Below are 243,793 nucleotides of genomic sequence, written 5' to 3'. Positions count from 1 at the left end.
CTTTCTCCCACATTTGTATTCTTTTATAAAATTTTTCTTGTGAACAATGCTGTTATATATGGTCTGTGGAGTGATAACTTTAGGGCAATTTCCCAGCCCCCACGAGCAGGCCATTCCACCAGGTAGGAGCTGCAGCAAGGAAGAACAGCTGTGCCACCCCTTTTCAGGATGCCAACTTTCATAAGACTCAGACGAGCAAGCGGCCTCAGCAGAGCACTTCAAGGCGACCCAGTAGTAAACGGACCCTAAGCATGAAGGGCTTTGTAGTTCCCGTTTTCTTAGCTGCTTTGAAACCAGAAGTGTGGGAGACCCCAATGAGTGCTATATTTTCCCTGTTTTACTCCCAACCACTGACACATGCCAGCCAGACAAGATAAAGACATCTAGAGGGTCTGAAAGTTTGGCAAAAGTGAGGATTTATTTTCTAGGCCTACCTGCCTAGCACATGGACTCTTCCTTTCCCTACTCTCAGAGAAACCAGTTCTTCAGTGCATGCAATATGTAAAGAGTAAAAGCACGAGTAATCTCTATGAAGCTGTGAAATATCTATTGTGTTCGGAAAAATTCCTCCGCAGGAACATGAATTTTCCCCTCAAAGGCGGAGATGGCTTCCTCCTCGGCACATTACTTGCCTGCTAAGGCAATCCTGGCGTTTGAGCCTCCCGCCGCCACTAGAGCACCACGTGTATGCTCTACATGTGGGAAGGAGCCAACTGAACTTGGGGCCTCTCAGACCCAGGACGCTGCACGCCGGCGGGGCCATCGCACTCCACAGCCGACTAAGGTAGAAAGTAGAAACTCGGCTTGCGTTACGCGCTTCTCCCTTGGGTTTCGTGACGGAAGCCCGGGTTTCGCAGAAAGTGAAACCAAACGGGAGCGGGGGACGCCCGCGGGGGAAGCGTTCATTCAAAGTAAACAGGCGAGCCGCCCACTGTGGGCAAGGGCGGTCTGGCCGTGCGTGCTTTGGCTCCTCCTCCCCTCCCTTCGTAGAGCCTGAGGGCGGCGTGGAAGCGGAGCGACCCATATGGCCCGGGCAGAAGGGCTGGTTCGTCAACTCCGCAGCTCCACCGGCGTGAGTCAGAGCAGGCTGGCCTGGGCCTGAGGAGGCAGGCAGGCAAGCAGGCAGGCAGGCTGGCCATGCCCGCCCGGCAGCCGCGTCGCCTCGAGCCCTCTGGCACTTGCTTCGCGCTCCGGACGCAGCAGCTCCACTCCACGTCGCGCCCGCCGCCGCCTCTTGCTTTTGCTCGCCCCCGCCGCTTGCGGGCGCCGCGGCGCTCCCCGGCAGCCACTCGGGAGCAGCAGCAGCAGCAGCAGCAGCAGGAGCCGCCGCAGGAGCAACTGCGTCTTCCATGGAGGCGCGAGCCGCTCGCGAGGGGAGCGGCGGCGGCGGCAGCCCGGAGCTGGGCCGGGGAAAGCGGCTGAGCGTGGGGGAGCTGCGCTCGCTCTTCGAAGCCCGTTGCGCGGCGGCCAGCGAGCGGCTGTCGGAGCGGCCCAAGAAGAGTTGCCGGCCTCGCAATGGGGTGCTGCAGCCGGTGATCCCCCAGCTGACCGTCACCCCGGAGGAGGACGGCGAGGAGGCTCAGCGCAGCCCGGCCGGGGTCCCCCGCACAGAGCCCGATGGCGCCTGGCTGACGACGGACTGCTCGCGGCGCCTCTCCACCTCGTCGCTCTCCTCCACCGGCTCGTCGTCTCTCTTCGAGGACTCGGAGGACGACCTGTTGAGCGACACGGAAGGCAGGAGCCAGGGCATCGTCCACCTGGAGCACGGCGAGGAAACCCACCAGGTGAGCAGCCCCCGCTGGCCGCGTGCGGGTGCTGAGCCCCCTGCGCCGCTCGGCCGATTTCGGGCGCTTTAAACTTTAATTTGATCGGGCGGGGAAGGGGAAGGTTGATGCGCCCCCTCTCCTGCCACTTCCACCGTCTAGAGCTGCAGTCGTGCGTTTTCCTGGGAGTAAGCCTCATTGAATACAGTGGGATTCATTTCTGAGTAAGGTTTTAGAGGATTGGGCTGCTCACTTCGGCTTTCTCTGAAAAGAGCTGTTAGGTCTGAGGGCGGTGGAAGGAAGGGCAGGGGGGAAAGGGTGACTCCGCTCCCCTCCTTCCACTGGTGGAATTTTCGGAAGCTGGCCGATCCAGCCAGATAATGAGGGCTCTGGTAGGATTTTCCTAATGTTCGGAAGAGTCACTGGAGTCCACTGGTTAGACTGGAGAGACTTGGACTGAAATTCACACTCATTGGAGTTGCCCTGGGCAAGTCCCTGATCTTCCTGAGAAGGTTTGGAGGCTTATGCTGTTCAGGTTTCCCCTGTATGTTTTTGCGTGACTAAATAAGAAACCTGCATGCTGCTCCTGGAAGTAGCACACAAGAAATAATGAGTCACTGCCTTATTTTATTTGCACTATACCTTGCAGAGCCTTTTGGTTTAGGGACTATTTATAGGACTCTTGCGTATTGGGAAGAAATGACATGTCAATAGGCAAAGTACTAGTTCATATATGATTTCTTCACAGATGTACTCTTTAAACATGATGAATGGATTAACAATTGTGATAATGTCAAGCTATAAGGCTTGTGGCAAGTCTATAAAAAATAAAAACATGGCAGTGGGTTACAGTTTAGATCAGTGGTTCTTAGCCTTCCTAATGCCACGACCCTTCAATACAGTGACCCCCAACCATAAAATTATGCAAGTGTTCATTCACATAAATTAAACTGAAACTGACCAGTGGTGTGAAGATCCATTATTCATGATGATGATGATGATTTGATTTATTTCCCGCCACTCCCTGGGTAGGCTGGTGGCGGGTGACTGTTGTCTTAAAAACCCCAATTAAAACCCCATTAAAAGACATTAAAAATCACAACATAACATGGCGGCGGCAATCACAATATACTCCCACCTACTAAGGCGATAGAGAATGTGGGAGGTGATGTATATGTGGGAGGTGATATATATTATATATAATTGTTTCCCCCCCCTGAGATTTCTCAGTTCAGTTCTGCCTCTTGTCCCACCATTCCGATCTCGCTCTTTTCCACTGCTCCAGACAGACAAACACTCGATCTACCCCGCAAGGCTGTTGTATGGCCCCCTCCCGGCCAAGCTGCTTGCCCTGCCGCAACCCCTGTGAAAGTAAGGGGTCCTGACCCCTAGGTTGAGCACCACTGGTTTGGATGATCTTGAACTTTTAATGCTGGTGAAATTATTTACCAAGGGTTGCATGACTAGAAATGGCTTCAAAGGGTAGCTAGAGCCCATCAAAACTAGTAATGATCATATTGGCGACTATTTTGAGAACACTTATCAACTTACATGATCTTGGGTGTTGTGCCCAATCTTATTAAAGATTGGCCAGTACTCACATTAACTTGTTACTGTCCACAGAACATCAATACTGATCAGAGAAAGAAGAGTGATCTGACCCTTAAGTAATGACCGTGAAATCAATTTACTTGTGGGTGGCACTCTGATCTTAAATGCAATTGCCTGGAAATAAACAATGCAACTTATAAGTAAATGAATTTATATTCATGATATCAAGCCATAGTCTTCAGCAAATTTACTTAGCTAGCTTAACTGAAAGCAATACTGTTTGCTTACAAATAAACATGCATAAGATCATGGCATTTAATCTCTAGAAGCCTCCCCAAATAATGAAATTTTGCAACCTGGCACGTGGAAAAGTTAGATCATCATGCCAGCACTGATTTCTTAATGAGGGGGGAGTGGTGGTGAACAGCTCATCTTGAGTGGTGGGAACAGCTCATCTTCCTGATTTAGCAAGAAGGATACTCTGCTCTGAGCTCACTTTGCATGCAGGGGTTCAAAGATGTCAGTGCAGATATTTAGAGGAAATATTGGGTTGTACTTCTGACTGTGCCCTGTAATACTGGAACTTCCCGGTATGAAAACATGAGAGTCTGCAGGAGACTCTTTGCAAGAGAGGAAGGTCCCAACATTAATGGAGCAGTATTATGTGATACATCCCAATAGGTGTTCTTATAAGTCTTTAAAATATTCAAAGTGTTTCATATACGGCTTCTGCATTCCTAAGGGGGAGTCAGTGTTAGGATCCAGTGTTTAGTAGATGGGTTAGATCTAACCAATCATCCTTTGCTAGCTTTTCATTAAATATACACTGCAAGTGGAAGGGCCATGGGCTCAGTGGTAGAATGTTTACTTAGCATGAGAAGACTCTATATTCAATCCCCAGCAATTCCAGTTTAAAAGGGGCAGGTAGCAGTTGATGTGAATGATCTCTGCCTGACATCCTAGAGAGGGGCTGCCAGTCTGAGTAGGCAATAATAGCCCAATGATTTGTCTGATTCTGTATAAAGCAACTTCCTGTGTGTTCCTGTAAATTGTATACCAAGGAGTGCTGTCTCCCTAAAGGTGATATAAAATGGCATGTTTCATTAAGTTATTTTGCGGTGACACTTCTAAAAAAAAATCACAACCCAAACTGAAATAATGGCTTTGATTTGCAAGGGTATGGCTGATAATTTGAGGTCTGACCTTGTATCAGTTTTCAGTGGATACGGAAGCCCTTTAGAATTGGGCTTATAGAAATATCACATAATAATTACAGTAGGCAAACTTAATTCCCCGTCACACAAGAGAAATGGAACAGTTTTGTAAACAGGAGAACCATGTCTTCCGGATGTGGTGTGATATGCTATTTGTCCTTAAGTTATGCAGTTGGGTTCACCTAAACCACTTTATAAGTTTAAAAGATTTGTGTTCATTGCAAATATTATTTTGTTGTTAGGTGCGAAGTCGTGTCCGACCCATCGTGACCCCATGGACAATGATCCTCCAGGCCTTCCTGTCCTCTACTATTCCCTGGAGTCCATTTAAGTTTGCACCGACTGCTTCAGTGACTCCATCCAGCCACCTCATTCTCTGTCGTCCCCTTCTTCTTTTGCCCTCGATCGCTCCCAGCATTAGGCTCTTCTCCAGGGAGTCTTTCCTTCTCATGAGGTGGCCAAAGGATTTCAATTTCATCTTCAGGATCTGGCCTTCTAAGGAGCAGTAAGTGCTGATCTCCTCTAGGACTGACTGGTTTGTTCGCCTTGCAGTCCAAGGGACTCGCAAGAGTCTTCTCCAGCACCAGAGTTCAAAAGCCTCCCTCTTTGATGCCCGGCCTTCCTTATGGTCCAACTTTCACAGCCATACATTGCAAATATTATAGGTCTTGAAAAACTTGCATATAAAAATTGCCATTCCTTACCAGAAGTATCTGTTTTAGAACCATCTTTATCCTTAATTCTCGTGTATCTTTCTTTTAGGCTATCTCAGTCAAGTAAAATGTCCTGTTTTTGATATAAACGAGGTGTTAATTTCAGTAGTTTAAATGATAAATTTTCACATTTTGTCCTAGTGTCCTGTCCTGAGTCAGATTAAAATCTTTTAATCATCTCATAAATGCAGCACGTAGGCCCATTATGCACGGCCGCCGAAACGGCGATTTCGGGTCACATGGAAAACGCGGAGGGGGAAGACGCGACGCATACCGGTTATACACGGGGCGGGGCGCGACGGCGGCAAAACCCAGAGTAACCGATTATGCACGCGCCGATCCGGGCGCCATTTCTGGTTGCGCCCCGCTCACCCGGAAGCTGCGCTTTCTTCCGCGTTTCACTGACGCGGCTTTTTCGGCGGCATGCACCGAAGCTGCAGCCGGTTGCAGCCGGCTCCGTGCGTTATCCGCCATTCCACCCCGAATGTGCGCTAAAACCCCCGTGCATAATGGGTCATTGAGGCAATTATAAACAGTTTTAGATGGGTGTACATATGGGCAGCCATATGCTGTGAGAAAGTAACTAATGTGAAAACAAGACAACAATCCACAGGTCTTCACAACTTGCTTAAAAACTGATTTGTAAGGGAGGAAAAGGCTTGCAAAAGATTGGAGAAGTAGGCTTGCACTTTTGTCTTATAATACAATCAGGATGCGTTTGTGGAGAAATCAGTAATGTCCAGTGTTTTTCTTCCTGCAATTGCCTATATTCCCACAACAAAAGTATTAGGATGCATGTCAGTATACCATATCCCATAGGTATTGTTGTAGACAAAGGTTTTCTGTGAAAATGTACTGTATACTGTATTCATGTAGAGCCATGAATGAAGATTAAAGGTAAAGGTATCCCCTGTGCAAACACCGGGTCACGTCTGACCCTTGGGGTGATGCCCTCTAGCGTTTTCATGGCAGACTCAATACGGGGTGGTTTGCCAGTGCCTTCCCCAGTCATTACCGTTTACCCCCCAGCAAGCTGGGTACTCATTTTACCGACCTCGGAAGGATGGAAGGCTGAGTCAACCTTGAGCCGGCTGCTGGGATTGAACTCCCAGCCTCATGGGCAGAGCTTTCAGACTGCATGTCTGCTGCCTTACCACTCTGCGCCACAAGAGGCTCTTGAATGAAGATTACCATTGTTCAATATAAAATATTTATGAATTCCCTAAAACTTTTGATGCCTGAACATCAAACGTCAGCATTTTCCTTGTAGTTATGGTCAAGCTTTGTTTTGTTATGTATTTGCAAATCAGACAATTTTTGTACTTGGATTTAAAAGCAAAATAACTTTTAAAACCATTGCTAGGTACTTCCCAGCATGTATTTCAGTACCATACAATTTTAACTCTAGATACTGATTTTATAGCTGCCTTTTATGTGAGCATGAATGGAAAATGGGAGGTGTTTTGAACTATTACTAGGCATTCTTTTGTCCATTTTGGCAAGAATGTGTTCTTTCCAGAGAATCTGTTCTGTAATATTGCAGGTGCTCATTCATATTCATATACATAAAAATTACATTTTAAAAGAAAAGGCAAGCTGTTTTTCTTGGAATTGGGTGTAATTATTTTGCTTACTCTGAAGAGACTTTCTGTTTTCCTTGGCAAATTCCCATTCCTACCATATTGAGAGTACACTGAGCATTTTTAGTAGTAGTCTGATCAGTGACACAGAATCTTCTTTCCTCTACTAGGGAAAACAACACAGTTTTGGAAATAAAAAGTGAATACAGAATGTTGATATAGAAGGATTACCCCCTTCTGAATTATTACAAGATTTTGTTTGAAAAACAATAGTCAAGTGATTGGGGCAGGGGAAAGGAGGAATAATCTGACAGCTATTTTTAGCCTGTGAAGACTTTGAGGATGTGGACAATATCCTTGGAGACCTACCACCTGTGTTCTTGACCCTTCCTGGCTGATGAACACTGTCCAAGGGAGCTGGCTGAGTGGGCAAGGGAAATGGTAAATGGTAAAAATTGTACCACTGTGCTCAAGGAGGCAGTGATTACAGCTATTTTGAAACAAAACCCCTACCTAAGTCTTACTATGTTGGAAAACTTCCAACCAATCTGCAATCTTCCATTCTTTCTGAAAAGGTGTTTGAGTGAGTAGTTTCTTCTCAACTCCAGGGGCTCTTGGAAGAGACTGATTTTTCTGGACCCATTTCATTGTGGCTGTGGGCCAGGATTTGGAGCAGAGACTGCTTTGAACGCCTTGGTTGATGATGTCTACCAAGAGCTAGATAGAGGGAATGTGACCCTACTAGTTCTGCTGGATCTCTCAGCAGCCATTGATACAATGAACTATAGAATTACACTGAGATGCTTTTTGGTACTGGGACTGGGGAGCATCATGTTATGGTGGTTCAATTCTTATTGGGGGCTGGGAACAGTGATGTTCTAAACCCAGACTTGGAGTCTGTAGTGGACTGGATGAGGGTGAACAAGTTGAATCTTATCTTGGTTCTCTTGGTACAGAGCATGGACTTTGTCCTGTATGCCGGGCGGCATGAAGACAGTGCCCGGCTTAAGAGGTGCTGGGGAGGGAAGGAGTCTGGGGCAACTGTGGAATGGCATGGATTGGCTGAGCAGGGGGGCGGGAAGAGAGGAGAAGAAGGGAAGGGAGCCTGAGAACCGAAGAGGAAGGGAAGGATGCACTTAGTTCAAAACAACTAAAGAGAGACTTAATGCCATTTGGAATGACAGTGTGTGTGGGGGGGAATCTGACTCCCTCACTGTGCCCTCCTCTGTTTGGCCATGATTTTTGGGGGGCAATGCGTTTACATAGGGCAATATGCATTGCTACATGTAAGTTTCAAGTTTTTTAAAAAAGTGCTAGACCAACAAACCACCGATTGGTTGACCTTATTGATTGACAGGTTGAGGTGCAGTGAATGCAAGATCACTCACTCAACATTTTGCTTCTTTTAAACAACATTATACCTGTCCCCCCTCACTTTTGATCTTCAGGATCGAAAGTTGAAGCCGGTTTTAGTTAGCAATAATAAGAGTTGTGTTTTATACCCTGCTGTTTTACTACCTGAAGGAGTCTCAAAGTGGTTTACAGTTGCCTTCCCCACAGATGCCTTGTGAGACAGGTGGGCCTGAGAGAGCTCTGTGAGAACTGTGACTGATCCATGGTCTTTCAGCTGGCTTGTGGAGGAGTGGGGCATCAAAATCAGATCTCCAGTTTAGAGTCCTCTGCTCTTAACCACTATACTAATGGTTCTCAACCTTGGGGTCGTTTGGCCCCTTCCCTGGGGTTGCCAGGTTGCTAGCCACTGCGGAGGGCGACAGGCCAAGGCGGGCAGCGGCGGGTGGAGTTGGGGGCGGGCAGTGGCCGGTGGAGGTGGCAGAGCCATGGCAATGGCTACCTCCACGCCGCCTTGATTGTTGCGCGCCTGCATGCACATGTGCCTCTGCAGCCACCGCTGAAGTTGTGGTCATGGCAAAGGTAAGGTTAAGAACTGCTGCGCTATACCAAACTGGCTCTCACTCCAAACTGACTTTCCATAACTATAAGTATTATAAAGTAAAATCATACTGTCTAGTTCATAGTTTTTCTGCAAGTTTTATGCTGGGTTTGTACAAAAGGTTGCGTTGCCTCCTTTTATTAGAAAGATGATGCAAATTGCTTGATCGCTTTGTGATCTTTGCTGGGAAACAGCTGTAGGAAGCAGAGCTGTTATGAAAATCACTTTGCATGTTATTTGTTTATCTGCAACCACAGAAAAGTGGCAATTTTATTAGATTTCCCAAGTATCTTGTTATGATTGCTAAAATAAATACAGTGATACTTTTTAGATTGATATCAAAAAGATTTGCAAGAATAGAGTTAAATGAAGAGATCTGATCTGTTGGAATGTGTTCAGGTACAGAAGATCATTATTAAATTCTAAAGTGATGTTTGGTTTTCCAGTTTATTCCTTTCTGCAGTTGCACAGGTCAGTTAATATAACAATCACTATAGATCATTTTAAGCACTTATCTCTTTTTATTACTGTGGGGTAATCCAGTCCAAATGCAGTCAGTCAGAGACTGCAACCCCCCCTCCTGCCCCTTTTTAATGATAAGGAACTTTCTGAACTTGTTTGGGAATATTTTTGATTTAATATTTTGCCAATTTCACTCCAGGGGAAATTAGCGAAGTACGTCACAGCCATTTTTTTTCGAGACAATATGTATTGTAGCATTTGTCAGCTTGGCTGCCCATTCTCTGCAGCCTTGGATTTAATACTGTTTCCGCTTTTCCTGTCCTCTAGCTTGCCTGTGGAATGCTTCATAGGGCTAAAGATTTGCGTCACCACTACAGAATCTTCATGATTTGGCTTGGAGTAAAAGTGCTTTCCATGGGAAGATGCAGAGAGCTGGAAGGAGCAGCCTAGTATCTTGAAATGTTAAAACGTTTACTGTCCCCTTTGTGGCTTCTTGCAGTTATTACTGATGATGATGAAGGAGCTTAGACTGTTGAAAGCTTATACCCTCCAAATTTTGTTGCTCCCTAGGTGCTGCTGGATTTGAATTTAGCTGTACTTCTGCAAACCCACATGGCGACTGTTTGAAACATAGCAAGGAAATTTTAAAAGCCTTGGAATTCTGCAGAAGGTTGGACTAGATGACCCTGGAGATCCCTTCCAACTCTATGATTCTGATTTCCATAATAGCGAAAACACCATTTGTATGCCTAAAATAGGTTATTTTTCCAGAGTTTAGCTAGTCCAAATGGTTTTAGTTAGTGTTAAATGAATTAGGAATATACCGGTAGTGTGACATTTGGAATGGTTTTATTTTATTTTCTATTCTATTAAATATATATAAATTGAGAAATATATACATTGAATGAATGAATGAATACCTTATTTTTATTTATTGTTATTTTTATGTAAATCATAAAATAAATACAATGATTTTGTTTTTCATATTGCAGATGGCTCCTGGGCCATTTCAGGAAGATAACTGGTTTGAGGATCAATTTTCAACCCACATATTTCTGACAGGCACAAATAATAGTCACATGAAATTATATTTAATGGTTTAATTATCCAAAAGTTCGAATAGACACAGTGAATTTCACAGATCACATTTTACTATCAAATATAAATTGTAAGCATCTGATTCAGATTTGGACTGAGGGGCTTGTAGTGGTGACGCAAAAACCAGTCATTGTTTTTTCTAACAAAAAAGCTCTGTCAGATTCTGTTATTAGTACATTAAAGGAAGTAAAGTCAGCCTTTAAAACAAACCTCCCTGCCTTTGGCTTAAAAAAGACGAACTAATGATGGGAGGGAAAGAGATTTGATTAGCAAACCTGCATCAGTTGAAGGGTTAATCCCTCTCTCCTTCCTGGGGCTGCAAAGAAGCATGCAGTTTGCCTTTTACAGATTTTTAAAGAGATAGGTCTGTGTTCCATGCAGTCACACAGCTGCTAGCTCAGGCAAGCCTAATGTTCCCTCAGATCTCAGATGCTAAGCAGGGCTAACCCTTGCTAGTATTTGGATGGGAAATATCCAAGGACTAGTAATCAAGTCCGCTGTACTCACAATACAGCGGGTGCTAGGCAAGGGAGCTCCTGGCAGGCGCGCGCAGCTTTGCGCCTCCTGATGCATCAGGCCACCGGCAAGGGAGCAACTGCGAGCCGCGCAGCTCGCAGTTGCTCCCTTGTCGGCAGGGCGGGAATCGGAGAGGCCAATCGGCAAGCGCTTTGCAATGGTCGATGGTCTGTCCGGAGGAAGGGGCCAATCGGCACCCTTCCTCATCCCGGACAGAGCCCGCCCTAACTCTTCCCCCTAAGCCCTTACGGCTTTATTTAGTCTGCGGCGCCGCAGGCGGGGTTAGGATTAGCATGGTAGTTCCTCCAAGGAACACTAGAGATCATGATAGGACAAACTACCTCCAAATACCCTTTGCCCGGCTCCCAGACAATACTTTGTTCTCCTGGCTCCACTACATGCACTATACCAATTAATAATACACAGCTGCTTTGGGGGAATGGCTTCAAAAAGCAAACCTCCATTCTGGTACAACTTTTGCATGAGGAAGAAGAAGACTTGGTTCTTGTATGTCACTTTTCTCTACCTGAAGGAGGCTCAAAGCGGCTTACATTCACCTTCCCTATCCTCTCCCCACAACAGACACCCTGTGAGGTGGGTGAGGCTGAGAGAGCCCTGATATCACTGCTCGGTCAAAACAGCTTTATCAGTGCTGTGCCGAGCCCAAGGTCACCCAGCTGGTTGTATGTGGGGGAGGAGCGGGGAATCAAACCGTAAAGGTCAGCACTCCTAACCACTGCACCAAGCTGGAGGGGGAGGACCAGATTGTTTAAAAAAATGTTAATGATGCAGGGATCTATGATCTTTGTTGTCTCTGTGTTAGACCTTAGTGCCATGTCGGAAACACAGTGTAGTGTTTGTCTGTGCTTCAAAATTGACATGAACAGGACTGTACTTACCTATATGATTAAACAACAACCTGTGTCATAAAAAGTAGAATTCTTCCCCTTTTATAAGTTAGATAAATAGATTTTCTAATATACTAATTCTCGTGTCACAGGAGAAGGCATAGAGGTAATAAACTATGCAAGGTACTGAAGTGCTGACTCTGAGTCGGATCCCACAAATCACTCCTGTCAATAAGCCCTGTCCTGGCTGCAGTTCAAAATTCCACTGGAAATGCTCCATGTTAAGCTGCAGCAGAAAGCAGGAGGTGGGAAAGTTGTGCTCTCCTGGCAGAAATCCTTCTGTCAGCAAAAATGCTCTGTGAGATTCAGAGCTCTGTCCCTTTGCTTTGCAGTTTCACTCAACATTATAAAAAATTCCTAACAATTCTTGGTGCCAAACAGGCGTGCACATTCATTTAATCCAAGCCGAAAAACTCCACGACCCTTTGAATGCTGTGGTTTGAGGCAGAAAGGTGTAAGGCAGAGCTGATTTTATTGATGAAAAACTCCAGATATAAACAATGGATCTGCTTTTATGACCAACCTTTCCTTTTACAAGGGGCACACTAGCCCCACAAGACAAATGCTCCCAGTTTGTAACAAGTGAAGGTAATTGCACTTTAATAAACACTTTAAGCAATGAGAATTCCAAAGGATCTAAGTTGATCTCCTCCACCTCACCCTGGGAAGTAGGAAATTAGAATTTTACCCTTTCCTTTGTGTTTGATGTACAAAATGGCCCATGAGTCAGGGTTTCCTCCTCTGAGTGAGAAAGTGGATTGTGGATAGGAATGACAGCTGTGTGTCATTATAAATGAGGAACACAGAAAGAGCTACCTTCTTTTGTACATGTGATTATTTTGGGAACAAGAAGTACCCATCGCAAATACTCTTCATTAGACTTGGACTGATCTATTTTTTCTCACTTGTTCTCTGTGGCTCCCAAACTACTTTAAAGACACCCACATTTCATAACTGTGAAAAAAAGATACAAGCCATTACATCTCAGGTTACATAAACTAATAGTGCTGGAGACAATTTTATTTTAAAACTGAAATATATGGGAAAGGCTTTCTAATGGATTTTTAAGTGGTAGCTTTAACACTGTGTTAATTTTCATGCGATGTTTTTCGGTAACATATTTAAGCCTTGCTGTTTTCTTTGTTGTTGTAAATAATTTTCATGTTTTCTCAGATTACTTTAGTGCTTTATTACTGATCATATTAGTCTTCTTAGACTGTTTTAATACACACTTTTCTCATGCCATTACTACTAGTTGCCTGTGGTTGCCCTTACACATCAGATTTTTTCTACACAGATTTATAGTGGTCTAGAGATGCTAGTAAAACTGGTTTTGGGTTTTGTTTTTTGATAATTTGTTGTTTCCTTTGTGTGGACACTTGAGGAAATGAGCACTCCTGGCTCATTCCAGACAGTACATCATCCTCTAGATTATTCACGGGAAGTGAGTCTGACTAGGGCCATGAATAACCGCTTAAAGCATGGAAGTGTAGCTCTCAAGCTTTTGTTAAATGCTCACAATTTTCAGAGAGCCAGTGTGGTGTAGAGCAGTGGTCCCCAACCTTTTTATCACCAGGGACCAGTCAACACTTGACATTTTTCTGAGGCCCATGGGGGGGTAGTCCTGTGCCGAGGGAGGTCGTCGCCTGAGCCCCTGCTCCACTTAATTTCCCGCTGGTGCCCTCGACTTCCTGCACAGCAGCTGCACAGTGCCACGCCAAGGGGGAGCCCCTGCCATGGCGGCTGCTGGAGAGCACCAAAAGTGAGCGGTGGCAGAGTGGCAGAGCAGCACCTGAGGCAGCAGCCAGGGAGGAGGACGAGGAGGAGCCGTGGGCCGGTACCGACTGATCCACGGACTGGGGGTTGGGGACCACTAGTTTAGAGGTTATGAACAGTGTTGTCTAATCTGGAAAACTGGGTTTTCCTCAGTGGCTTGGGGCTGGTTACAATTCTCTTAGGGCTTTTGAATACATTTTTGAATGCATTGAGATTCAAATACTGCATTTAGGAGTATAAATTGTTACAGTAAAAGTTATGTGGAAGAAAGATTGCATTTCTACATCCCTGTTAATGGGAACTGTATGCATGCTTCTCCTCCCCTTTGCTAACTAGTTACCAGCCTGATTATCAGGATGTTAAAACAACAACAAAGCAAAAAACAAAAACCAGATTTTCTGCCTGAGCCGTTCTGTGCTTGACAGTCCTGCTAAGCTCAGTGATTCTGAATAAACGAGCACAGGAGACTGTCACTTTAAACTGTCAGAAACAGTCATGGCAATGTTAAGGGCAGTAAGTTGTTACAGACAAAAACATTAACAATAAAGGGCAAAGATCAGTATTGGAGAGACCATGACCAGACAGGTTTCTTTGGGAGGAACTGCTGTGCCTTTCTTAAGTAACACATAGCAAAGTTGCATTAGATACATCCCACATCCCTTGTGGCAAAACCTGTTCATAAGGTGTGGTATATTTATTGCATGGATGAATAAATGAATTCACCTGTGAAATGCTGGGATAGCTCTCTGTTTGAAGAAGAATCTATTGTTTGTTTTTGAGAAGTGGGTCTATGCAATCTTGTGTACGTTTAAGATTTTATGGGTCGGTGTAGATGCAAAATACTTCTAATACGTATGTAACCATTGTTATTGGCATCAATGGTCCTATTTTGATTTACCTTTTTCTGAAGCCTCAAAACCCTCCTATCATGCTGTGTGCTGAACATCTCCTTTTCATGGTGTACATGGCAAGCAGTGCATGCTCATATCCTGCCTTCTTGCATCCAAAGAACAGTAGGGAGACAGAGGTATCAGGTACACTTTTAAAAACAAATTTAAGTAAGATATTTGCATTGTCAGAATGTTGACAATTTCAGATCTCAGAATAGCTGATTCTGTAGGACTGCATCTCAGAGAACCCTGTTCCCAGTTAGCTCCTTTGTCCCCTGGATGGAAGGAACTTGGAGCCAGAGACGATGTAAAAGAACTTTCAGAACTGTTGATGGAAATAGAAAAACCTGAACAAGCAGGGTGTAATGTTAATGGCTTCTGTGATTATTTGCCTCCTCCATCTGTTACTTGGGAGCTGAACTGTCTCTGGATATGGGTGGTGACTGCCTGAATTTGCTTGATTGTGACAATTGCCTTTGAGTCGAACTGTTTATTTCATTTTATTTGTTTGAATAATTTATTTTATGTTTCCTAATCCATGTATCTCTTTCAGTCTCTTCTTCAAAGTATAATTCATGGTTCAAAGGTACATTGTGTTTGACTATGCTACTTAGCCTAGTATAAGCTTGAATTTGTACTATGAGCAGTGCTGTAATGGGCGATGCCACTTTAATTGGGTTTCAAGGGTCAAATGTACTCTTTTAGATTATAAAGAAAAAGGATGATGAAAAAACAAAACACATGCATTCATGTCTTTGAGAAACCTCAATAGTACTTTAATCCATGAACGATGTGTGTCTGTAACATGGGAACATTTTAAACATCAGATAATTGGTAACCAATGTACAGTTATACACCACAGCAGATGGAAGATGCAGAGTAATCACCACTGGTAGCGTGGCATAATATTTATAATCCATAAAACTTTTTTTTCCAGTAGGCCTTGATGACAAGAAAAGCATTGCATTCTTTCCTAATACAAATGTGGTGATAGAGAGTAGCATTGCAAGACAGAAGCAAGCATGCATGAAATGTAGGGCCTGTTTGGCTGTCACATATGAACTGGTTTTTATTTCCTTTTTAAAAATGATTTTTGGGGCCATCTCAGTCTCAGTTAATGTTTCTAAAGCTCTGAAAGTTTGTTTGATTGTGGTCCCCAACCTTTTTATCACCAGAGATGCTTGACAATTTTACTGAGGCCCGGGGGTGGGGGGGATAGTCTTTTGCCAAGGGACGTCGCCGCTGCCTGAGCCCCTGCTCTGCTTGCTTTCCTGCCGGCACCCCTGACTTCCTGCCACCCACTGGGGGGCGCTGGCAGCAGCAGCTGCGCAGTGCCATGCTGAGGGGGAGCTTCAGCCATGGCGGCCGCCAGAGAGCACCAAAGGTGAGCCAGCGGCAGAGTGACGGGGCAGCCCCCGAGGCTGCAGCCGGGGAGGAGGACGAGGAGGAGCCGCAGCCCGGTACTGACTGATCCATGGACGGGTACCGGTCCCCGGCCTGGGGGTTGGGGACAGCTGGATTAAGAGACTTTGTATAAATACAATGTTTTGTTTCAGTTTATTTTATGATGACATTTAGATCTTTAAAAAAATGTCTTCCTCATTAAGAAAATACCCAAGGGTATTTAATGGTGGTGTTTTAAAGGTAAAAATCATGCAATGGAATATTGCAGTGCAATTATAAGTCTTAAGACTGAAATTTTAAAGAAATTGTCTTCAAAAATGCTGTGGATGGACAGAGATACTCAACTAGATTTGAATGCAGTGGCAGATGAATAAAACTGCCTTCTCAAAATAGCTGATAACCAGTTCCATTTGATGGGAATTTCCCATTTCTAAGATGAAGGGAAAGCTAAAGCTTAAATGTAGGTTGCCAGGAGATTTGGGGATGGAGTCTGGAGAAGCCATAGACCTCAGTGGTGTACAATGCCAAAGAACCTACCCGCCAAAGCATGAATTTTCTTCAGGGTAACTGATCTGTTAGTCTGTAGCTATAATTTTGGGGGTTCCCCAGGTCCCATCTGGAGGCTGGCACCCCTAAATCTGTAGATGATGAACTCAGGAGCTGCTCAAGACATGAAGTCCCACTAATGTCTGGGTTTTGCTGTTAATGGGTTTAGCAATGAATGGCACTCAAATTTGTCCTTGTGATGGGAAGATAGTGTCCCAGTCTTAAGGCATCTGCGCATCTTTTCAGTTCCCTGATGGTTCAGTGGAATGAGTCAGGAGCAATTGAAAAAAGATGGTTTCCAGGCAACCTGGTGGCATTGGATGCTTTTGAAGTTTTGAGCCCCTTTAGGAAGCTCTGTTAGTTGTGCAATCTGGGAATGTCAACTTTCCACAACCCCCTTCTCTCTCTATTTAAGAAGTGGGTGAAAGGATAGTTGTAAGCTATCCTCTGGGAGGATCTAAATCCCAAGCTTTCTCTGGGAAGCTCATTTAAGAAAATTCAGACCAAGCAAATTACACATTGAGCTTGGAGGGCATTTGTGTGTGGGGTAGGGGGAGGGAGAAGCTTGCCCATCTGTTTTGTAAGAACAGACTCTCTGAACTTTGGTCTTGTTCTGTTTGCAGCTTTGATAGAGAGCTCCGGCAATGCAGAAGCCTGAAGTTTCTGAGGAACCACTTGTGTGTCAGCCAATATGACATTTAAAGATAGGTAGACTATATTTGCTTTTGAAATACAAATTGATATTTATTTTTATTTTGGCAGCTGGTACTGCCAGGGCTCCTTTGTCATTGGCTCAGGAGAAACATATATTGAAAAGTCCATTTTTTGTTCACACACAATACAGTCATAAGAAAAGATCAGCTAGTGGGCATGATAACTGAATGGTGGGCAGGCTGCCTTAACAGGTGTGGGCACTTAATCACTAAAAACCCTTCCATCTATACTGAAGTACAGTTACACTATTGCAGTAAACGTCCCCCAGGGAGAGTGGTTGGTTTCATGGTTAATGGCTTGGATGTAAAGACCCTGCATTGTTGTTCCTTTTGTTTCCTTGAAAGCTATTCTAGAAGGTCCCTAGGAAGAAATCAGCAAACCTCTCTTATGAGAGTGGGCTTGCCTTCTCTTCTGGAATGTTGAAACTAAGCCCGTGTGTCTGGTGTAGTTTATCACATCTGCCACACCTCAGAGAAGCAGACATATTATTTCCTGAATGTGCCTGAAATGATTGCAGACTGGAGAGAGGTGCGTTGGTTATAGTGTTGAGCTAAGGTCTGGGAGTATCAGGTTCAAATCTCCTGGAAGCTTGCTGGCCCAGTCACATTGTCATATCTATAGGCACATGCATGAGGGAAGAATGGTACCAGTATCCACATCGTATCTTTGAAGTCTAGCCATACAGTTCAAGTCTTAGTGTGTAAGCTCAGGAGGAATAAGTGTACATGTGCCATGGCAGTGATCAAGGGGGAGAATCACTCATTGTTTTGACACTCATTGAAGGTGAGTAAGGGGAATAGGAAATACTTTCCTATCAAGGTTTCTGACCTACAAATTAAGTATTTTTCAGGGATGCTTGACTATTTCAGACTGTGCCCTTCTGTAAGCACAATCTAGAATGCTATGTCAGCTTTCCAAACAGCCCCATGAGGACAAACAGCTGCCTTCTGTGCTTACCATTCTCATCCCAAGTATATCTTCTATCCTTGTGGCCATATTTCTTGTCTATAATATAATAATCATATAATAATCATGAACACCATAAAGCCGTAAAAAAAAAAAGTTTTTAGGAAAAGATCAGGGTCACATGGAGATTTTGCCCAGCATGGCTTCTGATTGACTACTGGCTGTGTTCATTTTTTTAAAATGCTGCTTTGCCTATAGCTGCAGCCATAATTTCACTGCATGACTGAAAGTTGAGAGCTGGTTTTTTATACCTGGCTTTTCACAACCTGAAGGAGTCCCAAAGCAGCTTACAAACACCTTTCTCTTCCTTTCCCCATTACAGACACCTGTGAGGTAGATGAGACTGAGAGAGCTCTAAGAGAACTGCTCTATAAGAACAGCTCTAAGAGAACAGGTCACCCAGCTGACTGCATGCAGAGGAGTGGGAAATCAGCACCAGTTCTTTAGAGTCTGCTGCTCTAATCAGTAGTATTGTACAATTTTGGATATATTGAACTTGAAAAATACCAGTATTTCATGATATTCCCAAATCTCAATACTGGTATTGTATTGGAACTTAGTAAATAATCACAAATGCAGAATTTTAGGGCTCCATGAGTTTCAGGCATTTTAAAGGGGCCAAGATCTCTTTAACTGCCTGGGACTAGACTTCAGTCCAAGCTGTGTAGTTTCACAGCTTGGAGTGAACTAAGTTTGTGGCATTTAAAGTTATCTTGTTCCCTTTAGAAGAAGAAGAAGAGTTGGTTCTTATATGCCGCTTTTCCCTACCCGAAGGAGGCTCAAAGCGGCTTACAGTCGCCTTCCCATTCCTCTCCCCACAACAGACACCCTGTGGGGTGGGTGAGGCTGAGAGAGCCCTGATATCACTGCCCGGTCAGAACAGTTTCATCAGTGCTGTGGCGAGCCCGAGGTCACCCAGCTGGCTGCATGTGGGGGAGTGCAGAATCGAACCCGGCATGCCAGATTAGAAGTCCGCACTCCTAACCACTACACCAAGCTGGCCTTTAAAGGCCTTACCTCTGACTATCTGGTGGCCCTGAAAAAATCCCAGATATTTTTGGGACCACCCATTTTAGTAGCCATAAAATACTGTTTTTTTCCCCATGGGGTGGCTTGAATTAGTTGATTGTGCACTCCTGTTTGGCACTGAGAATCATTAGGAAATTTGGATCCACCTCCACAAAGATTCAGTTCCTAGAATTGTGAATGGTCCTTGTCTTGTCTGTTTTTGATTGTGACCTGAAACTTTAACTTTCCAAACATCCATACATAACACTAACCTTCCTGCAACCCTGGCCATCCTTCAACTCAGAGGAAGGGTGGAGTCTGATCCATAACCATACTGAGTTTCCTACTGTTTTCTGTGTTCATCCCAAGTCCCAGTACAAGCACAAAAAGAACTCTAGCCTTTCTTCTAAGCATGGAGAAGAGCTGGGGCGGTCCATCATCTTCTGTAGGCACCTGAATAACCACAGAATTTCTCATCTGACTCTCACGATTGGGAGGTCTGACCTGGCTGTTAAACCAGCTCAAGCCTATGCTGTGGTATTTGCCATAAAATATTTTATAGTATACTAGATAGACAAGACAGGGGAAGGCACTGGCAAACCACCCCGTATTGAGTCTGCCATGAAAACGCTAGCGGGCGTCACCCCAAGGGTCAGACATGACCTGGGGCTTGCACAGGGGATACCTTTACCTTTACCTTTAGACAAGACGGAAAGCAAGAAGTCAACGATTCATACGTTGTAACGATGCAGTAGAAAAGAGTCTGTTGGTAATGATTGCCACGACCCTCATGTTGTGGTGACCCCCAAACATAAAATTATGCAAGTGTTCTTTCACAGAAATTAAACCGAAACTGACCAATGGCATGAAGACCCATTGTTCATGATTGCATATAAATTGGGCTTTTCCCAGGGTTTCTCTGTTCAGTTCTGCCTCTTGTCCCACTGAGCTGTGCCGCTCCCTGGAGAGCCTGGCCGGAGACTGCGCTGTGCTGGAGGCACTGCTGAAGCGGCTGGTGGCTGAGCGTGGGCACCTGCAGAAGGAGCGGCAACAGCGACCCCCCCCCCCGGCAAAGCTGCTCGCCCTACCGCAACTCCTGTGAAAGGGTCATTCAACCCCCAAACAGGTCCCGACCCCCAGGTTGAGAAAAACTGCATTAGATTAATAACTCCCTTTCAGAAATTTCTGGTAACTTGAAGAAATAAGATGTGGTGACAGTTGAAGTAGTTTGAAAGATTCCTGGGTGTGTCCCTAGTGTTTGATAAAGCATCATTTACTGTATAACCCATACATATAATAGGATACAGAAATATTATTGATGCTAAATGCTGCTGAGAAACAAAATGAATAGAAATTCTAGAAAATGATGTTTTCCTGTGAGATTAAGTAGGAAGATCCAATTTACCTTGACTCATTTTATACTTGTAGGCAAGTCACATAATAAAATAAACCACATAATAATAGTGTTTACTGCTAACTTCAGAAGGGTGGTTATTATGTTTTAATTACTTAAAGAGCTTTAAGATGTTTGAACCAAAAGTGCCTTAGTGTAGAAGAGAAGGCTAAAGGTGGACATGAGCCAGGGTACAGAGTCCAGGCATCCTTAAATGTTCAACAATTGGTGCTTGGGTTCCAGATTTCTGTCAGCTCCATTTCTGCCAGACTCATCATAACTTGAAGCTCAGAGCCAAATGGCCTTGGGTGGAAAATTTTGTGTGTGTTCAGATTTGTGGTTTCTGTATCAACAGTATAAACTCCTATTAGTTTATATAGCACCTTTTTATTGTACGAAGTGCTTGAAAGTCCTCATTATTTATTTCATCCTCCTAACCCTAGTCAGAGAGAGTTAAAATTAAACTTGTCGAATACCATGCAGTAATGATGTACGTGTTACAAGGGAGAACTATGACTGAATCTCTCAAATATCCTTTAGTGGTTCAGATTATCTTCAGAGGAAGCCCAGATTGGATCCTGGCTACAATTCTGTATGAGGGCATTAATCTTTTACCCTTCTCTCTCCCGGTCCAGCTGCCTTTCCCCCAATTGCTGCTAATGGCAGTTGGCAGTGAGATGGGAAGGGGGAATTGTGTCAATAAGGGAAAGCTGCTGCTGGGAGGGAAAAAGTATTTATTCCCTTCCCCAGCCCTGTGGCCCAAGTAAGCTTTGGGTCTCCCACAATGGCGGCTTTGAAATATTAAAATTAATTCAGGAAAATAAGCTCATAGATATACGACATAGTGTGTGCTTTGGTCATGTGTTGTGAATTAAACCCTGCTATACCTTAGCTGCTCCTTCATGATCAGACTCTTGGTGTTTATGGTCCTTATTAAACACCCCTTCAGGCCCTTGTTCATGGCTGTTGCCCATGCTTCTTTCCTTCCTTCCAGTATGTTCACATCTCTTCCACACTTACGTAAATCCTGACTATCATTCTTGATTCTCCTGCTTTAGTTCCTTTGGGCCTTCACCCTGCTTGATTTCCTGCCCCTTCACAGTCAGTCTAGTATTATTTCCTGCCAATAATAAACTGCCCTCTCCTACCATCAGGCCCTTCAAGAGATGCATAACAGGCTGACTATACTGTGTCACTTGCCCTTTGTTTTCCTGCAACCTAAATTATAATTCCGTGACATATAGGACTCAGCCGATGTTGAGACCATGCAATTGCAAGCAGGCAGTTTCCCCCCTATTACACATTTCAAGATCAGCATTTTTGTATTCAAGGTTGGCAGTCTTACAAATTATACTTTCTGGTCGCATTATAAAGAGTCCTTGATACATAGATCCTCACCTCAGTTTCAGTGTTCAAATTCATCTGTATACTTGCATGCCTTCTATAAAAACCCAGTTCCCACTCAGGAACTGAAGCACTGGGAGAATAAAAACCTTTCGTGACTCAATGAAAAATGTGAAAATGTCTCTTGGAGCCAAGCAGAAATTATGTTTAATGTCCTGTAAAATAAGCAGCTTTCTGACTATTATGTTTTATATATTAGTGTATAATATAATTCCAGGCATAGTTGTTACGGACTGTCTTTCTATGCCATTTGGCAGCTGTCCTGGAAAAGGCACAGTATGAGCAAAGCCCAAGAAGTACTCTAGGAACTATTCTGTTTAAAGGGTTTAATGGTGCTTTCTTAAATCTGCCATTGATGTTCATAAACACATCTTGGGCCAATTCTATAAGAATATGCAAAAGAGCAATCATCTTGGCGTAGTCTTTGCTGTTCAGAGCACATATGTTATCATCCTTTGCTCCATCAAAGAAATATGAAAGACGTAAGATGTCACTTTTTACTGTCCTTTTCCTGTAAAATGTTTTTATGAACTCTGCCTGGGAATTTAAACTTGTGATTTTTTTTTACTTACAGTAACTTCAACAAGTATTATTAATGCTTATTATACAAAAAAAGGTATATGTGATGAAGTGACTTAGTATCAATGCAATCTTATGCCAAGTTACTCCACTCTAAACTCATTGGTATTTCAGTGACCTTAGACTGGACTATCTTGGCAAGGAATTGTATTGCGATTAGTTGTTTGGCCATTGCAGAAAAAACAGCAATTAACCTACCACCTTAGCAGAAATTGAAGCCTTCTTCTGATGTAGGTGGCTGTTCCACCAGAAGAAAATCCACTTCAGTTGGAGGGATGGCTCTATAGGACAAGAGGAAAGATTTAGGCTTTGCTTAATGGAGCATGGTATACATGCCACTGCTACGGAGTTCAGTTCTGATTGCTGAAAAGCATTTGGATTTCATTTTTCTTTTCCAGTGACACTGGCCCCAATTTTAAAAAACCCTATTATTTGGGGGAAACAAAAAGGCAGCAGCTATATTTAACCTGACTTTGCGCTTGCCAGATGAAAAAAACAAATGCTGCGGATACATAAAGGTAGACGATCAAACCTTGAATTTGTGGTGATTGCTTGGAAAGGACAGCATTTGTATGAGCAAACAACTTCTGAGCATGCAAATTAGCTGTTTTGCTTACAGAAATCCTCCCCCCCCCCCCTTGATGTTGACTGGGGTGAATAGCTCTTATTCGTTTTGTATTCACAATGAGCCACTGCTTCCTGATCTGGCGCAACCTTGACTGTCTTTCCAAGTTGTGTGCTAATGTTGGAAGGCAACACTTTTTGCTATTACAATGGTCTGATTCTGTTCAAGGGAGAGCTTGTCCTATTTGGGGTAGCCTGGAAACCACCCATCTTTCTGTGTTATACAAAGCAACTGCTATGGGTGAATTATGGTGTGTCTGTAATTAATAGAGCTGATATTTTTAATTGCTTGGAAAAGTCCCGATCTCGCCCCTCTGTCATTCTAGTTTACCAAAGGTCTAAGCTAATGGGCATATGATGTGTAGTTCCTCTACTACATTCATTCACCCCGTCACAGTATAAATGATGATACCTGAGTCCACATAAGTTTTCCGTCCAATTCCGGTGAGAGTTTTGTGTTTTGAAAGACACTGGGACCTGTTTCTTGATGGAAGAATATTTTTCTCTTGCATGATCTGTCTGGAAACCATGTAACCTACTGTGTGTACAGTGAGGCCATGTAGCATCATGGCAGCACCTTATGAAAACTAATCTATCCTGTGCAGACTTTCTGTAAAAACTTGCCACAACCACAATTCCTCTCTGTCCTTTCCATAGAAGTCTTCAGTCTTTGATGCCATCTCTACAGGAGTGTACCTTGACAGACCAGTTAGTTCGGCATTAACCAGAAATGTGTGGATATCCCAGGAAAACAGTTGAAGATAAAAATTTGGGGTCTGATAACTGACTTCCAAGTTCAAGGGAGCATTTAGGAAGTACAAACAAATTCTCATAGTGAGTGGCATAATCTCACAAGGCTCCACTCCCCTGTTAACTCCCATTGAGTGCAATACTGTACAACTAATACTTGAATAGCTGAATCTTGGCACTGACTAAAGCAGCCTTCCTGGCAGCCAGAGCATCCAACCCCCCCCCCCGCCCCCCAATTTTACACCATTTTACAAGTCTTTATGGGATTGGGGATTTATTATTGTTTTAATGGGGTTGTAACCTGTTTTTGTATAACCCACCACGAGTCTACCGAGGGTGGTGGGATATAAGTCAAAATAATAAACAAATAAATAAATGATTGTGGAGCTGTTTAGTCCTTCCTCTGTTTCCCTTACCCACCATGCTAATTGGCCACTGTTGAGTCTTATAACTTCAGCTCCTTAGCCCGCAGAGTCTGGGTCTGTACCAGTTATTGTACTAGAAAGGTGTGTAGCCAGAATACATTCAATCTCAGCAGGACTTACTTAATGCATTTTCTACAACTTTATAAAGTCAAGACTCATCCCAATGAGTAAAATAGGCAATCTACAAGCAGGAAAGCTAGAATTCTGTTTGTATACCAGAGCTGCAAAAACCTCACTGTTTACCCAAATGTTAAAATTGTAGAATCAGTAGAAATCATGGTGTCAGTTTTTTAAAGATTTGTGTTGCAAGGTGGAATTATTTCCTCTCGCCTGCCAGTTGTTCTACGTATCTGTAACCTGCCCTACTTAACTTTGGTTTTATCACTGCGTATTTTTTGCACACACACAAACATGTACTGTGCTTGCTTTCCTTTTCTTGAGCACTTAAGTTAAGAATTTGAATTCTCAGAAGTCGGGTTACTTTTCCTAGAACATTCATAAAATGATTCCATTCTGCTATTGTATTCATAATTATAACAAAACAGTATTTTGTTGTGTTCTGGTGATCCCTTCTGAATTGATTCAAATAACACTTTGGGAAATGCATACTACAGCTAGTATATATCCCTATACAAAGTATGATTTCCTTAAAGGTTTATGATGTGTTTTTACCTACTAAGCTGTTAAGATTGCAAAACTGTAGGGTATTAGCATTATGCTGTAATTAAATCTTTATAGCAAGAAGGCCTATGGATCACCGCATCCTACAAACCATGATAGACTGGTGCAGTGACTTACTCCAGTAAGACCCAAGTATAAACCTATACATGAGAAATGGGGTTAGATCTTCTCATCTTTTAGAAACTTAGTAGTCCTGTACCAGTTCTGCAGTTCTGAAAGAGCCCTAAACTCTCTCTATAATAATGGCACTGCGTTTTGAGAAAATATCCCGCACATGACCTTAATCTTCCAGTCTGGCGGATGGCTCAACGAATAAAGCAGCTAATTTCTTTTTACTAATTGTTGTATACTGAGGCTTTATCTCCTACCATTCTCAGGAGGTGGGAGTAGTTCTTTATCAGCTCAGGATAACTACAGTACATTTTATAAATATTTGCAAGACTAAAGGTTGTAATAGCATACTTTAGTCAGCCAAAGTTATGCTGGAAGTATACTGCAGTGGGAGATAAAAGTGAGCTGGCATGACATTGGCCTGTTACGCATGCCTGTTTTCCCTTGTTTTCACGGTGCATTTCTGGCATGTTTCCTTTTTTCTGCATTTTCCCTCACTTTCACTGTGCATGTCTGTTGGGTTTTCTTTTTTATTCTGCATTGATCTTATCTTCCCCAGTTTGTTTTCTGTTTGCTCATGTTTTCTGAGAGTAGTTTTGTGGTGGTTTTGCCCCTTGTTTCACTTCCAAGGTTAAGGTAATTCAAAAGCATACAGATTCCCTTGGACACACCCCCCATGTTTTTCACACCCCTCAGAGGTCACTCCTCCACTGCCGGCATTCAAGTCATTCCTCCCACTCTGCACCTTCTGTCATCTTTCCCTCTTCACCAGTGTACACGCTCCACAATGCCATATTTTTATTTTTATTTTTTTTAACAAGCAGGATGAGTCTATCCATATGAGTTGATTGCTAATCTTGGATTGTTGTGCAACCACCAGTGCCAAAAGGGCTCTCAGCTTGAGGGCAGGTAGCTACCAAGTCACCAGAGTCTCACCACAAGGCTGGGGCGGTCATTCCCATATTGGGCAAGGGGCACCATCAGTGCAATGCATACCTAGATGCTCACTTGCTCTCTTCCTTCCTTAGTGATGCACCTGCCACTGGCTCTCTGGCCACCTGTATGGATTCTCCTCCTGAGGGATGCTCGGCCTTCCTTATGGTCCAACTTTCACAGCCATACATTGCAACTGGGAAGACCATAGCCTTGACTAAATGCACTTTTGTTGGCAGGGCAATGTCTCTGCTTTTTAGGATGATGTCTAGATTTGCCATAGCTTTCCTCCTCAGGAGCAAGCCTCTTTTAATTTCACAAGCGATATTTCCACTCAAATTAAGAAAACCACGTTTTTTGGTTGTAGCTGAAGAACAAGTATACTGGAGAAAAAAGAATGGTGTGTAAAGGCAGGCACAGAATCCAAAGTCTCAAAGGCTTGACTACTTAGAAAATCTGCATTAACCTGTGCATACAGGATAGGCCATCATCTGTGCCAGATACTCAGATTGAGCCATTATTCTTTCTCCTCGTTCTTTTGTCTGCATTTAACCTTTATTTTTGTTAGACTCATGGGTGTTCTTTTGATAGACTTTTGGTCCAGTTTTGGTTTTCAAATAAAAATTGACCTGCAAAACTTACGACTTTTTAACCTAAAAGAAACACGGCATTGACTTCACACAATTGTTGCTCCACTGACATTCTGCTCCTCCTCTGTGGCATAGATTACTGAAGCTTTCCAACTCTTTATCTCCAGTATAGCTGATGATTACAGTATGACTAAATCCCTCTTTGATAGCTGTAGTTTGGATCAACCCCACAGTGATGATGTGAAAGTGGTAGGTTATTAAGGCAAGTAATTGCTGAAGGATGTGGCATTCCTGCAGGCAAACACCACTCCCTGTTAGATAACAATGTCAGATGTATTGACTCTTGCATTCCCTACAGAGCCTGGCTGCTATTTGTAAATACAAAGTAGTACTTACTATGTGAAACAGTAACTGTTCTTAATCTTTCAGACAGATTGGATTTGAGGAGACCTATGAAGAGGGGAATCGTTGGACTTTGGCATTCTATAAGTTAGTGCAGCAGTTGGAAAGCTCTACAGCCGTGGCCTGCAAGTTTTTTTCCATAGCTTGTTACATTTTAAGAAAGCTTTAATACTGATCAAATAACCCCTTGCTCAGAAGGATATGAAGTATGTGCTGTTCTTTATCAGAGGTTAAGAAAAATGGTTAAGGTAGGGTTAGATAGCTCCAGCTCTGTTGTCATGAGCAATATTCTTCTCAGGATTTCTATTCAATTGGCAGCAAAAGAACTGTGGTGCCTGCTAAAGAAGCTGCCCCTTTTTTCTCCCACTTTCATGAACCTCTTGATAGACCGCGCGCTTCGGCTGTAAAGCAGCCTGTGGTGATTCCAGTTTCTGCACTCAAGACATGGCGAAAGGTCACAGCTGTTGCTCACCCGATCTTCAGCAGGTGTATCCTCTGTGGGGTTCTTGCTTCCTGTTTATATCACAGGACAGCCCAACTTAGGCCTCCAGGGAGATGAGAGAAGTATTCATTGAAATAAAGGAAAGAAGGCAAGATGCAAACCTCATTGCCCCAGATTTCCTCTGTACTTTCATGACTTGCAGTATATCATTGAACATAACAGCATGACGAAACTTGCTTTGTAGAGTGTGCTCGATCCCTTTGTGGAAGGAGAGCAGAGGAAGCAACAGCTATAGCAATAAAGAGGATTGCTTGGCCTAAAAGAAGTCCCATCAAGCACTCTGGTTCTGATCTTCCTGCCTAAACATGGAGGAGACAAAAAACTCCTGTCCCCTTAATAGAGGTTTATGGGAATGTTTTTTACCTTTATCTTATGAAAAGCTTCAGTTGCCCAGCTATATTTTCTCTTGGTTGTTGGCAACTGTACCTAAAAGAGGCCATTACTGATTGCCTTGTTGGGGCAGATGAATCATATTGCTGACAGGTAACAAGCCAGCATGGTATAGTGGTTAGGAGCACCAACTTCTAATTTTTAATTCCCCTCTCCTCCTCCACACGCAGCCAGCTGGGTGACCTTGGCCTCACCCAGCTCACAGGGTGTCTGTTGTGGGGAGAGGAAAGGGAATGTGATTAGAAGCCGCTTTGAGCCTCCTTTGGGTAGAGAAAAGCGGCATTTAAGAGGTAGGTGAGGCTGAGAGAGCCCTGATATTATTGATCGGTCAGAAAAACTTTATCAGCGCCATGGCGAGCTTAGGGTCACCCAGCTGGCTGCATGTGGGGGAGTGCAGAATTGAACCTGGCTCGCCAGATCAGAAGTCCTCACTCCTAACTACTACACCAAACTGGCTCTCAGTAATGTTTTTTACTTGCTTAGCTTGATACTGCTTTTATTGCTTAGGAGGTATCATGCAGGGACCAGGAGGCTTGACTTGCTTGCTTGAGTCTACTTAGGTATAACTTCATGGAATTCGACAAAAGCGGCAGCAAGTATGCTAGCAGATGGGACTTTTATTTGCATTCTGTAAAAACCAGCCTTACCTGCCAGCCAGGCATTAGCTTTGCTCACTGCTGGCCCCCTGTCTCCTCCAATTCCTCTTGGGTGTTTCAGAAGACTTGCTCTGAGTGTGTGTTTACTTGTTTAATTTCACCTGGAGCTTTTGCAGAAAAAGTGCGAGTCTTCAGCTCTGCCTCTAACTTTAACAAGAATTGAAACTTCTGAACCCCAGGGTTCATATTGATGGACTGTTTAAATCTGTCTTTTGTTGAAAATGGAAAGTATTATTTTGCTTGAAGAGAGAAAGAACGTCTGTTTGGGTTGTGAATGTGCATTATTTTTCGTTGGCCCTATTAGATTTTAATTTTTTAATGTCAGTTATTCCGTTGCTGTTGTAGAACCAGATAAACACAGCAATTTAATATCTTTTTCCGTTTCTTTGCTTTTTCCTGTAATCATTGGCTTAGTACTTGTTTTTGAGTTATTCCTGAAGGTATATTTTGCCATCTCATTCTTTCAAATTGCGTAATGGAAAGGCATTAGTTCATGTACAAAGGAGTTGTCAGTATTTTTTACTCTGTGAGCTACTTCAAGCATGTCTCTGGAGAGGTGGCATATAAATCTTCCTAATAAATAAGCTAATCAGGTCTTTCTCTGTGTTATGGTTCATGGATCCATATTATTATTTGGATTTGGATATATTTATGCAACAAGAAGCGTTGTGCACCAGTAACACTCTACTCTGACAAGACTGTTTACTGTTGTTTGTTTAGCTTATGGGATATCAAATTCTGCCATTAGATTTCTCCCTTTTAATCTGCCTGTGGAAAGGGATGGTCAATTGCTCAGCCCTAACATTATTTCAAAACTTGTTCTTTATCTTATAGCCATTTTTGGCTTCTGTTGCCAGCTGCCTTTGCAGCTGTTTCAGTGACAGACAGGTCTGATTTCACTTTATTGCCATATTTTAGTTTCCCCAGAAATGTAACGGTGAGAGTGAAACCTTAACAAAGCTGTTGTTTTGTGCAGAAGCCTGGTTTGCTACTGCTGGACACACATAACTTATGCACAATGTACGGTGAAATGGTGACACCCTCTTTGTGATATGGAAGGATTTAGGACCAGGAGCAGATTGTTTAGAAGTTTGTGTTCAGATGATTCAGTGTCTTCATTGAGAAATGCTATTTTCCAAAAGTCCCAATTTTAAGACTGATATAGTAAATTGAAAGGGTCCTTAAAGTAGCCGTAGTCCTCATTGACAGCTTCCCTGGGGTTCAACAAGTGTTTTTAGAAAAGCAGGCAGGACTAGGCGGGCTTCTGCCCAGCAAGGCTTTTGATTGGCCGTTGGAAATCTGACTTAAGAAAAAATTGCTTCAGCAGTAGCTGCCACCACAAGGATCTTCATTGTGTAACTGAAGGCAAACTGTGCATACCCAAGAAAATGTTTTTTAAAATATGTTCATTTGAAAATACATCCTGTTAAGCAGAAGTTCTCCCTGCCATGTTGAAAAGTTACAATTAGAGCCTCATTTCCTGTGTGTTTGCTCCCATCACCTCATGTCACAATTCCAAACATCCCTGTAAAGGGGGAGGGAACCCTGGATTTATTGCTTTAGTTTTCACTTGGTGAAAATTACAGCAGGATCCAGACCCAACCTGAGGTGGCTGCTTTTCAGTATTTTTAAAAGGAGAAAAGAAAAAAAGATTTTAGGGCGAGGAGAGAGAATAGTAGGATACAGAGAATAAAAAGCCTCAGATGGCCAATAACTTGGCATATTTAGTCTTGACAACCTGAAATCTATAGCATTAAATCAGCTACATTAATTCATGCTCATGGTGACTGCCTTTCTTTTATATCCTCCCAAGAGCGTTAAGATGTTCAGGATCTCTGGCCCAAAAAGAGGTAAGAATGGCCTCGACCAGGGCCAGGACGTTTTCGGCTCTGACCCCAGCCTAGTGAAACATTCTCCCAAAGAGGATCAGAGCCCTGTGAGACTTCAACCAAGATGGAAATGTTCTACCAGGCTTATAGTGAGGGCCCAAAATAACAACCAAGAAATGCTACCCTCACTGCTGGGAGATGGAAAGACTGGCTCCTTAGTGTTAAACTCCCCTTGTCTGGCATATTAGTTGGGGGAATTTAGACTTATATTTTTAACTTATTGTTTATATGATATTTACTTGTGCTGAACTGTATTGGAAGGGCGGGTTAGAAAAATAAATGTATTTATTTATTATTTATTAATCGAGTTCAAGGTTTAGAATCATAGAATCATAGAATTGGAAGGGGCCATACAGGCCATCTAGTCCAACCCCCTGCTCAACACAGGATCAGCCCTAAGCATCCTAAAGCATCCAAGAAAAGTGTGTATCCAACCTTTGCTTGAAGACTGCCAGTGAGGGGGAGCTCACCACCTCCTTAGGCAGCCTATTCCACTGCTGAACTACTCTGACTGTGAAATTTTTTTCCTGATATCTAGCCTATATCGTTGTTCTTGAAGTTTAAACCCATTACTGCGTATCCTCTCCTCTGCAGCCAACAGAAACAGCATCCTGCCCTCCTCCAAGTGACAACCTTTCAAATACTTAAAGAGGGCTATCATGTTCCCTCTCAACATCCTTTTCTCCAGGCTGAAAATTCCCAAGTCCCTCAACCTATATTCATAGGGCTTGGTCCCTTGGCCCCAGATCATCTTCATCGCTCTCCTCTGTACCCTTTCAGTTTTATCTACGTCATTCTTGAACTGAGGTCTCCAGAACTGCACACAGTACTCCAGGTGTGGTCTGACCAGTGCCGTATACAATGGGACTATGACATCTTGTGATTTTGATGTGATGCCCCTGTTGATACAGCCCAAAATGGCATTTGCCTTTTTTACCGCTGCATCACACTGCCTGCTCATGTTTAGTTTACAATCCACAAGTACCCCAAGGTCTCGTTCACACACAGTGTTACCTAGAAGCGTATCCCCCATCCAGTAGGCATGCTTTTCATTTTTCTGACCCAGATGCAGAACTTTACACTTATCTTTATTAAATTGCATCTTGTTCTCATTTGCCCATTTTCCCATTGTGTTCAGATCTCGTTGAACTCTGTCTCTATCTTCCGGAATATTTGCCAGTCCTCCCAATTTGGTGTCATCTGCAAACTTGATGAGTAGTCCCTCCACCCCCTCATCTAGATCATTAATAAATATGTTAAAACGTATCGGGCCGAGCACCGAGCCCTGAGGTACCTCGCTATTCACCTCTCTCCAGTCTGATGAAACACCACTGACAACAACTCTTTGAGTGCGGTTCTCTAACCAATTCCACTTAACTATCTGAAAATCCAGATTGCAGTCCTTCAACTTATCCATCAGAACATCATGGGGAACCATGTCAAAAGTTTTGCTAAAATCCAAGTAAATGACATCAAGTGAATTTCCCCGATCCAGCAAACCTGTTACTTGGTCAAAAAAGGAAACCAGGTTGGTCTGGCAGGACCTGTTGGAGACAAATCCATGCTGACTTCCTTGGATCACCAAATTATCCTCCAGATGTTTGCAGATCGCTCCCTTTAATATCTGATCCATTATCTTCCCCACAACAGAGGTCAGACTCACTGATCTGTAGTTTCCTGGGTCATCCTTCCTCCCTTTTTTGAAGATCAGAATAACGTTTGTTCTCTTCCAGTCCTCCGGGACATCTCCAGTCCTTAAAGAGGTCCCGAAGATGATGGACAAGGGCTGTGCAAATTCTCTGGAAAGTTCTTTGAGCACTCTCGGGTGCATTTCATTCGGCCCAGGGGATTTGAACTCATCCAGTGCAGCTAAATGCCTCTTGACAAGCTCTCTATCCATGTTAACCTGACACCCAGACACTATCCTTTGGCTACGGCCATCTCTAGATGTGCCTAAACCCTTTGACCTGTAGGAAAAAACAGATGCAATATAGGCACTAAGCCTTTTTGCTTTCTCTGCATCTTCCGTTAGAGTTTGTCCATCCACACCCAACAGTGGGCCTATTGCCTCCTTTACTTTACGTTTGCTCCTCACATAACTGAAAAATCTTTTCTTGTTACAATTGGCTTCCCTGGCCAATCTTAGCTCACTCTCAGCTTTGGCCTTTCTGATGATTGATCTATAGTGCCTAGTAACCTGTAGATACTCTTCTTTAGAGCTCTGTCCTTCCCTCCATTTCCTGAACATTTTCCTTTTCTTTCTTAGTTCCTGTTGAAGTTCTCTGTTCATCCAAATAGGCTTCTTAGAGCTCCTGCAGTGTTTTCGTCTTTCTGGGATAGTCATTGATTGAGCATGCAATAGCTCTTCTTTGAGTAGCGCCCACTCTTCACATGCTCCCTTCCCTTCCAGCATTCTCGTCCATGGTATGACACTCATTATGTCTCTGAGTTTATTAAAGTTTGCCCTACGAAAATCCAACATCCGCGTCTGGCTACAAGCTTCCTTGGCTCCCCATCTCAAAAGGAATTCTATGAGGACATGGTCATTTCCCCCTAGGGTCCCCAACTCCTACACCTCATCCACCAACTCTTGCCTGTTGGTCAGTATTAAGTCCAGTATGGCTGAACCTCTTGTGGGTTCATCTACCATTTGATAATGAAATTGTCAGCCAGGCAGGTCAGAAAGTTGCATGACTGAGGACGCTTCGCAGAGTTTGTTTCCCAGCACACATCTGGGAAATTGAAGTCACCAATGATGACAAGGTCCTGCCGCTTGGATATAGTCTCAAGCTGCTCACAAAGTGCAGCATCCACATCCTCTCGTTGGTCAGGCGGTCGGTAGCAGACACCAATCCCCGCACTGTTTGTTTTCCCCTCACTTATTTTCACCCAGATGCTTTCCACTGTAGATATGCTCTCCTTCACTAGAATTTCCTGACAGGTAAGCCCTTTCCTCACATGCAGTGCCACTCCTCCACCTCTTCGATCTATTCTGTTTTTTCTGAACAGTTCATATCCATCTACCATTACATTCCAGTCATGAGAATCCTTCCACCAAGTTTCTGTGATGCCTACTAGATCATACCTTTCCATCAGCATGAGAAGTTCCAGCTCTTCCTTCTTATTGCCCATGCTTCGGGCGTTAGTATAAAGACATCTGAATCCTTTTACTTTTGGTTCCCTATGAGCTGGCCTTGCCGGTTGGGCTGCCCCGATTGTTCTCCTTCTTTACACTCCCTATGTTGATTGTCTCCTTCCCTTTGTGGCTTCAGTTTAAAGCTCTCCGGATGAATCTCCCCCAGGTTCCTGCCAAACACATTCTTCCCCAGCTTCGATAAGTGCAGTCCATCAGGTGCTAGTAGGCCTTCCTCAAGAAAGCCAATCCCATGTTTCAAATGTCCTGTTCTTCCTTCTATAATGCTAGTACCAAGGGGGGGAATAGACCTTGTGTATTCTGGAGTTCATAGAGAAATCGGGAAATGTTTTACTATTGGTGAGCTGGCAAGGGAATTTGTAGCACCCTGATGGTAGAGTAGGTCAACCTGTCACTTAGATGAGAGGTATATTTATTTGAATGTGTGGCACATCGCAAACACGAGTGAAAAAAACAGCCTGAAGAGAGACTTTGGAAATATTTGTGGTCTCAAGAAATGCATCAGTGGCATAACATCCTTATCCATGTGCTTTTATTTTTATTATTATTTTATTTTTATTATTATTTGTGAAATGCCACAGTGGGTGGAGCGTGTCCGGCCTGCTGAGACAGTCAGGACTCGAATCTGGACCTTACAGAGATCGCCCTTCCTAGCCGGCCGCTTGCCTCTCTGGCAGTCTGGCTGCAGACCAGCCTGGCTGCCGTGGCTTGCACATGTGTGGCAATCCATGTAGGTGGCAGCCAAGAGAAGGCGGTGCCCAGGAGGAGGTGGCCAGGTGAAGACAGTTGTGGTGGCTGCCAGCAGGAGGCGGCAACTGCAGCCCACACGAGCTGGCAGAGGTGTTGTTGTTGTTGGAGGGCTGCCAGCAGTGGTGTGGAGACAGCGCACAAGGCTGCACAGAGCAAGCAGCTGAGAACGCGAGCCTTCTGAGTAGCCTCTGGTTGCGCTGCAGGGGATGTGGCACTGCTGAAGGCGCCTCCCTCCAGGGACTTTCGTGTGTCCCACCAGCTGGCCCGAGGCCCGCCAGCCCTAAGGCCAACCCACGCTCACCCCACCTTGCAAGGGGGAGGTTGCCAGCACTCTCTGCTCCTCACCATTGCTGCCTCCCCCTCAATCGCCGTCCCATTAGCAGCCACTGCTATTCAGCTTGCAGCAGGCTTTCTACTAGTAACTAATGTTTTTCATATTTTTGGATACATTTCTCAAGGTGTCCTGGGACACTTGTGATGGTGTAAGAGCAGGGTTGCATATTATATTGATAGCTGTAGGCTTCTACTTAGCCATGCCCCCTCCTTTCCTCAAGTGTAAATTGTGACCCATGTTGAAAAGAAGCAATGAGGTTATGTATCCTTGATGTATGAAAACTGATTCATCCACATCCAAGTTGTGATATTATCTACTTGTTTATCAGTTTACCAGATACTTCATTTGAAGGCATGGAATATTGTTGTCTGAAAACTGCATACTTTAAGTATTGAATGCAAACAATATACATGCATTTGTTCCATTTCTCTATTTCTTTTAAATTGTTTATACCCAGAACAGCAAGGATTTCATGAGAAAATCCTTGGGGGCAAAGGTTTTTTTCACAAACGATCACCATCCCATTTCTTACCATTCCTTACAGAAAACTGTGAGGCAAATATTTAGAGCAACCAAATATGATCAAAACTTCATGTTACTGAGGAGATGACAAGCCTATCCCTGAAAAAATGATCTTTCAACAGGTACCAATATTACTTAAATGTCACAGATGTGGAAGGAAATGTGAAAGGATGTTGTGGTTGCAATCCATAGGAAACAAATGTGGCTCGCTCACCTTTATCTTCTTTGTCATGGCCTCATGACTGTTCCTGGGCCTTACGTCTTGAAGGCTAGCAGACTGCTGATCATTCATTAGCAAGCTTTCTGATTCTTGCCATTCTGAGAACCTTTTAGTCGTATTGTGCTCCTTAGTGGATTTTGGAACATCATACATAAATGCTTTATATATTAGAAAGATTTCTTTTTTGCGAGTGATGGGGGGGGGGGGGGAGGGAACCACATTTGACTCAGACCTTTAGGCTCTAATAAAATATTTGGTCTAGGAAAAAAAAAAGACAGAAGCACCAAGCCTTAGTTAGTTTCAACTGCTCTGGTTGTGAGCTTGATTTCAAGAGGTATGTATGGCATGTGTGCCTATCCTGCCAGGGCTTGCTCTCAGCGTCTCATCTCGCCCAGATAAATCTTTCTGGCAAGCTATGATTCTTGTTCAGTTCAGGTGAGAAGGAGAGTATTTACCAGATAACAAGTTATTCATGAGTAATATTTCTCTGTGGTGTTCAAAATGGAGGAATTTCTTCTTTCATGTATATCATCCCTGTCACAATAGGACCAGAAATACTTGTCATGGGATTCTAACTTTGGATAATATGACTTGACCTGTAGGCCAGAGTAGATGTTCTTAGTTTGCACATTTAGTTGGATAGATTTCCTCAGGTTTCGGAGCTAACAGCTTGGATAGATCCAGTTGGGAGAACTACTTACTAAAGAGAGTGGGGAGGCCTTTGACTGCTATCTGTTTGTTCACTAGTAAAGACAAGTTTTACTTGCAGGGGATCTTTGTGTCAAATTTATTTAGGGATATAGTCACAACTAAATGCTATGGGTAATTATATGTGCATTTTCTGATTTAAACTCAAGATATGCTCACAGATGCACCATGGGATATTTCAGATGCAAATAGATGCACATTATTGTGATTTTCTGACACAAGTTAATTATCATGGATTTCAAAGTCGGAATCAAAGCCTGATCAGCTGTAGAAGGGAATGGGGCCTAATACCACCATTTAATCAGGTCTTTTTGCAAAGCATGCTGAACATACACTTATGTGCCTTTCGTGCATTTTGATTTGGGGCTATTTTTAAAGCTGATTTTCTGTCTCTAATTACTGTAGTGCCTTACTGGATTTCCTGGAATCTGCTAAATTCTTCTGTATTAGCATGCAGTTGCGCCTTACAGAAAGCGGTTACTGTTCTGTAGCAACTAATACACTAGTGAGGTTTTTTCCCTACCAATATTTCCCATCTTAAATCCAAGAATGCAAGTGAGCTAATATTCTAAAACAATGGCTGCATTAGCTTGATGCCAGTTTTATTTCTTCATTAAATGTCTAGCTTTCTTACCTTCCAGTAATACATTATATTAGTGCCGTCCTCATTCTAAGGCTTTTAACCTTAGTTTTCCATGAATTTTTAGTCTGGCTGAAAAACAGTTTACATGGGAACTAATGTTTATTGTACCTCTTTCCTCAAATTGAAACATGTTATTCATTTATGGAAGTGCAGCTTGACACTTCGAAGAATCCAGCCTTGGAACAATTTCCACAGTATATTTCTAATTGATTAAATGGGAGCCAGCCTCTGAAATTTGTCCCTACAGCAGTATTATCAAGGCTGCGTAAATAGTATAGTGTAAAAAAGGGGTTAAGTATTTCATGTCATCTGTTGTCTGATGGTGGGCAGTTATTTTGTAATATGTGATTATGTGCTTGTATATATAAATACAGTAGAGTTGCTACTTTCCCTTATTATGGGAGTAGATAAAACATAATTTCAGTTTGTACTATAGACAAGACCTCTTAGATATGTTTACTGCAGCAACAATCTAAACCATCCATCATGGTTTGTTAGCCAAATTGTATACAGCAGAACATCCAAAGGTCAAAGGGCACCAGTCCGGGGAGGAGGGATGTGATGCCATAGAAGGGACCCCTCTTTGGGCAGTGGACAAATATCCTCTCATTTAAAGGATACTCCTCTAGGGTTGGGGAGAGATGGGCTTTTGGGAGTGTGTAATTCAGTTACTGGGAATATAGAGTGAAGGGTCTGTGGCGTTTTGACTGCCTGGTAACTTCTCTCCTCATATTTCTGCCCCCACAAGGGCTGCCAAGGCAGTTGACCATTTAAAATATACATGTCGTGAGATTATTAGGTAACAGAGTGCACAAGGCATATAATGCAACAGGTGTGTGTGCTGGTAAGAAACAAGTATCCCTTCATACTAATAACAGTTCTTTATTATAGTGAACTCCATTTGAGGCAGAATAGGGTACAGATAGGATTCTAATCTAGTCTAATTGGTTAGGATGTATGGCGATGCAGGAGGCATGCCCTGCTCTCATGATGCCAAGATAGAAAAGTTTGGCAATATGTGCAAGACAAGTGTCAAAAGCCAGAAGGAAGAAAGTTTCCCTGAGAGTAGCATTGTACACATCAACGGTCACAGATAGGGAGAGACAGAGCTGAGTATTATTCACATGTTGGTGACATCGCAGCCGAAATCTCTGGATGACCTCAGCCAGTGGTTTCATGTAGATATTACAGAGTACAGGGGACAAGATGTTGTTGAGTAGTGATGAGAGGCCGCCTTTTGGACATTCCCTTTGTGGAAAGGTTGTGTCTTCATGGCTGTAGTGTACCTGACACTTTATATCACCTACTGATGGAGTGCCCTAGATTTCTCCACTTGCAAAAATCACTAGTTAATATTGGAGAAAATTGATATATACTAGTGTAGATGAAAAGGACACAATGCATAAAATCCTAGGTGTAAGTGATCCGGAGATTATCCGAGAAGTAGCCAAGGTATTGTTAACAATACAAAGGTTGAATTGCTCATATCTGAACCCTGTACCAGCTAAGAGCCCACCGTGGACCACGCATTGCGGTATGGGCATCTTGTAATAGTTGTGTGTTGTTGGAGCATTGTGCATGTCACTTGGTTGTGATGTTTTGGCTGTACCATTTTACCTTTTTCTAAACCATTGTTATGCCAATAAAGGTATTCTGTATTCTGAATAGGGATGGGCATGAACCTGCTCACAAGCCAAAATCTGGGCCAACTTGGACCAGTTCAGAGCCCGGGAACCAATGTTCAAGGAAGGTGACTTCCCCAAACATTTACTGGACTTTTGTGCTTGCTGTGACCAGGAGAAACAGGGGAAAGAAGTTTGGTTTGGTTGGGGTCTGTTTGGGTTGGTTCAGGGTTTGGTTCATAGGCCACCCCAAACTGAACTGCCCTTATTTTGTGCCCATCCCTATTGTGGCCATCACACACTGTCTAGATAGGTTGATAGATATTGCTGTGGAGAAGTCAGAAATTGTGGTACCAATTACATTGACCCCAATGAAACTGAGAAACACAATGTAGGTGTCTGTGTCAATGCCAGAAGTCTGTAATGTGGGACCTGGAGGACTTGGTGCTAAATGACAATCTAGATACTGTGGGTATCTCAGAAGCATGATGAAACAGAGAAAATCTATGGGGCAGTCATCCCAGGCTATAAGGTCTATAGACAGGACAGGAATGGGTTGAGGGAGGTATTGTGTCGTACATCAAAGAGGGCATAGAAACAGATAAGTTAGAAAACAGAAGCAATATAGGTGGAAATACTCGGCCCCTAAGAATTACTTAAATGTGGGGGTGTACTTGATCAAACTCTTGAGGCTGATCTTGAAATGGAGAGGAAAATAAGGCAGGTGAGTAAAGCAGATAACATTATGTGATTTCAATTGTCTTCACTTCAACTGGGTAAATGTGCTCATATCATGCTGTAGAAATGAGATTGATGACTGTTAATTGGAACAGTTGGTCACAGAGCTAACCTGAAGGGTAATAGTCTTGGACTTGGTTCTGAGCAGGGTGAAGGTTTTATGAGATTTGTAAAGGTTGTTGCATCTATTGGGAACAATGGCTGCAATGCTATTTTCAGCATTCATGTCAATGGGAAGTTATCCCTAGAATCCAAAACTGTAACATTTAATTTAAAAAGAGGGAAGGGGAATAATTAAAAAGACACTGAAAGGGAAACACAAGAGAGTCACACCCCTAGCAGATGCTTGGAATCTAAAAATAAATTAATTGAAGCCTGGATAGAATGTATTTACCACATTAGGAAAGGCACCGCCAACTGCCAAATATAAAGGAATGCTTGCATGGGTTAACAAAACAAGTCAAAGAAGCTATAAAAGAAGCTTATTTTAAAAGGTGGAAGGTCTGCTGCAGTGAATTGAACAGATGAAACCACGGGCTCTGGCAAAAGAAATGAAGAACTGAGTCAAATTCAGGTGATGAGATGAAGTCCTAGATCTGTTGGGGAAATTAAAAACCAGTAAGTCAGGTCCTGAGAGTTCTTAGGGAACTCAAATGTGAAATAATTTACCTGCTAACCGGTATGTGTGTAAATTGTCACTAAATTCAGCCACTGTACCAGAAGACTAAGGAGTAGCAAATGCCATGCCAATTTTTTAAAAAGGGTCCAGAGGTGAACCAGCAAGTTATACACCAGTTAGTCGAACATCTGTCTCAGGCAAATAAGTATAAACTGTAATCAAATAGAGAATTAGGCATACAGAGGAACAAAGTCTGCTGAGGCATGGCTTTTGCAAAGGGAAGTCCTGTCTCACCAGGATTTTGGAGTTCTTTGAGAAAGTGAACAAGTATGTAGATAGCAGTGACCTTGGATATCCCTCTAAAGACTCCTGAGCAAATTTAGCAATCATGTGATAAGAGGATGGGTTCTCTTATGGAATAAAAATTGGTTAAATGAGAGGAAGCAAAGAATAAGAATAAATGGACAGTTCTCCCAATGGATGGAAGTAAGCAGTGGGGTCCCACAAGGATCAGTATTGGGGCCAATACTATTTAATTTGTTCATAAATGATCTAGAACTAGGGGTGAGTAGTGTAGTGGCCACGTTTGCTAACAACACAGATTATTAAGGATGGTAAAAACCTAGGTCGCCTGTGAAGAGCTCCAGGAGGAAATCCACAAATTGAGTAAGTGGCCAAATGGAAGATCAAGTTCGATGTTGGTTAGTGTAGGGTCATGCACATTGGGACCAAAAAATCCCAACTTCAAATATAGGTGAATGAGTTGAACTTGCTGGGACTGAAAGAGAGAAAAGATCTTGGGGTCATAGGAGATAGTTCAGTGAAAGTTCAGCAGAAGTGTTCTGCATTGATGACAAAGGCAAACTCTGTTGGGAATTATTAGGAAAGGGATTTAAAATAAAACAACCAGTATTAAAATCAACCTGTATAGATTTATGGTGTGGCCTCATTTGGAACACTGTGTACAGCTCTGGTTACTGTTTCTCAAAAAGGACATTGCAGAATTGGGAAATGTGCAAAACAGAACAACCAGGATGATTCAGGGGTTTTCGGAACAGCTTCTTTTTGATGAAAGATTGAAGAGTCTAGGATTTTTTCAATTTAGAAGAGACAGTTAAATGAGGGGAGAAACATGATAGAGATTTATACAATTATGCACAGGATGGAAAGAGTTGACATAGAGAAATTTTTTCCCCTCTCCCAAAATACTAGCTCTGGAGGGCACCCAGACTATTTCCATAGTGGAGCAAACCCCCACATCAACATCCTTAATGATCTAAACAGTGTAAAAAATTCCACACCAAATTCTGCCTGCCCAGGAGTAGATCTGAATTGGACGGCCCCATACCCTGTATTTTTGTAATCTATCCCCCCTTGGATGACAACATACAGTTTCCTAGTCAGCATATGACAAACTTTCCTGCAGTGCCATCAAATTAGCACAGTTCCGCAAGGCCTGTAAAATGGAGCTCTTGCACCAAACTTTTGGTTGAGGTTAGTGAACTGATAACATCTACTGGGCCCCCCTTTATAACATCATAAGACCCTTTGAGACATGCCCAGGAGATATACAGTAAATTCGATTGGGCAGCTACTTAATTTCAGTGGTTTTAAATGTTTTTAAATCTTTTAGGTTAAATGGATCAAATCTGTGACTAATTTTTATCTTGCATATATTGTAAAATGTGTTATATATGATGTTCACCACCCTAAGCCAATATCAGGAGGGTGGTTTACAAATTTAATAAATAATAATATGAGCCTCTTGTGGTGCAGAGGGGTAAGGCAGCCATCTGAAAGCTTTGCCCATGAGGCTGGGAGTTCAATCCCAGCAGCTGGCTCAAGGTTGACTCAGCCTTCCATCCTTCCAAGGTCGGTAAAATGAGTACCCAGCTTGCTGAGGGGTAAACGGTAATGACTGGGGAAGGCACTGGCAAACCACCCCATATTGAGTCTGCTATGAAAACGCTAGAGGGCGTCACCCCAAGGGTCAGGCATGACTCGGTGCTTGCACAGGGGATACCTTTACCTTTACCTTTAATAATGATAGCCAGTTGTTTGTGATATGCCCGATATTGGGATTCATGTCCATAATTTCCTCCCATAGGATGATGATCCTCAGGTATAAATAATTTGCATGTATGACAAGAACTTGAGATTCTTATACCTGTGTGGCTTCTTTCATCCCTTGCTGACATTAAAAAAAAATACTTGAACATGTAAACAGACTTAAAAAAGCTAGGGACTTGAATAACTTGGGATTCGTTTATTCCTCCTTACCTTACTCCTGCCCAAATAAAGGCACTTTCTTGCCGTGCATAAATATTTTTATATAGCACTCTGTCCCCTTCCAACTAAACCTCATGAAAAAATACTGTAGATAAATGTTTTGTTTCTAAAAAATTAATAGTAAACATTCAACAGACAAGCATTTTTCTGTACTATGTACCTTTAAACAGTCTGTGTTTAATCTTCTTCTGATTTTACAATGTGAACATTAACTAACTTGTCTCTGTGTGCTTACATTGTAAAACTAAAGCAACTTAAAAAAAACGCTTTCCATGGACTTGGCTTTGAATTTAGTTTGGAAACTTGAACTGCCTGCCTAAGAAATCAGGGTGAAGCTTAAAATCTTATTTATGCTGAGCTCTGACATTCAGAAATCCTAATTTCCAAATGCCCTCAAGTCCTCAAATATTGTTCCCGCTTACTCTTCAGTGTACATAGCAATTGGAAAAGGAGATCCGGCAGTCCAAGAGACCCCTGCCCTTGCTCCCTAATGAATGTATGGTATCCCAGAGTTCTTTCCAGACAGTATAACTGCGATGCCTAGATCCTCTATATAAGAAAAGCCTTATGAGGTTGGAGGTCCTAGTACATTACATTGGCCAAAGTCCCTGCCATCTGTTCTCTAATGCTCCATGTGCAGGAGGAGGCCTAAAAGGCTTCTGGATCTCCTTCCTCTGGCATTAAAGTTGCTTCTGTCACAGTTGGTACCCTGCGAGAATTTGGTGGAAAGGGATAATGATGTAAGCCACAGAATAACTATGTTGTTGTTAGGTGCGAAGTCATGTCCGACCCATCGCGACCCCATGGACAATGATCCTCCAGGCCTTCCTGTCCTCTACCATTCCCCGGAGTCCATTTAAATTCGCACCTACTGCTTCAGTGACTCCATCCAGCCACCTCATTCTCTGTCGTCCCCTTCTTCTTTTGCTCTCGATCGCTCCCAGCATTAGGCTCTTCTCCAGGAAGTCCTTCCTTCTCATGAGGTGGCCAAAGTATTTGAGTTTCATCTTCAGGATTTGGCCTTGTAAGGAGCAGTCAGGGCGGATCTCCTCTAGGACTGACCGGTTTGTTCGCCTTGCAGTCCAAGGGACTCGCAAGAGTCTTCTCCAGCACCAGAGTTCAAAAGCCTCAATTCTTTGACGCTCGGCCTTCCTTATGGTCCAACTTTCACAGCCATACATTGCAACTGGGAATATCATAGCCTTGACTAAACACACTTTTGTTGGCAGGGTGATGTCTCTGCTTTTTAGGATGCTGTCTAGATTTGCCATTGCTTTCCTCCCCAGGAGCAAGCGTCTTTTAATTTCTTTGCTGTAGTCCCCATCTGCAGTGATCTTGGAGCCCAGGATAATAAAGTCTGTCACTATCTCCATTTCTTCCCCATCTATTTGCCAGGAATTGAGAGGGCCGGATGCCATGATCTTTGTTTTCTTGATGTTGAGTTTCAAGCCAACTTTTGCACTCTCCTCCTTCACCCGCATCAACAGGCTCTTTAGTTCCTCTTCACTTTCTGCCATTAGAGTGGTATCATCTGCATATCTGAGGTTGTTGATATTTCTCCCCGCAATCTTGATCCCAATTTGTGACTCCTCTAATCCCGCCTTTCTCATGATGTGCTCCGCATACAAGTTAAATAGGCAAGGCGACAGTATACAGCCTTGCCGAACTCCTTTCTCAATTTTGAACCAATCAGTGATTCCATGTTCAGTTCTCACTGTTGCTTCTTGACCTGCATATAAGTTTCTCAAGAGACAAACAAGATGCTCTGGTATTCCCATCTCTTTAAGAACTTGCCACAATTTGTTGTGCTCCACACAATCAAAGGCTTTAGCATAGTCAATGAAACAGAAGTAGATGTTCTTCTGGAACTCCCTAGCTTTCTCCATGATCCAGCGTATGTTGGCAATTTGATCTCTAGTTCCTCTACCTCTTCGAAATCCCGCCTGTACTTCTGGAAGTTCTCGATCCACATATTGCTGGAGCCTGGCTTATATGATTTTGAGCATAACTTTGCTAGCATGAGAAATGAGTGTAATGGTGCAGTAGTTTGAACATTCTTTGGCATTGCCCTTCTTTGGGATTGGAATGAAAACTGACCTTTTCCAATCTTGTGTCCATTGTTGAGTTTTCCAAATTTGCTGACATATGGAGTGTAGCACTTTTACTGCATCGTCTTTTAAGATTTTGAATAGTTCAACTGGAATGCTGTCACCACCACTCGCTTTATTGTTTCTCAGACTTCCTAAGGCCATTTAACTTCCCATTCCAGGATGTCTGGCTCCAGGTCAGTAACTACCCCATTGTGGTTATCAGGGATGTTAAGCTCGCTCTTGTATAGTTCTTCTGTATAATTTTGCCACCTTTTTAAAATCTCTTCTGCTTCGGTGAGGTCCCTACCATTTTGGTCCCTTATCATACCCATCTTTGCATGAAACATTCTCTTCATATCTCCAATTTTCTTGAAAAGATCTCTGGTCCTCCCCATTCTATTGTTTTCTTCTATTTGTTTGCACTGTTCATTTAAGAAGGTATTCTTATCTCTTCTAGCTTTTCTCTGGAATTCTGCATTCAGTTGGGTGTATCTTTCTCTTTCTCCCTTGCCTTTCACTTCCCTTCTCTCCTTAGCTATTTGTAAAGCTTCCTCAGATAGCCATTTTGATTTCTTGCATTTCTTTTTCTTTGGGATGGTTTTAGTTGCTACCTCTTGTACAATGTTGCGAACCTCCGTCCATAGTTCTTCAGGCACTCTGTCTATCAGATCTAATTCCTTAAATCTGTTTGTCACCTCTACTGTGTATTCGTCGGGAATATGATTTAGTTCATACCTGAGTGGCCTAGTGCTTTTCCCTACTTTCTTCAATTTAAGCCTAAATTTTGCAAAAAGAAGCTGATGATCTGAACCACAATCAGCTCCTGGTCTTGTTTTTACTGACTGTATAGAACTTCTCCATCTTTGGCTGTAAAGCAAGAGTTTGTTATTGAGCAGAGCAGGAATAAAGGGGTCCTCAGAGGGGTCAGTGGATGACACTGGGACGACTTGCTGGTGCTTGGTTCCCAGTATTAAGCAACAATAGAAGAACAAGAAGTCCTGGTCCTCCTAGAGCCTTGTTGAAGCATCTTTTCTTGACCCATATTGATCCAACTTGCATCCTGGCCACCGAGTGGAGACCTGGTCACCCTGGTGGATGATCTCTGGAGACAACGACTGAGATGGGTCAGCACTGCTCGTTTTACTATATCTTACAGCAGTTTGTGACATGGTAGATCATTAGCTACTTGCCTCGTTGGTGCAGGGATGGGGGGGGGGATAGCCCATCAGTAGGTTCCCTTCTTCCTCTGTGGTCAAGGAGAAAGGGTTGCAATCAGGGAGAACCAGTTGCTTCTCTGCAAACTTCAGTGTGGCGTTCTGCAGGGAGCAGTTCTCTCCCTGGCATTATTTAACATCTTTATGCACCCTCTTGCCCAGGTGTTCTGGAACTATGGTCTTGGGTGTCACCAATATGTGGCTGGCACTGAGCTCTATCTCCAGATGTACAATCAACTGGGTGCTCCTCCAGACTCTCTGGCTGGATGTTTTGACCTCATAGCGAGGTGGCTCACTGTGGCTGGGGAGGAAAGGTCCAGAGCAGGAAGCACACCTCCCTCTCCTGGATGGAGTGCAATTAGCAACTGCACATATGGCCAGGAACCTGGTGTGATTATTGATTCCTCCTTCTCAGTTGAGGCGCAAGTCATTTTCCATCTTCACCAAGCTAAGCTACTACTGCCCTATCTGATCCCGGTCCACCTGATCACAGTGATCCATGCAACAGTTCCTTCTGGACTGGATTACTGTAACTCACTTTATGTGGGCCTTCCCTTGGCTCTAATCTGGCAGTTACGACTAGTCCACAGTGTGGCTGTATAGATCCTCATCAGGATGCCATAGAGCGGTGGTCCCCAACCGCTGGGCCGCGGCCTGGTGCCGGGCCACGAAGGCCCTGGCACTGGGCCGTGGCTCCCTGCCTCTGCAGGGCTGCACCGGGCTGCGCATGTGCGTTTGCGCCATGCGCGGCCGCAAACGCACATTCGCGGCACTCTTGAGGAAGGGCTTTATCAGATAACAACTCCACATATAAACATCATGTTGGTTTTAATTAGCTTTGAATGTACTTTAATGTATTTATTCTGTTTTACGGTTTTATTGTTTGCAGTGTAGTGAGCCGCCCTGAGATCACTGGTTCAAGAGGGGCGGGCTATAAATTATACACGTAAACCAGTTCTTCAGGCAGTATAAAGCCATCCTTTTCAGGCAGGCCTTTTGCTTGGACTTTTAGACTGGATAGTGGATTTTATAGGATCTGGGAGACCGTAGCTGATATAAATTTTGTGATTTTTAAAAATTGAAGTATTATCTTTGGCTGGGTTTATAAGCCAAAGCAGTTTATGGCAAGAAAGGTAGGATACATTTCTTAAAACAAGTACATAAGTGGTGGTGTAGGATTACTGTAGGTGTTTATTTTTTCATAATTGTCAAAATTTTGCACAATCCTTTTTTTGTCTGTTCAGTAAAGTACAAATTTCACCTTTTCTGTCATACTGTGCAAATACCTAGCTGTAATTTGGCTGTGAAGTGGCCAAACAAAATGCACTCCACTATTCACTCAGCATGGTGAAAACAAGGCACACTCATACCCGTTACTCAGCAGCCTAGCTCACACGTGCCATCCACAGATCAGTGAGCCATTCCGATAGAAATCACTTAGCGTGGTGCGCAAGGTAAGAATATGTATGCAAGGAACAATTGTGTGGGATCTTAAAATAAACCCCCTCTCTTGTGTTTTTCTGTCACATTTGCTCTGCTAACCCCAGGTAGTGAATTTAGGATTTTCTGACGCCTTAAATTTTAATATTTTTAGATCAAATACTTTTAAAACTTTATACAGCGGAGTAAAGTTTTCCCATTTCTATGGTACACAGCCTTGCTTCTTGAATAGCTCTTTTGTTTTTGATGGGATTACTTGCCGAGTAATACATTCAAAATGAAAGGCACTTAGGCAGTCTGTTCTTTTGATTAGAAAACCCCCATGATGTTGAATGGATTAAATAAAAGAAAGACAGTGGTAAGTGCCTGGCGATGTGGGAGCATGAACAATATTATACAAACAAGTGGGAAATCAAGTCTTGAATTTAGTCATCTGTATATCTAGTGGTGAAGAGCCTCTTGTGGTGCAGAGTGGTAAGGCAGCAGACATGCAGTTTGAAAGCTCTGCCAATGAGGCTGGAAGTTTGATCCCAGCAGCCGGCTCAAGATTGACTCAGCCTTCCATCCTTCCGAGGTCGGTAAAATGAATACCCAGCTTGCTGGGGGGTAAATGGTAATGACTGGGGAAGGCACTGGCAAGGCCACCCTGTATTGAGTCTGCCATGAAAATACTGGAGGGCGTCACCCCAAGGGTCAGACATGACCTGGTGCTTGCACAGAGGATTCCTTTACCTTTATATCTAGTGGTGACATGTGGGCTCTCTCTGCAGCCACTGACATCTGATCTGGGATCATGTTGGTGATGCTAAATGTATTTCTCTGCAGTTTCCCCCAGTTTGCAGAAAAATCTTTAAAGTTTAAAAAATACACTGGGGATTCATCCCCCCCCCCATTTAAAGAAATGTGTTGTCTGCACATGTACAGACACTGTACTTACAAGTTGAGCTAACAGTGGCTTTTGCTGGAGGTGTCAGTTCTGGGCCTGGGTGTCATGGCAGAGAATGGCTCAGCTGCCACAGCAGCAAACTCCAGGAGAGCCAGCTTGGTGTAGTGGTTAGGAGTGTGGGCTTCTAATCTGGCGAGCCTGGTTTGATTCTCCCACTCCTCTCCCACATGCAGCTAGCTAGTCACAGTCCTGTTAGAAGCTGTTCTCAGAGAGCAGTTTCTCTCAGCCTCACCTGCCTCACAGGATGTCTGTTGTGGGGAGAGATAGGGGAGGCAATTGTAAATTGCTTTGAAGACTCCTTTGGGCAATGAAAAGCGGGGTATAAAAACCAACTCTTCTTCTTCTGTGATTGCATTGACTGGATTTTTTAAACAATGAAATGGTGTCTTGGTGACCCTGAGACAAGAGGCTAGCAGATGAGTTTAGGTTAGTGAGTAAGTTAATCAAGGCTAACGGAGTTCCTTAGGCATGGCGGGAAGGAAGGAGCATTCAGATGTGATGAGAGTAATAGTTCCTGGGTACACCATTGAACAGCAAATAGGTATTGTCTCTAGAGAGGGGAGAGAAACATTTGCAGACGCATACCCATACAGGCTGAGAATGATGTCACTTGACCAATCCAGGCAGCTCCTGGAAAGCATGGCATCTGGCTAGAGAGTACACATTTCCCTTTCTGCATGAGTGCAGCCATCACTGGTCAGTCCTTGGAAAAACTGACACACCTTTGTAGATTTCCAGTGCTAAGATGGAATTGCAAAGCAATATAATAACAGGTACTGCCCTTCTAAGTGAAGAGGGGTCTGACAGCTAACAGAGTGAGGTGCAGTCAGCATGCTTGTTGTTGGTGTTATCTGAATCTTTAGGCCAGTGAATTTCCTGGTAGTATGCAGGATGAGCACTTCTACTGGAAAATAACAACTCTCTTTCCCAAGTACTGGGGGAGAAAACATTTTCTTTCACACAGACAACCCCCCAATCTCAAACAACTCCTCACCCACAATAATGCAGCATCTAATGTGAACATGGACACTGGTACTAGAGCTTGCAACAAACCCAGTTCCAACTTTGCTGCAACATACACTCCAATGCCACAGTCACTGGACCTAACAACATCACCTACACTAGGGGTAGTCAACCTGTGGTCCTCTAGATGTTCACGGACTACAATTCCCATGAGCCCCCTGCCAGCAAACACTGGCAGGATCTCATGGGAATTGTAGTCCGTGGACATCTGGGGGACCACAGGTTGACTACCCCTGACCTACACCATCAAAGGCTTATTCACTTTCTCATCTTCTAACATTGCATATGCCATTAAATGCCAACAATGCTAACCCCATAGGGCAAACCCCATAGGGCAAAGAATTAATGGGCACAAGTCTGACATCAAAAATCACAGGACTGAAAAACCTGTAGGGGAACACTTCAACCTTCCAGGACATTCAATAAGGGTCCTCAAAGTAGCTGTTTTATTGCAAAGGAACTTCAACAACAGACTAGAAAGGGAGATTGCAGAAACGCAAGTTATTACAGCACTCAAAATAATGGCATACCCTGGACTCAACAAGGACATAGATTTTTTATCTCACTATGCATGCTAGCCTCATTCAACTCTTATATACACATTCCTTACAATCCCCTTTTAATTTATTTTATTTGGGATAATGTGACTAATGTGATGTTAGTAATATGTAATGTAATGTTGAATGTAACTCTCTGGTCTCAGGACAAGATAGTTGCCAGCACAGCTTGTCACTTGCAGGGATGTTTCCACGCTTGGGTGGGGATGGATGGGGCCAGCAACAACTGGGAAAGTGCCTGCCATTCATTACTAATGTGGGCAGTTTTATTTCTCCAATGTTTTTTGTGAACTACAATTGAACTCAAAAGAACTGATTAGCTGTTTTAGCAAAGAATTCATCATATGGCTTGATTTGGATATTATGACACAGTTTACTAATTTGCCACAATTTGCTTTTGCCTTGTATCTCCACAGTTATGATGGTTGTTCATTTAGTCTGAGGAAGAGTGCTTGCACTCGAAAGCTCACACCTTGAATAAATCTTTCTTGGTCTTAAAGGTGCTATTGGACTCTATTTTCCATGGAGATTAGCATGGTTATCTGTATACAGGTTGAAGTCAGGAGATGATGGAAGTTTTATACGTGTAATAGTTAAGAACCTTCATATTCAAAGGCAGTCCATGTCATTATCAGATGCTGAGTATAAACAGGAAAAGTTTCCACTACTCCGTTTGCTTTTTGAGCTTCCTAGAAATGTATAGAATGTATAGAACCAACAAATACAACTGTATTCTTAAGTGTTCTTCTTAGGCGATGTGGCACTTTGCACATATTCAGGTGCAGTACTGAGACTGAGATTTACCTACCGAACTCAAAGGATATACAGAAGTGAGAGAAATAATACAGGAGGCTGACTGGCAATTAATTCAGGCTGTAAAAAAAGTCTTCCCCCTTTTGTTTCTTGTTATCATAATAGCACTTTGTGGGTTTGTGTAGGCTTGTTCTGTTGAGCATGAAAGCTCAGGCAGAAAAAAAAATCCATCATGATTTTGTTCAAAGCACCAGCAGAGATTTTCTTTGCAAAAAGATGCAGGGGTTATGGAAATTAACCGGTGTAGGCAGGCTAGGCAGCATGAGTCCTTATCCATCCCTAATGGTAATAGATCGTTTATAAAAATCATGTTAACTTAGTCCATGAACTTAAAGCGAAAGTTTCTTGTACCTACAGTTCTCATAACCTACAGTTACTTTAAGTAAAATATGTGAGTTCTAGAACTGAGAGATCTTGGCAGAAAAATGTATATAATGTCTTCTGTTATTTGCAATCCCAAAGGTATTCCGTATCAGCTTCACCTTCTAAATGTTATAAGAAGTGGTGCAGCCTGTGGATTTTACAAAATACAAACAGGCACTTGATCCAGCTAGAGTAATCGTGCCCAGATTTCTGCAGATGAATCAGTTGTAGTGGAAGTTCCACAGGTTTCTGAGGGGGTGGGGGGAATAAGAAGATTTTGGCTGCAATCCTAGACACACCTATCTGAGAGGATTTCTGCAGATTTCTGAGGCTCATTTCCATAATGACAAGATCTGGTTTGTTATTATGCGTGAATTGTGCTTTATGTGGCAATTGTCAGCTGAGCACCACTGTACGTTCTGTTTTGGTATGTGATACTTATATTGATGGTTTTAAAACATATTGTGACCCATGCTGAGCCATCAAAGAAAGGGCAGGTTATAAAAATAGAATAATTATAATAATTATCTTAAAAGCCCATTCCTAAGAACAGGCCTTGAAAGGGTCCCCTCCCCTGGTTGCCGGCCAGAAAGCTTAAGGTGCCTTTGGGCCGCAGCTCGCAGCTGGATCAAGTGGGGCAGGTAGGGGCTGGCCAGCTTATGAACAGGCCCAGGATAGAGCTCCGTAGCAGGCAGTCAGCAGGCTGGGAGGCCCTTGTTAGCAGGCCCTCCACCACAACTCTTTGTCCAGGGCCCTCTCCCCTTACCTGCTGCTGACTCCAGGCACTGAGGTGCATTTGAGAACAAAGAGGCTAGAGTCCAGGGACAGAGGGCGGGAGCTGCAGGGGCAGGGCCAATCAGAGCAAAGCTGGCCACACCCTGATTGGCCCTATTCCAACCTGGGCAGCTGGATACATTCCATCCCCACAGGCTGTTTCACAAATATATAGAGGAACCATGGATAAGGATAAGTCCTTGCTTGTTGGCATCCCTTTATTCTGTACTTCAAAGAGCAAAGCATGGCAGAATATCTAGTTCAGTGTGGCCAGGAGAGTATTTTCTTTTTCTCAGTCAAAAATGTATTGCATGTGGCTATAGGCCAATTTGGAGAGTACTTTTTATATCAGTTAGATGTCTTTTTATGTTAGTCAGGTTAGAAGAAGAGTTGGTTCTTATATGCTGCTTTACTCTACCTGAAGGAGTCTCAAAGCAGCTTACATTCGCCTTCCCTTTCTTCTCCCCACAACAAGACACCCTGTGGGGTGGGTGAGGCTGAGAGAGCCCTGATATTGCTGCTTGGTCAGAACAGTTTCATCAGTGCTGTGGCAAGCCCAAGGTCACCCAGCTGGTTGCATGTGGGGGAGTGGGGAATCAAACCAGCTCACCAGATTAGAAGTCCGCATCCCTAACCACTACATCAAGCTGGTTAGATATCTGTATAATAGTTCCTGTGATTTGTAATGGTTTTAAAAGGTTCTGCGTTAATCTGTATAGCTGAACAAGATCTATGCAATATAATTTGGGGGGAACCTTGGAGCTGATAAGTTGTGAGAAATGGTTTGAAATTGTTGTATTATCCAGTACTGTTACAATAATCATCTCAACAACAATCATCTTAAGACCAACAGTTTTTTTTAAAGGTGCTACTAGGTTCAAATTTTGTTCAGCTGCTTTAGGCCAACCCAGCTACCCACCTGAATTAGTAATCATCCCAGTTCTCCAGTTTGTTTTTTAGGAAATCCCATACCCAACTCACATGCTACCCAACTTCAAAAGATATGGAACAGTTAGCATTTTTCAAATTAGAAAATATTTTTGTACTAGCTTCAAAGCCCGTTCCTAAGAACAGGCCTTAAAAGGGCCCCTTCTCATGGCCCCAAGCCAGGACGCTTAAGGTGGCTTTGGGCCGCAGCTTGCAGCCAGACCAAGGGCGGTGGGCAGGGCTGAGCAGCTTGTTAGCAGGGCCGGGACAGAGCTCCTTAGCAGGCAGTCAGCAAGCTGGGAGGCCCTCGTCAGCAGGCCTAGCCTAGCAGGCCAAGAGGCCCTCGTTAGCAAGGCCTCCACCACGACCATTTGCCCAGGGCCCTCTCCCCTTACCTGCTGCTGGCTCCAGGCACTGAGGCTTCTGAGAGCAAAGAGGCTAGAGTCCAGGGACGGAGGGCGGGAGCTGCAGAGGCAGGCCCAATCAGGGCAAAGCTGGCTGCACCCTGACTGGCCCTATTCTAACTTGGAAAGCTGGACACGTTCCACCTCCTAGGCTATTTCACAAATATATAGAGAAACAACAATGGATAAAGATATCCTCATTTTCACTTGTTAGATATTTTTAATTGCTGGACATCTTCAGTGAACAAGTGAAAACATAGCTATGGTGAGGCACCTTTGTTCACATTTTAACCAGAATCAGAATATGCTACTTCAATGCCACTTTGTTTAACACCTTCCTATTGCAGCTGGGACATCTCTAAATACAGGGATGTAGACAGACAGTTGTGTCAGTAGAAGAAAATGATCTTTTAAAGGAAGCCAGGAAGTGAAATAAGGATATGTGGTGTTCCCTGAGATGCCTTATGAAAGCTACACCCTTTGATCAACAGTTTTTGAATCTGCTTGCCTAGTGAGTCATTTACTCAATATCCTAATAACTAACTACTTGATATAGTGGCAGATGGTTCTTAGAGGCTATAAGGGTCTCACAAGTGCTGATAGTAAGCCATGAATCTCTGTGCACAAGTACCCAATTGCTTGGCATACTCTACATGAGTGGGTTGAAGTGGATTTTTTCTGCTTTTTGTTTCAGAAAAAAGCATGGCAGACAATAAAAACCATTGTCAGCTTGCCAGTCATCAGTCCCTTCAAGAAGCGGTACTCCTGGGTACAACTGGCTGGTCACACAGGTAAAAACAAAAACTTTCCTGCTTTGTTCGGCCATTGCAAAAAAATTGATAATAAAATTGCAATGTTTATGAAGGACTTCTGACCTTAAAATAAGTCTACCTTCTTTATCTCAGTATTCCAAAATGGTTAGCCCATTTTGTGAACACTGTGTGAAGTTTAAAAAAAATGAAATACATGCTATCCTGTTTCATAATTTTCAGAAGATGAATCATAGATCTGAGTAAGCACAGCTAGACTGTTTTGCCTAGCTGGATGGAACATTTGGTTTACATGAAGACATATCTTCTGTAACCAATCTGACAAAGAAGCAAAATATGCACTTTAGGAATAACTGTTAGTTATTTTTCTCAGTGAGGTGTCTGTACACACATGCAAATAACCACATCTGTTTCTTGTATTTGGTATACTGCAGTTCAGATGCTCAGTTTTTCACTCTTCTTGTATGAAATTTCTTTTGAACCTAAAATCCTGTGGAGGAAATAAGATCCCTGCTGGATCAGACCAATGGATCATCTAGTCCAGCATCCCGACTCATACAGTGGCAAACCAGTTCCTCTGGATGGCCAACAACAGGCATAAAAGCCAAGACTTCCCCGTAGTATTGTCTCCTGGCTCTAGAATTTAGAGCAGAGGTATTCAAACTGCGGCCCTCCAGATGTCCATGGACTACAATTCCCATGAGCCCCTGCCAGCGAATGCTGATGGGACTTGTAGTCCATGGACATGTGGAGGGCCGCATTTTGACTACTACTGATTTAGAGGCTTAATATCTCTGAATGTGGGCGTTCCCTTCAGTCACCATGGCTAGTAGCTACTGATTTATCCTCCATGAATCTGTCTAATCACATTTTAAAGCCATGTATTCCTACGGCCATCACTACATCCTCTGGCAGCACATTCAACATTTTAATCGTTCTCTGAAATGTAGTTGGTTGTAAATTTGCATGGTCACTGCTGGAGTAGGCTGATGGTGGAGGTTACAAAGAACTTGTGGGAAATTGGTAGCAGATAGGAGACCGCTTAACCAAGTAGTGTTTTGTTTAGCTCTCTTGAGGAAGTTGAAAGACTCTTTGGCCAAGCTGCTTGCTATATTTAAATGATTTATGCTAGCTTCTGTAGTCCCTTTTCTGACTGAGGTATGTGAAAGGTGTAAGCTAAATGGGAAGCATTTTATGGGAAGTATGCATTTATAGGAAGTATTCACATTTCCTTGTGCATGGCCTTTACAAAAATTGGTTCAGTTACAGCTCCTTTGATTCCAAAAGGATGTCCAGTGCTGGCAGCAAAAGATTGGACTAGCTTTATGTAGTTGAATGTAGGGTATGATTTAGGATTGGTCTCACTCTATGTATGGTGCATGAATTTGCCATGGGTTAATAGACATCTCTTCTGAAGAGCCTCTTGTGGCGCAGAGTGGTAAGGCAGCTGCCTGAAAGCTTTGCCCATGAGGTTGGGAGTTCAATCCCAGCAGCCGGCTCAAGGTTGACTCAGCCTTCCATCCTTCCGAGGTCGGTAAAATGAGTACCCAGCTTCCTGGCTGGGGGGTAAACAGTAATGATTGGGGAAGGCACTGGCAAACCACCCCGTATTGAGTATGCCATGAAAATGCTAGAGGGTGTCACCCCAAGGGTCAGACATGACTTGGTGCTTGCACAGGGGATACCTTTACCTTTAATACACATCTATGAATAAGATGTCATTGCAGTTTTGGAAGGGGAAGTTGCTCCCTCTGAACTCATATCCAGCCTCATGGCATTGATCATGTGGTTTATGGTGGATACATTTTCATCTTAGAACAGTAAGACATTGCAGCTGCATGATTCCAAGAGTCTTTCAGTACCTGGAGAAAATTGAATATGTGTATTCAAAATGCATGACTTGGCTTCTAGTCATGGGTTGCCAGTTAATAATTTCTTGCATACTGAGGACAGGTACATCGTAGATCTCAGTTCAGGACACAGTGGTAGCATTGTGAAGATTTAATCATATAATCTGGTACCGAAGTAGTAAAATGACTTAGCTTGTTAACTTTCAGTGCAGCGTAGTGTTTCTAGAGCAAGCCTATGTACACATTCCATGTGATTAAAAAAAAAAATAACCAGACACTGTTTGCAGTGGGTGTTCTTTTTATAAGACATGTACTGTCTTTCCAAGAAAGACTTTATCTAAAGGATAAGGGTGTGTTGGGCAATTTGGAGGAGAGGCTTTCCTAAGTATGTCAGCATGTTCTGTTTATTACAGGAAGTTTCAAGGCAGCTGATGGTGGGACAATTCTGAAACGCTACTCAGAGAATGAGGAGAAGTGCTTTGAGCTGTTGAAGAAAGATCGGTTATACTCCTGTGTCCCAGTCTACCATGGTGTTGTGGAGAGAGACGGTGAATCGTATATCCAACTGGACGACCTTCTTGCCAACTTTGAGGGGCCTTGTGTGATGGACTGTAAGATGGGAATAAGGTGAGAGACCCTGTAATCAGACTGTATTTTTTTTGTGATAGAGATGAGATAGAGCATACTTGGTAAACTACAGATTATTCATTCATTCATTCATTCATTCATTCATTCATTCATTCATTCATTCATTCATTCATTCATTGAATATATTACCCCTCTTGAACCAACTGTCTCAAGGTGATGGACAATCATAAAATACATCATTAGAGTAATATACCTGTAACAATTTAACTAATAAAATAACATTCAAAACAATTTAAAAACAAAAGTCTTTACTGCAACCGAGTTTATTTTTTTAAATTTATTTAATTTATTTTCAAATTTATATACCGCTGCTCTCCATTCAAACTCACGGCGGTTCACAATAAAACAATAAAAACCAGTACAACCTCTATAAAAACCCTTAAAACAATAAACATTAGCAGTAAACATTAAAAGTTGGCGATGCAGAGAATTCTAATTCCCACCCACTGTTCGACTTACGGTCAAAAGCTCTCTCATTGGGAGTGATGGTCCTGATCTAACCAGCACTAAGGGATCCCCCATTGGTAACTCCAGAACCCCGCCCTGGCCTCAACCATACGCCTGGCAGAAGAGCTCTGTCTTACCAGGCCCTGCGGAAAATTGACAAATCCAACAGGGCCCTTAGCTCTTCAGGGAGCTCATTTCACCAGGTTGGGGCCAGGGCCCGGGACAGCCAGAAAATTCCTAGCTGCAAAGCAGAGTGCCCTATGGGGGGCATAAGCAGATAAGCGGTCCCACAGGTAAGTAGGGTTAACAGTAACTCCAGTGGGGATCACAGGAGGGGAGGGGAAGGGGAGGGAGGCCTAATCTGGTTGTACTGACCTCAGCCATAACATTGATGGAAGAGCTCCAACTTGCAGGCCCTGCGGAACTCAGTGAGTCCCATCAGAGTCCTGATCTCATCTGGGAGCTCATTCCATCAAGCAGGGACCAGGGCCAAGCATACTTACATGGGGCTGGAGGTGTTCAGACAGTTGGAATTAGCTGATCGCAGCACTCTCTGGAGGACATAGACAGACAGTTCCTCAGATATGCAGGGCCCGGACCATGTATGACCTTGAAGGTCAGTACCAAGACCTTGAACTGGATGTGGAATTCAATTGGCAACCAGTGCAGTTGTTGAAGGACTGACCTTATATGGGCTTTCAAAGATGCTTATGTGAGAACCCAGGCAACTGCATCCTGGACTAGCTGCACTTTCTGGATCAGGTACAACGGAAGGCCTGCGTAGAGTGAGTTACAGTAGTCCAGTCCTGAGATCACCATTGTATGGATCATCATGGCTAAGTGTTCTGGGGTCAAATAGGGTGTTAGCAGTTTAGCTTGGTGAAGATGGAAAAATGCTACCTATTCTACTCTTGTGACTTGAGCATCCATAGTTATAAAAGAGGTTCTACCACTATTAATCTTTTTGAGAATAGCTCTTAGAGATGTACATCTGACTCTTTGAGAGCTGAAAAAATAGCTGGAAAATACCTTATTGATGTTTATTGGCTATTTCTTCAGCTGGATACAGAGGATATATATGTGTATTTTTGGCTATCAAGTATATAGCCAATCCCAGATAATTGCCCCAAACTTTGGGATTATGTGGGGAAAGAGTATAGCTGTAGTTGATGTTTAAAGCAGATGCACTCTCTTTAAGCATTGTTCCAGATGAAGCTGCAGCTTCAAGGACACATTTAAAGCGACTGTGAGACAGTTAAATGCCAATGGCTCCATTATAGCCTATGGCAGCAGTGGCCCAAATGTGGCCCTCCAGATGTCCATGGACCACAATTACCATGAGCCCTTATACTGACAGGGACTCAAGGCAATTTTAGTCCATGGACATCTGGGGAGCCGCAGTTTGACCACTTCTGGCCTATATGGGCCATTATAGATATTGATCTCCAACAGCTATAGTGGGGAACCTACTACGCAGGGATCTGGGGAGGCTGTCCTTTGAGGTACATGCAGCAAATTTTCAACATCGCTTCTGGTGCCTCTACTCAAAAGTCCCCCAAGTTTTAAAAAGATTGGATCAATGGGTCCATTTCTATGGACCCCAAAAGAAGGTGCCACCATCCTCAAAATGGAAGGGAAAATACAGCAAAAAAGTAGAGATATCAAACCAGAGAGTCTATGCAGTATAATGTGAAGGTGTGGGGGGCATTTTTGCAGAACCAGGACTACTGTGACAGTGCCAGGGGGGGCGGATTGGAAGCCTAGCATAGCCAATACATGCACAGAGTGCTAAGCTGTACCAGAGCTGTGTGCTAATGGCCAGTAAAACCCAGTGCCTTCCCTTAAACGCATTTTTCCCCTCCATTGAAAACAGTGGAGTATTGGGGCACCTGCTTTGGGCATTCTGTACGTATACTGTCTGTGCCGTGCTTGCACCCCCTTGCTTGGATCTGTTAAACTGGCATTGCCATATTGGCACTAGTTATGCTGAACATGCTGTATGTGCACAAGTTCTGTGAGGCCTGGAAAAATCTCCTCACTTTTGAGTTTCTACTGAAGAGACTCTCTGGCTTGATATCAGCCCCCCTCCCTTTTCTTTTGCTATTTTTCCCCTGCCAGCGGAAGTGAAGGAGGATTGGGGCACTTTCTTTGGGGTCCCATAGAATTGGACTCCCTGGTCCAGTCTATTTGAAATTTGGGGGATCTTTTGAGGAGAGACATCAAAAGATATGCTGAAAATGGGGTGCCTTTACCTAACCCCTCCAGGACCCGACTGGTTGGTTGGAGACCACTGGCCTAGGCCATATAGTTCATTGTTCTCTTTACTTTAGAGTGGTTTTGCCAGTCTTTCTCCTATGGTCTTTGAGACTCCACAGAGAGATTCTTTAGCCAAATGGCTCAGATGTTATTCAGAATGGACTCTACTATAAGGAGAGGTCTTTTGGATCAGATAAGTAGTCCAGCATTCTGTCTCACATAGTGGCCAACCAGTTTCTTTGGAGGGCCAACAACAGGAGAAAGAGACTGAGACCTTCTCCTAATGTTGCCTTATGGCTCCGGGATTTAGAGGATTAGTGCTTCTAAATGTGGAGGTTGGTTAGTACCCACTGATACCCATGAATCTGTCTAATCCCCTTTTAAAGCTGTTTATTCCTGTGCCCATCATTATGTCCTCTGGCAAGCAAATTCTCTTCTAAACAATGGAAGTAGGTCAGTAGACTTTTTGTTTTTTTACAAATGTCTGCAATAGATTTGATTAACTAGCTTCAAAGCCCGTTCCTAAGAATGGGCCTTGAAAAGGTCCCCTCCCCTGGCCCCCAGCCAGGCAGCTTAAGGTGGCTTTGGGCCGTAGCTCGCAGCCGGGTCAAGTGGGGTGGATGGTGGCTGGCCCGGGACAGAGCTCCTTAGCAGGCAGTCAGCAGACCGGGAGGCCCTCGTTAGCAGGGCCAGCCTAGCAGGCCCTGCTTAGCAGGCCAAGAGACCCTCATTAGCAGGCCCTCCACCATAACTCTTTACCCAGGGCCCTCTCCCCTTACCTGCTGCTGACTCCAGGCACTGAGGTACATCTGAGAGCAAAGAGGCTAGAGTCCAGGGACAGAGGGCAACAGCCCCAGGGGCAGCGCCAATCAGGGCAAATCTGGCTACACCCAGATTGGCCCTATTCCAACTTGGACAACTGGACACATTCCACCCCCTAGGCTGTTTCACAAATATATAGAGGAACCATGGATAAGAATCAGTCAAATTTAGAAACTGAAAAAGTGACAATTAAAATCCTCACAATCAAGCGTAAATGCCTTCCTAGCAGGGCATCTGACTCCAATATATCACCAATATCAGGTTTCAGCTTTGGAGCACAAAATTAAATTGTTAATGAATTTTCATTGGGTCACAGCTGCAAAAAAAGAGGAAAAAAAGGATATCTCCTAACACCTGAAAGCACCATTTTCAAAACCTATAGAGATGAAACCAGGATGATGAATTTTCCAGGTTGGTTTATTGAACTTACTTAGAAGAGTAGAATTGGTGTTATTGCTTAATTTTGGTTGGGTTGGCATGCATGCTATATTCAGAAGTTGCATAAGTTGTCAGTATCAGGGTTTTGTTGTGGTTTTTTGCAGGACATATCTGGAGGAAGAATTGACTAAAGCTCGAGAGAAGCCAAAGTTGCGTAAGGATATGTATAAGAAAATGATTGATGTGGACCCTCTGGCACCCACTGCTGAGGAGAACTCTCAGCACGCTGTGACAAAACCTCGGTACATGCAGTGGAGGGAGACCATCAGCTCCAGTGCTAACTTGGGTTTCAGGATTGAGGGAATTAAGGTGGGATGTCTTCTGCTCTTGTTTAATTGAGATGTGGTTTTTGGCAGCCTCTGTAGTAGCTTAAAGCTCCCAGAAATGAAGCATATCTACAAGCAGTAACCATCATGGGAATAACAGGAAGAATAAATTAAGCTGAAAATGAGTCAAGATCATAGAATCATAGAATCATAGAGTTGGAAGGGGCCATACAGGCCATCTAGTCCAACCCCCTGCTCAACGCAGGATCAGCCCTAAGCATCCTAAAGCATCCAAGAAAAGTGTGTATCCAACCTTTGCTTGAAGACTGCCAGTGAGGGCTGTTTGGCTAGAGATACTTGGGAATGATAGAATTCTGTTTGGCTAGAGATACTTGGGAAAGGAGGAGAAAGGGTAAGAGTGAACATAAACAAGAAACATCTGATTCAGACCTAATAAGTTTGTAGCTTCTACTTCCCCCATTTTTCTGAATATATGTTGAGTGGTGAGGATACATTTTCAGTGGTTACTGATGACATTTCTGTTTTTTAGTGCACACATTCTATAATAGCTTAATAGAAATGGGGGGGGGGGAGAGAAGGATGTTCACAGTAGTTCATAAAAAGCAAAATGATGTATCTATTCCAGTTTAAGTTTTTGTGATTGTCTTCAGATGTCCAACATTCTGTACATTGTCAGTTATTTTGCATCCTTTGATAATACATTAATTTAGTTGATAATGCTACATCTAGAATATTATTAAATCAATTTTTATAGATGGTATCCTGTTTAATTCATTGTGTAGCAGTAATCCTCTTAGCAGCTGTAAGCATAGTTGAAACTAACTCAATGTCTGAGGAAGCTACCAATCCTTCTAAATATCCTAATAGAGCAATCTTTGGATCTTGTGGTTTATTACTGCATTTTTGACAAAATTGGTTAAAGTTTGGATATGTCCAAAATGTTTATCAAATCTGCATGTCTGTAACTATAGTCTGTAATATTTATGAGAACTTGATAAGGAGTAGTAAGATTTTGTTGCAGAAACATTTTGCAGAATGGTCTTTCATACTCATCAGAATTAGTGTTGAGTATTTTCCTTAATCCATTTCTACTCCTGTAAATTCAACCCAGTTCATAAATCTTTCTCCCACTTGCTTGTGTAGCTAGCAAATAGTATCTAAACTGAATAACAGTGAGTAAACCTGTGCTCTTATTCTGCTACAGATATGATTGTCCCTAATTATATATTCAAAAGTGGGTTCTGGTCATATGTGTTCTCCAACTATATTCCTTATTTTTTTAAATGGAAATTATTGTATGTCCCCTAAATTATATGTAATTTCCTCATCATTCAAGATATGTTAATCCTTTAATGATTTTTCTTATGTATCTAATTTACTATTCTTCAATACATTAAAATTATTTCATGAAAAAACACGCAGTTGGTAATTAAACAAAGCAGAAGTTAAATATGAAAGATCAGGACTTGAAAATGGTTTACGTTTATCACTAAATTCTTCACCTCTTGCAAAAACCAGATCAAATCTCTCAGCTGCAGGCTTTTTTCCAGTGAAGATTTCAAGATCAGTATATCTTTTCCTAACAAACCATTTCTTTGTAGCTGCTAGTTTATCTTCTCTGTAATATAACATTATATACTAGGCACCCCCAACTGCCTATAACAAGGCATCCCCCCAGCTGCTGTTGGGGCTTTATTACTCCAAACAAATTTCTTAAAATGTTTTCCCTGCGATGCAAGGACAGCACATTTGTCCTTACATCTTGGGGAAAATGTATTTAGAAATGTATTAGGCAGATTCACATCAATTTTAAGCAGAGATTCCTCCCAACCAAGAGATTGACCATGTCTTCTGGTATGATAGCCCTTTGTCCACTACTTGAATCATGTATTAGGGTTATGTATTATGACAAAAGATCAAGATTTTATAGCATCCAAACACCCAGATATCTGACCAGCTAATCTTCTCATGTCACAGAACAGATTTTAACTGCATTATTCTTGACTAATGATGATATTTAAAAAATCCATTCTCGGATATCACCATAAATGTGTGTTTCTTGTCGACCACTTCTATAAATGAGACTTGTGGTCTTGTTAAGGTTAGAGCTATACTGTATGCTTAATGAAAGATTTTTTAGAGAAATAATGACACCAAAATGCATTCCATATTTTTTCCATTAACCAATAGCTATAGCCAAAGGTTCAGTGTGTGTAAAGTACCAGCAAGTCACAGCTGGCTTAAGACAATCTCAGCAAGAAGCTTTCAAGCCAAGTGTTTAAGCAGAGGTGGTTTGGCATTTCCCTCCTCTGCAGAGTCTTCCTTGGGGGTCTCTCTTAAAAATACCGATGCTGCTTAACTTCTGAGATTTGATGAGATCAAACTATTCTATGCCATGCTCCATCCCAGAAGCTTAGTAGCCAAATCAAAAAATCAAAGCCAATAGAGGACAACCTTGATGAGTTCCTGTGTGAATAGGAATTTTTCCAGAAATACCTCTTTCTGAGGTTGTACGTGTATGTTATAACCATTGCTAACTTTGCTGAAGAGAATGTCCTAGTCATCCATGGGACTGCTTGGACATTATTTGGTCAGTGTAGTGAAGTAGGCAAGTACTGTACCCTACCCTGCAGGGCTGGTATCTGATAAAAAGAAAGCAACAATGCCATTAAGCACCAGATGTGTGTTGCATTCTCCGTTTTTGTTGCTGCATTACCTACAATCCCAGAAGACTTTTTTTTGTGTGGTGCCTAAATTAAAATTGCCCTTCTAAGAACTTTTTTTCAGCCACAAGATATGTTGAGAGCCAGTTTGGTGTAGTGGTTAGGAGTGCAAACTTCTAATCTGGCATGCCGGGTTAGATTCTGCACTCCCCCACATGCAGCCAGCTGGGTGACCTTGGGCTCACAATGGCACTGATGAAGCTGTTCTGACTGAGCAGTGATATCAGGGCTCTCTCAGCCTCACCCACCCCACAGGGTGTCTGTTGTGGGGAGAGGAAAGGGAAGGCGACTGTAAGCCGCTTTGAGTCTCCTTCGGGTAGAGAAAAGCGGCATATAAGAACCAACTCTTCTTCTTCTTGAACTTTGGTGCTGTACCAAAATATGAATATATGCTTTCAGGTTGTCTTGCCACACAAGACTTAGGCTGATTTTGCAGAAAGCTGTCTCCATTTATCGTGCTATCTGGCAGCACTTGGGAGAGGCTTTCTTTTCTGTACTCCTAAGCATGCTGCAGTTAGTACATTGCTTCAGAATTTTGGTTGCCTCTGCCCACGGCTAGCACTGGAGTTGCATAACTTTCCCATGTTCTGTCAGACACCTACTTTTGTGTCTGAGCCTGCACCTTTCAGGGCAAAAAGATCTATCCTGTTGGAGGAAAATCTGTGAAACAGAGTGTGTTATGCATAGGCTTGCCTTGCAATTAATTGATGCTTGAAGACATTGTGTTTCGTGTGGGTGTATGCTGGCTGACTAACACTGTGGAAGTAAGAGCTGAATTTTGTTCAGTTTTTTATAAGTGTTAGCACTAATCATTGTGAATATATACAGGATGGGGAAGTTGCAATATAATTTGTCCTAAAAAGCAAGTCATGCTTAGGTATACTGCACACTTAAGAGAGGGAGAGGCAGGCACATAATGCAAAACTACATGCATCTGAATTTAATGAGCCTGACAGCATAACAATTCTAAACTAATCACTTCAGGCAGACTGCCAGATAACATTGCCCTGTCCATGGGCTTTTAAGAGCCAATTGATACAATACTAGCAAGTGCCTCTTTTTTTTTTGTGGGCAGCCCACATGAAAAACACCCTGGAAGTCCTGTTGTGGGAAAAATTACTTGAGATGGATTTGGAATAGAGAGCAGCAAGTAAGAAAATTACTGAACACCTCCTGATACCAGTTCACTGCTTCTGGTTTTGTTTTCCAGAAGCAACTTTTCCTTGATAGAGGATATTTGAGTTATACTTGCATGAATTAAACCTTAATGTGTGCTTTGGTCCTACACCTATGTGGATGCATAGTGTAAAACCTGACTTTTTCAGAATTTTAGGGAAGTGTCAAAGCTTACTTCTTGTCTGCTTGTTGAGAAGTCTAAAAAACCCTGGAACTGCATCTGTTTAAAGGGTCAGATATTCTAGGGAGCCAAGCACAGTTTCCAGGGTGGGGGAGAACTCTGCTACTCATGCTCTGTTGCTTCCCATTGCCTCCCCATTGCCTTTATCTTAAGTTTGTGTTGTCTCTCCCACCTCTGTGAATGGCCTGTTAATGTGCATTTTATTTGCTTCTTCAGAAAAAAATATTTAAAATACTACAATCTTCAAGCAGAAAATGCAACTAGACTAACATGGCAATTCATGCCAAAATTGTGACTAGTTTTGTCATGCTCAGCATTGGGGTTTCCAGTCATAGTATAGTTTTCTGCAGTAAAATTGTAGACTTCCTGTTTGTGGGCTGCTTGATTGAACATTCAGATGCTCTTCAGAATCTTATTTTGAGAAGTTTTATATGGATACAGTTCTTATCAGCTTCTTAAAGATATACAACTGAAGGCCGGCTGTTCCAAATATCAACTATTTATTTTCTTGATTTAGGGTTTGGCCAACATGAAATACAGATTTAGTAAGGACCATGTCTACCTGTAGAGCCTCTTGTGGCGCAGAGTGGTAAGGCAGCCGTCTGAAAGCTTTGCCCATGAGGCTGGGAGTTCAATCCCAGCAGCCGGCTCAAGGTTGACTCAGCCTTCCATCCTTCCGAGGTCGGTAAAATGAGTACCCATCTTGCTGGGGGGTAAACGGTAATGACTGGGGAAGGCACTGGCAAACCACCCCGTATTGAGTCTGCCATGAAAACGCTAGAGAGCGTCACCCCAAGGGTCAGACATGACTCGGTGCTTGCACAGGGGATACCTTTACCTTTACCTTTATGTCTACCTGTAGCCCTGTGTTTGCTCCTCAAAACCAAGGGGATTATCATGAGTTAAGAGTAGACCGTGAAGGTAGTTGGCTCAGTCTCACTTGCATTGCTGTCAGTTGTTTCTGAAGGCAAATGTCCCTCCAGTATGTGAGAAGGGCTCATGCATCTGTTAACAGAAAAGGGGACCAAAGTAACCAATTCTGCCTTTTTGCTTTTCTTACAAAAGCTGTGGCTGCCTTTGAAGGATGACAAGCCACTTCTGCCTGACTGTTGAGCTTCTGTACAGCTTTCCAGTGGCGTACCAGTTGTTTATGTCTGTGGTTTGGCCTGTTCTTTCCCAAACCAGGTTTCGAATGACATTTCTGAGAAGATCTACTTAAAGAGAGTTTTCCCACCATGTGGATAGGTGCAAATTATTACATGACCCTGGTAACAGCAACGCTATTTGCTGGTTATCTCCTTCCCTCCTTGCTGACTTTTTACCATTTTTAAAGGTAGTTGCCATGTCGCTATGCTACCTATGTAGCTGTAGCAATATCATTAATGTGGATTTTTAAAAATTATTATTATTTATTAGATTTATTTCCCGCCACTCCCCGTAGGCTCGTGGTGGGTCACAATAGTCTTATCCCCATTAAAATACACATAAAAAGACTTTAAAAACAGTCCCAACATGGCGGAAGCTCTCATTATTCCTACCCCCTGCTATCAGAGTGGCAGGGAGGGTGGGGAGGAGATCTAACTTACTAGGTCCGGGGGGGGGGGGAATGCTGGCACTCATTTGCTGACCCCGGCCTCAACCAAAAACCTGGCGGAAGAGCTCTGTCTTGCAGGCCCTGCGGAAAGCTGGTTAATTCCGCAGGGCCCGCAGCTCACCCGGGAGCTCATTCCACCAAGTAGGGGCCAGGACCGAATAGGCCCTGGCCCTGGTCGAGGCCAGGCGCGTTTCTTTAGGGCCAGGCAGAAAGGTCTTTTTCTGTTAGCAGGGGAAAGGTGGGTACAGAACAGAGACTCTTCCCCCTCATTATGGATGCTCCTTTGCATTTACATTGCATTTAAATTAATGAATTCTCAACAGCTAATTGTCTTTGTGAAATCAGTTAAACAAAGCTGGCATTGGGCCAAAATTACTTCTCTGCTCTCTCTTCCTTTTATGACTTAAAGAAAGCCGATGGGACCTGTAATACCAACTTCAAGACAACCAAGACATGGGAGCAAGTTCAACAAGTTTTTATGGAATTCATTAAGGAAGATACAGTTATATTGGTAAGCCCTGATTTTTGAAACAGAATAATCTGCGTGAGAGTTCTTGTAGTATTTTAATTCATGTGGTGTTACCGTTCCAGAGTAACAGTGTGGTGACTTTTCAGTTAAATGCCCCATTCTTGCAAATGCATTCATTCATTCCACTTTCCAGTCAAAATAGAAAAAACTCTTTACAAGAATTCAAATATCAATTAAAATACAATCAGAAAAAAGGCAGAGTGGTGTCCAGGCACTAGTAGGGAGGGCTCCTGTTGCCTGACCCCCCTCTTCCCATGTTGTTGGTCGCTGGAGTGAGCAAGAGCTGGATGAAACACATGATGAAGCACTTGATGGAGATAATGGCCAGGGCTTTATGCAGGTCAGGATCCTGTGTGAGTGCTATACACATTTAGAATCAGCACTCAGTATCAGTAGTTCTGTTCAGCAGCTTGAGAACTGGCACTCTCTCTTATGGCATCCACCACAACTCCACAATTCACAATTCATACTTCATATAGTGTACAATTTGATAGCTGATGATGAATTTTGATTTTTTTTTAATTTAGAGGAGAATGAAACATTCCTACTTTATAGTTTACTTTCCATTGTAGAGTGCACAGGGATACTCTGAAAGATGCAGGGATGTATCAGGGAGCCCTGATTCAAAATAAGCATTTGTCCTCCTCCCAAATTAGCAAAGGGAAGGAAAACTGCTATGTTGGTTTTTTCTCAGCTTGGAGAAGGAAGGAAGCTTTCAAGAATCAGTGAACTGGGATGTGAGGAAATCCATGTTACTTCTCCCTGGGCTTTGATGTAGTGGCTTAGACATTTCAGGGTAGGTTGACACAGAATGTATCTCTGATCTGACAGTCACTACTTAGACCAAAAGCATATAGCTGCTTCGAATGAGTTTTGGTTCCATGGGTAGGGGTTGATCAAACTACAAGAGACTCATGCTTTGATGCTTCACTGATACTTAATTGTTCTTTATTTTGCTCTATGAATTAAAAGGTATTACTTATTTGCAAGATGTGCTTCGCAGTTGAAGAATTGATGGAGTATGATTTTCAAAAAAAATTATCCTGTGAAACTCCCACTCTCAGAGTTTTTTTGGATTGTGCTTATTTTTGTTTTCAATAACTCTCATATTATTCATGGGCACTATTTCTCTGATGGAACTTCCACTACATCAGAGTTGATTGGGCTTTTCTTTTTGAATTGTGTTCTCATTTTTGATATGGCATTACATTTTTACAGTGATCCTGACTCCCTCCCCCTCTCTCTCCGAACAGAAAAAATACTTGAAGCGCCTGTATGAAATTCGAACTATCCTTGAGTCTTCTGACTTCTTTAAACGGCATGAGGTGAGTTGAAGGTGGCTTTCCCCCTTCTGCTGAGCCTGTCCCCCCCTCCGCACTACCCTTCACCACCCCTTCCCAGCCCACCCACTCATCCACCACCCTCCCCCAAAAGGACCTTCCCCACACCCTTCCTCCAAACCCTGCTCCGTTCCCTTCAAGCTACCTCCTACCTGCCTCCCTTCCTTTCGTCCTTCCTCCCAGCATTCTCTTTGTCCTTCCTTCCTTCCTTCCTTCCTTCCTTCCTTCCTTCCTTCCTTCCTTCCTTCCTTCCTTCCTTCCTTCCTTCCTTCCTTCCTTCCTTCCTTCCTCCCTTCCTCCCTTCCTTCCTTAATTTCTCTCTCTTCCCTATCTGCCTCTATCTCTCAGCCTCTTTCTCTCCCTCTTCCTTCCTCTCTTTCTTTCTTTCCCACTCCGCTAGTGCCCGCTGTATTTTGCCTACATTGGGCTTAAGATCTAGTCCCTTTAATAATGTCTTAATCTATGGAAATGGATAGTTGAAATGGTTGGAGGGTAAAAATTTTCATGGCAGGGGATTTTTACTGGGATATTTTACTGTTTTGTGGGATATATGTAAACTGCCACGAGCCCTTTGTTCCGGGAGTGGCAGTCTAAAAATGTGAAAATAAATAAATAATATTATTAGATTTTATTATTAGATTTATTACCCACCAGTATTGAGGAATGTCTTGTGGTGGGTTACAAAGAGAAAAGACTTTGAATGGGTAAACAGACTTCAACTGTACATTAATGAAACATTTGATATGCTTGCATTAAGTAACATTTTCTGTGATTCTGAAATCTAGGAGTGGGTGTGATGTATAAATAGGGATGGGCATGAACCACATTTTTTTGTGTTTTGAATGATGGTTTGTGGTTGAACCATGAACTGATATGCTGGTTCATGAACTGAACTTGTTTATATCAGTTTGTGAGCCATTTAAACCCTTGCTTTCTGTTCTTCTGCAACTTCCATGAGCAACATTAAATTTTTTGAAGTTCGTGATGGCTCTTCAGTTTGTGAACATTGCTTCACAAACTAGCCAAAATTCCTTATGATCTTCAGTTCATGTGCTAGTGCTTAGAATAATAGAATCATAGAATTGGTACCTCCTGGGTCATCTAGTCCAACCCCCTGCACTATTCAGGACACTCCCAACCCTATTGCTCATCTTGCCTGTCCCCATATGTGAATATTTTGCCCCATGTATTTGAATAATTTCCTTAACTGTATTGTCTTGTGCCAACTAATCCAGAGAATTTAGAAGAAGACTTAGTTGAGCAGTGCAGCAGTTCACATCCTGAAAAGGAGGGATCAGTCTTAGAAACTAACTTGTTGGCTCCAAATTTGCGGATGGTGAAACCCATTAACTGCAAACTCTTATCTGTAATAGGTCTGACAGTTTTCAGAAAACAGCTCTCACTCTCTCTCTCTCTCTCCCCTCTGTAGGTCATTGGAAGTTCACTGCTGTTTGTGCATGATGATAGTGGCCATGCCAATGTGTGGCTCATAGATTTTGGAAAGACTACCCTTCTTCCAGATGAGCAGATGTTGGACCATAGGCTCCCTTGGCAGGAAGGCAATCGGGAGGATGGCTACTTACTGGGACTGGACAATTTGATCGATATCTTAGAAAGTATCTTGGAGAGATGAGAAGAGACTGGCCCACAATCTGTGTGGTGTTTTGCTCCTTAATTTTTTAACTTTTCCAGAATCAATCCTTTAGTTAGAGGGTAACTTTTTTTAAAAAATGAAGAAGGAAAAAAAAAAACAGCAAAAATTCTTGCCAGAATCTGGTGACATCCAGATTTATTTGCCTTTTTGTAAATACAGTGGAAACCCATAGCCAGCCTGTGGTAGGCCTGTGAAAACTTGAGCAGCACAGGGCAGTTGTGAGTCTTATCAAGCTAACTTCAGATTTTATAGAACAAACAGACTATATCCTGAGCATTCCACAGTGCATCAGGAAAGCTGGTTGTTAGCGAACGGAGTAATTTTATATTGCCCTTCAACAATCCAGAGTAAAAGCTAAATTGCTTGAATACCATGGGATGAGGCTCCTCGATAAAAAGGAGCTATCATCATCATCATTATAAATACTAGGCAGACTCCCTTCTTAATCGTAGGTTGTGTGTTCACACTAGAGACAGGGCTGTTCGCATTCCATGCAATCACTTGTGTACCATGTAACATGGGACATGGTATGGAGTGTTTAAGGCTTCTCAGCTTTCAAGTTTGTTTTAAAACTTCTAGTTCTCATGTGGTGCAGAACAGTTTGAAAATGTTCACACAGTGCTGCTGAAGCTTCTATTAGTTAGTGCAAGAGTTTGTACATCCTTATCCCCTCGGTACCTTTATATGCATTCCTGTCCCCTTGATACAATTTCTCCTTCCCTCCCAATACAGGTCTTTTGTCCTCTTTTCTTTTCTTTGCATTTGTTTTCCTAACCCATTCCTTGCCAAATATTGTCCACTGCCACAACACTCCCCAGCTACTTCTAGCAAATTTAGTCTGAATACAGAATAGGATTTACTACTTGCAGAACTTGTATGTATCCATCTTCACTAGTATAGCTTATTCTGCTTCAGTTCTGCTAGAAGACCTGTTGTACTATAGGACAATATCCTTATCTTCCCTTGTGAATGCATTTAAAGCTGTTCAGATTTTAAAATTTGTTACCTGAAACTACACATTCCAAACTCCCAAGTGTTTTGAGAGTGGTATAAGCACAACAGTGTGAGGGGCTGTCCAAAAGTGACCTGTTAAATTTCTGAATGTCAGTGGGACTCTAGAACCCTAGAGACTAAAAGGTTTTTACTGTAGCACAATAAGCTGTTGTAAACTAGAGCCCTGTTCATCTAATGTTATATTCTGAGGGTCAGAATCTGATTTTGCTGCTCACTGGCAACCTACTTGTTGTTTGATTTGCTTCTAGACCTGCTGCTTCCATTTGGGAGTATCAACAGATTTCTGTAAGAGTTAAAAAAGAATAGTTCTCTCCGTACAGAGAGATTAATTTAAAACCATAAACATTTTAAGTGCTGAGCACTTTCTTACAATGAAGCATTAACTGTCCTATCAGATGAACATGTCATCTCTACTGCAGCTAATAATTTTAGCAGCTAGCTTGATTTCCTTTATGATGACAATGCATCATGGGACTGAAAAATACTACGAAAACATCTGAGAAAATGAGACAGCAAGAGTCAGTATGGGTTAATTTTGCAAAATCAACTTGCCCAAGTTCAGTAGCTCATTAGGTTGTTCCATTAATTATGAAATTGAACCATACATTTTGTGATTGTTGACTGATTTGGAACTTTTCACATAAACAGATTTGTGTTTGTTCCTGAGGGCTAGATGGCAAAATTGCACAATTCCATAATGGACAGAACTTGAATCACTGGCTAATGGGGGATATTTTTGTCATCCCAGCTGCCTGATCACGTCTCATGCGTTTTTTTGTTTTGTTTTTGTAATCTGCTGAGTTCTGCATGCAGCACATTCTCTACTGTGGCAGATTCATGGGGTTCCCTATTGTTATCCACTTGGCTGTAAGCTGTGCTTGACTTTTGTTTTACAAGTATTTGCCCATGCAGTGAAACTCTTTAAGGAAATAGCCTCGCTTTATCCGTTCTTTGTGGATCAGCAGTGATCTCCCCTCCTTGCTGGCCACTTAACTTGGTATTAGTTTCAACAGGACTTGACTGTGCCTTTCTTACTTGGAGTAAGCAATTAAGTGTACCACTTCTTGTTGCAAAGAGTGGAGTAATCAAGAAACAGGGAGAAGAATGATACCTCTTTCCTTGTTTCCTGCTCCATACTTGCTCTGACAAGAGTTCACAGAAGTGTTGAAAAATTCTTGACCAAGTCAAGTTAAAAATTCATTAAAATTCAAAATAGCATTACTCAAGCTACAGCAGTACTCAAACATTCCCCATCTTCAGTGCAGCCTTTGCGCTGACTGTTGCTATGTTCTAAAACAAGTGATTTCAAATCAAGATGGTCATTAATCACCCATGAACTCAAGTTTAAAATCCTGGTACAAGAAATTCAGGTAGTGTGACTGATAAAGCATTTATTGGTTGAACAGTCTGAACATTTGAAACAAGACTGAAAATACCAGTTTTGCTGTATTTGAAAAGGTATTTTTAGTCATTACAAAGAAAGGCATCTAAGATGAAATGCAACACTGGCACAGGGCTGCTGGTTGCTTGCGTAGAGAGGAGGGCTGTGGAAGTGGCCAGTGTCATCGTGGCAGGTGTAGCAAAGTGGCTTGGCCGGGCCTTTTAAAAAGCTGCTTGCAGGGCTTGCTTTATGATGATAATTTCCAAATGGTGAGTTGTGGGCTGTCTGTTTTGTAGCACAAGAGTCTTCAAGGGAATACTTGAGAGAGGGCGATGGTTGTGTTTCCAGATTTACCTGGCATTGTTTGAAAGACTCAGGGAAGATATTTAAAAAGTAAAGAATACAGGAAATATATCCACACTGTAGCCAGTGATTAATTAGCAAGTAAGAAATACAGTAGACCAGTGGTCCCCAACCTGCGGGCTGTGGCCCGGCACCTCAGGGCCGGGCCGCGGCTCCTTCTTCCCTCCCCCCCCGAAGCGAGAAGCTCGCCAGGCCGCGAGCTAATCAGCCGCAAAAGCGGCCGATTAGCTCGCGGCCCGGCAAGCTTCTCGCTTTGGGAGGGGAGGGAAGAGAAGCTTGCCGAGCCGCAAGCTAATCGGCCGCTTTAGCGGCCGATTTGCTCGTGGCCGGGAGGGAGAGCCGCGGCTGCCGGCATGGCGGCGGCGCAAACGCGCATGCGCGGACTGCCACGCACACGCGTTTGCGCTGGGGCTGGCGCGCATGCGCGGGCCCCTGGGCCACCCTCTCCTTCCAATGCAACGCAGCGGTCCGCAGCAAGCGAAAGCTTGCGGACCGCTGCAGTAGACAATCCTCCTCCCTTCCCTAGTACTTCCACTAACTCTTGAACTCATAAAGCTGCCTTCGACGGAGTCTGACCATTAGTCTGTCAAGGTTAGTATGATCTTACTCTGCCTGACAGAATTCAGCAGTGTCTTAGGCAGAGCTCTTTCACATCACCTACCATCCGATGCTTATAACTGGCGATGTCAGATTGAACCCAGGATCTTTCTGCTTGCAAAGCATGTTCTACCGCTGGGCCATTCAGGGGACAGGGCAGTCATCCAGCAACCTGGGGCCTCGGTCACACGGGGATTCATTCTCCCTTCCTCCTTAAACATGGAATTTCTGCGCCCAGCATCCTCTATGCCTCCTCCTTTGCTACTGCAGAAGCTTACTGAGCTGCAGGGCTGCTCCCTGCTACTGGTTTTCAGTCAGGACATGACCAGCTGTTGTTGTCCAGCCTCTACCTCACACCAGCTTAATATTTACTGATGGTGTCTTTTCCCTCCTGCCTTGTCTTTTGCCAACCCTGTCTGTAGTGCAGTGTGGCATCAGCCCTCATCCCTCCACTTGCTCTTCTGCAAAGGGGCAATGTGTGAGGAAAGTGCTTTCTGTCTTTTGAAGCAAAGGTACTGCTTCCTATGGACTGCCCTTCTAGGGGGTCACGTATGGGTTAGGTTGGCACTCAGAAAGACAGAATGAAACAAGGTTGTGAGCCACTGTTTAGTAAGGAGATGTGGTAGGCTCTTGTGAAGGCAAACAAGAGGGACTCGGAGTTGGAAGATAACAACTTTCCCTCTGTCGGGGCTATTTTCTCTGTCCATCCCACTGGGCTGTTGTGAGGAACATACTGTTGATGGAAGCATTTTCCTTCAAAGAAACCTGCCATGGGTAGAACTGTAAAAGAATTTGTATTGCTGTGAAATAAATCTCCTGGACAATATAACATTGTGGAAACACACAGCCCAGAAAGGACAGGTGTACCTTTTATATGTGCAGTGAGAATATCCACTAAATATCCTTCTGCTGAATTTCATGGATAGATATCAGTGAAGGGGAAATCAAGTTTTCAAATGTCTGCAGTTGTTTCTGTTCGTATAAACCAAGACAAGAGACACTTGTCCTCTGCAGAGGCTGTTGATCAGAACACTACAGTGCAAAACAGGTACTGATTCTGACATCCCAGCAGAACAGGTTAAGAATGTTAATATTTTAAAATGTGCGATTAATAAACAAATTAACTGAGAACTGATGTCAGTTTCGATTTTTAATACTGAATGTTCTTTTGGGTCTTGGCATTTAAACATTCTTTTTCTTTGTGTATTGTGTCAATTAATCATTTCCTTTCTACATTATTTTTATAAAAATTATTAGTCATTAGACATAAATCGTATTACTGGTTTCTACTGTGTTAACAAATAGTCACCAACTTGTTCGGATTAAAGAAAGTGCTTAGAATTGACTCAGCTATTCAATGGGATATTAAAAGATACTGCTCTGTAACAGAGCTCCAAGAAGATTGTTCCCTATGTAAAGACTGGATCTTTTGTTGACATTGTGTGAGTTATTGGGGTGGAGGAACAAAACCAATATTTTCATTAATGATGACGTGTAATTTAGAAATATTCCCATCTGAAAGCAGCGATGAAAAATTTTCATTTGTTTTCAGATATTGGATTGAATCCTGTGAAACAAGTGGGGGGGGGGACCCATGTGCTCAAAAAGGCACACAGCTGGGAAGGGGTTGTTGCAGTGAGGAAAGGGAACTGGGTGGAATCCCCTCATCTTCCTTTTCTTCCAGCAGTGCTTCCATTAAGACAAGAGGGTCAGATTATTTCTCCTAGCCTCCCTTTTCACTGCAGCACAACAAGATGCACAGAACTTTGTCTACATGGGTCTCATGACCTCCAGAATTTGCTTTCGGGATGCCTTGGTTTGCTGAGCAAAGGGGGACAGTGGGACAGTCTGTCTGCAAACACCTTCTGGGAACAGAATCTTGCCAAATGCTGCAAACTAAGATTGTGCTGTTTCGGCTTAAAGGGAAGATTGATCTGTCCTCATGGACTTTGTTTCACCCATCAGATGCACAATGAAGAACTTGATCTGACGTCAGGCCTTTCATTTGAATTGGTGCCATTAATTGTAAGTTACTGCAAGAAAGATGGAGACTTGCAGCGTTTGTCCCTTGCTCCCCAGATATTTGAAAAGGGTTTTCAAATACACTTCGATCAAACAAATTAGCAAGGTTTTTGAAATGATACAAAGGCAACAGAGGGACAAAAATGTGTGTGTTTATATACCAAGAGAAGTGCATGTTTTCAGTTTGTAAAAAAATTCCCACATTTTGATACATTTGGGCCTAATCTAGTTTTCGTTAGTCTGTGGAAATATTATCCCTGAGGGCTGTGGGAGATCATTTATATGTATAACAAAGAAGTGTATACATGTGTGGCTGTGTTGTGCCCAAAACTCATTGGCTGGGATCTGGGAGGAGCTGGATGTTTATTGTACTGTATCACATATAACATCCAAAGACAAGACTAGGAATTTTAACTAGGTGATACACAAACAAGAGACTGTGTTTAAGAGGCTGTCTTTATTTCTGTGTTGCAAATATAGAAGTATACATTTATCTGATTCTGAAATTGCATAGAAGCAGGCTTGTTATCTGCATTATTTACAACTTGCCCCAAAGGGCAGTATGATAAGAAGTGTTGCCATTCTCAGAGGAAATCACAGATCAGAAGCGTTTTTAAATGTGTGAAGAAGACATCTGTGTTACCACAGAAAGCTGGATTCTGTCTGGATTCTCTGGTCGTGTGAAAGAGGACACGGGGTTGAGTATAGCCAAACTAAAGCAGAGAAGGGTTTTCTACTTAGAATTGCAATGAAAGCAAATGTGAGAGAAAATGGCAAAAAACATATGTGGAATTAAAGAAATATGGAAGGAGGACCTGCATGGAAGATGTAGAAATAGGAGTGTTGGTAGCCATTGTTAGAACTGCACACACAAAAAGAAAGCCAACCATTTTAAACATCACACCTTTTTGGTTTAGTATATATGTTACAAAAGCCTTTCTCTAAAACATGCTTTACAAAATCTATCAACTTTAAAGTAGACGGATAAGGAAACATAGTGACCTAGAAACCACAGCTTGATTTTTCTAAAACATTGCTTGAGAACAGTTTAGGAGAATAATGCTTAAGCCTAATTCACTTCTTGCTTAAACCAGTGGAAAGGGCAAACTGAAGTCAAATCAGGCTGAGGAGACTATTACATTGATGACTAAAATTGCACACAAATTCACAGATGCATTTTTATACAGAATGTAAAATATAGTAGTATTTTTTTGCATATAATTTAAGAACCACCAGATGGAACCATAACTGAACACACCATGAACAGGTTCAGGGGAAAAAGATCAGAAAATTAGGGCTTTAAAATCTAAAGTAGGTTTGTCACATAGGAATCGTTTCACTCCTATTAAAAGTGTTTAGGCTCATGACCAAAATATCTGGATTAATAGGAATGTTATTTTATAGGACTCTGTGATGGGAATGGTCAAGGAAGCATGTGGTTGATACGGGATGAGGTAGTCTGAGGGTATCTTTTGTGGTCTTAAAATAACCTGCTTCTATGGGCTGTTTCTTGGATTAGTATTCTGAAATGTAATGGTGGTCTTATTATAATTAACATATCTGGGGAGGGGAGTATTGTGTGAGGATCAAGCATTTTAAGTGAGCTTCCTGGATACACCTTTTAAAATTTCATTTGACATTTAAATGTCTAAATTCATTTTCGCGTGCCCACTTTTTCTCTGCTGGCATGGAAGAAACAGCATTTGTAATGAAAGTCGGTCTTCTGCGTGCTGTGGCCAGTTATACGTATAGCTCCCCCCCCCCCCAATATGTTGTGTGCTTTGGGGAAATTTACATTTTTTTCCCTGAAAGGACCATGCCAAACTTGGAGAGGAGGTGGCAGCCAGTGATTTCAGATGGGTGGCTTCCTGTACCTGTCATAAAAGCTGGGCACTGTGGGAGATATCCTGCCTCTGGCAAAACATCTGCCTGTGCTATGCACATAATGTTTAATTATGCTTTTTATTTAAGAACACCCAAGACAAAAGCTTTATTATGCCCTCCGCCCCCCCCTTTTTAGGAAGGGGGGTAGGAAGGGGATCTTATTATTATTGCACCACCATGTTGTGATGGTTTTAAGTCTGTTAATGGGAGCTTTAATGGGGTTTTAAGACATTGTAACCCGCCACGAGCCATTTGGGAGTGGCGGGAAATAAATCGAAATAATAATAATAATAATAATAACAACAACAACAACAACAACAACAACAATAAAATACAAGTATCCCTGCACTGACAGTTAGTAGGAAAGGGGTTTGAGTGTCCATAGGGCCAGCAATTTATGGAGCTGTTATTTATATTCTGCAATGGAGCCACAAGCCTTTAAACCAATAGTTTTGTGTCCCGATCCTTGCCTCAATCTGACAATATTGAGTACATATTGTAAGCTGGAGTCTATCGGCCGTTGGATAAAATTACAAAAACTGATAATAGTCTTTGGTTTAGAATAGATAACAGTTTAAAAAAATAAGTGTTCCTTGTCACTAAAGCCCATTAACAGAAAAGGTTTATTTCCCTAAAGATAAAGAAGGGTAACTTTTGAAATTTCCAGGGTCAGGAAGTGAGAACTTGAACTATAAAATGGTGCAAAATAATGTTTAGTGATCATAAAGGATAGTATCAATTCCTGTTACTCCTCTACAAGCACTGTTTTGTCTTCTGAATTTAATACTCTTGCAAAAGAACACACTCTGATATCTTCTAGTGACTTCCTTCATACTTTTTTTGTGTAGATATTAATGTCTTATAATGTTACTTTACCTTTTCAGCCATGGTACAGGCCCAACTGGTCTTATTTCCCACTGCTATACTAGGCTTATAGATGTAGGGAGCACCAACCATGTGCCAATCAGGAACTTGGCTGTTTCTTACTTATTCAACCTGACTATAGAGATGGATTTTTTTTACCAGTGTGGGTTGTATATGGCTATGGAACATTAGATCCTGAATCTTTGTAACAGAGACACCATTATCTTCTGTAACTCCAGATCCAGTACTGGCTGGGCTATATTTTATCATTTTGAAGGGCGTTGAGCATTTACTATGCTCCAAGACTGATATAGACAACATTAAACCATCTGCTTCTAGAGCATGGGAAGAAGAAAATGATAACAACAACAAAAAGCACATTTTACTTGCTCTTGCAGACAGTCATAACTCATTCCCACATCAAAGTCCTCACTTTTTGAAGGAGAACACCTTTATGCAGGTGTAACACTCAGATCATCAGACAAAGAAAGGCCAGAGTCCCTTTCTCTTGAAGCTTTCTCTGGTTTACTGAAAAGCTTGCCATCTCTGTGAAGGCTGGCACTCCTCAGCAGTGGGGCTGGCTCTACTTCCAAGTTTGAAGGCTGATTAGTTTCATAGCAAAGATCATCATAAGCATAATTCACATTGCCACAAGGGAAACTCTGTAGCTTCACTAGTTCGATCCCACCAATATCAATGTGAGGAGAATGGCTCTGACTTGGAGATGCTGGTGATGCTCGGGGACTAGGGGAGGAACTGCAGTTCCCATCGAATCCTGAATCTTCTCGGTCTCGTGTTACTTTGGAGCTGGGGCCAGGTTGGCAGACATTTTCCAAGACCCAGGACCCATAAGTTGGATTCCAAAGATTTTTGGTTTTATTCTTCAACTTGTGTGCTGGTTGACTTGTGGTTTCTGGTTGCTGGTCTGTAGTTGTCTGGGCCCAAGTTCCAGTGATAGAATCACCGAGGCAAAGAATGTTAGGTCCTTTGGCTGTGCAGTTAGGAAGATTATCCACCAGCAGCTTCTGTGGATATTGTACGTATTTGGGCCCTGGATTATAGTCTTCTAATGTTCTAGTGCTTTCCTGAGTTGTAAGAGAAGGGTTTCCCAGCAAAGGAACCATGCTGGTGGAGCTATTGGGATGGAACATGGTGCTTCCTTCATCCTCTGATGTTGGGTTACATTCAATGGGTAGTTCTGTGTTGATCACATCTGGGTCCTACAACACAAAAACGAATACTGGATTTTGTATCTACTAACAGTGATGGTCCATATTAGGTTCTTTCTCCTGTACATATAAACATACATATGGGTGTAACATCTTGATGATGTCTGACTGTTTAGTTTCCACCATGTGAGAGCAGCTGATTTTCCCTTTCTGGCTGAAGTCAAAGACTATAATGAAGGGGGGACCCCTCAAATTTTAACATTTTCAGAGGCATGGAGGGCTGGACTGGGAAAAGAGGCCTGAAAAAATTGGATGTTCGTACATTACACTGGATGTGAACCTGGACTGCCTACCACCATACAAATTAAATGTGGTTATATGTCACAAAAGGGTCTCTTACCTGTGTACAGTACTTGATTCTTTCCAGAATGGTGGAGAAGTTGGGTCGATACTCAGGACTGTGCTGCCAGCACTGGGTCATGATCCGATAACTTGATACAGATACCAAGGGGAAAAAAGTCACCATCACAAAGATGAAAAAACAAATCTTTATGTATTCAGCCTTCCTCCCATGGCCCAACAAAATACTATATGTGTGAACATATATCCCTAGCATTTTTAAAGGAGTGCAGTTGTAGAGAGATGAGGCTTACTCCTCCATTCTGCATGACCACTGAAACCACCTTTCCCCAACTGCTGTTTGCTTCACAAGGCATAAAAAACAGGTATCTGTCTGTGTCTCCTGCTATCAATGACAGGTGAAGCTACTTGTGGGGTTGGGTAGAGAAGGATTTTTAAAAAATCATTCTTCTATTAACCGTGTCTGATTCAAAAGAGGCCCAATGCAACTGCTGTTTCCATTCAAGAAAAACTGGAAAGATGTCCCAGGATCTTGTTTTATAATCACACCACGGAGGAGCAGACTAGATTCAGAATGGTAACTCAAAAAGTTATTCAAAAGCACTAAATCATTTTCTGAATGGGAAACTTTTAAAGACAAGTTTGTTTGTGTGTGTGTGGGAGGGAGGGTATGGGGGGGTGGAATTTGGTTGAAAAGTAGCCAAAATAGATTTCCACTGCATTAAAAAAAAAAGAGGTACAAGTAACTTTGAGATTAGATGGAACTGAGCTATTCTTCCTCCTTTTATTTTCACACAGCTCCTTATTGTAGTGGTAGTAAGGAAAACACAAGGTAGACTTTTCCATGTTCTGCAAATTATCATAAAGTTCATAGTGGTGGAGGTGGGAGAAAATTGTTTTACAAATGGTAGTGGCAAATCTGGAAGTGACATAGGAGTAGTTCCCGGGTTCTTTGGGAAATCTATAACTTCACGTCCACCCCTGTGTCCCTAACCCCAACTCCCCCGCTTGTTGCCAAGGTTGGCCTGCCTACCCTAGTGAGGTTGCACTTCTGTAAATATGTATTGTCCAGCATTGATCAGAACAATCATGCACAAAATGCAGACTTTAATCAGTGTAAATACTTTCAGGCCTGCTTTATGTCTTTCTAAAATAGCAAGATGTACTCACACAGGCCCTGGACAATTCTTTGGTGGATCCATCCGTCCCCCATTGGTGACAAACTCTAGTACTTCCTGGTTGGTTTTGCAAGGGTAAGGCATATAGCCTAAAGAGAAGATCTCCCAAAGCAGCACCCCGAAGGACCTAAGCAGAGGACCAGCAAACATGAGCCATAATTTTTAAATAGAGCTCTTAAAGCAATGCAAAGCTCCAACTTTGCCCGCAAAATGTCTGCCTTTTTCACAGACATCAAGGAAGGCTGGCGGGGGGAGGCTGTGTTAAAATATGTTCTGAAACACTGGTATTAATTTTGAAAACTTAGATATATCAAACAGGCAATTATAAAAAGCTGATCAACCTATCAAGGTCTGTAACTCTCCACATGTACAGGCAGGTGCCTACCTGGTGCTCTGCCTCCTCTGCAGATGACATGTGCCAGTGCCAATCACCCGGGTTGATAAAAGGGGAGGGGGTTTCTTCTCTAGCAAACAGAAAGCTAAGTGCCTTCTGTTGTTGTTAAGGAAGAAAACCTTTGTTTCAGCAATTCTAAAATGTCTGGCTTTTTCAACATCTTGATTGCCATAAGGGATAGCATCTTACAATAAAAACAAGACATTTTCAGGATTCTGAGAAGAGCACCTTTGCCTAATCTGAACTGTGTTTTCCTGCAGTGTTCCTTGCAGCAGAAGCAAAACGTGTTGGGAGTGTAATCTTGAGAGCAATGTCCAAGGGCCTCTCCACCCTTAGCATTTCAGTCTTCGACTCAATGACTTCAGCTAAAGTGCTGAAAATGGATATTCTCTCTCTCTCTCTCTCTCTCTCCTGAGCCAGAATTCTTGTAAAGTCAACTTGTTTCCTCAGCAACAAGCTTGACCTTCCAAATAAAGCAGACATCCTTTTGGGAAACAAGGACAGCATATGTGCTTGGTGCAAATAGCAATGAAATGGTTTTGACACCATAAGATCATATGAGGCAGCCTTACACAGAGTCAGAACCATGGGTCCATTTATAAAGGCACTGTCTACTCTGACTCACAGAAGCTCTCCGGCCAAAAAAAGTTTCCCCTCAAATTTGCTTTCTAGTCTTTTTCAGAAGAGATTTCAGTAATTGAACCTGAGGACCTCTGCATGGAAAGCAGAAATAAGACCACTAAATTATGGTCCCTCTAGGTCTACTATAAGAGGGGAAGCATAATTGTGTTCACTGAAAGGACTTTAAGTTTATATGCAGTACCCTGAACTAAGCCTGACTCGCACAAGCCCATTGCTTATAATGCGAACGCTCTTGAGAAGCGTTTTACTATGCAGAGCTGGCGATTTGAATGCCTCTACCCCAACCTCTCTTGGGGGCAGGGGCAGTTTGGTTCTGTAATAAAGAAGTCTGACTGGCTTTTGCAGAGGATTGAGTTCTACACCTTGAGTTTAAGAGACAATATTTAGGTTCATCTAGGGAAACTAGTTCCATCACTTTTTGTATTTTTGTATGGGACTGACACAATGCCATTTCCCCATTCCTGACTTCTCCCATCCAAGCAGTGGAAGGGAACTGGGCAGGACTGGCAACAGCCCTTCTGAAGGAAACAGTGAAGTGGCAGCTGCTGAGAATTTGTCATTATTCTCCATGGTCTCTGACTGGTTTCCTTTGCTTGCCTCACAACAAAGACTTAAAGACATTTACCAAGTGTCAGTCTTAGAGGTAAAGATTCCCTCGAGGAACGCCTCTGGGGGCATCCACTTTACTGGCAGCATGGCACGGCCTCCTTTGCGATAGTAGCTTGCCCTGGCAATACCAAAAAGAGAGGATTAAGGCCTGCAAAAGAAGTTTCAGAAGAGATGAGATGCGGTTTTTCTCACTGCCCCCCACTATTTTGGCCAGAAATAGGCAGGACGTATAGAGAACACAGAAGCAGGAATATACAAATTGCCTCCAGCACCAGAGACTTCAGGTTTTGATCATAATGCTTTCTCAGTATGCTCTACACGCCAAAGTACAGTAGAGGGTCCTTTACAGCGGCACTGTAAATATTATGCGGTCTACCAAAAATATTAGGAGAGGGGAGAACAAGATGTTACATATATTAGATCTGCATACAGAATATTGCACTATAAAAGCATTTGTAACTAGTTTGGCTTATCTACACAGGTTAATCCAGTTGTGAATAGAACTGGGTTACCCTGTGATAAACCGTTTATTGTGCACTTCTATTACACAGCAGAAGTGCAATATCCAGTGACTCCAGTCTCTGATGCACTTCAGTGTTCTCAGAACCAGACAGATGGGATGCATTTCATCTTACCTCCCCCCCCCCCAGCTATCTGCTACCTTTTCATACTCTACCTGTAGATATCCCGGGCCATTCCAAAATCACCAATCTTGGCTACACGTCCAGGCCCAGTACAAGTCAGAAGGCAGTTCCTGGCAGCTATATCTCTGAAAAGGTCATATGCATAATGGAAAACCTTAATTTTGAAACCTGGGTTGTCACAATAAATATTTTGTTAGTGAGAACAATAACTTATTCCCCCAAGAGGGACGTAAAGTACTATGGTTTATGCAAGGGCATGCAGTCTAAGGATAGGACCCACCATGCTGCTGCAAATTATAGGAATTTCTCATTCAAATACCATTTGCCATCAATGCTGTAACTTTATAATCTTCGAGACTATGACACAACAGAAGCATTCGCTAAGGTAGTCTGAATATTCCCTCCATTGGGATTTAAAAAAAATGAAGTTAATAGAAAATGGCCATCCACCCTGAATTGTATTTCTCATTTTGCCTCATTCCTCTGCCTCAGGATCTGGGTCTCTTTCTTCTTCTGTGACCCTCCTCGTGAACCTCCATTTTGCAAGAACCCATGAAGCAGCCTCCTTCTGAATCGGAACATTGGTCTGTTATGGCCACTATCATGTGCTGTGACTGGCAGCGGCTCTCCAGGGCTCAGGTTGGAGGTTTTTCACACCACAGATGATCTGGAATGAGCCTAGAAATGTCTGCCTGCAAAGCAGATGCTCTACCAATGAACCATCGGCAACCTCCCCTCCTCTAATTTCATCTTCACCCCTTGACATTTCACTATATTCGGTTCCATCAGCTATATTGCTCAGTACCACAGACAGGGCTGGGATGCCTGGGGGAGCCAGCTTGGTGTAGTGGCAGCCTCTAATTTGGAGAGCTGAGTTTGATTCCCCACTCCTTCACATGCAGCCAGTTGGATGCTCTTGGGCTACTCCCAGTCCTGTTGGAGCTGTTCTCACAGCAGTTTCTGTCAGAGCTCTCTCAACCTCACCTACCTCGCAGGGTGTCTGTTATGGGGGGAAGAATGGAAGGCAATTGTGAGCCACTTTGAGATTCCTTCCAGTAGTGAAATCTGTGATATAAAAATGAACTCTTCTTCTTCTGGAATGCAACCTAGAAACAAACCTGTTTATTCCTGTCCTTTCACCCATTTGGGGGTATGTCTACACTTCTAGTGCTAAATTTATTTAAATAACATTGAATATTAAAATGTAGTTATCACAGTTTTGAATTAATATGTTCTTTAAATTTTTAAATAAAAGGATGTCTTTGCACAAGAGTTCATTCATTTCCTGTAAAAATTCCTTTTGAAAAACCCACTGTCTTCCTTTTTAACAAAGTGACAATAAAATAGAGGATAAAGCCTTGCAGTTTGCTCCACCCATAAGATTTGGATAGTTAATATGCATGTCACAGCAGCATGGGGCTACATCGCAAGGAAATGGCTGCCCAAGACTCTGTGTGTGTGTGTGTGTGTGTGTGTGTGTGTGTGTGAGAGAGAGAGAGAGAGAGACGGAGAAGGGCTACAAGTAAAAGCTTTACACAGGATCAAGCAAATCAGCTTGCATAGTCCCAGTCTCCTTGCTGCATTTGGAGGAGCATTCAAGTGGCACATGTTAAGCAAGTTGTGTACTGCCAAGCATGCAAAGGAAAACAATGTAATCTATTGATGACAGTAAGAGAAAAAAAACCCCTTACAAACAACTGGAATTAACACAAAGGTTGTAGCATGTTTAGCCATGAGTTTGGAAAACACTTGCCTTAAAGCAAGAGATATCATTTAGCTGGGATATTTCCTTTAGAAAACTTGCACATGTAATGCACAGCCATTAAATTAACAATTACACAGAATTCATATACAGGTAAACTTTAAAAAGGACCAAATTCTTAATAATCCCTTTGTTTATAACAACAAAAATTTACCTCAAAACAGTAAAAAAAATAAACAAACAAAAAACCCCCCACCAAACCCCGTATGTTGAAGAATCCATATGTTAATATGCCCCATCTACACATGCAGCAGAATCAGGTAGTCATAAAAAGTGAAAAATATTGCCCCTACTTCATACTATAGGTGGAGTAGTAGAGAATTGTGTTACAGTAAGTTATTTGCAAACAGAAGACCATGGACTGGACTAGCAAGTTTTTCCTGATGTGCTAGTTTTCACTTTATGGATTGTTGATTTTTAATAAAACATGGGAAATGTACTAAAACTGAGCATCTTCTGTGGTGGCCACACCACTCTCCCCAGCCTCCTAGCTGCCAGGAGAGTTGGGGGAGGGAGTGTCAGGACCTCTGGCTCATTTTTAAAATGGGCTTTCCTATTAGTTTACTATACAATAGACAATCATAAGCACCTAATATAAACATATAGCACAAAACAATTTGTTACTATTATTAAAATATTAAAATTGCTACAATTACGGTTTTAAATTTTTGCTTACAGATTCAGGCAGTGTTTGGTTCAGTTTAGGTGCTTGTTGCCCTTCTCATGTTGGGAGGGAAAGGAATAAAGTGCTGAGAGAATTCCAGGCAGTGAGGTTATGCACAGCCCTAGTAGTAACTCTTCAACATCTCAGGCAGAGGCTGCATTTAAAGCCGGGATGTTTCCCCCCCGATAAAACATGTTGGTTTGAAATATTTTCCTGCATACACACGGCAAAGAAAGGTGTCCTGCAGTGGTCGCTGCCCACAGTATTTGGTTTAAAAATGGTTGGGCTTGTGCCTTTGAACAGCTGGGCCGGTTTCTTTCCAATGCCAGCGCTAACAGCCAGGCAGCTTTGAAGTCAATTTCCTCACCAATCTCCATTTGGGAGACCAAAACCCTCCTAAGAAATGTTTCCACCTGAAGTACAAAGACGAGCTGCACACACTAGTTCTCACATGGGGCTCACTTTTGTGTTTCTGAATCAAGTGCTTAAGTCCTGGTTCACATATTCAGGAGAGAATGAAGGTGGCAGAATACTAAGCAATGATCAACAATGCTCCATTGATGCTTTATAGCTCAGGAGCAGCGGTGTTAAGTGTGGGTTCCCAATAGGGTCCGTTTTGTTGGTTCAAAAGGAAGCCAGCATCTCTAATACCCTGACTCCTACTAGTTTTATTATACAGTAATAGGCCATTTTACCCTAGTTTAGTGGCAAGCTTGTTACAGATGCTAGTTCTCACAACAACACACAGTAAAGGACCAGTTTTTAAAAGTATATCCTTAGTCACCATCTAGTGGACAGCAAGGAGAACTTCAGGGATATATTATATATGATTTCTCATTGGAAATAACTTGTGACGTTCAACATTTCCCTCTTAGAAAATGCAGCTTACTAGAACAAGACCCCTATGGGCCAGTGGAGGAGTATCTGTTTTGCATGCAGAAGGTACCAGGTTCGATATCTAACCTCTCCAGTTAAAAGGGTTCGGTGATGGGAGACCTTGACATGAGGCCTGGAAGACTGCAGCCAGCCAGATCAGGCAACACTGACTAATGGTGTGACTAAGTATAAAGCAGTTTCATGTGTTTGTGACATCAAGTATCTCAAAGTATCTCAAAAATACAGTTTTGTTACCAGAACAAATTCCCTGTAGACCTTTGCCATCAACAGAGAATCATACCTATTATTAACTATCTGTCCCGCAGCTAGTTCTAGGAGAGATTGAACTGACAGGCATGACAACTAGAACTCTAGAAGGCCTGCCTGATGTTGGCCTCTGTGACATCACTGCCTCTCAGCCCAAAAGCCTCCCAAATAGTGGCATATGATTTCACATTCCAACATATAGCCTCAGAAAAACAGGTGCAGGAAGATATTATGTACCAGGCTTATGACACCAAGGAAGAGCTGGATGAATGCTTCCACTCCCCCCTGTACCCATTCCCTAAGAAAAAAAAAGCCCCTCCTCCTTTTTCTCTCTACTGGTGTTCATCCAGGGTACTCCACAAGAATTGCAAGCATTCATGATTCTTCCCAGTACATGTGGGATGAATTCCCCCCTTTTTAAATGTTTGTCAAAGGTCACACTGAACGATCAGCTTTCGTGGTTCTTATGAAGTCAAAAGCAAATCCATGTTTTCAACAATTTTCCATTTGGATGGTAGCACTCAAATTTTCCTTGAAGATTTAAGCCATACTGGGCTCAGATACTGAAGAACATATTCTTGATTCTCCAGAAGGCAAACGAAGAACTACAGCATAATTTTTCCCCTCCTTGCAGAGCCTCTGTTACCTGTGAATGAAGTGGTTCTCTTCAAGATACTTGCAGCCACAAGCAATGTCCCGGGCTATGTTAAGTAGGTCCTGCATCATCAAAGTGGATGGCTTGTTCTGCAGTAGGCACCATTGGGAAAGAGGAAGATGAACAAGAAATTAGGATCATAAGATGAGTCCTGATGATGACGAAGAAGAGTTGTTTTTTTATATCCCACTTTTCACTATCCAAAGGAGTCCAAAAGCAGCTTACAATCACCTTCTGTTCATCTCCCCCCAACAGATACTCACTGAGGTAGTGGGGCTGTGAAAGCTCTGAGAGAATTACTGTGCAAGGTTAGTTCTAAGAGAACTGTGACTAGCCCAAGGTCATCCAGCTGCCTGTATGTGGAGAAGTGGAGAAGCAAACTGTTCTCCAGATTAGATGCAGCTTCTCTTAACTGCTACATCACTCTGGCTTGACCACAACACCACACTGATGGATAAGACAAATGGTCTATCCAGTCCAGGACCCTGTTTTTTATTGTGGCCAACCAGATACTCTATAACAGGGTTAGGCCAACCTGTGGTCCTCCAGATGTTCATGGACTACAATTCCCATGAGCCCCTGCCAGCATTTGCTGGCAGGGGCTCATGGGAATTGTAGTCCATGAACATCTGGAGGACCACAGGTTGACTACCCCTGCTCTATAAGACTCACTGCAGAGTTACGGAGCTGCTCTGGGTTGTTGCTCCTGGAAATGGATATTCACTGGTTAACATGGATACATTGATGGGTCTATCTTTCATGCATTTTTTTAATGTACTTTTGAATCCAATTGGCCAACACTACCCTCAGTGTCAGTGAGTCCCACAAGCAAGAATTGTATGAAGGAACTTTATCTATCCTGAACTGACTGCCTGTCAAGTTCACTGCATGAACTCAAGTTCTATATTTGGGGAGTAGAGAAAAGTTTTTTCTACTACAGAGGTTTTCATTTAGCCTCTGCAAAAATCTGTGAACTCTGTGAGCATCTCTCAGGGGTTCTGCACAATTTTATGGGAAATATGACATTAACATTTTAAAAAAATTAGATCTTTAATCTGCCCTTCTCCAAAATGGTCTTGGGGCGGCTTACATCAAGATATAAAAACAAGCTAATACAAAACACCTAAATCAACCATATACTAAAAAAAAAAAACATTTTAGCTTTATTGTGGTCACGCTGTCCTGAACACAACCTAACGCTTCCTATCACGCCAGGAATACCAATTCTGATGTCATATTGTATAATCTGGCTCAAGATGGAGGCTTGCAATGTTATCCTTTCTTTATACCTTGGAGGCATAGGGTTTAATTATTATTTCTAATCTTCTTAACTGTGCTTAATTTAGTGTCTACGTCCAACACATTAGAAGTGACATAACTGTTTATATTCTGTATTAGATAGGTAATCTCACTTATTTTTGGTGTTCCCTGGTAAGATGTAGGTTTCCCATGTTTTGCATTCTGCACTTTTGATGTTATAGCACCATTTAGTGGCTGGTTTAGCCAATTTCAGGCATTGTACTTAAAATCCACCTATTTCTAATTATTAATGGTTATACATCCTGTTGCCTTGTTACTTGCCAATTGCCTCTATTCTGTTTTCAAGAGACCTTACACTGTTTGAATTTTTTGGTTGCATGGTAACTTGTTTTTTCTATTTTGCCATAGCAATAGAATAATTCTTCTGTTAAGATTTAGTGAGCCACACGATTCCACCCTTATAATTATCCTCCCATGTATAATTCTATATTTTATCTTGATAACCATGGGTCAAGCAGGTTCTCTGAATTCTCAGCTTTCATTGTTTTTTAAGCCTTTAGTGCCTTCCCTTGTTGTTTCCCCCTTATGTCTCCATGAGGGAAGGCGTGAGAGACTTAATTTTTTAAAAAGAAAGTTAGAAATTTAGAGAACCTGCTGACATATCATTACAGCAGTGTCTGCAGGTGCCAACCTGCAGATGGGAAAAACCAACAATTGCCCACATATGTGTCTTCTCCATTGTGGCCTCCACTTTCTGGACTGCTAAGTGGCTAAAGATGTTCTAAATGACTACAGTGCCATTATCTAATCAAGTGTGGGTGCACACAAAATCTTATAGTTCGAATAAAACTTTGTTGGTCTTAAAGGTGCCACCACTCAAAATGTGTTCTAGTGCTTCTGACTGACACGGCTACCCACCTCGATCTAGTGTCATCACAAGCAGAGAAAGGCAAATGGGATTTTGGGCTGCATCCAAAGAAGCATAGTGTCCTGATCGTGTGAGGGATTGGTACTGCTTTACTCTGCTCTGGTTCAGCCTCACTTGGAGTACTGTGTCCAGTTTTGGGCACCACAATTGAAGAAGGCTGTAGACAAACTGGAGCATGTCCAGAGGAGGGCAATGAAAATGGTGAGGGGTTTGGAGACCAAGACATATGAGGAAAGGTGGGGGAGCCTGGTCTGTTTAGCCTGGAGCGAATATGACTAAGAGGTGATATGATTGTTAGTGGCTGGGCAGAAGGAATTGTGTCCATGCTTGGCTCTTGCAGCCCTTTTTTGCATGCACAGGGAAATGCTGATTGTCACTTTGAGGTCGGGAGGCAAATTTCCTCCAAGCCACACTGGCCATGGATTCTATTTCTTTTTTTTGGGGGGGGCACCATCTGGTCACTGTGGGTGGGCAGGTAGTTGTGAATTTCCTGCATTCTGCAGGGGGTTGGACTGGATGACCCTGGATGTCCCTTCCAACTCTAAGATACTATGATTCTATGATCCAAGTCCATTGAAACTAAGCAGATGGTGTGAAGACTGCTAAATAACCATTCCTTTGTCAGACCGATAGCAGATTAATACTCCAGAATGGTTAGTTGATTTGGCCAGAGGGAATCAATTTTAGAAATAGTTTCTTGACAAGGGGAAATCCCTGTGTGCTTGAATAATGTACTCACCAGAGCTGAGAGATGGTGACAGAAAAGTCAAAAGGAGACCAAAGAGGTGTGAGTTGCCTGAGGGGATTTGATAACTATCTCCATATATTTAAAAAGCTGCCATACAGAGGATGGAGCAGAGTTGTTCTCTCTTGCTCCAGAGGGACAGACCAGAACCAATGGGATGAAATTAATTCAAAAGAAATTCCATCCAAACATCCAGAAGAAGTTCCTGACAGTTAGAGTGGTTTCTCAGTGGAACAGGCTTCATCAGGAGGTGGTGGGTTCTCCATCTTTGGAAATTTTTAAACAGAGGTTGGATAGCCGTCTGACAGAGAGGCTGATTCTGTGAAGGCTCAAGGGGTTGGCGGGTTACAGTGGATGAGCGATAGGGTCGTGAGTGTCTTGCGTAGTGCAGGGCGTTGGACTAGATGACCCATGAGGTACCTTCCAACTCTATGATTCTATGATTCTATGGGTGTCTCTCTAGAACAGCCTTTCTTAACTTTTTTTTTTTACTATTGAGAAACCCCTGAAACAATATTTTTGTTCCAAGTAGCTAGCCTGATTTCTTGCTACCAGTGCAACATGTAACCCCATGCAACACATTCAGAAATGGAATGAAGGGAAATACCGTCCTACTGTCCTCGCTGAAGTGCTTTTGGGAGAATGCCAATGGGCTGCCCTTTGCCCCTTTAGCATCGTGCTGTGAGTTTCTCTGCCTTTGCTGTTGAGAGCCAGTTATGGACATTTTGTTCTGCCCTTTGAATTAGAGTGGCTTGTGCAAAATATCTGCAATTTATAAACTAATCCTCTTAGTTCAAGCTTGATTGGCTGCCTGAACATTCCCACAAATGCTTTTCCTCTTTAGGACCAGAAGTTTAAAATGGTTTTAAATGGTTTTTAGTATTAACTGACTATATTGTATTAGTTCATTGAATTTATATGTGTAAACCGCCCTGAGACCGTTTTACTGAGAGGGGTGCTATATAAATCTGCAAATAAAAATAAAAGATTTTCCTTCCTGCTGAGCAAATCAGGCCACTTCCTGAAACTGAATAATCTCAGACACAGCAAATAAGCTTGATTTGAATATTATCATAGCCTCATCCAACTTCCTTTGCCTGTCTGTGAGCAGAATTCTTCTGGAGTTGATTTAACCTTTATAAAGATATTGCAGGATTAGGGCACAATGAAAAGCAGGCAGGACATTAGAGTATTAATCTATCCTTTTTGGTTTTTATCAGTATAACTCTGAGGAACAGAAGAGATTCACTTGCATCTACTCTGTGTGGTAAGGCTGTTCATACACTCCATATAGATACTTCTGGAATTTCCTATGGTGGCACTGAATTGAGATCATCGCATTTTGTCTGTGTTTAAGAACTGTGAATTGCTTGCCATGATTTGAGCAGTCTTCCTGTTTGTCAAAGACGGTACAATTATCCACAGGAAATTGCTATCAGAGTTTGGCAAACTAGCTCAGCTTTCCACAGCACAAATAAAATCACCAGATACACTGAGGGATTAACATCAGTAGTGAAAGAAATGTTCCAGCTCAGAGTGTTCTGGAATACATTGGCATATTCTGAAAAGGGCCACATTAAGGACCGTACTTACACTTCGTCTTCTTGGGTCAGAATTTTTTTTAACATCTAAAATCATTTTGCCAAAAACAAACTAAGGAAACTTGTGTATTTGTGAATCACATTGATGGTAATAAGAGATGTGATGTACCGTCCCTGTCGGTAAAAATGGCATGGGAAAGTAAGGAATGGAACTGGACTCTAACACTGGGTCAGTATAGCTCTGGGCACGCTCTTCCAACTTACCTTCTGGGACAGAACAAAGTTTGAGCCCAAAGGGACTTTTAAGATCAGCAAAGTTTCATTCTGGGTATAAACCTTCTGGGCCATTTGAATGAATGGTCCTGTATCCACATGTCACTGCTACTGAATCAGCTCTTTAAAATTCCACAATATGTAGGCTCAGCCTTTAAGCCAGTGGAGTTATATGTGAATGGTGTGGTGGTTAGGAGTGCAGACTTCTAATCTGGTGAGCTGGGGTCGATTCTGCACTCTCCCACATGCAGCCAACTGGGTGACCTTGGGCTTCCCATGGCACTGATAAAGCTGTTCTGACCAAGCAATAATATCAGGGCTCTTTCAGCCTCACCCACCTCACAGGGTGTCTGTTGTGGAGAGAGGAAAGGGAAGGCGAATGTAAGCCGCTTGGAGAGTTCTTCTGTTAGAGAAAAGTGGCATATAAGGACCAACTCTTCTTCTTCTTGTTGTTCATAACTGAAGCTAAACTTTTCTGCTGTATTTTGGTAACACCAGAACAGAGGAATGACCTGTAGTTTTCAGGCTAAACCGCCTCCCCCTCGCAGCAAGAGAAGAATGGTCCATGGACATCAGGGGCTGGGCATGCAAAATATATTGGACACTCACCACTCGTGGGCGGTTCTGCCGAAGGAAGCTCTTCATGTCTCCCCCAGCCATAAGCTCCAACAGGATGAAGCGAGGCAAGGTCTGGAGGCTTACCCCAATGCACTGCACAATGTTCTGGTGATTGAACTTGCTGCAAAATCCACACCACATGGGTAGAGAGGGACAAAAAGACAATGGATATATCGGTTAGACCTTGCCAAGATCCTTGACCTAGATACCAGTCTTTCAAATGCTTTCCTGGAAGCAAGCTCATTGAATAAAATGGGACTTGCTTCCCCACTTAAAGGTCGCCTCCTCCTAGTTTTGGTGAAATATATGACATTATCCTTGCATTATCCTTTCAATTTGAGATAGATTCATGGAGGATAAGTCTATCAATGGCTACTAGCCATGGTGCCAAAGGGGAACTGCCATATTCAGAAGCACTAATCCTCTGAATCCCAGGGGCAGGAGGCAGCATCAGGGGAAGGTCTCAGCCTCGATGCCCTGTTGTTGGCCCTGCAGAGGAAATGGTTAGCCATTGTGTGAGTCATCTGATGTGGATAGCCCAGGCAAGTCCAGTCCTGACATATTGCATAAACTAAGCAGAGTCAGCCCTGGTTAGGACTTGGAAGTGCAAACTGGCAGAGGGCAATGGCAAACCACCTTTGAATATCTCTAGACTGGCAGCCAGACAATATCAGGATCTCCTGGATATATTACACACATAGCATTAAATAAATAAATAAAAACTTGTGTGAGACAGGAAGCTGGACTAGATGGGTCACTGGTCTCATCCAGCAAGGCTCTTCTTAATTTTATATAGAACTAGAGGGGCATGCTTGGTTTGAACCATGAACCATCACAATTTTTTCACTGCCTAATGAACTGGTTCAGTTCATGAGGTTTGTGACGCAGTAGAACACACACCCTAGCATGCTAGAGACACCATACGTGTAGGGGAGCTCCAGCTTATTCCCCTCTACCTGCCTGCCAAGTTTGGTCTGAATTACAGCCTCCCAAAGAAGGTGCCATCAGGAAAGTGTTTTCTGGGGAAAGTGCTTTCTGGGGAAATGACAGAGGCAGATTCAGGAGTGTATAAAACAGATTCTGTGCAAGATACAGATATCAAAAGTTGTGGGTGACCTCTCCTGGATGCTCCTGTACATGACCTCCAAGTTCTTCCTCCCCTGTTGCTTTGAATTTTGGTAAACATTTAAATTGCGTGGAAACAGTCTGGAAAAGTGCCCATTAAAACATGCCACAAACTGCTTGAACATTTGTGGAAAGTTCATGCCAGCTGACCAGCCATGAACTTGAGTTCACAAATCATGAACTGACTATTACCTTCTCTGAACAGAACGGTGCCACTAAATGGACCTAAATCAGCAATTAATTTTCTTGGAGGACCACACCGAGAAGGCAGTCAGGCCCATATTTCTGTTTCTTAAAGTGGGATGCTAGCAAGTCCCAAAATCATAGATATCACTTTTTCCATAGACCCCTCTTGCTACAGGGGCTGTCCACTGATGATCTAATACAGGGGTAGTCAAACTGTGGCCCTCCTGATGTCCATGGACTACAATTCCCATGAGCCCCTGCTAGTGTTCGCTGGCAGGGGCTCATGGGAATTGTAGTCTGCGGACATCTGGAGGGCCACAGTTTGACTACCCCTGATCTAATACCTACATAATTTATTAAAAAAAAGAAAATGTCAGGAATGACACAATGGTATCATAGATGGAAGTCCCTATGGCTCCCTATGGCAGCCTTTCTCAGCCTTTTGACCAATGGAGGCACACTTGAAAAATGTTTCAGGCTTTAAGGCATATAGAGAGAATACAAGAGTTAAGTCTTTTTCTCCCCCATCAATATCCTTCCCAATCACAGCTCCAATCAATATCATCCCCCTCACTTCCAGGCAAATAATACATCTGAAGCTCCGTTCTCAGAAGTCCAGCTCTGTGGTTTTCTTTAGACAGCCTCAATTATGCAAATAAGCAGGGAACCACCCAAAGCTTGACAATTAAAATCATATCATCATAATAAAAAACAGACATTCAAAGCCTTACTTTACAGGAAAAAAGCCTTTCACTTTTTGTATTAGCTATGATGTTGTGCTTCATCCAATGGAGTTTATTTATTTAATCGTATGGCATGGGTGTAATATAAGTGAGAGATCCTAAGATTGTCTGGCTGCCAGGCAAGAGACATTTAGAGGTGGTTTGCCATTGCCTGCCCCTGTGTCACAACCCTGGTATTTCTTGGAGGTCTCCCTTCCAAGTACCAGCCAGGGCTGACCCTGCTTATCTTCTAAGATCTGATGGAATTGGGCTATCTAGAGGGGGTGTCCAATGGAAGACAAGGGCAGTACCTATTGAATTTGAATAAGACTAATTCCAACCATGGCCACTGGGTGGAAACAGCATTAGTTGCTTTGACAGATGACCTCTGAAGACAACTAGATTAAGGGGGTCAGCGCTGCTGGCATTATTAGATCTTACTGCAGCATTTGACCTTGTAGATCATGAGCTTTTAGCTTACCACCTCACCAACACAAAGTTATGGAGGTCATCTCTTCAATGGCTGGTCTCCTTCCTCCAAGGTCAGGGAAGAGCAATTGCACTGCTTTGAACTCCACTGTGGGCTTCCACAGGCCACAATTCTCTCCCCAATCCTATTTAATATCTTTATATGCCCTCTAGGACAACTTGTTTGGAGGTATGGGCTGGGTTCACAGAATCAGCATTTCGATAAGATGGCTATCCAGCCTCTGCTTAAAATCTTCAAAAGAAGGAGAACCCACCACCTCTCAAGGAAGCCTGTTCCACTGAGGAATGGCTCTGCCAGGAACTTCTACCAGATGTTTCTTTTGAATTAATTTCACCCCACTGATTCTGGTCTGACTCTCTGGGGCAACAGACAACAACTTTGCTCCATCCTCTTAATGACAGCACTTCAAGTACTTGGAGATGGCTGTCATATCACCTCTCAGTATAAATAAAAGTAATAAAAAATAAAATATCAGTCAGTGACCCTTGAATGTAAAGATACAAGAGATAATAAACAGTTGGATTCTAGCAATGTATCTCGGTTGACTGAAGCACAGGGAGAATAAGAATGATAACCCAAAATAGTACAGGGGTTAGAATGCTGAACTGGAATCTGGGAGACACAGGTTCAAATCCCTACTCAACTTGAAGTTCTCTTTTTCTATCTCTCAGCCTAACCTAATTAGCAAAGTTGTTCTGAAGGCAAAATGGAGGAGAGAAGAGTGATATATCCTGCCTTGAGCTTGAACATAGGATGGGATAAAAATACACTTAAATAAATAAGCCTTGCACTTTGTTGTCTTTCTGATATACCTGCCCAATTGGTCAATATCAATACTATTTTAGAAGAATCAATTTTCTACAGTGCCTTCCCAAAGCCTTCAGAGTTTCCATTGTCAACAAATAAAACTACATTTCTTACATCATAACCTGTAATCTTTTGGTACTTAAACAAACATCCAAATCATAATTTTCAGAAATGTTAGTCTAGGTGGGATGTGAATTTATAGTTTTTCTTGTGAATGGGGAGTAACTAATAAATTTAAAACATCTGCAAGATGTGTCTTAAAAAAAAACTCCCATGCACAAGTACTCCTTTGAACTGTCAGTCAAAACTCCATGAGTTGATGAGGGAAGCAGACACCTGTCATCCTCCATTTAGGTCCAGCGGCTGCGTAGGGAGGAAGAGTGGGGGAAAGGCAACCTGCCACAATCGCCTCCAGGAGTACTTTTCTTCTAAACGTTCAGGGAGTGGCAGAGACAGAGAGAGAGCAATTAAGGTTCATCAGCCAAGCTGTAAATATGTAAATGTTCACATTTATTTTGAAGAGTAAATACCTGTAAGGAATGTTACTAAGGCGTGTCTCGTGTTTTAGTCAAGGAGAGGAAGAAAAACAAGCTGTCAGGATGGCTTTCGGACTGCCATGAGGAATAGTTTCAGGCCTGCCTTCATCTCAGCTGTTCACCTGGATTGCAGCAAGAAGGGCAAGTTCCAGTTTGTCCCTATTTCTATCTACGGGGAAAACTGTCATCCCTGGAGAAGAGATGCATGTCTGAAAAATGCCTCCTGAGGGCATGTAGGTCACTTTTGCAGACTTCAGCTCTCCTCTGTATAGCTGTTGCAGAGTGAATAAATTGGAATTTGATGTGTGAAGCAGCCCCTTGGTCTCTGTCCGCAGCACAAAGGGAAGCAACTTCTATTTTAGCTAGAGCTTACATGCCTCAGTAGCCTGTAGCCTGCCTATTGTGATTCCTTTATTCTTTTTGCTTATCTAAGCTACTTTCAGGCTTGTCTTCAATGGATCCAACTTATGCTTGCATATTTGCCTGGTTTCTTGCTTGTGTACTCTAGAATTTCCTGGTCACAATCCTGCTTAAACTTCTATCAGCGCCTTGCTCCAGCTACACTGTGAATGTTTTATTACCTTATAGAGTTTGCATGTCAACTCGTGTTCTCCACCTCCCCTATTGGCTTCTATGGAACATATGCAGAACTTCCTTCTTGGTTAAATTAATTATTCATTTAGATACATGAATGCAGAAGCAGGATGGTAGTATTCAATGGGGCACACTTTAGCTTGAATACTAATTAGAATTCAACAATGATCTGCCTTTTTAAAATTCTCTACTGGCAAATGAGATACAAGGGTTTGGAAATGAGATACAAGGGCTACCAGTCTGTCTGATTCTCATCTTCCATAGAACTCCAGAGATAGTACAGTAACCAGGGCAGAACGCTTTGAACTCAGGTCTTCCTCTCTCCCCCTCCCCATTGAAACAGGAAAGTCGTCTGCACGTGGTTAGGGTAGTTCAGAAGGGGGAGGGGAGCCAAGCCTCTTTCTTTCTTTTCTTGAACAAGGGGGAGAGGAGCCAAGCAGGGAGCCTCTTTCTTTTCTTGGAGGCGGGGGGGGGGGGGGAGAGGATCGAAAAAGGCAGAGGAGGGGAAAAAAATCCAGGACCAACAGAAATTGAGAGAAATTAGGGGCTTCTCCTTTAAGGCAAGCTTGTCACATGACCAGGTGTGGCCTATCAGAGGTTCTCTACCACGGAGCTTGGTTTCCCATTCTGGATTTGAAAAATATTGAGCGTTAAAAGCACTCTAAGATATCACACAATAAAGGTAGGGTCACTCCGGATCAATCCTTCTTGCTGCAGAAGGAAAATTTAAATCACCCCAAATCCAAACGGAAATCGCATTCTGTGTAGACGGCAGGGACTGAATCGATCTGGGATTGGAATAAAACCTCCGTGCAGTTTACACCTAGGTTGAGGCAACAGGTGAACGTCCCTGACCTAACTACAACCCTGGGCAACAAAGATGGTGAAAGACTAAGATATGAATAATAGCACATCTTATGGACTGATTTCACAAAATCTTCACATCTATCCTTGCAAAATGTCTTAATGGAACAATATCAAGACAATTAATCAACCTATTGAAACTGGTTAATGAAAATAAAAGGCCTATACTTGTTTATTTTGTGGATGCTGAAACCATACCTGGTTGAATTAGCTGGCTTTCTCTGGATCAAGTATTGATAACGTTTAGGTTTGGAAGAAAGTTCCAGGAATGGGGGTGAAAATCTGCCACACTGCCTCTAAAGCCAGAATTTTGGTTAATAGGTTTCAGCCCATCGCCATTTAATATGGACCAAGGGTATCCTCTCATGCCCTTACTCTTCAACTATGTATTGCATTCTAGCCAGGAAGATGAAGCAGAAATGACAAATGACAGGAATTACACCTCATGTGGGAAGAAGAAAAATAATGCTTTTCACAGATAATGTGGTTTGTGGAGCTAGCTAGAATTCCATAACAGTTTGGCCAGGTCTCTGAATAGAAGGTTAACTCTGATCAGTCTGTTCTCTTAAGAGTCAATGTCCATGATAATAATAAGACACAACTCAGATCATGGGTTCAAAGCTGGAGTGATTTAAGGATATGTGGGGTCTGTAGCACCAGAGCCTGTGCAGAGCACAATTGCAGCGGGAGCAGCCAGACTGCCCCCCCCCCACCCCGTGGAAAGGAATATCACTCTGAGAGTCCTTAAAGAGGGAAAAGGGTAGAGGTGAGAGGCAACAGCCCTGATCTATGGATGGGGGAAGACACTGCTCAGGGCCCCTGGAAATATGGGGCCCATAGCACATGCTACATGTGTTACATAGACAAACTGGACCCAGTTCAAAGTGAAAGGACATAAACTATTTGGAGATCAGCCTTACAGGAAAGCTGGAAGGTCTGGAACAGAATAGCAACGCCTGAGCTGATTTTAAAAAAACGACTAAGTTAAATACATCTTGGCTTGGTAGAATTGTGGTCTTGAAAATGAAAACATTTCCAAGAATCTTGTTTCTTTTTATGGCTATCCCTCTGCTAATCCCTAATGACATTTAAAATACAGAAAATGTTTTGTTTGCTTATCTGGTGATTTTTCAAAAGCCAGAATATACAGGGCAATAATATAAACGAATATATTATTCGTTTAGAATAGTGATTTAGTCCCATCATCTACAGAGAAATAGTATCACATCTCTAGACTAATGAGCATGCGGTAGTGGTTTAGGGGGAGGCAATGCGAAAAGTTTGGCAGATGGAGCACAGGGGATTTTGCTACGTTTGACTACATAAATATGACCTAAGGAAACAAGATGTCTTGGAACAGATCAAAACCAGGATTTAACCAGATCTTCATTAATAAATACATGAAACAGAAAAATCAACTGGCACCAGAGTTCTCTTCATTAATGCTACATATTTTTGATGAGCAGTTTAGCTAAGTGTCTGTGATAGCTTTCAAGTTGAACAGAGGCAGGTTTAAGGTGTTTCACTGATTCAAAAAAGGATGAGATGGCCAAAACATAAGGGATAAATATCTGTTGAGATTCCAATATCTGCAAATAGGATTGCTAGCTCTAGGTTGGGAATGCTTGAAGAATTCTGGAGTGAAGCTTGGAGAGGGTGGGGTTTAGGGAGGGGAGAGACCTCAGCATGGTACAGTACCAGACAGTTCACCTTTCAAAGCAACCATTTTCTTCAGGGAAACTGATCTCTGTAGTGGGAGACCAGTTTTAAAAGTGGGAGATCTCCAGGCACTCCCTGGAGTACAGCAACTAGGGATGGACGTAAACTAGACCATGAACTAAAGTTCACGATGAATTCTGGCTGGTTCATGCTTTGCAAAGTAAAATTCATGGCAGGTCACTAGCATGAATCTTAAAAGAACTTTCAAGCTGTTGTGGAGGGTTCCTGAATGGATAAATTTCCAGGCAGACTTCCTTTGGTCAAATAAAATGTTTAGTAAACTTCATATTAACAGGGGGCAGAATTCCCTAGTCTTGGAAACCTGCTGTCAGTTTCAAATTAGTTGTGTGAGTTTCAAGAGTTTCCCCCCCTCTTTGCAGCTTGGTGTAATGGCTAAGAGTGGTGGCTGCAATCTGGAGAGCCGAGTTTGATACTCTAATCTTCCACATGCAGCTAGCTGGGTTAGTCTTGTTACAAGTTGTGCTCACAGAGCAATTCTGTCAGAGCTCTCTCAGCCTCACCTACCTTACAGGGTGTTCATTGTAGGGAGAGAAAAGGGAGTGTAAGCAGTGAAAAGTGGAGTATAAAAACAATTCTTCCCAGTATTCCTTTCTTGCACAAAGCTTGAAAAATCCCACCCACCCCACTTGGATTTGTCATTCTGTGCTTTGAGATCAGTCTTTTAAAACTTGCACTGCCAGTGGTACTCAGTTCTGTTAGACACTAGAACATTGCACTGATACTGCTGTGCTTCCAACAGCCTCCCACACACTAGGATTGTGATTGAGCTGGCATTGCCGTGTTGCCACTAGGCTCTTTTGGGCTTCCAGCCCCACCACTTGGATTTTTATTAAACTGGTGTTGCCACATTAGCACTGGGTTCTACAGGGGACTAGTACATTGCACTGGTTCTGTAGGCTTGCAAAACCTGGCCCCTCACTTCAGTTTCTACTGCAGAGATTCTCTGATTTGACATTAATCCTGTTTGGTTTGCATTGCCACAGTGGCACTGATTCTGCTGGCCTTGCAAAAATGCCCTCAACCACACCTTCAGGTTCTACTGCAAAGATTCTCAGGGATTTTGATTCTGTTCTCCTGGACTTCTGTTGCCCTTGCTTTTTTGCCCCCTCCCTTGTTGGAAACAATGGAGAATGGAGTCACCTTCTTTGGGGGAACATAACTTGGACCCTGAAATCCAATCCTCGCCAAACCTGGAGGACACGTAGAGGAGAATATGCCAGATATGTTCTGTGAGTTCAGCATCTCCTGAACCTCCTGAACTTGTGCCTGTCAGCTTTAATTTCCCCTGAAAGTACTCTCCTGGTGGCATCTTCTTTGGGGGGTTGTAATTTGGACCTCTGTTTGTGTTAATATTAGGGAAAACTCTTCACAGCGGCTTTATAAATAGTACTATACAGCAACTAGGATTTGTAGGGTGCCTCAGACTACTAGTGATCATCGCTGGCATGGTTTACAGGAGTAAAGTTCATTAATTTATGTATGGTAGAGTTGACTTGTTTTGGCAAAAGGTTTAGCTATCCAGAATGGGATGGTGGATTGAATGTCATGTAATTCCATGTTAATTTTATTTGGCCAAGTGGGGAAAATGCCCAGAAAAAAAAGTATGGAAATGTAGTTCAAAACACGACAGTTGCATCAAGTTATCTTTTAACAAAAGATACCAAATTCAAACAGCGATACCAAATTCACAAATCAGGTTTAAAAAGTGCTGGTTTGGCATGATCATTGACAAAATCGCAGCTTGTAGAAAGTGGCTTAGAAACAAGACACATTCTCAGGCCTAATTTGTGGCTGCTTATTAATCATTGGAACATTGTAAAGCAGAGGAGATTAACATTGCAATATTTGTTCTATATTAGGTTGTACATCATTTTTGATATTTTTATAGGTCAATGTTATGATATAGGGATTGCTGGATAAGATACAAGTTAGTATTAAGATATATAGCTAAGTGTTTGACTTAAGGATATTAAGTAGAGTTGCTGTTTTTTCTCCTCAAGCACTTTTAATTACTAATTACAGGAGGCTTTAAATCCAGAATCCTCAAGATGCATAATTTTTAGCCATATTTGGGTAGTCCTATGTTTTGAAGTAGAAGAGTTTAAAATGCACCTTATTATAAGCGCTTCCATCAGGAAATCCATCTCATCCTGCTCAGAACAGATTTCTGGCAATGTCTGCAGAGAGTGAGAGAAAAAGTGCAGTTCCATTATATTTTTTAAAAAACCATGTTAATAGCACGTGATCATGAGAAGACTGAAGTCTTTAATCAAATAATCTTATGTTTGTTATTGTTTTATATTTTATTCCATCTTTTGGCCTGAAAAATAACCCCTTAGGCTAAATTATAATAAAAGACCTAAACTGCTCTGTGAAACAAATCCTTAAAATGACAATTATCATATCTGTGTACTGTGGATATTTGATGTTAATAGGTATAAACACAAACTGAACCCTGAAGCAAAATTTGTCACAAATCTTGTCTTATTCGTGGTTTGCAAAATGAAATTTGTGATGGGTCTACTGTCACAAGCTTCCACAAGCTTTTAAAACAGCTCATGGTAGTTTGTGGCAACTCATGGATACAGCAGAAAATGGGTTTAAAGAAACTCAGATGCCCTTTAAACCCCTGCCTTCTGTTCCCCATGAAACAGTTGCTCAGCTGCTGCTGTCTTGTGCACAGACTGTACAAGAAAGCCCCCCAAACAGCTGAGTGGTAGGGAGTGCTCTGAGTTCCTTTAAATATTTGCTTTCTGTTCCCCGCTGCAACAACAGCTGAGTGGCAGGGAACAGGCACTGCCCACCATTCAGCTGTTTTTGAGCTTTTGTGTACTTCCTTTAAACTTTAACGGGATAGCACAAGACAGCCTGAAACAGCTAAACAGCAGGGAGCAGGCTACTCCAGCTTTACATCTGTTGGACACTGCCAGGAATAGGTGAATGAGGAATATGGATTTACTAGGAATTGTTATACCTGCCATCTTTGTCTTTTTAAATGGTGTTTATTTTATTGTATTGTATTATCAGCGAGATGGTAAGAGGAGGAAGAGGCAGCAGTGAGGGACAGTGACCAAAAGAAAAGAGGAGGGACAGGCAAAATAAAAACACCTGGTTTCATTCTACTTAAAAGTCAAATATGTTAAAGAGGCAAGAATTTAAAAACCAAACATTGTCGACATTAGCATGACTATCTTGAATACAGATTCAGGTGTGTAGCCATGTTGGTCTGAAGCAGAAGAACAAGGTTTGAGTCCAGTGGCACCTTTAAGACCAACTAAGTTTTATTCAAGATATAAGCTTTCACGTACAAGCACACTTAAGAAGCACACAAAAGCTTATCCTTAACATTATTTTGTTCTCTTATATATTTGGGAAACAGCCTCCTGGGAGGAGACTGTCCAGGGCCCTGTCCATTCAGGTCTACCTTGATTGGCCCTCCCCCTCCAGCTCCCACCCTCCCTCCTTGCCTGCTAGAAGCCTTGTGGCAGCGGCCTCCATTGTCGCCCATGAGGAGAGAGGCAGCAACAGGGCTTTGCAGTCCACAGGTACTCTCCTGCTGGGAGGGAGTGGGGGGGGGGAGTTTGGAGCCTTCCTGCGGCCGCAAGGCCCTGTTGCCGCTGGTGGCGGGGGGGGGGGGGGCTTTCCACTCCCTTTAGCCTGGGAAGCCCTCTCACCGCAGTGAGAGTGCTTGCTGGGCCAAAGAGAGCCACGGCCACCTTCTCACTTCCTCCTGCCTGTCACCCCTTTCAAAGCCCATTTTTAAAATGGGCTTTCATACTAGTATCTTGAATAAAACTTTGCTGGTCTTAAAGGCACCACTGGACGCTATTTTAATCTTGACTACAGGAATTATCCTTCATTCATGAAAGCTAAATCATGCTAATTTCTGGCCATTACTTGTTGACACTAACCTTGATAGCCACTTGCAGAGGGCTGGGATCTCCTGTGATTCCGACCACTGTCCCTTTGTAAACTTCACCAAATGCCCCATGTCCAAGTGCTCTGAAAGAGTGTGACAGAAAGAATGCCTCAGCTATGTCTGTGCCAAACCAACACTCTTGTATTCTCAATGGTCAGAAGTTTCAGAGCCAGGATGATACAGCCAGTTATCTTATTGGGAAAGAATACTGGAATCTTGCATATTTGGGGCTGGTTGTTTCCAAACTGACCACTTAAGGTTCAGGGAGCAGGCAGGCATCCTGAGGATTCTGGTCTTTCAGTACTATTTTCTCACTCCCCCCCCCCAGCAAACGACAAGTATTTGGAGCCCCCTAGCCAATTGCAAAACGCAGACAAAAGATTTTACAGGCTACACTCCAACTCTTAAACTGAGCATATTTCTAGAAATAGAGGCTGTCAGAAAGCTTATTAAAAGTGGTTAGCATGTATTTTCAGCTAGCTTTAAAAACAGCAGCTAACCTTCAGTGCCCACTAGGCATCATTTCAAGTTATATAAACAAATATTTTTCTTTGATACAATAGCATTCTTGTTACTATAAGGTCCAGGAACGTATCCTATATTTTCACACAGCCAGGAGACCAAAGTTATCCTCTGGAGTTCCACTACTGACTAAAAGAAAGCTTTGCATCTTCCAAGGTCCTAAAACAAGCAGGTTTCATTATGCTACTATCCCCATAAAAAAGCAGCTGGGAGTTATGCCACTGGGAACTAAACATCAGATTTTATATGGTGGTTGATTAAAAACACACCATAGGAAGGCTAACACTGTTTGGTAAGTCATTCATATGAAGGGTTTGTGCTGGGAACATTAGCCACTGTTTTTCCAGTATGTGGAGGCTGATTTCTGTGCAGCACAATTCAGGTGCTACCAAACCAGCATGGGAGTTGCCCCCATGGGAGCAGAACTCAAGCTAGTTCCTATATTGCCTGGCAGAAGGGACCATGTGAGTCAGGCAGGGTTGCCTCAGTTTATGGATGCACCTTGCCCCAAAATTTCCTCCCCCACCCAATGCACCCAAACCTGGAAGAATGTTGCGATGTGGTGAAATCGCCTGGAAGTGACATCAGCATGCTGGAGTCGTTGGGGTGGTGGTGATGCTCTTGTTTTGGGGCAGAACCAGATAGTTTGAAGCGAATTCTACCACTGAGTTTTGCCCCAAAGCCGGAGGATTGTTCCCTGACATTACAGCACTCCTCCCCACCCCTTGAACCCTCCTGTCCATCCTGACAAGCCTAGGGTCAGGGGAATGACATAGTTTTCCCCCATTCCACTGCTGACCTTTCCACGCATCTGAGATCACAGAACATTCTGAAATGAAAGTGGTGATATTAAGAAGTGTGCATAAAGAGAGAGGGAATCATTATCATGTATCTTAATAAGGCATGTTTACAACACCACTTTATTCCAATAAATCGTACCAGAAAGTGCACGTATGCAGGAAGCAACTGAGCTCATAGGCAGTAGGTATAGAAATCATCTGTAGAATATGGGCTGCACTGAAAAATCTGCTCAGTTCCACTGTGTTTCATAATCACTGGCCACCTATTTTCAGCTTTTAAAGAAACTTGTCTCCAGACCTTCAGCTTTTAAAAAGAGCAAGATTCTTAAAAGGCTGAACTAGGTGGGCAGTGACGGCTAAACACAAAGACTATAATCCTGCATGCAGTTTGGCTTTGTAAATCCAATTGACATTTCTAGTTAGAAATGATTAGAGATTTGGGACAAGTTTAAACCCGTCAGTGGCTTAGTGTAAATCTCAGTTCTCTTTGTGTTCCAAGTTCCTTTGCCTCTCTTCTTCTATTCCTACATCCATCCTGATCCTTCTATCTCAGAGAGCACCCAGAAAACAGATAACCCAATTTTTCAAAGACCTAACCAGAGTCCAGCAGTACCTTAAATGATCAACAAAATGTAATTCAGCAAAAGTTTTCAAGAGCTTTGTATTGTTTTTCTCCTCCAGACTAGCATGGCTTTTTCTTTGCTGCTATCATGTCGCAGATGAATTATGGCGACCGCAAAGGGCTTTCAAGGCCAGAGACGGCCCGAGGGCATTGCCCGCCTCTGCACAGCAGCCCTGCCATTCCTTGATGGTTTCCTCTCCAACAACTGACCGGGGCTCAACCTGCCTAGATACTGAGATCTGGTGAGATCAGGCTAGCCTGGGCTACCCAGTTCAGAGCCTAGCATGGCTACCCATCTGGAATGCTCAGTCATAATTCAAACTATGCTTGTTGCATGAAGCATCGTGCAGTTGGATTAGAAACCAGGAGACCCAAATCCCTGCCGAGTGCAAGTCTCACTGAGTGACTTTAGACTAATCTTTCACAACTGAACAAACCTCACAGGACTGTTGTGAGAAAAAAATGGAGAAACAGAGAATCTTTTATGCTGCCCTGAGCTACTTGAAAGGAAGAGCGGGATTTATAAAGCAACACATAAATAACACAATAGTCCCAATTGCGTGACCCTGTGCCAGAGTTGCCTGTTTTCTAACCAAATGATGAAAAATTCCACTGCCAAATTCTAAATCTTTTTGTTAGCAGGCTGACTATTAACATTAGAACAAAACTGCCATCTTCACTGACTGACTGTGATCATGCTCTGTAGGCAAGCCTTACCGGAGCAGTGAGATGTTCTTCCGTGGGATCTCCTTGAGTTCACTGAGGGTGGTTGCCTTTCCTGCAAAGCTGTAGTTGGGGTTGTAATCAGTCATAATGGTGGAGGTATGGATTTTACTCAGCTTATATTCTGGACTCTGCAGACACTCACGGGCCCCTCCCAGCTGCTGCTTCTTACGTTGATAAACTGAAGGAGAGTAGTGCAGAAAGCAACAAAGAAGAACTGACACAAGGCCAAACAACCAGAAGATCCACCTAACATTACTTATTTGTTTTCAGTTAACATTTGCTAATTTTATCGTGATCTTTCTGGAGCATCGCAGCATTGTGAGGCATAAACTCTATGTCAGAATACATCCTCAGTAAAGCGTAGACATTGCCATGCATCTTGAAAAGCAACATTCCTGCTTAAGATATGTGTGACATTCTGCAAACTGGAGACTGCATAGAAAATGGCCAGCTGAAAACACAAAAGTGATGAACTATATAGATTTTGTAACCTTCATACTGTTCAGTTAAGCCCGAAAGCATCCTCCCTGCTTCTGTAGAATCCGTGATGGGTTTTAGATCCTATGGAGTGGACCATATCCATGGGTGAATGTAAGCATTTAAAATGTTCCAAACAGTGATAGGCAAGATGGAGGCCATCAGGATTTTTATAGAAGCAACAAATAATATTGCTAAAGCTTGCCTGAACAGCATGAATTTATAAACTATACTTTGTATTTTACCATTTTTGTGGACTGGCTGCTTTGTACAAACAGACTGTTCCCTCACAGTGGCATCAGCCTCTTTGTGACTGCTTCTGCATGAGGAATTCGGCTTGACTCAGCACTTGCAACATGATTCCAAAGAAACGAAATAGCAACCCCCCCCCCCCACGCTAGGTTTTCTTGGTTTTAGAGGGATCTGGGACAGTCTCTCTCTGTGTGTGTAGGGGAATGATGTGACAACGAAGGCCATTATTTAAAATTCCCTGGTGTGTGTTATAACAGTTTTGCATTACAAGGCAATCCTAGTAATTTTTTAAAAAATATTTTGGATTTTGAGGGAGGCACTCAAATGGTGCAGGGAAGGAGATTTACACTAAGGCCATATCATGATGATTGATGACCTAAACGAACAAAAGGAAGTTTCTGCTTCCTGTTCAATGGCTACCTTGTACGGTAGTGAAAATCCGGGGAAGACAGGTGGAAGTGGACCAAATGCTACCCTGTGCAGTTGTGGGAAGACTTGGAACAACTAACCCCGGACTGAAAACCAGGTGGCAGCATGGTTTTGTGTCCTCTGTGTGGTAATGGTTTGTGCTAAAGCTCCACTGTCACAAATAAGGATGGCCATGAACCACAGAAATGCAGTTTGAGACCTGGGCCCATTCTGCATACATAGGATAATGCACTTTCAATGTGCTTTGGCAGCTGGATTTTCCTGTGCAGAACAGGAAAATCTACTTCTAAAGTACATTGAAAACACATTATCTATTGTGTGCAGACTAGGCCTGGCACTTACTCAGGAGTATTGATCTATAAAGCACTGAAAGACTTGAAATCCGCATACCTTAAGGACTACCAACTCCCATTATCAGACCTTTAAAATAATCTGTGAAGGCCTTACTTTCAGTGCCTCATCTGAGGTGAGATGGGTGGCCACACGAGAAAGATGGTGGTACCAAAATTTCTTCCCCAGGAAGAATTGTTTGCCCCCTCATGTTTTCTGTCAAAGATCATTATTTTAAAAATGGCATTTCCTTATTGACCATCATTCCTCTATATGTATTTGATTGTTGTTTTATATACATTGATTGTTGTTTTATTTATTTATTTATATGTATTGTTGTTTTATATATATTGGTTTTGTATTGTGGACTGTTTATTGTTTTTTATTGTTTGCTGCCTTGAGGTCCAAAATTGGGTAGAAAGACAGCAAGGAAAAGATTTTAAATAAATTAAACCTATAAATATATATTTGCCCCAGGGCTGCAATGATAGATTAGCCATATTCAGAGAAAATGTTTGGAATGCTAACAGAAATGAAACAATGGAAATGAACAGTACAAGCCTAAACAGAGTTACACCAGTCTAAATTCGCTGAAGTCAACGAGTGTGGCAGAGTGCAACCGTGCTTGGGACTGTACTGAAAGTTTATTGCCACTGACAAATTATCCACACATTAGCAAGTTTATTACTCCATTCCCTCCTCTCTCCTTCTTCACCACTTGTTTTGTAATGTGTGTGTGCCTACACACTTCTCTGAAACTATTTATCTTTTAAAATTTCAGAGCCGAGAGCCATGGGGCTGTTCAGCGATAAGCAGCATTTCCTCCTTATTTATTCCCTTTCCAATCACATAGTGTTCTTATCACCCTATAGCTCTCCTCTTAGGCTCAGGTCTTCTGGTGCAGCCGTCACACAGGCTAGATTAAAAGGCAGAAATATGACTGGATGAGATTTGCAGATATACAAGGAAGATGCCTCCTACCGATCGATAGGCTGCCACAAGCAAGAGCCATTCCAAGCACCACAATAATTGCAACCACAGTCAAGAGGAGTGGGAAAGGCAGATGTCCTTCTGGAAAAGGTCCATGGATCTCTGGGGGAAACACAGAATAGTCAATTAACATTTGCCTACAGCTCCTATATAGCATCCTGGAACAAGAACATAAGAACTGCGCAGTGGTATCATCAGAGCCAGACTATGGGTGGAAGTCCAGGGCCCCAGGCTTCCAACGCAAGCTGTAGCTCCGAGTGTGTTTACTCAAAAGACAAGACTTGCATATTCCAACAAGCTTGTTAAAGATTTATTCTGTGCTTCATATGTGATGCATATTTGGTCAATAGATGGTTCCTTCTAAGTCCATCAAGTCCAGAGTAAAAAAAAATCATCTAACCACAGCAGAAAATAATGCCTTAAATCTAAATCAGACCCTGAATTCAACCAGCTCATCATTCTGTTGGCAACTGTGGTCACCTCCTCTGAAGTTCACAAGTAAAGACAATGTTGCTCATATCCAGCTTCACAAACCAGACCTATGCTTCCTCTGAATACGGTGGCTGTATTTAACTAGCCCATTAATACACCAGGACAGAAATCAGGCTTTTTACATGCCTTCTACATGAAGGGGTGGTGGTGGTGGTAATGGGTCTTGGTATAACACATCTGATTGCCATCCTCAATACAAATGATTGTGGGGAAATGCAATTTATGTTGGCAGAGTTTAAATGTGCAAAGAGGGGTACAGCATCAGACTGATTACAAGAATATAATAGTTTTATTATGAAGAGAAACAACTTTGTACAGAAAGAGGAGAGAACTAGTCCTAACAGTTTAACTGTCTGTTCTACTCACTGATTCTATTCTGAAGGCAAGTAGGGAGGAAGGGTACTCAAAAGAGCAGGAAGTTTCCTACTGAGCCAATCAGGACACTAGAAGAGATTACTTGGAAATCATCCAGAAGTTCCTATTCTAACTGTGCTAAATATATATCTCCTCTGATGTTCCCTGCAGGACACTTCATATTCTATCCAGTCATGCATACTGCAGAATTGCATATCCCAACAATTTATTCAATGCAATAGATTGAAAAATAAATGCATTCCTCTTTTTCAGGATTCCTATGGTAAATGACAAATAATGAGCAGGATAAAATACTATAAAATAAAATACTATGAGCAGGACAATAAAATACTATACAAGTAAGTATGAAGGAGACCTTTTCTGCACATATTCCTCAGGTTCTGGAACTCCCGGCCATAAGAACTCCAGTCAGCCCTTCATTACGGGCGTTCCACTGGGCCTTTGAGAGGGGAACTTTGTTTTGTTGATTTGAATGCTAAACTCTGGGTTTTTGTTTTTCTTGAGGTTTCATTGTTGCTGACCTGGTGGTTTTATTTGCTGAGTTTTATTGTTTATTTCTGTCGATTTTATAGGGGTTTGTGTAGTTGTGTAGAGAGCCAGTTTGGTGTAGTGGTTAGGAGTGCGGACTTCTAATCTGGCATGCCAGGTTCGATTCTGCACTCCTCCACATGCAACCAGCTGGGTGACCTTGGGCTCGCCACGGCACTGATAAAATTGTTCTGACCGAGCAGTGATATCAGTGCTCTCTCAGCCTCACCCACCTCACAGGGTGTTTGTTGTGGGGAGAGGAATGGGAAGGCGACTGTAAGCCGCTTTGAGCCTCCTTCGGGTAGGGAAAAGCGGCATATAAGAACCAACTCTTCTTCTTCTTCTTCTTCTAGTTTTAGGCTGCTGCTAAGCATGTTGTGATGTGTTATTTGTTTTCAGTTGAGCAGTCCCCAACCTTTTTCCAGTTGAGGACCGCCTCCAGGGGTGGGGGAAAGCTGCCAGCCTGGGCATCGCGCATGCACATTTTCACTAGCAGGGGGCGCTAATGCACATGCATGGCAGCTCTGCGCATGGGCGTTTGCGTCCGCTGGCATGCCGGAGGCCGCGCCTGCCTCTCCCCCCCTCACAGTTAGCCGGGCCGCAAGGAAAGTGGCCGCTTCGCTCGGGGCCTGGTGAGCTTCTTGTTGCGGGGGGGGGAGGGAGAGGCAGGCATGGCTGCCAGCGGCCCAGTACCGAGGCCTTGGCGGACCGGTACTGGGCCGTGGACTGGGGGCTGACGACCCCTGGACTAAGGCACCCTGGGGTTCCAAAAAAAGTGCTGGGTATAAATACAGAAAATAGATAAATAACCACACCAGTAGAACAAACCCAACCCACTCAGAGCCAAGCATCTCAGTTCCTGGGATTCCTTGGACAAAGAAAATTATTATTAAGCCAGTTCAACTCTCCAGTGTAGTGATGTTTATCATCTTTGAACCGTGAAAGAAAAAGCTGGAGAAAATAAGCAATGAAACTGTATTTTATTTTGAGATAATAAGAATATTCCATGTTTTACCTGTACACGAGACATTGTCATTGGCTAAGACGGCTCCAATCCCACAAATGCAGATTGGCAGGGTGGTGTCAGGACCTGGCTTGCAGTTGCCTGACTGACAGTGGGTGCAGTTCAAGAAGATTTCAATCACCACTTCACCATGGCTTTCCATAACTGAGTGAGCAGGAAAAACTAGGCTTTAAATGGTGCCAATCCAGGCCAGGAATAAAGAACAGATCTTATCCATTTCATAAAGCAGGAAAAGAAACAAGTTATTTCCTGTCTTTCCTCTATTCTCTTGCACCAACCAACCCCAGAAGTACTTCAGTCAGCCAATGGGGATAATCGCTATGAGCAGTGTCCAGAACCAAATGCAGCAATTATGATAATATGTTATAGCCCCTGTGTGGAATCCACTGAAAACTCACTCAAGTGGCAGCATAAAATGTGCATTAGACTTACCATGAACGTTGGCTCCAGTGGGTGTAGAATACAGCACATCAGTGCCTGCAGCCACATGGATAGGGAGCCCTGGCACCAAGATACTGCAATGAACTAGCCCAGTTCACAGGGTAAGCCTACAAGGAGCCACAATATAGAAGTGGCCGCCATCACAGACTAAGCCAATACTGTGGGACATGTAACACTGAAGGGTCAAGACATCCAGGATTTTGTGCAGCAATTCCTGGTGAAGTTGCTACCTCATTAACCCTGACCTGGATAACCCAGGCAAGCCCAATCCTGTTAGGTCTCAAATACTAGGCTGATCTTGCCTGGTATTTGGATAGGAGACCACCAAAGATGAGGATAGAGTTTCTCCAAGAACCCCATCTCAAACCCTCTTTGTAATAGACAAGCATAAAAATAGTATATGGATAAAAAGTTATATAGTGGAGATAAGAGCAACAACAAGAGACGAGTTAGATTCAGCAATCCACACACGCAAGGATCATGGATCTTTCCAATGTTTCCCTCACCCAACTGTATTTTCTGACTCCAGGAAATTATATCCCTGGGGTCGCAGTTCCATGTGGACAAAGAGAAAGAGATAGGCAATTTTCCTGGGTCCCGAGGTCAAAAACAGAACAGACTTCAGGGGACAGCAGAACAGAGGAAGATCCACAACTGTCATCACCTTCTGCTGACAGATTACTGGATCCAGACCACTGTGTACTAGGGGTGGGAAGGTGCTGAGAGAGTGGAGATATCTTGCCTGCCAAGGGATGCAAGAAGATCTCTCCAATTGGATTCACAAAGGAAAGGCCATGTTGTCCATCAGCTGTGATATCATCCATTTCAGAGGCATTACCACCTGGGAGAAGAAGAAACAGCCGGTATATCATCATGCCTAGAAGGTACAATGAGGAATCCGTGGGTTGTTTGATATCCCAGTTTATCACAAGAAACTTAAAAGCCAGATTTAACATTTGAATTTTTAATAAGATCATATTCTTGTTAGGCCATTCTTGCAAGTAATGCATGGAGTTTTCCCATTTCTAGTATCTGTAAAACAAGCACGCAAGCATTATTATGGGTGCTTGCACACACACTAAATAATGCACTTTGTAACTGGATTTTAATGTATGAAATGGCAAAATCCATTTGCAAATTGTCACTGAAGTGGAATGAAACTGCAGTATTTAGCATGTGGGAAAGTGCCCTATATTTGCTAAGATGTACATTTGATTTAAAAATATCTGCCTTCCGTATATTAACACAATTAACAAGTGATGGGTTCTCAAGGTGTTCTATCGCTTGTGAAAAGAATAGAATCCTAGACTAGGAAGGGGCCATGCAGGCCATCTAGTCCAACCCCCTGCTCAACGCAGGATCAGCTAAAAGCATCCAGGATCAGTATCTGTCCAGCTGCTGCTTGAAGACTGCCAGTCAGGGGGAGCTCACCATATCCTTAGGCAGCAATTCAATTGCTAAACTACTCTGACTGGAAATCCCCCCCCCCAATATCTAGCTGATACTGTTCTATATGCAGTTTTATCCCATTACTGCGAGTTCTATCCTCTGCTGCCAACTAGAACCGCTCCCTGCCCTCCTCCAAATGACACCCTTTCAAATACTCAAAGACATCAGTCATGTCCCCTCTCAACCTCCTCTTCTCCAGCCTGAACATTCCCAAGTCCCTCAGCCTTTCCACAGAGAGCTTGGACCCCAGGCCCCAGATCATCTTAATTGTTCTCCTTTGCACACTCTCAATTTTGTCCACATCCTTTTTGGTGAGGCCTCCAAAACTGCACTCCAAAACTCCAGGTGTGATCTGACCAATGAGGTATACAGTGGGACTATAACATCTTGAGACTTAGATGTGATGCCTCTATTGATACAGCCTAGACTGCATTTGCCTTCTTTACCTCCGCATCACACTGTCTGCTCATATTTAGCTTACAGTCCACAAATAACCCAAGAGCATGTTCACACACACTGCTACCCGGAAATATGCATGCTTCTTATTTTTGTGACCCACATGTAGAACTCTGCACTTATTCTTATTGAATTGCATCTTGTTCTCATTTGGCCACTTTTTCAGCATATTCAGATCTTATTGGATTCTATCTTCTGGGGTGTTTGCTACTCCTCCCAATTTGGTTTCACCTGCAAATTTAATGAGTATTCCCTCCATCCCCTCATCCAGATGATTGATAAAAAGGTTGAAAAGTGCTGGATCCTGTACTGAGCCTGTGGCACCCCATTAGGTCTTCAAGAATGATGATGAAATCACCGTTTCTGCCTTGTCTGTCTAGCCCAGGATTGTTTATTTTAACAATTCTCCAAGGTCTCGAGCAAATGTTCTTCTTAGCTCTGCTCTCTCGGAATCTTTAATTGTTACCTTAAACCTTAAACAGGCAATTGTGACCTTAAACAGGTAAAGCACACGCCCTTCCCCTGAGCCTTTTAAAGTAGACAAGTCTCGGGATTATAAGAGCCTAGCTAACCATCATACATGTCCTATTGTCCAAGGAAACCCTTTAGTTCTCACTCTTCCAATCTTAGGAAGAAACAGCTTTCAAAATTCTGGGCAATCTAAATATCGTTGCCAATATAGGCAAACTCATAGCAACATCCTCCATTTCCATTGTTTCAGCTTTCTTAAGCTACCCAGGCATGCTTAGAGGAAACGTAATGTCTTTTTAAATGGAGAAATTACTGTTGCCACTTGCAAAGTTGAATTATTCACTGAAGTATCAGCAATGCCACGGGCTAGTGTGCAGAGATCATGAAAGATGATAGTTATCCCTGCCACTGAATCCATTGGCTAAGTTGATGTTCGAAGGTCATGAAAGGAGCAAAAGCAGGCCATCCATAGGGAACTTTCACAGGAAGATTTTATCCTATTTTGAATCAGGTTCAGTCCCAAGGTGGGATCATTTCAATGGGGACACTGGGAAAAGGGCTTGTTGAATTGGATACACTGCAGAGTTGGATGGGATTTCAGATGGTGCTGCACCATTCCTCAGCACCACCTGCCATTTCTTTTTGTTCCCCTCCCGTTCAAGTTTGCATCATATGAATACAGTGAAAAACTGCTTCCATTAAAAAAAACAGAAATGGGCAGGAAAAATAGTGCCTCCTTATGAAGTGCTATGAACAGTTCCCACGAGTCAGAAATGCAACCACATGCAACCAAACAAACAACCCCCTTCCCCAAAAAACAGACCAAACTTTCATTAAAAAGTGGGACAGTAATGCTTATACTTTAAGGTGTCTGAAATGGAAAAATAAACTGTTTGCCATCAGAATCAACAATGCTATAAAGAGCCTCCCAGCCTGCCTGAAAGGAACCATCCAAACACTCACATTCCCAATCAGATATCAAGACAGATTTAAGAGCCTATCTTGCAATGTTCCCTTTTCTCTCTCTTTTTTTTTAAATTTAGAAAACAAAGCAATGGCACAGAGGGGATACAGAAAGGAAAATTGTGTTCAGCAAGGATAATCACACATAGCAGTGTGTATAAAACAGAAAACAATTCAAGTTCCCAAGGAGCTATAGTATCCTGAATGTAGGTATCTGGATCAGATGTGGACCTTCCCAATGCAGGCCACTGGTCCATATGTTCTCAGGCCCCATCCTCCCTGATTCACTGGAATAGGATCTGCAATAATCTTTTTTCTTTGCTGATGACTATACCAAACATCACCAAAAAAAAAAAAAAAACGTTTTGATTAACTGTAGTGAAGATCTAGCCTGACCCACCTTTGTATCCTCCACCTCCACCACCAGATGTACAAGCTCCTCCTCCTCCACCAAAGCCACCTGATGTGGCCCACTGGAGTTTTTCCAGTGCTTGGTGGCAGGCTGTGCCACCTTCTCCACCTTCCAGCAGGGATTTTCCAGCCCAGGAAAAGTGGGTGATATCTTCCCAACCACCTCCTCCACCTGTAGAACATAAGAGACAACCCAAGAGGCCACGATCGCATTTCACAGAATGCAACAGAAGCACAGAAAAAGCATCCTACAGAATGATCCTTTCCATATTTACTGAGAAGCATGTCTGATGGGGCTTATGCCTGCATCCCACTAAGTGCGGATGCAGGAGCATGTAAGTTTACAGCCCCCTCATACACCCCAGCATTCTTTGACTCTCGAAATCTATTTTAATAGTACTGCACAAAAGACTGTGTGCTATGAAATCTTAGATTACTTGATGGTGACAAGAGCACTAAGAGAGACCTATTGTAAGGGCTACTGTGATAATATGTCCAAATTGTTATGTGTGCATCAAAATGTTTTACATCATTCTGAGGCAAGAGGAGTTGGTTCCTATATGCCGCTTTTCTCTACCCGAAGGAGTCTCAAAGCATCTTACATTCACCTTCCCTTTCCTCTCCCCACAACAGACACCCTGTGGGGGAGTGCGGAATCAAACCCGGCTCACCAGATTAGAAGTCCACGCTCCTAACCACTACACCAAGCTGGCTAATTAGGTTTTTTTTCTAGGTAGTTGAGTTCTGTTATAACTAACTTCCAATATAGCCCCTCTAAAATTCAATGGACTCATTCCACAATAAATGTATATACAATTACAAGACTTAAATTTGACGGAAAGGAATTTTTATACTGAATAATTTTTCTGTTCAAAATGACTGTGTAAACATCCATGGTTGTGACCTGTACTTTCAAATTCAGATAACTGAGACAGGACCCACTGAAATCTCCCAAACTTTTCCTTAATGGATTAGCCCAGGCCTAGAACAGAGGGAAAAGTTGGTGTTCATTTAATTTTTTTAAAAGAGGAAAGCAGAAGGAGGGGCATGATAGAGATTTAAGAACTGTGTGGGAAAACTGGTTAGAGATTCTTTTTTTCTCAATAGCTCATAATATCAGATCTGAGAGTCATACAGTGAAATTTAAGCCAAAGTCAGGTTCAAGCCAAACACTAGACTGCATTTCTTCAATACACATCATTATCTTAAGAAATGTATTACCACAAGATCTAGTGATCACCACCTTTAGGTGTGTTATAAGGGAGGACTACATAACTTTCTGATCCAAATACCTATCAAAAGCCATATGAGATGTATTGAATTTCCACGGTTACTAGAAGGTAAATGAAAGCATATTGTCTTTTCTTGAGAACTGATGTGGATATTCAGGAATTGTGGCAGCATCCAATGAAATCTTTCTTAGGAACTAGCTGAAAAATCGGCTCCTGAAAAGGGAAACTCACAATTGCTCCCTAGGTCTATGGATAATTGGAGGGGGGTTACTGTTTTTTTTTTTTATTGTACGTTTTTAATTCACATTTGTAAGCCACCTTGAGCCAAAAGGGAAAGGAACAGTATAATCATTTGAATTAATAAATAAAAGCATTATTGTTTCTGAACTTACGCTGCCAGTGAAATTTCTGTGCCTCTTCCAAAATTGCTCTAAGGATTAGAATAATTCTCAATTGAACACAGATTAAATTTTCCATCCATGTCTTTGAAATCAAATCTCCTCCTTCATGCTAGGAGAACATTTGCAGTAAATGCACTGTCATTCATTAGCCGTGTTTTCTGCTAGAACTTTCTCCAAATTTCATTACTTTTTGATGCCTGTCTGCTCCCCAACTGTTATGCAAATATATTTGGGTGCCTCAAATCTCAATATAGTGCCCTGTCTCTTTGTGTTGAAATTTGGGGACCACTTCTATAAAGTAATTGGGCTGTTCACATTAAAGTATTGGCAATGCAGGCTTACTTGGAATCCTACTCTGGTCTAGTCAACAGGGTTTACTGCCAATCCTTACCTGCTGCCCCAGTTCTCCCATTGACTCCAGGTAGTATTGTGCTGTTCACATACTTTTCCAAGTAGGCATCTTCTAGGGAAGTGTCCTGATATTTCAAGTAACCGTTTCCTCCTCCTCCTGCGGCAATGAGCAAGGGTTCTAAAGCGCCATCCTTCTGCTGCTCAATAAGGCACACACACGTACAGACACAATGAATGTGTTGAGGAGGTCCAAAAAGTGCAGTGAGTTCAACATCAAGGCCCCATTTTTAAATAAGGGGGAAAGTCAGGTGTTCATGGTTATAACATTTGCCCCCTCCTATAAGTGCAAAATGTAATGCAACGACACTGAGCATGCTTGCACATGAATTTAACAGCAGCAGTTACACTGTGGAGCAAGGCATCTAGCTTTTAGATTAAATTCTAGTAGGAGGTATAAAATCCTTAGAAATGTTAGCTATAAGGATTTTTCAGCCTTTACTGAAAAATGAAGCCTTAACCTGGCTCAGCAGACATTTCTCTCTCTCCAGGGACCCTTGGAATATTAGTTCAGTGGCCAGGGTGTCAAGAACTGACTGGTACAGGAAAAAATGCAATCATTTCTACTTGCAAGTAAATAAGCACCATACAAATTTGCCATTCATCAGAACAGTTATACTGCTAGATATATATGGGTACTTTCACACAAATTAAATAATTCAATTTCAATCCACTGCAGTGGCCCTTTGCAAGGGGATTTCACACAGAAGAAGAAAAGAGTTGATTTTATACCTTAAAATAGAGTAATGGTCAATATCATAATATCACATAGGCAACTGTTCAAATGTAATGAGGTTTATTCATACGAGTACCCCCTCAGATATAACAGGGTCCGTTTCTATGAGTACTGTATTCAGCCATCTATATACTGAGGAGTAATCACTGAGGAAGCTCCTGGAAAATGGGTTTATTACCTGGGACCCTCCTTTTATTACTCTGATTACTCAGGATTTTGGAATAAATCATATAGAAGAAGAAGAAGAGTTGGTTCTTATATGCCGCTTTTCCCTACCCGAAGAAGGCTCAAAGCGGCTTACAGTTGCCTTCCCATTCCTCTCCCCACAACAGACACCCTGTGAGGTGGGTGAGGCTGAGAGAGCCCTGATATCACTGCCCGGTCAGCACAGTTTTATCAGTGCCATGGCGAGCCCAAGGTCACCCAGCTGGTTGCATGTGGGGGAGCGCAGAATCGCTTCTAATGCCAGATTAGAAGTCAGCACTCCTAACCACTACACCAAACTGGCTCTCAGAACAGTTTGAGTTTTGAAGATTTTTATCAGCCTTCCGATATCCTTTGCTTCATCATCTTGACAAGATTAGAAGGCACCACTTTTAACCACTACACCAAATCCAGTTGCAAAGTTCGCTGAGAATGAATTGAAAGTGAGTTATTTAGTATGTATGAAGGTACCTACAATGTGCAAGCCCTCACCATTAAAATCATTTACACCTAAGCTGTGGACCAGGAAGAGTGGACAACAATCTCCATGCATGTGAGACAAACAGAACTGAACAATTCTTTGTGTAACAGTCTTAATCTTAAGAGGGTGTCATCAATTTTTTCAGTGCTGATTTTTTCAGAGAACATCCATGCCTCAGGGTCAGACAGTTTTAGGGTAACAAAATGTAGTACAACAGGGGCAAAAGTTTAACTGTTTCAACTCTTTCAGCTGTTTTAATTATGAACCTTATGGTTCTGCTGTATTTTTTTTAATGTTGTGAACCATTCTAAGTCCCACATTGCGGGAGAGTGGTAAGATATAAATCTCAAAAATTAATAATAAATGAATAAATTAGATGCTGGGAGAATCATGATCAGTTCTTCTCGGGATTAAAAAAAATGCTAATTGAAACCATGTGGAGTCCTCCTCGTGGCTCTGTGGTGAGCAAGAAATAAAGATTCAGCCTGATCAAACAGGCACATGCAAACTATTATTAGCCCACAAAGAAAATAAAATGTTTTTTCCTTTTGAGGGCTAATAATTACAAGGGGTGGGGATTAGTTTTGAGCAGCAAAACCACATGGGAGTAGAGAGTGCTAACTCTCTCAACACTAATCCAAACTGGCCATTTGCAAATCTATTCGAAATTTACGATTGGAGACAGGATCTGATCAGAATTGGTCTAGCGTTTTTGTTTTTCTGTTTGTTTTAAATACATTTATTACATATCAGGTGACAATACAATGAGTTGTGCCATTATAGACATGGCAGAAATGTTTTCCAATGAAAGCTCAGACCAGTTCATGATTGCTCCCCATGTTTCAGAGGCAGATATATGAAGAAACTTCAAATTGTGGGTCTGGACAGTTCAACCCTTAGTGCACAAGAAGGAAGAGTTATACTAAAATCAATCTTACAAAGATTAGAAGTTAAAGATGTTCAATTTTTAGGTTCCTCTAATAACAGTGTATTTTCTCCCCATTTCTGGGATATTTCTTTAATATACAAAACCTCCCCTTTGTATCTCCAAATTTTGGAGACATGCCCATTAAAAAGAGCATTTCTATTAGCTCAACTTAATATCTTTCACTTGAGGTAGATTTTTGAAGATCCTTCCTCAGAAGCAATATTGTTTGCCTGGGTGTCGTGTCCCTGACACATTATACCACATACTCTTGTAATGTCCTAAGATTGCTCTATATCGTTGCCCTTTATGTAATTATTTGAAGAAACTGAGATCGTTCAGTGTTGACGAGAAACATAGGATTAAAAGTATACTAAGTGTGAGGGACTCAACAATAATTGTAAAAGTAGCTAAGTCTTTGCTGGCAATTTTAAATGAAAATCTTTCCATGATGGAATTTGTAACTGAAATTGTTTAAAATTTTAGTTGTATTCTTTTTTTTTTATGCCAATAAAGGAACTGACTCTGACCCTGAAGACATTTCCATTTCTCTCTCCATTCTTTTGGGGTTACTCGGCCAACAGGAGACAAATTACATGCATTCCCAATTTGTGTTACGGCATAAGCCCAAAGGGGGGCACAAAACACACTTCCATGAAGTAGAATGATACCATATTTGTCATGAAAATCAGGTTCATTTTTTATGGTGAGCTCATCTCACTACTGTACGTTGAACACTATGGGCAGTGCGATCTTCACAATGAGCAAAAGCATCTCCCTGATCCAAAGTCCCACTCCAGAACTGGTCAGTTTGGATTGTCAGTTCAGGTTCTGGGGTTGACAGGTACTCTCCAGTGGCAGGTGCTCTCCACTTGCCTGCACTTGATCAAGTCAACAGTAAGAGAAAAACTGAGGAGGATATTACATCCTCCCTCCTATGACACTCTAGGAATGTTCCCAGTCTCGATGGTAAAGATTAGGGGAATTCCTGCAGCATCAGAGTGCGCTGTGATTTCACTTCCAGGCAACCACCCAGAAGCAATGTCGCTTTCAAGCCTCATCCACTATAGGTCCTGGAAGTTGAGGACACAGGCCTTGCATCCCTTTCAGCACTGATTATGGGTTTTTCAACACTCAATTTTAATAGTCATTCCCTTTGACCAAGCAATCCTTGGAACTGTAGTTTCTTGAGGGGGAACAAGAGATCCCTAACAGAATATATACGATCTTTGAATTAAATGCCCTCTCCCCAATAAAGAGGGGAGTCAGGATATATTATATACCTAGTGCTGATTCAGAGTTACAGCCTTCTGTGGAGTCACATGGACAACAATCTCTTTGGTAGTAGCACCAGCTTTGGAAAGATCTAAACTGTTGGCTGCTTTCCACATGACTTGGCCAGATTGCATCATGGGTCCTGACACCAGAACTGGATGCACCTTCTGGTACTCTTGGCAAAATAGGCTGATCCATATAAAAAGCAGCATACAAATGCTGTAGCCTTTGTGCATGCTTTTATAAATATGGACTTGAAGACTGTAAGGTTTTAGTTAAGCCTTTGGTCAAGCACCTCTGGGTGTCTGACTTTCATGAGAAGGCAGGCAAGCAACACGAACACTTACCCTAAAGATGTACGTGGCTCCTCCACCCCCGCCCCCTCCTCCAGCCCAGTCAGTCAGACCCTTCTCTTTCTTGTAATCTTCTTCAATAATAGATGATTCCCCCAAGCAGATCTGCTGAGCCAGAAAGCTGCCCTGAAAGGAAACAAGATGGCAGCAGCTATAAACAAGCACAGGAGTATTATTAGGCTACTAACCAAAAGGGTTTCTTTGGAAATTTTCAAGTGTCCTATTTTTTCACAGTTATTCACATTTACATGTTCCAAAACTTCATTGGCTTGAAGGATCTAAATGTGGCTCCTTCATCCCCATCGTCCAGCCCAGTCAGTGAGGCCCTGAAGGATCCAAGGAATTTACCCCCAAATTAAATGGAAATATCATTTTTAGTGCTTGGCAAAATTAAACATGGAAATAAAGAACTTCCCTTATTATAAAAAATTACTACCTCCCCCAAACCTTTAAGCTAAAAAATGGCAGCTTATCAGTATTGTAGATCACCTTGGTTTAATGATGTCACCAGAATATTGACAGATTTTGACATATACGGTTTCTACTTTTGAAAAAAATCCCATAGAAACGGAATCATAAATAGCAATAGATCTTTGAAAGGGGCAGCAGTCATTAAGCAAGAAGCTCTGACCAGACAATGAACTTCTCTTGGAAGCTTTCAAAGCATGCCTAGACGCTAGCAGTCCAAGAGAAGAATACTTCACTCTGAAGACTGACAACTAGACTTAGAACAAAGTTTGAGTCTAAATGCACCTTTAAGACCAACAAAGTTTTATTCAAGGTATAAACTTTCAGGGGTAAGCACACTTCCTCAGATACAATGAAATGGGAATTACCAGTCCATACATATAGGTAGAGGGTGAGCAGTAAATTCATAGATTCCAGAACTAAGTAGGAATAACAAGCTTTGTTTACAAAGTTACCATTTGTTTGGGTTAGTTCCAGGGGAAAACATAGTGAAGAAATTAAATATTTTAACACAGGAGATTAATGGGCAGATGTATCCTTAATTGTTAACTGAGACAATGCCATCATGCCATCCGTCTTCTGGAGCATCTTCTTCTTTGAAGTGGCAGGATTAGTTGTGTAGAGTTATCCCCACCTGTCCCTAGACTGGAGCAAGACATGCCAATCTACTATTCCAGATTACTAGTGGACAACTAACTGGGGTGTTCCTTCACGACCTGCTGCTGCTGGGGACTCACCAGAAGCTGGAAATTTGCTGCTTTCGAAAATATGAAGATGGTCTAGACTGGCTCTTGTCCAACATGGCTCCTGGTTTCTGGGACACTTGTGAGAGTCAGACAGCAGGAAGAGGAGCCCTGCTGGATCAGGACAAGGGCCAGACTAGTTCATCATCTTCAACCTAGAATAAAATTCTGTTGGTCTTAAAAAGGGGGTCACTGGACTCAAACTTTGTTCTGCTGCTTCAGATTTGCAAGGCTACCCACTTGAAGTTAGATTCAGAGGTAGCATTGGGGGAGTCAGAAAGATCATGTTGATACTTCTATTTCCACTGCTGGGATAATAAACGCATGTCTGACTAGTAAGCAGCCAAGCCATATTTGCATCTTTGATTATTTCCAGATCAACCGGATACACTGGGTTGCTCAACAACCACACATGCCATCTTCTGTATTTTCTCCTTCCCCCTTCTTCAAGCTGCTGTTTTGGTGCATATCAACCACATGGCTCAACAAACATGAGTTTCCCCTTGACATACTAGCAGTTACCTAGAGCCCTGGCCCTTAGTTGTAGAAGTGCTTTGGAGGAGCTGGGAGAATATTATCTCAGGAGCTGGGTGCTAACTCCGCCCTCCGCTGAGTAGGCTATAAAAGGCTCTTGCTTGCCAGAGGAAGGCAGTGCTTTGGAGAAGTTGGGAGAACATTATCTCAGGAGCTGACTGCTAGCTCTGCCTGTGCATAATGCAAACAAAACCCAAAAGACTCTTGGGGTCTGGATTAAACCATAATACTCTGTGAGGAGCCAAGAGCAAGAGCAAGAGCAAAAAGACTTTATGGATCTGGGGGAAAAGGTAAAGGACCTGGGAGCACAGGTTGTGTTTTCATCAGTCCTTCCTATAAGTGGCCGAGGCATAGGAAGAGAGAGAAAAATGGGGGGGGGGGAGATTCACAAATAAAATGCCTGCTGTAAAGGGCTGGCCCCAATCACAAAACACGGAGAGGTTCTACAAAATGTCAGGAGGTTCCAAGGCATGCATCCTCCTATGACAAAGGCCTCCATTTCCATGTGGGTAACTCTGGGTTCTTCTGAAGCACTTCCTATTCCAACAGAGTAGAAAAAAGGCTGGATTGGCTGTTTCCTTTGGGGAAGGGATGCAGAGGAACCAGAATGGGCCTGAAGCACCCAGTTGGGTGACATGGCACCCAGGAATACTATACCATATCACAGCAATTGATATTAGATGGGCCCAGGAGTGGAATATGAATAACTATCAGCACAGGGAAATCCTGTCTTTATCTGGGTTCACATTTCATTCTTCTGTATTGGGTACTATGCTATGAGAATAGTTTATACACTGTTTTTCATGGCCAAGTTTCATTGAGACCCAGATGTTTATAGCTGTGTGATCTTTGTTTTTCTCTTTGCAGAGAATATCTAAATGCTCATTACAGCAATGGAAAAAAACCCTATAAAATTTTATGTGTTCTGGCCTTGAATCCTAGATTCTACAGTCTTGGCTGGTAGAAATTACTCTTGTGCGCTCTTTGTCCAGAGCCAAATGCAAAGAAGATTTGACACTAGTGCGTCAGTAACAGCAAGAGCTAAAAATGCAGCAAAATCCAGCCTGTAGAGAAATATGTTTCCCATGAAGGCCAGCATGCAGATCGCAGCTATTTGCCATATGTGGCTGCTCTATTAAGGAAAATGAGTGAGGAGAGTATCTCCCTTTGAACACACTGGGGATTATTTCTTGATGGTGACCTTTCAAAACGATTGTGTAAATAATAGTAATGATATAAATAGCTTGGTAGAAAAGTGCTAAATACAGAGGTTTAGAGGAATGGCAGCATGTGGTGGCTTCATTAAAGCACATAAAATAGGAAGCCAAGCTGATAAGCCTGTTTTGAAGCCCAGAACCAATATTTTAAAATGGGCTTACTGGACTGTTTTTCATTTTTGCCCTTTTTGCAGAGGCTTGTCATTTTGACCTCTCTTAGAGACAGTTCCTACATTAAGCAAAACAAAGTGCTATCCTGGGTTTTAATTAATGTTCTTAGTGTTTCATTTTTATTATGCTTTGTAAGCTATCTTGGACAAGTTCCTGGAAATGTAGCATAATTTCTTTTTAAATAAAATAATAAATACAACTCTTCCTGGACAGTCTCACGTCAACCTGCTGATTTACAAACAACTACCAAACAATTCCCAGTTCTTACATACAGGAAAAACAGCCTGAGATGCAGAAACTGGACCCTCCGTAGTAAGAATATTCCACTTTGTGGGCACAAAGATATCTTTGTTAGAGCATACAAGCATGCATCCCTGAATGTTGAGGTGGTACAGTACAGAAAAGCATTACCATGATTCTGCTGAATTATGGCCCTTAGAATTCACACATGTCATTATGAAGAATGACTCCAGTCTAAGTGAAGTCAATGAATTTATATGAGTAACTCTGCATAGGATTCTCCTGTCTTAGTGTAGAGAATGAGTCAAGCACACACTACAGACGTCAGCAGGTTTCAAAAGTATCCTTTCTTTCAGAAAACCCTGACAATTGTCAGCCTGGAAGAAAAACTAGTATGTCATGGGGAGACTTCTAAAGATAACTCTCACTAATCACCAACTACAATCTCCATGTTTCTTTGTTGGAAGTCATGATGGCGGTGTTAAAACAATAGTTTTGTAGTCTAGAAATTCTCTAAGGCAAGCTTTCTCAACCAGGGTTTCATGAAACCCCGGAGTTTCTTGACAGCTGTGGAAATGTTTCCCAAATGGGTGGGAGTTAATTTTTATATATTTTTAAAATTTGTTAAACATTTATCAGGCAACATGACAATATCTGGTCATATCAACCCATCCACCCTCTCCCAAATTGGCCAATGATGGGCCTGCAGGAGTGGGAAGGGCGGGAGCCCTAGGTGGGCGTGTACACAGCTATGCTTCCCAACCCTATTCTGCATGATTGTAACACTTCTGGGGTTTCTTGAAGCCTGAAGAATGTTTCAGGGGGTTCTCAATGGTAAAAACATTGAGAAAGACTGCTCTAAGAGATGTTCTGGTCTGACAAAGTCAGCTTAGATTCACAAAAGTTTATATCCTGAAAATATTGTAGATCCCTAAGGTGCTACTGGACATGGATTTTGCTTTGAAAATGAAAGGCCAGCTCTCCTGATGCTTGCAAGTCACACAGAAACACTGGCATGCCCTGCCCCAGCTATTACCAGCCCCAGCAGGCGACATCATAAGTCACATGTTTTAGAAATTCAGAAATGACAGTGCAAAAGTGAGTGCCATACTAGTGATATCCCTTTTTGAGCTGATATTTGTCCCATTCCCATTTTTAGTGCTGCTACCTTTGGTGGGGGAAGCTGTCTCCTAAAAATGTTAATCCACCCACCCACTGTCAGTATATTTGTTGCGATCATGCTCAAGTGTTAAAAGTAAATCCCTCACCCCTGGGCAGGCATCTTCTCCCTGTTGTCCCACTAAGATGTACAGGAGCTCATCCTTCTCCAGCTGGAAACTGGCTGAAATAAAGATCCCATGGGATCTCTTGTTGTGGTTCTTGGCTCCTTTTCCTCCAGCTGCTCCGTATGCTGAAATCCTGGGGGGAAAAGTCAAAGCAATTAGGGAGAAAATGTGCAGCATCACAGCCAGCTGTAAAATTGCGTCCAGATGCAATCTCCCTATACCAAGCCAGTGTTTCCTAGGCTTACATAAAAGCCTTCAGAGTGACTTGGATTATGTGTTGCCAGAGCAGGCTGTGGCAGTAGAACACCAGGTTGGATCCAGATATTCCCTTTGGTTAATCAGGAGTTTCTCAATGAGAGAAAGGAGGCCAAATTCTCACTTAACAGAATGAAGTCATCAGATCCAAGCCCTTCCAATCAAGAGCATGACTGCCCTTACCATCATATGGCTCAAGACCTTCATTAGGACTGTGCTCTGGAAAAACAAACAAACAAACAACAGAAGCACTTTCGTTTTTCCACACATCTTAATACGGAGAGTTTCTCCAGGAATGCAAGGGCTGATGAAAAGATGGTGATCCTGGCACTATAGCCAGAGCAGAATACAAAACTCACTAGGAGAGCTAGGAAAGGAGCTATTGGTGGGTGCAAGAGCAGGGTAAACGTATACATGGGTCCATTACTAACCTATAAAAACTGCTGCAGAGGAAGCCATTGGCAAACAATTTCTGCTTCTCACTAGGCATGTGCATTTGGTTCATCCAAACAAAAACAAATATTTCCAAGCCATATGTAGATTTTCTAATCTGCTTCAGCTACTGGGATAGCTGACCTAAATAATTGTTGGTTTTTTTTTTTTTTTGCTTTTATTCAGAGCAGCTGTACTGCTGAAATGACTGCTGACTATTCTAACTTAACAGCTTGACCAGTCAACTAATCAGTTATTAAGATTAAATGGACAACAACTATTTAATTTTTTCCTTTTGCTCCCCACCCCCTAAAGGGAGGGAAGTGAAAGTAACCGCTGTAATGGCTTGTGTGCCATCCCTGCTGTAAGACTGGAATCACTGAAAGCATTCCAGCTATTCTTTTCACTTTCCTCCATTTGGAGGGGGGGGGGGGAGACCATAAAAGAGCCCAAAATGGCTTCCAGCCATTTAAACAACACCTTGATGGGTCCAACTGTCAGGTGTTAAGTTAAAATGGCTGGCAGTTACTTCAGGGTTCCATTTTGCTTCCTTCCCTTCCAAACAGAGGGAAGGAAAGGAACTGGTGGAATGGCTGCCAACTAGCCCCTCCCCCCCAACCAGTTCAAATCAGGCTCCCCAGCACAGCCCAAGCCAATCCTGTGGACAAACTGCTCTCTGCAGGAATGGCTGTTTATCAGGCTCTACAGGGGTACCCAGTTCAAACTGGGCCCCCAGAAATCCCCAAGCTAAGCCTGTGAAGAGACTTCTCTCCACAGAATCAGCTGTTTGGCAGGTTCTGTAAGGGGCCCTGGTTTGTGCCAGGCCCCCCAGAAGACCCCAAGTTGAGCCTGGGGAGGAAGAGCTCTCCACAGAATCAGCTGTTTAAACAGCTGGGGGGGGGGCTGTTCAAACTGGACCCTCCAGCAGATCCCAAGCTGATCCTGCAGGGAGACTTCTCTCCACAGGATCAGCTATTTGGCAGGCCTTTAAATGGTTCTCAGTCCCTTTCAATGCCTGGGAGCAGAAAAAAAATCAACTTTCCCGAATATCGAGAAATACCAATATTTTTCAAGTTCAATATACCTGAACCCTCCAAATACTGTTTTTTTATTTTGTTTATTTGTTTATTTTTTGCACATGCCTACTTCTCAATTTCCTTGAAAGCCCCTTGCTGGGGTCACCATAAGTTAGTTGTGACTTGTCAGGATATACAAACACATAATGACTGCAGACCATGGAGTAGAAAAGCGGGAGACAAATTATTAGAATAATTGTTGCCATTATGGCAATAAGGAGTTTTTAACTGCTTCAAGGGCAGCGGTGTGTGTGTATGCGTACCAGCCATTTTAATGTTCCATGGAGTACCAAAATATTGTAACTGTGTGAGAATGATGAGCCCAGCTCAGAGTTACATGTGTTCCTAACACAATTAAAAACCTAAAAGAGCTTTTCAAAATCCGTTGTAACTAACCTAATGGGGGTCCTGTGAGGGTCAGCATAATAAAGATGACTAAACACTTCACAATTTAAAAGTGCTATACAAAATTATTAGTAGACTCAGGAGTATAAGTTGGAAGAGATGACAGCCAACACAGCAGTGCCATCAACAAAGCTGGTGACATGTAATGGTTAAAAGAATGAGCTACGGAGCAGAAAACATTCAAATTGCACTTTAGGCCAATGCTTACTTGGTAGCCTCTGTCATGGATGAGAGCAGAAGGGGATGACATTTATTGAGATTAACCAGCATTTGTGGTGAAGCCGCAGCTACAAAAAATTTCATTTTGTCAGACAGGCATGGTTTTCATAGCTAGGAGTGAAAACCCAGTCTCTTTGTTATACTAGGATTTCTCTATTTATTGGCTAGGTTTGGGTGAGTTGTTGATGCCAGAATTCATGGTCCAGATTGGCTAAGACCTTTTTACACAGAAGGAGGGTGGTGGTGGAGGGGGAGAAATGAAAAGGAACTGTTCATTCAGTGTGGGAATATATCTGTGACTATGGAGGGAGCATGACCATACAAAAGACTGCTTCCGCTTTATGCATACACCCATCTGAATTTCTCAACAAGGTGTGGAGATCAGATATTTGGGTACTGTAAATTCTGAGCTAGATTAGCCATCCATCTCTGTTTCATTTCTTTTATGAATTTACTCCACAATTCCATAGCCTATATTTACTCTAAAATTATATCAGCAGGATAAAGCTTCCATTTGTTTAAGAGCTAAGAATTTGCCTTGATTCTTACCTGCGTGCCTTGAGGTGGCTAATGTTACCAAAGCAGTTCTGGTCTGATGCTCCGCATGGCACCAAACTAGAGGTGGTGGCAACTACCTAGAGGAAATGTTCTAAATCCTGCTTAAGAAGGGGTGAGGAGAAGTGTCAAATTCCTGCTGGGAAGGGTGGGTTTACCTCATCAACTCCTTCCCTAACTCCTGAGAAGGGCTGCGTCTTGCTCATAGACTGTTAGTCAAAGCTGAGGATGGCCTGTTGGGCGGAGAGCCAGTTGGTATAGTGGCCTCCCAACTGGTCAGTCCTGGGGCGAGGGGCCAATCAGCATCCTCGGCCCCAGACTGGCAAGCGGAGGGCCCAATCGGGAGGCGCTTTGCGCCTCCTGATTGGGCCCTCCTCTTGTTAGTCCAGGGCCAGAGGCCAATCGTTGACCCCCCCCCCATCCCGGAAAGTACTCTGCGGAGTGGTTACAGATGTATTCTAATTGCTTGGAAGTGCTACTAAAAGGATAAGTCTTGCTGTTATCACTACCTGATAACGATACTCACGTATATCGGTTTGATGCTGGCACTTTCCACACTTGCACCCCTCGTAGATGTCCCTCTTTCTCCACAGTCACTGAAATATTGTCATTGTAATAGGCACTGTCACACTGTGCTTGAGTTGGCCCTCGAGGCCCGCTAGCTCCACAAGGTGTGAACCACCAGTGAACAACAGGTGCTTCTTCTACAACATCAAAGGAAATTTGTATTTGGAACTAAGGTGTTAGCTTCTCAATCCCACATGACCTGCCCATCAGAAATCCTCCCCACCCCCCACTGGCCCCAGAGCTGTGGAGTTTTTTTTAAAAAAAGAAGCTATGATCTCTGTGCTGTTTTCCTGATGCAAATCTTTTTTCTTTCCCAGCTGCTATTTGACTGGGATACACACACACACACACACAAGCACTGTGTAGGTCCCTCAAGAAGAAAAGTGCTGTTTTAAAAGGACTAATAACGGCTGTGGCAGGTGGATAGGGATTCAGATCGTGGGAATGCAATTAATGATTTCCCCCCATGTATGCCTCTTTCCTTTCCCCAGAGGGGCTGTTGTTTCAGGTCCCATCTATTTTGACCCTTGGCTAATGATGCAGGAATATTGTGGATACATAGTGGGTAGACAAGTCACCTAAAAGAAGGGATTCTTCCAAAGGGTTATGTATGTTCATTTCCCATGGATAGTGTTGCTTTCCATCAGGGTGGCTTTGTCTTCTTCCTGCCACAATTTGGGAATAATGAGAAGTGGGGGGGAGATAAATGGAAGGATTCAGACAGAGAATTAGCCAAGTTATTTTGCCAAAACCAAGGCAGTTTTATCTACAAGGCTACAGAAAAAACGGAATTTAGACAAGTAAAAGGCTATGACATACACTGTATTTTCCATGCTACATTTCAAGAACAAGGATTCAGTGGCTAAGTGTAGTGGTACACAGTGGCACTGGGGGATAGATAGATAGATAGATAGATAGATAGATAGATAGATAGATAGATAGATAGATAGATGATAGATAGATAGATAGATAGATAGATAGATGATAGATGATAGATGATAGATGATAGATAGATAGATAGATAGATAGATAGATAGATAGATAGATAGATAGATAGATAGATAGATGATAGATAGATAGATGATAGATAGATGATAGATAGATGATAGATAGATAGATAGATAGATAGATAGATAGATAGATAGATAGATAGATAGATAGATAGATAGATAGATAGATAGATAGATAGATAGATAGATAGATGTTTTATTATGGTTTGCACCAGACATATAACAGAGGAAAGTATACAATGCATCCCGGATAAAACATGATATTAAAATACATACATATATATATGTCATATATATATATCATATATATATATAATTAAACGTAACTTTAAAACTTGTTAATAAAATGTATAGTGGATTTTGAAAACTAGAGCAGAAATAAGTCTGAAACAAGATCCTCATATTTCATTTTTCATGGCGGACCCTACCAGCTCCATGAACTCTACATACTATTGAACAAAATTTAGCAACAGGTTTAGTGAATTTGGGGGATTCATCAGACAGTAATTTATTGATAATATCTGTGTTACAGTTTGTCCTGACTTTTAGCCAAGTTATTTTGCCAAAACCAAGGCAGTTCTGTCTACAAGGCAACAGAAAAAACAGAATTTAGACAAGTAAAAGGCTATGACATATACTGTCTTTTCCATGCTATATTTCAAGAACAAGGACTCAGTGGCTAAGTGTAATGTTACAGAGTGGCACTGGGGGATAAATTAAACGGGGGATCCTAAAAAGAGTTACATCCTTCTAAGTCCAGCTTAAGGTGGTGCGGTAAGAAAAGAAACAGCAAATGAAAAGGAAAATGCTTTCAATAAAATCTAATAAACAAACAAACAAACAAACAAATAAATAAATGGATAAAATAATAGTTTGAGCTATTATAGCCTTTACTTCCCTCCATCGTAATTTATTTCCATTTATTTCCCATCACTCCTGTCCAGACATGTTGATTATTATTATTATTATTATTATTATTATTATTATTATTATTATTATTATTATTATTATTATTATTATTATTATTATTATTATTATCTTTCGATTTATTGCCCGCCACTCCCTTACGGCTCGTGGCGGGTTACAACATTTTAAAAACCCCAATAAAATCCATTAAAATCCCTCAACAACAATTACAATATAACATTATCGGTTAGCAAGCTAACCTGGCAAGATAGGCTAATCAACCTCCCCCTCCTACTACAAGCAGGTGGAGAGGGGATACTGATACTAATCCCCAATCTCCCCGGGGGGGGGCATAGATGTTAGCCTTGGCCTCAACCGTAAACCTGACAGAAGAGCTCCGTCTTCCAGGCCCTGCGGAATGATGGAAGATCTTGCAGGGCCCGCAGCTCTCCCGGGAGCTCATTCCACCAGGTAGGGGCCAGGACCGAAAAGGCCCTGGCCCTGGTCGAGGCCAGGCGTGCTTCCCTGGGGCCGGGAACGACCAGCAGATTTTCTCCCGCAGAACGTAAGGCTCTGCGGGGAGCATAGGGCGATAGACGGTCCCTCAGGTATGTGGGTCCCAACTCGCGTAAAGCCTTGAAGGTTAAAACCAAAACCTTGAACCGGATCTGGGCAGCAATTGGCAACCAGTGCAGCTGCCTCAGCACTGGCTGAATGTGGGCCCTCCAAGGTGTACCAGTGAGGACCCTGGCAGCTGCATTTTGCACTAGCTGGAGTTTCCGGACCAAGGACAAGGGAAGGCCCGCATAAAGCGAGTTACAGAAATCTATTCTGGAGGTGACCGTTGCATGGATCACTGTGGCTAGGTGTTCGGGGGACAGGTAGGGTGCTAGTAGTTGGGCCTGGCGAAGCTGGAAAAATGCCTGGCCCACTACTCTTTTGACCTGCGCCTCCAAGGTCAGGGAGGCGTCAATGATCACACCCAAATTCCTGGCCTGGGACGCGATGGTAAGGTGCGTCCCTCCCAGGGTGGGTAAACGCGCTTCCTGTTCCCGACCCCTACGTCCCAACCACAGGACCTCCGTCTTGGAGGGGTTGAGTTTCAGGCGACTCTGCTCGAACCATTCTGTCACCGCTTCCAAACATCTGGCAAATGGTTCCGGGGGAGAGTTCGGGCGGCCGTCCATGAGGAGATAGAGCTGGGTGTCATCAGCGTACTGGTGGCAACCCAGCCCAAAACTCTGCACCAGCTGGGCCAGAGGGCGCATAAAGATGTTGAATAATGAGGGGGAGAGGACCGCGCCCTGTGGGACTCCACAAGGAAGTCTGTAGGGGCGCGAGAGCTCATCTCCCACTGCTACCCTCTTGGTCCGGTCCTGGAGAAAGGAGCGTATCCAGCGTAAAGCTGTGCCCCGTATCCCCGTTTCGGCAAGGCGGTGGACTAATAGTTCGTGGTCCACGGTGTCAAAAGCGGCCGACAGGTCCAGAAGAACCAGCACTGCCGACCCGCCTCTATCCAGCTGGCGACGGAGGTCATCCAACAGGGCGACCAACACCGTCTCCACCCCGTGGCCAGGTCGGAAGCCAGACAGATATGGATCGAGTGCCGAAGTTTCTTCCAAGAATACCAGGAGCTGGTCTGCCACGGCCCTTTCAACTACCTTGCCCAGGAATGCCAAATGCGACACCGGGCGGTAGCTGTCTGGGTCCAGCGGGTCCAGCGTGGATCTTTTCAGGAGAGGGTGAACCACTGCCCCCTTCAGCTGCCCAGGGAACTCCCCGGAATCCAGGGAGAGATTGATGATATCCCTGAGCTGGCCTCCTATCCTCTGGCCACCTCCCTTGAGGAGCCAGGATGGACAGGGATCAAGTGGGCAAGTGGTTGCCCTAACCGAACCTAGCAACTAACCGCCCTAACCGAACCTAGCAACTTGTCCACTTGTCCACTGATGTCACTTGACTGAACTTCTCACCATTACTCAGAAATTAATAAAGGGTCAAATTAAAGCACCAGTAGATTTGCCCTCCTGCACCCAACCAACACCACAAATGCTACAATTTTCCCCACCTCAGCCCCTACTAAATTATGGAACTGGAAATTATGGAAATTAGCAAACACTGGCAGGGGCTCATGGGAATTGTAGTCCATGGACATCTGGAGGGCCGCAGTTTGACTACCCCTGCTCTAGCCATTTATTGAGCTCCGGTGATACCACTAATTACTGTCAGAGAAATGAGCCCCAACTAGATATTTCCTGAGCTACTGTGATATAATGGGATGCTCACATGCATTGTAACAATTAAGATGTTAAACTGTTAGCACCAATAGCATAAGAATACAAAGAACTATAATCTGCTGCTAGAAATAAGTACGGGAATCCAAGAAGGGAATACAATCACAGAGTCTATCCTCAGAGGTTGACTGCTCAAATAAAGTGTGTGTAAGGAATAGATAGGGGTTACTTACAAACCAGGGTATCTCCCAGAAGAAGGGTTTTTATACCCTGCTTTTCACTGCCCAAAGGAATCTCAAAGTGGCTTACCATTGCCTTCCCTTCCTCTCCCCACAACAGACACCTTGTGAAGTAGATGGGGCTGAGAGAGCTCTGACAGGACTGCTCTGCTCTAACTGTCAGAAATTCCTGACAGAGCAGTTCCTCAGTGGAACAGGCTTCCTCATTTGGCAGTTTTAAAGCAGAGGCTAGATAAGTCCATAAAATCAGGATTTCTGTCAGATGACTATCTAGCCTCTGCTTTAAAACTGCCAAATGAGGAAGCCTGTTCCACTGAGGAACTGCTCTAACTGTCAGGAATTTCTACTGGATGTTTAGCCAAAAATTCTTTTGAACTAATTTAAATCCATTGGTTCTGGTCTACCTTTCTGGGGCAACAGAAAACAACTTTGCTCCATCTTCTCTATGACATCTCTTCAAGTATTTAGTTATCATATCACCTCTTAGTTGCATTTTCTCCAGGCTAAACAGACCAAGCTCCCTCCGCCTTTTCTCATAAGACCCCTCCCCATCTTCATAGCCCTCCTCTGGACGTGCCCCAGAAGCCGCCGTTCTTAACCACTATACCGTGCTGGGATTTTGTGGTTTCCCTATTGCTATTGCAGCTGCCGTTCAGCAACAATATGGCTTCCATCTGGCAGATTTCCCCACAATTTCCCTGCCCCACCTCCCCATGGCCAACAGAGTTTTTGCTTTTTTTTGTTTTTTAAATGGTAAAGGTAAAGGTATCCCCTGTGCAAGCACCGAGTCATGTCTGACTCTTGGGGTGACGCCCTCTAGCGTTTTCATGGCAGACTCAATACGGGGTGGTTTGCCAGTGCCTTCCCCAGTCATGACCGTTTACCTCCCAGCAGCAAGCTGGGTACTCATTTTACCGACCTCGGAAGGATGGAAGGCTGAGTCAACCTTGAGCCGGCAGCTGGGATCGAACTCCCAGCCTCATGGTCAGAGCTTCAGACAACATGTCTGCTGCCTTGCCGCAAGAGGCTCATTTTTAATTGGTACTAGGATATTATTATGCTTCCCCTTGTAGTTCCCTAGTGGAAGGGCTAGGAATGCAATCTGCTGCAGTTCTAGTTACAGCAGTGTATCAATATAGAGCAAAGCAAGTTTGAGAAAAAGCACAGAAAAACCAGGAAAATTCTTAGACGTGCAGAAATGCACCATAATGCTATGGGGTTTCTCAAGAACAAGTCATGTCAGACCAACCTTATCTCTTTTTCCAAGAAAGTGACTACCTTTCTGGATCAAGGATATGCTGTGGACATAGTTTATCTGGATTTCAGTAAAGCTTTTGATAAGGTTCCGCATTATATTCTTGTTGACAAGCTAGTAAAATGCAGTATGGATCCTAATTCTTTCAGGTGGATCGATAACTGATTGACTGATCGTACCCAAAGGCTACTTGTTAATGGTTCAGTATCCTCTTGGAGAAGAGTGACAAGTGGAGTTCCCCAGAGATCTGTCCTGGGGCCTGTGTTGTTCAACATATTTATAAATGGTTTGGATGAGGATTTAGGGGGCTTACTTATTAAATTTGCAGATTATACTAAACTGGGAGGGGTAGCAAACACAACCAAAGATAGAATCAGAATACAGGATGATCTTGATAGGCTCGAGAAGTAGGCTAAACTGAATAAAATGAACAATAGGGACAAGTGTAAATTTCTGCATTTAGGTAGGAAAAACCAAATGCACCAATATAGGATGGGGGAAACTTGTCTTGGCAGTAGTATGTGTGAAAAGGATTTAGGAGACTTAACATACCATACATTGAACATGAGTCAGTGGCTAAAAAGGCAAATGGTATTTTGGGCTGTATCAAACGGAGTATCGTGTCCAGATCGCAATGGAAGTAAATAGCATTGTATGGTATATAATATCCCATGAAACATCCATTAAAGGCACCCCCCCCCCCAATCTAGGTTGTTGGCAATCCTAACAGCAGTCGGAGGAGTCATGGGTTACACGGCAGCTATAAACTGAAAGATGACATACCGGCTTAGGACATTTTTGAAGTGGAGTTCCTGTTCTACTAACTTTTGAGTACAGCTGCATTTGTTTATAGAAAGCTGATATTGAACTGACAACAAGCACAGAAGGAATTTACCATTAAAATTTTGTACAATTCCATTTTGCTGATTTTTCTGTTTCCAGCAACCATTTCTGCACAAGTACAAACCTCTTCATCGGCGTTTTTAAATGATCAAAGTTTCTAAAACGTTCCACACAACTTTTTGCCTCCTCAGGAATAAATCCAAATGTAATATCCTGCAATACCACATTTTGCAAATTCACTTTTTCTGCAATTCACCCCCTCCCTTGTTTAGATCTGAACTCAGAGTTTTCCAGGGAGGAATACTGATTCAAATTTTGTTTCCTGCAGCCCTTTTGTCTCATCAGTGTTGTGAGTACACCCCTCCCACCCCCTCACGTTGTCCCCTGAGCAATCAGCTAATTTTTTAAAGCATAATGTTGATTGTGTTATTATGCAAATTCTCCCCTCCCCCCCATTTTAATATAGCATCATTATAATGTTTGGACAAAATAGGCAGCAAGGTTTCATGTAGCCTTCTCTGTGCAATTTATCCATTCATAAAATTCCTTTCCTTCTTCTTTTTTTTGGCGGGTAGTGGTGCCACACGTTTGAAGTGTTTCTTCATTCTCTCTCCCTCCCCTCCACTAAAGCTCCTAATGTGTGTGGCTTTAAAAATGTGATGTTATTGCTGGATACGCAAAAAGAAAAGGAGGTTCTGTTGCTGACAAAGTACATGATGACAGATTTAGTGTGCTTCATAATTACTGAATAACAGTGTTATGAATTGGTGTATCCAGTTTGATGATTGCCAGCCATTTTCTTTGTCAGCGACTAAGGAGAAGCAGGGGAGTTTTGACATGGTAGCAACTGTGCTGCTCCCCACAAACCATCCAGCCCATTTTTTTAACACAACTATGCTGTTATAACAGTACTGAAGATGCACATCAAAGAAGAGGTTCTGTCACTGACAAAGTCCACGACAACACATCAGCATGCTTCAGAATTATTTAATTACACTGTTATGAATTGGTGATGAATGTGAATGGAATAGGATTTTGTGGGAATCCTTGCTGGCCATGTCTTGAGCTGATGACTAAGGAGGGGCTGGGGACCTTTGAGATGGTGACAACTGTGCTGTTCCACACAATACATCCAGCCTTTTTTACAGTGTTATGATATTTTAATGCTATTGCACATGCGCAAAAAAAGAGAGGAGCTTCTGTCACCAAGAAAGTACATAACAATATGGCTGCACAAATCCCTCTTAAAAGGAAATAAGGAACACATGGGGAGAGTCGGATCTGAATGCAAGAAGAAATCCACACAAATAAACGCCATTTTCTGAAAGGGGTGCTGCAAAGTTGGAGCGTCAGCTGGGCATTTAACCTGCTGGGAAACAGCGGCAACTACAGAGGTGCACAAAAGGCCTTACAGGGAAAGATTCCATAGCAAGGCCATTGTAACCATCCATGTGCCTTACATCCAAGTATCATTTACAAGATGTTTTCCACCAAATCAACCAGTTTGAGGGAGAATTAGTCCCTGTACAAAGCACTCTCAAATAATTAACTCCCCCCCCCCCCAAGAGCCAGTCCTGGCAGTGATGGGACAGAACAGCAGATGTGTCCCTATCTGGATATTGTAGCACTATAGAAGGGGACAGCAAAGGCTATTTGTTCTGAATGATTTAAAGACTTACACGCTTACTTTATGCTGTGTTGAGAAATTCTTATGTCACATGGAGGAGCAATTATATTGTATCAGCTGTATCAACACTTCACTGCTAATTGTACTAAAAATAACTGGCCTTGTTACGCATGATACTTTGTTTTCAGCTTGCTATGCTTTGTATACATTGTGTTCCCCACCTAACCTTATTTCCAGTTAGATTTAAGTCCGTAGCCATGTTGTTCTGAAGGAGCAGAACAAATTTACAGTGGCACTTTAAAGACCAACAAAGTTCTATTCAAGGTATGAGATTGTTTCCAGTTGTAATATCTGCCAATATTTGATAACCTTTACAAAGATTCTGCCAATATCATGAACATGAACCCTAGACCCCTAAAGCATACATGCTGAGTTATGCTTAGGAGAGGTAAGATGGTTCCCACCCACTTGTGATATTGCTGCATGGCTACAGCCAGATAGAGCTGCCATCTTGGCTTACGCAGCCTTACCTCTACAATCTACCATAAATCCTTGATTCAAAAGCTGTTCACAAGTGCTGGCCCAGTGCTTCTAACATCAGTTAAGACAGTAAATCAGGAGTCTGCTATCAGCAGCTGTTAGCCTGCTGTACAACATTTCCTCAGGATACCCTATGATTTTCAAAGGCAAGTTATGAACGCAGAGTGCAGAAGATGGCAACAAGTGAGGAAACAAGTTCACAGATAAGACTGGATGCAGTGCCAAGGCAAAATTAGAGCAGCCGCTGTGCTGCTCAGTCAACATGTCCTGGCTCAGAATGCTAAACAGAGAATGGGAATCAAAGAGTCAGCAGAACATTACAGTCTTTCCAATCAGGAAGACCATCGGTCGATCAGTCTGTGTTTTGGCATGTTGCTGTACCAGTGTGATTTCATTTGCTGCCCCGGGGTCTGAAAGAACTACATTTCAGGGCCTGCTATGCCTGCTGATCTTTCTACCTCATCCCTTCAAACACAGGGAAGCCAAGTTCCTCTATGACATTCTCGAGGGTGGTGAATTGCACAGCCAGAAGATACAAGGAAATCAGCATCTCCATCTTAACCACAAAGTGAATTGCTCTTTCCTGCTTTATGCGCTTCCTTCTTTCCTCCCTTCCACAAAGCTCTCAATATACTCTCCCTTGCCTGGCTATTATTTGGATCTGTCAGTGACGTCTGAAACTTTTCCTGGCAAAAGAGAGAAGTAATTTTGTTACTGAAAGCAAAGCAGAGCTGCTGGGCTTCTCCCAGAGCTAATTGAATTAGAAGGATGAGCTGATGAATGAAGTAGCTTGTACTCAGAGGCAAAACAATGCCAGCTCACAGGAATCCGGCTCAGACTTATGAACTCAAGTATTTCAAGACACCCGTATATCTTTACTTGCATAGTATGTCAGAGACATACACGTGTCCTGTTTTCTGATACTCTAGCTAGCCTGTATTTAGATTCCATTTTTCCTTATGAGGATGCCTTTAAAAATCTTTGTACATGTGTGCACTACTAAGGAGCCAGAGTCCAGGAGCACCTTTAAGACCAACAAAGATTTAATCAAGGCGTGAGCTTTCGAGTGCAAGCACCCTTCGTCAGACTATGATCTTCTTACATGACAGGGAATATATAGCAAAAATCAGTTATGTTACATCTGTGTCACAACCAGATACAGCCAATGATAATCCTTTGTCAAAACAGCCAATGATTCCCCTAGAATTCAATTTACTTTACAAAGAGAAACCAAAGTGTTACTGGTAGAGAGATCAAAGGCTATCACCTCTCCATATGTTGCTTGCTCCATACAACTGTGAGGCATTCCTCCCAGGAAATTGCTGGTCACTTCCCAAGGCCAGGGAGTCAAACTCAAAATTCCATTACACTGCCGTATCTTACAGTCATATTATCACAAGTAAAATACATAGTGAGGAATATGGATACACAAGTTGAACAAGGTAGTGGTTAGGAGTGCGGACTTCTAATCTGGCATGCCAGGTTCGATTCTGCGCTCCCCCACATGCAGCCAGCTGGGTGACCTTGGGCTCACCACAGCACTGATAAAACTGTTCTGACCGAGCAGTGATATCAGCGCTCTCTCAGCTTCACCCACCTCACAGGGTGTCTGTTGTGGGGAGAGGAATGGGAAGGCGACTGTAAGCCGCTTTGAGCCTCCTTCGGGTAGGGAAAAGTGGCATATAAGAACCAACTCCTCCTCCTCCTCCTCCTCCTCCTCCTCTTCTTCTTCGGATTTCAGCTGCCCTTCTTTTCTGGGAGTTAAACTGTCTCCCCCCCCCAATAATTCAATCTGTCACAGCCCAAACATGGCCTTTTCCAGCTGTGGCATCATGTCCCCTGAATGGTCTCCTCTGGAGTTCAGTATGACTTCCATGTAGGCCTGATTGTCCAGGGCTTTTGATAGTGGGTGAATGAATCACAGCAGTCTCTGTGGTCAGAGAGGGAGCTGCATAGCATTGCTTTTAGCTGATTATTCTTTACACTAGTTTTTTCATTCATAATATACTGCTGGTGACTATTTGTGTGGTAAGCTGTTTTCAGTTACTGTTGGCAGCAAAAAGGAAAGATCCAAGTAGTTTAATACAAATCAGTGAATGAATGAATTGGCACAATATCTACCAAGCTGAAACTCGCGTAATTATAAATAACTTACCATTAGGGAAGCAGCCTAGACCAAAGGTAATGTTGTCCACAGCAATGTCAGCATGTGAATTCCAGCCCCAGGTGGCTAGGAACTGCAGATGAAACCTTCATCACAAGATGTTTGTTTGGAGGAGACATACAAAGAGAGAACAATATATTCAAAATAAAACCAACACATCCAAAGTTGTAGAATGAATCAGATTCTTTCTTTTAGATTATCAAAGTATTCCATGGGGACAAGCAACTGACACAGGAAAACAGAAAAAGAACAAGGTATTTGACTTAAAAACAATCATGTTCCATACACTCTCACATTTATCTGTGTAAAGGAAGAACAGATTGTGAAATTAGGCTGCGGGAAATATATTTGAACAAGTGGGAAACCATAAGGACTGTGGGAGGCATGTCACTTCCCTCTTTCCTATTATTTCCTCTTTCAGTTTCCTAAAAATCCCCATAGACTCTCCTCTATTCCTGCTCCCTTCCCCTCTTTTAGATTGCCAACCACCAGGTGGGGGATGGAGATCTGGAATCACAACTACAGAGATCAGTTCCCTGTTAGGGTTGCCTGTTCTAGGCCAGGAAATTCCTGGAGATCTGGGGTTGAAGCCTTGGGATGATGAGGTTTGGGGAGGGAAGTGATCTGAGCAGGGTATAATGCCATACAGTGGCCAGCTGACATCACTTCAGGGGCTACTCCATGGGCAAAAAGTTGGAAAACCCTGTTCTATGGCACTGTACCTCCTGCCCCAAATCCTCCCAACTTCTGGCTCCACTCCCAAAGTCTCCAGGTACTTCCCAACTAAGAGCTGACAAGCTCAGATGTCTACACTTGTATATAGATACTAGTGGGAAAGCCCACTTTAAAAACAGGCAGGGGCCCTGGCAGCTAAGGGCACTCAGATGGCCTTCTCCACCCTCCACCACTGGTTAGGAGGCTGTCGGGAAGTGGGGCAGAGGAGATGGAGGAGGACAAGGGCAGGGAAGAGCCTCTGATTGACCCTCAGTGGGGCCACATCCAGAACCTTGTCATACAGTGGCCAACCTGTTCCTTTGGAGAGCCAACAAGATGTCAAGATTGATGTAGCATCCTGGCTCTGGGAGGATTAATGCCTCTGAGCGTGGAGCCCCCCTCAGTAGCCACTGATACTCATCCTCCATGAATCTATCTAATCCTCTTTAGTCTTACCCCATAAGGAAGGTATCAGTAGCAAGACAGGCCTACACATCTATGATCATCCTAGGAAAAGGCTTAACATAACACTCTAAGCTGTTAATTTTCTGCCTCCATACATTTCTCCTATGTTGTAATAAAGATGATTAAAATATGCATTACACCTTTGTATACCCTTTATAAGTCTCTTCCCACCTTCTGAGTAGGATAAACATTTATACTATGTCTGACAAGGAGAGCTTTGACTCTCTCTTTGAAAGTTTATACTCTGAAGCTCTAGTTCAGGGATGGCCAAACTGTGGCTCTGCAGATGTCCATGGACTGCAATTACCATGAGCCAACGGGAGCTCATGGTAATTATAGTTCATGGACATCACAGTTATTGTTAAAATACTGTTCTAGCTGGTATGTTGTTGTTATTATTATATTGATTTTGAGAGTGTTCTATGTAAATGTTTCAAAATGTTTTATGTAAACCGCCCAGAGCCGTAGGGAAGGTCGGTATAAAAATCTAAATAAATAGATCTGGAGAGCCAAAGTTTGGCTACCCTTGCTTTAGTTGGGCTCTAAGGTGCTACTGGACTCAATTCTAACTATTCTACTGCAGACTAACACAGCTACCCTCTGAAACTAAGTTGGTCAAGCATCACTATCACTGCTGACAGCAGGCTGATGCCAGATAACAACAGTCTGCTTAATGAAGAGGACCAAAACAGCAGTAATGCAATGAATTCAGACAACTTTGCATTCACGGCTAATTAAGGATAGCTAAAAATAAAACCCTGAAGGTTTTCTTCTTAATGGATATAAACTGAATTGTCCTGATATAGCACCATAAATAGACCTAGATAGCCCTTGCAAGCCTGATCCCATCAGATCTCAGACGCTAAGCAGAGGCTGACCTGGCTAGCACTTAGAAGGACAACCTACAAGGAGTACCAGGGTCATGATGTGGGGGCAGGCAATGACAAAGCACCTACAATCATTTTTTGCCTGGCTGCCAGACTATCTTAGGATCTCCTGGCTATATTACAAACATAGTAAAGGTAAATGTAAAGGTATCCCCTGTGCAAGCACCGGGTCATGTCTGACCTTTGGGGTGACGCCCTCCAGCGTTTTCATGGCAAACTCAATACGGGGTGGTTTGCCAGTGCCTTCCCCAGTCATTACCGCTTACCCCCCCCATTTACCCCCCCCCCCGCAAGCTGGGTACTCATTTTACCAACCTCGGAAGGATGGAAGGCTGAGTCAACCTTGAGCCGGCTGCTGGGATTGAACTCCCAGCCTCATGGGCAGAGCTTCCAGACTGCATTTCTGCTGCCTTACCACTCTGCGCCACAAGAGGCTCATATTACAAACATACTGTATGACAAATAAATACCATAAAGAGATGCTTAAATATGTACTATACATAGAGTACATTAAAAGTACCTGGCACATCAGGACTGCCAGTGCTAGTGAGAACCTACAAAGTGCCCAGTTACATCAGACAAGTGGTCATTCTAGTCCAGCCTCTTGTTTCACACAGTAGCCAACCACTTGTTCTGGAAGTCCAACAAATGGAACAAATAGGCCAAAGCCTTCTCATGATGTAATCTCCCAGCACAGGCATTCAAAGATTTACTGCCCCAGTATGTGAAGAACATTATGGCTAGTAAACATTATTAGGTCTTTCCTCCATGAATCTGTCTATTCTCCTTTTAAAGTAATCTATATTACTATGTCCATTGGCAGTGAAATCCATAACTTAATTATTCATTGAGTTAAGAAACACTTTTTCTTGTCAGTCCTCTTTATTTATTGTATTTTATTTATTAAGTACATTTTTATACTACCCTTCACTCATGGGCCCAGGGCACTTTACAACCTATATAATAAAACATAGTCATAATCCTAAAAACAGCAAATTGCAATTGTTACAATTATTACAATTATAAAATCCTGTGTTTTACTATATATTCCTGGTAATAGTTTGCATTTACTTAGGAATGTATCCCTTCATCCAGAGTAGGGGTGGGGAGATGGTAAAATGCCTGTAAGATACTTTGTTGGTATATGATCTTATTTTACAATATGTAGCAAAGTGTGTGTGTGTGTATGGAACGCTAGTATCTTTGGTGTTCTAGGGGCCTCAACTGTAGGCCTGACAGAACAACTCTTGCAGGCCCTGCGGAACTTTTCTAAGTCCCACAGGGCCTGATCTCACTCAGGAGATTATTCTACCAGGCTGGAACTAGGACTGAAGGCCCTGGCTCTGGTTGAGGCCATCTTTACCTCTCTGGAGCCAGGGATCTTTGGCAGATTTTGTGAGCTGGATTGGGAAGGATCATGGGCCTCCAATGTTTCCTCCAATGTTTCCTCCAAAAGACAGTCTTGTTTACACACAGAAAGCTCTCTAGTTGTTCTGCAACCGCCTGCTCAACTATCTTTCCCAGGTAAGGCAAAAACCCAGTTGGCTGGATTGGTTTTATCCAGCATTGGTCTTTTCAAAAACAGCCTCACCACTGCCTACTTGACTTCTCAGTTGCCAGGGTTAAGTTAATAATGTTCCAGAGTGAGGCCCACACCCTCTCATCTCTGGCATTCACCAGCCAAGAGGGGCATGGTTCCAGGGGACAAGTGGGGGGTTAAAGAGGTGTCAGAACTTTGACATCATCACCTATGGAAAACAGACCTGGAGAACTAGGGCCTCCAGTTCCCTAACTGCATCAATCTTGGTTGGAAAGTCCTGATGGAGTGACAAGATTTTCTCTGCATAGTGCTCACCATTTTCTAGTATTAGGGAAGAGACAGAAAAATGATTTCTATATCCATGCATACTTTTGCCATATGTATCATGATCTCCTTAGATGTCTTTTTTCCTAAAATGAAAAGTCTCAGACGCTTTAGTTTTTCCTCATATGAAAGGACTCCAACCCCTTAACCATCTTAGTTGTCCTTTTCTGCACTTTTCCCAGCATCACAGTATCTGTTTTATGGCAATGGCAACATATTATGATTTATGTAGGGATAGTACAGTGATACCAAAAGCACATCTCCTTAAAGTATTATCCAACTAGAAAACAGCATTAATGTAAATATCCAAAAATCCAGGCTAGACAGAAGCTGGGCCTGGCCAACATTTCATTTGCAAACAAAGCCCTAGTATATAATATACCAGACCTTTATATGAAAATCAACTGTCCATTAATAAAGTTCAGCAGGCCTGAAGACCTAACTAGTAAAAGATTGACGTTCAAGAAGCACCTGTGAAAATGGGAGATATTATACAATGAGTTTTTAATCACATGCTTCAGTGGTTCCCCATAAAAATTTATTGCCAAGACATCACCATTATGTGCATCTTTCAGCCACCAGAATCGGCTTCTCTCCTTTCTCTTTTTGTATCAGGTAGATAAACAGAGTTCTGGCCATTACAGAGTCACATTACAGAATACACAGCTGTGTCCAGGGTCTCCATTTTATTTATTTTATTTCCTTGGACTTCTTTGTTGCCATTCCTGGGGCCACCGGCTCTTCTCAATTTGCTCCCCATACAAACAGTACAGAGTTCAGATTGTGACTGTGGCATATGTGGAGAAAACACTTCAGCACTCGCCCTGGCAATGTTTCTTCAGCCTACAAGGGCCTGGATGGGCACAATTTTGCCCATCAGGGGGTGCCTGTGAGTATAAGTGTGGGCTTCCTCAACAGGCAAAATAGCACCCCCAGGACTGCTTCAGATCAGGACAATGGAGGAAAAGCCTGGAACCATTTATCCATATGTTTCAGAGTTGTTATTTGAATTGGGAACCAAGTGCATGGGAATTGAGAAGAATTTGCATCTCACATATGACTGTTACACGATATGAGTACCCTGGATGCACCCCATGTCTCCATAATGTGTGTCCAGTGGCAGAAGAAGTGCACTTAATCCAATTGTTCTAACTAGAAGGTAATAGGCACCCAGACAAAAGACACTCCACACAGTGTCTGGTCACCAAATTGTTAATCAGTGAATTATAATCATTGTTCAGCCACAAATGAAATCTATTGCAAGAGATCTCAGTGTTCCTTCCAAGATTACAGTAATGCCTTGTTCAGATTTCACATTATGACTCTTAAACAGTTGGATCTTGGAATACTGCATGTGCATTTTCCAAATAGGGCACTCCCTAGGTGCAGTTCCCAAATCGGGCACTCCCTAGGGCCATTTTGGCTTGGGGGAAAAAGTGAGCAAGAAAAGGCAGGAGCCCCTCTTCACACAGAAACCTGCCCAGTGGCTCTTTTAATGCCAATTCTGAGTGTTGAGCCTTAGTTACAAGTCCCTAAGTACTAGTGTGCAGGTAAGTGTCAAGGTCTGAGGATTTTTTAAAATGGGATCAATGAAGCCAACAGCTCTTAAAAGTGAGAGATAGTGGAAGGAAGGAAGTTCACTTTTATTCAAACTACCTTAGCATTGGTATGGGCTTGAACTGGTAAACAGGCCATGTTTACACTGACATGTATCAGATTGTCCTGTTCTGTAAAGCACAAGACACGTTGATGGAGTTTATAATTATTATAATTATATACTGATGATGTTGTTGGTCTTACCGCTTCTGAAGCGCTGGCATTTCTGCAGTTATGAGAAACCAGCGATCAATCCAGCTCCCTTTTCTTTCCCATAGCAGTGATGAAAGCCCAATATCATCAGCTTCTTCTGGAGCAGACAGTGAAATGGTGCCATTGTAGCGACCAAAAATGTACACTGAGAACTGAACCTAACATGGAATGTGACAGAAATAGAGAGACAGAAAGCAGTTGGGAATGAGAACTTTTTCAATGTATGGACCAGATCTGAGAAATACAGTACTCCCTAAAACGGCCACCCCTGCATGGAACGCATAACGTACAGGCTGATTCCTGCAGATTTTCAATGGTAATCTGCATGAAAAATGGAGGTCTACTAAGTGTTCCCATGATCATGCATATCTGATACATTATATTTTCCTTGAGATAAGGGGCATGGGACTATGATATTTGCATGATTTTGTGTGTGTAAACAAGACTGTCTTCTGATCTGAGAAAATAATTTGAAGAGCAATAATTCAACCATGTCAGTAAATAATTTGCTGTTCAGCTTGAAGGCAGCATGGCTCCACAGAACTGGGGACTAAATTAGGAATTCCAGGAGGATGAAAGAGGAGAGAATTCTAGAATTGTGATTATGGCAAGATATTAATTAAATCATAAAAATTATATATATATATATATATATATATATATATATATATATATATACACATACACACACACACACACACACATACATACACATACATACACATACATACATACACACAACACACACACACACACAAAGGTAAAGGTATCCCCTGTGCAAGCACCAGATCATATCTGACCCTTGGGGTGACGCCCTCCAGCGTTTTCTTGGCAGACTCAATACGGGGTGGTTTGCCAGTGCCTTCCCCAGTCATGACCGTTTACCCCCCAGCAAGCTGGGTACTCATTTTACCGACCTCGGAAGGCTATATATATATATATAATTTTTATCCTACCCTTCCCTTATTGGGGCTTTATGCTGGCCTGGTAGAACAGCTCAGTTCGCAGGCCCTCCAAAACTGATTACAGTCATGGACGAGATTTCTTGGGAAGCTGTATTAGGCAGGTCACGAGAGGGCATTCATAGAATACACTTTCTTCCAAATTAAGTAAGCATGTCAGAATCATTCATGGAGTACAACAAAATCGTCTCAAGTCAAAGATAATATTGGACTCCATGTTAATTCTACCCTTAAAAAAGGATTCCTTATGCTATTCTAATTTAATCTTCCCCAATTCTTAAAAGGAAAAGATTCACGTTCAGGCTTCAAGAAAGCTAATGGCCAGGGTTGCTTGAAACAGAAATGGTTACAGCCTGAAGAAGTGGAATGTACTTTTTCTTAGCAACATAGACTGATACACCCCCATGCAGTGAAGATCACCCGCACGTGGATAAGAGGACCAAAGTACCTGGTAGGCTCCGTTGGCCAGACTGGCGGGCAGACTGGCACTATACGCTCTGGCAGCAGCATCTGTGCGATCACTGTCTGCATGCAGGTACAGCAAGTGACCTGAAAAAAGATTTTTCAGCTGGGTTTCTGCAGTGGATCTGGGTTTGCAGTGTGGATATGCTCTGTGGAAATTTTGTCCCAAGACAAACTAAAAGTTGTTGATACAGTGTAACAGTTTCTTAGCCCTCCACTGGTATATTTCACTCCCCCAGTCTCCCACCATTTCTTTCCTCCAGTGCCAATTGGTTTGCGTAAGAAGAAATGCTGAGCCCAGCCACAATTTCTCTCAGGCCTCCAGCTTATTTTATACTTTGGTATGAAATACCACCATTTCAAGTACGACAAAAACTTCAACTTTGAACTTTTAAACCATTGGGATAACTCAAGATCCAGAAAGTATTTCACAGAATTACTCAAAACTTCTTGAAACAATTTTCCAAAAAACTATGGGCTGCTTCACCTATTCAGTGGTGATAGAGGACATGTATGAACCAGACTTGTTCTCCTGCCTTTCAGCTTTCATGCAAGGGTTAGGTGGGTGGAGATGTGTATGCTTCCCCATCCCAGATTATTTGATGTGACCTAGAAGTATTGAGATAGGAGCCACAAGTCACACACTCTCTGTCACTGCTTCATTATAAGAATAGTCCTATATGCCAGGCTGACCAGAAGAATAACAATGGACCACACCTACCTTCTGCAGCATGCAAGACAGAGTCTTCATTCAGATCTTTATGTATCTTTGCAAAGCTCGTAATAGACCAGGAAGAACTCATGTTGCCCTCCAATGTCCAGCCACAGGTACCATCCTCAAAAGAACAATGTGCTCCTTCTGGGAGAATTTCTGTGAAGAAAGGTCAGGGGTGGGGGTGGGGGTGGGGGGATTGAGAATGAACATTATACATTTAACTAGTCTTTCTTTTATTGAGTTTGGCCAGGAGACAAAAGTATGCATGGCCTACACTTCTGCCAAGTGTAGGGTCTCATTTCATCCTGTTCTATATACAGTGCCCTGTGATTTAGTCTTCATTGTGATAACAACGTTTATTTTTACGTAATTATTTATTTTTGTATTTATATTCTACCATCTGTTCTTACGCAAAGTCTCCGAGACGTATTGCAATGAAAACAAGAATTTTAAATACAGTTTCATGAAATCACAGTAACACTGCATCAAAAAAACAGATGAACAGTTGAAAGGTCTTGACTGTGGCAGCCTGTGGTGCAGCTGGCAATGACCTAGCTGAGAAGTAGCTGTGGATACTAGCAAGACGACAAGGGGAGCTAGGACCCAGAACAGAGTGAGACATCGGGTGGCCACTTCTCTGGGAAGGGGGTTCTGTACAGAGGAGGGACTGAAGTCTATGCTGCTCCCACCTAGGCAAGCTGTTGCCCCTTACTGCTTCTGGGGACAAGAAAGGCAGAATAGGGTGAAACATGACACAACTAAGCAAACAAATAGAACAAATAGAAACTCCCTGAGAGATGCGGTTGTGGGGAAACAAATTTACACTCACCACAGATGGATCTGTTACCTTCCTTGATGGAGCAATCGCTATCGAAATCACACACCTGTAGGCGGCTGACGCAGCCTCCGTGTGGGCAAGGGACAATAGAACCTTTGTCATACTCAGAAAGATGAGGTTCATCTTTGTCTATAAAGAAAACAACAGAACCAAGGAAGTCTAATTAAATGCCCTGGTGAGTGCCCCAATATGAGTCCTTTCTTCTTCTTCTTCTTCTCCATGTGACAATGGAATCATCGTGAATGGATCTTCATGATGAAGAGTACATTCTTGTAATCAGCACAAGCAGAACTGAATGCACCTGTACACAAAGGCTCTTGCAGAATTGAAAAAAGCAACCCGAAGAAAACTCCTCACTTTGCAACATGGGTTTGGGGAGCTCAGCAGTCCCCCCAATCTATGAAAACCTCAACAAATAAAGGAATGATGACCAAATAAGGATGAACGAACCCTAACTCAAGGGCTGTCAAGGATGAATCTGCTCTGAAATGTTGCAGGCACAGAACAGAAACCTCTTTTTAAAAAATAGCTGCATGTAGATTTCTTCACTTAAATTTGTATTTAGTACTAGAAGACACACATACATATATTTCCTAGATTGATAACAAATTATTTCAGACTCAGAAGATAAACAAGTAAGACTTAAAAGTTCAGTCTGTGGATAATAAAGAGGTGACCTTTGCAGGTGGTGGATTTACCACTGCTTCATTCCCTTGGGGTGGCCATTGGATTATCAATAAGCAAAATTTATTACCCACTTTTTAAATACTCCCTCATCCTGTCATCATATGTCTTTGTGTCTGCATTCTACATTTCAAAGCCATATTGATAAATCATCTGGTTCAGCTTAAATGCAGAGGCCCTTCCACTTTGATACATTTTGCCCTAAACACTATAAGAATTTAAGAACAGCAAGAATAAATCCATTATTTAGGATATAGTTTTTAAAAATAAAAAAGAGAAAGGACACTGAGAAGGGTAATAAAAGAGAATTATAAAATCTAATAATGTAGACATATATTCAGAAAACCAATGTGCTTTTTAAAATTCTTTGTAAACCTCCATCAAAATTATGTTCCTTGTGCTTACGATTATTGACAATTTAAAATGAAAATGAATTTTGGACTTGATTGAACTTGTACTTAATTTAAACAGTATTCTATATTGATACTGTTACAACATATGGACAAGCTTGCCCTTTTCTCAATTTTAAAAATATGTCTAAAACGTTTTAGTCTCAAGGATATGTTTCTGTAGAAATAATTTTTATATTGCTACATTTTGTTTCGGATGCATCACCAACCCTGAGGTTCTTCTTGCTCTATCATTACACAAAACAAATCTCTGGACTTTGCAGGCTTGAACAGCTACATCAAAGACATACCATGAAAACAGTTTCTGAGCTGCAAAGAACCCAGTGCCAGAAGACCAGAACTCTTTCTTCCACAGCTTGAATACAGCAGGGCGATTTCAAAGGGCTTGTCCATTCGTCCAACTGAACCCACCAGCACTTTCCATTTCATCCTGCAAACAATCAAATGGTTATCATGCTAATCATATTTATAACATATATATATATATAGTTCTTCTGAATGTCCAAAGTGAGTCACATAGCAGTATCTTAATTATTCTTACAACAAATCTGTATGGTAGGTTGGGATTATTATCCCAGCACTGAAGATAGAGAGCTATGGATAATGGCTTACATAAAGCTACCCAATGATGCACCAAGGTAGTCTGCCCTGGGCACACATTAAGGAAGGCCTTTGAAGGGAGCCCTCAAAGCCAGTGCCCCTCTGCTGTCTCACTGAATGTCTTCCTTTGATTTGTAGAATGCAATTCTCACTGCAGCCACATGGGGGCACAGGGAAGTCTGAGCATAGCAGCTCTAGGGTTGGCTAAACTTCCCTTTTCTCCAAGACTCAAGCAAACTTCCTTAACAGATCATAGTGATAGTTCCTACTGTAACTGCAGCCTGCAGGTCATTCATACATACATACATACATACATACATACATACATACATACATACATACATACATACATACATACATACATACATACATAAAGGTAAAGGTATCCCCTGTGCAAGCACTGAGTCATGTCTGACCCTTGGGGTGACGCCCTCCAGCGTTTTCATGGCAGACTCAATACGGGGTGGTTTGCCAGTGCCTTCCCCAGTCATGACCGTTTACCCCCCAGCAGCAAGCTGGGTACTCATTTTACCGACCTCGGAAGGATGGAAGGCTGAGTCAACCTTGAGCCGGCTGCTGGGATTGAACTCCCAGCCTCATGGGCAGAGTTTTCAGACTGCATGTCTGCTGCCTTACCACTCTGCACCACAAGAGGCTCATTACATACATACATACATACATACATACATACATACATACATGTCATTTTCCCCAGTAGCCTAGCCTTTCTTTCTCAGAGGTATACTATTCCTTGTAGAGAGTGGATTGAAATGCTTGCCAGTGCGGGGGGGATGAATAAATTAATTTTGGCTGGTGTAATGTTGTCATAGCAGAGGTGGGACAAGGGACTCGTCCCTTGGTGGACAAGGGACTAGAGGCTCTCTGTTTCCCCCATTGGTGTACACTGGCACAGGGGAGAGGATCAAAACTACACTAGTGTTTATGCACGCAAAACCAGGCATTTTCATGACTGTTGTAAAAGAAAAGTAATCTTAAAGCTAGTTTGAAATGTTGCACTTAAAAGACACAGCAGCTACTATGAGAGGAGAATGCTGTGCATAATCAAAAATTCTACAGTGGCTTTTCCATGGCAAAACCAGCTCCTCATGCAGAAATAAAAAACCACAACATCTTTTGGGGCAGACTTTTTGCAAGGTTTCCTTCCACGCATATTACACCCTGGATTCACCCACAATTCTATGGTCTCCATGTTATGACATCACTTCCAGAATTCACAGGAAGTGACATTGCACACTGGTGTCCCCACATTTCCCTCAAATTTTCCTCTGCCAGCTTTGGAAAAACTGGCAAAGAAATGGGAGACTGCCAGGAGGTTTACAACTACAATGGAAGATCTGACCTCTGTAGTGAAACCTGTAACTTGTTTCTTGTGTGTTGCATCTCCTTGGTTATAAAGCTATCAGCTATTTTATAGCCTAAGGCTCTGAGAGCAGAGTTATTTTTCTTAACAAGAATTTAAGCTGGAAGAATTTTGACTTCTTTAATATAAACAAAATTTAAAATAACTTAAAATGTACAGGTTCAGACATTTCTACCGTAAATTCCAGTTTAAAGTCTTGTTTAAAAAATTACTCTGACTGCTGTGCCAAATTTTAGTTGGCCAGGGAAGTGATTATAAGCAGGTCTGCTCAGAAGTAAGATCCATTTTTACCAGTGGGGTCTACTCCAAGGAAAGTCTTTGGATTGTACCATCAAATATGTCTGTTTTTATACCTGTTTTCTATGTGTCTTCTTTTAGAGTTTAGACTTTTTCAACTGATTGTAGTATCTCCTGATATGGAAACTGCCTTTACAGGTTCATCAACAAATTATATACAGGAAATTCAATGCTGACTGCAAAGTAGTTTTTTTTTTAAGTAAATATTTCCTGAACTGTTAGATACCATTAACATCAAACTCTTCACATTTAAATGTATAACCATTGAGAAAGCAGCAGTATTAACATAAAAACTGATTAGTTAGCAGAACATAGACTGGGAGAGAAAAGCTCCTTTTAATTTCTTTGCTCACTGACAGTTCAAAGAATTCTTAAAGCATAGTGCAGCTCAATTCTTCTTATCAAAAGGTCCCTAAGAAAATTTGTCAACTGCTCCCCACAACTGCTCCCCACAACCCCTTCCCTGCTTTGACAACAACTGTTCCATAGCAAACCTTTTTTTACATTCTTCACACCCACTAAGAAAACAACATGCAAAAGAGCTAGAGATACTTATGATATCCTCAGAAAACATGGTAGGGAAGCCAATCTTTCCATATCTCAGAAGGTATTTGGATGGGAGGCCACCAAGGAAGATTTCACAGAGGAAGGCAATGGCAAACAACTTGCCTCTTCTAACTTGCCTCAAAAAACCCTTGTTGGGGTTGCCTTAAGCCACCTGCTACTTTATGGCCCTCCTCTCTCTCTTTCTGTGTGTGTGAGAGAGAGAGAGAGAGAGAAGAAAGAAGCTGCCTACCTCTTACACCTTATCCTACACCTGTTTGATTGATACAATAGAGCCTCCAGCAATGAACCACCACCTTCCCCCCTGCTGTTGCACATAAATCAAACTTGCCAGCTCTGATTCATCATTAGATCACTTTGTTGTAGTGTACTGTTGCAGCCAGAAACTAATAGCACTGAGTCACTCTCTATTACCACTATGGTAAATTATACCAAGCAGCCTCCAAAATTTAATCATGAGTCCATTGTGACTGGTATAAGCTCTCACCACATTACACAATGTGGGGCCCTAGCAGCCCTTATACATTTGCCCCACACTATGATTCTGTGGCAATTGGGAGTAGACTCTACCCTCTACCTGGTCGAGCATAGGGAAAATGGGAGCCTGTTGCAGTGCTACCAAACCTAGAACTGTATATTCTAATAGAGGATATCTTGGGATACTTAGATTTGGTGACCAGAACTGTGAACAGGCAAGATAGATCTTTCTGCAAATCAGAAAAGGGCCCTAGGTTTGCAGTAAAATGTGAAATGTAAAAAATATATCAACAAAAACAACACTGGACAGCTTTAAGGAAATCTGAAAACAGTCAAAGGAGAGTGTACAGTTTTAAGCAATAGATTCCCACAGTGAACGGTGGACTTTATGGCAGTATACTCTGCTGCGGTTGCTTCCTTTCCAAAGCCTCACCCTCCCAAGGGCCCATCCACAAATCTCCAGGGATTTCCCAGCCTTGATCTAGCAATCCTAACGGAGACTGATCTCTGCAGTTGGGAGATCTGATGTGATCTGGAGATGTCCGGCACCCACTTGGGAGCTGGCAATCCTAGAAGGAGAGAAGGAAGCAGGAAAAGGGAGAGACTGTAGGAGCTTTCAGGAAAGGGAAAGAGGAAACAGTGGGAGAGGGAGAAGTGAGATGCCTCCCACAAGTCTGGGCGGGTTCCCATGTGTATGTTTCCTAAAACTCAAGGGATTAGGCACAGGGTCTCATGCAAGCCTTGTCAGCATGCTGATTAGTACTGAGTAAACTAACTCTACAGAGGAAAACAAAATATGGCAATGATTGCTTTGCTGAATAATCCCTGAGCATGTGCAAAGTGCAGTAAAAACCTACTAGTCAGACCTGTCAAAAACAAAAAATAGGAAATTTATTCTAATGAGAAAAGAAAATACAGAAATGGAGACTGGAATGGGGAGTGTTGGTTTAGAAATGAAGCTCAAAAGAAAAGATTAAACACGTAAAGCTAGTATTCTCTTTGGTTTACTGTTTGCTTTCATCAGGGTCTTTCTCTCTTTTCCTGGGGTCCTGATCCTTGGATCTGGGGCACATGATGGAACTGGCGCATTCGTGAAGAACACAGTCAATACTATCGCTGAGTATCTCTTGGGCTTTTCATAATATTTAGAAATATTGTGTTTAGGTTATGTTATGGTGTGTTGTTGTGTGGGGTCCTATTGTTCCACAGAATCACACCTGAATCACTGAGCATCTAGGTAGGAAGGCCTCTTGCTTAAACTTATTCCAGGAAGGGACAATCATGATTGATAGCTGCCTATTCCATAGGACCAGCCTATCTGCAGCACCCCACTGTGACCCCAAGCCACATGGCCACCTCACTAGATTTCATAGTCCCAGGCCAATCCAGTACAGGTGGCATGGAGGCATATACAAAGACAAGGAAAGTGGTTAAGAGCAGCAGCCTCATTCATCCTAAATAACCCAAATTCAGTGCACTTTGGTACTGGATTTGGTGTAGTGGTTAACATTGGCAGCTTCTAATCTGGTGAGCTGGGTTTGATTTCTCGCTCTTCCACATGCAGCCAGCTGGGTGCCCTTGGGCTAGTCACAGTTCTCTTAGGACTGTTCTCACAGAGCAGTTCTTCCAGAGTTCTCTCAGCCCCACTTACCTCACAGGGAAAGGAAGTAGTGGGGAGAGGAAGTGAAAGGTAAGCCACTTTGCGACTCCTCTGGGTAGTGAAAAGCAAAGTATAACAACAACAGCTCAAACAGAAATTCATCCGGAATGTAAACAAATTAGTAGCTTTATACCTTCAAAAATAAATGTGTGAACTCTCTATTGGCATGATGGCTCTTTGCTCAGGTATTTCCTCATGCAGCTGGATTTTGGCAACCCTCTGCTTCCACAGTTAACTGCAGCAGTGTCTCCCCATGCCATAAATAAGCCCCCTTCTACGCTCAGAGCCAATTTAATTTCCTTAATGGAACCCAGAACAAAGCCCTTTGTGCACACTGCAGAAGATGGATTGGCACAGCAAGAATTCAGATAAGCTCAGCCTGGCAATAGCTTTACTATTGATTTTGTGTCATGAAAACACAACTTACTATAAGCTGGCTAATATTGCTCTACTTCTAAATACAGATATTAAAGCAGTTGTGTGGGCCTCAACAGGTTTCTGGGCGATATGCAGCTCAAGAAAACCAGTTGGGAGAAGCACACAAAGTCAAATTGGATGCAAGAGATGAATAGGGTGGTACAGCAGGGCTACTGCAGGGCAGCAACAAGTCTGCATCCAGAAGGGGGATGTGATGTAAGCAGTTCTGCAAGTGGCACAAGAGGTTCCAAGACATACTGTGAGAAGGCATCTGGCCATTTCTACTGTTCTTCACAAGTTTTCAGAACAACAGCCCTGCGTGGTTTCCTATTTTGGAGAGAGAAAACAGGAAGACTTTGTCTTTTCCAACAAAGACAACTCCTGAATTGGAAAGAAGATATGAAAGAAAAACAATCCTTTGCAACAAGTAAGAGGCTGAAACTTTGGCCTGAACTAGATGACAAGCCATTACCAGGTGTCGTTTCCTAAGCAGGTTCAAGCAAGATCAGCTGATAGAAACTTTCCCAGGATTGCTCCTTCTTATATTTTACAAGACCCTCTAGGGAATCATAGAATCACAGAGTTGGAAGGGACCTCCAGGGCCATCTAGTCCTACCCCCTGCACAATGCTTGCCATTAGATATATGAGAGAATAATGGAATACAGACAGTGGACACCTCTAGCTTTCTTCTCTACAAAACAAACTGAAGGACCACTTGAACAAAGTCTGAGCCCAGTGGCACCTTTAAAATCAACAAAGATTTATTCAAGATATCAGCTCTCATGCATTTGTACACTTCTTTGGATCTAAGGGACCACTCCAAAATTGCATTGTTATGCACCTGAAAGGTAGGACCTGCCTACAAATGCCTTTATGGGTTTTGCTTTCTAATGACAGGGAATAGCCTGTAACAAATACACCAATTTGAAATAGTATTCGATGTATTAAATTTCTCTGGTGTTCTGTGTCCAGTACCCTGGATTCAAACTCTCATCTTGAGGATTACTGGCTACTGTCACTGAGCACGCCACCACCAAACTCCGATGAAATTTTGCAATCGAAACCTCTGTAAACTCTGCCCCTAATAAATCATTCCAATCATGCCTTTTGGAAATGCACTCGGGGGTGCAAAATAGCTGTGCTTTCTCCCTATATATACATGTACAGTCATATCCACATGACCCCCTTGACTCTTAAGAACTGACAGATAAATCTCATTGATTGTCAGTTGTAGATTACTGTGTAAATCTCTCTCTCCTAGCCTCTGGGAATTACAACTCATCCCCAGACAACAGAAATTGGTTCCCTTGGGGAAAATGGCTGCTAGGAAGGATTTGGCATTATACCATGCTGAAGTCCCTGCCCTCTCTGGGATAAACTCCCAAATCAGCCCTATGTTAATGTCATCACTTAACCATTTGGATGTAGATGCAAGCTACAGTTTAATGCCAAGCAGCATATAATGCCAAGCAGCATTTTGGCAAAATGTCTGAACCAACTCTTTGTCAGATTTATTACATTATCTGTGTACCTCAGAGAAGAACTTCTGCCTCTGGAGAAAATTCAGTTTTAGATGTAAGGCTAAACTTAAACTTCACTTATTGTCTGGACTTGGTAGGATTCAGTTGTTTCATCTGCATTGTGGTTGCTAGTTGAAAACAGAAAGTGATCATAAGGAGAATCAAAAGGATCCTAAAGGGCCAAGCCCTTCCCCTGAGAACTCTTATCATGGGCATGCACCTGATAGGCACAGAGGCCACCACAATCTGGAGGATCTGCTTCATAAACATTTCCAGATTAACTCGCTTTTTGGTGTAAATCAGGCCACAGCCATTTATTCTGTTACTCTCCAAAAGGGTTGGCCTGACCCCTCAGCCATTCGGCTGCTCAGCCCAAAGGTCCTTGGACGATACGGGACCCGCTGGATCCCAGCCAGGAGAGCAGGTCCGACCGTGTCTGGAATCCCTCACTGGGAAGCAAACCCTCTTGAGGCCCACCAGGCATCCACCTCACTTTTGTGCCTTGTGGGTCGCTCGGCTACAAGCCCCTGGCTACTCAGCCAGGTAGGCTGTCCCCGATTTCAGCCGGTCTCTGTAATGACACCCCCAACCCCAGGGAGTCAAGTACGCAGACTGAACCCCCTGACAACAGGCTCTTACCGTGCTGTCTACGACTGCAACAATTAACACACACAACCTCGCCAGTACCATACATGGGAGGGACGGAAACCACTCGGCTGCTCGGGGACAAAGAGGGGAGGGGCACGCATGCAGCGCCTAATATGGCGGCCATGGTAAGTGCCTGGCCACTAATTGTTTAGAAGTCATGCACAGATTTTAAAACTTGGTGTACATATAAAGTTTTATTGGTTCAAGCTGATGAGAATTGTAAAATTAGATATGATTTGAAATCTTTGGAAATGTTAAGGAATGAAGGCATATTGAATGATTGATGGCTCTATGCCCAGAGGATCAGTTTGTTAGAGGTAAGAAAGAATTTGAAATTGAACCTAATTTGATGACCTTAATGTCTCAGCTTTCAGATAACAAAGATCATCTGATAAGCAGAATTTACGAAGAATGTTTAAAGTTAGATACTGAAAAGGATATTATTAAAGAATTTATGAATAGCTGGGCTAGGAATGTTGGCCATAATATCCAACTGGAGGACTGGCAACATACTTGGGTGAAAGGTTTAAAGTTTTCTACCAGTTATGACATGAAAAAAAAACTTTTATAAAATGCATTACAGATGGTATTTAATGTCCTCTAAAATTTCTAAAATTAAAAATGTAAAAGATGATAAATATTGGAACTGTAATAAAGAATTGGGTACATTTTTTCATCAGTGGTGGTTGTGAGAGAAAGCTGAACATTTTGAGGTCAATATTCATGAAGAAATATCAAAAATGTTGGGGGAAAGTTTAGCTTTAAACCAGAAGTCTATCTATTCGGCATTTTAGACCAGGGGTAGTCAACCTGTGGTCCTGCAGATGTTCCTGGATTACAATTCCCATGAGCCCCTGCCAGTGAATGCTGTTTTAGACAATAGTTTAGATAAGCAGGATGGAATTCTATTCAGATACTTGTCAGATACTTGTCAAGCCTTGTATGGGAAAGGAGATGGAAGTCCTCCGATTCACCTTCACTGTATGAATGGAAGTGTAAAGTGCTGAAATTAGCTAAAATGGTGAAATTAACAGGTTATATAGATAAGGGGATTTCTGACTTTAAACTTAATTGGGAATCATGGGTAAGATATGTGGAGTGAAAATTTAATGATAAGATTTCAGGGTTCATAATTAATTAAAGAATGGGTTTCTTTTTTCTTTTTCTTTTTTGTTTATTTGTTCTGATTAGAATATATGGTTTATGTGATATACTTTGATTTGGAATAGTTATTTGACTTAATGGATTACTTGATATTGGATGTGACCTCTTTGTAATGCGAGAAGTCGCCGTTTTTGTTTTTGAGTATTTTATGCATTTGTATCTTGTATATTTTGGTTTGCCTTGATGAGATTTGTATGATTTATGTGAATTCTTTAATAAACCCCACACATATACACACACAAAAAGGCATAGAGGCTGCCAACCCAGAGGATCTGCTTCATAAACATTCCCAGATTAACTTTGGATCAGAGACACACTGTCATTCAGAGTTCAAACCAAAAGACATGGAAGAGGACTATCAATACACATTTTAATAAACCATAATAATAATAATTTAATTTTTATAGTCCGCCCTTCCCTTAAATCTTACCATGCATCTTCTTCTTGTGCCTCTTGCAGAGGGATGGGTATGCTGTGGTTAGAGTCCATGCTCTGCATTTCCACAGAAAGCCCTGCTAGACTGGCGCCCTGTGCATGCACCGCCAGTTCCAACAGACAGGAATCTGAGCTCCAGGGCAAGACTGGGCTATGGAGGCTGAACTTGCACCTTTCTGAGATCCTGCTGAAGTTCAGGAGAAGAATGTTCCCTATCAGGAAGGAGAAAAGAATTAAAATTAGTTAGTAGCCAAAAAAACAAGGGAGAAGAAAGAAGCTGCATGTAACCCACAAGCCTAAACACAAAGGAAAGAAGAAAAAACAGAAAAGGTAAAAAGAAGTGGGAAGAGGAAGACAAAGAGGGCAAAAACAAATGAGATAAGGGAGGAGTAAGCTAGGAATAAGTGGGCTGAAAGGGTAATAAAGTCATATAGTAGTGTCATTCCTAAACAAGAGGTATGCCTTTCTAAAGCCGTTGAAATCAATAGGCTTAGAAGGGTGCAACCCTTCTTAGGGTGGCCCTTCCAGGGAGCAAGAGGCTCTGCATCTAGCATTTTCAAATGCATAGCCCATCCTTTTTCAACATTTCGACCATGGAGATACTGCTGAAATATTTTTCAGGCTTCAAGATACCAGGAAGTGATGTCAACTGGCCATGATGACATTACTTCCTGCCACGCTCCTGGAAGTGAGAGGAACTTTGAGTGGCAAAAATTTAAATGGCCAGGGCCCCTCCCTTCCCACTCCCTCCAGGCCCATCATTGGCCACTTTGGGAGGGGGCAGGTCAACCTGCCCAGATAAGGGAAGAATTTAATTTTTTAAAACTTTCTTTCACAGGGTGGGAGGGCTCTTCCCAGTCGGCATTTTGAAAAGCTCCATGCCATGGTACCCTTGAGGGACCTTTGCAATACCATATGGTATATTGGTACCATGGTTGGGAAACCTTGGTATAGCCTAATATTATATTCAGTGATTCAGAATTAAGCTCCACTAAATCCAGTAGGATTAACTCCCATAGACCAGATTACAGATAAAACCAGCAGAGTTACAGACATAGAAAACCCCCCACCAGTTTTGAAGCTGTAGATCAAGTTAAAAAAAAGAAAAACAGAAAGACCATTTAAAAATCAACCCACAGTAATTTCAAGGAAAAGGGAAGACAAGACTCAACAATAAGACTGGGCAAGCATGCACATCTTTCACTTGGTACAAAAGACTCAGCCCCAGACAAACTCCTAGGGGTCCCACGCCCAAGGTGGCATGATTCTTGGAACAACTCTTCTGCCCCAGAGAAAAGAGGCATCTAATGGAGATCTCAACATCCTCTCAACAAGAGACACTGGGCATTGGGTCCCAGCCCCACATCTAAAAATGGGGAAAGATGTCTGCAGTTTTAAAAAGTTGAGTGACTACAGAGAATCTCGGTGCAGGTGAGGTTTATGTTCTAATTTTAGACATTAGATGGCTTTAAGCCATGGAGGAAGATGCAGCACGAAGCAGCATAGCCAAGTCAAGAACAAAGATGAAAAGGCAACTATATCACAAAGCCTGAGGAGTACCTCAAGCCTAAGAGCGGTAGGCCTTTGTACAGACAGGAAACCCAGCGACTCATAGACTGCTTTCCTGAGTTCTTTGCAAACTGCGGATCTTGGAGGCGCACTCAATTGCCTTGCAATGAACTTCTGACAAAGCCTATTTCAAAAGCTTAGCAGAAGCCCGGGGAGGGGTGGGGGAATTCCGATCGGTCTTCTGTGTGCAAGAAGAGAAGGGTCAGTTCACTTTGTTGTGCTGTACTTAGGAAGAGGATGGACTGCTCTTCTCTCCATCCTGTGTTGCTTTGAAATAGTCAGCCTGCTCCAGAATTCACTGTGATCGAATGAACTTTCCCTTCCTTTCTCTCATACAGAAAATCATGGGAAAGTTCTCTCTTTTGTGCTTAGTGCTGGAAGAGGAAGATGCCATAGACAGATGACCAAGACAGGTTCTTCCTGCTCCAAAGTTCAATAAGTTATGACATCTTTTTTCCTCCCTGCTTCGCCAATGGCAAATGATGGGGAAGAAAGTGCAGGGAGACATCCCATGGGTGTGAGCAATTATATGGTTCCTTGGTACCCATCCTTACTAGCCAGCCTCATGTAGTGGTTAAGAGCAGTGGCTTCTAATCTGGTGAGCCAGGTTTGATTCCCTGCTTCTCCACATGTAGGCAGCTGAGTGACCATGGGCTCGACACAGTCCTGATAGGGCAATTCTGACCAAGCAGTCCTGTTGGAGCTCTCTCAGCCTCACCTACCTCGCCAGGTGTCTGTTGTGGGGAAAGAAAAGGGAAGGTGATTGTAAGCCACTTTGAAACTTCTGGCAGAGAAAAGTGGCATATAAAAGTCAACTATTCTTCTTCATCATCTTTGTTAAAGGTAGGGAGGAAGAATATTGGGGGGTAGCAAACCATGTCAGTCAGCTGCTCCCCATGGTTGCTGGATCCTACCATTTTTGGAGAAACACAAGCAGCAGCCCTGGGGAAGCAGCTCCCACATCACCAACCAGTATCAGCTGGTCCTGGATTTTTACTTCCTATAGGAGGAAATGTGCAGGATTCTGCTGAAGAAAGGCAGAGCCAGTTCTTTGCAGGCGCTCTATTTAAATCCTACAATATATCTATTGTATCCATTATAATTATTTTAATACATAAACAGCACTCAGCACATGATGCTGTATAATGAATGGAGAGTCTTCTTATGGAAAACATTATGTATGTATTTACTGTTTGCATGAGCCAAAGACTGATTAATATGAAAAATCAATTAGCTTTAATCCATTAATTTTTGTTTGGTGCTTTGTACTCTCAAGCACAGTATAGGATATCTCTGTGGATCTAAATAAATGAAGACAGGACAGCTGGCCCCCAAATGTACAAATAACAACCTTCTAGATATCTGTTGGATGAGCTGTTCTCCATGATCTGCTCCCATTCCTGAGAAGTCAAAGCAAGTACTGACGACAACATCCAGTCTGGTTTTCCAGAGGCATCAGCAGATGTAACCCAGGAGCAATTCCATCCAAAGTTACATGGGGTTTCTGTCATTGGAAACACAGAAGAATCAATAGGGCATTGTATGTGGTTATTCCTGGGGAAGGCCAAGACTGACCAACTAAGCTAGCTTTCAGTTTACCCATATGTGTACATCTATCTTTTTAGTTATGGAGTCAAGCTTCCCTGATGATTTTGGAGAACATTCAAAGGGCTCTCTTTTAACATGAATCTGTCTTCACCCTTGAGTTGCGATGCGAGCTTTCAGGTGCTCCTATGTGCTACAAAGCAGCTAACAGAGTAAAATGCTGAACACTTTCTCCAGAGCAAATACTGATGGGCACCAAGAAGACCCCGGGTCTTTTGCATTCCATTACTACTGGACTGAACATGTGGTGGCTTTGGTACAGGTGCTGTGTCAGAGGTGTTTGCCAGTCAGTAATGTTCAGGGCCAGCACATTCCAGTGAACACCAAGATTTGAGTCCTGTAGCACCACAGAGGCAAACAAGAGTTTCAGCATATCTGGTTTCAAGAGTCTGACAAAGGGAGCTTTGACTCTCGAAAGCTGATATCTTGTTTGTCTCTAAGGGGCTCCTGGACTTGAATCCAGCTGTTTCACCACAGGCCAATGTAGCTACCCTCTGAAACATTTCAGTGGCACAGCACACATGACAATCCTGCAACATCTATGTGTAACTTAGCCATCTTTTCCTTTCATCCCACATATCCATTCTGCTGGTTAACAAACACAGCACAAATGCATTGGAGTGCAGAAGGCACTCAGTTAAGAGTCAGAAATCTTTCATGCAATGAGTCCATGCTTGAAGTTTTTCTCTATGAAAATGTGGTGGTTGGCAAAAGAGAAGCACATCAAGGTGCCTCAGTACAACTATATTTAAGAATGGTTCATCTAGACACTGCTAGTGTGGGTACATGTGTATAAAACAGGATGTAACATAGGAGAACAGAGGCATATCGTTGCATATTTGGTGCTAGGATGTTTTTCAGTAATGTTCCAAATTCAGTTCCATGGGCTTGCTTGCTATGCTGCAAATGATCTATCCCTATTTCCTTGGTTGCAATCACTTGCAAGATGGAGCCACAAAGAATGCAAAGCAATTTATCTGACATATGATTAGCTTCAGGAAAAATCTATTCATCCACATCAAAATAAATATGGTTCTTGTTAATTGTATATCTGGATATCCATCAGTTATTCAAAAAGATATTACCTTCTTGCTCAGACTGTGACATGAAAGGGAAATACCTGCTTTAATGTATAGGTCTCCCTATGGATTTACTTTAACTTGCAAACCAACCATGCCACACCATCATACGAATCTGTGATTTTGCTAAGGCATTTCATGCTCCAGTAAAATTCAGGCATTAGATAAACTGGCTGCCCTTTCACCAATTTACAACATATGTTACATGAAGCCTGCATGACTGTGGCTTGAAAAATAGACAAATGCAAATTTCTACTAAGCCCTGATTAAGAACATACAGTCTGCTTTTACATAGCAGTTATTTCGTTGAAATGAAGGCTCTCTGGAGAACAAATGAAAGAGTTCTGCGAAAAACAGGTGACCAAACATGACTGAGTCTATCAGATTATTTGTAGAAGTGGGAAATGACAGAGGCAGAATATAGAGAAAGTATAAAGGACAATTTTTTTTTTGCAAGATTGTATTATATGCTTTTCATGTCCTGCTTATTACAGGACTGCAAAATGCTGCCCAGATGATTGGAACAAGCTGTACCTCAACTAATCAGATCCTCAAATGTGCTACGCAGTATGCCGATGCTTCGGAGGAAGTATTGGTCCCTATTTCTAATACAAAAGTGGCTGAATCTTTTGCCAGCCACAAAAGCAGGGGTGAAAGACACTCATGGACTGCTTCCATGTAAGGAATTTGGCCCGACTCAGGTGCAGCTCCTCCCAAACGGAGCTTAGTAGAATAAAATGGCCCTATGGTGGAAAATAAGATTGGTGTGAACATATTCTCGGCTAGTTTGCTTTCTTGATTTATTGCCTTTCACCATGAAATAACCACTGGGTGCAAATGAATTTTGTATGCTGATACAGACCTACTAAAAAGGCCCAAATGCTAATATGGAAGCAACATAATGCCCATATTCATGCCATTGAGAAAATCAGCTCAGCTCCTCATCCTATAAAAGTCCTTGAGAACAAGAGCTGTTGTACCTGGATGGGAAGACTGATTAGATGAAATCATCCCATTTCTGCTCGGAGAAAGCCTAGGGGGTGCATACGAGAAGGAGGGATTTTTCTCATATTGTCTAGAAGCAGCAGGAACAACTGCAATAAAGACAAAAGGACAATAGTGAAACAGAAAGAGATCAAGATTGCATTTTCATATAGGTAACAGGTTTTTAAAAATTCTGATAAAAATACGAATAATGATCCAACAAAGTTTACATGGAGGAAAGCAATTATTTATAACTTTCTCTATTATAGGACAGTGGCCTTATTCAGTTATGCAGATTTAGACTGAAAATGATGTTTGTGTTAAGTATTGATGCTGCAGTACTTCCACTGATGCAAAATTCTGCTAGTTACAGCGATGCTAATGTGATTGTACTAAACTGGCAATCAAATGGAGCTGTCTGTTTATAGACTTTGCCTGCCTCATACACTTTTTTTAAACCTCTAAGGCAACTCATAAAATACGAATATCAAGAAATTAGTTTTTTCATTATCAAATTTCCTACATGTCGATCCAATGCCATGTACTTCAAAAAACAAAACACCAATACCATTCATTTGGAAAAAATTGAATAGTAAAAAGACCACTTTTTTTTTTGGCATAACTTGTATGGAATGTGCAGGATTAGCTGAAGTCATCACAAAATCTTCCAGTGTCAATCAAGTCCTTTGGGTAGTTTATACCACTCAAGCACTGGCATGATGCTATACCAGTATGTATCCATGTTATGCCGGTAAAAGGATCAATTGCCTTCCTAAGTCAAACTACTAGAAGCCTGCAAATATTAATTATTTGAATGCTAGCCATATTCTCTGGCCAGAAAAATAGTCACATTTCCCAAGTACAAGATCCTGTATTTTCCTCCATGTCTATCTTAAACAGTAGTCTGGAGACCTCCTCAATCAAATTCAAAATTTAAAAAAGATTTACAACTGGTGTTATTTAAGAATGTCATTTTGAAGTGTAAAGATAAACAGTGCATTAATAAAATCCAATTAGTAACAACAATCTCACCTACCAACAGAAAACACAGAAAACACGATTTGCATAGACTAATAATACAAATTAAACTACATTGTGGCAAACTGGGGGAGAGGAGGCACTATGAAACAAGAACCTCCATGAGAAAAAGCCTGAGAAGTGGAAAAAGAAAGTAGAATTGTGACCATAGAAATAAAAGTGAAATGGCTATTACCATGCTTAAAATGTGCGAAAATGATTGAACAAATTTCCTTTGGTAAAAAGAGGATGCATTTTTCATACAACACAAAGGATTCAGTCTGCTGAGATATCACCTTGAGTTATGAAATGGAACAGAGATTTCCAAGCTGATGTGGGCGTTATATAGCAATAAGCCAAACTAGAAGAAAAAGAGAGAAATCTGAACATCTAGAAATACAGGCAGTACCTATTAATGAGGACTGCTGAGTCACATGTAGCTAGACAACATCAGCAGTTCTGGAAAAACAGCACAGAAGAAAGGGGGCAGAGAAAGGGGCCACTGTTGGAGAGCCCACTGATGACCATTTCTGCTGAGTCTGTTTTTCCTGTTCTAGCTGAGTTTTGATATATTGGGTCTACTTGTTTTCTTGTGTTCTCTGCTGATCCTATTCAGGTTCTTCTCCCCAGTTTTATGACCATCTTCTCACGTGTTCTGTCTTCTATAGCAGTGGTCCCCAACCCCTGGTCCGGGGACTGGTACCGGTCCGTGGATCAGATGGTACCGGGCCGCCGCTCCTCCTCGTCCTCCTCCCTGGCTGCTGCCTTAGGGGCTGCCCTGCCACTCTGCCGCCGGCTCACCTTTGGTGCTCTCCAGCAGCCACCATGGCTGGGGCTCCCCCTCGTTGTGGCACTGCGCAGTTGCTGCTAGCAGTGCCCCCCAGTGGGCGCCAGGAAGTCAGGGGCACCAGCGGGAAAGCAAGTAGAGCAGGGGCTTAGGTGGCGGTGACGATTCCTCGGTAAAAGACTACCCCCCCCCACGGGCCTCAGCAAAATTGTCAAGCATTGACTGGTCCCTTTTGATAAAAAGGTTGTGGACCACTGCAGTAAAGAACTAACTCACTCTGGGGCTTGATCTTTCTGCCAACCTACCAGGAAGCTGAGAGGCCCTTGCTTCTCAGATCCTGCTAAATCCATCAGCCAAGCCAGCAGTAGAGAAAGACAAGGCCAGTCTAGATAAGCTACAACAGCCTCCTATCAAGGTCTATGGCTTCCTTTTTTTTGTTTAGATCCACCCAGCTCCTGCACAGCCAGCTCCTGCAAAGGGGAAGCCTTGTTAGTGTTTAGTAGCAAACAAACTCCCTTTTGTTGTCTTTCCCACACATTTTTCTTCCTTCATTTTGCTCTCCACTTTTCATGATCTGCCATTCATCTATCTCTACCATCTAATTTCTTTCCCCCAACTCCTTATTTTTCAGCCTCAACACCTCTTCACCACTGCTGGTTGGCAATTTAGAACGTTTTTACTACTAGTAGAGGAGCAAACTTTTGTTAATATTATGAACTAGGCTCTTTTAAAAAACTGATGAGAATGTCCTCTTTTTGAGTTGGAAGGTTATGATTATTATTAGTTAGTAGAAATTATTATAGTTTAAATAGTAGGGGTATTTAAAATGAGATTTGCCACAGTGATCCTTTGTTTGAAGTAGTCAGTTGGGAAATATGCCCTCTTTTTTGCTTTTTAAAATATGGTAATCCTATTTTGGTAACTAATGCTGATAATTCAATGAAATGTGCAATTGGTCAAATTTGTCATGGGGGTCAAATTGAATCTTTGTCTGGGGGACCATGGTGGCTCTCAGCAGTTCTGCCTAGAAGCATTTATGATGAAGAAACAACATGGGGGGAAACACCCTATTCCTGTTTCCTGGTTTTGAGAATGAAGAAAGATAACTATAAAGAGAATGACTTTAGCTGAATGTCCAATAACCAACAGGAATCATCTTATCTACCTTCAAGAAAAAGATGAGCAAATGACTTCAAGCATCTCCCAAGACAAGTCTTTTAGGGAAAGAAAAATGGAAATAATATCCTGAACATTGCTGTGTATTATTTTTAAAAAGCAGTCTTTCAAGTTGGAAGAATGCTTTTAAACATTTTGCAACCAAAGTATTAGTGTTATGTCCCTTGAAGCTGGCTGACAGGAATTCCCATTCAAGAGTTTTGAAAAAGAATCCTATGCATTGCAATGAGTAGACTGTATTGATAATTCCACTTAGATCCTTTCACAACTGCAGGTGAATGTGCCCAGGCAGGGAGACAAAGAGTAGGAGCAAATATAAATGAGAGGGTGCATGACCTTTCAGACAATGCTGGAAGACCACATTCTACAGGCAAAGCAACCTCACACAAGACATGAATCAAGAAGCCAAAGGTAGTCCACCTAACTATGCTCGGTGGCCTCCAGAGTGTGATAAACCTCCTAGTTGTGCTACCAACACAGGATGGGGGGGGGGGGGGAAGGTTGTCAATTCCTAAAGAATCCACCATACTCGGTTTCTGGATTGCATTTGACTTAATGGGTTCCATCAATCTGCACTATCCTTCACCACAAGATATCACAGGCTGATCTGTGCAAAATTTATCCACAGATGTTAGTAACAAACACATGGCTTCTGAAACTATGACACAAATATCCATCCAGTCATTAGTCCTTTTATTTAACACGCGTATCACACAACAGACTGATTTATAACATATTTAAGCCAAACAAAACTGTAAGTACATATAGAACTAGAACTGTCATATACATAACCCATTCTCTTGGACCTGAACTAATTGTCTGGTTGTCACCCAAATCAGCCACATGATCTTTTGACAAACCTAATGCAAGGTATGGATATGATTTCCATTACAAAATGTTTGACAAGTTTCCTCTCACTCTCACTCTCACCCCCACCCCACCCCACCCCCACTTTCATAGCAAGTTCTGTTGCACAGCTTTTCTGTGCGTGCCCCATAAGATGTTTCCACATAAAAAGGCACAAATATTGCAGAACCTGATAAGAACGAGTGAGACTAGATTGCTGTAAAGCATTCTATTCAGATCTGCCCTTGAACTTAATTCAGAAATTCTAGTTGGTACAAAATGCTGGAGCTGGGCTACTATCAGGCTCTGGAACATGCCTATTGTACTTTCTCATGATTTATGTCATGGGGTGGGACAAGACCAGGCACTCCCACAATTAGAGCTATCACAGGCAGAAATTGACAGGTAAAGGAATTTTGCCTGTGTCACATCTCTTAATGTATAGATCCTCTGTCTATAAAAAGGTGGCAACCTCAACAATATCACCAAGAAAGTGAGACATAAAGTGGGATGGAAAAGTTAGATCATTGTCTATGCTCCTAATGAGAGAGCACATTTGACCGCAAGCTGAACAGGGGGTGGGAGTTCAGAACTCTGACTGTATCGCCATCTTTTAATGTTTAATGTATTAAGGGATTTTTAAGGGGTTGTATTGTATTTTATTGTTTTATTGTAAACCGCCATGAGACTAATTGAGAGTGGCGGTATATAAATCCAATGATAGATAGATATATAGATGGATGGATGGATGGATGGATGGATGGATGGATGGATGAATGAATGAATGAAATTTGCTTCAGCTGCCAATTTGCTCGCTGCCTGGCGATCTTCTCGCTGCAGGGGGGGACGGGGAGAGGGAGCCACGGACCCCTGCCGAAGTTCTTGCAGCCCGGCACTGGGCCGCAGACCGGGGGTTGGGGACCACTGAGCTAATGTATTGGTGATTACGCACTATCAGCATCGGGCCACCGCGAGTGCATTTTGGTGGAGCTACTTGCTCCGTTGCTTTCTGTGTTCCCACAGGTGCACATTTCAGCGGCGGACCCAATCCGCCCAAGATTTGTGCGTTCCTATAGACACAGCCGGGGCGGAATGGTTCTGCCATGTGGGGGTGCCAAGGGGTTTGCAGGAAGGTAGGATTGTGTAATAATGCAACCCCACCTTCCTGCAAAAAAAGAAAAGAAAAAGGCTAATTTGGCCCCATGGTGCTGCAAAGCACTGCAGAGCCAAGTGGGGTATTTTTTATCCCCTCCCAGTCTCCATAGGACAGGGAGGAGTCATCTACATGGCCTCTGCCAGGCTAGGCCCCATTGGCCCCTGGAGCGCTTAAGGGAACATGGACAATTTCTGAATGCTAGGCATGTTCAAAATTCATCTCTAGCTATGTTTTACAGCCTGCCTTCCGTCACCTTCTCCTGCCATGCAGCTGTATTCCCTGCTCTCCCATCTAAAGTAAATGCTATTTATTTATGGCAACTGGAAGGTAGAGATCACAGGAGATATCACAGCCTAATGATTTATCTCATCCTGCTTGCTTCTTTTCCCATCCTCTTGGGAATGGCTACAGCTACACAGCAATACGTTGTGAGTCTCACAGTAGCAAGGAGGAAAGATCTGGAAGTGGACAGAGAAAGACAGCTGTTTGAAAAAATGAACTGTGGTACTTGAAAGCCACTAGAGTGATTAGTGATTTTGGCACCCTTTATAGAGACATTTCCGTGTCCTGGCAACCACGGAAGACAGCACTGCTCAATGAAATATGTAATCTATCCTGAGTTTCCAAAGACAGGGCAGAATTATAGATCCAATAATAAATATATATATATATATAAATTAAAGATGGGAGAACAAACAAGAATGACACTCTAAGTTTATAAGGTTATCATTTGTTTGTTTTATAATCTTAGCTTGTTATTCCTGTACAGTCAGTGAATCTGTTAAACATCTTCATTTTGCTATGTACTAATTCATGGCTCACCTTCTGCCTATATATGTGAACTGGTAATTCACATTTCATTCTGTTTGAAACTCAGACCTTCCAAGATGGAGGTCCTATGGCTGGATAAGAAAGGGCCAGGGTATAGTTAGAGATCTTGCTCTCAGCCAGGAATTTAGGAGCGACTTTCAACACCTGCTTAACAGTGTAGGTAGAGGTCGTGAAGGTAGCCCAGTGGCATTTTACCATCTTTGCCAAGCAAGACTACAAGTAGCTTATCTGACCCTGGACCATCCAGCCACAGTGATCCATGTAATGGTCACCTCCAGGTTAGACTTCTGTAACTTGCTCTATGCGGGGCTACCCTTGTCCTTGACCCAGAAATTGCAGCTGTTACAAAATGCCACTGCAAGGGTTTTTATAGGACATCTTGGAAAATCCATATGCATCCACTCCTGAGGCAGCTGCGCTGGTTGCCAGTTGTTTACCGGGTCAGGTTCAAGATATGGTTTTTGACTTTTAAGACCATTCACGGAGTGGACCCAGTGTAACTGAGGGACCGTCTAATTTCCTATGCCCCTCACAGGGCTCTTTGCTCTGCAGGTTTGAACAGGTTGATGGTCCCTGGCTCCCATGAAATGTGCCTGGCCTCAACCAGGGCCAAGGACTTTTCAGTCTTGGCCTCTATCTGGTGGAATAAGCTACTGGAAGAGCTAAGGACTCTGTTGGAGCTGCCTCAGTTTCGCAGGACCTGTAAAATGGAGCTCTTCCACCAGGAACAAGGCCGGGACAAGGAAGATCTTTCAGGCCCCTTCTCTTTTTCTGCCTACCCTCCTAAGATGCTGGGTTGAAGGGGACTATTGAGTTTTATAGGGTATTGGGTTACAAAGAAATTATTGTATTGTTTTATGTATGGTTTTTACTGTAATTTTGTTGTATACCGCGTCAAGTCAGCTGGCTAAGAGCATGTGATAAACAAACAAAGTGTACATAAATACAAAAGCTTATACCAACAATACTTTGTTGATTTTAAAGGTTCCATTGGACTCAAATTCTGTTCTGCTGCTTCAGGCCAACACAGCTACAATTATGAATCAATGAAACAATGTTTTTTTTCCTATTCAGATGTCAAGATAAACCATGTTTCTACTACCTAGGGTTAACAAATCAGTACTAAGAACAAAACCTGATTTGAAATCTTGTATTGGATTGGCATAGTTCAAAGTTGGATCAATCAAAGGAGTTCACAGAAAGTGATAGTGGAGTAGATCTTTCCCCACTGTCCCCTTCCTGAAACTGTCTACCATTTTGTTCAGAATTCCCCTCTGAGAATCAGAAAAGCTTTGTAATCAAAACACACCAAGGGACAAAGTCATGCTGGGAAGCAAGTAAGATTGCCTCTTTTCCCCTCTTCCAGTGGATCAACCCCCTGCTGGAACAAACACATTAATTTGTAACTACAGTTTATATATGACAGCTGAATCCAGCCACCAGCATATACTAAATACTGTTCTACGTGTATAATGATAACAGAATATGGCCTAAAATTTATACAAAATTCACATACAGGTTGACCTTCTTCCCTTTCTAAAAGATACTGGAGACATGTACAAGAAGGGCAACTAATTTGGTCTGGCTTTTATAAACAGCAAATTTTCTTAGTGCCATCTGACCTGTTTCTCCATCAGAAGGCAGAAGCAAGGTCAAGTTTCTAATGCTGCATGTGTTGGGGGTGGCTGCAGCCCAAGGCAGCAAAGGGAACATGTTCCCTCACTGCCACCTTCTCAGTTCTTCTCGGTTCTGTGGAAAAGGCAGGCAGGCTCTTTCCTATTGCACCTTACTTCACATATACCAGTAGGCACTGATTATGCACGGGCTAGAATGCCCGTGATGGCGGCAACAGGACTTTGGAGAAAATCCATGATTATGCACGACGTTGCTGCCATCCAAGTCCTGGCCCAACCCAGGCCCTCGGAAGACCCACATTAAGAAAATGCGGATTCTTCCATGAGCCAGGAAGAGCCGTGGGCGCAGGCAAGGGCTAGGTCGGGCTAGCCCTGTGCATAAAAATTAAATAAATAAATAAATAAATAAATAAATAAATAATAATAATAATAATAATAATAATAATAATAAATAATAATCAGAGGCTAGCCCTATACATAATCCTCCCACAATCTAATAGCATTCCTGTAGGGACGCCTTTCGCCCCTGCCAGCTCCGTGGCTCCGCGGAGCTGACAGGGGCATCCCTCCCCCCACCATGGTGGGAGAGCAGCATGTTGCTCTCCACCATCGTGTAGTGGGGGCCCCATGCCTCCGATCCCCTCTGCTGCCGCTGCTACGGCAGCAGAACGCTCCCGGCGTTTCTGGCCCCATATTATATGCGCAGGGTGGTTGCGTCAGGGCAACCAGTGTGCACCGGGGGAGCCCCTCCCCTGTGCATATGCGGGGAATGGCAAGGCTTTTTGCTCCACCACAACAGAATGGCGGCAGCTCGGCATAGCTGCCGCCAGGCATTATAGGTCAGGGAGAGAAATCTCACCATGGCAACTGGGAACGGAGAGAATTTGCAGGTCCATGTGAGCACACCAGCATTCCTGTTAAGCAGAATTTTGCATAAGTGTAGCAATTCTGCTGGTAATATTGTGTCTATAAACAGAGAGACAATAAGCAAACAAACAAAAAACTCCATCACTAAACTTTTTTGAAACCCACAGACAAAAGTGCAGTTTGTTTTGTTAAAAGCTTAAAAGTTTGTTCCCCCCTACCCTACTTCAATCCCCTCTAAAGACAACTTAAGGCTTTCTATGGAGTTGCATCTGTAAATCCTGCTGATAATGACCATCACATGCCTGACAGACCAGTGGGCTGGTTTCTTTGTTGTGAGGGAAGCCTTTGTTCTTCCGGCTTTCCCTGGAGCCATAACACTTCTGAATGACACACTTCCCTTCCATCACTAAGATTTGACCCCCGCCCCCCACAAGATCTAAATTTATCCAGAAACTATTTTTGTCTTCTCCCCCCTCCCCATAAAAAAATACAAACACAGACCAACACCCAAAATCAAAGACAACTTCAGTTAAACTGACTCACATCTTAACAGGCTTTCCTCTTTTAGGGGAGCAAGGAGTGAAGACGATTAGGGTTGCCAGCTCCAGGGTGGGGAAAACCTGGAGACTTTGGGGGTGGAAACTGTAGAAGGTGAAGTTTGGGGAGGGGAAGGACTTCATTGGGGTATAATGCCCGCTAGACCACCTTCTAAATGGCAGGGAAACTAATTAGTCTCCAGGGAAACTAATCTCTGTTGCCTGGAGATGAGCTGTAATTCTGGGGGAGCCCCAGGTCCCACCTGGAGGTTGGCATCCCTAAAGATGACTAATAGGGTTATTGGTTCATACTGTTTTCCACCTCACCCCTACATCCTTTTTCAAAGGCTCACATTTCAGCTTGTCCATGGTTTTGGTGGAATCCCATGTTTGTCTCCATAATATATCTCAGATCTGACAATATAATGTATGTCACAGGAGTTCTGTGTTTTTACCTGTTTTTTATATACAGTTGAAGCAGCTTTTTATTATAAATAAAATAAAGGCACTTTGTATGTTGCCTGTCCACTCGACACGTGATATTAATAAAGGACCAGGGGCCAGGACAAAGATTCAAGTTAATGACACACACACACATCCTTATAAGGTACTATATTAAAACAAGTGAGCTTTTTTGATATCTAAAAGCCTACATCTGCTCAAAGTTTTACCTCTCAACATCTATAGGAAACATCTATTTATCTTTCATTTTGGGGTCAGTGTAGAAACTTTTCAAGGGTGAAACCGTGTAAGCCTAAAAATCTGGATGCCTGAAACCTTGGGTAGAAAAAAAACCCATCCCAACATCATAACATCAAGCTCTCTCTCATGAAATGCTTCAAAATTCAGATTTCCAGCTGGCCCAAACATGCCAAATAAGCACAACTGTATTAACTGGATAAATATGACAGGGAAGATGTTGGCCTACAGAAAAATATTTTTAATTTTTAAAAATATCTGAATTTTAGAAGGGACTAGGATGAAGATCAGGGTTTCGTTTTTAAAAATCTCAGATGGCCTCTGCATTCAACAACAATGTAACAACAATGATATGTGTTTAATGTGTATTTCTGCATATTTACCATTCACAACAGGGTAGATATATCTTCTTCTAGATATTCAACAGGTTGCTTTTTGCTCAGCATAGAATCTGAAAACAAAGAAAAACTAGACTGGAAAAGCCCCAGTCTGGGCTTTCAAGTAAAAAATGAGCACAATGCTACATCTGTCCAACTCTTCCGGTGAGCAAGCTAAAACCAAGCAAAGTAACTTTGCACCCTGGCTTACTTCAGGGGCTTCTTGGCATTTCCGGGTAGGAAAAGGGTCAGGCACACCCCTATCTTTACTGTGGCCTGAACTGAATGGCAAAGATTCAGGAACTGTCCTGGGGGCATCCTGCTCTTTTAACCTTATTAAACTATTTGCTGTAGGATGTATGGGAAATGTCATTAGTGGTGTCCGAAGGGGAGACTAATTCATCTTCCTCAAAGGAACCGTTCTACTAATCAACTTACTTAACTTAAGAAAGGATGATTCCCATTTTCTCATTGTTCACCAAGTTGGAAGAGCTGGCCATAGGACACATGGCTAGTGCCTTATTTCCTCAGGGATAGAAATGGAATGCAAAGCAAATCATTTGGGAAACAGGAAAAGAGCAGTTTTCAAAATAAAACTATGGCAGTCACTCATTCCCAATGAATGGAATCAAGGAATGTGAGTGTTGCAAAGATTAATAACAACAGTCTCCATGCTAGGGATCAATAAGGCAGTGAAAACTACTGATATAGTGAATGATAGCAGGATCCGATGTTAGGGTTGAACTTAGTGCCTCTTAGAGCATCTTCATGCAGTATTAAATATGTAATGTTCTCCAACCCTAACATCTGACCCAGGTCAGGATCATGAAAAATTAATACTCTTGTCACAGGAGAAGCTTTTCCATTGTCACTCTCTAAATTGGATACAGCAGCCCCTGACCTCCCAATCAAATTTTGAATACAACTATCGAACTAGACACTGGAATCAGCCAGCAAAGAAGGAACTAACAGGTTCGGGCAGTGAGGAGATTGATAGGGCCACCTGAAGCCCTGATAGCAGACAGCTCTTTCTGGTTACTGATGGATTCAAATGAGTAGCTGTGTTGGTCTGAAGTAGCCCAATAAAATCAGAGTCCAGTATCACCTTTAAGACCAACAAATCTTTGGTTATTGATGGTTATACAAGCATCTGTGAGCTGATGGTCACATAATATTCAGAAGAATCCTAAAAGCAACAGTAAGGCCCATTCCGCACAAGGACCAATGTTGCCAATTGGTTTCACAAAGCGCTATTTTAAATAGTGGAATCTCGGTGTTCCACATACCTTCATTTGTAATGTAATCCAGTAGTGTTTCATTCGTTCCTCACAGGTTTCCGGTCTCACAGGAATCGTTAGAAAGGAAGCGATTTTTGCTGTGCTTGTTCCCGCCCCTGGCCGTCAATCAAACGAACAGCCAATGGGCGGTTGCTATCGTGCTCCCGAAAAGCCCCTTTCCCTTTAAGCACAGTTAAAAACACACACACACACACTTTTCAACGAATATGCCTTGATTCTTCCTAACGTAGAGGCCCATCTAGCTGGCGTGTGAGCTGGCGAGTCATCGTTACCACACTCCCCCGAGTGGAAAAAAAATCCCCCCCCCGCAGGGCCGCGATTTTTGGCTGAAATTAAAGGGAACTGGTGAACAGGGGGCTGTGTTGTGCTTGGGGACTTAGGGGAGCTTTAATGCATTTCTGTGGAGGGACTGTAGCCGGAGAAGCCTCGAATCAAGCCTCACTGGTTCGTTGCTTTCCCCGCTCGCTCCGAGGAAAAAAAAACGGCGATCGCTTCGCCGGAAGTTCAGAGGAGAGAGCCAGGGGGAGGAACTTTGTTGCAATCGCTACATTGAGAACGCACAGGTCTTTTTCGCAAGTGTTGCAGATTGTTGGAAGGAGTGTAGCGATTTTCTGAGGGTGAATCCACTTTTCTGGATTCCCCGGAAATCGCTACAACTAAGCCATTTTCGCGCTAGTGTTGCAGGAGTGTTGCAGATTGCTCACGACGTCATGCGGAATGCAGTTTTAGTGGCGAAAACAAAATGCAAGACTAGTGCTATATTAAAGTCATGCGGAATGGACCTAAGTCATTCTCTTTATTCTGCCCAATTCAATTAACACAGACATCGAGAAAATACTTTCTATGAACCAGTTTCAATATTATGTAGAGACTGGGCAAGAGCAGATCCATGGAATGAATCTCTCTGCTGCAGCTCCCTGCCACCTCCTGAAGATCTGGAAAAGCTGCCCTAGAAGACAGCCAGTGGACTCTTGGGAACACAGTTAAGTCATGCCCACAGACATAACAATAGTATCATGCTGTAAATCAGCAGAGTCAGCAAAAATCGCTCTCATGGCCCTCTTCTGGGAGTGCTTGCTCTGCTTGCACGAAAATTTATACAAGTTGAAGGAGGCAATTTCTTTTGAATCAGATTGCCTCCACCCCAAGCCCCACTGCCCCTATTCTGTTTCCAAGAGTCTCCATTCTGATCCTCATAGGAGCTTTCAAGGAGTACAGCAAGTCAAAGGCTAGCTCACAGGATCCAGCCGGCTATTGGTTGTTGTAATTAACCAACAACAGGGTTGGGCAGGAACCTCTGTATATAAATTCAGGTGGTGGAGGGCAATGTCTGGTTTATTGCTTTTTCCTCTATTCTTGATGTGCTCTAGCTTTCTTTCAAAGAAGTACTCTTTAGCTAACAAAGCGTGACTTTCACAATTTATTCTAAAAAATAAGTACCAATCTGGATCCGAAATTTAGAGGAATCTCTTGCAGTTTCAGTCATGCTTCCTTTCAGAAACTCACAGTCTGTTTTCTCATTACTGACATTTTTGACAGGAACATTGTCACAAAGAGAATTTTGCAACTTGGTGTTATTTCCATATTTTCCCTATTGCACTGTGAAAGATCTGATAAACAAGATTTGGGGTTTCCTGTTGTGTGGTAAAGTTTCACCCTCAAAATATGCAGTTCTTTTTCTTGCATAAATAATATATTTCTTTATGTTTTAATTTATATACCACCTTCTCTTGATCAAGTTGTCTCAGGGCAGTGTACAACATAATTCACAGGCTTCACAATCTCTATACATAAAGACTGATTTATACTTCTGACAACATGTTGAACGTTTGAAAGGCTCCAGAGTGAACCCCACCCACCAGGAGCCTTCCAAACGTTTGGTGCGTGCTGGGAGAAGTTCCTCTCTCCTGTGGCGGCAGGGCCAGGAAGCCGGGCAGTGCCTCTCCTGCTAGGGAGGGACATTGCCCAGCTCCCAGAGTCCTCCACCACTGTGGAACATGGCAGAAAGCTCCCTGTGCCTTGTGGTGGTGGCGACCAGGGAGCTACCAGGGTCAGGGAGCTGCACAGCGCCTCTCCCACACTGTGCAACACTCAGATATGAGTTGCAGGTTCTCCTTAGTTCTCCCACAAACCGTGGGACGCTCCTCAGACTGTGATGATGGTATGAGTCGCCCTTCCCCACTCCTCACAATACTGAAATGGTACGGAGGGCACTCTTTTGTACATTGTGGAAACCTACACGTAACAGATAATGTTAAAATAAATTCCTACAGCTGTTTCCATTTCCATATAAACTAAGTCAGGGGACAGGCTATTTATTTAAACAATTTTATGCTGCCTTTCTTCCAGTACCACCCATCAATTAAAAATACAACTAAAAAGATGAATACAAATAACACATAATCAGTAGACAACACTATCACAAAGCTGATTCTTCCTGCCAGTAACCAAGTTCCACTTGCAGACTCTTCTAAAAGCCAATAAAGAAGGGTTGCCTCAAAACCATGTTACCTTATTGACATATTATGCTAATGGGTCGTTAATAATGCAAATTGAGCACCTTGACTGTAGTGCTGTCTCACAGTTGAAGAAGAAGAAGAAGAGTTGGTTCTTATATGCTGCTTATGTCTACCCGAAGGAGTCTCAAAGCGGCTTCCAGTCACCTTCACTTTCCTCTCCCCACAAGAGACACCCTGTGGGGTGGGTGAGGCTGAGAGAGCCCTGATATTACTGCTCAATCAGAACAGCTTTATCAGTGCCATGGTGAGCCCAAGGTCACCCAGCTGACTGCATGTGGGGGAGCGCAGAATCAAAACCAGCATGCCAGATTAGAAGTCCACACTCCTAACCACTACACCAAACTGGCTCTCGGCATCTTGTCTTGTTAATCACTACAAAATGTCACAGAAAACATTTCTTCACCTGATTTGCTCAGGCTGTCTTCTAAGAAGACAACAAAGTTTTTTCTGATGGTGGAAAGTGCTGTCGAGTCGCAGCTGATTTACAGTGACTCTGGACGGTCTCCAAGGCAATTCAAAGGTGGCTTACCATTGCAACCCTGGTATTCCTTGGAGGTCTCCCATCCAAATACTAACCATGGCCAACTCTGCTTAGTTCCCAAGAACTGACGTTTGCCTGCACCAAAAATCTCTAGACTCCAGTCTGGCCTGGAGGAAATTCACCTACTATCCCACAGCAGCAATTAGAAATTGCCTGGGTGTGCAAGGAAGGAAGAGCCACAAGAGACAAACACTGGCACATCCCTTCCTGCCCACCCACTCATAATCTGCCTAAGTCCATAAAATCAGGATTTCTGTCTGATGATTATGTAACCTCTGTTTAAAAACCTCCAAAGGAGAACCCACCACCTTCCTAGGAAGCCTGCTCCACTGAGGAACCGCTCCGTCAGGAACTTCTTCCAGATGTTTAGCCGAAAATTATATGTTTGTAGACAGTTTAGAAGCTTGCTGATATTGCTGATTAATGTAGCCACTATGTTACAGGGAATATATATCATTAGTTTATATTTGCTTGGTTGTCTTTTTTCAAATGATCACTTACGTTTACTGCCCCAGATCCTTATGAATGAGGGATAACCTAAAAACATCCTTATAATTGCCCTGTCAGTATAGTTGACTATATTGCTGGGTTACTTGCCAACTACTCTTTATGAAAGTGCAGCTTTTTATTGATTGGGGGACATTACCGGACTCTCTAAAAGCAGCACTACACATTAATTCAAGAGTTTTCACTTGGCAGATAAAGCATATTGGTTATCACCACTACCAAGGCAGACTAGATTTGTGGATAAAGGCAATTCCCTGATTAGTACAAAGAATTGTAAGGCTGTGCAGTTGCTGGAATAAGGGAAATCAATTCTCTTTATACATAGTAAAGCAGTATAAACAGATTTTCCCAGTTTCATATGAAGAGGGATGAAAAATTGTCTGCTGAATCGTGCCTCATGATTCAGCCATTACGATCACTTAAAATAGCTAAAGTATCATCTTGTAACATTACAATAGACGTTTTAAAACTTAATTTTCCATGTATGATGGATAGGACACTAGATAGATTTTGTAAAATTCAGTGCATCAAACAACACTCATTGCTGGAGATGCAAGACACCTCTAATACAACTCTTTTACACACCCTTTAGTGTTGCCCCATTATTACAAACACAAACACATTCATACACACCAATTGGACGAAGTGTGCATGCGCACAAAGGCTCCTACCATGTGTAAAACTCTGGTGGTCTTAAAGGTGCCACTTTGTGTGATACATGAATGTGGAATTCCGAACTTTGAATCTTCTTGGAATTTTTACTTTGAAATGATTTCAAACGATCTTTACTTCAGATCTTAAAACTGTCCAAACCACTCTGATTGGAAGGAATGCAAAGCCACAACTCAGAGGTGCCAATTCACCTCCAGACTACAGAGATGAGTTCCCCTGGAGCAAAAGGGTGCTTTGAAGAGTGGACTGTATGGCATTGCACCCTACTAAGGTTACGGACCTCCCCAAATCTCCAGGTGTTTCCCAACTGGATCTGGCAGCCCTATTCCTCCACCCCACACAGGACCAGGCAATCCTGGCATTACTTGGTCTCACCTTGAAACATGGTTGAGAGGGATACTGGATGAAGTGGAAAGACAAAGAAAAAAAGGTAATTTAGCAACAAGCAAAACCCCAAAGCAAAATTTTAATGTATATGAATGTGATTAAAAGTAAGCTATTGTGGCTTTTGAGATCACCGATAGTCCTTTCCCTACAGTTTTCCCCGGTCCATTCCTACATGTATCCCATTCCTGTCTGTTCCTACATACATCCCACCATTTTTATGCTAGGAGGAAGGAGTAATGTTATATGATGTTTTTGGGATAATCTGTTCAACTCCAATTAAAGATCTTAGTAATAAATACCTCCAAATTTGATGTTATAAACCTATTCTGTTTCATACACTTCCTTGTAGTTAACATATAGTACCTCTATAATGAATTTTGGCACAAGTTATTTATATGTGCTTCAGGGGTTTGTCTGCTGCAACATGTACAGTCAAAATAAAGGGGGGAAATGCCGCTGGCATATAAAGCCACTTAAATAACCATCCATCAATTATTCCAGTGATATATTTTATTTATTTATTTATTTATTTATTTATTTATTATATTTATATACCGCCCTCCCCAAAGGCTCAGGGCGGTTTACATAGGAACAAAGAACAATACATAAAACAGTCTATAAACAAGTGAGTACCTTACAATAATAATACTAATAGATGTAACCATATAACAATATAACAGTATAAACAATATAAACAATATAACAGTGCAACAATACAAACAGGTCCAGAGCATTAGTGGAATTCTTTTGGACTATTTGTCACATTTTTCTTGTGAAGAAGTGTGCATGCCCATGGAAACTTAGACCTTGAATCCAACCATTAGTGTTAAAGGTGCTACTGGACTATGTCTTTGCTGTGTTTTTTCTCATATGGCTGAATCTAAGACTGAAGTTTCTGAAATGGAAAGAAGCCATCAGATACATGTCTCAAACAGATGTAAGGGTTTCTATATGTAGTATATGTTGCATAAAGTATAAAGTCTATACCGTAATAGTAATGTATCAAACCCAAAATTATATACAGCACTATTATACTGGAAGCATTTCTCTTAAACTTCATCAGAATTTCCAAAAGAGACCCCCAAATGTGTGTACCATTCATAACTGATGTGAAATACGTAGTTTTAACTTGGCCATTTCTACTCAAATAATAACCATATGGGGAGATCAGGGTACTTGGTCTCACATCTGGTCTGCTGCTTCAACAGGAAACACCCTCCCGTTTGCCTGCCAGTCCACAATTGGCTAGTGAGATAATGACTGGGAAATGGGGTGGGGTGGGCTTCATGAGACATTGCACTGGCTCTTCTGGAGAACCTATGACCCACCAGATGGGAAGGGGGAATCGGGAGTGATGAAGTAATTTTCTTGAGGATTCTAGCAAAAACCTGTCTTGGTTGGATTATGGCCATTACTTGATGCCAGTTGTTGCAAGACTATAAAAGTTTGAGTGGAGAAGGTAAACTCTGGGGATTTTTGGTGAGTTGAGGCCTGGACTCTGGTGTAATGGACTATAATTGCAATGCATGGCTATGTAGAGAGTGCTTAAGCCATTGTCTCCACCTTTTGTTAGCTTTTCTTGTTTTCTTCTGCTGCAAGATTTTTAGAGTGCTGCCTAGAACCAAAAACTATTTCTGAAAGTATTTAATAAACTTCATATATTTCCCCAAAGGATTGGTTTCTTGTGTACACTGCCTTGGGAGCCCATGGAGGTCAGGCTTGGACTCTGAGAGGCTACACCATGTAGTAAGTCTACATTCATATTCTAATCATCCTCTTTCCAGGTTTTCCCTGTCTTCACTACACTCTTTTCCAAACCTAAAAAAAATAAAACAATAGTACAGCCCAAGCACTTTAGCATGTCATCTGGAAAGAATGATACACATTTTCCTGCTACAAAGGGCTTTCCCACATCAGTTCTATTTTCCACACCTTCAGTCTACAATGGGTTCATTAACAACATTCCTCCTGGCCCCACTACTACAGGGCTCTTTTAAAAAGAGAATTGCCATTTTTATAACAATCTATTGTTACTTACTGACTTTAGCTTCAGATCTTAGGTCTTCTGAATTCCAAGTTTGTTTAGGTTTTTTAATGAAATCTCTAACCATTTTCATTGTAGAGCAGATGCAGATGCAGTCGAGGACAGATGCAGTCAAGTTTTTTTATTCTAAAGGAGGAAACTACAAGACAACTGGAGGGAGAGTATCGCAATGCATGGTTATGTAGAGAATGCTTAAGCATCTGAAATAAATGTACACTCAGTAGCCAAGGTGAACACAGTGTCTTTACTCACAAGAAACACCCAGCAACAAACAGTGTCATCTATCACCTTATATAACTTAGTATCCCATCTTAACTTCCTGCGCTTGGAAACAGTTCCTTGAACTATTAACTCCAGCAACTAATCATGTGTCCTGGCACAAGCCAAGTACAATACAACCTTCAGCTTTTGCAATCGTAAGATTTTGACATCTAATGCAAAATATAAATGTGTGGACTAGATGGCCTGCATGGCCCCTTCCAACTCTATGATTCTATGTTATGCTGACATTGTGCTATAGAACTGTGGTGCTATAACACTCCCACTAGTCTATTTCAAATTTTAACAAAACTGTTATAACGCTCCAGTGCATGTGTGAAGAACAAAGTCAGTGAGTTGCCTAAGCAGCCATGATGACCCCAAAACTGAAAGCCAATGTAAAATCACCGTGGGATATATATGGAAGGGAAAATTCAGAATGATGACTGGGAAGCGTGCAGACAACTTCCACTTATGGAAGTGCCAACATTCATACCACTATATTGCTAGTAGTGATTAAAACAGTGAGAATTTCCACCATGTGGATGGAGCCTAGGAATCTGTGTTTTTAATGTGTCAGGCTTGGATTCTTTTCACAGATGACAATTGTACTTTAAAAATTAGCCTTAAAATCATATTTCCAAAATTAAAAACTGGACAGTTTGAATTGGTTTCTCTTCATTCCTTCAGGTGACAGATGTTCACACCAGTACCCTCCACCATGTATAAATCTTTCCCACTCTCCTCATGTTGGAAAAGCCATAGCAAGAATGTATCCAGAGACCTCTGGTGAATTTTCCTGGTTTTCATAAGCAAGCAACTACTTCTACACTTAGAGGCGGAGCTTGCTAATAGCATAGAATAAACTAGATTGTTCCAGCACTAGCCTGATCCATTGGGGGGGGGGGGAGAGTATACATGGGCCTTTCAGTTACAAATTTCTTTTTTTATCCCCTGATGCTTCAGGCCGCTTTAACTGCATGTGGCAGATGAGTGTCAGTGTGTCACATCAAACTGCCTTGACCTCAGCATGAAATCAGTGCCCCAGCATCAAAGGGTAAGAAACACAGGAGTGTCTTTGAGAAACAAAGACTCTTGGGAAAATTTCCCTCTTCATTTTTGACCATAGCTAAATTGATTAAGCAAAGACTGTACCAAAATTTTCAGCTACTAGTAACAGCCTCTCACATTAGTACTAACTTGTTCCTTTTCCAGGTACAAGAGGAAACTACTATTAATTTTTCTGTGCACACCTTCAGTGTTCCCTGTTGTTAGCTCGAGCTTGCAAGGAGGACAGGCTGCTTTAAAATAAAACTCACATGAGGCTTGTGTTTTTAAAAAGGAAAACCTTTATTCACCAAGAAATTCATACTGGGATAGGAAAGGCAAGTGGTATTCTGAATAAATGTTGGACTGGGTGACCCAGGTTGCTTGCTTGGAGGAGAGAGAGAGAGAGAGAGAGAGAGAGAGAGAGAGAGAGAGAGAGAGAGAGAGAGAGAGTGAGTCATGGGCATAAGAAGTCCCTGAAGCTAGCAATCTAGACAATAAAGGGATAGCAGCAGGACAGACAAGAGGAAAGCATACAGAAGGAGAATATTCTTGCCCACCTTGCTGTTTCCATGGCTTCTCCTTAGTGCAGATGTGCAAGAGACATTGCTTCATCCTTCCCTTCCAACATGCATGGCATATGATGCTGCAGTAGCTGCCCTGAGACAGCTGTGCCAATAGTGGTGGTTATAGAAATCAAATGAACAAACAAACAAATAATTCAAACCATCAGGACATTTGCAGTTCCCTCCAAAGGCTAGTCTAAAAATTGACTCCTTATATACTCTGCGAGGTAAGTGGGTTATGCACTTTTATCTCTTTGCCAGTTTGGTGTAGTGGTTAGGAGTGTGGACTTCTAATCTGGCGAGCCGGGTTCGATTCTGCGCTCCCCCACATGCATCCAGCTGGGTGACCTTGGGCTCGCCATGGCACTGATAAAATTGTTCTGACCGAGCAGTGATATCAGGGCTCTCTCAGCCTCACCCACCCCACAGGGTGTCTGTTGTGGGGAGAGGAATGTGAAGGCGACTGTAAGCCGCTTTGAGCCTCCTTTGGGTAGGGAAAAGCGGCATATAAGAACCAACTCTTCTTCTTCTTCTTCTTCTTCTTCTTCTTCTTCTTCTTCTTCTTCTTCTTCTTCTTTTATCTTAGAGGTAAATGTTGTACCAAACTCCATTTAAGAGGTCATTCTATAGTTTTGAGCTACAGCTGTAAAGTCATAATGATTAAAATGTAATGATTTTGCCTACAATTTCACTCAAAAGGAAAACCAAGTTGTTTTCACAAGTGGTGTATAGTTGTGTATCAGTGTTGCCAGTTTTTTGTTGAAAGCAGAGGATCCCTCACCCCAGCTCCTGTTTCCTACCAGTGCTCCTGTGGCCAGCAGGAGATAAAGGCTGTCACTATCAGCATGATGTCATTTCCAGAGAAAACCTGGAAGCAATGTCAGTCCTCTTTAGGAATCATCAGAAATGCTATGGTTTCACCACAAAGATTATGGCATCAAACATGACATCAAATTTTGGTTTTCATCAGGTGACATCACACAATCATCAATACCCCCCCACACACACTCCTGCAATAGCTGAAACCCCTATTGGATGTGTGCATAAATATGAAAGAAAATCCACACTTTAACCTTATGCCTCAACAGTTTGCTCCCCCCGCCCCAGCCTGCCTGCATATAGATATAATCCATAACTATGATACCTCTTCTAACTAGGAAGCACTGACATGATCCCAGACCATTGTAAGGAAACTGTAAGTAACCTTCCAAAGCATGGAAGTAGCAAGGTCATAGTGGTGCCTAAGTCTAATCCTTTTTTTGTTGTTGTTCCAAGCAGATGGGATAAATCTTGAATTGGGACTGAAAAGGAATATAGCACTCTGAAATGGTAATGTATCACTTAGACCAGGGGTAGTCAAACTGCGGCCCTCCAGATGTCCATGGACTACAATTCCTAGGAGCCCCTGCCAGCTTTCCATGGACATCTGGAGGGCCGCAGTTTGACTACCCCTGACTTAGACACAGAGAGATGAGACATCAGAAATGCTAAATGTTGGTCCAGCAATATCATTTAGGAAGATGCAACTATCATCTGTATTGATTCCATTTTACTTCGAAGACGTTCCAAATGTCCTGTTTCCATTTTGCATCCTTGTACCTTGTAATGACAGGGTTGGTATATCGTGATTTGCCTCCCACTGCCTTAAGAACCCAAACTGAGCTGACAGATGGAGTCTCAGAATTCCACAAAATCCTAAACTGCGAACAATGACATTCCCTGGAAATACTGTTGTTTCAGAATGGCTGTTCTATAATCAAAACAGAGTCTGAGGTAACAAGGGTCTTTGCAAGTATTAGCAAAGGATCCTCACAAAGCCTTGGGGATACCTTTCCTTAATCCCCCAGACGCCCTCATTTGTCACTATAGTGACATGGAAGAAGTCACCCCTGCAGACAGCCTCACAGTAACTCTTGTCAGTTTTACAACTTCTTGTACTTTATGGCATGTTTGGCCTCTGGCTGTTTACTCAGCACCTGGGTTTAAAATTTTCAGCCATGAATAATATGAAAGGGCAATGATGAGCAGATTAGTATTGTGCCAGAAAATACCTGAATACTTAATAGGATTTTTGTTTTGTCATCAAAAAAGACAAAAACAACCTCCCCCTAACCCTTATGATGGCTGAATGGTCCATTGCTGAAGCCTGAAGGGATGTACAGGCACAGAGGACATTTTTTAAAAATTATCCCTTAAATAAAAAGAAAAAAATGGTTTGCAATGGTGTGTCCCAATTCACTGGCAAACATTTACTATCTGGTAAGTGCTGCCTGGTAATGGTAGAGGACAGGAAAGCCTGTAGGATCATTGTCCATGAGGTCGCGATGGGTCAGACACAACTTCGCACCTAACAGCAACAATAACAAAGTGCTTATGACATCCTATAATGTGATTCTTAAGAGCCTCTTGTGGCGCAGAGTGGTAAGGCAGCCGTCTGAAAGCTTTGCCCATGAGGCTGGGAGTTCAATCCCAGCAGCCGGCTCAAGGTTGACTCAGCCTTCCATCCTTCCGAGGTCGGTAAAATGAGTACCCAGCTTGCTGGGGGGTAAACGGTAATGACTGGGGAAGGCACTGGCAAACCACCCCGTATTGAGTCTGCCATGAAAACGCTGGAGGGCGTCACCCCAAGGGTCAGACATGACTCGGTGCTTGCACAGGGGATACCTTTACCTTTAATGTGATTCTTAGCTGGTGAAGGAAAACCTTTCCATATCAAAATATGTTTCTAATGTGGGGAGAATACATCTCCCCTGCAACAGTGATGCCCTGTGCAAAGAATGAGCATTTATTAGCTAAAGAGAGTACTTTGGAAATGCCCTAGGGAATGCAGAAGCCGTAATTTTCTCTTCTGACCCTCTTGAGACTGGGATTTGAAGAAGAAGAAGAAGAAGAAGAAGCTCTCTCCACAACAGACATCCTGTGAGGTAGATGAGGCTGAGAGAGCCCTGATATTACTGCTCGGTCAGAACACTTTATCAGTGCTGTGGTGAGCTCAAGGTCACCTAGCTGGCTGCATGTGGGGGAGCACAGAATCAAACCCAGCTCCCCAGATTAGAAGTCCGCACTCCTAACCACTACACCAAACTTCCACAGCTTCCTCATACCTTTTGATTATAGTTAGCCTTTGGCTGTTTATCCAGCACCTGGATTTTTTATCTCATTAGCAACAAACAGACCAAAAAGTGTTGTCATTAGCAAAGTGGCACATTCATATAAAGACCTGAATGCTCAACAGGGTCTTTGAAAACCATCTTTATTCCACAGTGTTCTTGAGTCTTGACTGTAATCAAGAGGCCAAAGCTGAGAGTGAGCTAAGATTGGCCAGGGAAGCCCATTGTAACAAGAAAAGATTTTTCAGTTATGTGAGGAGCAAACGTAAAGTAAAGGAGGCAATAGGCCCACTGTTGGGTGTGGATGGACAAACTCTAATGGAAGATGCAGAAAAAGCAGAAAGGCTTAGTGCCTATTTTACATCTGTTTTTTCCCACAGGTCACAGTGTTTAGGCACATCTAGAGATGGCCGTAGCCAAAGGATAGTGTCTGGGTGGCAGGTTAACATGGATAGAGAGGTTGTCGAGAGGCATTTATCTGCACTGGATGAGTTCAAATCCCCTGGTCTGGATGAAATGCACCCGAGAGTGCTCAAAGAACTTTCCAGAGAACTTGCACAGCCCTTGTCCATCATCTTCGGAACCTCTTTAAGGACTGGAGATGTCCCGGAGGACTGGAAGAGAGCAAACGTTATTCCGATCTTCAAAAAAGGGAGGAAGGATGACCCAGGAAACTACAGACCAGTGAGTCTGACCTCTGTTGTGGGGAAGATAATGGAGCAGATATTAAAGGGAGCGATCTGCAAACATCTAGAGGACAATTTGGTGTTCCTAGGAAGTCAGCATGGATTTGTCTCCAACAGGTCCTGCAAGACCAACCTGGTTTCCTTTTTTGACCAAGTAACAGGTTTGCTGGATCGGGGAAATTCGGTTGATGTCATTTACTTGGATTTTAGTAAAGCTTTTGACAAGGTTCCCCATGATGTTCTGTTGGATAAGTTGAAGGACTGCAGTCTGGATTTTCAGATAGTTAAGTGGATAGGGAATTGGTTAGAGAACCGCACTCAAAGAGTTGTTGTCAATGGTGTTTCATCAGACTGGAGAGAGGTGAGTAGCGGGGTACCTCAGGGCTCTGTGCTCTGCCTGGTACTTTTTAACATATTTATTAATGATCTAGATGAGGGGGTGGAGGGACTACTCATCAAGTTTGCAGATGACACCAAATTGGGAGGACTGGCAAATACTCCGGAAGATAGAGACAAAGTTCAATGAGATCTGAACACAATGGAAAAATGGGCAAATGAGAACAAGATGCAATTTAATAAAGATAAGTGTAAAGTTCTGCATCTGGGTCAGAAAAATGAAAAGCATGTCTACTAGGTAACACTGTGTGTGAACGAGACCTTGGGGTACTTGTGGATTGTAAACTAAACATGAGCAGGCAGTGTGATGCAGCGGTAAAAAAGGCGAATGCTATTTTGGTCTGTATCAACAGGGGCATCAAATCAAAATCACAAGATGTCATAGTCCCATTGTATACGGCACTGGTCAGACCACACCTGGAGTACTGTGTGCAGTTCTGGAGGCCTCACTTCAAGAAGGACGTAGATAAAATTGAAAGGGTACAGAGGAGAGTGACGAAGATGATCTGGGGCCAAGGGACCAAGCCCTATGAAGATAGGTTGAGGGACTTGGGAATGTTCAGCCTGGAGAAAAGGAGGTTGAGAGGGGACATGATAGCCCTCTTTAAGTATTTGAAAGGTTTTCACTTGGAGCAGGGCAGGATGCTGTTTCTGTTGGCTGCAGAGGAGAGGACACGCAGTAATGGGTTTAAACTTCAAGTACAACGATATAGGCTAGATATCAGGAAAAGAAATTTCACAGTCAGAGTAGTTCAGCAGTGGAATAGGCTGCCTAAGGAAGTGGTGAGCTCCCCCTCACTGGCAGTCTTCAAGCAAAGGTTGGATACACACTTTTCTTGGATGCTTTAGGATGCTTAGGGCTGATCCTGCATTGAGCAGGGGGTTGGACTAGATGGCCTGTATGGCCCCTTCCAACTCTATGATTCTGTGATTCTGTGATTCTGTGATTCTGTGAAGACATGAAGTTTCAATAACACCAGCAGCCAAATCCCAGTCACCAATTAAGGCCATTCCGCACAACTTAAATGTAACAGAAGTCTTACCTTTGGTAAACGCTACTAATTCAACGTTCCGCATGACGTCGTACACAATCTGCAACACTCCCGCAAAAATTGCTTCGTTGTAGCGCTTTTCAGGAAATTGGGAAAAGTGGATTCCCCCTGAAAAAACCACTACACTTCTGAGCACAAGCTGCAGCACATCAGCGAAAGACATGTACGTTCTCAATGTAGTGGTAGAAAGAATGTCCCTCCCCCACTCTCGCCCCTGAATTTCCGGAGAAGTGATCGCCATTTTTCCCCCTTAGACTGGGGAAAGCAATGAACGAGCAAGGCTTCCCCGGCTAAAGTCCGTCCACAGAAGTGCTTAAAAGTAAAACAAAGCTCCCTACTAGTGTCTTTAAAGTTCCCAAGCAGAATACAGATGACACCAAATTGGGAGGAGAACTGAACACTCCAGAAGATAGAGGCAGTGTTCAACAAGATCTGAATATGCTGGAAAAGATGGGCAGATGAGAACAAGATGCAATTCAATAAGGAGAAATGTAGAGTTCTACATCTACGTCATAAAACTGAGAAGCAAGTATACTGGATGAGAGATACACTTCTGGGGAGCAGTGTGTGTTAATGTGATCTTGGGGTACTTGTGGACTTTAAGCTACATATGAGCAGACATTGTGATGTGGTGATAAAGAAGGCAAATGTAGTCTTGGGATGTATCAACAGAGGCATCACATCAAAATCACAAGATCCATAGTCTCACAGTATACCACATCAGTCAGATCCCACCTGGAGTACTGTGTGCAGTTCTGGAGGCCTCATTTCAAAAAGGATGTGAACAAAATTGAGATGGTTCAGAGGAGAGTGATGAAAATGATCCAGGGCCCTATGGGGAAAGGCTGAGGGGCTGGAGAAGAGGAGGTTGAGAGGGGACGCAATTACTCTCTTTAAGTATTTGAAAGGACCTAGAGGAGGGCAGGGAAAGGTTCCTGCTGGCAACAGGAGATAGGACCAACAGTAATGGGTTTAAACTATGTGGAGAATGATACTGGCTAGTTATCAGGGGGGGAAAATCACAGTCGGAGTAGTTCAGCAGTGGAATCAGCTGCCTAAGGATGTGGTGAGCTTCCCCTTGCTGGCCATCTTCAAGCAGTGGCTGGACAGATACTTATCCTGGAAGCTTTAAGCTGATCCTACATTGAGCAGGGGGTTGGAATAGATGGTCTGTATGGCCTTTTACAGCTCTATGATTCTATGTTCATTTTTACTTTGCTGTCTTGGGCTGTATCGACAGAGACATAACATTCAAGTCAAGAGATATCATACTCCCACTGTACGCCACTTTGGTCAGGCTGCATCTGGAGTACTACAAAGAGGGTGTGAACAGAACAGAACATGTGTGGAAGGAACTAACAAGGATCATCAGGGGCCTGGAGACCAAGCCCTGTAAGAAGAGGCTGATGGACTGGAGGTTCAGTCTGGAGAAGAGGAGGTTGAGAAGAACATGATTGCTCACTTTAAGTACTGTCAGTTAGTGGAGAGCTGGGAGCTGTTCCTCTTAGCAGCAGAGGACAGGACTTGCAATAATTGCTTTAAACTACATCTGGCTGCAGAGCCTTTATTTATTAAAATGACTCACAAATTAACTAATAACATGCAGGTGACTGGAAGGAAGCTATAAAATTTGGACAGCTGCTATTACATGCATGACATAGCCATCCTCCTCCAATGTTTGTATATATGTGTGTGTGTGTGTGTGTGCCTATGCCTCTCAATTTTGGACAGCGTGTACACTTTATCCAAGAGATTTTCTTTGCTAAATTTTCTAGAGCTAAGGCAAATTATTTCAATTTTATGACTATCAATGGACAATGTGACATATACTAAGAGGTGGATCCACAGCTCTAAAATTAAAATTGCCAGCTCTTGGGTGGATCTTGGGGAGGGGTCTCATTGGGATATAATACCTTAGCATTCACCCTCCAGAGTAGCCATCTCTCTAATGGAATTGAATTCGGTCACCTGAAGATTGGTTATCATTAAAGATCACCAGGCCACAACAGAAGGCTGGAAACCCTATCCATGATACCAGCCTTAACTGTATCTATTGTAGGGGTCTCAGAGGGCAGGGGATATCTCTTCAAACAGAGCATTCCCAGTACTGCAGATAAGGTCGAAGAGCTAGCAAGCTAGAGAGGTCAGGTTCTTTTGTATCTTTCCTCTTTGCCTCCTCTGCTGCTGTTTCTTGGTTACCTAGATTGCTGTTGTCAGGGGTTTACTTCCTTTGAGAAACCCTCTTCCTGGACTGACAACCTTCAGGATAAGGTTGGCAATCTCCCTCCAGCCAAGCCTAGGTAGATTACTAGAATGATTACTCGTCCTTTCCTATACTAGTGTATAACTTCTTAACAATAAAGGGGTTTCATTTCTTTCCTAAAGCAACAACCCTTGGGTGGACTCTTATCCTTAAGGCACTATAGATGCTAATTTTCTGCCTTGAAGCATTCCCCCCTAATTTATTGAAGCTAATTACATTTTGTATTGTACCTTCATATCCCAGTTCCTTTCTTTGCAACACTCCTTCCACCTTCAGCCTGGGCTACAAGGATTCATAAATCTCCATTCCTACTTTTGTCTATGACCCATTATGCATGGCAACAGCTACGCCGGGTTGCCAATATTCCATTGCAGTGGGGCAAAAAGCCCTGCCATTCCCCGTGTATGCTTGGGGGAGGGGCTCCACTGGCACAAGCTGGCTGCACCAATGCAACCACCCACACACATGCAATGCAGGGCCGGAAGCTCCGGGAGCACTCTGCTGCCACAGCAGTGGCAGCAGGGGGATCAGGGGCATGGGTCCCCCACTACACGATGGTGGGGAGCAGCATGCTGACCTCCCACCATGATGGGGATAGAGGGAAGCCCTTGTCAGCTCTGTGGAGCTGCAGAGCTGGCAGGGGCAAGAGGCATCCCTGCAGGGATGCTGTAGGTTGGGGGAGGAGCCGGGCCCAAAATCCCAGTTCCTCCAATTATGCACAGGGCTAGCCCGACCTAGCCCTTGCCTGTGCCCACGGTGGTTCCAGGCCCGCGGAAGAATCTGAGTTTCCTTAATGCGGGTCTTCCGAGGGCCTGAGTTAGGCCAGGTCTTGCATGGTGGTGACATCATGCATAATAGTGGATTTCCCCTGAAGCCCTGTCACTGCCATCAATGGTATTCCAGCCTGTGCATAATCGGTCAAAGGGAGCTCTGACTCTTGAAAACTCATGCTTCAAAAAATCTTGTTGATCTCTAAGGTCCTACTGGACTGGAATCTAGTTAATCCTCAAAGTAGAACACACAACTCCAGAAGTCCAGCACGACAGATAGCAAACTGTACTAAATGATTCACAAAGTTACTTGGAAAACCTGTGGTCCACATTATAGTGTGTAGTTTGCTTGAAACTAGGATCCTACTATGTGGTGGGGATCTTTGATCATTTAATATGCTTCAGTTCTGCTTTTTTACTTCTGATTGGTCCTACAGCCCCAATCCTATTGAATTGATTATTGACTGTTCCATCCATCAACTGTACTCACCCACACTGTGTAGCCTGCCTCAAAGTCAAGTGAGAAAGGCACACTATAAATAGTTACTGGCCCTTCTCTGGCACCCGGCAGGGTGGGAAGACTGGCAGCATCATGCAGTGCCACAGCGTCACCCAGAAGCAACACCACCACATCACACAACACTGTGGTAAAAGCTGCAGAGCATGGGAAAACTCCGAGACCATCGTGCAACAATAATGTTATCTCAAGGTACTGTCCTGGGAGTTACATTGCAGCACTGTATGATGCCATTCCCAACAGTTCTTTTCGCACCCGCGACTCATTTGAGAATCAGCAAGAGGCAGAGGTCAGTGATGGGAGCTTGCCTGCTTAAGCAAGTCATGTGGCAACACTATAGCTATCGATGACCATGCCGGGCTCCTGGTGTAGTGTGTTCTGTCTGTGAAGAGACATGCACGTACAGTCTGGGTCTGACACCATCTCTGACCCCGGAGACTGCTGCCTTACCTGTCACCTGTTCTTCATTAGAAAGCTAAAGCACTTTCTGTCATCCATCCCTCAGTAAAACTCCTGTTCATCTGTTTCTCTTTACAGCCCTCTTGTCACACCTGTCACTAGTCTCTCTCTCTCTCTCTTCACCATCTTTAATTTCTCTGCCTCATTGGGCTCTGTCATGCAAACTGGTAGTAAGCTCTCTATGCTATAATGCCTGGACAAGCTTCAAAAATGTTGAGGTGCCGAGAAGGAGAGAAGCCTAGGAAAACCTCTTTCATAATATCTCTACTGGAGGAACTAAAGTTCAGCCCCAGGAGGGTGAATCATAAGCACAAGTGGTCTAGTCACACAACCCCTGTCCAATAAAATAAATATATTAAATGAAAACAAAAATAAAACTGGATTCTTTTCCTGTTTAAGTTACAGCACATGGCACAGAAACCGCTGCTATTTCACAGTTGCAACTTGACAAAAAACACATAAAGCATCTCAAACTGTGACCAAAGGGAACGTGCAGGCAGTGATCTCTAAAATGTCAGAATCTGTACTCTCTTTCACGTTCCTCGCTTTTCTTTTCCTAACAGCTAAATTCAGGTGATTCACACAAGGTATTGTTGTCTATACACAGGCTGTTGCAGACACATGGTATAGAGCAGCTACACCTCCCTTAATCTTTGAACTGTCCTAATTCATCCTCATGAACCCAATCACTAAGGGAATGCTTAAATTACAGACAGGGTTGCCAGTCTGCAGCTGGCAGGCTCCAGGAGGAAATGGGGGTGGGCCCTGTGGTGTCATAACTCCATTCCCTTCTATCCCCGGTCAATGGTGACCCGCTTTACCAATGTTAAAAACTGGTCAGCTTACATTAAGACCTTCCAAACAACATCTGCTCTCCTGAAGAAGATCAGGGTCCTGTACTTTCTGGTCCCAGGACAAAATAGCTGCCAGCTTAGCTTCTACTTGTAAGAAAGTTTCACGCTGGTATGGAGACAGATGGGGCCAGCAGTAAATAGTAGGGTGTGAGCCGTGGATCACTGGCTTTGACAGCTTTATTTCTGATATGTCTTTGTGAACTACAAATGGGTTCGAGGGGTTTGATTGGCTGGTTTGGCAGAGAGATCTCATGTGGCTGTGTTTGGATGCTGTGACACAGTTTACTAATGAAACAAGATTAACTTTTGCTTATATATTCTCACTGTTATGATGGTCAATTCTTAGTCTGAGGAGGAGTGCTTGCACTGGAAAGCTCACTCCTTGAATAAATCTTTGTTGGTCTTAAAGGTGCTACTGGACTCTGATTTTATTGTGGGACCATAGTCAGTTTTGCAGGGCCTGAAAGATGGAGCTGTCCCACCAGGCTTATGGTCAGGGCCCCAAATAGAATAACCACCAAAACGTGCTGCCCTCACTGCTGGGAGCTGGGAAACATCGGCTCCTTATCTGATATGCTATTAGTTGGGGGCAATCAGATAGTATTGTTTTATCCTAAATTATTCTTTATATTTTTATTATGATATTTAACCAACTTGAGCTAGATAATAATTATTATTGATTCCAGGCCAGTGTTTTAGACTCCACTGTGTAGGACTTGATGTGGGCTGGAACAGGGAGAAAGGAAGTTGTGTTCCCTGTAGCTCCAGACAGAGAAAGAACTGAATTTATTAAACAGTCTCCTTATATTGATACCAAGCACTAAAAACACACCAGGCCCTGGTTGGGGTTACCAGCTCTGTCCTGGGGATTTCTTGGAGATCTGGGAGCGATGCATGTGGGTGGAAGGAGGAAGTGTGGGCAAGGATTTCACCTAGAATCTATAGTACAGCATAGAGTCTGCCCTTCAAAGCTGCCATTTTCTCCAGAGGAATTGACATCTGTGGACTAGAATCAAACTACAATTCCAGAAGATTTCCAGGCCCCATTGGGAGGCTAGTAACTGTAGTTCTGGCTTTACCATAGGATCACTTCAGGTCTTTATCAGTGCCAGCATGTATTCCTTTCCCTGACCCATTTCCTCCCCCACAAAAGGATACTGGAAGATTTGTAGAAACCTGGTTCACTGACCTTTAAGACCAACAAAGTTTTATTCAAGTGTTAACCTCTGCTAAATGCCCCTTTTTGCATTCAGCGAGTTAAGCCCAAGAGAGGGCAGGATCTGTTGGTGATACACTGAGGGTTTCTCTTTTCCTAGGCACAATGAAGACAGTGATGTGAAAGCATATAGAGTTTATTTAGGGATTAATAAAGGGGGTACATTCTTGTAATTAAAATCACTTCAAAGCAAATCCAATACACAATCCCACAATATGTAAGTATAGATATATGTTAGCAAGCTTTACTTAGAATCATAGAATCATAGAGTTGGAAGGGGCCATACAGGCCATCTAGTCCAACCCCCTGCTCAAAGCATTTCAACAATTTCCCTTTCCATTCTGTTCTTGCAATTAAAAAAGCTACTTTGAGGTCATCTACTGAATGTCCTGGAAGGTTAAAGTGTTCCCCCACAGGTTTATCAGTCTTGTTGTTTCTGATGCTAGATTTGTGTCCATTTATCCTTTGTCGTAGGGTTTGCCCTGTTTGTCCTATGCAGAGAACGGAAGGGCATTGTTTGCATTTGATGGCATATATAATGTTAGAAGATGAGTATGTGAATAAGCCTTTGATGGTGCAGTTGATGTTGTTGGGTTCAGTGATAGTGATAGTGTTATCTGGATGTAAGTGACAGCAAAGTTGACATCTGGTTTATTGCAAGCGCTGGTACCAGTGTCCATGTTCAAATTAGATGTTGTATTATTGTGGGTGAGGAGTTATCTGTGCGCAAGAAAAGATTTGGCCCCCAGTGCTTGGGAAAGAGAACTGTCATTGTCCAGTATAGGCTGTAAGTCGCTGATGATGCTTTGAACTGTTTTGAGTTGAGCACCAGTGGTGTTCTGTTATTGTCTCTTTTGGGCCTGTTTTGTAACAGGTTTTCTCTGAGTATCATTTTGGCTTTGTTAATTTGTTTCTTGACTTCTTCAGGCTGCAGGTTAAGACAGGAGTTGGCTTGCAGGCTCTGCTCCCTCCCAGACACAGAAATGAGAGAACTCACTCACATTTGGGCTGGGGAGCCATGGAAGCAACCAATTCCCTAACGTAGTTAAATCCATTAAGGCAGGAGGGGAAATGCCATGAACCCCCTCTGAAGCTTCCATGGACTCTTGGGGGTCCACAGACCCTTGGTTGGAAATCCCTGCTATATATCATGGGTTTCTTGTAAGGATGAAATAGAAGAAAGAAGAAACTTTGAGCTCCTTGAAGAAAGAAGGGGGTAAAATATAATTGAACGACTCAGACTTTGGGTTTATGCAGTCTACGAGTACTTTCATACATGTATACTCTGCAACTAACATTTTCGTTCTGACCCAAATATTGCCCATAGCAAGCAAACAATCAGGGAAAGACAAACAGGTGGTTTCTACCTTTTACAGTTGGGGCAAAGCCAAAGAATGTATGAAAGAAACAAGTTTTATAATAAGCATAAGTCATCTTCCCCTCAAGTTGCACAGATTTCAGAGCACAACGTAAGAAAAACAGAAAGAGTGAACTGGATGACTCTTGAAGTCTAATCTACAATGCTATTGCTTGACTTAGAGACTATGAAGAAAATGTGTTCTCCTATACCCAATCATTGAGGTGCTATCTGTTACAAATAGATTTCTCTTGAGACTCTATGAATATTATTTTAGTGCACAGGATAAGAAACAGTCTGAGCTTTCTTTAAGGAGGACACAATGACCTAATAGTACACACCACTGAAATTTATACTACAGGGGCTTATTGTATTGGATTTAAGGAATAGCTTGCCTAACGTTGTACAGTCTTGGCAACATTATTTGAAAATGTTAAGACCTAAAGTTGCCAGGTCCCTCCTGGTACATTGTTAAAGGTACATTGACTCATATGGCCCTGGTTAGCCCAGCTTTTTCAGATCTTGGAAGCTAAGTCAGGTGAGCCCTCAATAAATGGATGGGAGACCACCAAGGAAGTCCAGGCTTTGCTATGCAGAGGCAGGCAACAGAAAACATCTGTTTGTCTCCCGGGCCTTGAAAACCCTTCAGGGTCACTATAATTCAGTTGCTTTTGGATGGCACTTACAACTACCACCTTGTTAAACCTTTTGTAATTCCAAATATACAGTGTTTACCAGATCATCCTTATCCAAATGCTTGTTAACCTGATTAAGCCTCCAGGTAAGACCTAGAGATCCCCCAGAATTTCAGCTCATCCCCATGCTGTCACAGTTTTTCCTCAGCCCACCCCATTAATTCCTAAACTATTACCCCCCCCCAGTTGTGGAATAAATTCACAAGGTAGGCCCTTGCTTGGAATTGAATCTGAGAATTTTTTCTGTCTTGAAAGGATGGGTTTGGACAGCGAGCATTTTTAGAATTTGCATGCCAGCATTCAACCTATGCTAAAACAGTCATTCCCATTGGGAGGCCTGACACCAGCATCTAAGCGTTACCTTCCTTGCCATTCTCGAATTCACATTCAAGAGCCGATTCTACCCAGTATAGTGCAGTGGTTAAGAGCAGTGGCCTCTCATCTGGAGAGCCGGGATTGATTCCCCACTCCTCCTCCACATGCATGAGAATTTCTAGTTACTAGAAGGCGCTCACTTTCATATTATGAGACTCTTGAGGCTGAGGGATGGCCAACTTTCCCCTCAACAATAAAAGTTTTTTTTTTAGAAATAGTGTTGATGAGGGGATCAAGTGTAAACACATGCACTCCCTACCAAAGCAATCTCTGGAGGGAGTTTCAGGGCAGAAGCCGAAGTTGCACTTAATGTTAGAAGTTTCTTCCATGCCCATTTCACCAGAAATTGGCTCCATTTCCAAGGCTAGCTTGGTGTTGAATTCTGTACCCAATAGAAACATCTGTTCTTTTTGTATTGTTGTATTGAATACACAAGGGAAGGCAGCTTAACTCAGCCTGCAGATCTCAGCTAAGCAGGGTCAGCACCGGGAAAGAAGACTACCACAGACAACTCTGCAGAGGAAGACAATGGCATGGTCAACCACCTTTTCTTCTCACTTACCTTGAAAACCTCTTGACTGGGGTTGCCAGAAGTGAGCTGCAACTTGAGGGCACTTTCTCAAGACACACATGGAACACACATGGCCCTAGTTAAGCCTTTTTAAAAGGCTGACTTTCTACTTGGGTGAATGAGGGTAACTTTGTTGGAAGGTTCAACATGGAATACTTCTCTCCTTAAACATTCTTCAGAAAACATATTTCTTTTAACTTTCTCTACTTGGTAGGTATTTAAACTACTGATTATACTAATACATAAACTATTGTACAAAACTATTGTAACTATTGTACAAAAATGGAGTGATGTTTGAGAGTTTCTGTGCAACCCTGTGATGACATTAAAGGATGAAGCAGCCCCATCACCAGAGGAAATGCTTCAAAATGGGAAAGCACAAAATCTCATAAGCAACTATAAAGTATAGTTGGTATTGATTTTTAAAATTAAATTCCTCATGGAAATAGAGGGTGGCTTGCTTAAAGCAGTTTATAAAGCAGAAGAAACAGATGCGTTTCCTCAAGTGTGGGTGGAAATCAGGGACCTTCTACTGCCAAAGTAATAAATAATTTTTAAAACATCCTCTATGACAAACAACACTAAGCAAAATCAGAATGCCACGTGGGCATAACAGCAAACCAGAGATGAGGCAGAGGGGGGAAAGAATGGTACCAATAAGTACATTATTTCAACCTGACAAAAAGGACTAGACGCGGCTATTAGTTTCAACTCTGTACGGATGGTTTTGGTTCTTTTTTTAAAAGTGCTTTTCACAAGAAAAAAATATATTCAGAGTTCCTCTGCCTTCAGGGGTATACCATCTTCTGTAATCGATCAGATCTCAACGTCTTTTGGTACTTGACATAAAGGCAGCTACTGTACACCGTGATATATTAAAAACTGATATCCTGTATTATTGTCCTATTAGACTGTAATTTATTATGAGTTTTTAAATTGGATTGTTAGCTGAGAGCTTATTTGGCTGGAACATGAGGTAAAAACTGAATGAGTAAAATAAATAAAACATTCCTTTTTCTGCTGTTGTTCAAATCAAGAGCATTTCACAATCTTCTTTCTACTTATCCGATTCTGCTTCCCCCCTCTGCAGCTTCCAAACCACCCTGATTTCATCCCTTTCCTGCTGTTTCAAAAGTGAAGCTGACAACGGTGAAGAAAGCCCCTGCTTGAAACTCATCTTATGCACCACTCCTTGGACAGCTGTCACACCCCTTTCCGCCAGATCTCTAATCTCTCTCCCCTCTTTCCCATCCACACATGCTCTCTCTTTCTTTCCCGCTATTGCTTTCTGAAGTTTCTCCTGTCCACTCAAATTCCTCCTTCACCCCAAAAAAGCATTCAGTGGCTATACATCGTCTGTCCAAGGCAACCTCTCAATTTATTCCAGAAAAAGCCAAAACAAGAGATGAGCACTTTCAGCAGAAGTGTAAGGTACAGCAATTTACTTCATGGCTGAATCACCATGCACTTGCAAAATCTCTCTACAGCCTTCAAAAACCCACAACTCAGCACTTGTCTTCCAAAACAAAAGTCCATCACATAATGTCTAAGAGCAGACCTGTTCAGTGGTGATAAGCACAGGACACACTAGCCCCATGCAATAGCCACCTAAGAATTAATTCCCCCATTTACACATTTATTTAAAACAAACTTTCAAAAAGGTAAAATAAAATGGCAAAGGCATTGATGTTGAAGGCACAGAAAGCAGAAAGGCTGAAAAACCATCACCAAAAGTCTTACCTAGTGTGGTGGTGCAGAGCACCAGCTGTAGGGAGATGGCCAGCTGTGGAAAGAAATCCATGACTTTGCTTCCTGCCTGCATTGACCCTGCTCTCTGTGTCACTCCTTCTCTCTAAGGCTCTGAAAATGCTCTGATGTTAATGCAAGGACTCTGGCTGGCTTATAGAAGAATTCCCACCTCCTGTTCTGGGAGACTCTCATGGGTCCTAAAGCCCTCGTGCTCTCGGCCCTATACGTTCTGCTCTTTCAGCAATTCAAGAAGTGGAATGGCATGAATTATTAACACCTCCATTTGTGCATTTATTTAAACATTAGCATTCAGTTGGAAGAGCCAGTTTGGAAAACTTAGCATTTTCCTGCAGCTGCCTTGGTTAATTTGTTTTCCCTTTGGCTTTTAAACATGAGGCGAGACTTGATAAAATAAGCACTTTTACCTAGTACTTGACAATAGTATAAATATCTGTCCAGAGAGTTCATGAGTTGTCATTACAGTAACTGATGGATAAAGATATTTATTTGAGATTTTAATTTTGCCTGCCTACAAAGGAATTGATATCTACTGCAATAACAGAAAATCAGATTTAGAATTGTGTCCATTGCCCATGTTATTTTTATTTTTTTACTATAGTACTTCATAGAAATCTTAAGGCAGAAATTTCTGTCTCCTTGTAAGAAATGCTAGGATATTTAGCATTCCTGAGTTTTTCTTGCAATGAGAAACATATATGAATACTTCTTATGGGTTTTATCTGAAAGTGGCCATTAGAATTTCTCCTGAATCCTTCCAGGTTTACATTTAACTAGTGAGAGTGAAGTCAAATGGGCCTTAGGAAGTCTGAGTAACAATAAAGCTAGTGGTGGTGACAGCATTCCAGTTGAACTATTCAAAATCTTAAAGGACGATGCAGTAAAAGTGCTACACTCAATATGCCAGCAAATTTGGAAAACTCAACAATGGCCACAGGATTGGAAAAGGTCAGTTTACATTCCAATCCCAAAGAAGGGCAATGCCAAAGAATGTTCAAACTACCTCACCATTGCACTAATTTCTCATGCTAGCAAAGTTATGCTCAAAATCCTACAAGCTAGGCTCCAGCAGTATGTGGACCGAGAACTTCCAGAAGTACAGGCAGGATTTCGAAGAGGCAGAGGAACTAGAGATCAAATTGCCAACATACGCTGGATCATGGAGAAAGCTAGGGAGTACCAGAAGAACGTCTACTTCTGCTTCATTGACTATGCTAAAGCCTTTGATTGTGTGGAACACAACAAATTGTGGCAAGTTCTTAAAGAGATGGGAATACCAGAGCATCTTATTTGTCTCTTGAGAAATTTATATTCAGGTCAAGAAGCAACAGTGAGTACTGAACATGGAATCACTGACTGGTTCAAAATTGAGAAAGGAGTTCGGCAAGGCTGTATACTGTCGCCTTGCCTATTTAACTTGTATGCAGAGCACATCATGAGAAATGCGGGATTAGAGGAGTCACAAATTGGGATCAAGATTGCAGGGAGAAATATCAACAACCTCAGATATGCAGATGATACCACTCTAATGGCAGAAAGTGAAGAGGAACTAAAGAGCCTGTTGATGCGGGTGAAGGAGGAGAGTGCAAAAGTTGGCTTGAAACTCAACATCAAGAAAACAAAGATCATGGCATCCGGCCCGCTCAATTCCTGGCAAATAGATGGGGAAGAAATGGAGATAGTGACAGATTTTATTTTCCTGGGCTCCAAGATCACTGCAGATGGGGACTGCAGCAAAGAAATTAAAAGACGCTTGCTCCTGGGGAGGAAAGCTATGGCAAATCTAGACAGCATCCTAAAAAGCAGAGACATCACCCTGCCAACAAAAGTGCGTTTAGTCAAGGCTATGGTCTTCCCAGTTGCAATGTATGGCTGCGAAAGTTGGACCATAAGGAAGGCCGAGCGTCAAAGAATTGAGGCTTTTGAACTCTGGTGCTGGAGAAGACTCTTGCGAGTCCCTTGGACTGCAAGGCGAACAAACCGGTCAGTCCTAGAGGAGATCAGCCCTGACTGCTCTTTAGAAGGCCAGATCCTGAAGATGAAACTCAAATATTTTGGCCACCTCATGAGAAGGAAGGACTCCCTGGAGAAGAGCCTAATGCTGGGAGCGATCGAGGGCAAAAGAAGAAGGGGACGACAGAGAATGAGGTGGCTGGATGGAGTCACTGAAGCAGTAGGTGCAAACTTAAATGGACTCCGGGGAATGGTAGAGGACAGGAAGGCCTGGAGGATCATTGTCCATGGGGTCGCGATTGGTCGGACACGACTTCTCACATAACAACAGTGAGAGTTTGGTGTCTAAATAAAAAAACAAAACGTTTATTTACTTGATTAATGCTATTTGACAGCTGGCAAATAATCACTGGAGGTGGAAGGCCTGCTTGGAAATCCCACCTTCCTTTCCCCCCTGTCAGCTTCTAGAAGCCCTCCAGTGTTTGAGGGAGCAGATTGCTCCTCCATCTCTTCTCTACTTTATTCCCTTTAACTGATGCTCATCTGATCTTGACCCTGAGCTTTGCTGAAACATTTTCAGCCCTCATTGCAATCCTGGGGGGGGGGGGGGGGCAGCTATTTTCTATTGGTTAATTTACAATGTCCTGTTCTTTTGCACATCTGGAAAATCCCCTGGACCGTTTACACACTGGGAACTTCACTGCCCCAGCTCCTATGCAGGAGCAAAAATCAGGGGTGGATGAGGTGCACCAGGCCAAATGCTCCCCCGTGTGGGTGCAGGAAGAGGTGGGGCAACCTGCCACGACTAAAACTCCAGCCTGCAGCCCGGAATGAAACTCAAGTGCATAAACGGTCCTGGGGAATACTTCTTTTGTTTCAGGGCAGCTGAGTTTGGCAACCCTAACAGGAGCCAGCAAGTTTACTATTAAATACAGTGACAAGTTGAAGAACTAAAAAAAAATCTTTCAAGGACAGAACAATTTTATTCGGGCACAAATCAGCCCAAACAAGTATGAATCCCCCCCCCATTAGTTTGAATAGCCGAATCAACCTTATCCAAATTGCTGAATTGCGATTCCATTTGATTCATCCATTCAGAAAAGCAGACATTTAAACTTTAAAGGGAAGTAGAAATCTCCAGGTTGAGTTCCAGGTATGGGTCAAGGTTTTGATACTAACTTTTAAGGGGATATTCAGTCTGGGACCTGTGTATCCAGGGGACTGCCTTTCTGAATATGTCCCCCAGAAAACACCCAAACCCAAAGAAGTACGACTGGCCTTTTTCAGCCCTGGCCCTGCCTGGTGAAATGAGCTCCCAGGGAACATCAGGCCCTGATGGAGCTGGCACAATTCTGCAGGGCCTGCAAGATGAAAAACCATCACCAAAAGTCTTACTTAGTGTGGTGATGCAGAGCTTTTCTGCCAGGCACATGGTTGAGGCCAGTATACACAGGAGAACTAGAACATCATATGGGCCTCCTCTGCCAGTCATGTTGTCCTTGGGTTCTCCTCCTACATTCCTTATCTGAAGAGACGATCTGATAATGACTGTTAAACTAACTGAATAATTGGGCTGCTAACTTTTTAGCAACTTTTAATATATTATATGGTTTTCTTATATACACTGTTGTAAGACACCCTGAGATTACTGGTTCAGTAGGTCTGCTATGAACTTGGCCATGTTGGCACTAGTTCACAGCAGAGACTCTAATAAAAGGTTCCCCCTTTTGTCTTTTCCAAGCTTTGGTGGGACAAGGGGTGGGGTTGCAGCATGGCTGTGGGAGCCACTCCTCAAAAGAACCCCCAAGTTTTAAAAAAGTTTGGACAGGAGGTCCAATTCAAGGGACACCTAAAGAGGGGGTCACCATTCAACCTCCAATATTTCCAGTGATGGGAATTTACGAACAGACCAGACTTTCTGACCAATAGACATCAGGTGATGGTGACAATACAATCAGCATGCATTTTTGCTAGAACTCTAGAACATTACCTTATTTTTTAAAATTCTCCTCCTCTGATCTTGTGACTCACATGTTCTCTTAATCCTTGATTTGGCATTCAAGAAGATGCCTGTAGGCTGAAAAGTCCAATTAATAACACCTGCAGGATGGAATGAATGCATTACTATAAACATTAACGCTCAAGAGGAATCAGGAGTGCTCTGCCTCATATATTCCATGGACAAGGGTGGAGGATGGTTGCCAGATCCAGGTTGGGAAACATGTGGAAATTTGGGGGTTAACCTGGGGTACAATGTCATAAAGGCCCCTCCTCCAAAGCATCCATTTTCTCCAGAAGAACTGATCTCTGGTTCTGGACTTTCCTCCCCTCATTTCCCAGGCTGAAATTTGTGATGTGCTTCCGCACTGAGTCCAACAGAGGTAGCATCCCATCATGCTTTGCTCCCTTCCTCTTTGAAAGCAAATGTTATTTGCCAAATGATGCCTGCATGCACCTTTGTTTTCATTGGCCCAGGTGGTGGCTGGCATCCCTAAAATAATCTGATGAAACCAGACTCCAAGAAGAAGAGTTGGTTTTTATACTCTGCTTCTCATTAACTGAAAGAGTCTCAAAGAGGATTACAATTGCTTTTCCTTCCTCTCTCCACCACAGGCACCCTGTGAGGTAGGTGGAGCTGAGAGAGCTCTGACAGAACTTCTCTGTGAGAAGAGCTCTAACAAAACTGTAACTAGCTCCAAGGTCACCCAGATGGCTGCATGTGGAGGAGCAAGAAATCAAGCCCAGTTCCCCAGATTAGAGGCCACTACTCTTAACCACCATGCCAAGCTGGCTGTAGATGATCTCTCCCAGTGAAGATATTAAAAGGATGAGAAATAAGATGACAGTGTATAGCACAAGTCCGTGGAATCCAACATGGTCTGGAAGTATCCTATCCACTGGAGCATTCTACCCCTGAATGTTCATGCCAGGCCAAAACAGTTGATGCTATCAAAAGCCAAGGTCTCTCTCACAAGAGGTTTTATAACCCCCCCCCGCCCCCCAAGAGAAAGCAACCTCTGTTCTAAAACCACTGAATCAAAATGGGTCCAGATAACTGATAAAACTTTCTTAAAAACCTGGAGTTGTACCACCACTATTCACTTAACCACCATACTCCAAAATGAGATCTTCAAGATAGGTCTATAGTTGTTTAAAATATTTGGCTTCAGAGAAGACTTCGTCAAGATGGGCCACATATCCATCATACTCAAAGAGTTTGGAACTGTCACGGACCATGGGCTGATTCGCTTGACCAGAAGAGACCTCCTTGTACAAAGCTGCTTCAAACACATGTGGTATTAAAAAGTCAGTCTTTATTGAAGAGACATATGTGTTGAAACAGAACTAAGCATGGCAAATGCAGGAGATATTGACAGAGACAAGGATAGGTGGCCCACATAGTGATATATAAGGGGGGGCAATTTAGGCAGGAAGAGAGGTTCACATAGGAAAAGGCTCTTGATCTAAAAAGGCGCAAATAACTGAAGACATCTGGTCTGCCCTGCCTGTTGTTCTGGACAGTAAATTCCCAGCATCCACCATACAGACCAAGGACACTGGTAGATAAGAGCGAGTTCTCACAGCAGGGGATTAATGATCTCTCCGGGCCATGAAGCCTGGCCAAGGAGCCAAGGGAGGGTTCAGAAAATTTCAAGAATTCCATGAGGGAAGGGGGGGGGGTTAGTTGTCAAATTAACTTGCAGCTCAACTCTCCTGTCCAAAACAGGAGGGATATGACAGGAACACCATGCACTTGTGCCAAAGCGCTTACCATTTTCTTGTACCTTACGCTCAAGGCTGGTCGAGCAACTCAGGCATCGTCTGGAAAGTACCATTTTTAAAGGGGATTTACTCTGCTTTGGCTAACACCAAAGAGAAAAACCTTGTCCATCAGTTTATCTGTCCTTGGTGCCATTTGAGGTTAGGAGACCGGATAAAGAACCAGCTTGGTGTAGTGGTTAGGAGTATGGACTTCTAATCTGGAGAGCCGGGTTTGATTCCCCACTCCTATTCCACATGTAGCCAGTTGGGTGACCCTGGGCTCACCACAGCACTGATAAAGCTGTTCTGACCGAGCAGTAATATCAGGGCTTTCTCAGCCTCACCCACCTCACTGTTTTGGGGAGAGGAAAGGTAAGCCGCCTTGAGATTCCTTCTGGAAGAGAAAAGTGGCATATAAGAACTAACTCCTCTTCTAGAACCAGAGTCTATGTGTTCTAATGCATGAGGGCACTGATGAGCATCAGAAGCATGTCTGCTGCTTTGGTGCTTCCTACAGCATTCAGGGGTGGAGCTTCCATTGGCCTGGCAGTTTGGGAGAAGGGTGAATGTTGGATTTAAAAGACTCAGCAAGCCTTTCATCAGGCAATAGATAATTAATTTGTACTGAATCTTTAATATGCCTCTCACTTTATTTTGCACTATAACTTGTATTCTTAGAATCAGGGAACTAATGATTGGTTTTATTTGACAAAACAACATTTTGAAATACAGTGAAGAAAGAAATGCCTTTATATCAAGTCAACCAGTTCACAGTGTAGTCTTTAAAAATGTACCTGAAGAACAGCACTCTGAATTATAAAAACATATGCTGGAATAAATTTTGTTAGTCCATAAAGTGTACCAGATTGGACACTTATTTTGCTGCTACAGACTAAATATATCTTCCTATCTGGCCTATTTACTATGTTTGTGAATTTTATTCTAATGGACCAACCCAGTTAGCATTTAAAAACAAAATCTTTTTGCATTTAAAAACAAAAACATCAGCTTTGAAGAAGTTCCAACACAAGGACAAGATTATGCAACTTTTCTAGACCAGAGTGCTACATTCATTTCAGGGCTTCCTTACCTCTTCAGTTTTGTCCCTGTGGATTGCAAGTATGTCAGAGTTAAATTTTATTTAAAAAAAAAAGATGTTTGGAGCTCTTTTGTGTTCAGTAATAACATGGGCTGTTCTGTAAAATCCTTCCCTTAACCCCGGTTACATAAGGCTTCTCTTTAGTTACTTAGGTTGCACTCCTAAGAACCTTATTAAATAAAGTGGGGCTTACTTATAGGTATTGCTGCTGAAGAGGGAACCCTCACTGAGAAAATGTACTCCACTGGTGCTCATGGGCACTTTCCTTTATTCCTCTTGCATTAGTGTTGCAGTTTTCCCTTCACAAACACTACCAGCTACTACATTTTTGAGATCGGACAAAACTAAGTACCATCCTTCAAGATAGATTCTAGTGGGTAGCCATGTTGGTCTGAAACAGCAGAACAAAGTTAGAGTCCAGGGGGACCTTTAAGACCAACAAAGTTTTATGTCTGAGGAAGTGTGCATGCACATGAAACTTATACCTTAAATAAAATTTTGTTGGTCTTAAAGGTTACCCTGGACTCTAACTTTGTTCTACCAGCCTTCAACCCTCTCCTTTGGAAGATTCTATGTAGCTGGTTAATGCACGGCCTTTCCTGAACCCAAGGGCAAAGGTGTGCATCAAGAGTGTCTTGCCAGGGAAACCTCTGAGGGTTGTTCATCAGTCCAAGATTGCTAACCACTCATGTTTTATTACTCAGTTTGGGGAATAGCTAGAAGGGGCCAATTTAAAAACAACAAAGAAGAATACATTATTCCTATATCGTGCCCCCTTGTAGAGAAGAGATATTAGAATATAAACACAAAGTTGAAAACTAAATTTAATTGATAGACACATGCTATTTTAAAAATGGCATTATTTATTTGACAACATTCTACTTGGGGCAATAAGATTACAAAAAGGTTTTCCCCTCTTGAGGCAGTACCCAGTATAATACCCAGGGCATTATCCCCCATTTGCAAAAACCCTGCTTACTCCACTCAAGAGGACATTTACTTCTGCTCTACTCCAGCACCATCTTCAGCCTTTTCCAAGCAACCCAAGAGAATCAGCAAATTTATTTTATTTAAGAAGTACAGCTGTTCAACCACAATCTAAAAGTACATTCCACATGAGTTCCACCAGAAATGACCCCCAATGGGTACAGCAAGTCTGAATGCACTAGGGCAGTGGCCCCCAACCTTTTTATCACCGGGGACCACTCAATGCTTGACAATTTTACTGAGGCCCGGTGTGTGTGTGTGTGTGTGTGTGTGTGTGGGGAGGGGGTAGTTTACTCCTCTACTCTCAACCACTGCCCTAACGCTCTCTGACTCTGGTCGCTATGGTAATGTATAAACATCCCTTCAAAATAAGATACAGACACGCCACAACAATGAACATAAGGAACATTTTATTTTCATGGAAATTTTAACTCATGACAATGACAAATCAATGGGAACCCTGAGCTGGTTTCTCTGCAACGAGATAGTCCCATCTGGGAGTGATGGGAGACAGTGACACCCAAAGTGTGTTGTAAAGGGCCGGGGGGGGGCGGGGAAGAAGGCGTCCTTCGCGGCCCACCTCCAGTTAGTCAACGGACCACATGTGGTCTGCGGCCCACAGGTTGGTGATCGCTACACTAGGGTATTTTTGTAAAAATTAGTTCCCATGACTTGAGGACCCTCACTTATGTAAAGATTTTTCAGCACCACCGGCTGCAAAATAAGTTATTTTTATTAATAAAATAAACTTTCTTGTACCTTTTTAATTTATTTATAAGTTTGAGTTATATGCTGCCCATCCCACAGTGAGCTCAGGGTGGCTAACAATGATGAGCAAGAATAAATACTGATAAAATTATTAAAAACGAGTGAAGTGTAAGACTGCAGCCTGATGATGCTAGCCTAAGCAAACAGGTTCAAAACAGTAAGTCCGCTTTGGGTGGCACTGAAAGATACTTAATTTCCCCCCACAGAATTCTCACTGTCTTCATTCTGCAATTATATATGGCCATGATCTTGATACAGGATAGATCTGTCATGTTCCCAGAAACTTTTTACCCAATGGGATTACATGGATAAACTAGAGGTTTCTCTAGTCTTCTTAAAACAAACAAACAAAAAACCCACAGCACATTCCACTGAGCTGCTGCATTTAAAACATGCAATTTTCTTTATTGTTTGACTTTGCAGGGGCCTGATGCTGCTGCCCAGCTCTTCACAATGATTATGTGATTAAGAAAATCTCAAGCTCACCATGGTTGGAACAGAGTTTGAACTTTGGCTTCTATTTCTAACTCTTCTTCTTCTTCTAAAATAATGTGTCTGAACTAATTACCAGTGTGACATAAAGAAATGGAGACTAGCTAAAGGCTTCAGCAAGTCTATGGGAAGGAAACCTTGAATGAGTTAAGGGGAAAACCTCCAGAGTGAGGCAATTCCAGGCAACTGCAACATTAGCATACATGTCCGAATAGGTATTTGGTTGTGGCAGAACCTCTTTGCTAAAATGAGATTTTACAATATAGTGCACACGGATAAAGAAATGGAGGGTAGATAATTTCATCAGGGAAGAAATTAGACAAAGAATGGACACAGGTATGGGGAAGATGGCTGACAGCTATTATGAACATTAGCAAACTGCCAGAGGCCATGATACCATTCTCTGAGGCATTACTCTGTGATAGCCAGGCTCCTCTTGCATGAGGTTGACATGTCACTTAGAGCAAGCATGGCCTATCTGTGGCACCCAAACATGCTTACACAAGCTCCTTGGCTCAGCCATATTTAGCTAAGGTATACCAGAAATATAAATGGAGGCTAGTGGACAAACTCCTCCTTGTGCACAGGGAGGGGTCCCGGGGTTCTAACCACAGAACACAGAAAAGTAGAAGATAGACAATAAAAGTAGAACACAGAAAAGTAGAAGATAGACAACTAGCCTATGCCTTAAAATGAGAATTCAAAATGATTAATACTACATACCTACCCACAATTTGGGGTAAGACATAATACTAAATAAGACCAGGGACAAACTGGGGCCTTCTATGCTGAAGATAAGGAAGGAACCCATCTGAGCAAATTGTGGCTCAAAGCACCACTTCTCTTAAAGGTGGTAAGTTGTATTTCTATAAGCTGGGAGTAATACTGTAGGTCTATTTTTTAATAAGAAAAAGAAAGTGGGCATCACGATTCTCCTTAGGATGACATGGCATAATTAGGGGTATTTTTAATTTAATTTCGAGTATAATCTTATACTCGAAACTAGTTAAATCCAGCTCTACCCACCCTGTGAAAAATTGGAGGCCCTCTAGAAAAGGCGAGTGAACTCATATCGCAGACTTAGAATAAATGCATGTGACTTCACATCTAGTTTGGCCTTGAAAAACCAGCAAGTGAACAGCAAATCTGATATATGCAAGAAATGATAGAACACATCTGAACTAATCTTATGCAGGCCAAACTAATTAATAGTTCAGTCTGTTTCCTATTTATGTCTAATTTCAACATATTCCTGTTTAATCCAAACTGTTTACAGGCATGGAAGGAAGTACCTTATTTGTCTGGTTGGCCGTGCAAAACATCAGCCCATATTTAAAAGATTTACTGCTGCTCTCACAATCCCAATATAGAAATGTTTGATGAACAATTATCCACTCTGATCTTCATTCATCACCCTTTTAATTAATTAGCTCACAACATTGGATAGCTTAATGGAAATGTATTGAATCCTTCTGCATGAAATGAGCTAGACTGGGGTTGCACAATAACATGCTCAGTCCCACTAGGAAGAATTCACACAATTATCTCTGGTCATGGAGATTTTATTATTTTCATAGCACATTTCAGTGTTCAGTGCTTTCTAATTCTCACTTCTGTTATCCAGTGACCCCAGTTCTGGTGCTCCCTCCTATTGCCTTGAATTGCCTTTCTCAGGCTCAACTCAAGTCACTAGCCTATGCCTTAAAATGAGAATTCAAAATGATTAATACTACATACCTACCCACAATTTGGGGTAAGACATAATACTAAATAAGACCAGGGACAAACTGGGGCCTTCTATGCTGTAATTATCCTGGGGGGTTTCACCTGTGTCAAAATATTTCTGGTCTATTTATTTATTTGTTTATCCTATGGTATGTGTGGAACGTAGCCAGCAGATCCTAAGATTGTCTGGCTGCCTGACTAGAGACATTCAGAGTTGGTTTGCCATTGCCTGCCCCCCACATCATGGCCCTGGTATTCCTTGGAGGTCTCCCTTCCAAGTGCTAGTCAAGATCTGACAGGATCAGGCTTGCCTGGCTAACCAGGTTGGGTGTTTCTGGTCTTTTCTTCCTCTTAGGCTTAGAGTGGAGTAACTCTGCATAGGATTGTACTGTTGAAGACTCATTTCCAAGGTGGTTTGCTAGAATTCCTGTAAGATCTGCTTATTTGGCGCATACCATCTTGTGATTTTTGGCATCAAAATTCTTATTAAACTCATTATTACAAACCCAGTGCAACAAATAAGTACAGCAAATGAAATATGCAATAGTGTAGGAAGCAGAAAGTGGAAGGTCCGCATTCGGGGTGGAATGGCGGTGCCTAAAATCACCAATTATGCATGCTGCAGGCGGCAACTAGGCACAGAGTCAACATATGCCGCCGAAAAAGCTGTGTTAGCGAGATGCGGAAGAAAGTGGAGCTTCCCGGGACCAGGGCACAACCAGAAACGGCTCCAGAGTTGCCACGTGCATAATCGGATACTCTGGGGTTTGCCACCGTTGCGTTCCGTCCCGTGCGTAAGCAGTTTGCTTCGCTTCTTCCTTCTCCGCGTTCTCCATGCCGCCATTTCAGCAGCTGTGCATAATAGGCCTAGGTCTGTATTGCAATGATATTTTAATGGGAATTTAGTTTTAACTGCAAATGGTTTTAAAATTCTACATAATTGTTTTAATTGTTGTGAGTCATTCCAAGACCATTGTCAGAGAGGGGCAGCATAAGAATCTAATCTAATAAATAAATATCTTTTCACGCAGAACTACAAAAGATCAGAAATGATTGTGTACATTTAGCAGGCATGTGTTACAGAAATGGTAATGTGCAGTCTAGCAAGTAAGATCTCAGCCTATAAAAATAGCCTCCTGGGCAAAGTAGCTCTCTTAGCTTCCATGGAGGGCATTTGCCTGGGATAGGATTGCCAACTTCCAGGTAGAGCCTGGAATTACTACTGGTGATGAGACTACAAAGGTCAGTTCTCCTAGAGCTTTGTAAGGTGGACCAAGCTGAGGGTCCCCCCCTCCCTAGATCCTGCCCTTGCTGCTCTTAACCTGGAGTTGGCAGCCATAGCCTGAGGTATCTGATGAAGGTATGTGACAGAAGGAGCTTTGGCTCTTGAAAGCTTATTCCCTGAGGATCTTCTTGATATCTAAGAGCAAATACAGCTGTTCTACTGCACACCAACACAGGGCTATCCTCTGAAACTATCTAGCCTGTGGTGATTCTTTCTTGCCACAAGCGAGCAGGTGGATGTTTACTTGCAAGTTTACTAATAAAATAAGAATTAATTTCTGCATGGTGATCTCAAAATCAGTACTGCCAAACCTTGCTAGGATGAGAGTTGCCAATTCCAAGTTGGGTAATTGCTGGGGATTTGGTGGTGGGAAGGGAAGGGGTGCCACTGCCATAGAGGCCCCTCTCTGAAGCTGCCACTTTCCCCATGGGAGCTGATTTAAGTCTTCTGGAGATCGGTTGTTTTTTTCCAGGACATCACCTGGTGGCTGGCAACTACATGTGCCCAGCACATGCAATTCCAAGAGATAGACTCCCAGCTCCTCTCTTTCACAGTAAATGCGATGACATGGCATGTATTATTCAGATTTTGAAAATTGCAAGCTATTCATTTTAGATGCAAATCTCTTTTTGAAAAATCTCATTGATCAACTGTGAAACAATTAGGGGACAACACATACTGCTCTAGTAAATCCTTCAGGCGAAGTGTCCAACGTAACATTTGGTAATAACAAGAATACTTCTTGTTATTTGTTCATAATTAAAGGTGTCACTGGAAACACCCCACCAATAAATTCCTCCTCATTTAGCAAATCATATCATTCTGATCTGTTCTTAGAACTACAAGGAATCTTCTGGAAAACTTTTGTGATAGTTTTCTAGCTAGATGAAGACCACATTTTCTCACCAAAAGAATAATGAATTAATTATAAAAATGAGAGAGGGCAGGAAAGTGGTGTTAATTAAGAGATACACTTGTTTAATTTTGCTTTCCCAACCTCTTGCAGTCTAAAAATCCATGCAGCTTCTCTTTGTGGGGCTTCCATCACAGATGCTGCAAAATCGCAGACTGCTTTGGAACCCCTTTTTTTCTAGGCACCTCCCTTCTCAGTTTCATTCTTGTAATTCCCAACTCTCACCTCTTCATCACCACAGATTTCCTCTAACTTGTTGTGGTATGCAGAAGCTAATGGGTCGATTCATCAGAATCTTCTTCATCTTCATTATCTCTCCCACCTTAATGGACTCTTCCAACCTGCTAACCAAAGGACACCTGCTCGCCTTTCTCCTCCCCAAGATACCTACCTTCCTTCTTTAGCAATTTTTTTCCTTGAGCCATATTTACCATAAAAGTATCTCCAGATTTTTTCATCTTTATATACCCACCAGTCTTCAGCCTTTCTATGAGTCCACAAAACATCGGATCCACTGACCTGCAAGAAAAACATCAAAGAGATGACAGGGGAAAGCCAGAATGATGACATTGCTGTTTTCAATGCAAGGGCAAGGCTGGGCAGCAGACCAAAAGAACTGGGAACAAGAAACATGGGCCAAGTGTCCAAAGTGTATTGTAGCAAGAAACAGATTGAAGGATCAGAGCCATGGATTAATCTTTCCTGCCAATGAGTAACTATCTCGCCTACTCTCACTATGCCTACCAGGGCCGTTTTCAAGTGTTAGGTGCCCTGGGCAGAGATACTCCCCTACCTGACCACACATTCTTCCCTGCCCACTCATGAGCTTTCTCATCAGCTACACTCTTGGATGCCTCCACACCACTGGGCTGGGTGTATATGCACCTGGGAGTGCTGCTGCCATGGCCTCTAGAGCACCACCACTGTGATTACACGGTGCCACACCTGCCCACTCTTCCTCAGCAGCACTAGCAAAACTCACATCCAGGAGAGCAGATGGTAGAGTGCTGGTGAGCAGGCAGGGAAAGCGTGCACAGGCAGCAGGGCAGTTGTACCAGTGGGAAGGGATCAGGGCCATCTAGGCTCCAGCAGCCATCCATCTCTGGGTATGCAAACACCGGCCTTGATATACTCAAAGAGAGTCAGAAGGCCCTTGTTTTCTATGTATGTGTGCTAGCAACATGACTTCCGAAAGATAGCAAAGAATGAGGTAATATAGGGATGGTGACCAAGGAAGTAAAGCTCTATGATCCAGCCGAGGGTCCCATGGGTTGAAGACAATCTATACTGTTGCTGTCACACTTCAATCAATTTGTGACCTTCATCTTCATTTCTTTCAGATCTCAGGGCAGCTGGGCAGGAACTTGGTGCTTGATGCAGTATCTATCAGCCCCTGGATTTACAGCCCCTGGATTTATGGCTTCTTAGTTGCAACTGGGAATAAAATCAGAGTCCAGTGGCACCTTTAAGACCAACAAAGATTTATTCAAGGCGTGAGCTTTTGGGTGCAAGCACTCTTCGTCAGACTATGAACTGACCATCATAACAGTAGGAATATATAAGCAAAAGTTAATCCTGTTACATTATTAAACTGTAATGGATGAGATGAGGAATGAGGGCCAATAAGTGTAGTACTCACTATCTTGTTGTTTTATTTTCTATTTATATTTAATATCTGTTGTGCTGTCGGCAAGAGGGCATAGCTTGCTGGGTTACTGTTTTTATCATTATGCTGTGAGCCATCATGAGCCAGCTGGTCCGGGAGTGGCAGTATAAAAATCCAATAATAAATAAATATATTCCTAAACACATCAGTTGATTCAGATTATTTTAGAACCACATGAAATTATGAAATCTAATTGCTTATAAAAACAAAACCAAGAATATGGTTACTAATACTTTTTAATAAAGATTTTTTTATTATTCTATGAGAATATGACAACATGTTGATATAAAGAAACGACATTAGTTAAATTATATTAGTTAAATTATATAAACTATACTCTACAAACATTTTAGTATAAAACCCCATTCTGTCCCCGTCTCACTTATCTTCTTAAATAGTTCAGGTAAGGACCCGGTTGTTCTTGGAAGACATCATCAGTTTTTCCATTGACTATCAATGTCAATTTGGCCATCTTGGCCAAATCTGCCAGTTTAGTCAGCCAGTCCTCTATTGAAGGTAAATCTTGTATCTTCCATTTTCTGGCTATAACCAGTCTTGCTGCTGTAGTCGCATAGAAGAATAAGGTTCTAGTTTCCTTTGGGAGGCACTGTGGCTGTATACTTAATAGCATATTTTCAGGTTTCATAGTTACTAATTCTTAATTGAAAATCAAAATACTTTCTGAAACATTTGAGTACACAATATTTTCAGCTGCCAGGTAGATATTGTGAAAAGCATTTTTTAAATCAATCTGCTATACCTGGACTCAGTTACATCCAAAGTCCTAATAAGCACCCAAAGCAAAGCTTGCATGAAAATGTAGGCAAAAATCATTTATTAAAGGTACACAAAAATTTATAGGATGGGTGTTAGGATACCTTTAAAAAAAACTTTTCCATGATCTGCTTTCGATAATTCTAGAACACTAATGTAATTCACTTCAGCCCAAAATGAATGTAATTCAGTTCACCCTTTTACTACGTCCTTTATGTTCTGCGAAGACTTGGTACATCCTCAGACATTACCTAGCATAATGGTTATTCATAGCATAATGGTTATTTATAGAGCAGCAAATGAGTTTCCTTTACTAGGTCCTTCTGATCTTGATAATTGTAAAAAGACACTCACAAACAAAGTAGTAGTGACTATCAGACTAAGGAAGCTTTTCATCACGCAGGGAAAGGGACAAAAGTAAAGCAAATTTACTATAGGAGATTATTGAGAGGCACAACATCTACAGTGTCTTACAGGTTAATTGCTAGGTGTGTTGAAATGGAAGCATGCTGGAGATGAAAGGGCTATGTGCTGGGCTAAGGAAGTCTGGAGCAGACAGACCCAAGAACAACAAAGAGGGATACAATTTTGTACCACAAAAGTAAAGGCACCCTAAAAGTGCTAGAAAATGTTTCTAATGCAAAATGTCACTGAAGAAGCTCCCTCCACCATCTCATGCATTTCAGGTCCAATAGATCCTTCCTTAGAAAATTCTAGAGTGGTTTCCTGAAAAGTTAGCCCCTCCCCCTTCCCTGGTCCACCATTTTAATTCCATTTTAGTGTTTGTGGTCATAGTGTGCCAATTCATTTTGTGTCATTTTATTTTGATTTTAATATGTTATTAGCCATCAAGATCCTATGACATGGTTGGGAAAAGAAGGTTTTGGTGTTGACCTTTAAGGCCTTACACTCTGCAGGTAACAACTTGTTGACCATTCCTGGCACTAGGGATTTTTACCTGGCCTCAACCAGGGCCAGGGTGTTTTCATTCCTGGCCCCTACCTGGTGGAATGAGCTCCTGGAGGAACTGTGGGCCCTCGGAGAGCTTTCTGCCTTCCAAAAGGCCTACAAAACGGAGCTCTTCCACCAGGTTTACGGTCAGGGCCAGTACTAGAGCAGATTTGTTGGGTCCCTTTTTCCTCTTGGCACCTGAACATCTTGGTGCCAAACATCTTGGTCCTCCCCCATGCCACCTTCGTTAGGGGTGGTCTTAAATGAGACTATGGTTGGCATCTGTGTTAGTTGTATTATTGTATTGTATTTTAGAAATTGGGGTGTTAATGGTATTTAAATTATTTTATTATGTGATATTATATGGATTGTTTATGTAACCTGCCATGAGCCAGTCTCCGAGAGTGGCGGGCTATAAATCCAATTAATAAATAATAAAGTACTAAATAAAATATTAGGATGTTAATTGCATAGTTGCACCCTTCTGTTTCAACTGGAGACAATGGACTTAGAATGGGAACTTGCAATTCTATTTAGGATCGCATTATAATTCTTCTACATTCATTACAATACAAGTTCTTACTTTCTCAATGGTGCCTCCACTGTCTCCTGTCCAGGGCCAATGCAATGGCTTTTAGCATCCCAGGCTAGCAGGTAGTGGTGCCCTCTCCGCTCAGGGTTTGTGCAATACCACTGCCGCCTGAGCATACTTCAAGCCCCAAAGCTGCTAAAGAGCTGGAGGAAGGATGTGTAGGATGGCAGAGTGTGCAGCCTCCCACTCCTGTTTCCTCCCTTCTTTGCAGGGATGAGGCAAGGGAAGGCTGGCCAGGTGTGTACCCCAAGCTGTGCAGCCAGAGGGAGGGAGCACAGTTCAGTGGAGTGGATCTTGCAGCTGTCAGGTTTTGCTCTCTCCCTCCTTTGTTTTCTTTTTAAATTGAACATGATTACAGTACAACAGGAATTTGCAATAACAATGGCATGTGTTTTCTGGGAAGACTCCAGAAAATTAAAAGTCAAATTAAAAGTAAAAAATCCACATTCCTTCCCATGCCTCCCCCATCTCCCCCCTCCAGTATCTAAAACCACTTTACTTTCATGACTTAGTGAGCAATGGGGCACTTTGTAACTTTTGTGAAGATAAACTGCTGTCAGCAGACTGCTTTCTCTTCAGGCATGCATGGTGATTGAGCACACATCATCACAAGAAACATCCCCCCCCCCCTTTGCTGGAGTAATTCAAGTGCCATGTAAATCAAGGAATTGGTGGGTGGGTGTGTTTTTTTTTAAATTGGATTTATCCCAGTGACCTGGCTCAGAGGGGTCACAATCACAAAACATTGCAATACAATAGGAAAAATTAGATAAAAATTAAAAATTAATTTAAAATAATTAATTAACAAAAGCTCAGTTTAGGAGAGAAACAACTACCTGTTTCTGAGGTGTTTATTATATTCTCCCTGAAGCCAGGGAACAGCCTGAAGCTTCTTATGTTGGGAACAAATAGTGAGTGATAAATGGTAAGTGGGTGGGGCCCAGAAGCTGTTATCATATCATTGACCCCAACAAAAAGCCTGGAGCAAGAGCTCTGTCTTGCAGGCCCCTACATTATGGCACAAGTGCCTTATTGCACATGGCCAGACAAAAAAAAAATGGTGGAGGCATGATGGGAGGTGGGACTGCCCAGTTTCCCAATGAAAATGCAAAACACATGTTGCAGTTGGAGTCCTGGCCAGTGATGGGAGAAAACCACAGATGCAGAATGCCAGGTGCAAATTTGGAGTTCACGTTTAGACTCTGGTGCAGTGAAAACACACCAGCAAATCATCACTGTGGAATCAGACTAAGAGTTTAGTTCAGGTCTGCCTCAAGGAGAGTGCAGAGAGAGCAGACTTCTAATTCAGGGAGAGTGCAGTGAGAGCTGTGGGCTGGCTCAGAAATAGCACACTATATGAAAGGTAGATCTGTCTGGCTCGTAGTATGCCATAGCTCTGCTTCTGAGAGACAACAGAGTGCCCAACTTGTCTCTGGTAATAATCAGACCTTGTACCATTTAGTCTGACTCTTGAGAAAGGGCAGACTGGTATGGGTAGAATCCTGTGTGTGTGAAGGGATTCAATCTAGTGACTATTCACTAAAAGACTAGTTATGCCTGAAAGTATTAAAGAAAGTTCAAATCACAAGCTCAGGCTAGAACTAGCTTAAATGTATATGGCTCAGCCAGGTTTCTCTTCTGACTATCTGAAGACCTGTGCTTTCAATCTGTTAATTGAAACTAACCTGTAAATAAATACATTTTCTGTGTTGCTGATATAAAATTCCTGCTCAGTGATCATGGCAGTGAACCCACAGGCTTGCTATTTTACTTGCTACTCCAAGAACACCTAGTAACTGAGGAGGGGGCTCTATAATTTAAAACAAACCTGGTTCCCTAAAATTACAGGAGACTTTGTGGGTCCCGTCCCCTCAGTGGGCAGAACAGGTCTGTCACACCATCTGGAGTAGAGAAGGAGGGTTTGTGGCAGTAGAAGATCCAGGGGTATTATGCACTTACCATTTTTCACTGCAGTCAATTTGCTAACCCTTTTAAATCTCCCCTTTTAGAACAGCTCCATTTATGCATGTGCTCTGATACTGTGTTGTTGTTTTTTGTACATCATAGTAGACCATAATAAACGATTATGCATTTGAAACAGTTTTGATTACGAATCTTCAAGTGGGAGGGGTACTTCCTCTGTTGTACTGGATTCTCATTGGTAGGCTATGGTCAGCTGCAACATCACCTGACTGCCACTTTGATGCATGCTGTTGGCAGGGCCTCATAGGAATTGTGGTTCATAGACATGAAGATTTCAACAGCAAATTTCTGTGGGATCACATAGCCTCTTAAATGCCAACACTACCACATTTTCCCCTCTGTGGTAAATCCTCTTAGAGGATGACTTGAAATGCCTTTTGAGGGAATGACAGAATGACTTCCTGCTGATGTAATGTTGTAATAGCAGAGGTCAGAGGAGCTGAGCTAAACAAGGGGCACCTTGAGCTCCCATTGGTGGATGAGGGACCACAAACAGAAAGGGGCTTTCTATTCACCCACTGGTATATGACAGCACAGGCAAGGAGAGAAAAAACACAGTCACATTTATGCATGCAAAAAAGTCTTCTCTGGAACTGGCATAAAGGAAAAAGATGTAGAAAAGCAAGTTTACAATACTATGAGGAACCGATGTGGAAAATGCATGCTCACTGCTATGAGGGATGAGTGCCATGCAGAATCAAAAATACAGCAGTGGGGCTTGTGTGGGGAATATGGTGCCACATGCAGAAACCAGGAAAAATACATGTTTTTTTTGCAGAATATTTGCAAGGTTTCCCCCAGTGCATAATACCCTCCTATCATTAGTAAAGTTACATTCTTTACTTTGCATATTAAGTTATCCAAATTGTTCAAAAATAGAGACATATTTTGGATTGATGTTAAATGGAAGAATATTGTTTTTTGGATGGAATAGTTACTATAAATATGTACATACTTGTTTGTAATTTTTTAAAAAAATCTTCTAATGCTATACTTTTGCTCCTTTAGCATATTTGTCTGACAGTTGCAGCAAATTGTACTTTAATACAAATAATGAATGATAAGTTTTGAGTATTTATTTAACTTTAGAACTAGTTTTACACTCCTTGTGATCTTTCTTTTCTTTTTGATGACGCACAGACTTGCCCATGTTCCATATTCTTGACTACCCAAATATACAATTCTTTATTTGTTGTGCAGTAATTGGTTCCCACAGAAATACAATATCACAATTCAAGATGGTACAATTTCACTGCTGGAATATAGGGACAGGAGTTGCCATGACTGATTGTTCTTGACTGCAATGTGTAAGCTGCAAGATTTAACAAACAGCTTGCTCTCAGAATGGAAACATCCAAAGGAAACAACAAACAAACAACAACAAAAAGCCTATTAATTTTCTGTAGAGTCTTGGGCCCAGGAAGTATCATGGCTCCTTCCAAAAGCTCAGAAGAGCTGAGCCAAACCATAAGTGCTGTAACCAGATCCAAGGGCACGTGAGTCTGTTGCTGAACAGAATTTTGCTTGACTGACTTTGAGCCTGTATTAGAGCAATCTTGTAATGACTGGATTTTATATAACAACTAGCAAAAAAGCCATTGCAGCCAGGAATGAAATGGGTGCTAGGACCCAGGGGACACCAGGAGGTACAGATCTCTCTCTGTGTCTCTCCCACTCCCTCTGGCTGTGTGTCTCTCCATGTGCCTCGCAGCAGGAGGCATAGCAGGTAATCAGGGCTGGTTTGTAGTAGGGAAGCAGGGCTGATGTGCAGTTTGGCGCAGCTCTCTCTGTCTGTCTCTCTCTCCCTCTGTCTCAGCAGGGGCGGCTCTCTCTGTGTCTTTCTCTCCGTGGCAGCAGGAGCCATAGCAGGTAATTAAGGCCCCTTCTTAGCAGGGAAGCAGGGCGGGTCAGCAACTTGGGGCAGCTCTCTCTGTGTCTCTCTCTGCCTCCCTTGCAGCAGGAGCGATAGGAGGGAATGAGGGCTCGTGTTTTGTCTGCCAGGGCTCTGTGTGTCTCTGTCTCTGGCATGGCTGAGAGGAATGTGGCTAGCGTCCAGGGAAGGAGGGTGGGAGCTGTGGGGCAGGGCCAATCTGGGTGCAGCCAGTGTTGCTGACTGCACCCTGACTGACCCTATTCCAACTTGGACAGTTGGACACATTCCACCCCCCAGGCTGTTTCACAAATATATAGAGGAACCATGGATAAGGATGTGTCCATCATGGAAGAAAGCAAGAAAACTGCACTAGAGAGGGGAACACTGCTTGAGGGAAGGGACAATCCAGCTTTGGGCCTGGATCACTGGCATAAATGAATATATTTATTATTTTAAAGTGTTTCCTTACATCATGTTTAGTTCATCATTCACCACCGTTGTTGTTTGTTTCTCAAGTCATCTAATATGTTTAAAAGACTCCTCCCTTCTGTATATAATCTGCTGAAACATTCACCACCATTGAGAAAATTCAAAAGACATGTAGCTATGAGCTACAAGGTTACTGGCAATGCCATCTTAAGCAAAATTATACTACTTTAAGTCCATTAACTTAAATGAATATAGAAAGGTGCTGGCACTGTCAGTTAGTCCTACCAAAAACAATGAAACAGCATTTTGAAATGCCAGCCCTTCCTACCCTTCCGCAAGTTATTTCATTTATATTTCAGGTTGGCTCCTGCCTTTCTGCTTCCCCATATTGTCACCCTCCTGTTTTTCTACTTCTTTTTAATGCCCTGGGTGTGAATTGAAGTGCTACATGATGCATCTCACTCTTCACATATAGCCAGTACTATTTTCCATTTGCATTTAAATTTGTATAGTCTTCTGTATGCCGTGTATCGTTTTAAATAAAAATGGTGTGAGCAATCTCCTCCCATACACTCACCTGATTATTTTTATTTGCAATGCAGAAAAAGGAAGGGTGAGAACCGAAAAGGTACCTCTGAATGATCTGGCTCTTTTCTACATCCAGTTTCCTAAAAGAAACCGCTATTATTAATTTGAATGATCATCAATTCAGCATGTGTCACACAGGTACACAGTTAACAACACTTGTCAATATTTGTGTGGCTATTGAGTACCAGGTTAACAAGTGATATCTACAAATTATTAGATCAATGAATTGAAGTATTCCTAAAATTCTAAATATAATATAGTTTTTCCTTTTAGTTAGCAGATATAATTATTGAACTGGAAGTATGATAAGACAGGACATTATTTAACATGAATGGTACATTGATAATTAGGATCTTCTGTTCCTTTTATCTGGGAAGATATCTTATTTGCTACCATAATATCATAGATTTTGTTGTACCAAGCAGTCACAGTTGGAAGTCTTTGCATCCATCTGTATACAATTTGAATTTTGGTTATAAGCAAACACATTCGGTAATATTCAATATATCCCAGAATTATTCTCCTTGCCTGTAACGTAATAGAATATATCATAATGTCTTTAATGTGATATTTAATTAAAGTACAAAAGGATCTTATTTTACTTTATTGCTGCCAAATATGATAGTATAAATTTGAATGTATTGTTTAAGCCGAAACCACAACAATCATGCAAACAAAGCATTAAAAAAGTAAATAAAAATATATACATATTTGCCACAGTATAAATGAATGATCACAATAAGAAAATTGCAAGAATAAGACAAATGAAGTGAAATAAAATCATTATACATCAATTAAAATAAGGATTCCTCAGCCATGCTTGAAACGAACCTTTTTCTAACAATCATGGATGAGGAAATGAAATTAGCAACCATTAAAGTGACAGGAGGGAAAACGTCTGCCAAAAGAAATATTATTTTATCATCCTCAGATCCAGACTCAATGGACAGTACTGTGTTCAACCTGATTCAAATGTCATTGTATTGTGGGCAATACACAATGTGGAGGATAAGGTCTTTTACCGACAAGCTGGTGGGACCTGATTAAATCTGCCATGCAAGTAGGCAGAAGGGAAGGTCTGAAACCTCACGCAAGTAAAGGCTTTTCTAAGAAGGGCATTTGTTAGATCATTTAGGCTTCTAAAGAAAGATCTGGCATATTAAAGCCTCAGATACCACCTGGAAAATTTAGGGTTTTGGATCAGAACCCTGTCATGTAAGGCATCTTTCTCACAAATCTAATCTTGAATTCTACAAATTTCTCAGGTTTTGATCAAATCAAAGGTGAAATATGATAGTAAATACTGTTCTTGCCACATCTTCTCCAGTAAAGTGCCAGGATTAATGTATGACTGTGTTATAATTTTACTGGTATATGATACCATCTGGACATACCTTTGGCCAAACCCACCATTTATTTCTACACATACAAACTTAACGTGTTTAGAAATGTTAAGACCATACTTTATGTTTCCATGGTTATGCCTCTAGAGTGTTCCCATTTATATGTATGAGAAGGTGGGTTCTGCCATCTGTAGGAACCTAAGAAGTAGTATATGTAGAGGAGATTCCTTTTTGTAAAATGTAAGTGGAGAGAAATTTCCATGTTTGGACATATTATGAATTCATGAAACTCGTATAAAGTGTTTCATGTTGTGTGTAAAAACTAATCCAGATGCACTACGTTTACCTGAGTAAGTGAAATTGTATTGTGACAGACTCATGGGCCCTCTTGCTCCGTACTGGCGGCGGCGGCAGCAGACCAGCTAAAGAAGCAGAAAAGGCATTAGGGATCCTCCCTCATTCATGCAGGATTAGTTGAAATTGGCTTGCCACAGCCAGTCAGGGCATGGATGGCAGAAGAGACTGTGGAAGGGATGAGGGGGCAAATCTGTAGCTGTCTTTCCTTCCACTTCAGCTGAACCCCAACCCAGGGTGCTGACTATGGAGTTGGGACATTACAAACCCAAGGCACAGCCATTCCACCCAGGACTGTGAGGGTGGCTGGCAGCATGAGCAGGCCTGGGATGGTGCCCTCTTGTTCAGCACCTGCTCATTCTTCTGCCCACCCACCGGCAGCCCAGTCAAACCACTCATCTTGGTCATTTGCATGATTGGGACTGACTGGGTCGGTGGACAAGTTAGCGAGTGAGTGGGCACCATGCAGCATGTTATGGTGGTTAAGAGGGGCTGACTTTAATATGGAGGATTGGGTTTGATTCCCCACTCCTCCACATGGATGACTTTGGGACAGACTTAGAACCAACTCTTCTTCTTCTTCCTCTTCAGTAATATCAGGACTCTCTCAGCCTCACCTACCTCACAGGGTGTCTGATGTGGGAAGAGGAAAGGGAAGGCAATTGTCGGCCGCTTTGAGACTCCTTCAGGTAGAGAAAAGTGGCATATAAGAACCAACACTTCTTCTCAGGGCAAAGAAAAACATGAAATATACACCAATTCTTCTTTCTTCTTCTCTTCTTCCTTCTGTCATCTGCATGGTGGTTGGGGGACCACCCTCTGTCCTTTGCTGATGGCTCTCAAATTGTTGCTATGGCTGGGAAAGCAGCAGAGATAGTAGCAGCAACCAGGGAACTGCACAGTTGTCAGGGGACCTCCCAAAGTGGAGCCTGGGGCAGCTGCCCTGCTTGCCCCATAGTTAAGTCAGTGAGTTCATGCTAGAGAAAGTGCCCCAACATGGAAGCACAGTGCTTCGACATGGAAGGAGTATTTTACTAGATTGGTACTTTTATCGCAATTCCTTACAAACTGGTTTTGAATAGTCAGTGTAATGCGCATCATATTTTCATGCTGTATATTGAGAAAACAGAAGGAAGCTAGGTTTCAAATAAGAAAGCCAAACTGTTAAATGGCATTTGTGAGTCATTCTCAATAAGTCAGCTGGTTACACAGAACAATCAAGCATTTCTGTATTTCTGCAGACCATGCTGCAATTAATTTCCACAGATTTCTATTTGAAGAAGCCAGTCATGCAGTTTTTCAACTCACAATTATTTACTCTGTTGCTCACTGTGTGAATTCAGCTCCAAGGATGCAACAAGAGTCATTGGGGGCTGTAATAAGAAGAATACAGTCTGTACATTTATTTTGTTAATGGATTCATCTATGTGTCTGCATCCATGCAAATTACTGTTCCATTGTTAGCTGCTGTAGATCTAAGGAAATAACATGAGATATAAATGCTTTACATAAAAGAAACACATGCATGTAAAAGGTGAAGTAATACAAGGGTCAGGATATTTGAAGAGGCAAGAGGTTGGTCAGGAAAAATCTGGTAGAAATTGAATCTGAAATGATCCCTGATGTTTCTATCAGATGCAAGGCTCTTTCTAACCCAGAAATCCAGCTTTATCGGTCTTCCTTCCCCATTTTTACATACTCTTGTCATGGTTGGAAGGAAATATACCAAGTCATGAGCTTCTTGGAGGACTCTAATTATATTACTATTACCGCACAACCTAACACAGACCTTTAGCTCTCCCAGTGCAATGGAAGATAAAGTTGCAGTGGCTCCTTCCCCTCCCCCTTACCTGCTTCTTCTGTCACCTGTGCAGCTCCCCTGGATTCTGCTTCCCAAGGCAGGACTGGACAAAGAAAGGAAGAGAGCAACTATGGATGCCTAATTTATAACATCACTGTGGGAGTTCAAGGCACTTAGGTTGCAAGGTAGCAAACCTTTTCAGTGGCCATCAATGCTAGCATTATGGGAACAAATACACAGAGAGTCATAGAATGGACAGCAGGAGCATAGTCCACTGTGAACACAATCCCTGCACCGAGATACCATTCTCCTCTCCCTGCCTAAACCCAAGTAGATAGCATGGTGGGATATTAAGGGAATGAGAAGCCTCCATCTAGATCTTTTTCACCATGCGTCATAAAGTCCCACAGACCTACCTGTGTATAAGGAAAGTGAAACAGGCTTTACTGAGCCCTGTTAGTATCCTCTGCATGTGAGGGCTGTGTCCAAGGTGTTCATTCCCCATAAATTTCCAATAGCAATATTAATAATGTTACTGCAATAATGCAATAATGTTACTGCAATAGCTTCTAGGGAGAGTTTAGACTAGATTTGGTCTACAACCCACTTATTTGTCTTTTCGGTGGTTCGTGGTATTTGTAAAACTCTCCTCTGACATCATATTTCAAAGGAATCCACTTTCTTCCTGCCAGGCTTCTTCACCATCCAACTTTCACATCCAGCCATAGTAATGGGGAATCCTGTGACATGAATTATTTTGATCGTGGTCGCCAGTGATACTTCCTTACACTAAGAACTTTTCTATTCCCTTCCTAAGTGCCATTCCCAGTCCCAGTCGTCTTTCTTGGTAGCAGTCTCCCATTTGGTTGACCATGGAGCCAAAGGAATAGAAAATCTTGAACTATTTCAGTTTTTTCATTGTCAGCCTTAACGTTGTGTGATTCTCTAGTATTACTTTTGTCTTCTTGATGCTGTAATCCTTGTTTGGCACTATCTGCTTTAACTTTCATCACTAGCATCTTGACTGCTTTCTGCCAGTAAAACTTCACTAAGTTTTTGAGTGCATAAACAAGAGCCCAACCTGGCATAATATCCACTTTTAAGTTGGGCCAGAAGTGCTTTATGTTCCGGGCACAGGTCAAGCGGAATTTCAGCTGTATTTTATGCTGAGTTAGGGAAAGAAGGGAGTGAAGACTGCAAGGCACAATATTAATTTTGAATATTGTTTCAGACTAGCTTCCAAGGTAATTAAGGAGTTCAGAGCTAACAGTGTCCCCTGCTGGGAGAGCATGGAGCAAGGGACACAGCTTTTCCTCCTTTATCCCGGCAGATGAAATCCAATGGCCTGATCCATATCTTTTTGTAGCTATTAGTCAGCATGCTGAATGCAGCTGCCAAAAGGAAACAAGCATGTTTTTCATTTGGTCCAGAATATCCTTTTTGTATTTACTGTTCTTAAAGATAATTAAGATCCAGGAAGCAAGAAAGTTCTGTATCTTTCAGAATCATACAGAAAGGGGAGAGAGGAGAGAAGTGTTGGTGCTTTCCCCATCACAATACCATAGTAAAACAAACACTTGGCAGAATTCCCATTTCTCTGAAAGGTGACCTTCCAAGAGCTTCCACAGTCCATTGATTTAAGCCCAGCTCTCGGAGTACCTTCTGACAGGTACAGTAGGATCAGACTTCATCTTCCCACAAAGGAACCATTCATTGTTCAGCAGTGGAATAGGCTGCCTAAGGAGGTGGTGAGCTCCCACTCACTGGCAGTCTTCAAGCAAAGGTTGGATACACACTTTTCTTGGATGCTTTGGGATGCTTAGGGCTGATCCTGCATTGAGCAGGGGGTTGGACTAGATGGCCTGTGTGGCCCCTTCTAACTCTATGATTCTATGATTGGTTATGAACCACTAGGCCCTACCTAAAGAGACCAACAGATGTATATATTTGATATTATCCTAATGATAAAGGTTCAAGGGGGTGGCAGGTTACAGTGGATGAGCAATAGGGTTGTGAGTGTCCTGCATAGTGCAGGGGGTTGGACTAGATGACCCAGGAGATCCATTCCAACTCTATGATTCTATTAATCTATATAGTTATGGACTTTCCACTAGGCAATGCTTCCCTGTGGAAGCTCTAGTGTTGCTGCACCACCAGGGGCAATGAAGCTTTCAGAAGGCTGCCTCAGTCTCCATAGGAGCCATACTGGACATACTGACTTACAATTATATCAATACTAGGGGCCTAGCCCTTTGCATTCAGGAATACAACGGGTGCTAGATTGGGTATGTGTGTGTGAAAGAACTCTGCGGATGGCCTCCCCCTCCCCTCCCCTCCCCTCCCCCTCCCCCTCCCCCCAGGACCTGGAAAGGCTGCAGCCAGCTGTTACGGAACTCACTGGCAGGGGCAGCTCTCATGTGGCAGGGATCTGCAGCCTCCCAGCCTCAGGGAGATGTGGAAGGAGAAGGAGGTGGTCAGGGGTGGGGGATGGAAGGTGATTGGCTGGCTGCTGGACAGACAGGCAAGCCAGTTGGAGGAGGAGGAGGCACTCAGGGGTGGGACAGCTGCCCTGAGTGGGTGTTAAGTGCTGAGTGGCACTTAAGCCATGAGATACACTCCTCCTCCAAGGCCTTACCAGAAATATCAAGTGGAACAGATGATGGCATGCAGGGGGAGAGGGATAGCTTCTGCAGGACAGGAGCAGGAGAAATTGTTGCCATGGAAACACAAACTTTACCACTCACACAGAGGCCAGTTATCATTTGCTGCAATCTTTCCCCAAACTTCTCAGCAAAGCACATTTGGGAAAGATTCCACAAAAGCCAAGGGATACCCTGGTGGTGCACAATAGCACCACAAAGCCCTGGCGAAGCAGGAAAACAACCCACTTCCCAAGAGCATCAAACCCAGGGCATCAAGCCATCTCCCAAGATGACTATACTCATGGCAAATCACCCCTATGGAAGTGGCTCTTGTTTGGTCATTTGAAAAGTATTATTATGAGGACTAGCTTGATGTTGACGTTTGCTTTCAGTTCATGTGGCATTGTTACCATGTAGCTTGTTATCAAAAGGCTCCACCTTATGCGTTCCCCTGACCACTCCCATGTGCTTTCTCTCCTGTCTGATTGTTTCCTCCCTTTTCTTAGACCATGGGCTTTGAATTAAGAGAGACTATACGACAAAATGGGCAACTGGGGGTTCTCCCCCAGAAGTTCATGCACTGTAGTAGTTTGGTCTATAAAAATGACCAATTCTGTATCCTTGAAATGTTATATGATAGTCATTCCTGCCAGTTACTTCCAGAGAGCTAATGCTTGGGAACCATCATTCATCTTCATTAATACCAACTAACATACCTAGAATGTGGAACTGTGTGTGTGTGTGGGGGGGGGGGCGGGACTAGAAATGGGCTTCTCTTTTATCCTGTGGAACCAAGTTCAAATATGTGACAGCCAAGAGCTGCTATTTGCCAGCATGATGTTTGGAGGTGTGTTACTGGAAATTGTAGACACAACTATGTGTTCAACAGAGAGCCAGCCTGGTCTAGTAGTTAAAGGACCTGGGAAATCAAAGTTTGAATCCTCCCCACTTGCCATGGAAGCTAACCTACCCCACAGGATTGTTGTGAGGATAAAATGGAGGGGAGGAGAACAATGGAAGCCAATGTGGGTCCGTCCCCATTGGGGAGAAAAGTGGGGCATGAATAAAGTAATACATAAAAATCAAATAAAACACCCTCAGTTCACTTTGGGAAAGGCTCAACAATGACAAGCTGTCTCAGTAAGCCTTGTTTAAAAGTGCTTTTTCTCTCTCTCTCCTAGAGAGCCAGTTTGGTGTAGTGTTTAGGAGTGCAGACTTCTAATCTGGCATGCCGGGTTTGATTCTGCGCTCCCCCACATGCAACCAGCTGGGTGACCTTGGGCTCGTCACAGCACTGATAAAACTGTTCTGACCAGGCAGTGATATGAGGGCTCTCTCAGCCTCACCCACCCCACAGGGTGTCTGTTGTGGGGAGAGGAATGGGAAGGCAACTGTAAGCCGCTTTGAGCCTCTTTCGGGTAGGGAAAAGCGGCATATAAGAACCAACTCTTCTTCTTCTTCTTCTTCTTCTTCTTCTTCTTCTTCTTCTTCTTCTTCTTCTTCTTCTTCTTCTTCTTCTTCTTCTTCTTCTTCTTCTTCTCCTAGGTGTAAACTGCACGGAGCTTTTATTCCAACCCCAGATCGATTCAGTCCCTGCCCTCTACACAGAATGCAATTTCCGTTTGGATTTTGGGCAATTTAAATTTTCCTTCTGCAGCAAGAAGGATTGATCCGGAGTGACCCTACCTTTATTGTGCGATATCTCAGACTGCTGTTAATCCTGAATAAAGAAAGTTCCATGGTAGAGAACCTCTGATAGGCTACACCTGGTCATGTGACACGCTAGCCTTAAAGGAGAAGCCCCTAACTTCTCTCAACTTCTGTTGGTCCTGGATTTTTCCTCCCTCTCTGCCTTTTTTGAACCTCTCCCCCTCCCCTCCAAGAAAAGAAAGAGGCTCCCTGCTTGGCTTCTCCCCCCCTCTTCAAGAAAAGAAAGAAAGAGCCCCCCCACCTTCTGAGCCTCCCTAACCACATGCAGAAGACTTTCCTGTTTCAATGGGGAGGAGGGGGGAGAGGAAGACCCAAGTTCAAATCCAACAGGATTGACAATGGAATTCAACAGGATTGACAATGGAATAAAGAAAGTAAGTGCAGACTCTGCCCTAGTTTATAAAGCAGGTCCTGTGTGTAGTACAGGAGCAGGGGAAGTGGTTGCTTTGTGAGCAGAACATGTTCTTTATCATACTGCCCCATGTAATTGTAATTTCCAGCTGTAGCCGCGGCAGAATGCCACAGAAATTTTGCCCTCCCCAGAAATAACCCCTCCACACACACACACACACATACAACACATCCAGGAGCAAAAGAGAAATTTTACATCATCATGATAGACAATAACCACAAAAATGTTTGGAAAAAATAATCAAGAAATTGACCCAAATAAAGAAGATATTCATTGAATAAAAGACTACTTTGTTGGATGGACACACATTAAAATGATAAAGCTGCCTTTTACTGAATCATAATGTTGGGTTAAATCCAAACGAAATTTCCTGCTAGCAGAAAGGGAAGTATCCTTAAACTAACCCTAACCCTAACTCTAAATTTATGAATTCCTAACCATGACTTAAATTCATCCCTAGCCAGAATGCTCCCTTTTAAACAAATCACTCCCCAACCTAAACTATATTTAAGCTAACCCAAACACTAATCCTAAATTTAAACTCAGTATGAATCCACAATTTTTGTCTATTTTTTACATGCCAAGTAACGTATAAAAATATTTATACATCTGATGGCTTTTCCTAACCATGACTCAAACTTGTCCCTAGCCGTAACACTCCCTAGCTGTAACTCAGAGAGCCAGTTTGGTGTAGTGGTTAGGAGTGCGGACTTCTAATCTGGCATGCTGGGTTCTATTCTGAGCTCCCCCACATGCAGCCAGCTGGGTGACCTTGGGCTTACCATGGCACTGATAAAGCTGTTCTGACTAAGCAGTGATATCAGGGCTCTCTCAGCCTCACCCACCCCACAGGGTGTCTGTTGTGGGGAGAGGAAAGTGAAGGAGGCTCAAAGTGAAGGCCACTTTGAGCCTCCTTCAGGTAGGGAAAAGCGGCATGTAAGAACCAACTCTTCTTCTTCTTCTCTTAAACAAACCACTCCTCAACCGGAATGGGTGTCATGCCTGCACCCCAGCCACTGCCACTGCTGGAGGAATCTGAGTCCCAGCCGCCACTGCCGCCGCTGATGGAGGAATCTGCACATGAAGCACCAGCATGTGCATTGCCAGCCCCACTGCCAGAGGACTTGGTGCGTGCACCATCAGCCCCACCAATGCTGTTGGTGTCCTGGCATGTGGTAGAGGAGAAGGTGCTGGACAGCGAACAATAGGGGCACGATCAGTGAGCCCCGAATCCCAATCAGGTGGCACAGCTAGTAACCAGCCAACCTGAGACACTGCCTTTTCTGGCCTTGACATCATCTGCACTTCCCTCCAGACCGGAGAGCTCACCAGAGCACAGAAGGCAGTGACAGTGGGTTGAAGGCACTGAGCATTCCCTAAAGTCTGCACCCCAAATGTCCAGCTATTTCCCAACCAGGAGCTGGTAACCCTAACTACCACATGTAATTGTTCATCCTACCTAATGGGTAGCTAATGGGTACCTAAGAAAATATCAAGACATGGATATAATTAGGCAACAGCAAAACTACCTGCTTCTCCCTGCACCAAAAATTCAAAACAAAGCAAAAACTCTGAAGAGAAAGCAAACACTAAGGCCAAAGCTGAGAGTGAGCTAAGATTGGCCAGGGAAGCCCATTGTAACAAGAAAAGATTTTTCAGTTATGTGAGGAGCAAACGTAAAGTCAAGGAGGCAATAGGCCCACTGTTGGGTGCAGATGGACAAACTCTAACGAAAGATGCAGAGAAAGCAGAAAGGCTTAGTGCCTATTTTACATCAGTTTTTTCCCACAGGTCAAAGTGTTTAGGCACATCTAGAGATGGCTGTAGCCAAAGGATAGTGTCTGGGTGGCAGGTTAACATGGATAGAGAGGTTGTCGAGAGGCATTTAGCTGCACTGGGTGATTTCAAATCCCCTGGTCCAGATGAAATGCACCCGAGAGTACTCAAAGAACTTTCCAGAGAACTTGCACAGCCCTTGTCCATCATCTTCGGAACCTCTTTAAGGACTGGAGATGTCCCGGAGGACTGGAAAAGAGCAAACGTTATTCCGATCTTCAAAAAAGGGAGGAAGGATGACCCAGGAAACTACAGACCAGTGAGTCTGACCTCTGTTGTGGGGAAGATAATGGAGCAGATATTAAAGGGAGCGATCTGCAAACATCTGGAGGACAATTTGGTGATCCAAGGAAGTCAGCATGGATTTGTCTCCAACAGGTCCTTCCAGACCAACCTAGTTTCCTTTTTTGACCAAGTAACAGGTTTGCTGGATCGGGGAAATTCGGTTGATGTCATTTACTTGGATTTTAGTAAAGCTTTTGACAAGGTTCCCTATGATGTTCTGATGGATAAGTTGAAGGACTGCAATCTGGATTTTCAGATAGTTAGGTGGATAGGGAATTGGTTAGAGAACCGCACTCAAAGAGTTGTTGTCAATGGTGTTTCATTAGACTGGAGAGAGGTGAGTAGCGGGGTACCTCAGGGCTCGGTGCTCGGCCCGGTACTTTTTAACATATTTATTAATGATCTAGATGAGGGGGTGGAGGGACTACTCATCAAGTTTGCAGATGACACCAAATTGGGAGGACTGGCAAATACTCCAGAAAATAGAGACAGAGTTCAACGAGATCTGAACACAATGGAAAATTGGGCAAATGAGAACAAGATGCAATTTAATAAAGATAAGTGTAAAGTTCTGCATCTGGGTCAGAAAAATGAAAAGCATGCCTACTGGATGGGGGATACGCTTCTAGGTAGCACTGTGTGTGAACGAGACCTTGGGGTACTTGTGGATTGTAAACTAAACATGAGCAGGCAGTGTGATGCAGCGGTAAAAAAGGCAAATGCCATTTTGGGCTGTATCAACAGAGGCATCACATCAAAATCACAAGATGTCATAGTCCCATTGTATACGGCACTGGTCAGACCACACCTGGAGTACTGTGTGCAGTTCTGGAGGCCTCACTTCAAGAAGGACGTAGATAAAATTGAAAGGGTACAGAGGAGAGCGATGAAGATGATCTGGGGCCAAGGGACCAAGCCCTATGAAGATAGGTTGAGGGACTTGGGAATGTTCAGCCTGGAGAAAAGGAGGTTGAGAGGGGACATGATAGCCCTCTTTAAGTATTTGAAAGGTTGTCACTTGGAGGAGGGCAGGATGCTGTTTCTGCTGGCTGCAGAGGAGAGGACACGCAGTAATGGGTTTAAACTTCAAGTACAACGATATAGGCTAGATATCAGGAAAAAGTTTTTCACAGTCAGAGTAGTTCAGCAGTGGAATAGGCTGCCTAAGGAGGTGGTGAGCTCCCCCTCACTGGAAGTCTTCAAGCAAAGGTTGGATACACACTTTTCTTGGATGCTTTAGGATGCTTAGGGCTAATCCTACGTTGAGCAGGGGGTTGGACTAGATGGCCTGTATGGCCCCTTCCAGCTCTATGATTCTATGATTCTATGACTAAAACGTTGTAATAGAAATATAATTGTCAGCTAGCTGACCACTCTGCAGAGGATAAAAACAATGCAATGACTTCATCACCTGTTGACAAGATAGGAGTCTCTATCCAGTTGGGACACTTCACAGGTATTCACCATAATGTTGTAGGTTAACCAACAAAAATCTTAAGACCCAGCCTGATGAGGACAGAAGATGTGCCAGAAGGGAAGAATGCTGAAAGTCCCTTAGAAATGGCAGGGAGAGTGGAGAACTAGATCTTCAAACTGACAGGGTGGTTTTTTTGTATTGTCTCATGTCACTCAGGGCTTTTCGCAAGCAAGACTAGTATTTTGAAACACAGACTGCACACACCAGAGATAAACCCAAATCAATATGTTTAGGAGCCCCATTTTCTGCTGCTGTTTCAACATGGCTTAATAGCCAGTTTATTTTTATCTTCAGCTTTCAGAGTTCATTACCAACATTCTCATCTCCCCCAAATTATAGTAAGTCAACTTCTCTTCTAGCTGACATTCATTTCAGTCCAACATCATGGCTCTGATTTCACTAGCACTGTTTTAACTTTAAATCTACTTACACAATATCAAGAATCAGAATCACTTATCACTTATCTTAAATCATCATAGTTAATAACAGAGCAAAGCCTAAGCTTTACACAGCATGGGAATGCAGAATGCCTTGTATGCAAAATTCTACCCCACTCATGCCCTTTTATCTCCTGCCAGCAAATCAAATAGCTTCCCTGAAGTACCTATAGTAAAAGCCACGTTATGAAAATATTTAAGGCATTTGAAGTGCTTCTTAATCCCTTTTGAGAAAAAACAGACAGCAGTAGTAGGGGACTAAAGTGGCAGCAATTTTTCCTAATTGCCACCAATATAGATTTGAGGGTCTTTAAAAAAGCAAACATACAAACTAAGGTAAGAAACTGAAAATTTGGGGAAATCAATTAAACTAAAAATAGAAGTGACTGAATAGTTCAAACAGCAGGTTTCTGATCTTACAGAGACAGGTGTGTTCAAACCAACATATATTTTTTAGCATTTATTAGCAAGGAGATATAGGAGTAACTGGTTTTAGAACAAGGGAGCTCAGGTACTCTACTATTCTAGCTAACAAACAGAATTAAGAAGCAAGGACTCCACCCTATGAGACTAAACCTAAGCTAACACACACACAAATAATAGAGAGTGAACAGACCTTCCCATTGTAACCCAGCTAGGGTTTTACGGTCGCCCTGGCCACCAGTAGAGGTGAGGGGATAGGGCTGCAACCTCTAGGCTGGGAGACTTCTGGAGGTTCGGGGGTGGAATCTAGGTAGGACAGGGATCCCAGTGGGGCACAATGCCCACAGAAGTGACACCATGCCACTTATAATTACTGTCCCCTATTATCCTGCCCACCCAAGTCTCCTGCTGTTTTCCAGGCTGTGCCTGGGCAATCCTAGTTTTCATGGCCCTGTTTCATAGTTTGTACATTTGCACCAGAACAACAGTCATCTTCGGTCTTTATTTTCTATTTTATTTACATGTAAATTTATTAACTGCCACTCCCAGCCATGCTGGCTCAAGGCAGTTTACAATAAACTGCCCAAAACAATAATAAAATATACTATTGGCAGCACAGTCCCATCTGTTCCCTCCCAACCTGCCAGTCCAGTCCTGACTTGCACCACCTACTGGCCTGGAAGGTGTCCCAATATAATGCTCTGAAATGTAAGCTGAAATGCTTATTTCTGAGTAGCTACAGCAAAGGATTGAATCCCATGGTCTGTCAACAGAAGGTGCTGATGATTGCAAATTCTTTCTACCACATTCTTCCTCCCCACAACATCCCATTCTCCCCACAGCTTCTAAGAGGCATTAGTAACTGAGTCTGTTTCTTGTAGAAATGTATTGGGTTGGCTCCTATGATCCATCAACCTGAGGTTCTGGGAAATTTCCCACACACCCCTTTCTCTAGCTGTCAGCATAGGAAAGTTGATTCTTAGGGATGCAAGAGCCAGATGGGTTGGGGGGGGGGGTTGTGGCAGTGGAGAGAGGTAGCGGTGAAATAGTCATTCCTGCCTTCAGCAGCAGTGCACTGACAAAAGAGGGAGAAGGCATGATTTCACCCCTTTCCTCCCTTCACACTGCAGCCATCCCACCCAGGTAGCTGTTAATCAGCTAAGGCCCTGTAACACTGAGAATCAGCTTTTGTGGGCTGAAAGCAACTGCTGGAGAGAAGTGAACATGGGAAAGATCACCAATCTTTTGTTGGTGGATCACAAGATTCATTTACCTCTTGGATTTGTTTGGGAGCAAGATAAGCAAAGGGTAAGAGGATGGGCAGCATTAGCCAAATAAAGTTAAGCAGGAAATGTCTTCCCATCAGCAATTTTTGTTCTCAAGAGGCTTCCTTAAGCACGCAAGTCCAAATGCAGCAGAAACTTCATTTTCATCAGAGTAAGCTAAGTGGTACAAAGGGGATAAATGCTGACAGATGCCACTTTTCCTACTGCCACTGACCTTTATGTGAGGCTAAAAACTAGAGAAAACTTTCTTCCATGCTGTGTGCTACTGTATTTGTTGGGGGATGCTTGAGCATCAAAACTACAGGACAAGTTAATGGGTTATTTGATTAGAACATTTTAATGTCTCCAGGTGGTGAATAATCAAACTCGTGAAAATACCTTTTAGAAATACATATTATAAAATCAATTATAACATTACTCAAACAAAATGAATAAATAGTTAAGACAGATAAACCCATTTAAAAAAACCTGTAAACAGAACGTAGGGTCCATGAAGGAACACCAAACTAAACAGATAAGTCACACCTGATGGTGGAAGCTGATGATCAGGCAGGACAGAGTTCTCTCCCAGAGGAGCGAGTTCTGTAATTTTGATGCCATGATCGAGAATGCCCTTTCTCAGGTTTCCACACATCTGGCCTTAGATAATCAAGACACCCAAAAAAGGGCCTGTGAAGATGCTGGAATTGAATGGGATAAAACCCTAAACAGTTTAGGATCAGACATCTTTTGGAAGAATTCAACATTCTACCCTGCACACTCACAAAATGCTTAGATTGACTCACGAGACTTTGCTCCAGTTTACACCACCATGGTCTGTCTAGGATGGTAACTACAAGGAGCAGGGATTTTATAGGAATGTCATCCATGCTTGGAGTACCCCTCCCTAGGAGGTTCACCTATTAGCTTTATGGCTCATGTTTCTGGTACATGGTCACGTATCCTTTTAAAAAAATGCTTACAGTTTCTGATCTGGTTTTATTGAAATTTTATTGGTGTATTAGTTTTAATTGTGCAGTGTTTTATCAAGCTGATCACCGTAAACTGTAAAAAAAACAACAATAAAATCATTGTTAAAAAAAACTCTGGAGAGGTGAAATTCAGAGCAGGAGCATGGGGGTCCTGTCAACAAGGTTTCCATGTGAAGTGCTATCTTCTTATCCTTGTAACATCTAGATGCACTCACTACATAATGTGCTATCCTTCTATTGTGAGTTCCCAGTTGCTGTTTGCAGCAACCAATGACATGGAAGTGGGGGAATCTTACAATGTGCCATGTTGTCAGTGTACCTAAATATTGCAGGAGAAAGCTGAGTACAGGGATGCAATGTTGGGTAGCATTTCCACAACAAACAAAAATCTTACTCATAATTTCATTTTGAGTCAAATATAATGAGCAGAAATATGGAGGATAACTAAGTGTATACCTATATCACTAATAATTTATTGAAGCTAAGATTTACCACTGCATTAAACACATTATGTTACAACATAATTTGCAGGATATTATTTCAATGTGCAGCCAGCTTTAGCATGCATAATGGAACCCGATTTCAGAGGGAATATGTTTGCAGGTATCAGAGGTACACAGGGAAAACACATGTTGGCCCATTTCACATAGAACGGTGACTGTGCGTATTGACAGGATTACATACAGCATGCATTCCTATTACTTATGGCTGAAATGTCAGAAAATGAATGTCTGAAAAGGGGCGTTCAGTGGGATGTAAGCATGCTTAGAATTACTGTTTATTAGAGAAATGTTTCATTGAACTCAGTGGGACTCCTGAATAAACGTGTGTAAGACTGAGCTGCCTGGTTATTCAGTTCATTGCCCCGGAGTAAATCACTTGCATCACTTCAAAGGTCATCCAAAGAACAGGATTTGGTTCTTCCAGTAATAGATCATTAGATTTTCCTGTGAGCAAAACCATGCAAAATGCAGCTAACATTCATTTCAGCCTATAGAAGACTGACACAATTCAGTCTAATCAGGATACAATAGCATCTGGATAGGACAAGACTGATTGCTTGGAAGATATTAATCCCTTTTCAAACCGTCCATCCTAGAATCAGCCTATTCTTTTTCCTTTAAGTCTAGTGTATATTCAGTTTTCATTTATTCGGTAGAATAAATTGGAGTTAATTATGCATATCTAGCAGAATAATTTTTCTTTAAAATGATTTCTATTTCTACTCCTTTTCAAAATATTCCTGTTGCGTGACCAAAGTTTAAAGTGCTTAGGCCCCCCTCAATTAAGTGGAACGAGTCATGTGGACTGAATAGATTAGCTGAAGTTAAAACACTTATAAAATTGCTAATTTTTAATTGGACCAGGACCATTCATGTCTATATGATGATATGCACATAGCAAGGATGTGCCAAAGAAGAAATATCAGATGCCAGTTTGGAACATTTGTCATTTTTTGTAGTCAGCACCTGTAATAACAGCATTATCATAGCTAGTCCCACTGAACTGTGATGAAATACTCAGGGATTCTGCCCCTCACACAATTCTCCCTCTTCAGTTCAGGATTATAAAATGTATCTCTGTTCTGTAGCAAATTAACATTCTCATTTGCACAGTGGCCACAGTCAGGTATTAATATTGTGTGAGATAAAAGCATGGCTAGAAGGTGCATTTCAAACAGAAGCCTACAGGAGGGTAAGGTGTGTGGCACTGCTGCTGTTTGCTTTAACAGCATTTGCACAGGAGAATGCACTTCCTGGTTATGCCCCAATCAAGAAAGAATCTGTATTAGGGTCGAAGGTGCACTCTTGGCATCCTTTCTCTGAGTGCTTTCTCTCTGTGCCACTCAGTGTTAACATTTTCAAGAACTTCACATTGGAACTACATGTAAAATAGAAAATTTGTATGGGCTTTCTCCCTTTCAAGATCCCTGTGATGGAGTTACACTCTTACTTCCTGGATAGCAAGCTCCAACATTTGCATTTGTAAAACCTCTTCTGCTCATGAAAGGTAGATTTTACAATATTGTTCACTTGCAGCCTCTAAAAAGTGTTTCTGTAGGCTGGAGGAAAATGGTTATTTGAGAGTACAGAGGAGACGTGGTCAAAGCGTGTCAGTATGATTCAAAGTACACGTTGCCAGTAGGAAATTCTCTAGTGCTCATTTCCTTGCCTTTTGCTCGGAAGAGGTCAATAAAGCTCTGATTAATGGCTCTGGGAGTGGGAGGGATCTACTGCAGTTCCTATTAGACTAGGGGCTAAAACGTCAGCCCAGCACTGCCATTAAACAAACCTTGACAAGCTGCCCACAACAATGACTGGCTTTGAAACATCCAGAAGAAAACTGAAATCTCTCATTATATGGAAAGAGACACAATGTTATATTTTTCTGGACAGCATATGAATATGCTGTTTCTTGGCTATCTTATAATGAATGATACTACATAAGAACCCATAAAGATCCAATCCCTAATATTTCTAGTTAAATGGACTGTCTTTGATAGACTAGTGATTTTATTCTGCATGAGGCAGCTTCACATGTTCAAAGTAATTACTATATTTTTGGAGACATTTAACAGTTTTCCCCTCATGGCAAAGTGGTATCCAAGAACCTCTTTCAAGATCTTCTTGCGAATAAAAACAAACAATATTTTAATAATTTTGCACCTTTGTGCAGGGGTGGTGGCAGAATTAGGATCGCAATTGGATGGGTAACTGCTATATGCTCAGAAATTATTTGGATCACATGTCCAAAGTCCTTGTGCCATTTAAAAGCAACTATATGTGAGCATACATGGTGCTTTTGCGCCAGCATGGTTGGTGGTGTTTATCAAGCGGTGTTCAAAACATTGACACATACTCAGAATGTACAGAATCAGATTGTGGACTCTAAAAAGCCAGAGAAGAAGATAGGTGCTGTCCCTTTGTTGTGTCAACTGCCTCTCTCATGGAATCTTCCATCCTTTCAGCTAACATATTATTCTCCACCTTCAACTGTGGGAGCAGGACATGTTTTCCTGCATCCTATCAGAAAAAGTTAATTACACATTTAACGACAAGCTTAATCTAGTTGTTTCCACACATTTAGCCTTTATTACAAACACAGGGCAAATTTTATTTACTTGTTTGTTAATTGTTTATTATTTGATTTATATCCCACCACTCTCACATGGTGACTTGTGGTGGGTCACAGTCACCTTAAAAATCCAATAAAACATCAGAACACAACCCCAATAAAACCTAGTTCCCCCCCTCCTTCAACAGCGACCAACTCCCTTGCCTACCTCAGGAGGGCTGCTAAGCAGCCTGATGTTTCGGATAGTTCAGGGTAACTCAGGGGGGTGTCCAGATCTTATTCACCCCAGCCTCAACCAAAGACCTGGCAGAAGAGCTCCATTTTACAGGCCATGAGGAACTGGGACAGTTCTGTCCCACAGCTCACCCGGGAGATCATTCCACCAGGTTTGGGCCAGGACCGAAAAGGCCCTAGCCCCGGTCGAGGCCAGGCACACCTCTCTAGGGCCAGGGACATCCTACAGATTTGCACCCACCAAGCACAAAGCCCGGTGAGGGGCATAAGGAGATAGGCAGTCCCTAAGATATGTGGGGCCCAGACCGCAGATGGCCTTGAAGGTTAATACCAAAATCCGATGTGAGCTACAACTGGCAACCAATGCAGCTGCCTCAGCATTGGCTGGATATGCTACAGTGAGGATTCTAGTGGCTACATTTTGTACCAGCTGCAATTAATGAGTCAGGGACAAGGGTAGGCCCACATACTCCAGGTTGCTGTCAGCCCTCATGATAAGTTTACCTGGATGGGTGTGATTAGAGATCAGTACTGGTGGTGGAAGTGGTGGGGCATCTAGGGTCTGCAAAATAAAGCCTGCAAAAAAAAAAAGCTGTTTTATTTTTTGATTCTGCATTTGGCAGTAGTTTCACCATGGAAAAGCCATCCGAGTATTTTTGATTATGCATTGCATTTACCCTTCATGGCATTTTTGTGTCATTTCCTTGCAGTATTGTAAACTTGCTCTGCCACGATTCTTTCCTGTAAGCTACTTCCAGGGACTCTTTTTCTGGCAAGCGTGTTTTTTGTCGCCTCCCCTGAGCTGTCTTCCGACTAAACGGAAAGCTTGTGAACTACGATTCCCATGAGGCTCTGCCAGCAGTATGTGTCATTGCTGCTGACCACAGCCTACCAATGAGCTCCAAAAACAATGGATGAAGTACCCTCCCACTTGAGGAAAGCTTTCTCAAGTGCAGAATCCATAACTTCAATCTACTATGGTAGGCAAAAAAACCCACCCCACAAGGGGCAATTTAATCTGAAGATTATTAAAAACTGTGAATGAATAACCCACTAGGTCAAGGTTAGGAATCATCAGTAGATGATGAGACCTGAACCCTCCAAATAACAACTCAAGACCTGTGCCTTTGTTTGCTTGTTTCCTGTTTCAAACACTTAATTCAGTTGTTAGCTGGATGGCAATGTGCCAGCAATTCCCCTTTTAGAGGAAATCATAACCATGTTCAAGATAATATGTTGTTTATTTCTTAGCTCATAAAAACCGCAGCCCTGTTTTCCATCCAAGTACACTGAAAAACAATATTAAGTTCATTTGGGTGCATTTCTTGTTGATAATAACACTGAGAAGGGAGCATACTAGACTGTGTACAGCCAGCCACTTTAAACCTCCTTTGACTGGGATTTTATTTGGATGGGCCCAGTCTTGTTTCCTACAGGGTAACAGTACATTTTAAAAGGGCTCTGAAGACTAGTGGTGCCTGGCACCAGGAATAAGTACATTGGAAGCTTCCACTAGCTTTGCCTGCTGGCCTGAACCACCGCTACAAACTCACGGCTGATCTGTACTTGCCCCCTTTTAGCTCACTGTCCCATCTTGTCTCCCTAGCCTTTACTGCCCTTCCCCTTCCTATATTTCTGGTGCAGCAAAACCTATTCCTTTTCCAGCTATCCATAGTTTAGGTAGCCCAAAAGAGCTGAAATCCACATCAGGGCATATTTAAAACCAACCCCATACAGAGCTTCAATTGGCTTCCAGAAGTATATAGATAAACTTCTGTGAAGTTTAGTGATAAGAAGCTGATTGGGACCAGTCTGGTCTCAAATTTGCTCTGTTCATCATGTGCTTCACAGTCAGTATTAAGACTGAAATCACACGTGCATTATAACCTTCCTTTATTTGATTTTAGACCACCCTTTCTGCATGAGCAGAAGCTGTTGCCTATATAGTAGCCTTGATTATTAATTAAGTCAAAATATACAATACAATAGCCTTGATTGTGCTGGGTTGGGTCTATCCTCCAGACTCTTTTGAAAGCCCTCTTTATTGTGTCACCTTTGAGGAAACAGCCCTTGCCTCAATCCCACTGGGTGCTTACTCTCACATGCCCATTTTTGGAGGCATAAGGGAAAAGACATCTCTGCAAGGGAAGGAGACTTTTTTTTTTTAAAAGCTAGGAATTCAAGAATAGAAAATCTACTTTTTTGGTACTTGCTTATATCAATATATCGATATAAGGGTTGTATTTTTTTAAACAATCCAAAATAAAACCACTCATCTTCAGGGTGGGGGAAGGGGAGGAAAGGGAGCTGTTGGCCAATGACAACAGTCCAGTCACTGACAAATGGGATGGAGAAGGGTGGGATGATGAAAGAAAACAACCAAACATTAACCATGAGGAAAAGGGTGACTCAAAACCAGCTTCCAGATAAAGGTTGGGGTAGAAGTGGTCTCAAAAGAACTGGGGAGAATACTGAAGCGAAGACTAAAGACACAATAAATGCATGAGGAAATTAGAGGATAAACAGCAGCAGAACCAACAAAAGTAATAAAATGCGGAAAAGCCCAAAGTCTCTTCTCTCTTGGCTTTTCCAGCCACAGGTAACTCTGGAATAAGCTCATCTACTTTTTACCTCAAATAATTTTAATGGTAATGCCCATACAGAATGAATTTCTAACGTTGTTTTTGGCATGAAAAGGAGAAGCCAGTGGTCTTTAGACAACCCAGTGGTCTTCATAACCATCTGTCAGTCATTAAAGGCAGTTAACTACAGTGATGATGGCTCTAATTAAACTGCTTACAAACATACACATGCTCCAGTAACTCTCGAGTCAAAGGCAGGAAGCAAACAAAACCAACAAAATAGCAGACTAATTTAATCTGCTAAAATCTCCAAATCAGATATTCTGCAGAAGAATTAACCAGAGACTTTGCTTTCTTGGTAATGACCTTCAAATGAAACATATGAAAAGCTGACAATATGCTTATACTTCATTCTGTACTATTGCATTCTGTACTAACAAATGTGCAGGACACTCTGTTGCCAATCAGGATAGGGATAGAAGAAATCCACACCATGATTTCAAAATAAATTGAAGAGAGGGAAAATTAGCTAGAGGGAAAGAGGCAGCTTCAAGAGGAATTAGATAAAAATATATGGAACAAATGTCCATCAGTGCCTAGTACTCACATGGTATAGATCAGTGGTTCTCAACCTTCCTAATGCTGCGACCCTTTAATACAGTTCCTCATGCGACCCCCAACCATAAAATTATGCAAGTGTTCTTTCACAGAAATTGAACCGAAACTGACCAATGGCGTGAAGATCCATTGTTCATGATTGTATATAAATTTGTTTTTTTCCAGCGGCAGCGCCACGGACTAAATAAAGCCGTAAGGGCTTAGGGGGAGGAGTTAGGGCGGGCTCTGTCTGGGATGAGGAAGGGTGCCGATTGGCCCCTTCCTCCGGACAGACCATCGGCCGGGCCAATCCCCGCCCTGCCGACAAGGGAACAACTGTTGCTCCCTTGCCGGCGGCCTGACACGTCAGCCTCATGCACTCCGTGCGGCTTCCAGGGGCTCCCTTGCCTAGCGCCTGCTGTATTTTTATTACAGCGGGCTTGATTACTAGTATAACAATATAATCACAATAAAACCCATAAAACTCACAGCAAATAAGTTACAATAAATGGCAGCATAAAACTTCTTAATCCCGGCTCTGCTGTTCCAGCCTTAGGACAAATACAAGTGGTCCAAGATGATGTAAAAAACAAACAAACCCGGGGGTGCTGATCATGAAAGCATTAATAGTATAATAGCATAAGTAGGGAGGAACCCCCAGGTTAGTAATTCCGGTCACCCTCCCAGCCTCAACCAAACACCTTGCTGTCCCTGTGGA

At 42.6% G+C, this 243,793-nt stretch overlaps 2 protein-coding genes across 4 annotated transcripts; one reads left to right on the top strand and one right to left on the bottom strand.

Moving 5' to 3' along the window:
• Nucleotides 1-773: 773 nt before the first annotated feature.
• On the top strand, nucleotides 774-73,740 carry ITPKA (inositol-trisphosphate 3-kinase A). Its single transcript, XM_077322821.1, has 7 exons — nucleotides 774-1,784; nucleotides 53,234-53,330; nucleotides 55,573-55,786; nucleotides 59,875-60,079; nucleotides 66,141-66,242; nucleotides 67,514-67,585; nucleotides 69,030-73,740. Exons 1-7 carry the CDS (start codon nucleotides 1,350-1,352, stop codon nucleotides 69,231-69,233), a joined length of 1,329 nt encoding a protein of 442 aa, XP_077178936.1. The 5' UTR covers nucleotides 774-1,349; the 3' UTR covers nucleotides 69,234-73,740.
• Nucleotides 73,741-75,069: 1,329 nt separating this feature from the next.
• LTK (leukocyte receptor tyrosine kinase) lies at nucleotides 75,070-199,877 on the bottom strand. Of its 3 annotated transcripts, none has more exons than XM_077322818.1 (29): nucleotides 199,744-199,877; nucleotides 163,914-164,027; nucleotides 161,601-161,753; nucleotides 158,676-158,892; nucleotides 149,807-149,946; nucleotides 148,414-148,551; nucleotides 147,591-147,740; nucleotides 146,856-146,956; nucleotides 145,437-145,603; nucleotides 139,698-139,792; nucleotides 129,467-129,553; nucleotides 128,848-129,025; nucleotides 125,362-125,512; nucleotides 120,715-120,846; nucleotides 116,730-116,886; nucleotides 114,695-114,877; nucleotides 111,620-111,796; nucleotides 110,506-110,658; nucleotides 108,087-108,197; nucleotides 105,609-105,795; nucleotides 102,940-103,030; nucleotides 101,141-101,205; nucleotides 91,956-92,085; nucleotides 86,591-86,688; nucleotides 82,408-82,500; nucleotides 81,748-81,849; nucleotides 80,079-80,213; nucleotides 78,949-79,039; nucleotides 75,070-78,599 (listed from the first exon to the last, which is right to left on the bottom strand). In XM_077322818.1, the coding sequence occupies exons 1-29, from the start codon at nucleotides 199,823-199,825 to the stop codon at nucleotides 77,832-77,834; spliced, it is 4,446 nt and encodes a 1,481-aa protein (XP_077178933.1). In that variant the 5' UTR covers nucleotides 199,826-199,877; the 3' UTR covers nucleotides 75,070-77,831. The 3 variants fall into 3 exon arrangements, with proteins under 3 accessions (XP_077178933.1, XP_077178934.1, XP_077178935.1); XM_077322819.1 differs by having other exon boundaries at nucleotides 111,698-111,796; XM_077322820.1 differs by lacking the exon at nucleotides 161,601-161,753.
• Between the last annotated feature and the right edge of the window lie 43,916 nt (nucleotides 199,878-243,793).

Source organism: Paroedura picta, chromosome 2, assembly GCF_049243985.1.
Source record: "Paroedura picta isolate Pp20150507F chromosome 2, Ppicta_v3.0, whole genome shotgun sequence".
NCBI classification, from domain to species: Eukaryota; Metazoa; Chordata; class Lepidosauria; order Squamata; family Gekkonidae; genus Paroedura; species Paroedura picta.
Note: the sequence above shows the minus strand (reverse complement) of the source record. Positions and strands in the feature narration are given on the sequence as shown.

What these genes read in the sequence shown, in the direction of transcription:
- ITPKA (XM_077322821.1), top strand. Translation starts at nt 1,350, where the DNA reads ATGGAGGCGCGAGCCGCTCGCGAGGGGAGCGGCGGCGGCGGCAGCCCG. An exon ending in ACAACTGGCTGGTCACACAG is followed by an intron (nt 53,331 to 55,572) that starts GTAAAAACAAAA and finishes TGTTTATTACAG; the next exon opens with GAAGTTTCAAGGCAGCTGAT. An exon ending in AGGAAGATACAGTTATATTG is followed by an intron (nt 66,243 to 67,513) that starts GTAAGCCCTGAT and finishes CTCTCCGAACAG; the next exon opens with AAAAAATACTTGAAGCGCCT.
- LTK (XM_077322818.1), bottom strand. Translation starts at nt 199,825, where the DNA reads ATGCAGGCAGGAAGCAAAGTCATGGATTTCTTTCCACAGCTGGCCATC. An exon ending in GAGAAGATGCCTGCCCAGGG is followed by an intron (nt 120,847 to 125,361) that starts GTGAGGGATTTA and finishes GTTTCCTTTCAG; the next exon opens with GGCAGCTTTCTGGCTCAGCA. An exon ending in AAGAATTGTCCAGGGCCTGT is followed by an intron (nt 79,040 to 80,078) that starts GTGAGTACATCT and finishes ATCTGTATCAAG; the next exon opens with TTATCGGATCATGACCCAGT.